This window comes from Manis pentadactyla, chromosome 11 (assembly GCF_030020395.1).
Source record: "Manis pentadactyla isolate mManPen7 chromosome 11, mManPen7.hap1, whole genome shotgun sequence".
Classification (NCBI taxonomy): Eukaryota; Metazoa; Chordata; class Mammalia; order Pholidota; family Manidae; genus Manis; species Manis pentadactyla.
Window position 1 is genome coordinate 100,257,276 of NC_080029.1, and position 288,358 is coordinate 100,545,633.

Consider the following 288,358-nt stretch of genomic DNA (forward strand, 5'->3'; position numbering starts at 1 on the left):
TTTAATTTATATAGTCACCCTATGTCTTTTGATTAGAAAATTGTCCATTTATGTTTAGAGTAATTATTGATAAATATATACTTATTGCCACTTTAAAATTTTTTCTGGTTGCAGTCTGTTCCTTCCTTCTTTTGCTCTCTTCTGCTGTGTGTGATGACTTTAGTTCCCTCTTAGACCTGCTTTTGCTGCATCTTAAAAGATTTTGAACCATTGTGTTTCTATTTTCATTGGTCTCCAAGTACTTTTTGATTTTCCTTTTGCTTTCTTCATTACCCATTGGTTGTTTAGTAACCTAAGGCGTGGTCTGACCTGGAGAATGTTCCATGTGCACTTGAAAAGAATGTGCATTCTGTTTCTGGATAGAATATTCTGTATACATGTCAAATCCATATGGTCTAACGTGTTGTTGAAAGCCATGATTTCCTTATTGATTTTTGTCTGGATGATCTATCCATTGATATAAGTGGGTTGTTAATTTTATTATTATTGTATTACTACTACTATTATATAACTATTTCTCCCTTTATGTTGGTAATATTTCTCCCTTTATGTTGTTAATATATGCTTTTTATTTAGTTCCTATGTTGGATACATAGACATTTACAACTTTAATGTCCTCTTGATGGATCCCTTTATCATTATATAACACCCTTCTTTGTCTCTCACTACATTTTTTGTTTTGAGGTCTATTTTGTTGAGTATTGCTACCCTAGCTTTTTTTTTCTTTTTCTTTTTCATGGACTGTCTTTTTCCATTCATTCACTTTCAGTATGTGTTATCTTTAGGTCTGAAATGAGTCTTTTGAAGCCAGAATATAGATGGGTCTTTTTAACCCACTCAGTCACTCTGTCTTTTGATTGGAGCATTTAGTCCATTTATATTTAGAGTGATTATTGACTTATTACCACTTTCTGAATTGTTTCTGGTTGTTTTCATAGGTTTTTGTTCTCTTGCTCTCTTTCGTTCTATAATTTTACTGTTATACTAGGTTCCTTTCTCTTAATTTTTTTGTGTATTATAGGTTTTGGGTATATGACATCCTATGTATATCAGTCTATGTTTAATTGATCACTTAAGTTCAAAAGCATTCTAACAACACTACATTTTTATTCCTCCTCCATGTTTTATGCATATAATATCTTTTTACATCAGTTATTCCCATAACTGACTTTTAGCTATAGATTTTATTGCTTGGGTTTTTTAACCTTCAAAGTAGCTTTTAAGTGATTGATCTACTACTTTTACTATATGTTTGCTTTTACCAGTGAAATTATTTCCTTTTATAATTTTTCTTGCTTCTAGTTATGGCTTTTTCCTCTTAAAGAAGTCCCTCTAACATTTCTTCTAAGGCCATCTTAATCATGGTGAAGTGAATTCCTTTAACTTGTGTTTGGGAAACTCTTCATCTCTCCTTCAATTCTGAATGATAACTTAGCTGGGTAGAGTATTCTTGGTTGTAAGTTTTTTTTTCCTTTCAGCACTTTGAATATGTCATGCCACTCCCTTCTTGGTCTGCAAAGTTTCTGTTGAAAAACCAGCTGATAGCCTCATGGGGTTTCCCTTGTACATGACTGTTTGCTCTTCTCTTGTTGTGTTTAATATTTTAATTATGTATCTTGGCATGAACCTCTTTGGATCCATCTTGTTTGGAGCTCTCTCTGCTTCCTGGATGTGGATGTGTTCACTGTTCCAGTTTAAGGAACTTTCTGCTATTATTTCTTCAAATAGGCTTCCTGTCCTTTTTCCTTCTGGGACCCCCCATAATGTGAATGTTGTTTCACTTGAAGTTGTCATAGAGATATCTTAACCTCTCAGATTTTAAAGTTCTTTTTTCTTTTTTTGGTGTACCACTTGGTTGCTTTACACTACCATCTTACAGATCACTGATCTATTCTTTTGCATTCTGTAGTCTGCTGTTCCTTCTAGGGTATTTTTTTTTTCATTTAAGTTGTATTCTTCAGCTCTGGCTGGTTTCCATTCTTCTTTCCAGTCTGGTAAGCATTTTTATACCATTACTTTGAACTGTTTATCAAGTACATTGCTTATCTCTGTTTTGTTTCATATTTTTTCTGGAACTTTGTCATATTCTTTCCCTTGGAACATACTCCTTTGCCTCCTCACTTTGTCTGGGTCTCTGTGCTTCTGTGTACTATGTAGGTCAACTATGTCTCCTTGTCTTGAAAGAGGTGGCCTTGTGTAGAATTCTGTGGTGCCCAATAACACCACAGAATTCACCAGAACCAGGTGTTCCAGGGGGGTCCCCTGTGTGGGCTACATGCAACCTGCAGTTGTAGCTGAGCTGAGCTATGACTACAGCAAGGGGCTAGCCAGTAAAGCTAGACTTCTGCTTGGCTGTCAGCAATGACTAGCACTACTACTGGGGGTGCACTAGTTTGCAAGACTCCCTCTTAGTACATCTGGGTGAAAGGCTGGGCTGCAGCCTCTATGGATATGCTGGTGGGCAAGGCAGCCCTCAGCCTGGCTGTCAACAATCGCTGGTTGGATTACTGTGGATGAACCAATGGAGAGGATTTTAAGTTGGAATTCATTAAAAGTAAAAACATGTGGTCTGCAAAAGACAATGTTAAGGGAATGAAAAGCCAAGCCCCAGACTGGGAGAAAATATTTGCAAACATTTATCTGAAAGAATTTGTATCCTAAATATACAAAGAACTCCTAAAACTCAACAGTAAGAAAGCAACTCAATTAAAAAATAGGACAAAAGGGCTCCCCCAAAGATACAGATGGCAAATAAACAAAGATATTTAACATCATCATGTCACTGGGTAATTGCAAATTAAAATGAGATACTACTACACCTTTTATAATGGCTAAGATCCAAAAACACTGACAAAACCAAATCCTGATGAGGTTGCGTAATGGGACATCTCAGAATTCAAACTCAGCAGGACTCAGTCATTGCTGGTGGGGATACAAAATAATACAACCACTTTGGAAGACAGTTTGGCAGTTTTTCAAAGAGCTTAACATGGTCTTAACCATAACATGTAGCATCTCTCTCTTTGAGTGGAAAACTTATGGCCACACAAAAAATGCACATGAATATTTATTGCAATTTTATTCATAACTGTGAAAAACTGGAAGCAACCACGATGTTCTTCAATAGGCGAATGGCCAAACTGTGGTAAATCCATACATAGAATATTATTTAGTGATAGAAAAGTTATCAAGCCAGAGAAAAATACAAAAGAAATTTAATGCATAGTGCTAAGTGAAAGAAACCAATGTGAAATGGCTGCATAATATAAGATTCCAACTATATGACAATTTGGAAAAGGCAAAACTATAGATTTAATAAAATGATATGCAGTTGCCAGGAGTTTGGGCGGGGCTTGAGAGGAGAATGAATAGGTGAACATAGAGGACTTTCAAGGCAATGAGACTATTCTGTAAGATTCTGTAATGGTGATACATGACATTATGAATTTGTCAGAAACCACAGAACCATACAGCACAAAGGGTAGAGCTTAATTCATGAACTTTGGTTAATAATGCATCAATAATGGTTCATTAGTTTAACAAATGTATCACATTTCTACAAAGTGTTAATAAGGGAAATTGGAGCAGAGAGTAAGCAGAAATTCTCTGTAGTATTGGTTCAACTATTTGGTAAATCTAAAAAGTTTTTAAAATTTCACAAAAACATAGAAATTAGCCTGACAGATTAAGATTACTATAAAGTAATAGCCCACAGAAGGTGGCAGCTGCCATAAAGACAAAATATTTGAATTTCAGTTTTAAAATTCTATTGTCTTTCAGATTCTGACTGAATCAGCTAGTACTATTTTAGTATAGTGGTATATACAATGATGGAGAGAATATAACATATACAGCTTACTGTGTACTCAACTGTAGTAAGTGTTTATGTGTGTCACAATTTTTATCAAATCTGTGTTCCTATGTACTCACACACCCTCCCTCCTACCCTCACCATTCCACATAAGCATTATTCACAGCTCAGCTCCTTCCCCAGTGTCAGCACCAAAATCAGCACTTAATAAATGAGAAGGTACAGCAAGGTTAGTTCTTAATCCAACTACACCGCAACTCTGCCTTCTCTGTCTAGCTCACCACTATATTCCATTTCTTAGAATGGCTTCCAGTATAGAAGGTACTCAGTTTAAGTTTTTGTGAATGACTAAACTAATGGCTTAAAAATTCTCTAACAGTTAAACATTTTATCAAATTTAAAATGATCTCAACTGTTAAAAAAGATTACCAAAGAATGCCAGACCAAGCTAAGGTAAAACTCTTAACAAATAACATTTATTTTTCTTTTACATATGTATTTCACGGCTCAAACATCACATCACCTTCAGAGAAAGGTGATGTTACGCCATTATATTTTACTATTTATCGCACAGGCATTCAACATTCTTATTAACATGTTGGGACAATTTGCTGGTAAACATTTAAACACACAGACATTGGTTTCAATATCAAGAACATATTTTTGGTCATAACCAAGGAGGTACGTACATAAAACAACAACATTGGCTAATATTTTACAAGCAAATAATATTTAACTCTGCATAGTTTATACAACAGGCTGTGGTAATAAATATCACCAATCTCATCAACTATTAACTGGCCACAAAAAGCCTAACACTCATTTAAATTATGATATGAAATGCTCTATTCGTATAGTTTCAACATAGCCTTAAAATGTTGTGGATGTTTAATCTTGAATACATGAAGAAAAAGTAGTACTAAAACTGGTATGTCATGTTTACATACTACATTCCTAACATGAAGGCAAATATATAAATAGAAAAAACTAGCAGTCCAAAAAATGGGAGTGCAAATTGTGAGGAAAACATTGCATTTAAATTTGCACTCATTTGCAAGTTACAGTACTAGCTCAGTATAAACACTAAAAGGAAAAATATTCAGCAGGAAAGAATGGAAATGACCTCTCACTGCAGAGAACTAGTCACTGCACACTGCTCCACAGCTTAGAAAGTGTTTCTGGTGATCTAGAGCTTCTAACTCCTTATGACTATCCTTCATTTAATAAAGGAAACTGCAGACATGCTTCAGTCAGTGGGAAGAATTGGCAGAAAAACCTGAATCAGCAACATTTTCTTAAGTTGGTACAAAGGTCCTTCTCTTTAGTAGAACTTACTAATATACTAACATGTAACCTTCAAAGTTTTCTGAATCAGGTTTGCTAAATGCTGTAAAGGATAGCTATCCTTTATACAATACTAGGTTTGATATTTTTTAAGTATGTCAGCATGATAAAGTACATGCACAGTCATTCTAACAACCTGCATTGTATAGGCAATGCTCAGCATACCACTCAGCTGGGATCAGATTCAAATTCTACACAGAGATTCTCTGTATTGTTTTTGATGTGTTAAACTGCTTGGAAAGCAGAAATGCCTACTACTACAGTGTGCTTTTTAACTGAAATGTTTATAAAAATAAAGCTCCAATCCTGAAGTCTATAGAATGTCAAGAATTCTATTGGGGATGTTAAAAGCATTGGGCAAAACCCTCGTTTTCAGCGTCCCATCTGCCCCACAGGAGAAGATCCGACTGCCCTGGGTGATGTCAATCTGCATGACTCCAGCCCCAAGGTTTCTGAATATGGACTGTTTAGCATGTTCGTTCTTAAATGAATGAATTAGGCCATGGCCTGTCAATCTCCAAACCTAGTTTAAAAGAAAAACAGGGAAAACAGAAAGAAAGTCATTGAAAAGAGAGACCCAAGACAAAAACACGGCCTTGACTTCTGTTCCCCTGGCCCAACTGATTTCATTAAAGCCCAACCTTCCCATTCACGGCCTCTTTCCTAACAGCTTATCTAACTGGAAATAATACTATTCACATGATTCATGTACCGTACTTACAATTCACTGTCCCTCCTTCCAAATTTCTCTATGTCCTCTTAGTTTCATGTTAATTGTATATGACCCATCTCTAATTCCATTAAATATTTGAGTTAATTCAATTAAATGTGTTCTTAACACTAAACTAGACCCTACAGCAATAGGAAGAATAGTACCATCTCACTTATCCAGAAACTTCACCTCAACTACACAAAACAGTCAGGTACAAAGGGCAGAGGTGGGCAGAGAGGAGGAGGTTCTGAGAAGCCAATCTAATGTCACTAAAAAAAAAAACCTATGCATTAACTGAACTCATATACTTTACTCAAAACAGAGTTCTTTAGAGCTTTTTTAATAACATGAGAGTGTAAGGAACTTGATGCATCTGTTTTCCAGACCATAACAGTTTAGACAGACCACCAGAAGAGAGGACGGCGGTGGGGAGGGAGAGGCTTCTCAACAAACCTTCACTTTATGCTCTTTCCACAGTGCAGTGGGTTCCCCCAGCCCCCTCCTTAGTTTTGGCAGCTGACATAGTATTTAACACATTCCAGCCTCCTGTACTGACTCACCTTTATGTTACCTTCTGCTGAACCTGTAATAAAATGTTCCTCACAGGGATCCAGAGCCAGAGCCTTAATAGCTGAGTCATGTGCCTGGAATGTGTGAATTAGCTGTCTCTGCCTGATGTCAAAAATGCACACACATCCTTTCCTACCGCCAGAAATTAGGAGTTGTTGTTTTGGTGCATACTGAAGTACTGTGGCACCATGATCATGGCACGTGAAACCTGAAGAAGAAAAACAGCAAGAGCCTTTCCCAAACAATTTCTATCTTGGCAATTCTGATAATGTTTATTAAATGCACATTTAAATAATACAGAAATTAGACACATTTTTCATTCTAATTTCTATCATCATATGATCAAAGTATTAAAAACCATACCAAGCAATTACAGAAAAAAATTTAATATCCACAATCTCAATATGAAAACATACATATACACATAGAAGTTTAAATCTTACACCCAAACTAACTTTGCTCTCTCATAAGAAGTACATAGAAACAAAATGCAGGAGACCATGCTTCTCAGTGATACACTCAGCCACCTCATTAATGCCCACCCATGACAAGTATTACCTGGTCCTAGCTCCTGCCCATATGGCCCCATCAGAAGTTCTTTTCAGGTAAAAACTAGTATGAGAATTACCAGCTACAAGTTAAGGAGTTATCCTTCCCAGGAATCTCTGCATTTTAATATGATTAAAGCCTTCAACTAGTATGTGGCAGATCTTTAAGAGGTGTTAATAATTGTTCACTGGAAAATAACTATACCTTTCAAAATGCACATCAGCCCAGTAAAAACACTGAGAATTCTTTCCGTGAAAAAATCCACCTAGCTATGTTTAACCCAAACCTGGAGCCTGGAGCCCTCTTTTGGCAGCAGTACATGAGTGAGAGATCTTTAAGACAGCAATTTGGAAAATACTGTCTTAAACAACAGGAATAATTAAATAATATGATTGTTCATATTTCTTGCTCTTGTCATAGTTAACTTTTATTTTATGGCTAGTTTTAATTCTTTGAAATATCTTGTTTTTATTGAGCTCAGTGAATACTTTGCAATTCTTCCCACAGCCTTATTAGTAGCACCAATCTCCATACCATATTTTCTGAACAGAATACAATACAGAGACTATTCTAGGCTGCTGGATTTCTATAATACATATTTACCTTAGCAAGGTAGCCAGGTATTCTAGTTAACTTTAGAATTTTATTCATTCTAAATACTTCTTTATTTTCAATCTGAATAAACAGTGGATTTACTAGTTAAAATAAAACCTGGAAAGCATTCCTTCATAGTCTATTAAAAATCACAGACCTTAACTCACCATGAATGAGGCTGTTTCCAGGTGATATCAATGTGTCCCAGAGGCAAATATTTCTTATAAAGAAATAACAAAAAAAAACATAAACAATTGGTCTAAATAATTACTAGGGACAAAATTATGCCTTCAAATATTATTACATCTTATCTTTTTTGTTCACTCACATTTACAAAGCAGTTGTTCTCAACTAAAATGAGGGATGAGGCTGGGGGGTATCTAAGTTTACCCTTTTCAAACTACACAGTTCTGTGTCACATGGTCCCACCTGTGTCTGCCCCTTCTCAGCTCCCAGCCCTGTTTCTTTGCCATTCCCACTCCAAGGAGATTGAGACATGGTTTCCTGAGTAGAAGGGATGCTTCTATACCCGCAGGGACATGAGTTACGGTGTCCATGGGCATGTGTTGTTGATGAAAACAAGGTGAGATCAAAGAAAATGTGAGTATGGCTATAGACTCTCAAGAACCTGCAGTATTAACAGCAATTTTTAAAAAATGAATAGCTTTCACCTAAAAATTACACATGCTTACTGATAAACAACTGTAGGAGTCAGTTTTTTCTCTTTTTGGTTAGGAAAACTACTCTTGAGATAAGAATTAGGTAACAAAGAAAACCTTTATATTCCTAAGGCGGAAATACCATACTTAACAGAAATCCATACTTTCTAACCTTTCTGCCGCAAGTTTACTTATTATTTTGCTGTTGACATACCTATTGTCATTGGACTGTCCAGATGTGGCAACGAGACTTGAAGAGGTAATAAAGGCAAAGTCACTTGTGGCCTTACTGTGGCACTGCCAACTCTACGAAACACAAAGTGCAGCTGATGTTCTCTGAAAGCCCAATACAACCCGTATCGTACAAACGTGCAGTTCTGCTGGTGATAGACAACATTATATGCTAAGAAACGAAGTCTGTTTTAAATTCTAGATTTAAAAATCTAGAATGAAGAATAAGTGGTAAGAGGATAAGCTGTTATTTGCTATTATTTGGCTAATGTCCAATAATTTTTAGAACTGGAAGAGTTGGTAAGAACTTGGAATCAAAGGTTACGGTTTTTTAGATTATGTAACAAAGGAAAAGGATACCAAGTACATGAACTTAACCAAGCCATTTAAACTACACTACAGACCTAATCACAGAATGTTAGTGCTAATGATCTCAAACATATTTAAAATAATAAAACATTAAATAACAACATAAATCATAACAAAAGCCTAAGGAGGAAAACTCTTATATGCCAACCTAGTCTTAGTGGTGTGAAGGACTGAAGTCAAATTAACTTTGTAACCTAAATACATCCCTCTTCCTTACCACTGTGCTCCCTGCCTCACCAAGTGAAGAGCCTTAGCAATAGTAAAAACAAGGTCAAAAGTGGTCCCACAAATAATCTACAGGTTGACATCTGCCCAACACAGCTCCTAAGAATGTTCCAAGGACTGTAGAAACTATTCCCTGTGCCAAACATGACTTTCCTTGTTGATTCAGGTGGATAAATAGAAGTTTGGAAGTGATGACCCAAAAGGGGGATGTCAGAGTATTTTTAAATAAAAAGACACTTTTCTGTTTGGGATTATCATGATATAAATCTGACTGAAGACAAAGGGATAAATTCAAGAGCACTTCCATTTTTTAGAAAGACTTCATGATCACCTATAGTGCAATAATGTAAGAGAAATATCTTGTCTCATACACATAATCAAGAACATGTGTATAGTAAAGAAAAATCAGCATTTATGAAGCTCAAACTTCTGCACAGAATAGCATCACCAAATGAAGATAATGCTTCAACAAGGGTTTTAATATAATTTGGATTAATGAGTGAAGTGCCTATTGGGATTGGTTAATTTATAATCTAGTAAGCAAAATTCTAGAGCAAATTGTAATACATAGAAACTGTTTCATACTTACTTTAGTAACCTAAAATGAATCACTACAAAATTCTATCACAAAGAAGTTCAAGTTTTCAAAATGGACAGGAGTGTAATAAAAATGTATCCTGAAGAGGACCACACACAAGGGAGAGCCCCTGGAGATTTTCATATATAATGGTCACCCTTTAGGCTATGAAAAGCAAGGTACTTTTTTTTGCTTTTTAGTCACTGCAGTCTGAAACTAGAGTAATGAAGGATGCTATGCAGGGTTGGGGTGCTAGATAGAACTGTCTCTTTCCCAACACGTCCACCAATGGGATTCACTGTCCGAAACAGACACTTCATAAACAAAGTGGCCTCTGTGTATGTTCTGGGAATGCTGAGTGATACTTACCATGTAAGGTTTAGGATTTGATGCAGTTTGGTTTACTTGCCAGATACTCAGAAAACCCTCTCCATCTGCAACACCACACTGTAAGAATGGTGTGAATATTAAAGACAGCACCTTACTATCTATATCAAAGGTAAAATCATATGTACAGAAGCAAGAGTCATCCACACCTCACTTTACTAACATTCTGCCTATACCTATGTTTCCGTTGCTCTAGTTCCCAACAAAGTCCAAGTACTACAAATATCCTGCCACCTTTTCAATGCTTTCGCACACCTATTTCACTATCTTCCTCCAAATTTCTGTGAGAATTTAGTAAGAAACTGTAAGGTTCCTCCCAGGTGCATGACTGAGCTTACAGGTAACCACCAGCTGACACAACAGAAACACACTTAACCCTCACAAGCACTTAGTATCTTCATGTGGATGGTTCATGAATCCATACAAAATCTTGTGGATATGCTTTTACTGGGAGCCAAAGGGGGTCTGCAAACACTAACAAACTGCCTGCTCAGCTTAAATCCAGAATCATTGAGTTTGTTTTTAGCTGTATTTCACTATTTACTCATAAATATCCACAATTATTTTCAGATGAATTTAGCAGTGACCTCCAAGAACTAACCTTATTGCCTTGTGAATTAAAATACAGTCTTGTAACTCTTGCATTGCCAGCTTGACGGAAACAGACAAGTTGCTGAGGCCGTGTCCATTCAAACATACGTACACTGCCATCCTGAGCACCTGTAAGATCTGAAACACAAAAGGAAAACCAGATAATACTCAATGAAAAATCTAGAGAAAGAGTTACAGTATTTTCCATTCCTGTAAGTCAACTTCAAAATGACAGGCCACTTCTATCCCTGGATCATACTTACAGTATTGACAGACTGGGTGTGAAGTCATTCTCTTAACATTATGTAGGTTCCTTTTCATAAGCTTTAGAGAAAGACAAGAAATGAATTTATTTTATATATAACAGAAGAGATGAGGAAGGATATGCTTCAGGCCAACTCTAATTCTGATAACATTTATTCTCTTATAATTGTATTATTATTGAAATAAACCTGGCTGTGGATTTTCTAAGTCACTTAACATATGACACTTGTCTGAAAAGGCTGCAGAAGCAGTTACTTACTGGCATAGCCCTGGCCTGTCTGGACTGTGAGGATGCTAAACAGCTTCATTCAGTGGTAGGGAATTCTCCTCCCAGGGCCCCTCCCCTGAGGACAATCAGGAGTATCTCCAGATTCTTCAGAGCAGAATTTGAGAATGGGACCCCTTCTCAATGTCAGTGATAACAATGACATTGTTGAAGCACTTTTCAAATACCTTCAGTAGACATGAATTCCTCTTTGTCTCTGCTTTACCACTCTGTGCCTCTCAGTGTGCTCATCTATAAGTGATAATGCTTGTAAGATAACTTCTCACAACCATCTAGGGTTATTGTGAGAAAAAGTGTGCACTTGGCAAAAGAAATTCACAACATGTTAGCAATTATCAGTATGGTTGGTCATTGTCCTCATCTTTAGGTCCTTCCTATGTCAAAGTGATTGCAACTTATTTTTGAGCGAGGCCATTTCCAAAAACCACACCTAAGAGAAAATGACATACCACACTAGCACCGGTGCTAGTCTGCCCACTGCCCAGCCATGGCAGAGATGAAGGTGGATGCACCGGGCTTGCTGAATAGGATGTCACACTGGGTTGATAAAGAGTTGTAGTAGAACCACGATAATCAATATCATCTGAACTGTGAAAAAATATTTGTATATTACTTTGAAAGTCCCATATTCTTTTAACACAAATTCCAGTTACTGAGCTTCTTATGTACTACAGGACAGTCTTTATTTTGAAAAGGTGAATGAATATCCATGAAAAAACTTTGGTACAAGTCCTAATCATAGCCAATTTTAACACTGGTTAACTTTTTCCCTTTAGGCAAAATATAAATTTAATGTTCAGGGGCAATTTCATTGTTGCATAATTAGTACTTAACACAAATTTTCTTTTTATCATGTATAGCAAAAGATTCTATGTTCTCTTCAAGTACAGAGAACCCATGTACCAAATTCATACATTTTAAAGAAACCTGAGTTTAAATATTCCTTAAAGTGAAATACTAATAATCATCACTTAAAAATGTTAATGTGGTTTTGAATCCAGAAAATGATGGCAGCATGAGAAGTGAAGCAGAAACCTCCTCCCAAAACCACATACAAGATGAAAATACAGCAAATACAACTAATCCTGAAAGAGCAACCCAAAGGCTGCAGAACAGACCACCTACATCTGGGAAAAAGAGAAGACCTCAGAGAATAGGGTAAAGTAGCAAAGCCACATCCAGCAGAACCCAAGCCCATCCCTGACCCCAGCTACAGGCAGGAGGAAGAGAAACAGAGTGGGGAGGGAATAGAAGCCCAGGACTGCTGAACACCCGGCCCTGGAGTTCTGCTCCAGGAGCACAAACCCACATTACATGGTGCTCTGGAGATTAGAGGGGTTGGAAAGCAAAGATGGGCAGAATACTGGGGAGAAACTGAGATTCCAGTTGCTTGTGGAGAACAGGTATGCACAACCAGGCCCCTGGGACAAAAGAAAGGTGGCACATAAAGATTTCCCAACAGCAAGGAGGGTGCTAAAAGGGCAAAGGTTACACAGAGCTTGCTGCTCAGGAGAAAGGGCTAGTGGACAAGATCGTCCTGGCTCACTCAGCCCAACAGGTTGGGAATTTTCAGAAGCTTCAGACATCTCCTGACTGGCAACACAGCCCCAAGGCCTCCACACTGCAATATGTAGCCTGCTTCTCCTTCTTCCTGGCTGGGACTGGTCTGCACACGTGCTGCCTCCACCATTGCACCAGGACAGCTGGAGGGCAGACCCGCCTATGGCAGCTACAGGGGTATAATGCAGAGGCTCCTCCCTGCATGCACAGACCACTGACCCTAGCAGTGGAGGCAGGCACTGCAGCCAGGAAGGCAGGAAAGAGCTCTTTCCTCCCAGCAGGTGCCGGCACTGAAAGCCTGCAACCCCTGCCATTACTCCAGGTGCTCGGCAGCTCCACAGAATAGAGCTTCTGGGCACTAGAGGGTGCTGCCAACACAAAGTTATTATTCCATAGGAATCACTAGAATGAAACAGCAAAAAAATTTTGTGCAAACATGAATTCAAATGCCAGAAAGAGGGCTAAGAATTCAAATTCCATAAATCACCAATCTTCTAAATAAAGATTTCAAAATAAAAAGCATAAGAATGCTCACAGAGCTATAGAAAAATATTCTATATCTCAGGGAGGACTTCAAGAAAGAAACTTTGAAAAATACAGTATCTAAAATGAAACAGACAATGGAGGAATTTAAAAGCAGATCAGATGAGGTAAAGGAAATGGTAAATGAAATAGAAATTAGTGAACAGAAAAACAAAGAAGCTGAGGTACAGAGAGAAAAAAGGATCTCTAGGAATGAAATAGTAAGATAACTCTGCAACCAATCCAAATGGAACAATACTTTCCTTATAGGGGTACCAGAAGAAGAAGAAGAAGAGAGAAAAAAGGCATAGAAAGTCTCTTGGAGGAAATAATTGCTGAAATAGTGTCTGTCTCAGGTCATGGAAGTACAGAGCTCTCCCAACACAAGGAACCCTAGGAAGACAATGCCAAGACATATAATTAAAATGGCATAGATCAAGGACAAGGACAGAGTATTAAAAGCAAACCAGAGAGAAAAAAAAGATCACCTACAAAGGAAAGCCCATCAGGCAATCATCAGACTTCTCAACAGAAACCTTACAGGGAGTGGCATGATATATTTAATGCAATAAAACAGAAGGGCCTCCAACCAAGAATACTCCACCTGTCAAGATTATCATTTAAATCTGAAGCAGGGATTAAACAATTTCCAGATAAGCAAAAGGTGAGGGAATTTACCACCCACAAACCATCTCTACAGTATATTTTGGAAGGAATTCTATATATGGAATTGATCCTAAGGCTAAATAGCTGTCACCAGAGAAAATAAAACCACAGTAAAGGAAATTATCAATCAATTACTAAGCAAATGCAAATTTAAATCAACTACCCACAAAGTCACTCAAGGGATACACAAGGAGTACAGAATATAATACCTAATATATATAGAGTGGAGGAGGAAGAAGAAGTAGGGAGAGAGGAAGAAAGAACCTTTAGATTATGTTTGAAATAGCATAATAAGTGAGTTAAGTTAGACTATTAGATAGTAAGGAAGATGCCCTTGAACCTTTGGTAACCATGAATCTAAAGGCTGCAATGGCAATAAGTACAAAACCACCCTAAATGTAAATGGACTGAATGCACCAAAGACACAGTTACAGAATGTATAAAAAAACAAGACCCATCTGTAGATTGCCTACAAAAGACTCACTTCAAACCCAAAGACATACACAGACTAAAAGTGAAGGGATGGCCAATTAATACACAATAAAGGAGCATGCATATACAATGAGGAAATGACAGCCTCTTCAACAACTGGTGTTGGCAAAACTGGAAGCTACATGTAAGAGAATGAAACTGGATTACTGTCTAACTCTATACACAAAAGTAAACTCAAAATGGATCAAAGACCTGAATGTAAGTCATGAAACCATAAAACTCATAGAAGAAAACATAGGGAAAACTCTCTTGAATATAAACATGAGCAATTTTTTCCTGAACACACCTCCTAGGGCAAGGGAAACAAAGCAAAAATGAACAAATGGGACTACATCAAACTAAAAAGCCTCTGTACAGCAAAGAACACCATCAGCAGAACAAAAAGGCATCCTACAGTATGGGAGGATATATTCATAAATGACATATCTGATAAAGGGTTAACATCCAAAAAATATAAAGAGTTCACATGCCTTAACATCCAAAATACAAATAACCCGATTAAAAAATGGGTGGAGGATCTGAGCAGACATTTCTCCAAAGAAGGTATTCAGATGGCCAACAGGCACATGAAAAGATGCTCCACATAGCTAATAATCACGGAAATGCAAATTAAAACCACAATGAGACATCACCTCACACCAGTTAGGATGGCCAACATAGAAAAGACTAGGAACAACAAATCCGGGTGAGGATGCAGAGAAAGGGGAATCTTCTACACTGCTGGTGGGAATATAAACTAGTTCAACCACTGTGGAAAGCATTATGGAGGTTCCTCAAAAAACTAAAAATAGAAATATCATTTGACCCAGGAATTCCACTCTTAGGAATTTACCCAAAGAAAACAACTTCTCAGACTCAAAAAGACATATGCACCCTATGTTTATTGCAGCACTATTTACAATAACTAAGATATGGAAGCAACCTAACTGTCCATCAGTAGATGGATGGATAAAGAAGATGTAGTACATACACACAATGCAATATTATTCAGTCATAAGAAAAAAATAAGTCCTACCATTTGCAACAACATGGATGGAGCTAGAGGGTATTATGCTCAGTGAAATAAGCCAGGCGGAGAAATACAAGTACCAAATGATTTCACTCATTTGTGTAGTATAACAACAAAGCAAAACTGAAGGAACAAATCAGCAGGAGACTTACAGACTCCAAGAAGGGACTAGCAGTTACCAAAGAGAAGGAGACAGGGAATGTAGGTAAGGGGGAAGGGAGAAGGAGATCAAGGGGCATTACAATTCACAGTCATAATATAGGTAGGTCATGGGGAAGGCAGTATCACACAGAGAAGACAAGTAATGGCTACAGCATCTTATTACACTGATGCACAGTGATTGCTATGGGGTATGTGTTGCGGGGGTGGGGGGATGGCGAATGTTGAAATCACAATGTTGCACACGTGAAACCTTCATAAGATTGTGTATCAATGATAGCTTAATTTTAAAAAATGTTAAAGTAATTTTTATGATGAACTGTATTACGTGGTTACATCTATTCTGAAGTATGATACTGAAACCTAGTTAAATTATATACTAAAAAAATAGAAAACAGAACAAGGAGAGAGGCTATCATGGCACCATTCCCAAGCACATAAAATTTCCAAGAGTCTGGAGAAAAGTCAGAGGGAGGGTAAACATGGAGGAAAATTCCCAAAATAGGAATGTGTGTAAAACACTCTTGATACAGTGTCCACAACTTTACTGAGAAGTAAAAGTTGTCTACATTTCGATTGGGAAAAAAAGGTATGCTTACAAGGTGATAATCAAGAAGAAACACCAAAAATTAGTCAGCAAATGAGACTTATTAATCAGTCTAATTAATACACTGGTGCTATTCTGCTTTTTGCTTTAATTCTCCAGATTAGCTGAATTTACTAAATATTGTATAATTCCTGACATTTCTTTGGGGTCAAATGTCAAAGTGGCAGTTGTTAGCATTAGGCTTTGGTGTTCAGGAGTATTCTCACTCAAACACTATGATTAGCTCAGGGTCTAATAGAAGAAGTAGGAGTAATCTGTTCACAGATGTAAGCAGAGCCTTTTATTGGCAGTTAAGCCAATTATGTTCGTCTCCTATGATATATACATATCTCTTTCCCTTCATTTGGATTCGTCTCCTAACCAAATGAAGGAAAAGAGATATATATGTACTTTTCAAGACCATTCATATCATGTACATAAGCATTTAATGGGCTCTGTTTGAGTACAACTACATTTCAAATTGACTGCATAAGACAAACAAACCTTTTGGATTCTCTGTCAAATTCTTCTCCAATCCAAATATATGACTGACAGGCCAGCAGAGAAGTAACATCAAGTTCTTGTACATCATGTGTTGAAGCCAGAACAATTTCATTAAAGTTTGCCTGTAAAGCAAAGGCATAGTGAAATTTAAGCAATTTCACTAAAAAGAAGTACATTCTTAGTAACGATGAAAGCTTTTACCTTATTAATAGCAAATGCCATGATCATATCTGATTCCTTATGAATGATTTTTGCCTTTCCACCTGGATAGCCGAGATCAGCTTCAACCTACAAATATCAGTCAGCAGTTTTAGTTGTCGCAGTGTAGCTCCATGTAGACATACACACATCCCACAAAACTTAAAAGAAGGAGAAGAAAATGTAGAAGCAGCAGCAAGAGAAAAGGCATCAGTAACTTTAGTGTGTCAAAAATGAGTTTTGGAATTAGCTTAAATTTTCCTATGCCCTATAATCACCCCAATTATAAAGATTTCCATTATGATTATAGGATACCAATTAACTGTCACGGAAGAGAGCTAACATAGTTTTCATTAGCATTTATAATAGCAATGTCCCTCTATTTCTTCCAAAAGTGTGGTAAGACACTCCAGTAAGAATCTATACACATTAAGAGGCACAGAGAGGAAGGAAAAGATATAGAAAGACAAAGGAATCACATAAGAATGAGATACTTTTAAATAAGGGTGGTGAGATAGGAATAAGGAGAAGTTGGAAAGAAGAGTTAGGAATAAAGGAGACTGGTGAGAGGACTGTATGGCTTAGGGTCAAAGATGATGGTAAAGAAAGAAGAGGCAGAATCAAAACAAACACGTTTAAGAACAGGCTAGAAAAAGAGGCAGAAGTGAAGATGGGACAGGAAGCAAGAAAGAGAAGAACCAGTTGCAAGAAGATGGAGCCAGATGGGGCAGAGCATCTCTTACTCTGTGCCCCTGCGGTGTGTGGGAGCACTTAGCCCGCTGGGCAGGGCATGGTTAGTATTAGAGATGAGGGGTTAGCTCCTTGAACTTCAAAGAATGAGCTAAATACAAAAGCTCAGAATGCTACCTCGATGCGGCAATCGTCTGCTATGAGGTTTCGTTTGACCTGCTCCACATGTTCTTCCACAGACTAAGTAACGCCACACCGCCACAAACAGAAACACATGCATGAAATGAACTCTTAAAGACAATGAAAAATTTCAAACCGAAATGTCACTCCATCACTTAAAGACGGTAAAAATGAATTTGCAACCTTTCCTTTTAAAACACCAAATCAAAGAAATTAAACTGAGTAAAACATGTCATCAGAAACAACACAAAGAAAACAGGCAAAATTACAGTTATATGTGATTATTACACACATAAAAGCTATTTTAAAATAAAAATTAGTTATTTGTATACCAGCTATGTAATTTAAAGTTCTAACTTAAACTGCAATCTCTAAAAATAAAACCTACTTGCATGAACACGTGTATTCTACACTACATAGATTCTTATCCTGTAGGATTTTACTTCAAATACATATTAAAACTACTTAGTCCTAAACACAGATTCACAGTACCAACATTTATTTCACTCTTACTCATAAGGAATATACTACCCATGAAGAGTCAAGGATTAAAATTCTTGTTAACCATTTACTAATCTCATGATTTTTCTCCTCATAAGTAAATACATATTTGATAAAATGAGGCATGGGAAAGAAAGAACACAAATAACCTACTCCTGCCTGGTTGATGACAGAGTCACTAGCCATGGCTATAATCAAAAGTAGTATTTCTGCTCTGCAGGGGAAACCTTTGAAGGTTTGAATCAGAACAATACATTTCTCCTAATACCACTTAAAGTAACTGCTTCACTTTCAGCCAAACAGGGCTACTCTGACCATGCCTCCCAGGCCTGCCCTAGGGCTGCCCCAGCTGACAGTGAGAGGGTGGCGGATGTGGGCAAGGGCCCACTCAGCAAAAGGCCAAACTGCTGAAGGACCTATTTGTCTTTTAACCAACTAGCTGAGTTTGCCACATTTATTGACTTCACAAAAATTTGTTTCGTGAAATATTCTTCTTGAACATATTCAATGAGTAAAAATATATCATCAATATCTAAAATGTCAGCATTTCTCAGAATTTTTTAAACAAATTTTAAAAATTAGGATTTTAGCATTTTAAGAATTACTTTGCCAATTTCACCAACTAATCAATTCATTGAATTTATCAAATTATTATTGCCAAAATCCTACTTAACAATTTAAAATGATAAATCACTCAATGGGTGGGTAGTTGTAATGTTTCATATTCCTGAACTTCGTGGCCAGTTTTTATTTTGTCTTAACAGCTTTAACATTTTTTTCATAATTTTTTTCTTCAATGAAAACAGTTCTGCAGCAGATCTGTGCTCTTCCATATGGTAGCCACTGACCATATGTGACTATCTAAATTTAAGTTAAACAAAATTAAAAATTCAGTTCCTCAATCATGCTAGCCACATTTCAAGTGCTAGAATAACCGCATGTGGCTGGTGACCACTACACGGTACAGAACAGATTTGATGTCCATTATCACACAAGTTCTGTTGGACAGCACTGGACAAAACAGTAATTTCATTCAATGATTTAAAAGTCAAAAGGTACAAAAGGGCACAGGATGAAAATTCTTCCTCCCATCCAAATTCCCAACCATGGACTTTGCTTCCCTAGAGATAATCAATGCTTACTCAACATTTTAAGAAATGCTCCCTTTATCTCTGTCCCATCTGTCTGTTCATGGAGACCCTCTTCCGACAGAAAAACTGAAGAGAATACACAGTGCGGGCTGCTGATCCCAAGAACACAGAGAATGAGGGGCCTAACGAAGGGGAGACTGAGGGTCAGAGGGAGGGGTAAGGTCAGTAAAGGAAGAGGAAATCCGAGAGGAGAGAACGGACCCTGAAGGGCAAGATGAGTATGAGGGTCCAAGCAGCCGAGACACGTGGCCTCCCACAGTGCTCTGAGGCTCTCACAACCCAACTGAATCAAATGGCCACAAACCTCATGAATAATCAAAGCCCATTTTCAATAAATCATTACATTTAATAATTTGAAGAACACTTGGAAAATCGGCCTGTCAATGAACTGGCTTTTGGTAAATAACAGAGCCCTGACTGAGCAAGTATCTTTTATTTTAAATCTATTTCTTAGATTCCTACATTTTATGGAATTTGGACTCAGCAGATGCTATAGGAAACAGGAAATGCTATGAACAGTGGATTAAATGAAGTAGGAAAAGAATTTGGCTTGGTGATTTCCCTAACAAATTTGACATCAATAATTTCAATATCATCAGGGTCTTTTGTCATCAAAAAAGCTTGTTAAGATTCAAAAGAATCTCTGTAGTTCATTCCCCTTCTTCTTCATTTAGATAATTTTCAAATCCATAGAGAAAATAAATGACTGTTCACAAAGGCTGACTACAGTTACCATTTAGGTAAGTGGATGACTTCTGAGAAGAAGGAGTCCAGTAGGTTTAATGGAAAGGGAGAAGCATTTCAGTATTTTACCTTGGAAAACTGAGGCATGTAGACTGTCCCTCTAGGTTTTCACTTTTCTAAGTAAAATATAATTCATTTTTCTTTTCTTACAGATTTTGTTTCCCAAATCTTTAATGCTGACACTCTACTCGGAACACTCTCCAGATTGCCCATTACCTCTTAAAATGGCCAAATGGACTGAAATGTTCATTTTAAGGATCTGTGTACCCCTTATTTTTATAGGGAAGAGATCATTTTAAGTTCTAAAGTGCCAGTCTCCCAACTTCCTGATTCTTGAGCCCTGTATATCATTATGTTACTAATTTATATTTAGCTTAAAAATCACCATGCAATGCAGAACCTCTGCATCACTTTGTAACAGCAAACTTTCTTCATTGTGTATATATTTCCTTAGTTTATTCTCTCACAAAATTATCCTAAATTTCTTGCTTCTAAAGTTTATCTTGTTCATTTCTAAATGCAAAATAAATAAAATTCTTTTAAGTGGCTATGTTACATTTTGAATTAAGTGATATTCAGAGACTCTTAATATAGAACACACTCATTTATATATCAAGTTCCCCAAACCATCCATCACCATGTTTATTACACCAAAAAGCCCAATGGCAAATATTACAAAGGAAGTACCAACTTTCACTTGATTATACCTGATTTATCAAGGGAATTATGTTGTTTCATTGTTACGAAATAAAGACTGTAAGTTTTTATCTTAGAAGAATTCATTGTAGTTTGGTAAATTACCGCCCTTAATGTATGAAGACAGTTAGATAAGTTCTAATGGAAAAGTAAATTTCAAAAAAAAAAATCAAGGACTGACTTCATTAGAAATGTTAAAGAAAAATTAAACAAAAATTACAACAGAAAGATTTTTTTTCCAAATACCTCACTCTGCTTTCTTTTCTTAGTGAAAATATATCTAATAAATGTCTCTTGAAGGACTTCTTGTTTAACAAGGAAATGCCAAAGTCGTTTGGCTGGAAGTGCAGAAGAATCCCGGGATCTATTAAAAAAAATTAACATATCACACTATTTTAACTACAGAAAGTGTGTTTCATATTTGCAGATTTTTTAAAACCTCCATTAAATATTGCAAAGAAGATACAGAATTAAGCTCAATAAAATTTTACAATTTATTTTACTTTTAATTTTTAGTTCTTCTAAATACCATTCTTTCATCTAGCAATTAACTGCCTAATATTCTCTGTATGAACAGGCTGAGCTGATAGTCAAATGAATCTCTTATTATTCTCTTTTTAAATTATACAGTTGGTTGGTTCTGTTGGTTACAGCACATCACCAATGATTATAAAGTCACGGATTTCAGTTTTAACAGCCTAACAAGTTTAAAAGGCCTTGTTCCTTCAAGCTTATGAGCAACACTCTTAATCACGGACAGCTGTCTTAGAAAAAGCATGCTGCTTATTAAAGGGGGCCAAGATGGGCAGGAAGAAGATCAAAACATCAGTAAAAAACCTTAATGTGTTCACTGTTAAATTATTGCCACAAGGTCAGCAGCACTTTGTTTGCATATGTAGATTATTATCCCAAAATATTTTTGTAAGAGTTCTTAAAATAATGTTTTAACAATACAAATTTTTCTCCTGATTATAAAAGTAATATGTCTATTAAATTATAGGCAACACTGGGAAAAATAATTTTCTGATTTCTGATGTTTTCCTCAAGTATACTGCTGGAAATAGGATTCCAGGTTCAAAGTTATGAGTGTTTTGAAGGCTACTGGCATTTTGCCAAACTGTCTTCCAGAAAGGTTAAACTAAGCGATAATTTAGGGATCAGCACTGAAGAATGTTCTTACTTGAATGGAGTGTTTTCAGGTTCTAGCATTGCTTTATTTCGAAGAATAGCTGGTCCAGCTCCCACTGAAAGGTCAGTTGGGTATGTGTTGATATAGTTAGGGGGTGGGCCTTCAAACTGATCCATTTTTTCTTGTAAGATCTGTTCCCAGTTCTCCAAGTTTTTAATCACAGCAGTACCTAATGGCGATGTTACAGGCAACTCTAAAAGGTGACAGAATGTGTTATTTTACTGATAAAGAATGTTGATGATAACCCACATATTTACAAAATCTGAATTCTTACAGCCAAAATCTCTGAAAATACACATAAACCTGAAAATGGGTCTCAAATACCATTTGGATTCTTAATACTTTTAATAAAACAGGCCAGTTATCTAAAATGAACCAAGAAAATGTCCAGCTTCTCTGCTTTTTCTTTCAACCTTCTAGGTAGTCAGTGATTTTTGCTATGAATTAAAACAATAGACTGGAGTCTAAAATAAACAAGGCCTCATAAAATCTCCACTGCAGTATGTTTTTTAGCACCAAATGCTCTTTCATATAGATTTTTGTGAAGAGAAACTTGATGGTAATGTTATATTTAGTAACATAAAATTTCAAATTCCAAACTTACCAGAAAATTCCAATCCAGCAATGGGAAAGAAGTTCTTGACATTGTGAAGTGCTAACTTAACCATTGTCAAATGCAGAAGAGCCCAGCTGTTCAAGGAGGAACAAAAAAAATTCTCCTTTATTGAAAAACACAGCCATGAGAGAAGCATAGTAATGATTCTTGTCAATTGATTATTGAGTCCCCAGTCCAAAAGAAAGATTTTTTTCCTAACTTACTATACAAAAATAGCACCTCTGTAATCTCTGAAGATAAAAGATATGCAACAATGTATCTCACTTGGAATATTTGAAAATTACCTAATGGAAAAAGATTTACCACACAGTCACATGGAATCTAATAGCACATCAATGGGTTATAGATTAAGTTCTAATAGCACATCAATAAATTATGTATTTTTTCTCACTAAAAATGTTTGTATTTGCACTCTGCATAAGCTATTTTTTGAAACTGGATGTGGAAGAAGTACTCTACTGTCTAGATATTAACCACAAAGTTACAGAATTCCCAGCCTGAAAATGACAGTCAGTTCATGTATAAATTCATATTAATAATATTATTTTAAATTAGTAAGTCAATATTTTCTACCAAAAAAAAAAGGCAAAAAGGAAAAGGGAAAAGCCTTATTTACCTATAGGAATTTGGGTCTTGGTGCTCCTGAATTTGTGTATCTGAAAAAAAGGCACCATCTTCTTCTTCATCACTGTGAATGCTTTCATCAGAATCATATACAACGCCACTATCAGACAAAGGGAGAAACGGCTGCAATAAAAGATAAAAGTTATTTTCTAAACACATAATTGGGTTATTTTTGTCCTAACTTAATAGTGAACATGTTAAATGGTGTCTAATAAAAATTTTCTTTCAAAAATGATACTAGACCTAGAAGAGTTAAGAAAACCAGGTGAAATTTTTAGTCAATAAAATAATTGAGTAGCTAAATACAACATATACTTTTAGAAATCAAGTACTTTTCTTATGTATCAATATAGCTAGTCAGAAAAGTCTTTTTAAAAAGATACATTGAAAAATAAAAAAATAGCAAAGGAAAAACTTTATGAAAACCATGAGAGAGCTATAGTGAAGGAAATCACAAATCCTTCTAAAACATATGAGACCAAAACATGTAAAAACTATAATTCTTTACAAATTAATTTAGAACTTTTAAGTAACTGCAGTAAAAATCCCCATGGGGATTTCTTTCTCTTTTTTGAAACTTAATAATGATTCTAAAATTCATTGGGAAGAAAAAATAGACAAGATTAGCTGAGAACTCTTTTAAAAGTGAAAGATACCATTTCTTAGTGGATATTAATTGCAGTCTAGCAACTGACTGATGGAAAAACACAGTCGAAAAATATATGTATAAAAAACTAATTTAAGACAAAGAAAACATAAGTCAGTGAGAGGAAAGAAAGTTAGCTATGTGTGGGGATAGAAGGTAAAAAGGGCAACAAGGCTGGTCCTCACTTTATTAGGTAAATAGAGTTAAGAGTAAACGGGGAGGAAAAGGAAGACAAGGAAGAATATACAGGAGGAGGGGAATAAGATGATAAAAATAAACATTTATTGGTGGAAAGGACCTGCTCTACTTAAGAAAACATAACAAATCCAAGTACAGATAGTTATGATAAGAAAACTTTTTAAAACTTTTATGTCAAAAACATCATAAACAAAATTAAAAGGCAAAAAAAATAAAGTGTCACAAGTAAAATAAATTGATAATATCCTTAGCCCATTAAAAAGGTAAGGAAAAACACTATACTCCCATTTGATAATTTAGTTAAGAATATGAAGAGTTAATTCCTCAAAGTAGAAAATCAAATGGCAGTAAGTTCATTAAATGTTTTGAAGTCATCAGTAGGAAATAAAAATGATTTAATTCATCAAATTAACAAAAAAAAGCACAATACTTAAGGGTGAAGTCAGATACACTCACTGTTCTCAAGAAAGTAGAAACCAATAATCTGGAAATATTTTCAAAAACCTTATTTAGGTTTACACCTCTGACACAGTACTTCTAAATGTAAAATCAGAACACAAACAAGGCTTATGTGAAAAGATAGTAAGGCTTATCTAAAAGTGAAAAAAAAATACAGCTAATATCTGATAAGCAAATGATTATATAAACTACAGCATATTCATCAGATGTAAGAGTTATTTGGTCATTGGAAATGAATCTTACCTATAGACAATGATGGACCCAGTGACCAGGGGCAGCCCCTACACCTTGACTGGTTTCCAAATATCATTTCTCACAAAAAGGGACCAGGCTCTTTGGAGAAATGGTTGTTCCCAGGCTGGGGCAAGAAATGTACTACAGTAACCCAGAATAACTTAAACTAAAAAGGAAGAAAACTTAAAACCTACTGGAATAATTCTCAAAAAGATCCAGGAGCCTGACTGGAGAGGCTCTCACTGGCAAGGATAGGTTATCCTGGGCATCCACAGAGCAAGAGCAATGGATCAAAGCACATAAAGTATGTTTAAATCCAGAAGATCATGACACAACTAGTGACAAAACAAAAACAAAATTCACCGGCTTCCTTTGAAGGATGCTAGAGAATCAACTCCTCTCTTTGAAAACTGGTACATAAAAACCAAAGAATAAAACATTTATCTGGTCTTTCTCATTCAAAATGTATTTCAGGCGATCAAGGGAAGTATTTCAGCAAATAAATGAAGAATAAATGAGATTATTATCATAATTTTAAAACCCCCATTGAAGCAAGGAATTTTGGCAAAGATCATCAACTAATACCAGAAAAAGAGTGCTTCCTGATGGAAATATACTTCATAGGAAATATTACTCCTAGGAAGTAATCCCACACTCCCCTTTCCCTATCCAATCTGATAAAAAAAGCTGCAACAGGAAATACAGTAATTCAAGAAACATGTTCAGAAGAACAAACAAAACATGCCATCAGCAAAACCCACTGTCTATAGGAAAAATTCTCTTGAGGGAAAAAAAAAGATAAATTTAAAAGAAAGAGATAGAGGTGAAACCTATAGATTAAGAGACTTAAGACATATCTACCAATTGCAATATATGAATCTTATTTTGAATCTGATTTAACAATTGTTCAAAAGCATTTATGGTACAATTAGAAAAATGTGAACACTCTGGATAAGTGATACTAAGGAAGTGTGTGTGTGTGTCGGGGGGTGTATGTGTAAGATAATGCTAGTGTGGTTCTGTTCAAAATCCTTCATTTTAAGAATAATGAAATACTTATGAAATTTTATGATGTCTGGATTTGCTTTCAAACAATCTGAGGAGTGGGAAGAAGTATAAATATAAGATCGCACATGAGTTGGTAATTTTTGAAACCAGATGATGGAAGCTGTCTCACCTGAGGTTTTCAGTCCCGGGGAAGTTCACTGTGGATTCGCTGAGACCAAGAAATGACAATGGAATGTTCTTGGGGTAAAAGGGTTTATACCAGATTTATTATCACTGCAGTAGGTTGAGCACTAGAATCACATCTGCGTCCAGCAGTCTGCAGGTCCGTAATCCTCCATCTCTGCCTCTCCCCAGAGCACTGGGCAGAGCCCTTTATATAGTGACTCAGTCAATAACAGCTCATTGCCTACGGGTGTGGAAGCATTAGCCTAGCAGCAGGCCAGTTACATCATCAAGTAGTTTAGGTTCAGTTGAGAATCCTGGCCATAGGAACTTTCATTTTCCCCACAGTAGATAAGGACTCACATGCTATTATCTCTACTTTTGTATATGTTTTCCATAAAAAAAGTTTTTTTTGAATGACAGCTGTGATACATTTTTAATGGTATGATAAATTGTTTATCTAGTAATGTCAACTGAAAAAGTCAAATATAAAAACTACATACACCAATACAGTGATATAGTTTTTAAAATATGAGGGTAAAAGAATAGAAGCAAATTTGCCAAGTGTTATCTTTGGGTAGATGAGTGCTTTTATTCCTTTATATATTTTTGCATTTTCTCAATTTTCAATATTTATATTAATCAGGGAGGAACATTTTTTTAAAAAGGAAGTTAAGTTGGCATGTTACTATTTACAAATCTTAGTGTTGCTATCATTCACATTAATGATGCAATGGGCTTTCATAATGACAAAGAAAATTTTCAAATTAGAAAGATGAGGGGAACTGCCTCTATGTTTTTAAGAGTACTTCATTAGCTTAAAACAATTAAATACAACCCAGTCAGCAGCCTCCAGGGATAAGCCCGAATGATCCTGGAAGCATAAATTGGAATCCTCAAAGAGTGCAAGCCTAGAAATTTGCACTCACAATTTGCCTAACCCACAGGCTTTCAAACTTCAGCATACATCAGCATCACCTGGAGGGCTTGTTAAAACACAAGTTGTTGGTTCCCACTTCCAGATTTTCTGAATCAGTAGGTCTGAGGTAGGACCCAATTATTTGCATTTCTCACAAGTTCCCAGGTGATGTTAATTCTGATAGTTCTGGGGCCACCCTTGGAGAACCACTAGCATGACTCAACTCTTTAGGTAGAAAAAAATAAGACTTGTTCAAAACTCACCATGAAAGACTTTTTAAGGATGAACTTAACTTACCAAAAACAGTGACATGAGCACCTCAAGAACTCTTAGATGAGTTCTAATAAAAACTTTAAAATGGGAGGAGGTATGATGCAAGATATATCTGTTATTTGCACACACAGTAAGATGAGAACAGTGTGAACACACATAAAGAAGGAAATGTGGAAGGTGATTGCTTGAAAAAGCGAAGTACAGAAAAGCAAGTATTAGCATGCACCCAGCATGGTACAGAATGGGATTATAATGGACCTAGTCACCATGAGTATTCTGATCCCCAGAGAAAGTATGTCATCTGGCCACACCATGGCCTGATGAAACCCCCAAATATCCATCCATCTCCTTTTGCTCTAATTCCATGCTGACTGACGGAACTATTGATAATCAAATGAAGGGAACTTGGATAATAGAAACAAGTACTTCAGTCCAAAGAAAAGGATGACACTGATCATATGTTAGTAACTGACTTTTGGTTTATACCTGTGTGGGGAAAATAGAAGTTCCTATGGCCAGGATCCTCACCTGAACCTAAACTACTTGATGATGTAACTGGCCTGCTGCTAGGCTAATGCTTCCACACCCAGAGGCAATGAGCTATTATTGACTGAATCACTATATAAGGAGCTCTGCCCAGTGCTCTGGCGAGAGGAGGAGGATTATGGACTTGCAGACTGTTGGATGCAGACATGATTCCAGTGCTCAACCTACTGCCAGGAGCATACAGCCGGGTATAAACCCTTTGACCCCAAGAGTGTTCTGTTATCATTTCTAAGTCTCACTGAATTCATAGTGAACTTGCCCGGGGTTGAAACCTTCAGGCAAGACAACCTAAATCCCCCACAATTTTAGTTTGTCTCATCCATATCAATAATGAATTCATTTCTGGATTTGAGAGATTAAATGTATAAACTATGGTGATTCAATCCAGGAGATACCCCAATATTCCAATGTGATGCTTATACAAGAGTTAATAAAACAGACATGTATAAAAATCTTGGCCTTCTCATACCCCTTACCTTTGCAACAAAATAATCCCACATACTAAGTTCAGGAGGAATAAACTTTTCCTTGTAAGACGGTCTTTCTGCAGGCACTGGTGGTGGGGTAGCATCTTTTACAGGTCTTCCAGGGACCAGCATTCGCATATTAAATCTCCTACGGTGTTTATCTATGTCTTCAGAAGGAACAGGAGGTGCTAAATAAAGAGAAGAAAACAACCAGCACTTATTTACCATTATGGATTCAAATAATTAATCTTCCTTTTCATCCTACTCTTGCCATGTTTTAGTCTAGACTAAATCACCACATCTGTGCTTGGAAACTTTTCAAGTTACAGCATCAGTTTTCCACCAATTGTAGCAAAAATGCAGATGAAGAGCATAAAAGGACATCTTGCCATGGAGCAGCCTATGTGCTATAGAGAATGGGGATAAAGTCATTCTATGTACAGTGTATTTAATAAATGGTAGATTCAATAGTAAGGAGAATGCTTGAGTGATTATTTCTGGCTATGTTGTTTGAGAAAGAGTCACTGAATATGTAGGATGTAAAGTATGCCTTGAAAAAGAAGGGCAGAAGCTCCATGTAAGAAGAGGAAGGGACAACAGAAACAAGTGACCAAGGGTTTGGGTGAATAAGGAGCGAACTACCTGTCAGGCAGGCATCAGTGGGGGGAATAACCAGTATGGTCTAGAGCTAGGCTAGGACTAGTCTGTGGATATGAAGCTGGGAGCTTATCCTATGAGTGATTCTCACTAAAACTTCTTGAGCTAGCCACGTGGTGAGGTAAGGTTTACCTGATGAATTACAGAGGAAGATGGAAAAGGACATAAACAGGGCCTGAGGTAGTATGGTTTAAATGATGGGTGGTAGTGACTGAGAGGAAGGGCTAGATATAAGGAATACAAAAAAGGATTACCAGAAGAAGTCAGGAACTGGACAGGGGAGGACCAGAAAGTAGAATTCAACCTGCTCCTCCCTAAACTCCCCATCACAGAAAATGATAATTCTACCTCAACTCTTCTTTTGCTCCCATATTCCACACACAAGTCATCAGCAAACCCGTAAACTGTCCAGAATATGACCACTTTTCACTCTTCATGACTACCACCCTAGGCTAAGCCATGTTATCTCTTTTTTAAATTAAAGTAAAATTTATGCACAGTTAAAGATTTTAAAGTGTCTCATTCAGTGGCATTTAGTACATCCACACTGTTGCACAAGCACCATCTCTATCTAGTTCCAAAGCATTCTCATCACCCTAAATGAAAACCCATACCCATTAAGTAGTCACTCCCCACACCTTCCTCATCCCAGCCCCTGGAACCACCAATCCTGCTTTCTGTCTCCATGATTTACCTGTCCTGGATATTCCATATAAATGGAATCATACAGTGTGTGGCCTTTTGTGTCTGGCTTCTTTCCCTTAGCGTAGTATTTTTGAGGTCCATGCCGTTTGTGGCATGCATTAGTACTTCATTCCTCTTCATGGCTGAGTAACACTCTGTTGAATGGCTGCACAGCATTTTGTCTCTCTGTTCATTCCTGATGGTGACCCGCAGTTATTAAGTGACTACAACAGCCTCCCACGTGGGCTCCCTACTTTCATTCTTCTTGCAGTCTATTCCCTACATAGCAGCTAAAGTGGGTGTTTTGAAAACCTAACTCAGATTATGTGACTCCTCTGCTTAAAACCTTCCAGTAGCTTCCTAGTTTACTTTAGAACAACATTGAAATCCCATTACCATGGTCCATGAAACCCTAAAAACCCCACCCCCAGCTACTTTTCTTGCCTCATCTCTAACTGCACACCCTTGGTGCATGATAGCTATTCTGGCCTCCTCAGGCCTATATCTCATGACCTTTGCAGTAACTGCTCCATCTACCCAGAATACTCTGGCCCCAGATCTCTGCATGGTGTGATCCCAGACTTCCCTAGGTCTCTGCTCAAGTGCTCTCTCATCTAAAACGTGTCTTCTGACCATCCTAACTGTACCCATCCCGTCATCACTTTCCACTAACTCTGCTATATTTCTGTCATAGTTCTTCTCATACCTGAATTATTATTCTTTTTGTTAATGTGTTTATTGTGTGTTTATCTCCACTAGATGTAAGCTTCATAAAGGTAAAGGATTTGTCTGTTTTATTCACTCCCATGTTCCCAAAGCCTAGAACATGGCCTAGCATACAATAGGTGTTAAGTGAGTGGAAACACAAATGTATACTCAGGGGTTTTAAGCATGGATGATTTGATGAATGAATTATCATGAAAAAATAACAGAAAATTCAGGAAGAGAAAGAAGTGATTTGGAGGGAAAGTTTTAAATTTAAAGTAGAGTACAACCATGTAGGAAGATAAAGATTAAGATCCACATATAATGGGAGAAGAAGCAATGGGAGTTGGTAATATCTCCTCCCTTACTTTGACTACATAGGAACCTAATCGTTTAATTCAATCTTGGGCAGTAAGAACACAGGTTAGAACCTGTGGTATTTACACTCATTGTGCACTTCTTCCCCATCTGAAATGTGACCATTTCTAAGGATAAGTTAAGATAATTTCTATGTTTCAGCACAAAAATGGAAACCTTTCCTATGGCATGAGTCTACATCTCACCATAACCTACTATCTTAAAAGGTGGAATGAAAAACATATTCTAGTTCAAAAGGGAAGAATACACACACACGAGATGGAATTTTAAAAATGAGCATGACTGAAACTATCTTGTACATAACTATAACCTGAAGCCAATTGCTGGTATGCTCTGTAAATATTATGAGGATTTATTTAAAGCTATCCTTCTTCTATGCCCTCATTCCTTAACATAACCTCCTCACTTACCTTTACTTTACCTTTCCTCTATTTGTTTTTTATCCCCCTCAAATTTGCTCTGATTTACCAAAACATGTTACAGTGAAACTATATTTTTTATTCTAACGTGAGTTTAGTTACTTACTATCCTAACAAGACTGGTAATACTTTAAAATCACTGATTTTCAAAATAAAAAATTTTTAAACATTTAAATTACATTTATTTATTGGCATTAAATTCATCTTACCTGAAATGTTCTCTGATTGTTTTTGAGGTTTTACAACAAGTTTCACACCTCCGCCAAAAACAGCAGCCCACATTCGATTATTTAATGGGTGGGCTGCAAGCCGAAACAATTCACTGGAGGAGTTTGTGGCGAGCGCATGTATCAATAAACTCAAATAAACAGCAACAACAGCTTCGCACAGCAGAAAGTTCAGTTTGGGCTGGTCTTCATCTTGGGCTGAGCTCAAGAGACTGATAAGTGAGCTCACACCTGAAAGGACATATGATATCGTAAGAAGTGTATCAGCACAAAGCTCCAGAAGAAAAATCACCCACATTTCCAATTTAACCAAAATTATATGTCTATATTATACAAAAAATATATATATCCATAATTTGAGCAACAAAATAAATGATAGGAATGGATATAACCTGTAAAATAAAATAAGAGTCCATTAATCTATATTGATGTAAAAGATGAGTGAACAAATAAATAAAAAGGGGAGAGGAGATAGCTCTTCCTTATAGTTCAATTTCCACTTATAAGTAGAAGGACTGATAGAATTGGAAAGTCACCATCTTAGTAACCCTCACAGCAATATCTGATTCGGGCAAGTCTCATCACTGGATGCTGAAATTAGTGGGTAAAAGTACCTTTTTCACAGTCACAAACTATCTCTTCAAATGATACTAATTGCCAAGGAAAAAGAAATAGTAATTTTACAAAGGAAAAAATCTGGCAGAAACTCCCTCATGAAATGATCAAAGTTAACACTACTAGTAATGGGACCAACTGATGTCATACACCTCTAGAAATTTTGTACTGAGAAGGGCACAATATCTCGGGTGATATCTCTGCCAAAAATACATAACCTGAATCTAATAAAAGATCAGAATAACCCAAGAAAGTTATTCTAAACTAAGAAAACATCAGAATAACCCAAATTGAGAGAATTTCTGAAAAATAAGGGCTAATACTCCTCAAAAATGTCAAAGTCATGAGAGACAAGGAAAGAATGAGAACTACTCCATATTGAGGAGACAACTGAAACACTGCAACTAAATGTTATGTGGAATATATTTGTGGGATGGCTGGTGAGATTTTAAAAGACAGATTAGAAGAAAGTTATAATGATGTTAAGATGCTGAATTTGATAATTGTGCTATGGTTATGTAAAAGAATGCCTTTTTATGAAAGACACTGATATATTTAGATATAAAACTTCATTGATATTTGGACGTTACTCTCCAAATATTTCAGAAATACACATATATACATATACATTAGGTAACTGAGTGGGAGAAAGAGAAGGAAGGAATGATAAAGCAAATATGGAAAATGTTAACATTAGGGGGTATGAGGGTGAAGATTATACAAAAATTCTTCATACTATTTTTCCAACTCTTTTAAGTCTGAAATTATCTCAATAAAAAGCTAAAACAGAAATGTATTTCTAGAAGCATGCATAAATGAATTTTAAATCCACACACTGACACTGTCACTTCTTCCTACTGTCACTCTTCATAATAATCATTGACATGTAAACTCAGAGTTATAAAGCAAGTAGAGAAAAAATTAAATGGCACATCCGACTAGGTAAGGGTGTTGAAAGAGAGTGGAGAAGGTGTGGAGAGTGAGAAAGCTAACAAGAGGAAGAAGGAATGGCAGACAGCATGACCTCGGTGCCATAGAGTGGCCACTCCTACCCAAGTATCTAAACTCACACTCTTGAGAGTAACTGTATTTTCTTTGATACAGCTATGAAAATAGCTCTCAGATACTGCTAAGACTCGAATTCAGAATTTCTGAGGATAAGGAAGGTGATGTGCTCACTCTTCTGAAGGATATTAACCTTGCTTTTTTATGTTGAGCAACACAGCTGGTTTCTGAAGTCTTAACTTTCTGAGTCTTCAGACATTACAGCAGCTAAGAATTCTTAATCCAAGGCAGAAAGCAACACCAAAACAAATGAGAAACTATTCACCAAATCCACAAATAACAACAATCAGGATCAGTTAGTAGCTTTTTAAAAAGGAATTGCCAAATAGAAGATTAAAAAAAAAAAACAGCAAAAACTTAAGTTCTCACCAGGCCACTGAGCAGGAGAAGAATTTGGTGTTGCGTGTTCTTCAATGCTTTCCGTCCGCAGCCTTCGACGGTCACTTAAAAGAAGTCCTTGGTAAGCCATTCCTGTGAACTGGTTTCCTTCCGTCTGACTGCTAACACAAGTAGGTTCATTTATGTGTCGTCTTAACAGAGGTAACATGCAACTGCACTTTATACATGTTTATTTTATATGATTACAATAAAATAAAACTCTTAAAACTGAGTTTACTATTCTAATAAGATTTTTAAAAGTTCTTGAAATTAGTCACAAATCTTTATTGACAGTTTTTAAAATAAAATATCAAACTACCAAATTTTACTCTGTTGTGCACATGACATTTAGCCTTTTAAAATCTTTTCCAGATGCCACTTAATACTTTTAAATCTTTTCTATATTCACCCATTTTTATTTTAAAAAAAAATCTGAGGTAAGGAGACTAATGTTGGTACTAGGATATATTAGACAAAGGTTTTGTTGCACTTCTTAGCTCTGTACAAGCTTAGCTCTGAATTAAAATATGAACTGAAATCTAGAGAATCACATTTTAGAAATACCTAATCCTAAAGCCTAATGTACCTAAATACTTACTTCCCTTTGTTCAATATTTGAGAAAATACAAAAGCATTAAGAAAAGCTGATTCCCCTAAGAGTAAATCACAGACTAAGGACTAGAAAATGCACAGTAAAAAAAAAAAAAGTATTTCAATTCTCACTGGTACCATTTTAACCAGTGGCTGATATTTAAAAAGTCATCTTTGATCACTAAGATGACCACAGTCAACTACCTCTTTTTTCCCTTATTTACATTTCTAAGTCTTTGAAGTTACTTACCTATGTACGTACGGCTTTATTAAGCTAAAATCGGACAATGGGCCATTTTGAGGGAGTAATTCCTTATGCAATATCTAATCTTCTTCTCACAAAAGCGCTGCTAAATTTACAAGAAAAATAATCTAGACATATGCTAAATATAAATTTAACGTGATTCTATTTACATTACAAACTTTTCATTTATTAATATAATTCACTTAAATCTGGGTCATCTTTCCAAGTGATTCAACTTCCTACTGCTAGTAAGTATACTGTCCTAGTTATTAAAAAGAAAAGTACACACTGATGAGGGCAATTTGACATTTAGAAAAATTCAAACATTACTTCTAATTGATATCACTTCCAAGGACTTTTATATTATAGGCAAATGTCTAAGTAAAATCGACTTTAATGACTCAATATTAGGAATATACTTTTTCATTTTTCAAAAGTATTTCCTCTTTCAACTGAAAACCAGTTAAACAAAAGAAGCTAATCCAATGTGAAAAGGAACAGTTCCTCAGGGGAAAGAAAAAATGTGAAATGGATAATGAACACTTCTTTTCTTGAAAACAAAAAAGATGGTGATGATGATTATTTCCATTTACTATCTGTCATTTTCCATAAGTCTCTGTTGTTACTAGGTGGCAGCTAATCTAAACAACTATTTCTTATTCCCTGTCACCTATTAAAGTATATATAATAGTCATAGCCGAGGATTTTTCAATCTCTAGGAAACAGAACCTTAATATAACTCTGGAACAGTTTAGTGTCTTTGCTGTATTAATACTACTTTGGGTGCCTGTTTTGTTTGTTTTACCTGTAGCTGTGACTGTCACATAATGCTTGGTAAATTGATGCAGAAAGTGATGCTGCCAATGAGTGAAGTGTGTGCACCTAAAATCAAAACAGCCACAATTATATGTTATACTAGCATTTCTATACAACAGTAATATCTTAAGAGATTAGAAAATACTCCAGATTCTAGCAATATCACAAATAAGGTTAGATCCAATATGTGACCACTAACTCTACTTTAAAATGTCAAAAAACACTCACCTAATTTAATATGCAGGACCACAACAAAACTAATTCAGACACATCTTCATCAAATACTTACTGTGAGCCTGCCATTAACCAGGCCCTGAGCAAAGGGCTAATTTTCTTATTACTGGGTCTATCCCAGCCTGTTAATGATTAGTTTAAATAGTAATATTTGAGGGAAAAAAAGCAGGACCAAAATAAGTACAGAATTTTCAGAGCTTTTATTTAAACTTACCTTATGAAATTCCCCTTCAAGAAAACACTTGATCTTATCAAAATAATGAATTAAATGTTTAGAAAATATATCAATCACAGTGTGAAATGGCTGACTTTTTAAAAAGCAAGTAATTTACTTAGTACTTATGAATAATGTGTGGTCTCAGAATTTTAAATTTAGGAAGCTTAAAAATTATCAACATAATATAAAAACCACACCCTAAAATGCCATAATGAATCTACATTTTCAGACTCAAAATTTTAAGCTTTGAAGGGATCTCAGGAATAGTTTCATACTCTTTAAATGCCTTACCCAAATTTCTAGAAACTGGAAATGTTTACTTAGAATTTATATGCATTTAATGCCTTTTCTATATGTCCAATTTACCTAACAATAATTTACATAATCTCTGATAAAATGCTGATACAGATTAATTCATGTTATGGATCAGAAGTCTCTGATAGGTAGATGTGACTAGTAAATCTGGAGTCCTTCCAGAAGAATGTACTACCCTCTGGTAGTATCTTTGACTGCGCCTTTCAAAAGAAATACAAAATAAAAATGTTCAGGACCTGAAATAACATCAGCCACTGGAATTAGAAAAAGCATAGCACAAAAACACTTGTGCCAGCACAGCAGGAGTCTGGGCAGCTCTCCGGATACTGCCAAGTTCCCTAGTGTTTCTTAGAATCTACCCATTTTTAAGTTCTCAGCACAGGGCATAGATTTAATTTGGGGTTACTCTGCTGAAACTTTGCCCCTAACTACTGCATAGACTCCAACAAACACAAATATCAGAAAAACAGTAACAAGGATACTTTTTCTGGACTATTTAACAATCATGGTTCTCTGAAAGATACTCCCTAAACTTATATTTTTGTAACATCTTGGCATGTAAGCAAATAGTCATAAATATTTCCAATTTAATGGTTCATTTAAGGGGAATGGATGATCCAAAGGAACATTAAGTGTCAAGAATACTGTCCAGAAACTTAATTTTATATCCAAAAATAGACTTGTCTGTCTTAAAGGAAGACAATTATTTTTTTCAGGAGTAAGAAGGATGCTTACTTTCAAATTAAATTCATTAGACAAATAGCCTTGACCTGATCAGGACTGAGAAGGCAGCACATACAAGCACTTCAAAATACTTCCTCTAAATACAGACTGGAATACATGTATAGCCTGTTTACCTTCACATTATGCACAATATCAAACGCTCATAAACTTTACATTACCTTCACATCTCCAATACTGGGATGAGGTGGTGTTTTCATCTGAACAATAGCATAAAGTATATCGTGGATGTGATTATTTAAGTACAATACAGGATTAGCTATGACTGTTTTTGTCGAAGCAATACTTGCTGAAAGCAGAGGCAGAGTGGTAGGCAAGGGCAGTGGGGACTGCAGCTGCTTCACTGTGGTTTCCTGTGGGTGACAGCGGATTGGTTTTTTTCAAGTAGTCAAAATGAAGGAGCAAAAAACAATTAATAGCTATATGATAAAAATACTCGTGATAAACATGAATAAATAAATGCAATTCATGAACTTATTCACACACTCTACAAAAATGTATTGAGCATCCACTCTGTACCAGGTACTCTGCTAGATGCAGAAGATACAAAGGTGAGCATGACACAGCTGTGGCCTCAACCTTTTATACCTACTCCTAATTACCACAGCTGTAGTCTAAAAACACCCATGCACAAGGTAAGTATCTGCCTCCTAACAAGAGAGGTGCTGAACATATATAGATTAATTAGTAAAAAGAGCTTTGTAGCTGTAACTGGAAGTAGGTACAGAAATTATTAAAATAACCAAGATTGAAAAAAGAAGTGAAGTTCATACCTGCTGTGATTCTTGTAGCAAAAATTTGAGTTCCATCCTTACTGAGGCCAGTCCACCACCTTGAGCCCCATGAAGGCTACAATAACTAAGAAACACTCTGAGGAGATCTTGATTTTTCTGCAACCACAACTTTCGTCTTTCTGCATGCTCTCGTTTAGCCTGCAATCTCCGTCTTTCTATTTGGTGGCGCTCATAGGAACCAATATCTGGTTTGCCCACCATTTCTTCATGACCTAGAAGATCACTCTCTACTTTGGCACATGTTTTACTAACATATTCTTTAATAACTGATTCATGATTACATATCTCATGCAAGGCAGCAATTTCCTTTTCAAGCCAGTTATAGAGTTGAAATCTGAGTTTTCCTCCATCTACTTCATAACCTGTAGCCAGTGTTCGTAGTTCAGTCATAAGGATCTTTAAACACGCCCTGAATTTCAGTTGTTCAGCAATCACATCAACTTCAGTATCTCCTTCAAGAAACTCCTCTTCCTGAGGAGTCAATAACACATTAGGGTCTGAGGCTTTCTGATCTAGTCTATCTTTTTCCCTAACATCTGTACTCTTCATTGTTAAACCAATAGCATCTTCTTCCTCTTCTTCTAAGGCACTATCATGCTCTGCACCCCAGTCAAGACTGAGAGGTTCCTCATCAACTTTTACTATTGGCTGACTCCAGTCAAACTGTGATGACCAAGCAATGCCATCATTCAGAGTTTCTGATTCTGAAGGTACATCACCCATCTTTTTAGAAATGAAGTCAGGCTGATCTTTTCTTACAGGTAAGGCAGATATTTTGGTAACTTTTGGAATTTTGGAGAGCACCTCCAAGGCTAAAACAGGGCATCCAACTTTAAAATGAGCATTTGCTGTGGTAAAGAATAATTTTCTTTCTATGAGGTTAATTTTATCAACAAAGTTTTTTTCAGTTTTGAGGCCTAATGTTGCCAAAGTTCCTTCAGGAGATGCAAGGTTTCTTCGAATAAGCAAAGGATGAGTTCGAAGGTAGTTGTAGAAACTAAACACCATTGGGTTACAAGACTTGATGATAACTACAGACATCAAACAGACACAATCAAGAATGTTGTTAATTTGTAATTACATTACAAAAGAATAAAATATCAGAACTGCCTCAAAATAAAGGATACTGAAATATTGCTTATACTTTTTAAATGGAAGTAAAAACACACAATTTTTATTTTTAATTGGTTTCCTAAAAAGGGAGGGAAGAATAGGGTAGAGAAGTCAGGAAAGAAGTTGATTTCTCTTGGTTTTTATATATTTTATTTCAAAACCATGTTAACACTTTATATAATTTTAAAACACAACTAAATTTTTTAAAAAATCACAAAAAGTAAAAGCAAAATTAAATAAATGATTCTGTGTATCCAGTTGGTAGCATAACCACATAAAGAGGAACTATAAAGTAAATTTAAAATAAGTGATTTGGCTGTATATCCTTAGTGGAATATAATAAAAACAAAAATAACTACCAAAAAAAAAGCTTAAACTGTTTTCAGTAATCATGTTGTTATGAAAAAATATTATTCTGAAAAAACATTCTGAAACTACTATATTCATATAGTCATTAATGTCATTAATGACATGAGAATTCAAGCTTTTCATTATGACACAAATGTGAAATCTAAGAAGAACCCCATAAATTATATCTGAAATAGAAATTTCAGTGTGAATTCATGAATTCTCAGTTAAAAAAATTTTTTCTTCATAATTCCATTCACTGAAATAACCTAAAAATGATGATCAAGCCAGGAGCAATGAGGATCTCTATGCCCAGGCTGTGGTCTCTAAATGTTATTTACCACTAAAGGGAACCAGGATTCTTTGGAGGAATGGCCATTTCCAGATTTTATGGGGCAGGAAATGTACAAGATGAGCCTGAAAGATTTTGCCAGGGAATAACATCAAAAGGATTCAAGACGTTGAAGAGGTTCCCACTGGTTAAAGATGGGATAATCTGAGCCTCCATGCCAATAAACTGCAAATGGATTAAATGAATCTATCTACACCTAGAGTTCAAATAACTTTTTAAAACAAAAGCTAATGGGTAACCTTTGTAAGATGCTATTGAACCAAGTTGTTATTTTGTAAACTGGTAAATAAATAGAAAGAATCAAACATGTATGTTCCCTTCACTACACATACTACTGGACTTCATAGTATTCAAAGCAGTAATCTCCCTGGCCAAGGGAGATTGCACTCCAGAAAATTAGTCCAGCTCATAAAGGAAGGATAAAATGACATTATTAGAATATCATTGTTTTATAAATAGAAAGAAAGGATCTAGGCAATGATCATTGATAGCTGGTATTATAACAAAAAACAAAAGCCAATGCTTTAAGTTCCCTGATAGAAGTACTCCACAGCACCCATGAACTATTTCTACCAAAAATCTGATAAAAGTCTCTAGAATATGAATTACTAATTTACAAGAAATACTGAGAATACGGGGGAAAAAACACACATTAAATGACAAAAAGGGGAACAACCAAAAAGTGAGAAACTGTGGGATAAACCACCTGACTTTAACAAATAAATTGCAAGGAGAAAAAAGGAAGGAGGAAAAACCATAGATTAAAGTAGACATAAAAGACACCGCAAACAATCTTACAACATATAGGCCTCATTTGGCTAGTTAAATAAATTAACTTTAGAGTTAATTAAATTAAATTAATTAACTTTAGAGTAAGATTTTATGAGACAAACAGGGAAACTGGAACACTGTGTATCTGATGATTATTGATAAAATCCTATTACAATGATATGTGCTCTGTTTTTTTGTAAGAGTCCTCATTTTTTTAGAGATGTATGTTGAAATATTTATAGAAAAAAACAATACATTGCAATTTACTTGAAAGTAAATCTATTTTGGGAGTTAGGGGTAAGTAAAAAGGATGGACATACATTAGGTTGATCACTACTGAAGCTGGGTGATGGGCTCACAGACCTTCTTTATATCATTCACTCTTTTATATACAGTTGAGACTTTCCACAATAACAAGTTTTTAAAAATTAACATGGAAACATTAAGAAAAAAATAGAACATTCCTTCTATAAAAATGTGCATTTTATTAAAATTACCTGGGTGACTCAGGAAGCTTTTAGTATTAAAAATAGTGATAAAATGTGGGCTAGGAAATTATAACTATGGAAAGTACAAACCAAAAATTAAAAGCTTTTAGGTCCTCACTTCTATTCCCAAAAAGTAATGAGGGACTAGTATTTAGTTTCTTGTGATTTATTCCAGAAAACAGCAAAAGGAAAGGGAGAGACAAAAATGTGTGTGTTGTATGTTGTGTGTGTGCGTATGTGTGACATATATACATAAAATCTCATTGTTCTGCATCTTACTTTTTTCACTTAACAATACAGCACATATTAACAAATCAATCTACCTCATTTTTTAATGGTACACTTCTATAGTATGGATATATTTTAATTAACTTATTTTATTGATGAATATTTAAAATGTTCCATGTTTTTAAATTATTACAAACAATGCTGATAAATACTCTCCAGGTACTTTAAATTTTTAAAAATTATTTGGGACAACTAAGAGTAAAGAAAGCTTACGATACAAGATCAGTTTTTCCAGACCCATGCACTAAACCAATAATACCTAAAATTTCTACTTTAAAAAATACTGGCTATATGATTATAAGGAAAGAACTGTATAACACGGAAACATTCTGTATGCTTCAGTCTAAAATGAAATCAGAATAGTATGGTAATCTTATCTTATATATCCCAATAGATAACTATGCAAGTAAAAACGTGTACCACTCACATTATAACATAATGCTAGACTCACTTGTGACTAATCCTCTAGCCACATAAGAAATCTTGATGATAATTTCTCAAAATTGAAAAGTCAATCTGGTAATGATTACTCTTAGGTTTTACATCTTTAATCTAAGTGAACATTAGCTCAGAAACTGTCTTCTTTTAAAAAAGAAAAAGAGAACCCTACAAATGTCCTACCTTGATATTCATCCTCCTCCTTTGGTGTTTGTTCCAATAACGTGTCCAAGGCTCGGGTATAATCTTTCATTACCCAATACGCAAGACTACGCAGAAAAGGATCAGGATGTAATCTTTTGCAATCAAATCCTGAGCCATCCTTTTGGCAACCCAAAATCTTCTCATTTAGGATGGATATATAAGTGGATGAGGTCTCAATTTCAGATTCATATAAACGGGCAATAACCATGGCTAACTGAATATCTTCCATTTTTTCAAGACATACCTGCAAATTTAAATATTAAGAAATTCTTATTTAATGATAAGTATTTATACATATGAAATATCCCATCGATATCCTGAAATTATCTACCATTTATATTCTAATAGTGGAGGGAAGAGGCCCAAAGGTTAAGACAATGAAGGGTAGTTAAATGACTGCTTCATCGGAGATTAAGGAACAGCAAGAAGAAAGTAAGAAACTAGAACTCAATAACTTCTAGCCTAGAAATATATTTGTAAAGTAAGCATAAACAAAGAATATCAACATCATCTCAAACTTAGGTCAATTTAAGTTAATAACATTAATTTTTAAATTAAATATCACTTATGATATTTAAATTCATATACACCAGTTCCTCTTATTTCCAAATATATTTCCATACACTGTAAACATAATTACTATCATAAAAGAGCCTTTTATTTACATAGATAATAACTTATGAAATAAAGCCACATATTCTATTTTTATGCTCTATGAATTTATATTCTAATGTAACTACTCATCTTGATAATTTGAGGTCATTCAGGCAATATGAGCATCTCTCAGTAAATTAATATTTCTCTTCTTCACCTGAGTGTCTTCTAGGCTGACTTCCCATTTCATAATTATAAATATTTGCTATTTTCAAAAAAAATCATACACCTGAGAAAACTGTGAAACTATGACTAAGTTCTAAATGTAAAGGACTTCCAGTTTGTTTAATCTTTCCCATTTCTTCTATCATGTATCATTTGCAATTCTAGTTTTCCTTCACCTTGTTTGGATTGTTCATAATGAAAATAAGTGCCGCCCTAAGAGAAAGATCTCATAAATAAACAGAAACAGTTGCAATTAGTTTCTTAATCAGCTGTCAGAATTACATATCAAAAAACTCAGTTTTTCCTCTTTATTCATTTTCTAATATCTAAGACATTGCAAAACAGTACAAAATGCAATTTCAATTTATTTATGAATTTCATTTAGAAGGAAAAGAACTCAAAGTATCTGCCTCTCTACAACAAATAGTGAGATTGTGATCTCCATATACTTCATTAAATAGTCCAGAATCACAAGATAGCCAGGAAGAAAATATTCATAAACCATTTTCTATCATTTTTAATACATTTATACTTGAAATATATTTATCATGAAATGGAATATCTCCTATATAAAATTTTTCATTTATGTTTTTCACTTGAATTTATTTACTGTTTCAATTATCACAGTGCCACTGTTCAGTAAATCTATAGTTATTCTCTGTCTTACAAACATATGACAAAATATTACAATCTCCTCTACAACCTTTGCATATTTTCAATCTCTTAAAAGTATTTCATAGCATGTTTTCTTATTTATACCTCTATGGCATCTTTCAATGAACCGGCTAACAAGAAAAAAGCAGCAGATTGTTCAAAGCGCTGTTTTCCCAGTAAAGAGAAAGCATTTTTCAAAGCAGCTTTCCGCCATCGATCTTCATTAAAGTTGTGGCTGAAAAAAGTTGTCATTTTTTCATCATGCTGTGACCTGGAAACCAGAGCACAAACATCAGTAGTTAAGTCAAACCTAAAATATCTTGAATCTTTTACAGAATATGTGAAAATAGAAAATAACCTCCAACATCCATCTAAAAGAAGAACTAATAGGTATTTGTTATCTAGCTTCTCTTCACCTTTTCTAATAAGAGAAGCTCAAAATACCTTACATATATATAAATAGGAAACAAGAGCATTTTTTACTTTCCAAAGTGCTGTTATAATTTTTTTCACAATATCCCATTCTTTAGGTTCAGGCACAACCGATATTGTACCTATTTTTTGCAGATAAAGGAACCAGGGCACAAAGAAGTAAGCTGATCTGACCAAGCTCATCTATCGAAATAGTTTTAAAAGTATCAGGTTTCAGACTCACAGCACAATCTTCATTCCATTAAATCATGTTAAGTGTTCAGGCAACTTACCTAAACAGACCCCACACTACTGCTTTCTTCTTCATCGAAAGGTAGAACAATGCAGCATCCAAGGCATCATTGTTTCTTTGAAAAGAAGCTTTGGCAACCTAAATGATAATACTAAGTTAAATTAACTATTTGATAAAAGAATTACAACCAGTTAATCAACAATTAATATTGTTAATTCCATAGCTGACAGAACTATGGAGATGGCAAAAGTTGGTTTTAGTCCACAATCTCCAGTAATTTATAATAAATGCTCCTAGAGACAACCATTTGCATGCTAGTAATTATAATAAAAGTAATAATAGTCACTAGCATTTATTGATTACTTACCAAGTACCAGGCACCAGTCTAAGTACCTTTCATTTATCTTATTTGAATCACTGCAATCCATGACGTACTATTATTATCCCCATTTTATATATGAGGTGACTGAGACACAGAGAGATTAAGTGAACTGCCTAAGGTCACACAGTAAGGGATAGAAAAGGGATTAGAGCCCAAGTAATAAAACTAAGAGGAAACATAAAAGAAGGCATAATATTCAACAGATTTGATATTTTTCTTGAAAATTAAACATACTACATTCAATATTTTATAAAAGTTAAAATGCTAACTTCTATGGTATATGTGGTATATGATTTCACAATCTGAAGAAGCTCTTTCAACTAATTTTGATATAGACATCTGTGAATAAATATTGATATACATACACATTTAAAACATTACAAAAATACAAAAATAAGTGTTCTAGTTTTTTTCTTCTTAGAAAACATATTTTTCTGTTATTTCTCACTCAAACTTTGATAATTCTGAAGGACTGACATATTCTTTCTGGCATGTAATTAAAATACAGAAGGCTAAAGCTCCATTATTTTAAGGCATTTACAAATTTTAGTTCTTAGAAATTCCATGAGAAAAAGTCTCTATGAACACACAATTTCCAAATAATAACCTCCTTTGAGTCAAATAACCAAAGTTGAATTTATACAGAGTTAATCAACACAGTTTGTTTAAAAATCATTAAGCCAGTAACATTGTATCTAATCATACTGTTTTGAACACAACACTAATACAGACTAATACCATATTTCTCAAAGATACTGAGATCACCTCTACAAAATCAGTAAGCTAAGAGGCATAGAAATAAAAAATACTGGATGTTTTATTAGTTCACATGTACCGATGGTTAAACAGGAAGCCACTAGGCATGGAAGACAAGGGGGAAAATAACTAAAATTTTATCACAAAAATGCCTTACTCTTAATACACTTTTATTTATTTTCCCTTTTTAGTATTTTCTCTGCCTCCAATAATTTATCTTAGTACTTCAATGTTTAGTAACCTCTGAAGAATTTTTATTCATCTTCAGCTAAGGATTTATAATATGTATCTCAAGGCACAGAAATTACATGTCCCTTTGATTTAATTTAAAGAGATAAATTATTTGTGGAAATAAATATAGGTATCAGAAATTCTCAATTGTAATGACACCCTTTGTTGGCAAGAAATTAGAGAGATCTTTCTAGGCAACATCTGAAACATTTTAGGTAAAATATGTCCTCTTTTTTCCTACTGCTTTGGGATAAAAAATTTAATGTGGCTACTATGTTATTTACATGATATATAACAATTAACTTTCCCTACACATGAAAAACTACACTTGTTAGTTGTAGGAGAAAAAATTCCTTCTTACATTTGTGTCTATTTTGAGAAAAGAATTGCTGATATCTTATTGGCTGCATTACATGTAGCAGAAAAATGACCCTTTTATATTCACATTTCAAACTGTGATCTGAGAACAATGAACACCAGAATCGTATGATGCTAATAAAGATAAAGATGCCACAGCCCTACCACCCTGTGGCTACCAAATGAAAATCTCTGGGAGTGGGAATGGAGGACATGCATTTTTAAATAAGTTTCTCAGGTGATTTTCTAACCTTAAAATTTGAGTACTACTATTGTAGAAGAATAAATTCCTCTTGGGAGAAATTAAATTCATACTTCACAGATGTAGTACCATCAACTGCATTCTAGGAAAGTCAATGGACTCCTAAAAGCAAACCATGAATAAAAATTCTCCTTTCCTAACCCTGACAGAGTAGAAAGGACACAAACTAAATCTAACACTTATAAATGAAGGGAATTTGGACACTTTACCTAACTCTCTGAGTCTTAGTTCCATCAGGTGGAAAGTGTAGATGGTTACATTATTTTATAAGAAATAATTTATGAAAAGTAACAAACACCAAAACTGGCATACAGTAGGTACTCAGTAATAGAGTTTCTGCAGTACTGAAAGAACTTACAGCTTCCACTAACAAACTTTTTTTCTAAAGGCTTAACAGAAACTTTTCTAAAATCTACCAGAAAATTTATCCCCAAAACTTGTCCCAATAAATGTATACCATGTTTAATTTGCTGCCACAAATATGTTCTTCAAGTGCACACAGATCAAAACTTTTTATCAAATGACATTTTAAGTATGCAAAGGAAGTTTGCTACTTATTAAACTAGCCATGCAGAGAATCCTTAATATAAAAAGAATGATTTTCCTATATAATGCATACAGCTGATAAGAATTTAAGTTTATTTCCTAAATTTAGAATTTTGTATTTTCTTAAACTATAACATGTAAGATAAATTCTAACCGAAAGAAGCAGGCTAAGAGAGGCAACAAAGGGCCAGGTAATTTATTTAAATACTCCCAGGTGATGTTCTCGCGGCCTGGGTACTACAAGCCGGAGAAGTCACGCCTGGTTAGGGAGGTGGGGGCTTATAAGGGATTAGGAGGGGGAGGAGTGGGCAAGCTATCCTAAGGGGCGTGGAGAGGTATTATTGGCTAAAGGTGACATAATAGTCAACTAGAAACTTCTTTCTTTCCAAGAGGGAGGAGGCTGACATCCGGGTCTTAGTTGGCACATCAGGATGGAATTCAGGGAGAGCTGTCCCCTTTCCATATACGGCACGGACTTCGGGGTCTGGTCTGTTCTCCCCCTATGGCATCTCTCTGTTCTGTTTGCATGTCCTTGTTTTTCCTTTCTCCAGCCTAACACTAAATTTAGAATTTTGTATTTTCTTAAACTATAACACACCTCAGCTGATTTCATGAATATTATAAACTCAGCATATATGGTAAAAGACAATTGATATACTGCATGGAAATTTTATAAAGGTCAAGTTTTGGAATCTACAAAAAATTTTTATCTAAAAAATTCTCAAGATCTCAAGATGAACAAATTAATTTTGCACTACAGGTTTTCTGGAAAATATTTTACCCTTTAAGAAAAGACTTTTTTTTAAATTTTAATATCCAATGAAGTAAAGTTACCTTTTCAATGCATCTTCGAAGAGTGTTAATATTCCTGACCCACCAACCTATTCCCATAGCTCTTAACTCAGACCACTGAGGGTCCCCTCTCTGAATTGCTGGAATCATGTTAATCAGTTCTTCCTCAGCCTCAGAATGAAAAGCCCAGGCAAAATGGCAAGTGGACACACCTGAATTTGAAATACAAAATAATAATCTTCAGAATTTTATCAAAAAAGAACAAGAGCAATTTTTCACAAAATCATGTATTCATTAATTCTAGAAAATTTTCAAGCAGGAAAAAAAAGGGATGCAAGGGAGTCTTTCATTATTCAGGATTCTAAACTATAAGTGTCTAAATATAAGATGAGTGACAAGATACTCACAATCAAAATCCCTATCTTTTCCCCAAACATAATGCTATTTTATTTTCCTTATAAAAATACAGACACTAAGACTTAGCCACTGGAAAGAAAGGTATCTGAGTATCAAGCCATACTTACATACACACTTCAAACTTACCAATAATGAAATCTTTGGTCAAGTCAAAGTACCTTGGCTAATGTCCTTGAGTGTTATTATTCACAATGTGACTTGGTTGTGGACCATATCCTTTAGTCCTGAATATTGAAAACTGCTCCATTCACCCCCATGGCAAAGCAGCTAAATATCACTTCCAAGTAAGCTCTAGATTTCCTAAGAGTTTCAGGCTGTAATAGTCAGGAAGCACATTCCTCTACCTTTTAGTGCGTTTGTTAAAAGTTGTTTAAACCTGCCTAATACTGATGGTAAATTCTTCTTGCCTGGTAGAAGACTGGCAGGGATTTAGGCTGTATTCAAAGGCAAGAAAATGAGTTTAATGACACCATCAGGTGGCATGATATATTCAGTGAAATGACATAGAAAGGCCTTGAACCAAGAATACTCTACCCAGCTAGATTATCATTTAAATTTGAAGGATGGATTAAACAATTCCCAGATAAGCAAGAGTTGAGAGAATTTACCTCCCACAAACCATCTAAACAGTATATTTTAAAGGGACTGCCCCAAATAGAAGTGCTCCCAAGGCTAAACAGCTGTCATTCTAATAACAAAACCAGGCAAAGACACCGCAAAAAAAGAAAACTACAGACCAATATTGCTGATGAATATAGATGCAAAAATACTCCACAAAATATTAGCAAACCAAATTCAAAAATACATCAAGAAGATCATACACCACGATCAAGTGGGATTCATCTCAGGGATGCAAGGATGGGACAACATTTGAAAATCCATCAACATCATCCACTATATTAATAAAAAGAAGGACAAAAATCACATGATCATTTCCGTAGATGCTGAAAAAGCATTCGACAAAATTTAACACCCATTCATGATAAAAACTCTCAATAAAATGGGTATAGAGGGCAAGTACCTCAACATAATAAAGGCCATATATGACAAACCCATAGCCAACATCATACTTAACAGTGAAAAGCTGAAAGCTTTTCCTCTAAGATAGGGAACAAGACAAGGATGCCCACTCTCCCTGCTTTAATTCAACATAGTACTGGAGGTCCTAGCCACGGCAATCGGACAACACAAAGAAATAAAAGGCATCCAGATTGGTAAGGAAAAAGTTAAGCTGTCACTGTTTGCAGATGACATAATACTGTACATTAAAAAATTGTACATATCTGAGTTCAGCAAAGTTGCAGGACACAAAATCAATACACAGAAATCTGTTGCATTCCTACACACTAACAATGAACTAGCAGAAAGAGAAATCAGGAAAACAACTCCATTTACAATTGCATCAAAAAGAATAAAATACCTAGGAATAAACTTAACCAAGGAAGTGAAAAACCTATACCCTGAAAACTACAAGGCACTCTTGAGAGAAATTAAAAAGGACACTAATAAATGGAAATACATCCTGTGCTCTTGGGTAGGAAGAATTAATATTGTCAAAATGGCCATCCTGCCTAAAGCAATCTACAGATTCAGTGCAATCCCTATCAAAATACTGACAGCATTCTTCAACGAACTAGAACAAACAGTTCTAAAATTCATATGGAACCACAAAAGACCTCAAACAGCCAAAGCAATCCTGAGAAGGAAGAATAAAGCGGGGGGTATTATGCTCCTCAACTTCAAGCTCTACTACAAAGACACAGTAATCAAGACAATTTGGTACTGGCACCAGAACAGAGCCATAGATCAATGGTATAGAATAGAGAGCCCAGATATAAACCCACACATATATGGCCAATCAATATATGATAAGGAGCCATGAACATACAATGGGGAAATGACAGCCTCTTCTAACAACTAGTGTTGGCAAAACTGGACAGCTACATATAAGAGAATGAAACTATATTACTAACTCCAGACACAAAAGTAAACTCAAAATGGATCAAAGACCTGAATGTAAATCATGAAACCATAAAATTAAAAGAAAACACAGGCAAAACTCTTGAATATTAACATGAGCAACTTTTTCTTGAATATATCTCCTCAGGCAAAGGAAACAACAAAAGCAAAAATGAACAGGGGGACTACGTCAAACTAAAAGTCTTCTGTACAGCAAAGGACACCATGAGTAGATCAAAAAGGCATCCTACAGTATGGGAGAATATATTCATAAATGACTATCTGATAAGGGGTTGACATCCAAAATATATAAGAAGGTCACATGCCTCAACACCCAAAAAGCAAATACCCCAATTAAAAAATGGGCAGAGGATCTGAACAGACACTTCTCCAAAGAAGAAATTCAGATGGCCAACAGGCACATGAAAAGATGCTCCACATCACTAATCATCAAAGAAATAATGCAAATTAAAACTGCAATGACATATCACCTCACACCAGTTAGGATGCCCAACATCGAAAAGACAAGAAACAACAAATGTTGGCGAGGATGTGGAGAAAGGGGAACCCTCCTACACTGCTGGTGGGAATGTATATTAGTTCAACCATTGTGGAAAGCAGTATGGAGGTTCCTCAAAAAACTAAAAATAGAAATATCATTTGACTCAGGAATTCCTCTCCTAGGAATTTACCCCAAGCAAACAGGATCACAGATTCTAAGAGACATATGCACCCCTATGTTTATTGCAGCACTATTTACAATAGCCAAGAAATGGAAGCAACCTTAGTGTCCATCAGTAATGAATAGATAAAGATGTGGTACATATACACAATGGAATATTATTCACTCATAGGAAGAACACAAATGCTACATTTGCAACAACATGGATGGAGCTAGAGGGTATTATGCCCAGTGAAATAAGCCAGGCAGAGAAAGACAAGTACCAAACGATTTCACTCATCAACAAAGTAAAAACTAAAGGAACAAAACAGCAACATACAGAACCCAAGAATGGACTAACAGTTACCATAGGGAAAGGGACTGGGGAGGGCAGGTGGGAAAGGTGGGATAAGGGGATTAAGGGGTATTGTGATTAACATAATATAGGGGGAGCACCGGGAAGGAAGTATAGCACAGAGCAGACATGTAGTGACTCTAAAGCATCTTACTATGCTCATGAACAGTGACTGTAAAGGGGTATGTGGTGGGGACTTGGTAATAGGGGGAACGTAATAATGTTGCTCATGTGAAACCTCAATATAAGATTTTATATCAATGATACCTTAATAAAAAATAAAAAATAAATTAAATGTGCAGCTACCATATGACCCAACAATTGCACTTGGGCAATATGTCACAGATAATTGATAACTCATGATTACAGCAAAGCCTGTACATGAACGTTTATAGTACCTAGAAATTCAGATGGCCAACAGGCATATGAAAAGATGCTCCATATTGCTAATCATCAAAGAAATGCAAATTAAAACCACAATGACATATGACCTCACACCAGTTAGGATGGCCAACATCAAAAAGACAAGGAACAACAAATGTTGGCAAGGATGCGGAGGATGCTGGGTCATATGGAGAAAGCCCAAAACAATCCAGTTATCCTTCAACTGGTGAGTGGCTAATCAAACTGTGGTGCTACTCAGCCACAAAATGACCAAACTATTGATATATGAACAACCTCGATGAATTCCAGAGAACTGTGTTAAGTAAAAAATCCAAAGGTTATATGCTGTATGATTCCATTTATATAACATTCTTGAGATGACAAAAATCAAACAAATGGAAAGAACAGATAAGTAGTTGCCTGGGGCTAAGGAGAGGGTGAGGATGGGAAGGAAATAGGTGTGTGGCTATTAAAGGTAGCATAAGGGATCCTTGCACTGATGGAAATGTTCTGTATCTTAACTGTATAATCTCTGTATCCTAGTTGTAATACTGTACTATAGTTTTGCAAGATGTTACCATTGGCGGAAATTGGAGAGCACAGATCTCTTTGTGCTATTTCTTACAACTACATGTGAATCTGTAATTGTCTCAAAGTAAGAAATAGATTATTTCTAAAAAAAAAAAAAATGACACCATCAGACTTGACAGTACAAATGAGTTTCTCAATAGTTTAACAACAAATTCAGCAAAGTCAAGGGATACAAAATCAATATACAGAAACCTGTTGCATTCCAAATAATAATAACAAACTAGCAGAAAGAGAAATCAAGAAAACAACTCAATTTACAATTTCAGAAAGAATAAAATACCTAGGAACAAACCTAACAAAGGAGGTAAAAGACCTGTACTCTGAAAAGTATTAAACACTGATGAAAGAAACTGAAGAGGACACAAATAAATGGAAATCTATCCCATGTTCATGGATAGGAAGAATTCACATTGTCAAATGGTTGTGCTGCCCAAAACAATTTACAGATTCAATGCAATCCCTATCAAAATAGCACTGGCATTTTCAATGAACTAGAATAGTACTAAAATTCATATGGAACCACAAAAGACCCCAAATAGCCAAAGCAATCCCAAGAAAGAACAAAGCTGGGGGTATTATGCTCCCTGACTTCAAACTCTACTACAAAGTTACAGTAATCAAAACAGTACAGTGATGGCACAAGAATAGACCCATAGACCAATGGAACAGAAGAGAGAGTCCAGATATAAACCCCTGCATATATGGTCAATTAATATATGATAAAGAAGCTATGAATATGTAAAGGGGAAAAGACAGCACCTTCAATAACTTGTGTTGGGAAAACTGGACAGCTATATTCAAAAGAATGAAACTAGATTATTCTCTACACCATACACAAAAGTAAATGCAAAATGGATTAAAGACCTAAATATAAGACATGAAACCATAAAATTCTTAGAAGAAAACATAGGCAAAAATCTCTTCAACATAAGCACGAATAATTTTTTTCTGGACATGTCTTCCCAGGCAGGGGAAACAAAATAAAAAATGAACAAGTGAGACTACATCAAACTAAAAAACTTCTGTGCAGCAAAGGACACCATCATGAAAACAAAAAGGCAGCCTATAGAATATGGGAGAATATATTCGTGACTTACCTTATAAGGGGCTAATATCCAAAATATATAAAGAGCTCATGTGCCTCAACACCAAAAAAACAAATAATCCAATTAAAAAATGGGTGGAGGTCCTGAATAGACATTTTTCCAAAGAAATACAGATAGCCAGCAGGCACATGAAATGATGCTCTGCATCTCTAATCATCAGGGAAATGCAAATAAAAAACCACAGTAAGATATCCCTCACACCAATAAGAATCGCCACTATCCAAAAGGCAAGATATAACAAGTTTTCATGAGGATGTGGAGAAAGGGCAATCCTCCTACACTGTTGGTGGGGAATGTATATTGGTACTGCCACTATGGAAGGCAGTATGGAGGGTCCTCAAAAAACTAAAAATAGAAATACCATACAACTCAGTAATTCCACTTCTATGTGATCAGAAAAGATATATGCACCCCTTTCTACTGCCACATTTACAATAGCCAAGATATGGAAGCAACCAAAGTGCCAACAGATGAATAGATAAAGAAGATGTGGTACATATAATACAATGGAATCAGCCATAAAAAAGAAATAAATCCTGGCATTTACAACAAGATGGATGGACTTAGAAGGTATTATGCTAAGTGAAATAAGCCAGGCAGAGAAAGACAAATACCCATATGATTTCACTTATATGTGGAATCTAAAAACAAAACAAATAGCAGTAGATTCATAGACACTGAGAAATGACTGGTGGTTACCACGGGGGAGGGGTTGGGGTGGATGGGCAGGAAGTGTGAGGGAGCTAAAAGGGCACAAAAATTCTCAATCATAATATAAGTTGGTCACAGGGATAGACGTACAGCATGGAGAATATAGCCAATGATTCTGTAACATCTTCCTATGTTGACAGTAACTGCACTAGTGGGGGTAAGGATTTAATAATGTATTTAACTGTTGAAATCACTATGTCGTATACTTGAAACCAATATATAATATTGTGTATCAACTATACACCAATAAAAAATATATTTTACAAAAGTTTATCTGCCAATAACATTTTACTTAAGAGCAGGTAAAGAGGAAAATAAGGGGAGTGAACCCCACAGAGTGGTGACAGCCAATGGAAATGCTGGGGAAAACTCAGAGAAGCCTAGGAAAGAGAACCGACCAGTGAGGTCGTCATCTATCTGAGCCCATGTTGGACACAAAGAAATGTCTGTGGTCAATGATAGTCACAATACAACACAGGTCTCTCAGTGTTATAAGCCATCAATATCACTACATATTTTTTCATTAACAACTACTATATAGATTTCCCATATAATTTAAAGCTTTTCTAATAATTACTGCTTCACAACAGTTCCTTTAAAAAGTATTAAAGGAAAAATCATGACCATTTTGAATAATAATCTCATGTCTCTTACATTTTCCCATTTCCTAATATTTACATACAACTGTGTTTGAAATCGTATCACAAAATTAATCCAACATGCTTTGACTGCCGCTATAAATTTAGGGGGAAAAATGGAAAAAATTTAGCAACATCAATTTGTAGTTTACAGAACTTAAAAGGCTTTTCTCATTATTTAAATCTTTGATTTAAGAAATAATTACTATATCTAACAAGTAACATTTTGCTTTAGAAATTGCTATTGTAAAGTAATACAAGATGCATACTTTTAATGATATGAAATTTATTATATAAAGGAATAATCCAAAATATATAAAATTATAGACCCTTACATGAAATTTGATTAATTAAATTTTTGGTATGATTACGAGGAAACAAACAAAAAAACCATACAGGCACGTCATGAGAATGAGGGTCAGAAAGGAAGATTAAGAGAACTGTGAATGTATTGGAAACCTAACTATTAGAGACAAAGAAAGGTATTAGGAAGAAAAAGAATAGAGGCACCAACAGACACTTCCTTCTGTTTGCCTACCAGTGGCTAGCTGTTCTTTGCAGTTTATCTCTGTTCTTAACTTTTCTCTATATATGCTGGCTAAACTTTTTTCCTAAAAATTGTTCCCAAGACCATCACCTACAATGCACCAGCCACTTCTCATCTCCAGTGTTTTAACAGTATCAAAGGTAAAATGGAATTTGACAAAACTTTAGAAATTGAGGTGTTTTAGATCTCTGGAGGCAATGTGACTGCCACTGAAAACTAAATTAAAAGAACCTTGAAAAACCATCCTTTAAACCTATCCAAATGGCATAGGTTGTTTAAAATGATAATATCAAACGTTGGCCATTGGGTTGAATTTTGGCATCATTAAATATTGCTTCTGGGAATGCAAATGAGCAAAGGTCTTTCTGACTATGGCAATACTTATCAAGAGTTATTTCTAGTCTTCTGATTCAGTAATTTTGCTACTGGAAAACTAACATGAGGAAATAATCAGATATGTATATATATATATATATATATATATACACACACACACATATTTATATGCAAGGTTATAAGGTTATTCATTACAGTAATAATTCAAATAGAACCTCCACACACAAAATGTTTCAAAAATAAAAGACTGAATAGATGAATACAGACAGTATATTAGACAGCTGTTTAGAATCGTATTTTCATAGACCATTTATTGAAGGTAAAGGTAAGTGCCATGGTTAAGAATAACTACGAAGCCTGGTATTTTAAGTTCTACAATACTAATGCATATTGTAAGGGGCTGCATCCAGGACGTTGGTTTCAAAATGAACATAGTCTTTACTACACTGGACTGGGATTCTAATTCCAACTCTACTAATAAATAGCCCTATATCTTGGTGAGGTCACTTTATAGTTTTAATATTTTAATCTGCAAATTAGGGGGCTGATATAAATCCTTATGTCTCAAATTAGGGTATGTGGCAGTGTGCTGGAATGATGCAAATCTACTGGATTACTGTAAGGCAGATATCCCTGGAACATCCACTTTACTTGTGAGTAGATAACTTAGAACATAATACTTATACTAAGATAAATATAAATAATAACATGTAGGACGAATTTTACATAATTTTTAAAGAAAAGACACCAGTCGTCAAGGAAATTAGGGACCACTTTGGGTTATAACCTCAAGCATACCTAAGCTACAATGACTTTAGTGTATAAAGTCATTTACACTTTAGTGTATAAAGTCACTGAGAAAATGAGACTGATGAGCAAAACTCAAGAGTAGAGCTGAAAGCTACAGAGAAAAACCAGTAAGTGGATACTATGTGACAGGAAGATCTTAAGGCTAATGATAAGTATGCATATAATGATTTACCTAAAGCTTACACATAAATATGAATGCACCAACCAATTCAATAAAAAATAAAAGCTGTGCAAAGGCTCATACAGGGAGTTAATACCTTGATGGAGTAGTTGTACTCGGTATAAAGGAGGCAGCGATGTCAAAAGGCACGAGTGCAAGCGCATAGCTAGTAAGTACCTCAAACCGCACTCATCTAATGTGTCTCTTCCTGTAGACAGAAAATGTATTTAAGGAGAAAGGACTGTAGCAGACTCACTAACCAATTAAAAAGTAGAAAATAAACACTAAATTTGGTAGTAATAATTTACACACATATGACATTTTCAGTGTATTCCTTAGTGAAAATTTTAATAACTTTATTAAAAAACATATCTTTATAAAAAACACATGTAAATACTAAAACTCCCAAATGAAAAATAATTGGGGAAAATGTAATTATCTATTAATACAGGTAACAATAGTACTTAAAGCTACTCATAATAAATAAAAAGGAAAGAAATCTTGAAATCCAATTTTAAAATATTAACTATACTTAATTACAATTTTTAAACCCCATCTGAATTCATGTAGAGAATATTTATAATAGGTAACATTTTCTAGGCTCGTTAGCACAACTGAAATACTGTACAATGAAACATTTGAAATTTGATTCCCTAGGCTAGTGGTACAAAGTTAAGGTTAAACCTTAACCTTACGTCCACAAATGTACTTAATCAAGAGTCGAACAAAAATGTATCAAAGTGTGGCAAGTTTAAACATAACTATAAACCACTGTCGGATAAAAGCAATGCAGAAGTACTAACAGAATCGAGCCCAGTCATGCCTCTTAGGGAATTACTCAGTGTTAAATCAAGTATTTTCTAGAAGAAAATAAAATGTTTTAAATTATCAATACTCAAGCTCCAGCTCTACTTCCCATTTAGCTCTACTCATTTATCCATTCATTTATTTATTCATTCAACAGTTTAAGCATTTACTACATGCAAGGCACAGTTTAGGCATTCGGGATTTGGCAGTGAATAAGGCAGAGTCTGTAGTCTCATGGTGCTTACATTTTAGGAGCTAAACAGGAAACAATATTATATCTAATGGAAAGTTGTTATGGAGAGAAATAAAGCAGGATTGAGAGAAAGAGGTGCTGGAGTAAGAGGGTTCTGTTTTATATAGTGTGGTCAGGGAAAAAATGTTTCTAATATGATGACATTTCACAGAAATTTGAGGAGTTAAGAGAATAAGCCATGCATAAATCTAGAAAAGGAGCATTCTCCACAGAGGAAACAGTATGTGCAACAATCCTGAGACAAGAAATGTGCTCACAGTGTGTTTGTGGGACAGCAAGGAAGCCAGTGTAGTACAGTGGAGTGAGCACAGGTCACAGGAGTTGGCTTTTATTCTAAATTGAGATGGGAAGCCACTAGTATATGCTAAGGAGAGAGATTCAACATGATTTTGTTTTAAAAGAATCAATTGTGTGTAAAACAAGCTGAGGTAACAAGAATGACACACTTTAGAAGACTTTGTCAATAGTCAGGCAGGAGGCAGCAGTGATTTGAAAAAAGAGCTAATAGGAGAGGTGATGAGAAGTGACTGGGTTCTGGATACAGTAAAACTGGTCGCATTTGCCAATAGACTGGATATGGGGTGTGAGAGAAAGCAGTCAGGAAAGCCTCTAAATTGTCTCATCTGAATAAATGGCAAGCTTTAGTTAGAGTCCACTTCCTGAGATGTGCAATTTATTTAATATCTGAGCTTCAGTTTACCACCTTGTGAAACGGAGACATCCATTCCTGCCTTACCTACCACTGTGACCTGGATGAGCCATTTTTATATTGCCTAGCCAATGATCCAGTTTTGTATCAGAAAGTTTAAACTATTTTTCATGGATTGTTGTACATCTATTTTCTTAACGTCCTAGAGTAAAAACTCTAGTATATATTAAGTTTACAACAAAGGCTTTAAGCCTATTCTGGGAGAATCTTGCTCTACTACATACGACCTCATAATGATTAGGATTTTTTTTTAATTAACGTGGTTAGGAAAAAGGTCGTAGGCAAAACCTTTTGAGGTCTCTAGTTATTTTAATCTATAGAAGGGATAACTCTAGGAATGTATTATAAAGGCTGTATGATGAGATTATGCCAGGTGGCTTTGAGAAAGAGTCTTTTTTCCTTAAATTTGGAAATTTTGCCAAATAGTTAAAAGAATACAGGCTTAGAAGAATGCTTTACCAATTTATGAACCCTAGCTCTGCCACTTACTGCCTATGTGATCTTTTATAAGTCACAATCTCCCTAAGGATCTTCATCTATAAAATTAAGTATAATAATAGCTACCTACTGAAAGATTGTTGTGATAATTAAATATGATAAAGTACATAAAGAATCTGGCACATAGCAATTGTTCACTCTTCCACAATATGTACTGAATGAATGAATGATCGATACTTTTCAGTTTCCTTTGCTAAAGCTACCATTTACAATCAACATATTATCTTTAACTATCTGCATATAAGAGAATGGAATCTATTTCAGGAGGCAGTCAAAACTTTCTGGTAACAGAATAAATTAAATGAGACACATGTCATGTTAAAATTAATAAAACCTCTTCTTCAAAAAGAAACTTTTTGGAGAAAATTGGGTAACTGCAAAAAATTTATTCCTAGGAATGGGAAGATGAACAAGTTGAGCCCATGAGGTAAGCCTCACAGTTCAACAGCAAAATTTACAAGTGGGCCATTAACACTAAAAGTAAAATAAAAATAAACCATAGGAATCAATCTGTTTGGAAAAACAGAAGACTATATACCTGAAATCAAACGTTTCAGTGTAAAATCTCATGGGAAAATGTACTCAGATATCAAAAATCAATGAAGTTGTTTGTGCAAGTCAGAGACTATCCCAACTGTCTATTTTTACCATTTTTGTACTTTACTATTAATTTTATTATCTTTCACTTTACTATTATCAGACTATGTAATAGTAACTGTCTACTAGAGAGGTCTTTTCCCTGCAAGGTTTAAAGAAAGACTGCATATGTGAGTCATTATGTAGATCTTACAAATAGGTCTATTAATGATAACCTTATAAATTTTAATGAGCTTACCTGAGTAAGTCTTATCTCTGCTTTCATCCAGCTCAGTACTGGTGGTAGCCACTGTATCAGCCAAAGCTACAAGGAACATCTGCTCCAAACGGGTAAGGCCTGGTAGACTTGAGTGCATAAGATGACTGGAAAGTACCCTAGCATGCTCTTGGCCAAAGTAAGCTGGTCCATACTGAGAAAGATTTATTACTTTTGATTTGTTTTCTCTCTTTTCTGGCTCAAAATCAATATCATCTGTTGTTATATCCTGGATTTGGAACAGCTCTGAATACTGATCCTCTGGTTGACTTTTGGTACGATCTTCATAGCTCTGTGGTATTTTTGTACTTTCTTCTGAAATTCTGTAAGTTGTATCTTGATCTGCAGCAAGCAATGCATATAATGGCAGTGGAGGAATGGAATCTATCTCAGTATAATCTCGAGTACCATCTTTTCCTATAGTGACTGTATCCTTTGCTGTACTGCCACTTACACTAATGGTTCGAGAGAGATGTCGCTTAGTCCCTTCTCCAGCATCAGCATCTCTAACTATTGCAACTTCTCCTGCAATACACTTTACTAAATGAGAGAGGATAGCTTTAGCTCTGCGGACCTTCCCTAAATCCATCAATTCTAACAGTTGAGTTGGATGATACTGCGGAAGGGTGGGGGAGAGTACATGCGCAGCCTCAAACAAGCCACCATCTTGAACTACAGTTGGAGAACTAAAAACATCGTCAGCAATAGCTGTTCCTTCAACAATACTTTTCCTTGACAACATATTAGATTTAAAAGCAGAATGATCTTGTATTGCTATCTCTTCTGCATCAGGACTACCAACTTCACTGTCTCCAAATTTGACAGCATGCTTCCACTGTGCATATACATGCATTTCACAATCCATTCCCACCACCAATATCCCATCTCTTACCCAAGAGAGAGAAACAGGCAGTGAAGGTGTACCATCAACAGAGGACACTAAGTCTATAGATCTAAGAAGAACCCATCTTGATCTAACTCCCTGCTTGATGCTACCACCTAGTGGTAAAGTAATGACAGCCACTCCATCCTTGCTATTGATTTGCTCAGTCACAATTCCTGAGAGCCGCCCATACATGAAGATGTTAGCACCAACTCCCACTGTGAGAATGTGGGAGCCATCTTCTTTTGATACCCAGTCCAAATGTACTAAATGTTTGATATTCGGAATAAGGTATCTATCCTTGCTCAAAAGTGCATCTGATTTGCTGTACACAAATAGATTACTGTCAACACTGACCCTGGAATCAAGTACACTTCCAACCTTGACCAAATCGTCAAGATGAATTGTTTGTTCTAAAACCCATTCTGACCCTCCTGTAGATTCACATTCAAATATGCAAACATGCATGGAAAATTCTTTAGAAACAAAACCATTCTGATGGATAGGTTGTTTGTAAGCCACTGCAAGGCGACCTGTGTATGAACAGCTAACAGCAACTGGTCTTCCCACAATGCTCACTGTACTGCTATTATCTTCTCCTTCATCATTCATCAAGGGCCATCTCCTCCAATGATAGGTTTCCTTCTCATCACTTTTACATTGTAGGTTGGTTTCCATACTGCATTTCCAGAAGCGTACTTTATTATCAGAACAAGTTGTAACCACTAAATAAGGTGCGAGGCACACTGGATAAATCGAAGAAGAACTCAGATGGCCTTAAAAAAGGAAACGCAAATAGTCATAATAATAGAACCACAAAATAATATGCTAATCATCAAATTCTAGAATGTGATAAATCCAAAGCCACATGAGCTTCAGAACAACTTTCAGTCCCCCCTTAACTAGTATCCTACACTAACTGTCCATTGGCCAAGGTATCTATAGAAGTCTTAAAACAGCCTAATAGAGAAATCAAATATGTTATAATAATTATTTAAATTTTTTAGGTAACTAAGTTTAAATGAGGCAAATATTTCATTACATAAAACTCAAAGGCAATGAAACAAGTTAACCCTTAATCAATAAATGTTACTGGCTCCAATTTATTATGCCTTTGCCACATCCCTCACTGGACTTCCATTCTACAACTTTTATCACTTTCATCATAAATGCTTAAGTAGCCAATACAGTTTGCCCTTCAAATGCCCCTCACCAACCCTCAAATAATTCATACCTCAGATCTACTCTTACCATCAAAGTCTTTCCAGACAGCTAAAGCCTCCTTTCTACCAGGTTTAATTCATGCTCTCCTAACATGGAGCCAGAACCCTCATATTTATTACTGACAGCCAAAGACTAACACTGTCAGCTATAACATGAGAATAACAGTGATAAAGACTGGGATCAGAAGACCTGTCCATTCAAATTCCTATCCATCAGTACCTTCATAACAGTGTGGAAGCTACTTAAACATCTGAGGCTGTTCCATCTAAATAACAGAGATCATGTTACTCCTTCCCTTGGAGTGATCCTATCAAATCAGACATGGGAAAGCATCTTATAAAGCCCCTGCAAATATAACTTAATATTATTAATTTCAATAAACTTAGCTGAGTATATCCCAAGTTTACCAAATATTTTGAAAAATTCAAAAACTGGCCTAGGTCTGCATCTGCCACAAAACTCTCATTGCAACCTGTCCAACTCAATTCAAACCAGTCTTGAGGATGCATTAAGAAAACTCTCATACTCAAAATTATCCACCATTCACTGAAATAGCTTTGAATTTCCACTTTTGGTTCCCAAAAATACTATTCTAGGAACTCTTAAATTACAATTCCACAAGTGACAGATCATTTTAAATACAGCTGCCAGTCCTGCCCTCCAAACTATTTTATTCACCGTATTAAACTCAAGTATCGTTCTAGGCTAGCCAAACTATAACCTTGTATCCTGTATTTTTTCCCCCAAAGTATCTACCAACTCTTGTTCAAACAAAAAAAGTGAGACAAGACTAGTACTATGTGGATGAGAAGCCTTAATTTAAAAAAAACTTCAATGACTTTCAAATGAACATATTTGTTCTTTGCAGTTTTACTATCACAGTATTCCTATTTATAGGAAATCATAGTACAGGCAAGAAACCTCACATTAAAATATTTCTAACATTTTCTGTCAAGCTGATTACATTTATTACAGGAAATTATTTCTAATAATAACATGTTTCTAAACACATGTATCACTACTTAAAATTAAGTCTTTATTTCAATGTCAACATAGCACATATTTCAGAAGAGTTCATCCATTTTACCCAGTGAAGATTGTTCTCAGCTACAATCACCTGGTCTTAACATTACTTTACCTGCTGAAGGTGTTGCTCTTATTACTTCAACTCCTTCTGGGAGATCAACAGGTTGGCTATATACCAGTCTAGAACTCAGAATGAGTTTACTAGCCGTTTGAAGATTGGCAATTGATGAAGAATGTGGCATGGGGCTCACACTGGGAGAAGTTTCTGGAGAAGAGTCTACATGCTTCTGTCCGGGAACTGAAAGTAGACCTTCTGATGAAACCCCTTCTGAAGCCTTAGCTTTGAAAATAAGTTTAAGAAGTACGAAATATGTTACTATCATCACTACATATACGAACTAGAATAATAGTTTACCATTTAAGAAACATGGTTTTTTAAAAGCACTTTGGAAACGAGGTCAATTTTCAGACTTTTCCTCAGTTACCTTGATAGACTTTTTTTTTTAACTATTCTATTCTTTCTTAGCATCACCAATGTCCTAACAAGGACACTGTCAGTGAAGAATCACAGAAAACTTAAGTTATCTAGTCCAATGTTCTCAACCGATGAAACATATCAAAAGCTTGAGGAACTTGTTAACATCAAGATTCCTGGGCTTAACCACAGGAATACTGATTCATTTGTTTTGGGGGTAGATACCAGAAATCTGCATTAATAACCAACCCAGGTATTTAAAAAAACACATGGATCATGAATTTAACTCAGAGAAATAACAGGTATTGCCTCATTTAGTAGAAGAAATTTAAACTTAGAAACCTAAATTGTTTTCCTGAGGTCATAGAATTAGCTAGTGGCAGAGAAGACTCTAAAATACTATCAAGTGCTGAAGTAAGATAATGATTTCCAGAACAAATACAAAAAAGTAAAATAAAATAAAAGTTCCAAACAAATTTAAGTTAACATTAGTTGACTGGCTTTTTAAAAAAATTTTATTTTGGTATCATTAATCTACAATTACATCAAGGACATTATGTTTACTAGGCTCCCCCCTTCACCAAGTCCCCCCCACATCCCCGTTCACAGTCACTGTCCATCAACATAGTAAGATGCTGTAAAATCACTACTTGTCCTCTCTGTGTTGCACAGCCCTCCCCGTGCCCCCACACACACTATACATGCTAATCGTAATGCCCCCTTTCTTTTTTCCCCGCCCTTATACCTCCCTTCCCACCTGTCCTCCCCAGTACCTTTCCCATTGGTAACTATTAGTCCATTCTTGGGTTCTGTGCTTCTGCTGCTGTTTTGTTCCTTCAGTTTTCTTCTGTTCTTATACTCCACATATCAGTGAAATCATTTGGTACTTGTCTTTCTCCGCCTGGCTTATTTCACTGAGCATAATACCCTCTAGCTCCATCCATGTTGTTGCGAATGGTAGGACTTGTTTTCTTCTTATGGCTGAGTAATATTCCATTGTGTGTATGTACCACATCTTCTTTAGCCATTCATCTACTGATGGACATTTAGGTTGCTTCCATATCTTGGCTATTGCAAATAGTGCAGCAATAAACATAGGGGTGCATCTGTCTTTTTCAAACTGGAGTGCTGCATTCTTGGGGTAAATTCCTAGAAGTGGAATTCCGGGTCAAATGGTATTTCTATTTTGAGCATTTTGAGGAACCTCCATACTGCTTTGCACAATGGTTGAACTAATTTACATTCCCACCAGTAGTGTACAAGGGTTCCCCTTTCTCCACAACCTCGCCAACATTTGTTGTTGTTTGTCTTTTGGATGGTAGCCATCCTTACTGGTGTGAGATGATATCTCATTGTGCTTTTAATTTGCATGTATCTGATGACAAGCGATGTGGAGCATCTCTTCATGTGTCTGTTGGCCATCTGAATTTCTTCTTTAGAGAACTGTCTATTCAGCTCCTCTGCCCATTTTTTAATTGGATTGTTTGCTTTTAGTTTGTTGAGGTGTGTGAGCTCTTTATATATTTTGGATGTCAACCCTTTATCGGATCTGTCATTTACGAATATATTCTCCCATACTGTAGGATACCTTTTTGTACTATTGATGGTGTCCTTTGCTGTACAGAAGCTTTACAGCTTGATATAGTCCCATTTGTTCATTTTTGCATTTGTTTCTCTTGCCCGGGGAGATATGTTCAAGAAGAGGTCACTCATGTTTATATCCAAGAGATTTTTGTCTATGTTTTTTTCTAAGAGTTTTATGGTTTCATGACTTACATTCAAGTCTTTGACCCATTTTGAATTTACTTTTGTGTATGGGGTTAGACAGTGATCCAGTTTCATTCTCTTACATGTAGCTGTCCAGTTTTGCCAGCACCATCTGTTGAAGAGACTGTCATTTCCCCATTGTATGTCCATGGCCCCTTTATTGAATATTAGTTGACCATATATGTTTGGGTTAATGTTTGGAGTCTCTATTCTGTTCCATTGGTCTGTGGCTCTGTTCTTGTGCCACTACCAAATTGTCTTGATTACTGTGGCTTTGTAGTAGAGCTTGAAGTTGGGGAGTGAGATCCCGCCCACTTTATTCTTCCTTCTCAGGATTGCTTTGGCTATTCGGGGTCTTTGGTGTTTCCATATGAATTTTTGAACTATTTGTTCCAGTTCATTGAAGAATGCTGTTGGTAGTTTGATAGGGATTGCATCGAATCTGTATATTGCTTTGGGCAGGATGGCCATTTTGACGATATTAATTCTTCCCAGCCAGGAGCATGGGATGAGTTTCCATGTGTTAGTGATCCCTTTAATTTCTCTTAAGAGTGTCTTACAGTTTTCAGGGTATAGGTCTTTCACTTCCATGGTTAGGTTTATTCCTAGGTATTTTATTCTTTTTGATGCTATTGTGAATGGAATTGTCTTCCTGATTTCTCTTTCTGTTGGTTCATTGTTAGTGTATAGGAAAGCCACAGATTTCTGTGTGTTAATTTTGTATCCTGCAACTTTGCTGAATTCCGATATTAGCTCTAGTAGTTTTGGCGTGGAGTCTTTAGGGTTTTTTATGTACAATATCATGTCATCTAAAAATAGTGACAGTTTGAACTAAGATACGATATGAAAAAGAACTTCCAACATCAGCACTCTCGGCAAGACTCATGCCAGGAGATGATCATCAGAAAACCCCAACAAAGATCCACGCACTGCCACAGGTATAGATGCACTCATCCCACCAGTTCCTGGACTTGCCATGGGAATGAAGAAGGAGATATCTAAGCTGGCCTGTGCATACAGTAAAACAACAAATTTGACTGGATCTATAATGTTGGAACTCAACCAAGAATTAGGAGAAGTGCAAATTGTAGCACCCCAAAATCTTACAACTACAGACTCTTTACTGTTAAAAGAACATATGGGATGTGAACAGTCCCCAGGAATGGGTTGTTTTAATTTGTCTGATTTCTCTCAGACTGTTCAAGTTCAGTTGGACAATATCCACCATATCATAGATAAGTTTTCACAAATGCCTAAGGTGCCTAACTGGTTTTCTTGGTTTCACTGGAGATGGCTGGTAATTACAGGTATGCTTTGGTTACATAACTGTACTCCTATTATGTTAATGTGTGTGCACAATTTAATTAGTAGATTAAAACCTACACATGCTGAAGTTACTCTACAAGAAGATATGTCAAAGAAATAATCAATCTTCCCAGGTTTTCTTCCGCCTGCTACTTCTATAGCTTTTCTTCTTCCTTCCTAATTACAACCCTTAAATAGAATTCGTGCCTCATATCGAATTTACCGAGTATCATAATTCTTCCAAGCGGTAAAGACACCTCAAGACAAATGCTGGGCATAGAAGCCACAGGGCATAAATATGCAAAGAAGTAAAAAGCTAACCTTTTCAAACAATAAGGCTTCTCTCTCACTTACCAACTTCACATTTCCCTGTATGGCCCCGGAAGATGACTGGTTAGCCAGAGATGGGTAAGATTCCTCAAGGGAGGAACAACCTAAGACAGGCACAGTCGCAGGGGGGCCATCAGGTGAGAAATTGGGGATCAACAGAGGTGAGGCTTAGAACCTCACCCCCCCGTTCTGAGAGAAATCTTCTGCATACGTGGATGTTTTATTGCCCTGGTCTAGCTTGGATTAACACATAGTCTACAGGCACACACCTGATCATCTACATTTGCTCTCTTACAACACTAAACTGTTTTCTACCTTTATCTTGTATCTACCTACCACTTCAGCATTTTATTAAAAATAATAATAATAAAGAGAGAAATGTGGTATCCACATATAAATAAGTATAAAAATCAAATGAATATTCATATTTGAACTGACTGTTTATAGTTCATAATGCATGAGCAAAACCAAAAGCTTCTGTGATGACTGCCCTTGTACTGTTCACCATATAACTTATTCACTATGTAAGAATTTGTTCTCCATGTAAGGACTTGTTCGTTATGCTTCAGAAGATTGGAGACTGATGAAAATTAGGCTTGGGGTGGATTAATGATTGTGCATTGAGCATTGACTTCCCTATACAGAATTTTATTGTTAACAACCATTTGATCAATAAATATGAGAGATGCCCTCACACACAGACACACACACACACACACACACAAAAATATATATATATATATACACACTTCCAATTGTAAAATAAATAAGTAACCGGGATGTAATGTATAGCATAAGGAATATAGTCAAAATATTGTAACAACTTGGTATGGTGATAGCTGGTACCTAGAATTATCATGTATATAAATGTTGAATCACTATGTTGTACAGCTGAAACTAATGTAATACTGTGTGTCAACTACCCTTCAATAAAAAATAATTATCTAAAATTAAATAAATAAATAAATAAATAATAAAAAATATAAAAAAATAAAAATAGTGACAGTTTAACTTCTTCTTTACCAATCTGGATTCCTTGTATTTCTTTGTTTTGTCTAATTGCCATGGCTAGGACCTCCAGTACTATGTTGAATAACAGTGGGGAGAGTGGGCATCCCTGTCTTGTTCCCGATTGCAGAGGAAAAGCTTTCAGCTTCCTGCTGTTAAGTATGATGTTGGCTGTGGTTTTATCATATATGGCCTTTATTATGTTGAGGTACTTGCCCTCTATACCGATTTTGTTGAGAGTTTTTATCATGAATGGATGTTGAATTTTATCGAATGTTTTTTCAGCATCTATGGAGATGATCATGTGGTTTTTGTCTTTCTTTTTGTTGATGTGGTGGATGATGTTGATGGATTTTCGAATGTTGTACCATCCTTGCACCCCTGAGATGAATCCAACTTGGTCATGGTGTAGGATCCTTTTGATGTATTTTTGAATTCAGTTTGCTAATATTTTGTTGAGTATTTTTGCATCTATGTTCATCAGGGATATTGGTCTGTAGTTTTCTCTTTTGGTGGGGTCTTTGCCTGGTTTTGGTATTAGGGTGATGTTGGCTTCATAGAATGAGTTTGGGAGTATTCCCTCCTCTTCTATTTTTTGGAAAACTTTAAGGAGAATGGGTATTATGTCTTCTCTGTATGTCTGATAAAATTCCGAAGTAAATCCATCTGGCCTGGGGGTTTTGTTTTTTGGTTGTTTTTTGATTACCACTTCAATTTCGTTGCTGGTAATTGGTCTGTTTAGATTTTGTTTCTTTCTGGGTCAGTCTTGGAAGGTTGTATTTTTCTAGGAAGTTGTCCATTTCTCCTAGGTTTCCCAGCTTGTTACCATGTAAGTTTTCATAGTACTCTCTAATAATTCTTTGTATTTCTGTGTGGTCCGTCGTGATTTTTCCTTTCTCATTTCTGATTCTGTTGATGTGTGTTGACTGTCTTTTCCTCTTAATAAGTCTGGCTAGAGGCTTATCTATTTTGTTTATTTTCTCGAAGAACCAGCTCTTGGTTTCATTGATTTTTGCTATTGTTTTATTCTTCTCAATTTTATTTATTTCTTCTCTGATCTTTATTATGTCCCTCCTTCTGCTGACCTTAGGCCTCATTTGTTCTTCTTTTTCCAATTTCAGTAATTGTGACATTAGACCATTCATTTGGGATTGTTCTTCCTTCTTTAAATATTCCTGGATTGCTACATACTTTCCTCTTAAGAGTGCTTTTGCTGTGTCCCACAGTAGTTGGGGCTTTGTGTTGTTGTTGTCATTTGTTTCCATATATTGCTGGATCTCCATTTCAATTTGGTCATTGATCCATTGATTATTTAGGAGCGTGTTGTTAAGCGTCCATGTGTTTGTGAGCCTTTTTGCTTTCTTTGTACAGTTTATTTCTAGTTTTATGCCTTTGTGGTCTGAAAAGTTGGTTGGTAGGATTTCAATCTTTTGGAATTTACTGAGGCTCTTTTTGTGGCCTAGTATGTGATCTATTCTGGAGAATGTTCCATGTGCACTTGAGAAGAATGTGTATCCTGTTGCTTTTGGATGTAGAGTTCTGTAGATGTCTATTAGGTCCATCTGTTCTAGTGTGTTGTTCAGTGCCTCTGTGTCCTTACTTATTTTCTGTCTGGTGGATCTGTCCTTTGGAGTGAGTGGTGTGTTGAAGTCTCCCAGAATGAATGCATTGCATTCTATTTCCTCCTTTAATTCTGTTAGTATTTGTTTCACATATGTTGGTTCTCCTGTATGGGGTGCATATATATATTTATAATGGTTATATCCTCTTGTTGGACTGAGCCCTTTATCATTATGTAATGTCATTCTTTATCTTTTGTTGCTTTCTTTATTTTGAAGTCAAATTTGTCTGATACTAGTATTGCAATACCTGCTTTTTTCTCTCTGTTGTTTGCATGAAATATGTTTTTCCATCCCTTGACTTTTAAGTCTGTGCATGTCTTTGGGTTTGAGGTGAGTCTCTTGTAAGCAGCATATGGATGGGTCTTGCTTTTTTATCCATTCTACTACTCTGTGTCTTTTGATTGGTGCATTCAGTCCATTTACATTTAGGGTGATTATTGAAAGGTATGAACTTATTGCCATTGCAGGCTTTAAGTTTGTGGTTACCAAAGGTTCAGGGTTAGCTTCTTTACTATCTTACTGTCTAACTTAACTCGCTTGTTGAGCTATTATAAACGTGGTCTGATGATTCTTTATTTCTCTCCCTTCTTATTCCTCCTCCTCCCTTCTTCATATGTTGGGTGTTTTGTTCTGTGCTCTTTTTAGGAGTGCTCCCATCTACAGCAGTCCCTGTAGGATGCCCTGTAGAGGTGGTTTGTGGGAGGCAAATTCCCTCAACTTTTGCTTGTCTGGGAATCGTTTAATCCCTCCTTCATATTTAAATGATATTCGTGCTGGATCCAGTAGTCTTGGTTCAAGGCCCTTCTGTTTCATTGCATTAAGTATATCATGCCATTCTCTTCTGGCCTGTAGGGTTTCTGTTGAGAAGTCTGATGAGAGCCTGATGGGTTTTCCTTTGTAGGTGACCTTTTTTTTCCCTCTGGCTGCCTTTAATACTTTGTCCTTGTCTTTGATCTTTGCCATTTTAATTGTTATGTGTCTTGGTGTTGCCCTCCTTGGATCCCTTGTCATGGGAGTTCTGCGTACCTCTGTGGTCTGAGAGGCCATATCCTCTCCTAGTTTGGGGAAGTTTTCAGCAATTATTTCTTCAAAGATACTTTCTATCCCTTTTTCTCTCTTCTTCTTCTTCGGGTACCCCTATAATGCGGTATTGTTCCGTTTTGATTGGTCACACAGTTCTCTTAAAATTCTTTCATTCCTGGAGATCCTTTTATCTCTCTCTGCATCAGCTTCTCTGCGTTCCTGTTCTCTGTTTTCTAGTCCATTAATGGTCTCTTGCATCTCGTCCATTCTGTTTTGAAGTCCTTCCAGAGCTTGTTTTATTTCTGTATTCTCCCTCCTTAGTTCTTGCATATTTCTCTGCAAATCCATCGGCATGGTTATGACTTTTGTTTTGAATTCTTTTTCAGGAAGACTGGTTAAATCTATCTCCCCAGGTTCCTTCTCAGGGGAAGATATAGAAAATGTCAAAGCTGTCTGGGTTAGTCTTGTCTGGATCAAATTTTTTTGCCTTTTCATGTTGATAGGTGCAATGGTGAGCTATTGACTCATCTGTCAGCTGGGAGAGCCAAGACTTTCCACTTGCTCCTGGCCTTTCTTTACTGGGACAACTGCAACCCCTAGTGGCTTGTGTTGGGCAATTGCGTGTAGACTGGGTCTCTGTATCTTGCCCGGCTAGTATGTAGGAAGCTCTGTCGCTGTGGGCGTGGCCAGCCTCAGGCTGCTGCTCTGCTATGGTGGGGGCCCTGGAGGGGTAATGGATGGGGGGCTGTTTGGCTGTTTACCTCCGTGAGGGGTCTCAGAGCTGTTGCCCAGAGGGTTAGTGTACCCAGAGTTCCCTGGAATTTCCAGCTGCTGGACTGTGACCCGGGATGCTTCCATCCAGCCGTGGGGTCCCTGTCCCTTTAAGACTTTCAAAAAGCACTTGCTTTTCTTTGTCACAGGAGCACCGACTTCGGGACCTGCTCAAAGGTCTTACTGTCCTGTTTCCCTAGTATGCAGGACCCCACGCATACACTGTGTGTGCGCTCTGGTGCGGATGGCTGTGGCTGGGTGTTCAGCAGTTCTGGGCTCCCTCTCCCTCCCTGCTCCGACTCCTCTCCTCCTGATGGGAGCTGGGGTGAGGGGCCTCGGGTCCCGCCAGGCTGCGGCTTGTATCTTACCCCTTTCACCAGACGCTGGGTTCTCGCAGGTGTGGATGTAGTCTGGCTGTTGTCCTGTGTCTTCTGGTCTCTCTTTTAGGATTAGTTGTATTTGTTGTATTTTCAAAAATATGTATGTTTTTGGGAGGAGATTCCCACTGTCCTACTCACGCTGCCATCTTGGCTCCGCCTCAGTTGACTGGCTTTTATAAGGCATATTGACTTTGATCTTCTAGTATTCAGCTTTCACATTAGAGTGGAGTGTAAATCTCTAAGCAGATTAAGTTATCTGTGCTTCTATATATGTGAGGGACACTTTGCTTTACAATTATTTATTTGTGTGTTTGTTTGCCCCCATCAGGCTACGAGTCTATCAAGAGCAAGGATAATGTCTCATGGCTTTGTACATCTCAAGAAGCATCCAAATACTGAGAATAATCAGTCCCCTTTTGCTTCTGGTGGATGATACATATGTCAATCCATTTTATAATGGCAGACCAACCACTCAAAATGAAATATAAGAACATTTTTATAAAATGGAATAAACTACAAACTTAAATCAGTAGTCGTAAGACAAAAGTACTATTCCTGGCTCTTATCACTAAATAGGTATGATTCCCTAAGCAAGGCACTTCACCATCTCTGGTTATGTTCTCACCTGTAAAATAAGGTTGAACTACTTCATTTCACTTCCTGTAAGCCAGATAATTTTCTAATGTTTATCTCATACTATGAAATAAAGTAAGAGCAGGAAAAAAAGAGTGAAGCTTTAGAGCCAGAAGAAATGATTCTGAAACTTGGTTCAGTGACACACTAGATGTTAGACTTGATCCAGTTGCTTAATATTACTCCATTAGTAAACTAGGGATAATATCTAACACACACATATAAAGTATCTAGCACTTAGAAGGCACTCAACATGCTCTTTCCCCATCTAAATTTAAGCCTTCATTTTACCCTCTGCCAGGATTTTCAACAGATGATACACTCAAGCATTCACTCTAATGGCAATATGCTCTATGTTAAATCTGCTGCATAAGTTAGAACCAAAAGACAGGTGCTGTCATAGCTGAAGAGAGCATACTATTTGTTTGCCTCTATTTAGCATTTGTGACCTTTTACTGCCATCACAAACAAAGTAAGCAAGCAACTCTACATTAACTATAACAACAGTGGGATACTTCCCTCATAAGCAGTGGGATGGAAGGTATCACATAATTCCTGTCCTACCACAAGTATCTGTTACTAACTCTATTACTCTCTTCAGAACCACTCTTACCTGTGTGCCCAACTCCAGAAAATACTATATTGTATTCTCTTCTGACGAGCTGGTTTAGATACCTCTACTCTCTCATTTCTGTGAAACAATATGTAACACCAAGAATTAACTGCAAAGGCTTTAAACAAACTTTCAGATTCCTGCTGCCTTGGAGGATTAGGCTCAACTAGGCCCCAGTAAAGGTTCTATTGAGTCATTTGTCTTTTCTAATGCCAGTTCATAGCCCAGTTAGAACTGCTGTTTATACAGCTATGTGATGATGTGGATTACAGAGGAAACAAATTATGTATACATATTATTAGTTTACTGTATTAAATGTTTAATTCATATAAACTCAGTTAAATTATATAATCACCAGAAGTAATAAATCTTTCTAAACCTCTCAAATATTTTGAGTTCACCAGTTTAGATTCAGTTTGATATGGCTGTCTATGCAGTTCTTTAATAATTATCTCTCAGAAAATAAAAGTTTGTTTTAAAAAGAAAGATCCATTATCAACTTCTTTGCTTCATACTACAGATTTTCTAATTTCCTAAGAAATTAATATGAATGTGTATAGCAAAAGTATGGCTTAATAATATTCTATAAAAAGTTCTGCTTATGAGCTTCAGATGCCAATTCTATTTTTCTAAATAGCAAATATGCTTCTATGAGTGATGCTAAAGCCAATGTATACTGTATCAGATGGCAGTGTGTATTAATCAACACTATAGTACAATATTAATTCTATGGGCAAAACTGATTTATAGAAAGACAGTATCTAGAATACATTTATACCAAACAGGTATTCAATAAATATTAATTGAAAAAACAGTCAAAAAATTTTTTTTCAATATATCTAATGTGCCCATAGGCTGCTTTATTTTTAGATTGACCTGTTTTACTAACGAGCTATGACCTTGTAATTAAATATTTGGCATATACATACTTCAATTCAGCAATTCCATTTATTGTTCATTGGACCTTCATTTTAAGGAATTAAGCAACCTAAAGCATATTCAGTAAAATGAATTTATTTCACATCATCTCAGCAAAAAATTAACATAATTGCTTACCTAAACATGCCTGTACAGATTTAAGATGAAGGTGCCACATATGGAGAATAGAGTTATTATTGCTGTCCTTTTCAATTACAACTAGAAAGAACTTTTCTGAAAATGGTGGTGGGCGATATCCTATTGTTCAAAAAGAAAAGGATTCTTAAGTAATATGTTTCTATAGGGTTAAAAGAAAGACTTTAAAAAAATATTTATAGAAATCAGGAGGAACAGGGAAAAAGAGACAGTTATGAGCAGTTTTATGTAATTTTTGTACCAAAAGTTAGGTAGCTGTCAAAGACTAATGAGGTTATATCAGAAGTACACAAAAGCCAACATGAGGGGAAGCCTATTGGTCAAAGATGGGACAATCTGAGCAACAAAAAATAAAAATATAATTTATTAAAATACTTTAACCACAAAAAATCATAAGTTCATAAAAATACCAGAAGAAAGGGCACATCAGAAAAAAAAAGAAAGAAAGGATAAAAAAGAACAAAGGAAAGAATGGAAGGAGGAGAAAAAGGAGAGAGAGAAAGAGAGAGCAAAGGAGTGCAAGTCAGCCTCTTTTAATGAACCTTAAAGTAACTGGGGCACTAACTCCCTATTTGGAAAATTGGCAATTAATAGGAAATAATGAAATAAACATTTACCTTGCTTTTCCTATATGAAAAGCATTTCTGAAAAAAAGTTATGGGAGGAGAGGCAGTGGTGGTGGTGGTATACTTTTTTTTAAGCAATTTTAATAAAAAGATATTATTTGTAGACATAGTTTCCCCTGTTGACAACTGCATTTCTTCACATATGAAAATGAGATGTACACAGGACAACAAAAACTTTCTTTAAAAATGAAAACTGTAATGACAATTCATTGGAATGAGCATTGCTAGAGCTCAAATTTTGGCCTCTAAATACCATGCCCCATTAAAGGATCTGTTTGAAGGAATGACTCCATTCTTGCAAAGGATGTCTATAAGATAAGCCTGGGATATCATGTTGTGTCTGAAAGAAAGTAAACTATTAAGAATAATAAGGTTGTAGCAAAAGGACTCAGGACCAACTCAGAAAGCGTCCTCATTAGCCTAATATAGAACATTAAAAAGAATAATGACAATAAACTGAAAATGCTAAGTACATAAAAATCCATAAGTGATATGAATATTTCTCTGTGTGCATATTATTCTTAAATAGTTTCTCAAATGGGTTCATAATGATGCTCAAAAGAAAACAAAAGCCAAACAACAACAATAATAAGCTCATCAGTAACCACAGTGGTAACTTGGGCATGAACTCCTTCCTCTGAAATTGCCAATTAAGGAGAAAGACTAAGCACTTACCCTGACTTTCCTAGAAATACCTCTGTATTTCAAAGTAGTCAAATAGCTCCAGTTAATAAGAGAAAGCTTTTATTTACAAATGTTTTCCAGCTAATAAAAATATGAGAACTGATATTATTAGAAAATCATAATTTTGCAATCCTTAATAAAATAATTGATTCAAAAGCAACAGTATCAATGGAGGAAATCATGAGATAATAGATTGTAGACAAAATTACATTGGAGCCACCAAGTGAATCTTCTGAGTCTTAGCATCACTAAAAATAAGACATTCTTCCAGTATGTTCTTTCTACATCCCGTGAAGGACACAGTATCACTTAGGAAGTTGAACCTGGATCAAATCAAGTCTACAAAGCTAACCTACACTTTAAATGACATAACAAGTAACTATTCATAGAAATTCCTTTAAATAACTTTCTCTAAAACAATCAGTGGCAAGATAAGAATATAAAGGGCAGTCACTTAAGATTAAAAGACTCTTAATAAACAATGAAACAGAATGTGGACTTTGTCTGGGTATGGATCTGAACAAATTAAAAACAATCTCCACATTTTTGAGACAACTGAAGGAAGTAAATATGGTCTAGTTACTACACAATCCTGAGGAATTTTTTATTTTATCAGTGTGATAATAGCAGTCACATTAAGAAGTCACTTTTAGAAATGCATATGGAAGTATACTGAAGTGAAAAACATAATGGCTGGGTTTGCTTTAAAATATTTCAGGAAGAAAGGAAAAGAAAAGAAGGTCGGTAAAGCAAGTGTAACAAAATATTAAAATCTTCATCTGAGTCATGGGCATAGAGAAGCTCATTTACTGTGCACTCTAATTTTGTCTATAACTGGCATTTTTCTTAATTAAAAGAAATTAAATTAATTTTTATTGAATTTTTAATTAAAACTGTAAATAAGGTAGGGACAGGGAAGAGGAGAAATACACATATCAAGTCTTTTCAGAAAATAGCTACAATCAGGAAAAATATCAGAGAAAATATGCACAAAAAATACAGGAAAATCAGGAAAGGCATTGGGAAACGTTTTGGCCTGATTTTACAATGACATAAAGAAATATCAAAAGAAGGACATTAAGTATTTTTAAATATGTCTTTCAATTAAAAATCAACTTTATATAAACATTGTTTTCTAGTAGGTTGACATATATTTCCTGTTGGAAATAGCATGATAAGTAGTAGCTAGGTTTACTGGAAAGCATATTAAAAAGTTCAGCCCAGATAAAGGTGAACTACTACAGAAAAACACTGTATAGTAAAGCAGTACAGCTGTGCTGTAGCAACAGGGAAATAAAACTGAACATGACAACTGAATAACTTATAAAAGAGAAAAGTTCTGATATATGAAGAAAAATACATACATGAAAGGAAAAAAATTACTAGTGAGGGGTGAAGTTATGTTTGAGTTAAGCCTCATAGAACACAGAAATTCATTCTGATTTTCCCACTAAAGAAAAGGAAATCAACTGTACAAATTCAGTAGAAATACTTTCTTTAAATGTTAAAAGATATACCAAGAAAATTAAATATGTCCATCTAGATACTTAAAATCTATAACCAAATAAAGTATCTAGAAACCTTTTGTAAACTAAAAAATGTTAATTATAGAAATTGAATTCTCAAAGTAGGACATGTCTTTCCTACTTTCAAATAGAAAATATTCAGTATGATCTACATTCAAATAGAACATGACAGTTTCATAACAAAGTCAAAACTTCTGAAGAGAATGTTTTAAACTAAGTAATAAAGTTTAAACATCATATGGTTTCCTCTTGAAAGGTGCTATGGAAAACTACTTTCACAAAAAGAAAAAAGAAATACCACACTTCAGAGGGGAAAACCATGATATGGTCCCTTTAATTCATAGGGTACCTGAGGTTTCTGGTATACCATACAACATTAAAGCCTTACATCCCATATTCACCAACGGTCTTCAGCAACTGATTGAAAACTTTTGAAAACTGATACTAAAATTAATTGGTTTGCTTAAGACACCATGGGGAACTTACTACCAATCAAAACAATTTAACTGTAGAATTGGACAATTACATTAATTTTTAAAACAATTAAACTAGGATCCATGCAAAACATTCCTTGGCAAAAGTCTGTATTACCAGTGAAATTGTCTCTTAAAATGTAATTTTCACCCACATGCCTTCTTCACCTACAAATAAGCAATTTCGAAAGAAATAACTGGTGTATTTGCCAAAAATTATGAGAGTTATGACTTTTGACATAAAGATTCATACTCAATGACAGTTTGGAGATTTAAGATCAAGGTATCAAACTCAAGACTATATTTTAAAAACTACCTTGTGATGGCTGAAAAAATACTCCTGTTTCCTTTTTCTCCGTATCTTCCTTATGTGGTTTATATCCTATAATGAAGTCTTCTTGAAACACATGAAGCAACTGTGTATTTGAGCCACACTACAAATATGAACAAAATGCAGTTTTACCTTTGAAATTCCCTATCTTCCACCCACCATCACCCCAAAAACACTAATGTAGAAGAAATAAATCTACCAATTTCTATTCTTCATTGACTAATTAGGAAAAAGCAACAGAAAAAATCCTCAGGACTACCTAGGCACAAAAAAATTACTTTCAAAGGTGCTACAGACATTAGGGGAAATGAGGAGCTCTAATAAAAACAAATCAACAGGTTTGTTTCTCAAGAAAGAAAACCTACAAAAAACAAAAAAACATAGTTAAGTGCTATTATACTACTTCGAGCTAAAAAATACCAGGTCTTACGACTGGCTGCAGATGGCTATGCATGCTGACTACATCAAGCACCAGTCCTGGACTCTGCTAGTTTTTCTAATTCCACTTGAGAACAAAAAAAAAGGAAAAACCAGAAAGGTCCTCAAAGTACTTGCAATAAGTCTGTTTAGTGAGAATTATGAGGGATCCTACAATAGCCAGGGGAGATGACACGCATTTGGTTAAATGAATTTACATGTAAGAAACAAGGATTTCTAAAAGGATGGATGAACCATCGCTGTCAGCTACTACTGCTGGGCTACCTGGTCATCTTTTTGGACCACACAGAGACAAAGAATAAAGACAATAACAAATGGCTACTTAGAATCCAAGATAACTGAAATTCAAGGGAAGGCTAAATCCAAACAGAAGTAGATTATGGAAGTATGTCAAGACAACTAGATGGCTGCCCCACAGATTTCAAGGAAGGGAAGCAGCTATGATTAGATTGGCACTGGATGGATGGGCCATATACTCTTAGAGATACTCTTAGAGAATAAAGAAAATCAGCCTCCTTACATAACAAAAGGAAATTAAAGAACTGTTAGGTTAACCTACAGAATTTTTATGAAAGTTATAGGACATTTTTATGGCTCTCCAAATAGAAACAAAAAAATCTCTTCACATTTATAGTATAAAAGGTCACCTCTACCAGTGAGAAGAATAATTGAAAGAAAGGTAAGGGTGATGTCTTCATGGATCTAGAAATCATATAGCACACTGCACACAAACCTAGAGTGACTTTGAAACTTTGTTGTTTAAGCCTAAGACATTTTCAGTGCTTGCAGTTTACTAGCTCTGGTGTTAAAGATAGCCTCAATGAGAAGAGGAAAATCTGGAACAAGTATGAAGTAAAAAGCAGAATGCTAGGTGAAAGTGGTCTGCATTAATATCCCATGCTAAAGAGGGAAGAAAGGGCTAAAGTGGAAATTAATTTAACACCCAGTCCATTAAAAATTAAGACATTTATGGGAATGAAGCCAATCCACTCTTCTCCCATATTCCTAAGGAGTAGAAAAAAGAAATCACAGGCTATGTATGGATTTCCTAGGAGGCATTAGTAATTGAGTCTGGCAGCCACACTTCTATTGCCAAGAGCAGATATGGTAATTTCTCTACATGGTGCAAATTACTACATTTTCCTCAACAGAATGCATAAAACACCATGAAAAAAATGACATAACTCTACATTTCTTTTAAAATATGGTTGCTCTTTCTTCACTTCCTTGTTTGAAAATATTAGTAACTTCCTAACCAAAATAATCTTTTTTTAATATTTGGAATGAATATCTTAGTTCTATCCTTTAGTCCATAAACATGATCCTGAAGAAACAAATATCTTAACAAATACCTTGAGGACTGGAATGGGATTTAGAAACTCCCTAAAGGAAGAAGTTCTCCTTCTTTCTAGGTAGTAGTTAGGGAACAAGAGTGACATAGAAGAACTGTGATTAGAAAGTGAATCTATACTTTGATTCTACTTTCATCTGCATTCTAAAGGGTCTCATAAAAATACCTAATATTCAGCCTAAGAAGGCAAACACTCTAAGCTGAAGTCATCATTTACTGAGTTGAAATGAGTAATCATATAAAAAGAGAAACCACAAACTAAGCTTCTGTGCAGCTGTACAGTATTTTTCTTCATGATTTCCCTGATTCAAATGACCTTTAAACAAGAAATAAGGCTACAGATACAAATTTAACTGGAGAAGAATAATTCCTAAATGATTAGATTTTTCACCATGAGAATAAAGAGGTTTTTCTTATATTTTTCTTTACTTAGGATCAAACAAGAAAATTATTCTGAGAATGAAAATATATCACATGCATTTAAGGCACTCTGGGATAAAGTATATTAATATGAGCAATTCACAAGCGTGTTTTTACTTGGTCCGCTATTGCATCGAGCTCAATAATGCAGCCAGGTCGGGCAGTAGACTGTTGGCTCACAATATTAAACACTTCTCCGATAAGTTTCTGTAAATAAAAAACACAAAATGTTAATCATCAACCACTTACCAATCTGTCAAAATGATACAGCATTTCAGACATTAAAGACCCCTCTAAATGACTGACATTGGTAATTCATACATTCAAAGAAACACTTCAACTTTCTAAACTCTTTTTCATTTTTAAAAATAAGCAGTTACAAAATATGTACTGCTTTTATTATATGTTATATAAATAGTATAACTTCAAAGCATCTAGTTCTTTTGTAACATCTCTTCATTGCAGCCTTAAAGTTCCAAGACAGACTTGTTTGAGGACCCAGCCCAACACCCATGGGTAGGTTTGCAGATACTGCAATACCATTTAAAATGACAACACTCCAAAGAGAAGGTAAGGACAATGGTTGAGAAGTGGGACTCTGTGTCTTGGGATGAGGATGTTGAACTAATACAGAAAGCCTAACTTTGGGTCCCAAACTCCAAACCTTCTTACTGAAAAAGCAGTCTGCCTTCTTCCTTCCAACCAGCCTTCTCTTGCATAAAAACCCTTCAATAACTTCACCTGAAACAGTTCCAACACAAAAGGATGTCCATTCTCCCCAATACCACTTCCTTTACTTTTTTTTAAAATTACAGTGTCATTGACATATAATCTTTTTTTTTGGTATCATTAATCTACAATTATATGAGGAACATTATGTTTACTAGAATCCCTCCATCACCAAATCTCCCCCCCCACAAACCCCATTACAGTCACTGTCCATCACCATAGTAAGATGCTCTGGAATCACTACTTGTCTTCTCTGTGTTGCACAACCCTCCCCGTGCCACCCCCATTATACATGCTAATCATAATGCCCCGTTTCTTTACCCCCCCCATCCTTCCCTTCCCACCCATCCTCCCTAGTCCCTTTCCCTTTGGTAACTGTCAGTCCATTCTTGGGTTCTATGATTCTGTTGCTGTTTTGTTCCTTCAGTTTTTTCTTTGTTCTGATACTGCACATATGAGTGAAATCATTTGGTACTTGTCTTTCTCCGCCTAGCTTATTTCACTGAGCATAATACCCTCTAGCTCCATCCATGTTGTTGCAAATGGGAGGATTTGTTTTCTTCTTATGGCTGAATAATATTCCATTGTGTATATGTACCACCTCTTCTTTATCCATTCATCTACTGATGGACACTTAGATCGCTTCCATATCTTGGCTATTGTAAATAGTGCTGCGATAAACACAGGGGTGCATCTGTCTTTTTCAAACTGGAGTGCTGCATTCTTAGGGTAAATTCCTAGAAGTGGAATTCCTGGGTCAAATGGTATTTCTATTTTGAGCACTTTGATGAACCTCCATATTTCTGTGTATTAATTTTGTATCCTGCAACTTTGGTGAATTCAGATATTAGTTCTAGTAGTTTTGGAGTGGAGTCTTTAGGGTTTTTTATGTACAATATAATGTCATCCACAAATAGTGAAAGTTTGACTTCTTCTTTACCAGTCTGGATTCCTTATTATTTCTCTGTTTTGCTTGATTTCCATGGCTAGGACCTCCAGTACTATGTTGAATAACAGTGGAAACTGTCTTGTTTCCAATCTTAGAGGAAAAGCTTTCAGCTTCTCCCTGTTAAGGATGATGTTGGCTGTGGATTTATCATATATGGCCTTTATTATGTTGAAGTACTTGCCCTCTATACCCATTTTGTTGAGAATTTTTATCATGAATGGATGTCGAATTTTGTTGAATGCTTTTTCAGCAAATATGGAGATGATCATGTGGTTTTTTTTTGGTTTTTTTTTAAATAATTATTTTTTATTGAAGGGTAGTTGACGCACAGTATTACATTACATTACTTTCAAGTGTACAACACAGTGGCAGAACATTTATATACATAATTCTAGGTTCCAGCTATCACCCTACCAAGCTGTTACAATATCTTGACTATATTTCTTATGCTATACATTACATCCCAGTTACTTATTTATTTTACCATTGGAAGTCTGTCCTTTTTTTTTTTTTTTTGTGAGGGCATCTCTCATATTTATTGATCAAATGGTTGTTAACGACAATAAAATTTTGTATAGGGGAGTCAATGCTCAATGCACAATCATTAATCCACCCCAAGCCTAATTTTCGTCAGTCTCCAATCTTCTGAGGCATAACAAACAAGTTCTTACATGTAGAACAAATTCTTACATAATGAATAAGTTACATAGTGAACAGTACAAGGTCAGTCATCACAGAAACTTTCGGTTTTGCTCATGCATTATGAACTATAAACAGTCAGTTCAAATATGAATACTCATTTGGTTTTTATACTTGATTTATATGTGGATACCACATTTCTCTCTTTATTATTATTATTTTTAATAAAATGCTGAAGTGGTAGGTAGATACAAGATAAAGGTAGAAAACATAGTTTAGTGTTGTAAGAGAGCAAATGTAGATATGATCAGGTGTGTGCCTGTAGACTATGTGTTAATCCAAGCTAGACCAGGGCAATAAAACATCCACGTATGCAGAAGATTTCTCTCAGAACAGGGGGGGTGAGGTTCTAAGCCTCACCTCTGTTGATCCCCAATTTCTCACCTGATGGCCCCCCTGCGACTGTGCCTGTCTTAGGTTGTTCCTCCCTTGAGGAATCTTACCCGTCTCTGGCTAACCAGTCATCTTCCGGGGCCATACAGGGAAATGTGAAGTTGGTAAGTGAGAGGGAAGAATTATTGTTTGAAAAGGTTAGCTTTTTACTTCTTTGCATATTTATGCCCTGTGGCTTCTATACCCAGCATTTGTCTTGAGGTATCTTTACCACTTGGAGGAGTTATGATACTCGGTAGATTTGATATGAGGCACGAATTCTATTTAAGGGTTGTAATTAGGAAGGAAGAAGGAAAGCTATAGAAGTAGCAGGCGGAAGAAAACATGGGAAGATTGATTATTTCTTTGACATATCTTCTTGTAGAGTAACTTCAGCCTATATAGGTTTTAAGCTACTACTTAAATTGCGCACACACATTAACATAATAGGAGTATAGTTACATAACCAAAGCATATCTGTAATTACCAGCCATCTCCAGTGAAACCAAGAAAACCATTAAGGCACCTTAGGCATTTGTGAAAACTTATCTATGATATGGTGGATATTGTCCAACTGAACTTGAACAGTCTGAGAGAAATCAGACAAATTAAAACAACCCATTCCTGGGGACTGTTCACATGCCGTATGTTCTTTTAACAGTAAATAGTCTGTAGTTGTAAGAGTTTGGAGCGCTACAATTTGCACTTCTCCAAATTCTTGGTTGAGTTCCAACAGTATAGATCCAAATTTGTTGTTTTACTGTATGAACAGGCCAGCTTAGATATCTCGTTCCTCATTCCCATGGCAAGTCCAGGAACTGGTGGGATGGGTGCATGTACAGCTATAGCAGTGCGTGGATCTTTGTTGGTGTTTTTTGATGATCATCTTCTGGCATGAGTCTTCCAGAGAGTGCAGATGTTGGAAGTTCTTTTTCATATCCTATCTTAGTTCATTTTCGGGGTAGCCCAATTAGGCTTTGATCCTTTGTATAAACACAAACAGACCCTTTGCCTACACTTTTATATGCCCTTTATCCCCTTGTGTATAACTCGTTGGAGGTTACCACACAGGAATTGCCCTTTTTTTTTTTTTTGCTTTGTTTTTGGTATCACTAATCTACACTTACATGACGAATATTATGTTAACTAGGCTCTCCCCTATACCAGGTCTCCCCTATAAACCCCTTTACAGTCACTGTCCATCAGCATAGCAAAATGTTGTAGAATCACTACTTGCCTTCTCTGTGTTGTACAGCCCTCCCTTTTCTCCTACCCCTCCATGCATGTTAATCTTAATACCCCCCTTCTTCTCCCCCCCTTATCCCTCCCTACCCACCCATCCTCCCCAGTCCCTTTCCCTTTGGTACCTGTTAGTCCATTCTTGAGTTCTGTGATTCTGCTGCTGTTTTGTTCCTTCAGTTTTTCCTTTGTTCTTATATTCCACAGATAAGTGAAATCATTTGGTATTTCTCTTTCTCCGCTTGGCTTGTTTCACTGAGCATAATACCCTCCAGCTCCATCCATGTTGCTGCAAATGATTGGATTTGCCCTTTTCTTATGGCTGAGTAGTATTCCATTGTGTATATGTACCACATCTTCTTTATCCATTCATCTATTGATGGACATTTAGGTTGCTTCCAATTCTTGGCTATTGTAAATAGTGCTGCAATAAACATAGGGGTGCATCTGTCTTTCTCAAACTTGATTGCTGCGTTCTTAGGGTAAATTCCTAGGAGTGGAATTCCTGGGTCAAATGGTAAGTCTATTTTGAGCATTTTGATATACCTCCATACTGCTTTCCACAATGGTTGAACTAACTTACATTCCCACCAGCAGTGTAGGAGGGTTCCCCTTTCTCCACAGCCTCGCCAACATTTGTTGTTGTTTGTCTTTTGGATGGCAGCCATCCTTACTGGTGTGAGGTGATACCTCATTGTAGTTTTAATTTGCATCTCTCTGATAATTAGCGATGTGGAGCATCTTTTCATGTGTCTGTTGGCCATCTGTATTTCTTTTTTGGAGAACTGTCTGTTCAGTTCCTCTGCCCATTTTTTAATTGGGTTATTTGTTTTTTGTTTGTTGAGGCGTGTGAGCTCCTTATATATTCTGGACGTCAAGCCTTTATCGGATGTGTCATTTTCAAATATATTCTCCCATACTGTAGGGATCCTTCTTGTTCTATTGATGGTGTCTTTTGCTGTACAGAAGCTTTTCAGCTTAATATAGTCCCACTTACTCATTTTTGCTGTTGTTTTCCTTGCCCGGGGAGATATGTTCAAGAAGAGGTCACTCATGTTTATGTCTAAGAGGTTTTCGCCTATGTTTTCTTCCAAGAGTTTAATGGTTTCATGGCTTACATTCAGGTCTTTGATCCATTTTGAGTTTACTTTTGTATATGGGGTTAGACAATGGTCCAGTTTCATTCTCCTACATGTAGCTGTCCAGTTTTGCCAGCACCACCTGTTGAAGAAACTGTCATTTCCCCATTGTATGTCCATGGCTCCTTTATCAAATATTAATTGACCATATATGTCTGGGTTAATGTCTGGATTCTCTAGTCTGTTCCATTGGTCTGTGGCTCTGCTCTTGTGCCAGTACCAAATTGTCTTGATTACTATGGCTTTATAGTAGAGCTTGAAGTTGGGGAGTGAGATCCCCCCTACTTTATTCTTCTTTCTCAGGATTGCTTTGGCTATTCGGGGTCTTTGGTGTTTCCATATGAATTTTTGAATTATTTGTTCCAGTTCATTGAAGAATGTTGCTGGTAGTTTCATAGGGATTGCATCAAATCTGTATATTGCTTTGGGCAGGATGGCCATTTTGACGATATTAATTCTTCCAAGCCACGAGCATGGGATGAGTTTCCATCTGTTAGTGTCCCCTTTAATTTCTCTTAAGAGTGACTTGTAGTTTTCAGAGTATAAGTCTTTCACTTCCTTGGTTAGGTTTATTCCTAGGTATTTTATTTTTTTTGATGCAATTGTGAATGGAGTTGTTTTCCTGATTTCTCTTTCTGTTGGTTCATTGTTAGTATATAGGAAAGCCACAGATTTCTGTGTGTTGATTTTGTATCCTGCAACTTTGCTGTATTCCGATATCAGTTCTAGTAGTTTTGGGGTGGAGTCTTTAGGGTTTTTTATGTACAGTATCATGTCATCTGCAAATAGTGACAGTTTAACTTCTTCTTTACCAATCTGGATTCCTTGTATTTCTTTATTTTGTCTGATTGCCGTGGCTAGGACCTCCAGTACTATGTTAAATAACAGTGGAGAGAGTGGGCATCCCTGTCTAGTTCCCGATCTCAGAGGAAATGCTTTCAGCTTCTCGCTGTTCAATATAATGTTGGCTGTGGGTTTATCATAGATGGCCTTTATTATGTTGAGGTACTTGCCCTCTATTCCCATTTTGCTGAGAGTTTTTAACATGAATGGATGTTGAACTTTGTCAAATGCTTTTTCAGCATCTATGGAGATGATCATGTGGTTTTTGTCTTTCTTTTTGTTGATGTGGTGGATGATGTTGATGGACTTTCGAATGTTGTACCATCCTTGCATCCCTGGGATGAATCCCACTTGGTCATGGTGTATGATCCTTTTGATGTATTTTTGAATTCGGTTTGCTAATATTTTGTTGAGTATTTTTGCATCTACGTTCATCAGGGATATTGGTCTGTAGTTTTCTTTTTTGGTGGGGTCTTTGCCTGGTTTTGGTATTAGGGTGATGTTAGCTTCATAGAATGAGTTTGGGAGTATCCCCTCCTCCTCTATTTTTTGGAAAACTTTAAGGAGAATGGGTATTATGTCTTCCCTGTATGTCTGATAAAATTCCGAGGTAAATCCATCTGGCCCGGGGGTTTTGTTCTTTGGTAGTTTTTTGATTACCGCTTCAATTTCGTTGCTGGTAATTGGTCTGTTTAGATTTTCTGTTTCTTCCTGGGTCAATCTTGGAAGGTTATATTTTTCTAGGAAGTTGTCCATTTCTCCTAGGTTTCCCAGCTTGTTACCATGTAGGTTTTCATAGTATTCTCCAATAATTCTTTGCATTTCCGTGGGGTCCGTTGTGATTTTTCCTTTCTCGTTTCTGATACTGTTGATTTGTGTTGACTCTCTTTTCTTCTTAATAAGTCTGGCTAGAGGCTTATCTATTTTGTTTATTTTCTCGAAGAACCAGCTCTTGGTTTCATTGATTTTTTTTTCTACTGTTTTATTCTTCTCAGTTTTATTTATTTCTCCTTTCATCTTTATTATGTCCCTCCTTCTGCTGACCTTAGGCCTCATCTGTTCTTCTTTTTCCAATTTCGATAATTGTGACATTAGACCATTCATTTGGGATTGCTCTTCCTTTTTAAAATATGCTTGGATTGCTATATACTTTCCTCTTAAGACTGCTTTTGCTGTGACCCACAGAAGTTGGGGCTTAGTATTGTTGTTGTCATTTGTTTCCATATATTGCTGGATCTCCATTTTGATTTGGTCATTGATCCATTGATTATTTAGGAGCGTGTTGTTAAGCCTCCATGTGTTTGTGAGCCTCTTTGCTTTCTTTGTACAGTTTATTTCTAGTTTTATGCCTTTGTGGTCTGAAAAGTTGGTTGGTAGGATTTCAATCTTTTGGAATTTTCTGAGGCTCTTTTTGTGGCCTAGTATGTGGTCTATTCTGGAGAATGTTCCATGTGCACTTGAGAAGAATGTATATCCCGCTGCTTTTGGATGTAGAGTTCTATAGATGTCTATTAGGTCCATCTGCTCTACTGTGTTGTTCAGTGCTTCCGTGTCCTTACTTATTTTCTGCCCAGTGGATCTATCCTTTGGGGTGAGTGGTGTGTTGAAGTCTCCTAGAATGAATGCATTGCAGTCTATATCCCCCTTTGGTTCTGTTAGTATTTGTTTCACATATGCTGGTGCTCCTGTGTTGGGGGCATATATATTTAGAATGGTTATATCCTCTTGTTGGACTGAGCCCTTTATCATTATGTAGTGTCCTTCTTTATCTCTTGTTACTTTCTTTGTTTTGAAGTCTATTTTGTCTGATATTAGTACTGCAACCCCTGCTTTCTTCTCACTGTTGTTTGCTTGAAATATGTTTTTCCATCCCTTGACTTTTAGTCTGTACATGTCTTTGGGTTTGAGGTGAGTTTCTTGTAAGCAGCATATAGATGGGTCTTGCTTTTTTATCCATTCTGTTACTCAGTGACTTTTGATTGGCGCATTCAACCCATTAACATTTAGGGTGACTATTGAAAGATATGTACTTATTGCCATTGCAGGCTTTAATTTCGTGGTTACCAAAGGTTCAAGGTTAGCCTCTTTAGTATCTTACTGCCTAACTTAGCTCGCTTATTGAGCTGTTATATACACTATCTGGAGATTTTTTTCTTCTCTCCCTTCTTGTTCCTCCTCCTCGATTCTTCATATGTTGGGTGTTTTGTGCTGTGCTCTTTCTAGGAGTGCTCCCATCTAGAGCAGTCCCTGTAAGATGTTCTGTAGAGGTGGTTTGTGGAAAGCAAATTCCCTCAGCTTTTGTTTGTCTGGGAATTGTTTAATCCCACCGTCATATTTGAATAATAGTCGTGCTGGATACAGTATCCTTGGTTCAAGGCCGTTCTGTTTCATTGTATTAAATATATCATGCCATTCTCTTCTGGCCTGTAGGGTTTCTGTTGAGAAATCTGACATTAGCCTGATGGGTTTCCCTTTATAGGTGACCTTTTTCTCTCTAGCTGCCTTTAACACTCTTTCCTTGTCCTTGATCTTTGCCATTTTAATTATTATGTGTCTTGGTGTTGCCCTTCTTGGATCCTTTCTGTTGGGGGTTCTGTGTATTTCCGTGGTCTGTTCGATTACTTCCTCCCCCAGTGTGGGGAAGTTTTCAGCAATTATTTCTTCTAAGATACTTTCCATCTCTTTTCCTCTCTCTTCTTCTACTGGGACCGCTATAATACGGATATTGTTCCTTTTGGATTGGTCACACAGTTCTCTTAATATTGTTTCATTCCTGGAGATCCTTTTGTCTCTCTCTCTGTCAGCTTCTATGCGTTCCTGTTCTCTGATTTCAATTCCATCAATGGCCTCTTGCATTCTATCCATTCTACTTATAAACCCTTCCAGAGTTTGTTTCATTTCTGCAATCTCCTTTCTGGCATCTGTCATCTCCTTCCGGACTTCATCCCATTTCTCTTGTGTATTTCTCTGCATCTCTGTCAGCATGTTTATGATTCTTATTTTGAATTCTTTTTCAGGGAGACTGGTTAGGTCTGTCTCCTTCTCTGGTGTTGTCTCTGTGATCTTTGTCTGCCTATAGCTTTGCCTTTTCATGGTGATAGGAATAGTCTGCAGAACTGGGACGAGTGACGGCTGGAAGGACTTCCTTTCTTGTTGGTTTGTGGCCCTCCTCTCCTGGGAGAACAGCGACCTCTAGTGGCTTGTGCTGCGCAGCTGCGTGCAGACAGGGTTTCTGCTTCCTGCCCAGCTGCTATGGAGTTAATCTCCGCTGTTGCTGTGGGCGTGGCCTGGCTCGGGCAGCTACTCCAAAATGGTGGAGTCTCGTTGGAGCAGGAGCTGCTGGGAGGCTATTTATCTCCGTATGGGGCCTCCCTGCTCCCTGCAGCCCAGGGGTTAGGGTGCCCAGAGATCCCGGATTCCCTACCTTTGGATTAAGTGACCCGCCCTGCCCCTTTAAGACTTCCAAAAAGCACCCGCCAAAACAAAACAACGCCCACCAAAAAAAAAAAAGAAAAAAAAATTTTTTTAATTTAAAAAAAAAAAAGATTTTAATTAAAAAAAAAAAAAAAAAAGGTGGTCGCTCGTTTTTCTTTATTCTCCGGTGCCAGCCTCAGGCCTCTGCTCACCGGTCTTTCTGCCCTGTTTCCCTAGTATTGGGGTCCCTATCCCTTTAAGACTTCCAAAAAGCGCTCGCCAAAACAAAACAGCAAAAAAGCAAAAAAAAATGGTCGCGCGTTTTTCTTATGTCCTCTGTCGCCCAGCCTCCAGTGCCTGCTCACTGTTCTTGCTGCCCTGTTTTCCCAGTATCGAGGGCCCTGCACTCTGGCCCGGATGGCTGGGGCTGGGTGTTCGGCAGTCCTGGGCTCCGTCTCCCTCTCGCTCTGCCTGCTCTTCTCCCGCCGGGAGCTGGGGGGAGGGGCGCTCGGCTCCGGCAGGGCCGGGGCTTGTATCTTACCCCCTTCGCGAGGCGCTGGGTTCTCTCAGGTGCGGATGTGGTCTGGATATTGTCCTGTGTCCTCTGCTCTTTATTCTAGGAAGGGTTGTCTTTGTTATATTTTCATAGATATATGTTGTTTTGGGAGGAGATTTCCGCTGCTCTACTCACGCCGCCATCTTCCGCCCCCTCCGATCATGTGGTTTTTGTCCTTCTTTTTGTTGATGTGGTGGATGATGTTGATGGATTTTCAAATGTTGTACCATCCTGGCATCCCTGAGATGAATCCAACTTGGTCATGGTGTATGATCCTTTTGATGTATTTTTGAATTCAGTTTGCTAATATTTTGTTGAGTATTTTTGCATCTACGTTCATCAGGGATATTGGTCTGTAATTTTTTTTTTTGGTGGTATCTTTGCCTGGTTTTGGTATTAGAGTGATGCTTGCTTCATAGAATGAGTTTGGAAGTATTCCCTCCTCTTCTATTTTTTGGAAAACTTTAAGGAGAATGGGTATTATGTCTTCTCTGTATGTCTGATAAAATTCCACAGTAAATCCATCTAGCCTGGAGGTTTTGCTCTTGGGTAGTTTTTTGATTACCGATTCAATTTCATTGCTGGTAATTGGTCTGTTTAGATTTTCTGTTTCTTCCTTGTCAGTCTTAGAAGGTTTTATTTTTCTAGGAAGTTGCCCATTTCTTCTAGGTTTTCTAGCTTGTTAGCATATAGATTTTCATAGTATTCTCTAATGATTCTTTGTTTTTCTGTGGGGTCTGTCGTGATTTTTCCTTTCTCGTTTCTGATTCTGTTGATGTGTGTAGATTCTCTTTTTCTCTTAAAAGTCTGTCTAGGGGTTTATCTATTTTGTTTACTTTCTCAGAGAACCAGCTCTTGGTTTCATTGATTTTTTTCTATTGTTTTATTCTTCTCAATTTTATTTATTTCTTCTCTGATCTTTATTATGTCCCTCTTACTGACTTTGGGCCACATTTGTTCTTCTTTTTCCAATTTCAATAATTGTGACTTTAGACTATTCATTTGGGATTGTTCTTCCTTCTTTAAATATTTGCTATATACTTTCCTTTTAAGACTGCCTTTGCTTTATCCCACAGAAGTTGGGGCTTTGTGCTGTTGTTGTCACTTGTCTCCACATATTGCTAGATCTCTACTTTAATTTGGTCATTGATCCATTGATTATTTAGGAGCATGTTGTTAAGCCTCCATGTGTTTGTGAGCCTTTTTGCTTTCTTTGTATAGTTTATTTCTTCTAGTTTTATACGTCTGTGGTCTGAGAAGTTGGTTGGTAGAATTTCAATCTTTTTGTATTTTCTGAGGCTCTTTTTGTGGCCTAGTATGTGGTCTATTCTGGAGAATGTCCCATGTGCACTTTAGAAGAATGTGTATCCTGCTGCTTTTGGGAGTGGAGTTCTGTAGATATCTATTAGGTCCATCTGTTCCAGTGTGTTGTTCAGTGCCTCTGTGTCCTTACTTATTTTCTGTCTGGTGGATTTGTCCTTTGGAGTGAGTGGTGTGGTGAAGTCTCCTAAAATGAATGAATTGAATTCTATTTTCTCCTTTAATTCTGTTAGTATTTGTTTCACATATGTCAGTGGTCCTGTATTGGGTGCATAAATATTTATAATGGTTATATCCTCTTGTTGGTCTGAGCCCTTTATCATTATGTAATGTCCTTCTTTATCTCTTGTCACTTTATTTGTTTTAAAGTCTATTTTGTCTGATACTAGTACTGCAACACCTGCTTTTTTCTCCCTATTATTTGCATGAAATATCTTTTTCCATACCTTGACTTTTAGTCTGTGTATGTCTTTGGGTTTGAGGTGAGTCTCTTGTAAGCGGCATGTAGATGGGTCTTGCTTTTTTATCCATTCTATTACTCTGGGTCTTTTGATTGGTGCATTCAGTCCATTTACATTTAGGGTGATCATTGAAAGATATGTACTTACTGCCATTGCAGGCTTTAGATTCGTGGTTACCGAAGGTTCAAGGTTAGCTTCTTTCCTATCTAACTGTCTAACTTAACTCACTTATTGAGCTATTATAAACACTGTCTGATGATTCTTTATTTCTCTCCCTTCTTATTCCTCCTCTTCCATTCTTTATATGTTAGGTGTTTTATTCTGTGCTCTTTTGTGTTTCCTTTGACTGCTTTTGTGAGTAGTTGATTTTATTTTTTGCCTTTAGTTAGTATTTGGTTGGTCTGTTTTTTTTGCTGTGATTTTATTTTCTCTGGTGACATCTATTTAGCTTTAGGCGTGCTTCCATCTAGAGCAGTCCCTCTAAAATATCCTGTAGAGGTGGTTTGTGGGAGGCAAATTCCCTCAACTTTTGCTTGTCTGGGAATTGTTTAATCCCTCCTTCATATTTAAATCATAATTTTGCTGGATACAGTATTCTTGGTTCAAGACCCTTCTGTTTCATTGCATTAAATATATCATGCCATTCTCTTCTGGCCTGTAAGGTTTCTGTTGAGAAGTCTCATGATAGCCTGATGGGTTTTCCTTTGTAGGTGACCTTTTTCTCTCTCTGGCTGCCTTTAATACTCTATCCTTGTCCTTGATCTTTGCCATTTTTATTATTATGCATCTTGGTGTTGTCTTCCTTCAGTCCCTTGTGTTGGGAGTTCTGTGGGCTTCCATGGTCTGAGAGACTATTTCCTCCTCCAGTTTTGGGAAGTTTTCAGCAATTATTTCTTCAAAGACACTTTCTAACCCTTTTTCTCTCTCTCTTCTTCTCCTGGTACCTCTATAATGTGAATATTGTTCCAATTGGACTGGTCACACAGTTCTCTTAATATTCTTTCATTCCTTGAGATCCTTTTATCTCTCTCTGCCTCAGCTTCTCTGTGTTCACCTCATCTAGTCTACTCTTAAGTACTTCCAGAGATTGTTTTATTTCTGTATTCTCCCTCCTAACTTGATCCTTTAGCTTTTGCATATTTCTCTGCAGGTATCTTACCCCCTTCGTGAGGTGCTGAGTTCTCACAGATATAGATGTAGGCTGGCTGTTGTACTGTATCTTCTGGTCTCTCCTTTTGGATTAGTTGTATTTGTTGTAGTTTCAAAAATATATATGGTTTTGGGAGGAGATTTCTGCTGCCCTACTCACACTGCCATCTTGGCTCCTCCCCTGATGTATAATCTTATGATGGTTTCAAATAAACAGCACAATGGTTTCAACATTCATCCATATTGTCAACTCTTCACCCCCTCTATTGTGGTCACTATCAGCATAGTAAGATGTTACAGAGGTCTTCCCCATGCTTTCCTACCTTCCCTGGGACCTACCTACATTGTGACTGTGAATTATAGTGCCCTTAAACCTCTTCTCCCTCCCCACCCATCTTTCCCAACCCCTCCCCTTTGGTAACCACTAGTCCCTTCTCGGTGTCTATGAGTCCATTGCTATTTTGTTCCTTCAGTTTTGCTTTGTTTTTATACTCCACAAATGAGTGAAATCATTTGGTACTTGTCTTTCTCCACCTGGCTTACTTCACTGAGCATAATACCCTGTAGATACATCCATGTTGTTTCAAATGGTAGGATTTATTTTCTTTTTATGGCTGAATAATATTCTATTGTGTATATGTACCACATATCTTCTTTATCCATTCATCTACTGATGGACACTTAGATTGCTTCCATGGCTTGGCTATTGTAAATAGTGCAGCAATATAAACATACCACACCTTCGTTTCATTACTTCTTACTGCCCCCAGGCTGCTAAGAGTGTCAGAACCCCTGGTTAGCCTAAGAGTATGAGTACAAGGTCAGCTCTGGGAAAATGGCTTATACACTGGAGTCATAGGACCCCCAGCTCCCGCCATTCATATCAGCATGGTTCCAGAGAGCACGTATGGGAATAGATTCTAAGGTTACCAGACCAAGGGGGACAAAATACATGGTTGAGCAGGGCTACATTTACTGTTATGGGTAGAGAGAGACTCCGGATTTAAGATCCAAGATTTAAAGTGTTAGCTCTGACAGCTGCAAGTGGTGTCAACAGTCTGTTGGGTTTGCTCATTTAAATCTGGACTCAACTGTGGCCTACAACACTGGAATTTCTCCAACATGCCATGAATCTTTGCTACTCAAAGTGTGGTCAGTGGACTAGCAGCATCCAACAGCTTTGTATACAAGCAGACTCTCTGGCCCAAATACTAATATAGTTGCATTTTAACAAGATTTCCATATGATTTGTTTACATACTAAAGTTTAAGAAGTCTAAATCAATGATTCTCAGTCTTGGCTACACATTCAATCACCTGGGGAGCTTTAACAATCACTGATGCTTCCGGCCCATTCAGTTTGACTTATTGACCTGGGGTACAATCTGATCATCAGGTGTTTTACAAGCTACTCAGGTGCTTCCAATATGCAGCCAAGGTTGAGATTCCTTCACAGGAGTAAATATCTATTCCAGCTAAGGATTTTCCTTCCCTGCCCAAAATTCTTCTGCTGGCAGTACAACTAAATGGGCTCACCCAATGCCTTATTCAACACCACAGAATCCCACTCAACCTCACCTTCCACTGCCCAAGGAATTCACTTTACAGTGGGAGATAGGACCAAGATTAGTATGGAGTGAGTGAAGTACTAACTCTGAGCACAAAACTTAAAAGTTGTACCAAAGCTCAATAATCAAGTGTAAAGAAAATGAAAAAGCCTATGGCCAGGATCCTCACTTGCCCCTACACTACTTGATAATGTAATTGGCCTACTGCTATGCTAATGCTTACACACCCATTGACAAAAGATATAGGGCAGATCTTACTATATAAAGAGCTCTGCCCAGTGCTCTTCCCAGAGGCAGAGAATGAGAAGGGCTTGATGCATGCAGACTGCCCCAGAGGCAGATGTGATTCTAGTACTCAACCTGCCGCCTTGAGAATAAAGCTTGGTATAAATCCTTTTACACCTAATGTTCTCACCGAATCCAGTATGAACTTCCCCAGGGGCAATCCCCCTTAGGCAAGACATCAAGATAAATAATATCCTAATGCAATATTTTTTCAAAATCAAAATTAATGCAAAAATGATCATGAAGAAAACATCAGGATCCAAATAGTATTTTGATGAGCCATACTAGCACCTAAGGCAAAAGCCAAAACTGCAGAGACATATTTTTATGTATTTTTTAATGGTTAATTTTTTCCCAGAACATTAAAGTAGTCGAAAAATATTGAAAACTTTAAAAGTAGGTGTGTTAAAATGCACACTAACGCGTTGTTTTAAGTTACCAAGTTTGTGGTAACTTGTTACAGCAGTAGTAGGAAACTAATAATCTCCTTAATTTTTATTTGATATGCCCTTTTTCCAATAATAAGTAATATCACATCTGTTAATTCAGATATTTCCAATTTCTTTTTTTTCCATTCATTTTTAGACAGGAAATATATTCATACCTCTTATTAAATTTTATACTCATCAAACATACTTTCGAAGTTACTTTCTCTTACTATGTAATTCACAACTCTCAACTGGGAATTAGATAAGCAATAAGTAGATTTTGATAATATCATTGAAGAGTTTATTTTTATTAATCCATGAAAATAAAAGTATAATAAATTGTTTTTTTGATAAGTAAAATATTTAAACTTAAAAAAAATACTGTGAGGAATGGGGAGGATGGGAACAACCACAACAAAACAAAAAGTACTGTGAATTTTAATATACTTACTTTCTATTTTCAATACTTTACAATTAATTTAATGTTCTGGGGGAAAATTAACCATTAAGAAAACACAAAAACATGTTTGTAAGGTACTGTCTTGCCAATGGGTTTCAGCCCCGGACAAGTTCGCTATGGTTTCAATGAGACTGAAGAAAATGACAGTGGAACGTTCTTGGGGTTAAAGAGTTTATACCCAACTTTATTCCCAGGGCAGCAGGTCAATCACTAGAATCCTGTCCACTCAGAGCGAGTCTGCATGCAGCAGGCTGGTCGACTCTGCCTCTGGGCCTCTCCACCCCGACAGCCGTCTCTGTCCCTGTCCTCCGAGCTGCCACCACTCTAGTCTCGGCTCTCCTGCAGCTGTGTGGCCCAGAGCACTGGGTGGAGCTCTTTACATAGAGTCAGTAACAACATATTGCCCATGTGTGTAGTGAGCTAGTCGACCAGGATCAGGTGAGAATCCTGGCCACAGGAACCTTCACTTTCTCCACAGGTACACATTCTTCCTTCTTCAGACTTCAATGTGGCTCATCATGACACTGTTAGATTCTGTCTTTATTTAAAATTTTGGCATTTTGTTCATCACAGATTTTTCTGCATTAATTCTGATTGTTTAAAATGTTGCATTAAAATAATATTAACCGAGGCGGAGCCAACATGGCGGCGTGAGTAGGACAGTGGGAATCTCCTCCCAAAAACATATATACTTTTGAAAATACAACAAACACAACTAGCCCTAAAAGAGAGACCAGAAGACGCAGGACAGTGGCCAGACTGCAGCTACACCAGCGAGAACCCAGCGCCTCGCGAAGGGGGTAAGATACAAGCCCCGGCCCTGCGGGACGCGAGCGCCCCTCCCCCCAGCTCCCGGCGGGAGAACAATAGGCAGAGCGGGAGGGAGACGGAGCCCAGGACTGCCGAACACCCAGCCCCAGCCATCCGGGCCAGAGCGCAGACACAGTATATGCCCAGGGGGCCCTGGATACTGGGAGAACAGGGGGTAGACCTCAGAGCGGGTGCTGAAGCTGATGCCCCTGTGACAAAGAAAAGCGGGGGCTTTTTTGAAAGTCTTAAAGGGACAGGGACTTAACAGCTTGACGGAAACAACCCAGGTCACAGTACAGCAGCTGGAAATTACAGGGAAAACCGGGTGCACTAACCCCCTGGGCGACAGCTCTGAGACCCCTCACGGAGGCAAACAGTCAAGCAGCCCCCCCATCCATCACCCCACCGGGCGCTGCGAAAGCAGAGAAGCAGCCTGAGACAAATTCCGCCCACAGAAAGGGAAATTTCTCCCTTCCGGCCAGGCAAGCAGCCAGAGAGAAAAAAAAGGTTACCTACAAAGGAAAACCCATCAGGCTATCATCAGACTTCTCAACAGAAACCCTACAGGCCAGAAGAGAATGGCATGATATACTTAATGCAATGAAACAGAAGGGCCTCGAACCAAGACTACTGTATCCAGCACGAATATCATTTAAATATGAAGGAGGGATTAAACAATTCCCAGACAAGCAAAAGTTGAGGGAATTTGCCTCCCACAAACCACCTCTACAGGGCATCCTACAGGGACTGCTCTAGATGGGAGCACTCCTAAAAAGAGCACACAACAAAACACCCAACATATGAAGAAGGGAGGAGGAGGAATAAGAAGGGAGAGAAATAAAGAATCATCAGATTGTGTTTATAATAGCTCAACAAGCGAGTTAAGTTAGACAGTAAGACAGTAAAGAAGCTAACCCTAAACCTTTGGTAACCACAAACTTAAAGCCTGCAATGGCAATAAATTCATACCTTTCAATAATCACCCTAAATGTAAATGGACTGAATGCACCAATCAAAAGACACAGAGTAATAGAATGGATAAAAAAGCAAGATCCATCCATATGCTGCTTACAAGAGACTCACCTCAAACCCAAAGACGCGCACAGACTTAAAGTCAAGGGATGGAAAAAGATATTTCAAGCAAACAACAGAGAGAAGAAAGCAGGTGTTGCAATTCTGGTATCAGACAAAACAGACTTCAAAATAAAGAAAGTAAAAAAAGACAAAGAAGGACATTACATAATGATAAAGGGCTCAGTCCATCAAGAGGATATAACCATTATAAATATATATGCACCCAATACAGGAGCACCAACATACCTGAAACAAATATTAACAGAACTAAAGGAGGAAATAGAATGCAATGCATTCATTCTAGGAGACTTCAACACACCACTCACTCCAAAGGACAGATCCACCAGACAGAAAATAAGTAAGGACACAGAGGCACTGAACAACACACTAGAACAGATGGACCTAATAGACATCTACAGAACTCTACATCCAAAAGCAACAGGATACACGTTCTTCTCAAGTGCACATGGAACATTCTCCAGAATAGACCACATACTAGGACACAAAAAGAGCCTCAGTAAATTCCAAAAGATTGAAATCCTACCAACCAACTTTTCAGACCACAAAGGCATTAAACTAGAAATAAACTGTTCAAAGAAAGCAAAAAGGCTCACAAACACATGGAGGCTAAACAACACGCTCCTAAATAATCAATGGATCAATGACCAAATCAAAATGGAGATCCAGCAATATATGGAAACAAATGACAACAACAACACTAAGCCCCAACTTCTGTGGGACGCAGCAAAAGCAGTCTTAAGAGGAAAGTATATAGCACTCCAAGCATATTTAAAAAAGGAAGAGCAATCCCAAATGAACCGTCTAATGTCACAACTATCAAAATTGGAAAAAGAAGAACAAATGAGGCCTAAGGTCAGCAGAAGGAGGGACATAATAAAGATCAGAGAAGAAATAAATAAAATTGAGAAGAATAAAATAATATTAACCATGATTATATGTTTTTTGGCACTCCCTAAAGTTTTTTACCCAAGGTGAGCTCCTCACCCACCCTAGTTCCAGCCATGTGAAAGAAGTATGCTAGTTCTACTCCCACAAAACTTGAGTTAATCAAGTGGCTTTTACCTAGAGCAGCTGGCTTACCAGAACAGCCGAATGCCTACTAAAGTTACAGCACCAGCTGGGGAACAATGCCCTATAAGGCTGGGGTGCTGTCCTCCACACTGCAGTATATGTCTTAAATTAGTAAGATGCCATTTCTTCCATAGCCAGGTCTGCAAACCACAGGATAGAGGTAGGAGTAACCCCTCTCCCTATTACACCTAGTAACCAACCTATAAAAAAAACTTTTCTCTTCTGTCCTTAAAATCCTGGGCTTGATGTGTCTGTACGGAAGGTGCTTTTGTTCAAGGAACAAATATTTCCATCAGAGAAGCCATCAGAGTTCCATTATAGTGGGAGCTGAGACTGCCCCCCAACTATTTTGAACTCATGCTATTTCATAAATATGCAGAGAAAAGTGGCTTGTCAGGGTGGTTGCTCCTGGTATGTTACTGAAAAATGAGGGCAAGAAAGACCGTCTGGAACCCAAGAATTTTTGTACTCCCATAACCTAATATTTTTTAAAGTTGATGGGAAACAGCAGGAACTTAAAAAAGACAGGATCTCAAAGGACTTGGATCCTGGAGAATGTTTGGGCCAACACAGCAAACACCCAAGTGCTGACAAAAGTGTGAGGGAAAAAGGAGTTTGTTGGGGGTGGAGGCTGTGACTGTGGGATTTAGACTCCGTGACAATCTACAGAAGCAGGGCTATGACAGCTCCCCTTCATGTTGTCTCTTCTTCCTCAGTTTCCCTGCTGTGACAAGTCCTGATCGTGCAACAACTACCGTTTAGGTTCCAAGTGGGACTGTGACTGAACTGGCATCATTACAAAATGATAAAATGCAAATGGGAATCTGTGTTTTCCCTGTGCTGGAGATAAAAGTTTCTCCATCTAAATAAAGAACAGGAATAGATGCTGAAAGGTAAAAGGAGTGGACTTTGCTGGCTATTCTTATTTACATCTATACCTTGACCCTTTCTCCATCCTCATCTGCCTTGTTCCTGCCCCAAGAAGCCGACTTTTGGACTATCACCTGTCTACCAGGCCCTCTTCAGCTTCAGGTTGAATTCTGTCAATGGGAGGCACTGGCCAGAGATAGGAGGGAAGAGACAGAAGCCAGTTTGAGTCCCCTTGCTGACCACAGTTCTGGCAGTGACCACCTTCCTTTGCAGCTACCTCTCCCAGCAAGCAGCTCCTCTTCTACGGCTCTAGCTCCCACCAGGCTCTGGCGCACTGTTACTTCTCTTCTTGTCCCTTCAGGCACAGAGAGATATTTTTTTACTGCTGCCCGCAAAAAATTACCACAGACTTGCTGGCTTAAAACAACATAAATGTATTATCTGCAGAATTCTGCAGGTCAGAGGTGTGGCCTGAGTCTCACTAGACTAACATCAAGGTGTCATCAGGGCTGCCTTCCTACCTGGAGGCTCGAGGGGAGAGTCTGCTTCCTTGCGTTTTCCAGCTTCAGGAGACTGACCACATGTTTTAGCTCATGGCCCTGTTATGCCACCTTCAATGCCACATAATTTCTCTGACCATTCTTCCTTGATCTGAGCTCCCTTTTACCACAGCCAAGGAAGTCCTTCCTTTCAAGGACTCATGTGATTAAACTGGGTCCATTCAGTATAATCTCTACATTTCAAGGACCTTAATTTATTCTCATCTACAAAGTCTCTTTGGCCATGTGAGGTAACATACTCATAGATTCTTGGGATTAGCATGTGGACATCTTCATGGGGTCAATTATTTTGTCTAACACAGAATAATAACAGCTTTGTCCTGTTGCTAGACTAAAGCACTTTATTATCCCATGTGGGTTAACCATGTGCTCACCTCTATAAGGAGTCATTTCACTGAACTCTCCTCATTTAAGCCTTTATGAGCATCCTGCCTAGGCCCTGACACAGAGACTAGGTCAAGGTGGTACTGACTGCTTCTGACAAAGTGCGACCTTTACCAAGGTGTTCTTTCCCCACGAAATGCAAAGGTCTTCATGTTGCTTCTCCTACTTAGTATGGTCTTCTTTCTCAGATACTATATCCCATTAAGAACACAGAGCAAACAGTTCAAAAAGGAAATACAAGTAGCCAAAAAAAAAAAAATGAAAAAACCATTCCATTTCTGCAGTAATAAAAAATGTACCCATCAAAATAATTAGATATCAGTTCAAAACAGTGAAGATTTTGATAGAAGAAAGAAAAAGATGGCATGAAAAACCTGTGCTCTCATACTCTGCTGATGAGGTACAAATTGGTAGAGTAACTTTCCATTGCCTTCATAGGTAATAACATTTTTCAGCATAATATTCATTAATCTATTCATTTACTCAACAAATATTTATTGAGTATGCTCAGCAGGTATCAGACACTGGGGTACAGGATTGCCCTTACCTTACATTCAAATGAAGACCGACAGCACACAAGTAAATAAATAAAACAAATTGTCTGTCCAATGGTGCTAAGTGCTAAGGGAAATACAAAGTGGGAAAGTGAACAGGAAGCATTGGGCAGGAGTGGACAGAAGGCCTCACCCAACTAAAGACCTAAAGGAGGCAAGAACACAAGCCATGTGTTATCTGAGGCATGTTATTCCAGGCAGAGAGAGCAGTAAGGAAAAGACTCTAAGGGAGAGTGTGGGGCATATTCCAGAACGAGCAAAGAGACTAGTGTGGTAGAAACCAAAAGAAGGGATGGAAAAATACAGTCAGAGAGGGAGGGGAAGCAGGATAGGAGGTAGGAGGTAGAGCCTATAGGGTCTTACAAGTTGCTATACATTTAGTGGCTCAGAAGAGTAACACAATTTAATTCCACATTAAAAATATCATTCTGACTACACTAAGAATAGACTGCAAGAAAGCAAGGAAGAATAGAAAGGTGACATCAGCAAATGGTGGAATAGGAAGTCCTAGACACACATTCCCCAAAAGAGACACTGATTTAATGGTGATAAAATTCAACATCCTTTCAGGATAAAAACACTCAACAAACTATGAATAGAAGGAAACTACTGCCACATAATAAAAAACCATATATGAGAAGCCCATAGCTAACATCATACTCAATAGAAAAAGACTGAAAGCTTCCCTCTAAGATTAGAAACAAGCAAGAAGACCTACTATCGCCACTACTATTCAACATGGTACTGGAAGTCCTTACCTCTAAAGTCTGGATGATAACATTATTTTCTTCTTAGAGTTCCTGGAAGGATTAAATGACTTAACAGCTGTAAAGCAGTTAGAAGGGAGCCTGGCACACGATAATTACTACATGACTTTGTTATTGCTACTATTAAAAGGACCGATGTACTAAGGGTAGCCTACTTTCTAGGGGCAGCAGTCTTATATTTTCCAGAAGGAATGAACAACATCAATGAATCCAGTGAGTTGGTTAAATGAAGGTCAATTAAGCAAGCTTCAAATCCTGTGATAGCCTGTTCTTCCCTCTGATATAGCACTTTTACATACCATATTTACATATTTGTACTACTCAGTAGATAAAAGGTCCTTGGGGGTAAGAAATACTTCTGTTCATTTTAATATCCTCAGCACTTGTTACAATTTCACATTTATTTTTTTCATACCTTACAGCTAATGCACAATGGGTCCTCAATAAAAATTAAAGACTGAATAAATTAATAAGAAATTACACTTTAGATTGTTCCTACTTTAAAAAGCTTATTTTTAGTAATAGCAACAGATACTAAACCACCCTACATTTCAATGCCAGACTGCCCTTCTCCCATTATTCAATCATTGAACAGTATATAGAATACTTCACTAAAAGTACTGTAAGTACTCACTAAATAGTTGTTGAACGAATGAATTTCACTAACCTAGCATCACTGGGCAAGAAAGTTCCAAAGTTTTCTTTTCCTTTTAGGCATCAAAACAACTATATCTTCAATACTTCAGATGGAAATTTTTTTTTAATCTTAATTAAATCCCTTCTTTTATAAACAGTTTGTTAAACCTAAATAATTTCTTGATGACTCAGGATTACATCTATGAACATTAATTATTATTTATGCCTTTAGAGGTCTAATGACTTCAAGTAATGTCTTCATAATAATAAATACCAAATGTACACTGGTACCTGACGTGGAACATTAGTAATTTATTGTCAATTGCCTGTAAAACAGTTTCTAAACTACACTTTGCTATCTCCCACTCAATATATATTCCAAACTTAAGCCACCATCAAATCTCATAAATACCTTGTTACAGCTAGTGGACCCACCAACACAAAATAGAAACCTTAGAATCGTCTCTTTTATATCCATATTTTACCAACTACTAAGCCCTACTCTTCTCTTCCCCTGTTTACCAAATCTCACTCTAGCTTGGTTCGTTTTACCACATGTTTAGAAGACCTCAATAGATTTCCTTTCCTCCTATCTCCATGCTTCCAGTAACTACCTACCACACTCCATCCTGCAAATTAACCACTTTACTTCCCTATCCAAAAATTCACCTCTTGATTCACAGAATAAAATTCAAATCTTTTCATGTTTCTCATAGAAAACAAGCTAGCCTCTACTTAACACCTACTAAAAATCTCATTTGAGGACAAGGACAGTAAGGGACAACTTCTTGCTATATTTCAACTCATAATTAGTAAAGGAAGTAACCAGGAGAATTACTGATCTGACTTACAAAAAAACAAAAAAGATGAGCAGAAATAATGGGAAATTGATCAAGAGTTTAAAATAAACAATAAGGAAAAGGCTCTGTAGCCTACAGTTTAGAAAGGCAAAAATCTCAGAATCCCTCACAGCATGAGACTCTAAAAGTGAAAATGGCTCTAGAGAGTTTGGAGGGTCAAAAGACTTTGGAGGTTTCTGACTATTCAACTGCACATATAACTGATGAGAAGAAAAGTCAGTATAGTAGATTGAATAGAGTCTCATGCCAAAAAAATTCATGTCTACCTAGAATCTCAGAATATAATATTTGAAAATAGCTTATTTGAAAACAGAATGTTTGCAGATATAATTAGTTCACAATAACGTCCTACTAGATTAAGGTGGGGGCAAAATCAAACATCTGGTGTCCTTATAAGAGGAAAGGACACACGGAGGCACTCAGAGAGAAGGCCCTTTGAAGACTAAGGCAGAGACCAGAGTACTGCAGCTTCCAGTGCAGGAACACCACAGATGGCCAGGAGCCCCCAGAACTCAGGAAGACGCAAGAAGGGGTCTTCCCTGAGATCCTTCAGTAAGAGCATGGCCTGGCTAACAACTTGACTTCAGATTAAATGTATATGCAAACAACAAAGCAACAGAATATGTGAAACAAAAACTCACAGAACTAGAAGGAGAAATGTACAATTCATAATTATAGTTGGAGATTTTAACACCCATCTCACAACAATTGACAGAACTAGAAAAACAGCAAAAATCTAGAAGACTCAACAAAACCATCAACCACAACAGATGCTAAGTGACATTTATACATTATCTCACCTAACAATAGCAGGATATATTCTTACAATTTGCCATGGTACATATACTAAGACAGAGCATGTCCTGGGCCATAAAAACAAAACTCAATAAATTTAAAAGGATTGTAGTCATCAAGTATGTTCTCCTACCACCATGGAATCAAACTAGAAATCAGTAAGAGATAGATGACAAGAAAATCTCTAAACACTTGAAAACTAAACAACATCTAAATAACCCATTCTCAAGGAAAATCAAAGCATATAATTAATGAATGCAAATGAAACTATTACTTCTCGAAAAGACAAAACAGTAGTGAAAGGTAAACTTACAGTACTAAATGCATATATTAGAAAACAAAAAAAGTTTCAAATCAAGTTCCTATCTCATGAAACCTAGAAAAATCAAGCTCCTATTGATTTTTCAATTCAGGTCTTTTCCATGAAACCTAGGAAAAGTACACCTCCCAAAAAAGAGCAAGCATAAGGAAGGAAATAATAAAAGGTAGAAATAATAAATGAAAATGAAAATGAAAAAAAAACCCAAAGAGCTCAATGAAACAGCTGATTCTTTGAAAACATCAATAAAATAAACATCTAGCAAGACTGGGGAAAAAATGAGGGAGGATACTAGTTACCATGTTGGCAGAATGTACCCCTCACACAACGTGATGAGAATACTTCACATATGTGGTATACTTCCCAAAAACTCATAACTTCAGTCTAACAAGAAAAATAGCAGATAAATGCAAAACAAGGGAAAACTCCAAAAAAGAGCTGACAAGTACCATGAAAAACTGTCAAAGTTATGAGAAAAACTTGATGAAGAAAACTGAAAAACTGTCCCATATCAGATCATGGCAAAGGAGATATGTGATTAAATACAGTGTGGTTTTCTGGAGGAATCCTGGAACACAAAAAGGACATTAATAGAAAAATCAGGCCAGAAAAAGAGATGGTGGTGTGAAAAATGAGGCAGAAATCTCCTCCCAAAATCATATAAAACATGAAAATACAGCAAATATAACTAATCCTGAAAGAGCAACCTGAAGATCGCAGAACACACTGCCTACATCTGGGGAAAAGAGAAGACCTCACGGAAAAGGGTACAGTAGCAAAGACCGTGATCTGGCAGGACCCAAGCCCACCCCAGACACCAGCTCACAGGCAGGAGGAAGAGAAACAGAGTGGGGAGGGAGTAGAAGCCCAGGACTGCTGAACACCCAGCCCCAGAGATCTGCTCCAGGAGCATGAACTCACATTACATGTTGCTCTGGAGATTAGTGGAGTTGGAAAGCAAAGAGGTGTGGAATACTCGGAGAGACTGAGATTCCAGCCACTTGTGGAGAACAGGTATGCACAACTGGCAGCTCTGGGACAAAAGAAAGGCAGACAGTTTGAAGGACTTCCCAGCAGCAAGAAGGAAACTAAAGGGGCGAAGAGTACATAGAGCTGCTGCTCAGAAAAAAGGGCAGATGGACAAAATCATCCTGGCACACTCAGCCCAGCAGGTTGACAACTCTCAGGAGCTTCAGCTATTCCATGTCCCTGGCTGGCAATCCAGCCCTGAGACTGCCCACTTGGGTACACAACTGCTGCTCCTTCCTCCTAGTAGACCCTGGTCCACTCACCTGCTGCCCCTGCCATTGTGCCAGGCCAGCCAGAGGGTGGACCTGCCCATGGCAGCTACAGGGAGGCAGCACAGAGGCTTCTCCCTACCCACTTGGACCACTAGACCTGGCACTGGAGGCAGGTGCTATCGCTGAGAAGGCAGGAAACCATCCTAGCTGAGCTCTTTCTTCCTGGTAGATGCCTGTTCCACTTGCCTGCAAACCCTGCCATTGCTGCAGGCACACAGCACCTTCACAGAGTATTTTCCCTTCGTGGGCAATCAGCTGACGGCCCACCCAGCCCACTACAAGCAAGATAGAAAGGCACCACACCCACTGCTCACCAACAGCTGGGGCTCTGCACAAGAAATTGAGCTTCTGGGCACTAGAGGGCATGATCTAAACAAAGTTATTATTCTATAGGAAACACTAAAAAATGAAGCGGCAAAGGAATTTGGTCCAAAGAAAATTATAAGAAAACAATGCCAGAAAAAGAGCTTAGTGAAACTGAAATCACCAATATTCTTGATAAAGATTTCAAAATAAAAGGCATAAACATGCTCACGGAGCTACAGAAAGATATGCAAGGTCTGAGGGAGGACATCAACAAAGAGATAGAAATTTTGAAAAATACAATATCTGAAATGAAAAATACAATGGAGGAGTTTAAAAGCAGATTAATGAGGTAGAGGAGATGGTAAATGAAATGGAAATTAGAGTACTGGAAAACAAGTCAAGGGACAGAGAGAAAAAAGGATCTCTAGGAATGAAAGAATAAGAGTGCTTTGCAAACAATCCAAATGGAACAATATTCACAGTATAGGGGTACCAGAAGAAAAAGACAGAAAAAGGGATAAAAAGTGTCTTTGAGTAAATAATTCTTGAAAACTTCCCCAATCTGGAGAAGGAAATAGTCATTCAGGTCATGCAAGTACAAAGATCTCCCAACACAAGGAACCCTAAAAAGACAACACCAAGACATATAATAATTAAAATGGCAAAGATCAAGGACAAGGAGAGAGTACTGAAAGCAGCCAAAGAGAGAAAAAAGATCACGTACAAAGGAAAGCCTGTCAGGCTATCAGTAGACTTGTCAGCAAAAATCTTACAGGCCAGAAGGGAGTGTCATGATATACTTAATGCAATGGAACAGAAGGGCCTCGAACCAAGAATACACTACCCAGCAAGATTATCATTTAAATTTGAAGCCAGGATTAAACAATTTCCAAATAAGCAAAAGTTGAGGGAATTCACCACCACCAAATCATTTCTACAGGGTACCATAAAGGGACTGCTCTAGACAGAAATACTCCAAAGGCTAAATAGCTGTCACCAGAGAAAATAAAACCACAGTAAAGGAAGTAGACCCATTAATTACTAAGCAAACACGAAATTAAATCAACTACTCACAAAGTTAGTCAAGGGATGCACAAAGAGTACAGAATATGACCTCAACCTAATCTATAAAGAGTAGAGAAGGAAGAAAAAGAAGGGGAAAAAAAAAAACCTTTAGATTCTGTTTGAAATAGAATGATAAGTGAGTTAACATAGATGGTTAGATAGTAAGGAAGCTGCCCTTGAACCTTTGGTAACCACAAATCTAAAGCCTGCAATGGCAATAAGTACATATCTATCAATAATCACCCTAAATGTAAATGGACTGAATAGACCAATCAAAAGACATAGTCACTGAATGGATAAAAAAATAAGACCTGTCTATATGCTGCCTACAAGAGACTCACTTCAAACCCAAAAACATACACAGATTTAAAGTGAAGGGATGGAAAGAAATATTTCATGCAACTAATAGGGAGAAAAAAGCAGGAGTAGCAATACTTACATCAGACAAAATAGATTTCAAGACAAAGAAAGTAACAAGAGACAAAGAGGACATAATTACATAATGATAAAGAGGTCAGTCCAACAAGAGAATATAACCATTATAAATATCTATGCACCCAACATAGGAGCACCCAAATATGTGAAACAAATACTAACAGAATTAGAGGTACAGAGAATGCAACACATTCATTTTAGGAGACTTCAACACACCACTCACTCTAAAAGACACATCAACCAGACAGAAAATAAGTAAGGAAGCAGAGACACAGAACAACACATTAGAACAGATGGGCCTAACAGACACCTATAGAACACTCCACACAAAAGCAGCAGGATACACATTCTTCTCAAGTGTATATGGAACATTTTCCAGAATAGACAATATACCAGACCATAAAAAGAGTCTCAGTAAATTCAAAAGACTGAAATTGTGCCAACCAGCTTCTCAGACCACAAAGGTATGAAACTAGAAATAAATTATGCAAAAAAACCAAAAAAGGCCACAAGTACATGGAGACTTAACAATATGCTCCCAAATAATTCATGTATCAATGACTAAAACAGAAATCAAGCAATACTTGCAGACAAATGAAAACAACTCAACACAACAAAACCTTTGGGATACAGCAAGGCAGTTCTAAGAGGAAAGTATATAGCAATAGAGGCTTACCTCAGGAAACAAGAACAATCCCAAATGAACAGTCTAAACTCACAATTAATGAAACTAGAAAAAGAAGAACAAATGAGGCCCAAAGTCAGTAAGAGGGACATAATAAAGATCAGAGTAAAAGTAAATAAAATTGCAAAGAATAAAACAATAGAAAGAATCAATGAAACCAGGAACCTGTTCTTTGAGAAAATAAACAAAATAGATAAATGCCTAGCCAAATAAATCAAGAAAAAAAGAAAGCATATGCACATAAACAGAATCAGAAATGAGAAAGGAAAAATCACTACAGACACCATGGAAATACAAAGAATTATTAGAGAATATTATGAAAAATTATATGCTAACAAATTTGATAACCTAGAAGAAATGGACAACTTTCTAGAAAAATACAACCTTCCAAGACTGACCCAGGAAGAAACAGAAAATCTGAACATATTACCAGCAATGAAATTGAATTGGTAATCAAAAAACTACCTAAGAACAAAATCCCTGGACCAGATGGCTTCACCATTGACTTTTATCAAACATTTAAGGAAGAGCTAATATCTATCCTCCTTTAAGTTTTCCAGAAAGTAGAAGAGGAAGGAATACTTCCAAACTCATTCTATGAGGCCAGCATCACTCTAATACCAAAACCAAGCAAAGACATCACAAAAAAGGAAAATTACTGACCAATTATCCCTGATGAACACAGATACAGAAATCCTCAGCAAAATATTAGCAAACTGAATTCAAAAATACATCAAAAAGATCATCCAATTTGCAACAACATGGATGGAGCAAGAGGGTATTATGCTCAGTGAAATAAGCCAGGCAGAAAAAGACAAGTATCAAATGATTTCATTCATATGTGGAGTATAAGAACAAAGAAAAAAACTGAAGGAACAAAACAGCAGCAGACTCACAGAACCCAAGAATGGACTAACAGTTACCAAAAGGAAAGGGACTGGGGAGGGTAGGTGGGTGGGAAGGGAGGGAATAAGGGGGAAAAAGGGGCATTACGATTAGCAGACATAATGTAGGGTGGCGGGCATGGGGAGGGCTGTACAACACAGAGAAGACAAGTAGTGATTCTATAGCATTTTACTACGCTGATGGACAGTGACTATAATGGGGTTTGTGGGGGGGTACTTGGTGATGGGGGGGGCTAGTAACCATAATGTTGCTCATGTAATTGTAGATCACTGATACTAAAAAAAAATAGTAATAACAAACAAACAAACAAACAAATCATCTATCATGACCAAGTGGGATTTATTCCAGGTATGCAAGAATGGTATAGTATTTGTAAATCAATGTCATATACCACATTAACAAAAAAGATGAAAACAACATGATCAACTCAATAGATGCTGAAAAAGCATTTGACAATATTCAACACCCATTCATGATAAAAACTCTCAACAAAATGGGTACAAAGGTAAGTACTTCAATGTTATAATAAAGGCCATATATGACAAACTCACAGCCAACATCATACTTAACAGTGAAAAGCTAAAAGCTTTTCCTCTAAGGTCATGAACAAGGCAAGGATGCCCACTCTCACCACTTTTTCCCAACACAGTACTGGAGGTCCTAGTCACAGCAATCAGCCAGCACAAAGAATTAAAAGGCATCAAAGTGATTAGGAAAAAGTTAAACTGTCCCTGTTTGGAGATGACATGTTATTATACAATGAAATCCCTAAAGACTCCACCAAAAAACTACTAGAACTAATAACTGAATTCAGCAAAGTTGCAGGATACAAAGTAAATACACAGAAATCTGTTACATTCCTATATATACTAACAACAAATTAGCAGAAAGAGAAATCAGGAAAACAACTTATTTACAATTGCATCAAAAATAGTAAAATACTTAGGAATAAACCTAATGAACAAGGTGAATGACCTATACTCTGAAAACTACAAGACACTCATGAGAGAAATTAAAGATACCAATAAATGGAAATACATCCTGTGCTCATGGATAGAAAGAATTAATATTGTCAAAATGGCCATCCTGCCCAAAGCAATCTACAGATTCAATGCAATCCCTATCAAAATACCAAAGCATTTTTCAACAAACTAGAACAAATAACTTTAAAATTCATATGGAACCACAAAAGACCCAAATATCCAAAGCAATCCTGAGAAGGAAGAAAAAAGCTGGGGATTACACTCCTTTAAGTTCAAGCTCTACACAAAGCCAAAGTAACCAAAACAATTTGGTACTGGCACAGGAACAGACCAATAGATCAATGGAATGGAATAGAGAGCTTACATATAAACCCACACATACATGGCCAATTAATATACAATAAAGGAGCCATGAATATACAAAGCAGAAACGACAGCCTCTTCAACAACTGGTGTTGGCAAAACTGGACAGCTACATATAAGAAAATGAAACTGGATTACTGTCTAACTCCATACACAAAAGTAAACTTGAAATGGATCAAACACTTGAATGGAAGTCATGAAACTATAAAACTCTTAGAAGAAAACATAGGCAAAAATCTCTTGAATATAAACATTAGCAAATTTTTCCTGAACACATCTCCGAGGCCAGGGAAACAAAATAAAAAATGAACAAGTGGGACTACATCAAACTAAAAAGCCTCTGTACAGCGAAGGACACCATAAGCAGAACAAAAAGGCATCCTACAGTATGGGAGGATATATTCATAAATGACTTATCCAATAAGGGGTTAACATCCAAAATATATAAAGAATTCACATGTCTCAACACTTATAACCTAAACAATCTGATTTAAAAATGGGCAGAGGATCTGAACAGACACTTCTCCAAAGAAGAAATTCAGATGGCCAACAGACACATAAAAAGATCGTCCACACTGCTAATAATCAGGGAAATGCAAATTAAACCACAACAAGATATCACCTCACACTAGTTAGGATTGCCACATCCAAATGACAAGAAACAACAAATGCTGGAAAGAATGTGGAGAAAGGGGAACCCTCCTACACTGTTGGTCAGAATTTAAGCTCGTTCAACTGTTGTGGAAAGCAGTATGGAGGTTCCTCATAAAACAAAAATAGAAACACCATTGACCCAGTAATTTCACTCCTAGGAATTTACCTGAAGAAAACAAGATCCCTGATTCAAAAAGACATATGCACCCCTATGTTTTTTGTAGCACTATTTGCAATAGCCAAGATATGGAAGCAACCTAAGTGTCCATCAGTAGATGAATGGATAAAGAAGATGTGGTACATATACACAATGGAATATTATTCAGCCATAAGAAGAAAACAAATCCTATTATTTGCAGCATATTTATGGATAGAGCTAGAGGGTATTATGCTCAGTGAAATAAGCCAGGCAGAGAAAGACAAGTACCAAATGACTTTACTCTTTTGTTGAGTATAAGAACAAAATAAAACCTAAGGAACAAAACAGCAGCAGACTCACAGACTCGGAGAGATAGTGGTTACCAAAGGGGAGGGGAGGGGGAGGGTGGATGGGGAAAGAGGAGGGCTATAATTCATAATTATAATATAGGTAGGTCACAGGGAAGGCAGTACATATATAATTCATAACTACAATATAGGTAGATCACAGGGAAGGCAGTACAGCACAGTGAAGGCAAGAAATGACTCTATAGCATCTTACTACACTGATAGACAGTGAGTACAATAGGGAGGGGTGGCTGTGAGGACTCAGTATGGGTGAATGTTGAAACCACAATGTTGTTCATGTGAAACCTTCATAAGATTGTATATCAAGGATACCTTAATAAAAAAAAAGAACCAGTTACGTCTTTATAATAAAGTCTAAAGTTTAATTGTACCATACCAAAGATGGGATCTTACTTGTGACAAATGTATTCTGGTAATATAAGATATTAAAATAGGGAAAACAGTCTGCGGGGTATATGAGAACTCTGTACTGGGTTTGCAACTTTTCTATTAAGCCTAAAACTATTCTAAAATTAAAAATTTATTTAAAACTTAACTGAATCACTGAGTAAGTTATTGTTTTCCGATTAAAAAGAAAAAGATAAGCCCTTTAACACAGGCTGATATAATGTTAATAAAGATTCAGAGAATAAAGAACTCCTAACTCCTACTTTGTCTCTGGTCTTTTATTTCAAGAATTTAGCTTGCAAAATTGAAAGAAATGAAAGTTTTCTATAGTGAATAAGCATTTCTTTTTAACTTAAATGAAAAATGCTTAGAAAAAATAGTATATTGGTTAAAGGGGAGTAGAAGACCAAGATAAATAAATTCCAAGAATGTGTGTGTTGTAAATGAGTTTATATTTTCTGTAAAAATAATACAGAAACAATTTCCAGGTTACTGGGAAATTTTGCAAATGAAATCAATGACCCACAGAAGACATTCTCTCAGAAATCCTGGGGAAGGCCACAGTCAAAAGACTAAAATAGGCAAACTTTAATTTTCAAAAAGGAAGACAACATACTTCAGCAAATCTGACTTAAAAGCTCGGTGCCCATTTAGTACGTTTTAGTCATCAAGAAATATCAGGGTACATATATTCAGATTCAGCCTACTATGCATTAAAACAATCACCTCTTTAAAATTTGACTTCCTTTTTTGACTGCATTAAGATTTGGTAGGCAGAGTATATTTTATTTCAGCCAAATACATGACAAGTTGCCTCATGGAAATCCTAGGGATAAGCTGGAGAAATATGTCAGACAGTAAAAGTGGAGACAAATGTACAGTGATAGGCTCTTTCTTAATACTGTCCTGTTTAACATTTTTACAATTGATTTAGATGAAGATGTAGAACAACATTCATCAAATAGGCTCATGATATAGGTCATAAAGCAGTAACACAAATAACAGAATCTGGACTCAAAACATACTAAAAGATTATACTGTTAAGTTGAGCCTAGCAAGATGAAGTATAATAGGGGAAATAAGCCTACATTTGGGTCCCAAACTCAAATGCACAAATACAGAATGGCTTACTGGTAAAGGAAGACTTTGGGATATTTGAGAGTCAGCTCAATATGAATCAATGACATACAAAGAATGTGGCATGAGGGTCAAATCATAATAGCATCTAATGAGAAAAGCCATAATAACACTGCTATATTCTAGCTATCCTATAATACCCAGAGTGCAGACAAACTAAAAACTGCTAACAAGAGTAGCCAGGGTGAAATATAAAACAGAGAAATGTATGGGTAGAGGGAAAACAGGGTTGGCTTGAGGAAAAAAGTTTCAGGGGTTACAAGATAGTTTTCTACTATCTGAGGTGCTCTCATATGCAAGAAATACTAGACTTATTCTAAATGTAACTAAGGCTAACAAGCAGAATTTAAGGAATACACATTTAATTTCAATATTATATTGAGGTTAATTCTTAAGACAGAATGAGCTGCATTTACAGTTAAGTTCCCCTCCTTGGAAGTCAGATGACAAATTGGCAAGAACATGGTGGATGGAAATAAAGCATCAGATGGCTGGTTAGACTAGGTGACCTTTAAAGTATCTTCCAACTCTGTAATTTTAAGCTGCTACTTTTCTAAATTTTCTCTGTGCCAAACCTTTGACTCCAGTCCAGCTGCTTTTCTCACTGTTTTTGGAACAAACCTTATTTGTACATGTACTTCCTGTATCCACACTTCCAGGTCATTTTCTCATTCAAGTAGAAACAAAGGATTTTTCTTTCTAAATCTTATCCATCTGTCAGAAACTAAACAAATATTCCCCTTAATGAACATTTTTATGATTGCCCTAATCTGATCTCTCTCCTCTGAACTATGAAATAACTTCCAGTGCCATCTGTTTGGCAATTAATTGCATACCACCCTCAGACACCTCTTCTGTCTTAAACTGCTATTTAACCTTTTATTAATAATTCCTCTCATCTAAATTAAAAGCCCTTTAAACACAGATACTGATGAAACTTATATAACATATTCCCTGCATATCTAGGGGTACATACTAGGCACTCAAAAACAGTCTCTCATTTTCAATATTGCAAACATTTTTATTAGAACAGGTGTTTTTTAAAAAGGCTTGTTTTTATAGGTAAGCGGAAAATTCACTATTCAAATCTTAATATTAACTAACATACATGACTTTCAGTTCACATACAGAGCTACCAGAATAAGATACTGCCACCCACTGATAACATTCTAACCACTGGGTTTTTTTAAAATAGTGAATCAATCTCAGAAAAATTCCAATTTTCCAATCTAAACATAGAGTGAGGTAAAACAAAGAAAAATTAGCAGAACCAGAGAATGAAAAACGTCAAGAAATTATGATATTCTTAAAAATCATATTTATTTCTCAAATGTAAAATGTGCTGATACATGATATAGACTACAATTTTGATTCATATACCTTGGAACACACACAAAAAAAATAAATTTGTCACAGAGAGCCCAGAATATATCCTCATTCCCCTAAATGCCAACTAACAAACAGAAGTCCTAGCCAAGTTAAAAGAGAATTCCTTATCAGCTTAGCTATATTAATAAAGATTAGGAAATACTTACAGAAGATTCTGGATCTGACAGTTCATCCAGTAATTTCCTTGCATCTACCACAGCTTGATAGAGTCTCAGATTTTTGCCATCAGAAGCAACAAAGCAAGCACTTGCAGAATTACAATATGTGCCTGAGAAAGTAAAAGCTTTGCATTATAACATATAGTTCGTTTTTATTATTGGTTGAAATACAAGAAACCAATATTCACATTTCTCTTTTTAGGCATAACCATGTCCAGAATCATAATGAAACATACAATTAATGGATATAAAATTATTAACAAAAAATTTCAATAGAAAATTAGTAGTCAGAGGGAAAAGATTAAAAACAAACTTCTAGAAATTCCAAACATAAATCTGGTGCCTACATTCTGAATACTTGTTAAAATCCTTCTAATAATGGCAAACATAAACCATTTGTGGGTAAGTAGCAATGTAAAGCTTTCATTAATTTCACAATTAAAAGGAGCACTTACCAAGACAATAACTGGGAATAAGAGTTGGAAGCCACGCAACATTTGAGAAGGCTGAAGTGTGTAAAGAATTAATTCGAGCCAGTTCTGATACTCCTCCAGTGTATGACAAAGGTCCTATTGGGTCTACACGCCACAGAATAAGTTCACTGTAGATTGCATTCGGGTCATGAAATGTACGCGTTGCTGCATTTCTAAGAGGTTGTTTCAAGGAGCCTTTTATATGTCTTACAGGATCCATTAATCTACTTAATTTATTGTCTGAGTCCCACTGACAGCCTGATTCAGGAGTCAACAAAGCATTATGATGAGATGATGTCAGTAACAGTGGTAAAACTGAATGACATGCTAGGTCATTGAGGTGAAATCGATGACCACAGTATCTAAATTTGTGAGATACAGTCAGAACAGTGGTAAAGGCAGACTTATCAGCAAAAGTGACTGCCCACTGATTTAAAGAACCATCTATGTGTTTAGAGACCATCATTACTGTGGGAGCTAAAATGTTCATATTTGTACTATGTGATCTAGAATATGGCTGTGATCCGTGAGGACTGCCTACAGCCATCATCTCTTGGTGTAACAGAATGTGGTGAGAATCCTTTGTAGAATTTACACAGGCATACATCATGATATTTTTACTAAGAGAGCTGGCATCACCAGAAGGAAATGCAACAGGAATCTGGGAAGAAAAAGAAACCTGAAAAACAAAATTATATGATTCAATGTGAGTAGTTCACCTCCTCTCAGAAAGCCTTCCAAAAATACTTCCATTTTCAAAATGTCAAATCTCAGCTTCCTAGCAAAAAATATCATTTCCAACTTCTTTATGGTCTAATCCCTTTCCTCTGGTTACATAATATATCTCTATTTATTTGCCTAAGAGAAGACTGGAAAAAAAGTTTCAAGTGCTTTGCTTCTATATCTAAATGACCACAACCACAAATCTGTATAGAAATCAAGTTCAGAAAGGTAACAGATAAAGATAACTAAATTTAGTTAATAAAACTGGGGGAGGGAGAGCTCATCCTGAGTCACACTCCTAAGCCTACTCAAAATATTGTGAATTCTCAGAAAAAAACCCAATACACACATATTCAAATATTCAGTGTCATATTTCAAAGCCAAATTCATTTTAACCTGGTTTATAAAATTCATTTGAATTTTTAACCAGGTTCAAAAATTCATTTGAACTAACAGTTTATAAAATTTGTGGTCATTGATTCCCTTTGGTAGTAAGAATAAGTTTTCTCTTGTCAGCTGCTTACCAAAAACAAAATCTTTCTGTATTTCTGAAGACCTGCTAATCTAAATAGCATCTTTTTTTTTTTGGAAATGTAGTAATTGCTTCATCAGTAAAACATACCTGGACTTGTCTAAATATTCCGGGATTATATTCATCCAAATACTTTACATGCCACACTAGAAAGGTACCATCTACAGGGTGTATAGTAAAAAGCATGTCAGGATTCTTATTCCATTCAGCTAGCAGCATTTCAATCTTGCGATCAAGCAGGACTGTGGGCAGTGACATTGGTACATTAGGTCGTGAATAGGTTCTGGGACTTCCCTCTCTTTCTCCATCTTCATGTTCTGATGATCCTGTACCTGCCTCAGATTCTCTATCCAGGGATAATTCTGAATCAGAAAATAAATTTATCAGTACAGTCTAATACTATAAAAATTCATTTACATACTAAACTATCAATAGTGTAAAATAGCATACTATCTTAAGAAACTATAAATTTCTTTTCCAATTAATAGGCAGGAAAAAAAAGAAGGAAACTATTTTCAGTTCTGAACTGAACATTATTATATTTTGTACTTTCAGAGTAATCAAAATTTCATTTACACTACCATTACTCTTACCATAGCAAAACCTGCTGCCCCAAAAAGGATATGACTTCTAAAGCAACACATAACTCAAAGCAATGTTATAACAAAGCACACAGAGTTAGATGGAAGATGGCCCACAGAAGACGGTTAGCAATGTTTGTGGAATTAGTGGAGAAGTGAAAAGGAAGGAAGCAGGAGGAAGGATTACAAACTAAGAGTTGTATCATATAAAGTTGTTAACTCAAAAAAAGTAATATATGAACATAGGTCACTGACCATGGTCTAGTTTCATATGTAAACCCCTCTCTCTTTCCTCCTGTGAATGTTCCTCATCTTCTCTATCTCCTTCGTCACTTTCATGATCAACCTGCTTTTCAGAAAGTTTTCGTAATTGCTGCATAAATGTTTCAGTAGATGATGTAAAATTAAATTCTTTGTTGTTTAACCAATGAACTACAAAGCCCCCATTTCCATCATCAATATTAAATAAAGTGCCAACCAAGACATTTGGAATATCTGTGGAAACAAAAAAGACAAGATTTCAATAAGAATTTTTAATGTCTTTAAAAATATGACAAATGCTTATAAAGAGTAATTCTATACTTACACAGCAAAGGTGCTAAACATATCAACATAACCTGCTGGGATTTGTAAAAACATTAATTGAATTTAATGGTAAATGTAAACACTAAGAAATAATAGCACAGACTTACATGGAATTAAATTACTAATTTAAAAACCAAATGCACCAAATGCTCAAACCTTTATTGAATCCTGGTTGGGAGATGGGGAAACAGAAAGAAAAAACAGAAAAGCATCTATAAAAGACACTTTTGAGATAACTCCAGAAATTTAGATTTAAATATGAACTGGATATTAGATATTATGAAATTACTTCTAATTTTCTTAGGTAAAATAATGACACTGTGATTATGAGAGAACCTCCTTGTTCTTAGGAAATATTTGCTATAATATGTATGGATGATGCGCCATGATTTGTATAATTTACTTTGAAAAGATTATGAAAAAAGTTAACATGCACATGTACATATATGTATATACACAGAAGGAATAAACCAAGAGTATGAAGTGTTGAATCAAAATGGAGAAAATGAGCATTCACTGTACTATTCTCCCAGCTTTTCTGAATGTTTGAAACTTTCCTAAAAAGCTGGGAGAAAATAATGGTGAGAAAGAACACAGGAAGGCAGGCAAACTTCTAGATATAGCAGATTTTCTCCATTTGGGGTAACTAAAATTCACAATATAGATTAGTTCATGCAAATAGTATAACTCAAAAAATTAATCTCTGTAGTTCTAACTCATATTATAAATAATCCATTCAACAGAAAGAAAAAAAAGGGAAATGAGATAAAATGCACAGGATAGTCTAGTAATGTACTATTAGCAAATATCAGTGTCAAATAAAGCTCCAAGTTGTTTTCTCTTTCCAATTCCTGAATGACAGTCCTAGTTTTCTGATAAAAATGAAAGAAATTATATAAAATATGATTTGTAACTTAATAGTCCTATAAAACAGTACATCCCCTATGTACCTATATTCTTGCAAAAAATTTTTACCAAATCTTATCATGAATAAAAATTTAGACTGTAAGGCATTGTTAATAATAACTCAGAGACAGCTTTTTTTTTGAGATTGATGGTTTGTTTGGTTTTTTTTTGATAACAGACAAGGGGACTATTCTAGATTAGAGGAGTTTAAAGAGAAGTAACATCAAATGCATTAAAAAATCCATATTTTAATATGAACTCTATATTAGATGATATTTTATCCATGTTCCTTCCATGTGGTAACAATATTGTGGTTATTAGGAAATCCTCTATGAGAAGACAGATTTTTAAATATTTAGGTAATGTGGTAATATAGTTAGGGGATGAAGGCTAATGTCAGTTAACAACTTTATTTTCTAACAGCTCAGCCAAAAATAAGGGAGGAGGGAGCAGATATAAATACAATGGGCAGAAGAGGGAGAACAAAAGCATACATGACAAGACATCAACAACTGATGAATTTGGGTAAAGGGTACATAGGTATTCACTGTATATGCTTTCAGTTTACTGAACATTCAAAACTCTTCCTCAGGAAAAGGTGGAGAAGAGGAAGAGGGCTACAATGCAAAATTATTTGCTTTTAGCAATCAATGTGGTCAACCTAAGTATTGCATTTACATACCATACTTATAAATGCATGATGTTAAATATTTTTATAAAATGATTTTTTAAATAGTATGTAGTAAGTTAGGGTGAAGATAGAGAAAACTGGTTAAAAGGTGAAAGTTAATAAATATGCTGGAAAGCAAGACTCAACGGCCAGAAGAACATTTCCAGTGCTTAAGATCCAAATGATATGACAGAACATTTATCCATAGGGAACAATCCTATGATCCTACTCCATTTAATTATGTGTACACAGTTAAAAAGTCAAGCTTTCTAGTGTATGTTGAATTTACTGCATACTATCACTAACTGCATCTGTCTGAAGTTAGATATTCATCACAGTAAGTAATTCGTTTCTTTTAAAAATATTAAAAATGTTAAAAAATCTAAAGCCACCAACATTTGAAAACAAGCTCATATTATAAAAACAACCTTAGAATACAATTAACGTGGTACATCAGAAAGTGTAAGTCAGGAAGTACAGATCAGTAAGCAAAGTAACATTTAATCAGCTAGCACAGCACTGAATAGAAATATAATGCAAACCACAAACGCAAGGCACATAGGTAATTTTTATTGTAGTAGCCACATTATAAAGGGTAAAAAGAAATAGGTTACCTTAATTTTAATCATATATTTTATTTGACCCAATATATGCAAGACAGTCACATTTCAAGTGTTCAAATAACTACATGTGGCTAGTGGCTACCATACTGGACAGCACATATCTAGAGCCACTACTACAATGTGGGGAAGCATCCTAAGGATCTGACTTTTGGAACTGTTCTTACTGAACATCAGTCATCTTTATAGAAACAAACATTTAAAATTAAAATCCTCCACACTCTGAAGCAATGGACTTCTTTTTCAATGATGCATAACTATAACTTTATATAAATATAGTTCTACCAGCAATGTAATATGAAATTTATAGGCCTTTACATGTTTTTTCATGCAGTAAGAAAACAATGCCTTTAAATAAAAGCTCTCAAATGTGCTTTTGACAATACTGAACCTGACGCAAAATACTTCTCAACCACATGGGAGGAAAAGAGCAAAGAAAATATCAGGTTAGAAGAAAAAAATAACATTCCCTAAGTATAGGACAAGAAGTTAATGACAGTTGAAAACCCAGTATGTTGAAAAACAAGGAAAACGTATTTAGATAAAGTTATAAAGAAGAGTTAAGAAGAAAGAATAATAGTGTAAATATAAAAGGGAGGGAAATCGCAGTAATTAACCAGGCTGCCACCATTTGTGTTTCCAGGCTCAGCTACAGCTCTGCTTTGCGTAGAGCCCTTGCTATATTCGAGATAAACAACAGTACTCAAAAAAGCTTACTTGAAGTTACTCCCTGAGAATCACAGTCTCAATTTAAGAAATGGCATCTTTTATCTAATAAAGAAGTATTTTAAAAGGAAACAGAGATTAACATAAAATTAAAAACAGGTTATAAAAGTAGTCCCACTTTTCTATTTACTTAACCTTATTTCAGCATATTTATAAGAAATAAAACTTTACTATCCTTTACCTGTGGCAGGATTGATGCTTGCCGCAATGTGAAAATGACACAGCGCATTTGCATGGTGGGAAATGTGTCTTTGAACTTCATGTGTTGCCATCTGGTCAGGCATTAACTCAGTGTGAGTTACAAGAACAGAAGACCTCCTTTGTCCTTTTCTTAAATTTTTCAAATGGTGGATTGTCTAAAATATAAAAATAATTGCTAACCCCAATTCTGAATATCTAATCAATTCTGATCAGAGTCCTTTTGATTATTGAGGATTTTATGATTTTCCTCTCTGTGAAACCTGACCATTTTAAATGAGACTTTCTTAACTATAGTAGAATAATTCTGAATATATCTCCCATAGTTCTTATAAATTTTATAATTTGAGGCAGAAGTCATTGCTCAACAATACTTACTAATATCATCTACAGAAACCTCTATTAAGATTAGGAGTCCAAAGTCTGGTTTTCTAGGGATATTCCAGTCCTGAGATGAAATTTACCAATTATGAGTAAAAAAAAAACACCCTAATCTTTCTACTGGGAAGAATATTTCCAGTAGAAATTCTCATTTAGAACCAAACAGTGAAGTAATCTAATGTGTGATCTCTATTATAAAGAAGAAAAAGGGCACAGAAACTGACAATAAAGGGAACCTACTCAGATAAGAGTAGCCAGGAAAGACCTCAAAGAAGTGCTGACTTATGGAATTTGTTTAAATCGAGACATGTCTGTATGACAAAAAAGTTCTCTGCGAGCATACTCAATCATCTGAACTTTTCTGACTACTCCATGGACTATGCACTCTCAGCATGATCTTTTCTCCGCTCCATAACCCCACCTCATGGTACTTTCTTATTCTGTCACTCAACCTACCTCTAATACCATGCTTTACAATATTTTCCTATTCATTTCCTTTGTTCCTCACATTCCATTAAATAAAATGTAGCATCACCTCAATTCTTTCCGGTTAGAGTAACACACCTGGTCTTTCCTTTCAATTTCCACATCCCTTATCCCTCTTCATATGGAAAACATCAGTTCTACTTTGTGTCCTCTGCCTCTGTTCTGTCTGCTATGGAGTTGCTTATTTCTTAATAATAGGGTTCAGATGGATATTAAGAGAGCTCCTACTCCAAAAAGCCTACCAAATGATTTTCACTAGATCATTAGCATTTGTCATTATTTTAAATTAGATTAGCAAGGCTCGTGTAATATTGGCTGGTTATTTTCCCAAAGGAACAAAATGTATAATTTAACTGTATGTAGAACCTTACAGTTAGGAGTTTTGTAGGAAAGGGTGTCAGAAACAAAATAGCTCTTCAGTCAGACAATTTGTTTTTTTCTATTAAAAACAACTTTAACAGCATTAATAACATTATTAAAAGGTAGCAAAAATTTGCCAAATCACTGGTCACATATATTTACTTATATTTTTGCTTTTGCTTTTTTTTTATGCAGCAGTTAGTAATTCGACTTCACAAACACCTGAAAAACAATATATCAGGCACCATGGAGGTTCCAAAAGCCCTTGGTCTCCAAAAACTCATATGTAATTTAAAGATAAAATATGTTACATAAGTACATACAAATGATTGTAAACATCTAGTAAAGTAAATACTTTGTCCCACTAAACTTCAATCAGCATCAAGATATAATTTTAACTGTTCTAACTTTTGCTTTCAATTCCATTTATGCTTTAAATGTTGGGAAAAAAAGGTATAAATAGTGCTCAATCATAGTATCAGAGCAGGCCTACTTCATATGAAACTTCTAAGGACCTCATCCTTTGCCTATCAAAGCCAAAAAATATTTCTGCTTGTTGAAAAGCAAAGACATTTTGGCTATGCAACCATTAAACAGGTAATATAAATGTATAATGTAAAAGTATAATTAGTAACATAGACAGATGTTTATAACATAGTAAGTATAAACAGCAAGTTATAAAACTACTGTATGATCCAGATCTTATAAATAAAGAAAAACTACACATACACATGTAACTGGAGTAGTTGGACTACAAATTCCATATGTTTTTCCTAATCTTACTTTAGAATAAGCATTTATTTTTTGCATAATAAAGCAGTCACATGAAAAATTAAGAAAATTAGTAATCTACATTTACTTAGTATAATACATTTCTGGTAATTTTCAATAATGCAATAATGTGTTTATCTCATTTTATTCTCTAATCATGATACAACAGTTTATACTATAATCTAATTTCCTAGAAAGCACTTTTTTGTCATATGTTTAAAAATTAAAAAATTATTTCACTTACAAAATATTAAACCATGAAAACTATAAAGCAATTATAAAAGCTCTCTTATGTCTAATATCTTAATAACATCTTTATTCCTAATGATCAAAGTAATCATTTTTAATTAGAATAAAAGTTTAATCCTCATGAAACAGAAACAAAATAACTTTAATTAAAACCAACTTCAAAGACCTTTACATGTTTTACTAATCACAGCTGCTTACTTCTTTATAATTTCACATTTGACAGGCAAAAATGACAGAATTAAAATTATGTTATTTACCTAGACTACATGTCTGAGACCACTGCTAATGTATTTGGCTTCTAAGTGGCATAAAATGAATAGTTTTACAAGAATAAAACAGTAAGATAATTGCTATTTATTTAGTTTTTAAATGTACCATGTGCACTACTGCATCTCAGCTTACGAATGCCCACCAGACTCCTAACATTTAGCATTTATAATAAGAGTACCTCGAGAGCATGTTGTATTTTGTCTTTGTTTCTCCCAGCATGAGTAAGGTTGCTGGCCGTGCTAGAAGTGGTAGTCTCACAAATCTGCTCACCCAAAAGACAATCTTCTGGTAATAAGGTTTCTGCCCAGAGCCGGCAGACACCATCATGGCATGAAGTTAATAACACATTACAGACAGAACCTCTAATGACAAAAAGAAACAGAAGTTACTAAGGATATCTATGCCATCAATTAACAAAACGCTTTTAATATTTGGTTCTCCATACATAAGGATGACATCAGTACAAAACTAACAGTATGACCTGACAATAAAGGGAACCTACTCAGATAAGAGTAGCCAGCCAGGAAAGACCTCAAAGAAGTGCTGACTTACGGAATTTGTTTTGTGCTGACTTATGGAACTATGTGTAGTTATTTTTCCAGTAACAGTATTGGATTTCCACTGACTATTTCACACTCTCACCAAACTCAATGTATTACCTGCTCACACCTGTGAGGTGGAAGGTTAACTGTCTCTGACATACCTTAGTTCATTAAGATCATGCCTTAAACAGCTAAGCTAAATGACAATATATTTCCAACTGCTTTAGAAATTACACCACAGAGAAAGAGTGACCAAGGAGCTTGAAATCATACACAGTGTCACTGTGAACATCATAAAAACCAGGATACGGTCTTGACAAAGGTAACATAAGTTAATGCCAGATTACACATCTGCTGCTTGAACTAGGCTCTAGAGGAATAGTAGTATCTTTAAACAAACTAAACAGCAGAAAAAAACTAATCACCAAAAATTACAGAATGACCATAAAAGATCTTTAAATGCAATTTGATACACAGCTTATGGCAGTAGGTGCATTATTTTGTATCATTCTTCTTATAATCTAAATGGTTATAAATAAGTAAAAAAGTGAGTATCTTCATAATAAAAAATAATGAGAATATAATTTCAAACTATAAATCAATTTCCACTAAGTTAAAATAAGCAAAAATGTCACTGCATCAAGCAGCTGAAGTGATTTAACTGCTTATTAGGAAAGTACCAAAACTCATTCTCCCTTTACAAAAATGCTTACACAGAATCTGTATCAGTGAAAGGTAAAGCGTTTTGCAAATGTTTTCAAGAGTGCAAATACCTTAAACAGAATAAATCTTTTATTTAGACTCCAAAAATGTATAGATTCCCAATGCTATCATTCACTTACTGAGCACTTCCATAATGTGTGCCACATTCCCATCAGGTATCAACAGTTCTCAGATATATTAAGCAGATAAAATTACCCTCCCTCAGGAATGAACAGATTTCTAAGCAAGCTTTTTTAGAACTGCATATATAACACAGGAATCATTTGTGTGAGCTGTTTTGTAGTTTGTTGAATCTTCTAAATACTTACAAGAGATGCTGTAACAATGAGGAAAACAAAGTAAATCCTTTCAGAAGGCTCTGTTGATAGCTGAGAAACACCTGACAACTTTATTCACTGTATAGGCTATAACTTCCCACCGTATGTATTATTGGCAGTTTATTACTGTTTTATTTCCCTCCTGTGTGTGCTTTCCTGTTACAAACATTTCCTCCCTAGAACCTTCTACTCCCACTACCACTAGCAAGACCAGCTCACACTGCCTGTGACATACTTTGTGCAAAGGCCTGTACTAAGCATTCACATGCACTAACACATTTTAGTTTAACAACTCTCTGAAGTAGGTACTATTACTACCTTCGTTCTACAGAGAGAAAAACTGAGGCACAAAGAGCTTAAGAAATTTAGTCAATCTATAGCATCTCACTACGCTGATGGACAGTGACTGTAATGGGGTATGTGGTGGGGCCTTGATAATGGGGGAATCTAGTAACCACAGTGTTGCCCATGTGACTGTATATTAATGATACCAAAATAAAAATAATAAAATAAAATAAAATAAAAATAAATTTAGTCAATCAGTCACCCTGAAGCTAGTTAACAGCAGGATTTGAGTTCAGGCAGTGGACACCAAGAGCCTACGCCACCATGTTAATGCAGTAAAGTGACCTTTGTTTTCACTATTTTTATAAACAAGTAAATATACAAATTGAAGTTATGTGACACATTTGTCTAACCTGGGCATATACTTGCTAGTTTTACGCCATGAAAAACCTGTCACAGCTCGGGGATGTGCCAAATAAACAAAGGAAAACTGGGTAGATGCCTGTTTCCTTTTCACTTCGTGATGATCCTGAGGTATAATCGAAGACTTCCAGCCAGTCATAGGATACCAGACTTTCAAAAGACAATCATCCTGCAAAAACATATAGGTCAAGATAAAATTAATTTGTATATACACAACAAAATTAGTGGTTTGAAGAAGCTTTAAAAATTAAACTACATATAAAAATTAACATATGACCTATATATCGTACAAAATCAAATCTAAAATAACATTTATTACTTGAAAGAATATTATTATAGAAAAATAAATGGAGTTTGCTCATTATCAATCCTCTCTGCCTAATGGTAGTTTTCAATAAACGACAGAAGCCAAATTAATCCCCATTTAAATATACATGTGTTGCTATGGAGAAAAGATTCTGAAGCTAGCTGCTAGCCCCCTGGATAAGAAAGATGCCATGTTATCAGCCACAGTTCTCATCCTTTCCTCTTTGAAGAGATCTGGAAGGGTAAAACAAACCCTTTTAAATATGAATTGTTTCTTACTCTAAGTGAGAAATCAGCAAACTTTTCCTGTAGAAGACCAAAGAGTAAAGTTCAGCTTTGTGGACAACACAGCCACACAGATTCTTCTTGCTTTTTTTTCTTATAACCCTTTAGAAATGTAAAACCCATTCTTAGCTCATGGACCAGTTTTCTGACCCTGATGAGAAGGCATCTAGGCAGTTATCAGGAATCACCTCCAAGCCCACTTAAGATATTTACAGGTCTAACAATAGGCAATGACTTCATCATTTTACTTAGTTCTAGGAGTTCTGCTGAAGGCCTAAATAACTGCATCTTATTTAACAGAAAATGTCTACTTTGTAGTGCTTTATTTATCTTCAGTGGTCATCAATAGCGCATAAGGAAAAAATTAAATGAATTCATTTATGCAAAAATCTCAATCTCTAAGAAACAATGAGATTATGTATTCCTGGGAAGTGTGTATAAATCCAAATATCTTATCTGGATTAGACAAACATTTGTTTTTCACCATCTTGTTAGTCATTTTCAGTTTATACTGCATGATATGTTTCCACTAATGTCTCATTTATTTGGATATGGATATTTGAATTACACAGCAAATCTCTTTAAGTGCTTAGTCTGAGACAACCACCTAACAATGTACTAGTTGCCTTACTCCAAATACCTTCTTCCCTTTAGCACCATTTTCACCTAACCAAATTTACAGCATAATCTATGGCAGTGGTTTCAGACTATGTACCATAAAAACCCTAGAGGTATCTAGAGGCCCTCAGAAGTTATAAAAGAAAGGCAGAGAGCCTCCATAAGCAGGTTGCATTCTAGCCCCTTCTCCCATTCCCACTAGCCTCCCACTTTCAAACGAAGCAGCTCCGCTCTCATCTTGTTATTGCCTACAGCCCTAAAACCATAAAGAATTAAATTAGAAATCATTAACAGAAAATTCTTAATCTCACCCTTAGAAAGCCCAGTTTTTTTACTCAAAAGGGTAAGCCTCTATTAAGAAATGTTTTTGAAGAAAACAGAATATTTTAAATCACTTTCAAATCTTACAATAAATCAATTGTTACAGAAAGTGTTGAGATAAACTTTATGAACATAAACAATATTTAAACAAACACCTAGCCAGCAAATTGAAAAAGCAATTCTTGAGCTAAAGATTAAACCAAGTATGTCTTATGGGGAAAAAACAGTTCTTTAATAAGTAAGCCTTTACTTTAAGCTGTTTCAAAGTTAAAATACTCTTAAGGCCAAGAAAAATTTAACTCACACATAACAAAAAAAATAGATCATACCAGTAAAAGTGCTCAATGAATGAAATATTAAAATCCTCAAGGTAATTGTATTTGAGTCCCACAACACCTGAACTGAAATCCTGTCATATGTAGCAGAGGCGGTGGAAAACGCCTTCTAGTGGTAGATCACCCGGCTACCATCTGTTTCATCAAGTCAGACAAGCGGCTTTATTATCAGAAGCAGAACAGATTGTGGCGGGGGTGGGGGGATGCCAACATTACAAAGTTAGTATCTGTTCTTTTTTATCAAGAGGATCTTTCTTAGATGTGATTATCTTCTCAAAACGTGAGGAAGTAAGTTTTTTAAATCCATGATATATTTTATTAACCTCCACAGGATCCTTACCAAAATGGCATTCTGTTTCCATAAGAATTATGAAGTACTTAGCTCTTAGAAGAATCGAATTTAAGAAGCTTAAGGAACATGACTAATACAATAAAAAAAAAATACTCAGTAGTCAATTGCAAAGGCTGTGTACAATAAAAATTCAAAGAAAGAAGATACCAGGTATTCTGGAGAATACAACAGAACCACCATTGAGGAGCTTAAAACTAGTTGCCCATTTGAGAGGATATGCTTTTAGGCTTATTACTTGGTTTTGTTTGAAGAACAAAGGCATCTTTCAGATTCATTAGGGATGAGAATTCTTTAAATATTCAGAAGATGTTCAGACAATGGATACTGATCACCCTTCATGGGTCATTAATAATGTTAAAGTACCAAGTGATCCTGTCAAAAGACATATATTCTAAAATAGTCTCAAAGTTCAGCCAGTAGTGACACACAACTGAGGCAAACATCAAACATTGGGTAATAATCTGAAACATTAAAGAGATAATCTGAAACCTTAAGAATATATGAGGGGAAACCCTCCTGCCCTGTTGGTGGGAATGGAAATTGGTGCAGCCACTATGGAAAGCAGTATGCAAGTTCCTCAAAAAACTCAAAATAGAAATACCATACAACCCAATAATTCCACTTCTAGGGATTTACCTGAAGAAAACAAAATCCCTGATTCAAAAAGATATACACACCCCTATGTTTACTGCTGCATTATTTACAATAGCTAAGATAGGGAAGCAACCAAAGTGTCCATCAACAGATGAATGGATAAAGAAGATGCGGTACATATACACTGTGGAGTATTATTCAGCCATAAAACAGAAAGAAACCCTGCCATTTGTAATAGCATGGATGGACCTAGAGAATATTATACTAAGTGAAATAAACCAAGTGGAGAAATACAAATACCATATGATTTCACTTATTTATGGAATCTAAAAACAAAACAAAACAAAATGAACAAAACAGCACTAAACTCAAAGGCAACTGTGAAGTGACTGGTGGTTACCATTGGGGAGGGGTTAGAGTGGGTGAGTAGATAGGTAGGATGAGGGGTAAAAAACTCTCAGTCATAATACGAGTTGGTCACAGGGATGGTAGTACAGCAAGGAGAATACAGCCAATGAGTCTGTAACATCTTCCTATGTTGACAGTAAATGCACTAGTGGGGATGAGGATTTAATAACATGGGTAACTGCTAAACCACTATGTTGTATACTAGAGACCAGTGTAAGATTGAATATCAACTATACTTTAATAAAAAGAAGAATATATGAGGGAAATCAACAGCACACTTCTTTCTAGAAGAGAAGAATCTAGAAAACAGTATTTTTTGTACGTATTTTAACAGTTCATTTCTCATTTAAAGACAATTTATGTCAATATACTATTCTTACTTCAATCAAACTACATTTTAATGTATTTTAATGTATTTCACAATAATCAATTATTATATTACACTTGGTCATGTCCAGATGCAAGTTTATTAAAGAGCCAAATTTCACTCTGAGCAAATTCAATGGGCTTCAGGCCATTTCAGACTTTAAAAATATTAGTCTGTAACATACAAATGGATAATAAAATGTCATTTTAACTGCCGGTACACTATGGAACAGTCACATGATTTACTCAAACAAGTATTTATTGAATGCAGACACTATGTGAACTCCTGGGGATATAGTTGGGGCAAAGGAAAAGACAAGGACAATAAAATATATTTCCTAACTACACAGAGCCTACAGTAAATAAGGATACAAATTATTGTTTTAATTATAATTATGGTAAGCACAACAAATGAGAAGCATAATATAAGAATATTTAACTGGGAGACTTGACCTTGTCTGGGAGAAGTTTCCTTAAAAAAGTGGTATTTATACTGAGAGTTGAAAGATACATAAAAGATGGCCAGGCAAAGAATAGGGAAGGATAAGCGTCCCCTACAGAGAGAACAGCTCACACCCAGGCCTGAAAACAGTAAAGATCAAGGCTCTAAAAGGCCATCAGTCAAGGTGGGAATAAGCTGGAGAGGGACACAGGACCAGATCATACAGCAGAGCCTCACAGACTATGGTAAGGATTGTGCTTTTCATCCTATAAACAGGAGTTATGAGTAAAACAATGGTATGTTCAGGTGGCCCCAGCTGCTATAAGAAGACAGGAGCAGAGGATGGCTGCAGATGTTAAGAGGCCACTGTAAGGGTCCTGAGACAAGAAGATGCTAACTTGGGTAGAGGCAGTGGGGTAATAGAGAGGCAGAGAAGTGGACTTAACCCAAAAAGATTTGTTTCTTCCTGTGATCCCAAAGATTGCTGAAATCCAGTGATTCTAAAAGTGCTTAAGTTTATATTTTAATTTATGCACAAACAGGTGGGCCTATCCTTTTGACACATACCCGAACTGCTTTCTCTGTGTATTACAGGTCATTTGACATAATTAACCATTCCCTCCTTCTGGACCTTTTGTTTTCCTCCCCTAATGTAACATTCTCCTGGTTTTCCTCCCATCTTAGTGGCCACACCTCAGCATTCCTTGTATGTTTCTCTCACTTTTTTCCCCCATTTTCTTACTGTTCAAGGATTCTGGGATTTCATCCTGAGCCCCATTCTCATCTTCATCGTACATTTTCTCCCTAGTTAATTTCACCCAGCCCCCTGACTTTAGAACACCATCTTTTGGATAATGAATGCAAACTCGGTACCTCTAACCCTGCCCTCTCCAGGGACCTCTTGACTACCTTATCCAAATTGATATGTTAACCCGGATGCATGTCAAACTTTGATCTAGCCACTACACTCCAGCTTTCACAAGCTTTAACAAGCCCTGCTAATCCGTCTCACAGCATTTGCACTTGGTGTCTCCCTGGCCAAAAATTCCTTCCTCTGAACTCATACAACTGTCTCCTTCCTATTATTCAGTTATTAGTTTAAAGTTACTTCCCCAGAAAAGCCTTCCCTAAAGACCACTCACTCTGTAGACACCAAATCACACTACTACATCATCCTGTCTTAATTTTCTGGATAGCACTTATTAATACATAATGCTTTTTCCATCTTTCCTCATTAGAAGCTAAGTTCCATGTAGACAGGAACTTTGTCCTCTTCACCATGAGACTGCCAGACATAGAACAGTTCCGGACATACAGTGGCATTTAGAAAAGATTTGCTGAACATTTGTAAATTGCTAATTTCAGGTATAATTTCAAGTTACCTTTTCCTTAAAACTGCAATATCCAATACAAAGAGACAAATTTTATATGTGTACATACATATGTATGTATGTGTACATATATATATATAAGAGAGAAAGTCTATCATTATGTAAATACAACTATTACAGATTTTTGTGTGCCTTGTAAGTACAGATTGCTAGAATTCTGAAATGCATTTTCTTTGACCAGGTCTATGACAAAAAGTACATCAGATAATATATATGTCAAAGTACATGCCTTAAAGAAAACTTAGGTATATATAATACTTGCCCGTAATCATTGTGCCATTAATGTTATTCAAAAGAAGGTAGTAAGAAAACATGCTTCAAATGATGCATAGCATACACAATAGCCAAGTTGATGGCAGAGCAATGACTAACTGGGAATGTTATAAAGCTGTATTCCTGTAGGAATCTAGCTCTCTGATCACACTGAATTGGTCCTGTATTAAATCATCATAGCGTCATAGCTACTTTGGACTCATTAAACCACAAAAATGAATAATTTTACTAATCATTCATGAGTATATGGTAACCCTAAGAAAACAAGAGTAACAAAAAAAAGAAAGAACAGATCTGCGGTATGGCAAATTTTCATAGTCAAGTATTAGGAGTAATGACACTAGATTTTAAAGATTAGAACTTCAAAGGTGACTGCCTAGTTTTAGAGATCAAAGGCAAGAATTATATTATTTTTCAAACTATTTTCCCTGTGATTCTGGTAAGCTTTCCCTTTAATAGTCTTGCTTTTCAAACACTGAGGAAAATTCCTCCTGCACCTCTACATTCTATCTAGAAATATTAAATATTAGTTTTTTTAATTTATAGGTGACTGAACTGGCATACCAAATTTTTCAGTGCTGTTCTTAAAAATATAGCTTATTTAATTTTTTTCTTTCAATTTATTTATCTTTATTTACTTTCCTCCTGTTTTCCTTTGGCTCCTTACTTTCTGCTTTGCCAAATTGTTTAGGTAGCTCTATTAATTGAGGAGGAGGAAGAGGGGGGCAGAAACAGGCAAAGGGGGAGAGGGAAAAGGAGAAGGGAAAGAAAAGGAAGAAAGAGGAAGCCCACAGGGCAAGGAACTGCAGGCAGCCCCAGCTCATGAAGGACGCTTCTAGCCAACAGCCAGCAAAAAGCCAAGCCCTCAGTCATGCAACTGCTAAGAAATAAGTTCTGCCAGCAACCTGCATGAGCTTGGAAGAGGGTTCTGTCCTCGTCAAGTCTCCAGATAAGAAGTCAGCCCAATTTATGCCATTACTGCAGCCCTTAGAGTCCCTGATCAGAAAACCCAGCTAAACCATGCCCAGACACTTTACCCATGGAAGTTAAATGTGTGGTTTTAAGTTTGAGGTAGTTTGTTATGCAATAATAGCAAACTAATGCAGACTCCTAGTGATAAGTGTCATGAGTAAAATTAAGGCAGGCAAGGGGAAGAGAGTCAGTGGGAAGTGGGATTGCAATTTTAAAAGGGGTGCTTAGGGACAGCCTCACTGATGAGGTGACATTTAAGAAGTTAAAGGGAGATAAGCCATGCAGGTCTCTGGGGTAAAGAATTCTCTAGGTAGAGGGAAAAACAAGTGTAAAAGCTGTGTTTAGAAAAAAACAAGCAGTGTGGCTGGAGTCAAGCTTGCAAGAAAGAGAGTAACAGGAGGTAAGGTAAAAGTGATGGGGGATCCAGTAAGCATGGAACCTGGTAAGCCATCATAAAGAACTAAGCTTTTACTGAATGAAATGGGAAATGTTTCAACAGTTTTGAGCAGAGGAGTGACATAATCTGACTTGTATTTTTTTTTTAATCATTCTAGCTTCTGGTTTGGAAATACACTGTACAGACAAACAGCCAAAGCTGGAAGATCAATTAAGAATTTAATACAAGTGATAAGTGATGGAGGCTTCAACCAGATTATAACTACAGAGAGGGTAAAGAAGTAAGCAGATTGTGAATATATTCTGAATGTAGAGCCATTAGGGAACTGGAGTGGAGGCAGGGGTAGAGATCAGGAGTTCCATTTTAGACATGTTTCCTTGAAGATGTTTATTAGTTACATATATAAGCCTGGAGATCAGAGCAGAGGTACAGGCAAAAGACATAAATCTAAACGCACTTGAAGCCATGAGATAAGATAGCCAAGAGAATGAGTATGGTCAGAAGACAGGTCTGAGAAGTAAGCCCTGAGTACTCCAACATTTAAAAGTAGGGGAGATGAGGTGATACTAGCAAACTAGAGGGGCAACCAGACAGCTACTTAGAAAATCAAGAGACTGCTATGTCCTAGAAGTAAACTGAAAAAAATTGCTTAAGTGGAGGAAGTAACCATTGTGTTAAATCATGCTAATGGGTTAAGTAAGAACTAACCAGAGGATTCAGTTACAGGAACTTACTGATGACAGTTTCAGAGGATTGATGGAGAGTGGATGCAGCACAAAACCTTGGAGACAACAGCTACAACCAACACTGTCAAGACTGGGCAGGGAAATGTGTCAGAAGCTGAGAGAGAAGGTCAGGAGAGGGTTTTTGTTGTTTATTTTAGAATGAACAAGATTACACGCATGTTTGGATACTATGCTGTATTAGTCAGCTTGGGCCACCATAACAAAATACTACAGACTGGGGGGCTTAAATAAAGAAATGTATTTCTCACCGTTCTGGAGGTGGTAAGTCTGGTGCCACATGGTCAAGTTCTGGTGAGACCTCTCTTTCTGGCTTGTAAGACAGCTGCCTTCCTGACTGTATCTTCATGTGGCAGAGAAAGGGCAAGCAAGCTCTCTAGTTTTTCTTCTTACAAGGGCCACTCTCTGTTCATCATGAAAGGTACCCTCATGATCTCATCTAACCTTAATTACTTCCCAAAGGCCCCATCTCCAAATACCATCACACTGGGGGTTAGAGCTTCAACGTATGAATTTGGGAAGACACATTCAGTCTGTAACATATGCTAATGTGATGCTCCAGAGGAAAAGAGAAAACCCATAGAGAAGAAAGGAGACAACTGCAATAGTGGTGTTCCTGAACCAAATGGGACCTAGTACATGAGTGAAGGAATTGGCCTTATGTAAGAGCAAGGACAGTCCAATCACAACAACACAAAGGGAGGCGGTACATACAGGCACAGATGTAGGGAAGTGAACAGAGGTAGGTGGTAGGAGCTTGTCAGAGTTCTGTTCTGACTGCATCTATTTTTCCAGGCAAGAATTCATAGTAAACAAATGCTGAAGCAAGAACTGGACTGTCATAGGGAATCTACCAGTACCCAGTGGCAGACAGCTTCAGTTTTAAATAGCTTCACAGAGACAATGCATACAGTCCACATAAGGTGAGAAACCAGATGAGAGGTACCTGCATAACCTCAGGGAAACCACTAGGGCTTATCCTTTCAGGGAAGGGTGAAATGGAGGACAAAACTCTCTCTGGAAAGGGATATGGTAAGGAAGAGTCCATCTGCACCTGCACTGAGAGGAAGGAAGAGACCACCTGGCATTTATCTGTGTGGCACAACTTCCAAGCTGAGGATTTAGTTGGAGTGGGCTTGCCCCCAGGTGCCTGGTAGAAGCTTTATGAACATTTTCTGTAAGAACGCGCACTCAACCCAGGCCCTGACGAATCCCCACAAATGCCCTTGCAATAAAGACTGTCTCAGTGAAACACAAAGCTAGCTTACTGTGGTGCTTTGATACCCAACACATCTGGTTAAAAATCCCAGCTCTGCCTTCTGACTAGCTCTGTATTCTCCAGAAGTTCTCGAGCTGCAGCGTCCTCTTCTGTGCAACAGGAGAGCACGATCTGCCCACAGGCTTTGTGAAAGCTCTGTATCTGGTACATGACGCCCAGTAATTAGTAGCTGCTGTCATAACAGTACCAGTAGTTATTACTCTAACTACGAACTACTTTTAAGTTTTACTTAATGCAAAACAAAAACTGTCACCACCTGTAAAGTACCCCTGCATCATCTATCCCAACCCGCAAAATAACTGAATCTGACTCACCCGTTTCCTGGACACCCATGGATCAAAGAAAGGATCACAATAAAAATTAGAAAAATTTATGTTAAGAATAGTAGTGAAAATAATACATATCAAAATGTATGGAATTAAAAAAGACTTGTGAGATAAAGCTAATTAAGCTTAGAGGGAAATCTACAGTGTTAATGTATACACTGCAAACAAGGCTGAACATACAGTTTTAAAAGTTGGGAAAAACAAATAGTAAAAAAACAAACAAATAGAAATTAATAAAACAGAAAACATGTTAATGCATAAATCTACAAAACCATCTCATTAAAATTGAAAAACTCTTAATGAGATGAATCAAGAAAAGAGAGAAGGCACAAACAACCAGTATCAAAAATGGAAAGGAAATCATCACACATGTATTACAGATTTTATAAAGACAAGATGTTTTGCACAACTTTGTCAATAAATTTGAAAATTTAGATAAAACTGCCAAATTCTAGATAAATATAACTAAGCAAAACTGACATTAAAAAAAATAAAATTTGAAGTCCTATATCTATATTTTAAAAATTGAATCCCACAAAGAAAATCTGGTCCAGATGACTTTACCAGCTAATATTTAAGAATAAAACTACATCAATCTTGCACAAACTTTTTCATAGAGTACATAAAAGAGAACTTTTCAAACCATTTTATGAGACTAGCAACACTGATAATAAAATCTGTCAAACACATTATAAAAAAAGAAAAATTATTTGCCAAATCTCACTCTAACACACAGATCTCATAAATCCTAAGCAAAATATTAGCAAACCAAACCCAGCAAGTTGGCATTATTCCAGAAACACAAGGTTTACTTAATACTTGAAAATAAATCCATGTATTTCATCATATTAATTACTTAATAAAAGAGAAAAAAAGGGAAAAAATTACAGTCTCATTACATGTGGAGGAAGTACTGGCTAAGATTCAATGTCATTTCCGATTTTTAAAAAAATTCTAGAAAACTTCTTTTATCTGAAAAAGATTATCTATAGTAAATACCTTCAGTATACATCATAGTTAGTGGTAACAGAGTTAAAGAGTTAAAGATATCCTTTTGAAACTGGGAGCAAGAAAAAGATAAAAAACACTTCAGAGTTAGAAAAGGTGAAATAAAACTCTCTTTATTCACATATAATTATGCACTTAAAAAATCTGAGAGGATCTACTGGGGACTTAGAATAAATGAGTTCAGTAAGACTGCTGGGTATAAAACCCAATATACAAAAATTAATCGCATTTCTATTTACCAGCAATAATAAGAAAATGAAATTTATACAATGATGCAATTTATAACATCACATCAAAAATGTCAAATACCTAGGAATGAATCTTACAAAAGATGATTAGAACCTCTACACAGAAAATCAAAACATTACTGACACAAAGAAAAAGATCTAAAATAAATGAAGGGCTATGTCATTTTCATACATGGGAAGACTCAAATATAAAGATATCAGTTCTACCCAAACTGATCTATAGTCAATGCAATACACAAGAGGTTATTTTATAAAATTTATCAAGCTCATTTTAAAATTTATATGAAAATAACAAGGGCCAAGAATGGATAATCTTAAAAAAGAAAAACAAGATGTGAGGACTTGCTCTACCAGATACCAAGATAATTTTAAAACTATCACAACTAAGACAAGGGTCATTGGTACAAGGAAAGACCACTGGGCTAGAGAAAAGAACCCAGAAACAGACCCACACATATATGGACATTTGGTTTTATGACAAAAGCAGGGCAATGGAGAAAGAAGAGCCTTTTCAATAAATTGTGCTGGACAACTGGATATCCATATAACAAAAATGAAAGTTGACCTCTTCCTAAAAATTATTACACATGGATTTTAGACCTAAATGTGGAATTCAAAAAATAAAATGTCCAGATTTCAGACCAGAGGTTCTTTTCCAGAGGTCCTGTGACCCAAGGGGACTATGAATAGAATTCAAGATATAAGAGATATTTTTGATACATCGGCTGTATCCTCTCATGCCTTAACACTTGCAGTATGCTAGTTCCACCTGACAGCATCCACATATCTTTGCCTGAGGTTGTCTAGGAGTTGTTTATGAGAACTGAGAATTACTACTCTGTCCTCACCAGCCCTCAACCAATGACTGATAAGGGTGAGGAACATGATGTTGTAAGAACAATGGCTCCCAGAGTTACCCAGAGATTTAAGCTTGTTCATCACCTACATGAGAATAGACCCTCTATTACAAGTCTCCACATCCTCCCTCAAATTCAGTATATTTCTTTGTGATCATTCCCCATATTGATTACTTTCACTCAAATCCTAGTCTCAGGATCTACTTCCAAGAAGGCTCAGAGATACCAGCAACTTGCCTGGGAAATACAACTACTTCTCTTTTTTCATAACTGCTAATTGAAGGAAATGCTAAATTTCAGTCGTGTTTAAAAGCAATACACCAAAGTAGTATTAGCAGCAGATGTGACTTTGTCTAACAGAAATCACAGGTGTTTTAATATTACATGCCAGTTGCTGCAGAGATCTCAAAACACTTTTTACACTCACTACTTTGAAATTGTTATTAGCTAGTTTGCTACTACATTGCACACAACTGCAGTCTTCCTGTCTATAATGTTATCAACTGTTGAGCAACTACCTCTGTGCCAACTAATTATTGAGCCACAGAACAGTTCAGCTCAGTGTTCTACAACCAAAGATTAACTCAAAAAGCCCTGGATGTATTCTGGCGTTCTTGGAAAACCTATCCTTGTTTTGTAGCAGAATATGAGTTTTAATTCCATATACAACAATTAAACACAATTAAGCTTTAGCTTGTGATTTTTAAATGTAATTTTTAAACCTAATTTTTTGTTATTGATGTATTAACTAAAAAGTACATAATGGCTATTATCACAAACTTATTTTTTAACATCTTGAAGCTGAATTTCAGTAACTCTATGGTATCATTTTTATAAGCTCAAAGCTATGCAAATTAAACATGGGAATTTATACGTGTGAAACTATTAAAAAAAAGCAATGAAATAAAACATGAAATTCAGGATTCTGGTTGTCTGAATAGGAAGGAAAGGAGGAAGGAGATCAAGCAGGAAGATAAGAAGCCCATTCGTTTTATGTTCTTTGTCTCAAATTGGATAGTGGGTACATGTATAGTTTGTTATATTGTACATAAAAATACTATACGTATTCTTTTGTACTTATGAAACATTTTCTAATTTAAAAAGGAACACACATAGAATAATCATTCTTGGAAATTAAAAATGTGATAGCAGGAAAAGTATTTCAAAGTTAAAGTTGAAAAATCTCCCAGAATTTAAACAAAAAGATGAAGAGAGGAAAAATGGAAGGGTGGGGGCAAGTAAATTAGAGGATGAGTATAAAAGGATCCACATCTGAATAAGGGGAGATCCAGAAAGAGAGAAAAGAGAACTTGGACAGCGACTAAGCCAGAGTGGAGCACACAGAACACACATTGCCTGGATACCTCCTACCTGACATTAAACTGAGAGAAGATCCAAAGACTGTGAGAGGTTTGGGGGAGGGATGAATTAGGTTTATAAAACACTATGTAAACAGTGAAACAAAATAATTATGACCTCTGAAATAATTATTCTGTGAAGAATAGTTTATACAAACTTAATAATCCAAACAGTAAGTACCGATTTACCCAAATATTATGAGATACCCACATCAGGAAGACAGGAGAAGGAAAGTATATGTGTGTGTGTGCTAGAAGTGGAGATGGGACTAGGGATACTAGCTGGGGAACTAAAGTCTCAGCTTCCACAACAGGAAGGCAAAAGATAATGCATAAAACTGAAAGGAAAAAGTATCAAGAAATAAACAAGTTATTCAGGAACATAGATGCAGATGCCAAAATATGCAATCTGACAGTAAACTGCCTCTAGAACACAGGAATTAAGAGCAGGAGGAAGGGAGTTCTTCTCATTGTGAATCTACTAGTACTATTTTACTTTTAAACTTGTGTTCATATGTTATTCTTTAAACATAAAAATTAATTTTTAAAAATGTTGATTTTAAAGAAAGTTCAAATAATAATAATGATAGCCACTATTTCCCAAGTGCCTACTACCTATGGGGAACATATCAGATCTTTTATCACTCATCCTGAGGCCAGCTTGCAGAGTAGGATAATCCCAATTTTACAGACGAGGAAGATGAAAATGAAAATGAACACAGAATATTTTAAATTGGTATTTTTTTTTGTTTGGTCCTTTACCTTTCCAGCAGTAGCAAAATATTCACCATCAGGGGACCATTCCATCAAATACACAGATACTGAAGTTCTAAGGTAAAAAAAAAAGTTAAATAGCATTTGAAAAATCTGAAATACTATATATATATGTTGGTCAAAATAAAATTTTCATATCATCATCAGAACAAGAGTGTTGTGTTTTCACCTCCCTAAAAATACAAATGAATTAATTAAAACGAATACAAACTTTGAGGCTACAAAGAATACAATTAACATGCATAAATGCTATCTCCACCTACATGTCCCACACCAACATCCTAAATATAACATGTTAAAAACTGAGCTCAGGTAATTGCTCCCCTTCACAGAATCCATATTGTTAAAGAGACAGCCATCCCTCCACTTGAAAGAGTGGCTGGCAACTTTCAATACAACTTCCCCCTCCCCCTCCCATACACATCTTATCCATTAATGAGTAATTCCTATGTGCCAATCTTGTCAACCCAAGTTCTGAGGTTATTCCTATGAAAATATTTTTGCCCTTTTTCAAACAATCGACTGTAGCACAGGTTAAAGGATGATACTACACTATTAAGGGTTAGGGTTTGAAGAAGTCTACTTTCTAGGCTTCTAAAGGCTATGTCACCATCAAAAAATAACGATGATTGTAAAAGGGAACATATTTTAGGGAACTTTTTTTAAATTAATGAACATAACAACAGAGTTAGACACTAACTTGCACTGCCAGATGCACTTCCAATCATTTAAAATGGGAGGAATTTTATTATCAATTTCTTCCTCCTCTTCTAGAATGTCACCTCCTGGAGGAGCCCACAACTGAACAGAATCAGTTGCTGTCAACAATCTGTTATCTGAAAATTAAAGAATGTTCTGATGAATAAGCAAGGATTACCTAGAGAAAGAAATGTACATGTAAGCTTCTATTTAAGTTTATAATAATGTATTCTGTGAAAAATAAGTAATATTGTCTATGAAAAACACATGGGGTATATCCACTTAAAAGTTCTAAGAATCCATTAGACTAAAAAGAATAGTTCTTGAGGGACACTTAAGAACAAAAAAGAAAAGCTTATTGGCAAAGAGCTACTGTGTGGCAGGTAAATCTCCTTAAAAAAAAAAAATAGTAGAATAACCAAAAACTGGTATATACAACATAGAATGTTCCTAGGATATAAAACATAACTAAAGATAAATGACATTTGTTTGTCTAACATAACTAAAGATAAATGACATTTGTTTTTCTACACAGAATATAAAAATTACCCTAACTGTGAACATAAAAAGGAACAACTATCAGTTGAGGTTTCTAATCTTTCAAAATTAAAAACAACAATTTCCTGAAACACAAGTAACAAAAGGTAGGGTTTTTGGTCTTGTTTTACCTTCTTTTCTGTCTTAATAAATACAATAAAAGTAAATGCAGTACATTTGAACTAAGAAAACATCATCACTGTTTCTTGGAATAAAACATTCACAGGCAGGGCAAAAGAGCACAGACCTAGTAGTAACTAAGTACTGGACAAAGCAGTGTATACCAAGGAGAAAAAGTATACTCCCACACTAGAAAAAGAAAAAATACTAATAATCATTTTCTTATGATGGAAGACTATATCACAATATAATTACACATTTAAAATAAGTGTTTATTTTTCTTATTTCTAAGTATAATTGCTAAATACCTTGAGGATCCCATGCTAAATTGTATGTCACGGAACTCAAAAAAAACTGTCCAGTTTTAAGCCACTGACATTTGAGTTGCTGAAACAGATGAAGAGAAAAGATATTTTTTAAATAACATCCATAAACACTACCATTTTATCAGTTTCTTTAAGACCTTATAATCTGAAACAAAGACATAAATATTTCATTACCGTTTTTAAAGTAACTTCCAGTGGTTCCACTTACTATTTATTCTGCCTTATCAAGCTGCTTACCATGTCCACACAAAACATGATCTCTCAGGCTTCCTTCAAGTTTATACATACATTCTTACTTAGGATATCTTTCCCTCTCCTAACCTGCAAAATCCTATGCTTACATCCAGATCTAGCTAAATTGTCACTTCTACTGTGAAGCCTTTCCTGACATCCTGGCACCACTCATAGCACTTTTTACATTCTACCATTATAAAGCTGGTCACACTGAATTATTATTTGTTTATATGTCTGACTCTCCTATTAAATTGCAACTCTTCAAAGGCAGGAATTATGCCATGGTAATTATGCCCTAATAAGCTTTGTGTCTCAGTGTTGTAATGGCTGATATACACAATAAATGTTCAATAATGTTCATGACAAAATAAATGCACATTAGAAAGAAGTGGAAATTATCATCATCCTACGGACTCAATGTCTAAAACAAAACTATATATACCTCCCAAAAAGTCAACAAATTTGAACTATATATGAAATCTGCAAACCTGACCTATATTTATTTGAATACTTTCCATCCTTTTTTCTTACTCTTTCCATTCTAAAAAGTGGAAAGAAGATTTGAAATTTAAAAGTCAAAGGCCTTTGCCATGAAATATAACATCTAGGTAAAAAAAGAAAAAAGTGTATATATTTCTTTGTAGCACATAAACATAAAATGTCCGCTGCGAAGTATAGTACAATGTATACATCAACTGCTTGGCAAATAATAACAATTAAATAAATGGCAAGTCCCTCTCTCTTTACAGTATTTTTTAAATATTTAACAAATTATTTATTCAAGATTTCATGACTATCTACAGGTAGAATTTAAAATAATATTGTGAAACCTAAATTTCATTATCCAAACATAATTTTATATTTTTTTATCAGGGAAATATGGTATTTTTTAAACTTTACCACTGCTGACAAGAGTCACAATAGTATTTTAAAAACAACTTATTTTAAAGTAGTAATTAAAGTAGTAGGTCTATTTTAAAGTAGTAATTAAATCAGTCCTAAAAGTACAGACATCCCTACCATTCTTTCCTTTAGTATTCCTTAGAGCGCAATCTGTAGACCAACTACATAGCAGAAATTTGTGGAGGGGAACCCTTGAATCTGAATTTTTAGTATGCACTATATATGACTCTTACCTAAAATTTGATATCCATTTCTTAATACTATCATAGGGAAAAGACTAATATTTTAATTCAATTATTTTTTTGGAGATGTAAAAAAATATTTAAATACATATATTTAATGAAAAATATCAAAACCACTTGTTTCAATGCATTTAAGAGTACACTCAAAAAAAATTTTTTTTTAGTTACTGGTAATATATACTCTTGGCATTCAGATTTCACATTGGCAATTTTGACTATTTTTGAGTGGTGGTGGAGTTCTAATTTTTAAAGGGGTTGATAATTCTAACCACATAGGATTTTCTAAGTATTAAGTAAAATAAATATAATACAGCACCCAGAATGAATCTGGGTGGTTCTCAATGTAATATGCTAGACCACTTAGCTGATAAGTGAGTTCACCTATGACTCCAACTTGTTCATTTAACAAATATTTAGGAGCACTTATTATGCTCCAGATACTCTCCTAAGTATTTGGGATGCATCAGTGAACAAAAGAAACAAAACTCCCTACCCTCATGGAGCTTACATTTTAAATAGTAAACAGTGAATAAACAAACAAGGTAAGTGCTACAGAAAAAAGTTTAAAAATAGAAGGATGTGGGGGGGTGGTATAGAATAAAGATAGTAGAAGCAAGCAGCAATTTTTAAAAGGACAGTCAAAGTGGACGCCTCTGAGAAGGCACTAGGCAAAGACAAAGGATCTGCAAGAGCTGGCCCTGGACCTAAGAACATTCCAGAGGAGAAAACCAATGCAAAGGCCCTACAGGAGATGGGTGGTAACTATTTGAGAATAGTAAAAACACTCATGTGGCTAGAGTGATATCACAAAGGACAAAAATATATGAGATGAGCTCTGAGAGGTAATAAGTGGGTACGAGAAGGAAGATAGGCTGGTCTATTCTAAGGCTTTCTGGCTTTGAATCTGAGAGAAATAAGGAGCCATTATAGAGTTTTAAGCATAGAAATGTCATGATCTGCACTGTTGCTAATAGAGAAAGGGGAGTAGAAAACAGGTATCATAGACTAGGCTAGTTATCTAGACAAGAAGTAATAGTTCAACTAGGGTAGATACCAATTAATAAGGTACTAACTCTCAATTAGGAATATTCTAGAAAACTGACTTTTTAAAAAGCCTGGGGGGTATACTCCTAGTGAATGTAAAAGATCTTACCATAAAGCACCTGACCATCTTCACACATTTCAGACCACCTTCAGCACCAGCTCCTAAGAGGCTCTTTATTGCTAACAAATGGATTCTTCACCTAACTTACTTCTTAAAGTTTTCTACTATCATTTAATACTTACACACTTTCTCTTATGAGAATTTATACCCAAGGGCTCAAAAATACAAACAGCATTACCATATGAAGCTGCAATCTAAAAAAGAATGAACAAAGCATTAATATTTTGGAAAAGAGAAAATAAAGATAACTTCCTTTTCACAAAAATGTATAAACTGATTACATATAATACAATTCTGACAGTATTCACGGTTTATCCCTTTCATAAACATAACTGGAAAAGTACTGAACTTAAAATCCTTTCTCTGTTACCAAAAATTCAGCAGGCCTTATTTTACATATCAAGTACAAGCTTGATCTATTCAAAAAAAATCATCCTTTTTTCTTTTTTTAATTTATTGGAATACAGTTAATATATAATATTATATTGGTTTCAGTGAAATCACCCTTTCTAAGTTTTTAAATATAGAAATAACTTTTTTTTAACAAAGATATTTCAATGGTATACCTATCAGATATTTTATAATCCAGTGAAAATAATACAAAAACCATGAGAAGTACAGAAAGACATCAAAGAGTTAATATTTATTAAAAATATATCAGATAAAGTGACATTAATTACACCACAAAACAAAAAACACCAATTGGGAAATCCATCTAGAAGGAATAGAGAAAATGGACTAAGGAGAAATCAAAGAGAAATCCACTACAAATGGAGGAGAAAGGGCTACACAGACATCTCCAGAGGACTGAAGCTAGAGATTCAGGGCCAGGAGAATTTTGCTCCAGGTCACATAACTAATAAGAAAGGACATACATACCTAATAAGAAGGGACATTAATCCCTCTGTTCTTAGAAGCTACTTCACTGTTTTTCAATAGTGCCTTGAAAGCCAGCTCCCAATTCATCCTCTTCTGGGCAAGAGGGAATCAACTACAGGGAACAGCTCAAAAGCCATTCCTTCTGTCACCCCTGAACCTGTAGGTCATCCTATAAAACTATAGTAGATATACATTCTTTCAAGGCCAGCAAAAGAGGTCTGCTGTGATTTCAGCACATCCTCATGCCAAAAAGTGATTTTAACTTCTACTTAATATCTAATATTTCTTTCTAAGAAAAGGCTTTTAATCTTCAATGGTAGGGGGACAGCTACTTAAAATGGCTGGCTGAGGTAACACTTAGACATAAAGTGTTATGAATGATCATGTTGAACATGTCCATCAATGAATAGATGATTATAAATGGCTAACACAAAGTCATAAATATGAAAGTTATCACCACAAGGACTGGGATAAAGGCAATAAAAGAAGATGGCAAACAAAGACAATAAATCAAAGATGTCACAATTTTGCCTTCTTTACCTTCAGCCAGGTAAGGAAAAGTAGAGACATAGTTTTGGACACCAAGGTCTTATATATGAAAAAAACTTTGCTCCCAGAAGTTTGCTTATTGAGATTATTACCAGCATTTATTAAAAATCATTTCTGAACAACTATACAATGCTAGGCAGGTTTAAAGCTACCCTGCTTGCCTTAGGAGTATAAGCAATACAATTAATGAGAGAAATTTGACACTCTCAGTGTTTTCTAAAAGGTAAGCCATGCTTATGAAAAAAAGAACTGGGAAAAAAAATCAGAAAACCAAAATGCAAGTATCAGAAATACCAGGAAATTCAGTGTTTCAATACTAAGTCAGTTATATCACTGGATTGTCATATTGTAGTAAATTTACACAAATATTAAAGCTTCAGACAAGCAGCAGGGAGGGACAGTAGGCTGGTATAATGATCATAATTTATAATTTGGCATGTATTTGCATGATTACTATTTATCACCATGAATATTATGATTTCATATATCCTTGATAAAATTTGCTATTACTCAGAAAATTAATTAATATATAATTAATTATCACATTGCCAGATTAATGGCTCTTTATAATTTGTATACAGCCTATCACTTTACCCACTCCTATCAATAGCCAGCTAGGCAAGGTACAATCATAAGAAACTGTAGGCAAGCCTGGTAGAAAAGGAGAAGAATATTCTGAGATTGTTAAATACATTAAAAGATGACATTTAATAAAGTAATTAAATCCCTTACTCTTCCTTGCTGGTTAGAACACTCCACACAGCTGACTTGGATGTTTCCATGCTTAGCACCAGGAATGATTTGCACACATTCAAAATCACTTGCCAGAATAACAATATCACAGCCTGATCCATATGCCTAAAAAGAAAAATGTTATATGTAATGTAACTTTTGTATCATTATTAATAGTTTATCTTAATTTTATTGCCATTGTAGTGTATATTCTGACATATTTTATAAAAAGTTAATGAAAGAATATTAAGAATATCAATTTACAAGTAAGAACATTAAAAGTTACATCAAAAAAATAATGGGGTGATGACACCCTATGCATTTTCATCAAACAACTGCTACCAACAGGAAAAGTATTCTTCCAGTTCTTAAGTACTATAGCCTCTATCCCTACAAGTCATAAATCTTTCCAGTTCAGAATTTCTTTCCAAATCTCATCTCAGTAAACCCTAAAGAATAAAACCTCCCTCTGAAAATGATAAGGCATTGAAGGCTTCAATTGTGTTCCAGGGTTCAAACAAGGCCTGAGAAAGATCAAGATGGAAACCAGATGCATTTTCCAACACAATTCTACAAAACTTAAAGAGCTGGTTAAATACACATGAACCCCTTAGGCAAAATTATATGCACTAAGGCAAAAACTAAACCTAAATTCATCAACTGCCTAAGGGAAGCCATGGTGCAGCCTGCCTGCACTTTCCCCTCAATCTCACCAGGCCTGGGGGAGAGAGGACACTAACCCAAAGTGGGTGGGTTTTCCCTCTCTCTCTCTCTCACACACACACAAATTAAATAAAAAATAAACTGATTCACATAACAAAAAACATTGGCAAGTACAACTATATTGTCTGAAAAACAAAATATAACACAATATTAATTTAAGTTCCTGGAAAATTTCCTCGTTCAGCATAACTATAATGAGTAAAACTACTTTTTCTTCCTATTGCCACACTTCTTGATGTATGCTATTCCTGTCTTGCAACTTTGTGAATTTTGTAATGATATAAAGGACAGAGGATGGGGACATTTTTCTTTTTCTTCCAAACATATATATATAATTTATGAAGTAGTATTTTTTTCCCCACCATTTCTACAGCATTAACCAATATGGTAATGTCCTACAAAACATATCCAAGAGCCAAGGGTGACATGTGATGACATCTAAGTCAATGACCCCTGCCCTGAAGAGGTCCGCATATGACTGCTAACAAAAGAGAAAATGAAGATAAAGACCAGGAAGGAAGTCAAACACTTTCTACTTGTTACTAAAACTTCCAATGTTGCCAAAACCCTGCGATAACTACTATGAGTCATCTTCAACTTACATATTAAAAATATCAAGAAGTTCACCAAAAGAAAAACAGAATTTTAAGCAAAAGAAACATGGGAAAAAAATCACTCACAGGAGGAAATAACTACTTGTACTCTTATAGACAAGGCAGATTTGCTATACCATGCATTCAAGAAAGCTAAACTGAAAGGGAATATTGAGCATAGGCAGAAGAAATACTTGTATTACCCTGCTAATCTGTATATTATTAATCCACATCAAAGAAAAATATTTTCTGTAAATATGTATGGTGACAAATGTTAAGTAAACTTATTGATGATCATTATGTTGTACACCTGAGACTAACATGTTTAAGAACTCAATAAAAAAATTATATTATTAAAATAACAAAAATAATCTTATCCTTGAACAGCATTTCACACTTTCCAAAGTGCTCTATAGCATTATCTCCACAAAGTGGATTGATGTTAAGAGCACAGATTTACCTAGTTTGGAATCACACATGCAGAATTTTCAATTTGGGTTCTGCCATACTTTATTATCTTAAGTAAGTTATTTAAGCTCTCTGAACATTTCCTTGTGGTAAAATGGAAGAAATAATACTTTTCTCTCAGGTTAATTGTGAAAATTAAATGGAAATCTACTTGCAAAGTGTTTAGCACACATTATTCACTTAACAAAACAGAACTGCACTAGGGATTGGGAATAAAAATCATAAAATGTGGTCCCAATAAGTCTAATGGAGAGAACCAAGTATCACCAATCACAACTAAATGACAGCCTGCCATGACCAAAACAGCCACAAAATACTGCAGAAGCCAGAAGGTACTCAACAGACGTTATATCACTCCCCCTTTCATCTTTGCAGCAAACTGGAAGATATTACCTTCTTTGTTTAAAGAAAGATTCAAATTCATTAATTCACAGTTATTAAGTGTAAGATGTTTAAGCTCAGGTCCTTAACAATTCTTATGCTCTTTTTCCCTACATGTCAAATAAACCTAAAATACTCCAGATAATTATTAGTACACTTGCTTCTCTAACCATGGGCCCATCCCTAGCAACTGCTACTATAGGCAGATAAACTCTTACTGCTTAGTCACGAAAAAGGATGCTTACTCTTCCCTATATATCCATAATTGCCTGATCTTTCCCAGGGGACATTACCATTACTCCTTAGCTATAGAGAATCTTGCCATTTTTCTGATCCCGCAATAGTTCTCAAACCTGGCTGTGTCAAAATTCACCTAAGGAACTTGTTAAACATACAGATTGCTTGGTCCCACCCCAGACTTGCTAAATCAGAATCTTCATGGATAAAAGAATTTAGCAATATCTACCAAAATCTTAAATACAGTATACCCCTTTGATCAAACAAGTCCCTATTTTACCCTATAAGTATACTTTCAAAGTTTGCCAAAATACATGTAGAAGGATATTCACTGCCTTCTAAAAACAATCATACCATCCATCAGGAGGAGAGTGGTTAAATAAATTACTAAATATCCATACAGTGGAAATATAGCTACCAAAAGTTTAGAAACTACTAGTCTAAAACGGTCTCAAATCCCTTACAAAACTAGTAATTCCCAGCAAAGTGGAATAATTATGTCTGGTAATGGTTTCCTGCAGAACCATAGGCAATGCCTACAATCTTATATAACACCCATGGTCATGGCTAGAAAACAATGCCCTAAACTACTGCACAATAACCACCTGCAAAAAAATGGAGGAGGAATCTTACTATTCTTTACCTTTCTCTGGGAAAGAGATATTTTGGCTGATTTTCCAGACTAACAGTACCATGGATTTAGAAGACCTCCTGGAAGGGAGTCTATCAAAGCCTTCCTTAGCAATTTACCATTTACTGAATGCCTACTATGATCAGGGAGTCTGCTAGGGTCTTTACAAACACTTTTTCTTCACAGACCCCTTTTAAAGATGGAGAAACTGAGGCCCAGAAAGGATAAGTGATTTGTCCAAGTTCATAGATGAGCATTCATTTGCTCCTTGCTCCTTAAATAATATTTATTAATATTCAGCTCCGGCTCTTGTAACAGCATCACCTCACCTCTACTCTATTAAGATGTCCTAGTAGTACTAGAAGGTCCACATCCATCTTTGCAATCCCAAAACATTTAACACATATAATCAAGAAACTCCCATTCTTTCAATTTCAGGTCAAAAGTAATTTTGTTTCAATCTTCTTTTTCAGAATTCAGTCTTACCAGTGGAAGAATTTATAGTTTAGGAGGAAAAAAGGGTGCTTGCTGAGACTACAAGCAAATACTAAAATGACTCCAGAGAACATGAGGTGTGGGCTCCTTTGTACTAGCTAAATGAAGTATCTCTAATTTAGCTCAGTAGAAACTATGCCACATATGGGAGACAGGCCACAGGATCACTCTAAGGAAGCAGCAAAAGGGGCAGCAAGCCTTTTCTGGAGCAAATGCAATCAATCCCTGGATCAGGCTCTTCATCCCCTGGGTTCTTAGAAGAACTGCTCCAGTGCCACAACACTACATCTACACACCAGTATCCAGCACTTTTAACAGTACTGACCTATAAGACATTTTATCTCTGAGTCAGGGACATGGTTTGACCCCAACACACATTTAAGGCCCAAGAAAAGAGAAAAGGTATTAGAAAAACACCCTTTCCTTCCATTCAGGTGGGAGGATTTCTTTTATGGAAAGACTGAACTGTCCTTATGATGGTAAAGAATAGCTAGTGGACAATAATTTATAATAAAGAGAGAATTCTGCAGCATACACTATAAAGTCAAATGATGTGCTTTCAAAAGAGTAATCCTCATTTGCTTAAATCTTATTTTGGGAGTTCAAATCCACCCTGTTAGAAAAGTAGTCTCTGCTTTGAGCATTAAAACTAAGAGTTTTCAACCTGGAATTTAATGAGTGTAAGTTATAGGTGGTCTCCAGAAGTCTCTGAACTTGTGGAAATTATATTTAAAATCATGTAAATGTGCTTGCTTTCCCAAATCATTAGTTTGTCTAACAGAATCTCTTCCTTAGATGAAGTACACAGGGTGTCATATTATCCCACAGCAATTTTGCAGAAGCTAAAACCCTGAGTATTTGTTATTACCAACATTATTTTCTTTGTTTTTAGTTGTGATATCCAAAATTTTATTAGAAGAGCCTTACCAATTAGGTGAGGCTAGAACACAAATGACCTTCTTTTACCCTATTAGAATGTTAAACTTGATGAAAAAAATTAAATATCATCTTCTAAAGTCATAAAGTACTCTGATTTAACATACTATCATTATCATAATAAAAACTTTTTATGTGGCTGACTTTTCTAGGGGATTTAATGTCATTGCGAACGAACAGTGATTAAGTGTAGCTGAATAGGCATAACACTCTCATTGTCTTCTCTAACTTCAGTTTTACATGTAATTACCTGAACATTATTTTCAGAAAAGTAAACAATTAATACTCATATCCCACAAACACTGTTCTAATTTCTCAGATTTCCTTTAAGTCTTAGATAAATTAAAGTGTAAAGAAACAAATTTTTTAACATCTTATACAAACATGACCTTTCCTATGAGAACATATAGTACAAATAATTATGCTGGAATTTTCTGTGCAGTAATTGGATGCTTTAACATCCTGTCAGTAACAGGGTCAAGGTTTGAGATCACTGCTGACCACTGTTGACAGATGTATAAAAGTTAAAAAGAAAAAGAAAGGCACTAATGGATCAAGAGGTATTAAGCATGTTGAGAGGTTTATCTAATTTAACAAGGTGCTGTAGTCCTACCAGGAATATTCTACTGAAAGTGTTACCCCTTTTTTTCAAGATTGCAATAATCCTAGAAGTTGGTTATTAATCCCACTTTAATATAAGGCAATGGAAGTTCATAGAATTTAATTAAATACCTTGGGCATAAGGTAAATATGAGGCTGGGAGGCAGATTCTGGTATCTACCTGTTTTATCCACTTCACCAATGACTATGTTCTATCATTTTGTTTTCTTTTGGTCAAATTTTTGTTAGTTACTTACATAAATGGTTAATTGCAAAAATTCACTTAAATTCTCCATTTCTGCTATGATCTTTGCTCTATAAACAAAGGAAAACCTAAAGAGATAGGGTTGTCTGAACTTCGGTGGTTACTTTATTGTACAGTTACCTCCGGAAAATAGTCTTAAGAGACTAATCTTGACCTGTGTGCAAAGTCTTACAACCAAGAAAACAAAGCACAGATTAACAAAAATTTCCCAAGAAAATATCCTTTCCCTCTCTTCATTTTGACCACCTAAATAAAATCCTGTTTATGACACTCTCAGAATTAAAAGTGAATTTCTAAAATGGACAAATACATTTCCTTATTGAATGGGTCCCTTATAAACTAGAACTTTTATACATCACTTATCCATTAAAGCCATCTACAAACCAAACAAACCATTTTTAATGTTTTTATTTTAATGTTTTCATAATAAATTTTTTTTAATAGAGAAAATAACACGTGTTACTGAATTTAAAAACTAAACAGGAAAGTTAAGTTGCGTTAACCTTGACCAGCCCTCCTATTCCCGAGGAGCAATCAATTACCTACGAACCCTTCCTGAAATGTTTAGTGTATATACAAATGTATCTATGTATAAGTATTTTTTAACATAAAGAAGTTATGCTACACACAATTCTGCAACTTTTTTCCACTTAATTAACAATATATTTTAAAGAACTTTCAATATCAATACAGAAGGAATTACCTCATCCTTCCTAGTAGTTGCACAGTGTTCCATTTTCTGGCTTTGCCATAATTAATTTAGCTTCTAGTCTCTTACCATGGCAAAATATGCTTCAATAAACACCTATGTATATATGCTATTAAGCATATGTGAGCAAATATACACACAGGATATATTCTAAGACATAACTTGCTGGGTCAGTGACTAAAATTAGTAACCACTGCAAAGTACCCCCAAAAAAGATGGTATTCCCCATGTGTATTAAGGTGCCTGTTTCTCCACTTCCTCACCAACCCTGATCATTATCAAATGTTTTAATCTGCCCAACCCAACAAAACTTGGCATCTCCCTGTTGTTTTAATCTGTATTTTATAATGAACTAAGTTGAGCATCTTTTCATTTATTTATCAACCACTTACATTTCTTTCTCTGCAAACTGACCAATGATGTTATTGGTCCATTTTTTAACTGGGTCTTTAGTCTTATTATTCTAAATAGTTTATAAGAGCTCCTTATAGATTAAGGAAATTTACCCTTTGTCATATACAGCTAACGAGGTTTTTCTTTAACAAAATGCCTAAATTAAAGATACATTAAGGCCCAAACATATTAAGGAACGAATAACTCATTTTTTTAAATTGAGGTAGCATTTTTATGTAATATACAATTCTAATTTTAAAAGTTTTATAGGTCACGATAGGCCATGGACTATTTTACAGGCCCAATTTATAGATTGCTAGGAAACTTCAGATTTATGTATAAAAAATACACATACTTAATGAGAGTTCTCAAAATAAAATTTAAGTCTACAAAATAAGAGTATTTGTTACCAGCAATATATTCAATCAGCCTCATTTGTCTTTCTACAAGTTTCTACACCTAAAATCAAACCCTTGCCATTATTAACTACTACCACCACCCCCAAAAGAAATCAGCCTCCGTCATTCAGATACAACTCCACTCTACAGTTAGCAAAAGAAGGAAAAGGGTATGATTTGAATAAGAAGCTCTTTTTTCTGCATATCTAAGAAACACTTTTTTCAATCATTCTAACAGCTAAAGTCCACTCAAGAATGTTGAATGAGCAGAATAAGTAAATGAGAAAGTAAATCGTATGCAAAAGCTTAGAGCCTAAACAGTGTCTTAAGCCAACCACAGGTGAAGCAATGTCAGAAGTAAACTAATAATAACGACTTGTGTGGTAATCTAAGGGATAGTTCCTTTTCAAACAACTCACAAAAGGAAATGCAAAATTAACAGACTGCTTATAAGTAGCAATAGAAAAGAGCCAAACTGCACATGGTATGCTAGTGAAACATAAGATAAAGCTTAATAATATGTAAAAACAAAACTCTATGGCCAAAGAAAATTTAGAGAACATTACAAGTGCTTGGAAGTGGTAAGAAACAAAATGATATCTGTTCCAATTTTTTCCTAACAGCCCCAGAGGAGCAATGGATCTGAAAGTTCTTCAGTTAAAATTAAAACGTTAAATTTAAAAGGGATCTATTTTCTAATATCAGCCAAAAACTAGCTAATTTTGATAAGTTACTAACAAAATAGAGTGGAGCTATAACAATCTCCTAAATACCAAGCTAAAGAGAACACAGACATCTGCAGTGCAAACTAAGCCTATTTCTAAACCCCTGAACAGAAACACGGAGTTTATTTATTTACTGATGCTGGTAATATCTGAAAGGAATGAGACCTTGAAAATAGAAATGTGCAATAATTAATTAACTTGCCCTAATTAACCATTACAAAACCAGCTCTATCTTCAGCTTACATGCATTCTCACTAAACAGTCTGGAAGTGAAAACCAAAAAAAACTCTCTTAAATAATTATGTCAGTCATTAAGAACAAACCATTCAAAGTATTAACTATCAAAAATTTGTAAAGGAAAATGGCAAAAATAAGCCCATTGGACTGGCCAGCAGTATAAAAAACTTACAGTCACCTTTCAGCCTAAATTTGTTCTCTAAAGCTTGGGATATATAACAATTTGCCTTATAAAGAATAATGAGGTAAAATACTACTTTTATAAATTTTCTACTTCTAAAGAAATAGAATGAACATAGTTTGGCCATTAAATTACTAGAAATTCGAGAAAATAAGTGACCCAACATTTTGTTTCTAAATTTGTCTTAATACATCTTAAATTTTAAAGAATTTTAAAGTTAATAGTATATTTTGGATTATGTAGCAATAGTAATATGTAATGTTTGACAACTTCCAAATATTTTTAACCACTGGAAATTTTCAGAAAATGATTTAACCTAAATATTGATATTTTGAGGGAGATGGCCCTGATAGTGTTCAAAAAAGTATTTCCCAAATAATATGATTAAGCTATTAAATTGTAATAAACTTCCAATAACTTCAATATGATGAAAAGAGTACATTCCTGAGAACCTAGAGATGCCAATACTGACAATAGATAACAAGGGGTGAATCACAATCTCTCTATATAGGTTTCTTTCATCAGTCAAATGTAAGACTGTGACTAGATCACTTCTGAGACTCCTTTCAACTTTTAAGCTATAATTTGGTGTTACATAAATTTGCCTCAAAAAGACCTGATAAAAAGATTAAACAATCCAGTGGGCACTAGTTTACATAGAGCTCAAGCTAAACATTCTTCATCTTATGACTCTTGTCCCTACTCAGAGCTGACAGGATGGGAGATGAAGAAGATGAGCTAAGCCAAAGTCTACTTTGAGGAATTTAAACCAAAAGACCCAGAGTTAGCAGGAAAATTTGAGCTGAAAAGTCAAACATATACAGAAATAAGGAAGCCATTAAATGAACCATGCACAACTTGAAACTGAAACCAACAGTTTGAGAAGCTAATGGATCAGACATCCAAAAACAATAACAAACTCGAGAGATAAGTATATAAAATCCCTAAGTGAAGGCAGTCTTGATTCTAACAGCTTTTTAGTTCCAATCACTCTGAGGCCCAAATGCCCCTCCTTGATAGTTCAATGTGTGTCCTGAAATAAACCTTGTTTTTGCTCCAGTTCATCTGTCCCTTGCCCTCACTAGAACCAAAACTGGTACAAAGATTGTGGACAGGCAGAGCAGGGCTTCAAAGAAAATGTGGAACTTGCCATGATATTAGAGTGGAGAATACAGTGAGGATGCTAGGATAGCAAGCTAACAAAACAGGATGTATAACAGAGCGAGTAATTAAAGCAGTCAGTCATCTGTGATCTCTTGGGACCCAGAATATGTACAGACATACTTTTGTTTTATTGAGCTACACCTTATTGTGCTTAGCAGACTGAGCATTTTTTACAAAATGAAGGTTTGTAGCAACTCTGAATTGACCAAGTCTATCAGCACCATTTCCCAAGGGCATTTGCTCATTTGCTCAATTCTCACAGTATTTCAGATTTTTTTATTATTACATTTGTTATGGTGATCTGTGATCAGTGACCTTTAATGTGACTATTGTAATTGTTTTGGGGCACCACTAACCACATCTATATAAGACAGCAAATTTAATGGGTAAATGTGTGTATGTTCTGAACACCCACTGATCAGCCATTCCCCTCTCTCTGCCCTTTCCTTGGGCCTCCCTATCCGAAAGTTAGGGCTCTTGCCCGGTTAACCAAGTTGTGAAGGCAAAGGTAAAGTTCTTGAAGGAAATTAAAAGTGCTACTCCACCAAAAGACAAACAACAACAAATGTTGGCAAGGATGTGGAGAAAGGGGAACCCTCCTACACTGCTGGTGGGAATGTAAATTAGTTCAACCATTGTGGAAAGCAGTATGGAGGTTCCTCAAAAAACTCAAAATAGAAATACCATTTGACCCAGGAATTCCACTCTTAGGAATTTACCCTAAGAATGCAGCAGCCCAGTTTGAAAGACATATGCACCCCTATGTTTATCACAGCACTATTTACAATAGCCAAGAAATGGAAGCAACCTAAGTGTCCATCAGTAGATGAATGGAGAAAGAAGAGGTGGTACATATACAGGATGGAATATTATTCAGCCATAAGAAGAAAACAAATCCTACCATTTGCAACAACATGGATGGAGCTAGAGGGTATTATGCTCAGTGAAATAAGCCAGGCGGAGAAAGACAAGTATCAAATGATTTCACTCATCTGTGGAGTATAAGAACAAAGCAAAAACTGAAGGAACAAAACAGCAGCAGACTCACAGAACCCAAGAATGGAGTAACAGTTACCAAAGGGAAAGGGACTGGGGAGGATGGGTGGGAAGGGATGGATAAGGGGGAAAGGGGGGCATTATGATTAGCACACATAATGTAGGGGGTAGGCATATGGGGAAGGCAGTATATACAGAGAAGACAAGTAGTGATTCTATAGCATCTTATTATGCTGATGGACAGTGACTGTAATGGGGTATGTGGGGGGGACTTGATAATAGGGGGTGTCTAGTAACCATAATGTTGTTCAAGTAATTGTACATTAACGATATCAAAATTTTTTTTTAAGTGCTACGCCAGTGAACAAATGATATAGTAAGGAAGCAAAACAAACTTTTTGATGATAGGGAGAAAGTTTTGGGGGTCTGGATATACGATCAAACCAAACATCACATTCCCTTAAGCCAAGTCTATTTCAGAGCAAAGCACTACCTCTCTTTAATTCTATAAAGACTGAGAGAAGGGAGAAAGCTGTAGAAGAAAAATTTGGAAGCTAGCAGAGGTAGGTTCATGAGGTTTACATCTCCATAACATAAAAGCAAAAGGTGAAGCAGTAAGTGCTGGTGTAGAAGCTGCAGCGAGTTATCTAGAAGATCTAGAGAAGACGATTAATGAAGGTGGCTACACTAAACAACAGATTTTCCAAGCAGAAGAAACAGCCTTCTATTGGAAGATGTCTGTCTAGAACTTTCATAGCTAAAGAGAAGTCAACGTCTGGCTTCAAACCTTCAAAGAACAGGCTGACTGTCGTGTTAGGGGCTAATGCAGCTGTTGACGAGTTAAAGCCAATGCTCATTTACCTTTTCAAAAGTCCTAGGACTCTTAAGAATCATGCTAAATCTACTCTGCCTATAAATAAATCACCTCTATATAAATCTATAGATGGAACAGCAAAGCCTGGAAGACAGCACATCCGTTTACAACATTGTTTAGTTATTTCAAACCCACTGTTGAAATCTACCTCTCAGAAAAAAGGATTATTTTCAAAATATGACTGCTCATGACAATGTACCTGGTCACCCAAGAGCTCTGATGGAGATGTATGAAGTTACTGTTGTTTTCATGCCTGCTGACCCAACATCCATTCTACAGCCCAGAGATCAAGAAGTCATTTCAACTTTAAGTCTTATTTAAGAAATACATTTCATAAGGCTATCGTTGCCATAAACAATGATTCCTCTGATGGATCAGGGCAAAGTCAAAGCCTGTTGAAAACCTTACGGAAAATATTCACCATTCCAAATGAAATTAAGAACACTCATGGTTCATGGGAGGAGGTCAAAATATCAACATTAACAGGAGTTTGGAAGAAGTTGATTCTAAGCCTCCCGGATGACTCTGCGGCGTTCAAGACTTCATTGGAGGAGGTCACTGCAGATGTGGTGGAAGCAGCAAGAGAACTAGAATTAGGAGTGGAGCCTGAAGATGCAACTGAATTGCTGCAATTTCATGATAAAATTTGAAGGGGTGAGGAGATGCTTTTTACAGATGACCAAAGAAAGTGGTTTCTTGAGATGGAATACAGTCTTGGTAAAGATGCTGAGAAGAGTGTCAAAATGACAACAAAGGATTTAAACTATTTACACAAACGAAAAGTTGATAAAGCAGTGGCAGGGTTTGAGAGGACTGATTCCAATTTTGAAACAAGTTCTTATTTGGGTAAAATGCTATCAAACAGCATTGAATGCTACAGAGAAATTGTTCGTGAAAGGAGGGATCAAAAGTTCACTATTGTATTAATTTAAGAAACTGCCACAGCCACCCCAACCTTCGGCAACCCACACCCTGATTAGTCAGCAGCCATCAACATCAAGGCAAAACCTGCACCAGCAAAAAGATTAAGACTTGCTGAAAGCTCAGATGATAATGAGCCTTTTTAGCAATAATGTTATTTTTTACTAAGGTATATACATTGGTTTTTTTGGCATAATGACATTGCACAATTAACAGACAACAGTATAGTGTAAACATAACTTTTATATGCACTTGGAAACCAAAAAATTCATATGGTCTGGAACCAAAACTACAATATCTCCAAGGTATGCCTGTACCTAGATATAAGGTGGCTTTGGAGCACTGGATAGCGAAATGTCCTTTTTTTAGCCTTAAATAAAGAACAACAAAAAGCAATGAGCAAGAGTATATGGTACATCTGTCACTGCAGTATAAAATCATAGAACTTATCTGGAAAACAATTCAGTAATAGAATTAAGAGAATTAAGTAATAGAATTAAGAGACTATAAGAGATCTAAGTACATGGACTCAGTGAGTCTATTTCTAGAACTCTATCCTAAGAAAACATTCAGACATACAAACAAACATTACAATTGACTAAGATCTTTATTGCAGCACTAAAGTAATAAAAAATGGAAACAGCCTAAACATCCCATAATAGGAAAATTATGGTTTATCATGTCAAGTATATTATCCATCTTACTCACAGAACTTTCTAGACAAAACTGCCCCATCCACAGGTTCTTCTGAATGGGGAGCTCTGGCAGATCACATGGCACGACCAACACCCACTGCATACAACTGACTGGACCAGGGTTTGACATTTGAACCCAAAGGCCAAGAATTTATTACCAAAACTACAGACAGGCCAACAGTCTTATGTTGTGGCCTGGCTTAAAATAGTGAGCTGGGTCAGATTCCATTTCCTTGATATTCAACAAGAAATGTTAGGAAATTACAAGAAATGTAGCAGGTAGTAACAGACACGAAAGCTAAAAGGGTTGTATGTACACAGAGGAAAGGGTGGTCCCTGGTCTTCACGCAAGCCTGTTTTAATGGATCCAACACAGATAGGCTGAGACACTTAAGAGCCACATAGCCCACAAATGACAGAATAACCAGTCCCCAAAGCTGACCAAGTTCCTGATATCCAAGGCTCAGCTGTAATACAACGTGTGTTACAAGATTCTTGGAAGATCTGTCTTCCACTCCTCTTTGTATTCTTAAAATTAATTCCCCGTTACTTAAGGTAAGTTGTGAAATAATTTATTCCCTTTAACTCTCAACAAATAGTTACAGCATGACTGTTGGGGATTCAAGTCAACAAATGTTTACTGAGCAGGTACTATGGACCAGACACCAAGGCATAATATGGTAGAAAACAGTCTCTGCCACATGAAGTTTACATTTTGTCAGGGAAGAGAGGAAAGGAAGATGTGGATAATCACTTCTTTTTTTTAATTTGCAAAGACTTGAGATTCTCATTGAAAATAGCAGACAAAAAAATATAAACATATATCTATATCCACTAGCTCACAAAATTCTAAGCCCATTGTAAAAAAATTTAGAGATGTATATTAAATATCACAAGGAATAAATTAAATTAACACATGTGTAATCACCACTGAAAAAAGGAAGAGAATACTTGCAGCAACCCAAAAGACTATGTGTCCCTTCCAAAGAACACTTCTCTCCCTCAATCAGAAGTAGCACTGCCCTGACTTTTTGGGAAGTCACTTCCTTGTCCTTTGTCATTTTTCTACCTCCGCATGCATGCCTGAACACTACAGTTTAGTTTTGCCTGCTCTCTGAACTTTGTGTAAATAAAATACTGTTAACGGACTCTTTGTGTCTTGCTCTTTTCGTGGTATATGCAGCTGTGATTCATTCGTTTTTGTTATTTATTGATATTCCCTCATATGTACCACAATATATCCATTCTAATGTCCATGGACACTTTGCCTATTATAAACAATGCTGCACGGAACATTCCTGTAGAGATATCCTGCATATGTACATGAGTTTCTCTGGAATATATTTACAGAAGAGAAACTGATGGATCACAGAGTACCTATTTCTTAAATTTTGGTGTATGAAGATTTTTATATTATATATTTTTATACAATCATTTTCCAAAGTAGTTATACTAATAAATACTTTCACTAGCAGTGTATGAGAATTCCCTTTTCTGGACATCCTTGCTATCACTAGACATGTCAGATTATCTTTTGTAAATATGGCAGGTATGTAAGGGTAGTTCCTGATTTCAATTTGCATTCCCCATTACTAATGAGGTAGAACCCATCTTCACGTATTTATTGGTCACTTAATTTTCTCTTTCTGTAATGTGCCTGTTCAAGATTTTCACCCATTTTCTATTAAGGTCTCAGTCATTTTCTTATTGACTTGCAGACATTTTTATATTCTGCATACTAGTCCTTTGTCAAACACATATATTGCAATTATCGTCTCCAACTCCATGGCTTGCATTTTCACTCTTAACTTTATATTTAAGAAACTGAAGTTCTAATTTTAAAGTAGTCCAGTTTATCAATCTTTTATTTTTACGGTACTTGATTTTCTTTTCATTTTTAATTGTAACAATTTCAAGCTTACAAAACGCTGTAGGAATAGTTACACAGGATTCCTGTATACCTCTTATCTTGATTCCCCAAATGTCAATATCTTATCACATTTGCTTTATCCTTTTCTCTATGTACCCATATACATATTTTTTCCTGAGCCATTTGAGAGTGAGCTGCAGATGTTATTTCCTTTTATTCCTTAATACTCTAGCGTGTCCTATGAAAAAATTATCTTATATAAGCACAGTATAATTATCAAAATCAGTAACTATCAATACATCACTATTATCTAATCTATAGAGCTTATTCAGATTTCTCCAACTGTTGGCAATGTTGTCCTTTATAGCAGAATAAAATCCAGATTACGTATTTAGTTATCATGTCTCCTTAGACTCCTTTAATCTGACATAGTTCCCCATTTTTTCTTCATGTTTCATGACATTAACAGTTTTAAAGAACATCCCAATTATTTTGCAGAATGTCACAAAATTTGGGTTTGTCTGATACTTCCTCATGATTAGATTCTGGGTATGCATTTGAGCAAAAATATCACTGAAATGTGACCATGTTCTTTCACTGCATTTTAGAAAGAGCACATTTGTCAACTTGCCTCTGGTGATGTTAAATTTGATCCTTGATGTAAGTGACAACTGCCAGGTTTCTCCTCCATAAAGTTATTATTTGTCCTTGGTCATTAATAAGTATCTTGTAGGAAGATATTTTGAGGCTATGTAAATATCCTGTTACTTACCAGACTTTAACCCACTAGTTTTCATATCAACTGGACAATTCTTACCTAAATCAATTATTACTACAGTGGTTGCCAAATGGTAATCTTCTAATTCCATGATTTCATTATTAGTTGGCTCTCCTCTATGAGGAAGTTTCCCTTATTTACTTTTGTACTTATTTATATTACATGGATTCTTATTTCATTCAAAGGGTTATAGTCTATTACTATCACTTATTTTCATGCTCAAATTGTCCCAGATTTACTCAGTAGGAACCCTTCAAAGTATCTCCTGTGTTCTTTTCACATTATCATTCTTTGAGCAATTCCTTATGTTCTTGTACAAGAAATTCCAGGCTTATTTTGTGTCTTCCCTGCTTCAGCCGAGAATCAGCTATTTCTCCAAGGAATGTTATTTCATTTTAGTAGGGAATAGTACTTAGAAACCAAGATCTAGATGCCAGATGTGTTACTGTTACTGGGGTTTCATTGTTTCTAGGTCCTCTCAGCTGGCAGATAAGGAAAGAGAGAGTGCGTGCTTGTGTGTGTGTGTGTGTGTGTGTGTGTGTGGTGTAAACACCCACACTCATTTCAACTCTCCACTGAAAGGCTCAGAGCAATGATGTCCCAAGACACACATACATCCCCATCATATCTATATATCACTGCTCTCTCACTCTCTAAATATATATACTTATATGTATTTATATATGATGTAAATATATATACTTGTATATATATATACACACATATATATTTACACACACACACACATATATATATACACATATTTAGAAATATACATTATACTATAAACACATAATATATACACACATGGGTTCACACACATATATATGAGGTCACACTGATGCCTCTAATCCAATTATATCCACCACAGGATTCATTCTAACCTTCCTACTTTTCATATTTTTAACTCCCTTCTTCAATAAAAGAAACCTGGCTCATTATTTCCAAAATACATTTATTTCTATCTGCAATTGAGGTATATTTGGTGTTTTGTTTAAGAAATTTTTTGCAACCTGAAGGTCATGAAAGAACTTTTTTTTATTGCCTTCTAAAATCTTTATTGTTCTGTCTTTCACATCTACATCTATAATCTACCTGGAGTTCATTTTTGTGTATAAGGTGAGTTAGGGATCAAGTTTTATTTATTTCCTATATATACAAGATGTTACAGCACCACTGACTGAAAAGATCAACCATTCTATACTGCTCCACTATGTTCTCTTTGACACAAATCAATCATCAATAAATGTGTGAGTCTGTTCCTGGTGTTCTGTTTTGTTACTTAGTGTATTTGTTAGGCCACCACCACACTACTTAATGACTGCAGACTCATAAGTCTTAAGCTGATAGAAAAAGTGCTCTCATGTTATTGTTCTTCCAGGTCACCTCATCTATTCTTGGCCCTATTCTGTCAAATTACAAAATCCTCTTAAGATTTTGACTGGGAACACATCAAAGCTATAAATCAACTTGGAAATAATTGTTATCTGTACAGTAGTGAGTATTCATCCATAAACATGGTATTTATCTCCCTTTATTTAGGTATCTCAATAAAGTTTTATTAATTTTGCCCATACAGGCTTTCTCAAGCATCATTAGATTTATTGCTAGGTCCTTGATATTTTTTGATGGTATGAAAAATGGCATCGTAGTCCTAGGTCTGAGTAAGAACCACAATAAATTATGTTTCTCCCATTGAATGCAGCCATAAAACATGGACAAAAATGCATGGTGCAGCTCCTTGAAGACTCTGAAAAGTAAATAAGAGCAGGTGAACCAAGAAAGATTGTAATTTGAACTCCAATGTACCAATGGAAAGCTTAACTGAAGGTAGGATGATACCAAGAAGCAAAAAAAGAGAGCTCCAGGAGAAGCTATTTACTTTTGGCTCAATAAGTGGGAAAAGAAACTAAATTTACAAAGAGGGAAAATTTACTGTTTACACTTTTTTCCCTCCCATTTTCTCACATCCTACTCCCCAAGCAATACCAAGCCCCAGTGTGAGGAGCTCTGAGCCCAGAAGAGTGGGATGAACACCTGTTGCTCTTTTTTCTTTCTCTAGCCTCTGCTACTTGGCACAGAACACAGGCAAAGTCACAGAAAGCACAGAGCAGGGTAAGTAAAGTCTCAACTTCCCAGCAGGAGAACCACAGAGGGGAGCTCGAGAAAAATAGAAAGTACCAGAGAAATCACAGAAAGGGAAGTGGCCCAATAAGCTTGTCAATAAACTCTCGGGCTCACCCCTAGGCAGCACATGCATGGGTTTTACCTTAAACAACACAAGGAAGACTGCTGAGGACTCAACTACAAGAGAGACCGCTGCCCAAGTCCTCTCTGGGCCACGAGGCGGCACATCCACAGATCACCTCCAGCTAGCAAAGGGAAGGCTTTGAAAACGGAACTGACATTGAAACTACAACCCACAGAAGGCTGCTCAGCCAGCACTCGTGGCCTCACCAAACAGGCTGCCTGCCCGCTAAAACAAAAATACCAACATTTTCCATAGGATTTGCGCAAGACCTAGAATTCCATGACACAGTCTTCTTAAAAATCCAGGTTACAACCCAAAATCACTCAGCATGCAAAGAACTAAGAAAATCTCAGCACATGGGAAAAGACAATCAACTGACACAGATGTTCAAATTATCAAAGATGTTAAGTGGCTGATATAAAAATGCTCAAAGCAGTGTAAGTGAACACCCTCAAATCAGTAATGTAACTTCTACCTTGATAAATCAGCAAAAGAGCAAAACAAATTCAAAGCATGCAAAAGGAAGGAAATTATAAAGCAAAAATCAATTAAATTGACAACAGAAATACAAAAGAGAATATGAATAAAATCAAAATCTGGTTCTTTGAAAAAGATCAGCAAAACATCTAAACCTCTAGTAAGACAAAGAAAAATAGGGAAGACACACATAACCAATATTAAGAATAAAGAAGGGAATATCAGTACTAACCTTGCTGACACTGAAAAAATAATGAAATACTATAAACAACTCTATACACATAAGTATGGCAATGAAATGGCTGAAAAAGACCAATTCTTCCAAGACCACAAAGTACAAAAGAAATCAAATGTATAGGTAAAAACCTTCTGAAAAATAAAATTCCAACCAGATGGTTTCATTTGCAAATTCTACTAACATTTACAGAATAAATCATACCAATTCTACATGACCAGACAGAAAACAGAAAAGGAAGACACACTTCCAAACTCATTTTATGAAAACAGCATTACAATGACATCAAAACCAAACAAAAACAATACAAGGAAAAAAATTATAGATCAATATCCTTAATGAACACAGATGCAAAAAAACACTCCATAATATTAGCAAAATGAATCCAGCCATATATAAAAAGGATAATATACCAGTCATACAAAGCTGACTCAATTTGCAACAACCAGTTAACAACCTACCACATTAAGTCTACAAAGAAAAACCACATGACCGTATCAATTGAGGAAGAGAAAAAAACAGACAATATTCAGTATCCCTTCATGATAAAAACTTGCAGCAGAACAGGAGTAAGGGGAAACTTTCTCAATCTTATAAAGGACATCTACAAAACAAAAAGAGAAAAACCTTGTGCTAGCCGGTGCAGCAAGTACAATAAAGCACATCAGACATGACTGAAGACAGGATTAGCAAATGGATTAGGAGAAACCATCCAGAACGCTGCAGAGAGGGATAAAGAGAAAATACAGGAGAGGATATTAGACACAGAAATATAGTGAGAGGTCTAATATCTGTTTACTATATTAGTCTTATGAGGTCAGTGGGGCAGAGGCAGTAGTTGAAGAGGTATTAGCTGAATATTTTTCAGATTTGATGAAATACATCAATTCAGACTCAAAAATCTGAAAAGTTCCAAACAGGATTGAAAAAGATGACATTACAGCATCAACATATCCATGCCAAAGTAAATTCTAAAGGAAGTTCTCCAGGATGAAAGAAAATGACCCCCAAATGGTATGTGAGAGATGCAGGAAGCAATAAAGAACAAATAGTAAACATGTAAGTAAATCTAAATAAGGATTGACTACATAAAACAATAATAATGTCTTATAAGGTTTCTAAATATGAACAGACATCACCAAAGGATAGATTATAAGCAATAATCAAAAAAGAAAAAAGAAAAAACAATATAAAGGGTTCTTGTATTGCCTAGAAGGACCATAAAGCCTCAGCAACCTTTGGTAAGTTAAGTGATAATTTAAGAATGCAAGTTTTAAGTTCTAAAGTAGAAATGGAACATATAACTTTAGGACTACCTGAGGGAAAAAATGGAATGAAAAAAAAAAGGGGTCAAAGAGGAGGAAAAAAGGGACAAAGAACAAAAGAGACAAATAGATGATGGATTTAAATACAAACATGCCAGTAATTCCATCAAATATAAGTAAATAAATAATACGAATTTAAAGTTCTGATTAACACAACTATGGGATATTTAGAAGACACAGTTCTGAAATGTAACTATATAGAGAAGTTGACAGAAAAGGGCTGAAAAAAGATAAACTTCAAAGTGCTAACCAAAAGATTGCTGAAAAAGCTATATTAACATCAGATGAGGTAGACTACAGAAAGCATTACTAGAGTTTTTTTTTTAATATTGTTTCATAATGATAGGTCAACTCACCAGGAAGATTAAATCATTTTCATATTTGTAATCACAAATAAATTAAGCAAAAATTTTAAGTCTACAAGAAGATAGGGATAAATCCACTCCTAGATTTTAACACATCTCTCAGTAAGAAAATGAATAAGTAGACAGAAAAGCAGTAAAGTTTTAGAAGATTTAACAGCATGATGAACAAACTTGACCTAAAGGACATATGCAGAACACTGTACCTAAGAATTGCAAAGCACACATTTTCTTTAAGCACACATGGAACATTTACAGAAATTGACCAACTGAAATTTCAACAGGCTTAAAAGGGTTGGCAGTATATATTGTATGTTGTTTGGACAGCTATGCAAGAAATTAGTAAGCAGAATAATAACTATAAATATCCCATTATTTGTAAATTTAGAAACACACTTCTAAATGATTTATGAGTTAGTAATTTAAAAAACAGCTTTGTGGCATGCAGATATAGTAGGCCTTAAGAATACAAAACTTACATTCTTAAGTGCATACATGAGAAAGAAAGACTGGAATGAGCAAATAAATACTTATCTCAAGTTAGGGAGAAAATGGCAAGGTGAATGCAAATAATGTTTGAAAGCAGGAAAGAATAAATTAAGAATACATGTTACTGAAATAGAAATAAACATAGAACAAGAAAACTTGGAAGTGGGTTATTTTTAAAGATTAATAAAGTCGATTAACTTCTGTAGAAGAAAAAAAAGAAGGCACAAAATAATCAATGGTAGTAATGAAAAAGGAAACAATACAACAGATGTTGCAGACCTTAAAGAGATGAGGTTGCTGTAAACAATCTTATACTAATAAATTTGAACACCTACACAAAAGAAGAGTAAATTCTGAGAAAAATAAATATCCAAAACTCATTCAAGAAAAAAGTACTGATAAATATTCTCAAATCTTATATGCAGCCTCCACCATGAACCCTCAGTCCAATTTACCAAGTTGTTAAGAGGGGTTATCTCTGGATTATACCACTACAAATGATTTTATCTTTCTTCTGCATTTTTAAATTATCTGCAAAGGCACATGAGCCTTGGGCTCCAGTCTTAATTCTGCCATAGGTTTAGCTGTGTGCCTTAGATTAAATCCTTTAATTTCTAGAGCTGAATTTCCTAAACTAAATCTAAATAGAAAAACATTTCATTTCATGTACCCATTAGACACAGAAGGTAGATATTAATCCTACCCCTTCAAAAAAAATTGTCGTTTCCATATAGCAACCACATACAATGGCACTATTAAATGCTGCCAGAATGAAGGATATACAGTTCAATTAACCTATAACCAAAGTCACCACTTTGGTAGATGATCCCCAGTTTAACTACTTTACAGCTTATAAACAACCTAAACCAACTCCTCTTATCCACTGTGGGCTTTTAAATAGCTGGTTTACCTTAGAAGGTATGCACAATGCCTAGGCACTCAAATTTTTTAAGTAAAGGATAACCAGGAAGTTATACTAATCAAAATTCTACTGAGGAATGGAAACTTTCCTTTTTTTCTTTCTATATTTCAACAATGTTTGAATTATGTTTTTACAATGTAGATAGTCCATTAATAATTTTGAGTTCTTTTCAGTTTTTGTTTGCTTTTCAGTTTTAATGACCAAATTAAGCTTTTGATTTTATCTATACAAAAATTTTCCAGCACAAAATTTTGTCTATGTATTTGCACATTCTTAAAATTACTTTCTAAAGAAAATCTTGCTTCTATCCAAGAGTATTCCTTTGACTGAGTTCAGCTTACCACCAAGGGTGGCAGCCACCTCAATTATGTCTTTGCAGACTCCTCAGTTTTCAATACCAATCCCAGCTCAGCTGATGGTTAAAACATGTAACTCTTAAAATGCAGAATTACTAGATTCCAGGTACTAGATTAATCTCCAATTCTTTGTGTATTAAAGTCTTTCAAAAGCATAAATAAGGGAAATTTGAGAACTGCTTGATGGGCCTTCAATTCCTCTCAATACACTAACACACATCCTCAGATTAAACCAGACCAGCAAAGCTTTATACCTGGATTGTATTATATCTGCTATACCTGCCCCTATCCTATAAATATTATTCATATAAATATGGCCTAATTCCATCGACCTATATCAAGAAGTATTATTTTAAAATGTCTTATAAAAGCAATCACTGTTTCCTATAAGAACATTATGTATTACACTAAGTGCCCTGTTTATTAACTTTTGAGTACTTTTCTTGTACCACCATAAAATTATGTTCTAGGTGCCAAAGAAATAGCCGAAAAGGGCACTGAAGGCACACAGGTCATTGAGTGAAAAAAGAAGTCATTTGAACTTGTTTTAAACAAGGGACTAACAAGATTTGGTTCATGTTAAAAGGGTCATTCTGGCTATGTTGAGAATAAACTGAAAGACAGTAAGACTAAAGGCAGACAAGGCAGGGAGACCTGTTAAGAGGTTATTGCCATAATCCTGGAAAGAGGTGGCATCTTGGACCAGGGTGGCAGCAGTACAGAACATGACATGTCGTCAGATGCTGGATGCATTTTGAAGGCACAGCCAACAGAATTTGCTGATATTAGATGACGTATAAATGAAAGAATGAAAGATTCCAAGGTAACTGGAGAAAAAAATGCAGTAGCCATTTCCTGATTTAGGGAAAGCTGGAGGAGCAGAATGTTATGAGAATGGGGTCTCTGAGATCACTTTTAGACACAGACAAGCTATCAGACAACAAGAGAGAGAGCCAAAGACACAGCTGCATATAGGATTCTGGAAACTGGCTGACAAGGAGCAGTGAAGGGAAGCAGAGGAAAACCAGGAAAGCCAAATGAAGAAAGTACTTCAATAAAGAAGAAAAAGCAATTTTATAGGAAAGTAAAGGAGACACACTAGAGCAAAGCCTTTGAGTAGATAAGGCGGATGGGAATTAGGGTATTAATCAGGGTTTCTCACATCGTGAACAGTACTGACATTTTGGGCTGAATATCCTTCATTGTTGGGGGCTGTCCTGTGCATTGTAGGACTTTTATCAGGATCTCTGGCTTCTCTCCACTAGATGCCAGTCCACCCCACCAACCCCATCACAACAATAAAAAATGTCTCCAGATATTGCCAAATATCGCCTAAGGGGAGGAAATCACTCCCATTTTAAAATCACCTGTGTATATGGAGGAAATGGCCTTTGCTGAAAACACTGAGAATTCATCCACATAAAAGGAATGATAGAAGATGCTATGCATAGAGTTTAGGATAATAATCCAAATATCTCCTCCTAATTAGATTATCCCAAGTATCAATATAGTCAAGGCCAGAGGATACCTGAGGAAGTTACTAGCATATCACAAGCCAGTCATTACTCCTAGGAAAATGTTGGTATTTTGTTTTGAACTACAGCTACCATATAAGCTACGTGTATCTTTGAACTGAAACTAAGCCAAAACTTTTATACATTTTGGGGGTCCATCCATGACTCCTTACATAATGCCCATATAGTCTAAGGTTTTCTGGATTTCTCCTGAAATCACAGGATGAAAACATCAAGACTTAGTATGAGTTAAACTGAGTGTTATTATTCCTGAGAGGGCTCAAGTTTTAGAGGAAGTAACCCTAAAGGAACATATCTCCAATGATAATCTAAAAGAATATTATTCATGGCTTTCAAATCATTCCAACAAATTTTCATGTACAGTCGCACTCTATTTGGTGACCTTTTATATCTTATGACTTCTCTATCAGATAGATATAAGATAACCCTCTTAATATTTAGGTATTTAGGATGGGAGGAAAAAGAAGCATTAAAGGAGCCCTTAGCAATCATGAAATGAGAATGTCTGCAAAAAAAAGCACAGGCAATTTGTTCTACACATAAACACCAAATCCAGGGTAACATGAGCTATCTCCAAGAGAATAAAATAGCCATACTACCACCTGTGTAGGTTGTGCCTGCTCCCCCAACAATAGGTTCTATCCTGCTGTATCATGGATTAAGGTTCCAAAGCAAAAATTAATACAAAAGAATTCTACCAATTCAAAAAGATAGAAAACTCTCAAACTTCTATATCTGGCTTCCAAACTTGTCTTAAAAAATAACCCACAAGCTACAAGAGCCTTACTAAATCTGAATTAGATAGTCTCTATTATTTCCTTTTAAAATACTGCTTTGCTTTTTATCACAGAAGAAGATTAAATTAGTTGGGCATGACTTGTTTTCCACTGTGCCACTGCAGTTGTAACCCAACACCCCGTGCTCTTTTTGGTGATTAAATACTTAGACTGATTTGTTCTAAAAATTTCCCAAGTTCCAAGTTAAGACACTGATTATAATTTCTAAAGTCTTCTTTGGAATACCCAAAATTCTAAGAACAGAAAGTAAAGGAGTTAATATATGTAGTGGGCAGAGAACCTCAACACCATCACACTGGCCCCATCTCCCACTCCATACTGCATTGTGACAGTCCCAGGCAACCACCATCACCAGATGCACAGGATACAATCTTGAACAAGGGCCTTCTCCTTGACTGTGAGCCAAAAGAAGACCTCCTACTTCATAAACACTCTGCATGGCTTATCCTATGAGCCAGAAAGGAGGTCAGGCTCCCTGAGGGTAAAGTCTGACCAGTAGTCGTGTACATACATGTGGAGAGGCAAAATACAATAGACTCCAGACCTGTAACTTCACCACAGTCACTTTGTTTTGGGTCCATTTTCTCCTTTGCCCCTTGGAAATCTCTAGAAGTCCACAAATGTTCACTCAGGGTCTGCTACTTAAAGAGAACCTAATTTAAGAACATCATTTTACAAATAGAAAACCTAAACAGGTTTAAGCCAAGATGATACAAGCGGTTGGTCTTGGACCTCTCATTTCTGGGCAGGCATTATTCAGGACTATACGAGTTTCTGGTAGCTGCTAGGAGCCTTCTCACTGATAAGCAGGAAGACTAATCCACACAGGAACATAAATAAGAACTTACATAACTTCATATTCACCTATAGGCTAACACCAGACACAAGCCCACAAACTCTGAAAGATACCATATAAATAAACAAGAAGCTACTCTCCAAGAACAAATGGGATCATTTCTCTTAGAAAACAAGTCTACTCTCAATTCTTAACTTCCTTCCCTTTGCTCTCAGCGTAAGTTGTCAATAACTGCATGAGCTATTAAACCTATTGACAAGCACCCAGCACAGAAGCATTTTTCTGGCCAGCAACCCAGTTCCCCTGGCCAAAAGTAATCTCGTATTTTTCCTGAATTCCCACAAGCATTTAAGTGCCAATACTACACAGCTGGCCTGCTGTGGGTAAGCACATTTCTTAACTCTCCTAGTAGATTACCATTTCCTCCATTTCTTTAATAAACTCTGAAATCAAAACTATGTTTTGTATTGTTGTTGTTTGTTATTCTCCATAGAGCCTCACAGACCTACATGTTTAACAAATATTTGCTAAATGTACAAAAAGGCTGATCATTTTCAAAGTTCAGTGTTGCCATAGTTCTAGGACTAGACTCTTATTATACTACAGTGGAACTAAAATATATCTAAATGCCAGAAAAAGAGGTCTTATAACATTATGTTTTAACTTAAAAGTGAATGTTTTTTCATTCATTACTAACTTTCTGGTGGTAGTTTAAGAAAAAACAAAAGACCAGCAAAAGTCAATAAATGTCACAATACAGATATGTTTTCCTAAAAAGCTATGGAAAAAATATAATTTGCCTAAATATTTAATTTGCAAATTATATTTTTCAACATTCTAAGGGTCTTTGCTATTTAAAAGAACCCTGTGTTTTTTTTTAAAATCACTATTGTGAAGAAATAATCACCCAATGATTTATCCTTTATATCAATAATTTGTCCTTTATATTCTTTGGCATTGTTGTTCTTGCCATCCAGAAAGGCCTTATACCTACCTCTCTCTCTTTCCAAATGTCAATCTTCCTCTTGAAATCTTTTATCTTCCCAACTACATATGATCTCATTCATTGCCTTACATGATAATTATGTGCATCATTCCTACTCTCTGCCAGTGTTATAGGCTCCCTGAAAGTGGAAATGACATTAATTTTTATAAACTGTGATCAATGTGTTGAATTCACAACAGACTGGAACAGCACCAACTGTCTCTATACACCTGAAAATACAGTCCACACCCATGCCAAAATGTGAAAAAAATCAAATTATTACTTTGATAATTATCAAATTAATAATAATCACATACATCATTCTTTTAATTAATATTTTAATGCTTACAGAAAAGTTTGAAAACTAAGGACTATTTTTCAGAAAAGTAATGACATAAAGAAGAAATTTATACTATCTGTTGCATTATGCCGTAAAACATTCACTTATCTATAAAAAGATAGTAATAAATGTCTCAATGGCAAAGCAAAGGTCAACTCAGTTCATACATGGTAGAAGATCACCTCCTTGGACTAACTGGGATCTGACTTATTGCAGGATAACAGTACTTCCAGAATTTAGATCTTACATCGAAAAGAACAGAATGATCAAAAGGTGATATATACAACTATATTTATACAACCACTGTTGAGTGTTCTGAAAAACTGCTAATTAACAAAACGCAAGTGAAACCGTCTTAGCTTACATGTTACCACTAAAAGTACTCACATCACTCAAACTGTACACTGCAAGTTGCATCGCCATGTCAGTCATCAGTTGGGCCATGGTGACATAACCAATAGTCAATCACAGCCCAGCTGATCACACCACCTACTGCTTACCATGCAATATATTAACACACTGTTTTTCAATTACAATTTCACAAACACTTCAAAATCCTTTTAGAACAATTCCTTTTCAAAACTTCCAGTTTTACAGACTGAAATAAATGATCTACCCTGTTTTGAAAAGGTTCTCAGGTTATCATGAAATATATCATTGGCTAAGAACCACTGGCTAGCTTCAAGGGTCTTTCCTTCTATACTGGGCACATGTAGGCCTTACACACACACACACAAACACACACACACACACACACACACACACACACACACACTGGGCACATGTAGGCCTTATACACACACACACACACACACACACACACACACACACACACACACACACACACACACACACACACACACACTTCTGAGAAAGCAGTAAGAGGGTAGAAAGATACTAACAGAGAAAAGCCCGCAAGAGAAGTCACAAGACCTCCATTCCAGTCCTGCCTGATCCTCTTCTTAGTTATCTGACCCAAACTAGTTTTTCATCTGAGTATGCCACAAAATAAATGGCATAATCTACATAAAAGAGCTTTATTTTTTTTGTTTACTATATTAATATAGGCATTCAAATAACTATTGGTTGATGAGAGTACTTGGAAATCGGCTCGTTCTCTATTTTTTAAGCAAATTTGTTCAGAGTCCAAAAGGTCATATCTAGTTCATGGCAAAATTATAACTGGATTAGTGCATTCCAAATTAATATTAAAATGAGATGGTGTGCAACAGGGATTTGTAAATGCCAAAGGGCCAAAGTGATCAGTGTCACAGACAGTGTCCCATCCTAAACCAGGTAAATTTTGAGTCATATCTGAGAATATGAAAATAAAAGATTCTCTTGTTGCAACATAAAAATATAGACTTACAATGAAAAGTTAGTATGTCTATAGCAGAGGGACCAAGGTGAGGAGTACCTATAGTTGAATAAAGTCAAAGACAGCAGAAGAACATCTGACAAGTTTAAATTTCATAACAGCTATTAGGAACAACTACATATTCTTGAGCGAAAAACAATATGGTGAACTGGTATTTGAAGAAAATTATCCCAGCAGCTGTGTGAAGAATGAACTGAAGTGATCAGAGATGAATACCAGGAAAACCAGTTTGGAAGCTTTTATATTCAGTAATACAAATAACATTTTACAATTAGGTGGTAACTAAGGACATGAAAAGAGGTAAATCTGATAGACACTGCAGAATCAGCTAGACTTGGTGACAGGTTGACTTAGGGAGGTGGAAAAAGATCTGAAAATGATTCCAAGGACCTGGTCATGAGTAGCCTACAGCATAACCACACCTGCACAGTGCTAACTGTTCTTGCGCTGGCTTTTCCAGACTGAACCTGAACCTGTTTAGCCCTCCACACCAGCCCTGCAGAGAGACACCGTTACACTTCAGATGGATACAGAAAACTACCACCACCATGATAGTGTGGAAATATGCAATAACCCAAGGTTCCAGATTTGTTTCTTGATGACAGAAATCTGGGGAAACCTGAAAAACTTCCTCCCCACCTACACAATCTGGGGAGAGGAAAATTTCTTGTATTACCCAAAGACTCTGTATACACTTGAAGTCCAAGCTCAATTCTATATGGATCTTTCAGGTCACATGGACATAAAACACAGATAACACCATGGATGGGCATAGATGTAACAATACAAGTCAGGCAAATTATATTTTTAAAGGGTTCATTCTAAACTGAAACAGTCAGGTTGATAACATTTAAAACTTAAAATGGCCAAAAGGCAATCTTATCACAAGATTGTACACAAAATGTATCACAATGATAGGTAAATTCTGTTCCAGAATGCATTGTGCTACATGATTCTGCAGTTTTGCTGGAGCTTTTCTTATTTCTGCAGCTTTAAAAACATGCTATTGGAGGGCAGACACCAGATTAAAGTGTTTCCCTTGTCTAAAAACCATACCATTATCTTCTTTACAATTTTATCAAGCAGAATGGTTATCAATAACAATGTGTATGTAATTGAGGTCTCACCGCCTACAGTTCCTTCTAAGAACTATGAATAAATTTAATACAAAAAAGGAACTCACATTAATCCATGTGAATCTATCTAGATAAAAGAAGCTCCAGGGCTTGGTTTGAATTAGCCATACTAACATGTCATTCTCAAAAAGTACTGGTCCATCCAAGCTCATTGAGAAATATGTCTATTTCATTGGATTTTAAAGAGGTTCTAACGTTATTGTTTACATACACTTTACAATCACAAACAAGAAAAACAATGTCATAAAATTTTCCCATTGCTTTAGTTTAAAAACAGACAAACCAGCCTACCTTGAGAACGGATTAAATATCACCTAGGAAGGTTACCAACCTGTGATCTCGTGATAAATAAGAATTCTTCAGGCCGCTGTCACTCTAACCCTATTCTAAATTTTTCAGGGGCAGAGAATGAATTTTTCTGTTTTCTCAGTGGAATTAAGAGTCTGCGTATCAGGAGATTGAGGGTCGGGTTTAGAAGCCGAGGCTCCAGAGGATCCTCGCTGCCCTAACACAGCGCGGGGGGAAGCCAGGCGCAGCATCGCCTCCGCGCTCCCAGACAAGACCAAGTCTCCTCGCCTCCACGCAGGCGACAGCAGGTGCGAAACGGACGCTCTGGGGTTTTCAGCGGTTGCAACCATCTTCCTCCACCACAGACCCGGAGCGGTCTAGGAGAGGAACCTTCTAGTCCAGTCACCCCCGGGGCCCGTTTGCTGAGGGCGGACAGTCTCTTCCCTGACGGGTAATCTCCTACACCAGCCGCAGGGCTCGCAGTCCCACGCGCCGCCCCCCGCCACCCTGAAATTTGGGCTGCCCAGGGGGCGCGGCTGGGGCCCACCAACACCTTGCAGCCTCTCCGTGGGCCCGGGACGGGGAGTGTCGGACCCCGCGTCCGGATCCCGGTCTCCCCCCTGGGCTCCTGGACTCCGCTCACCGTGAAGGGGACGTCCCCGACGCTGCCCACGGAGTAGCAGTTGTCTCCAGGGTTGACAGCCCCGGTGAGGACCTGATGCAGATGCATCTCCAGAGTCCGGGCTGGCCAGGGGAGTGCGCGAGAGGAGCGACGAGCTAGAGCGCTTCCCCCTCCGTCGCCCTCGGCACCCGCGCCGCGGCGGCTCTGGCTTAACGCCTCGCCCCCTCCCGGCTTCCCCTCGCCAGGTCCCAGCCTTGGGAGCTCCTCGACCGCCGCCGCCCCGCCCGGATTGCCGATCGGCTGCGGAAGTGCCCGGATGCTCCCGCTGCCTGCTGCACCGGCGCACAAATGCGGGAGGGCAAGGGTGCGTGTGAGGGGGACGCCCGGGGTAGCGCGCGAGTCGCGCGCGTGCTGGAAGGGACGCTCCGCCCGAAGGAGATTGTGGGGCGCGCGCCCACCTCCCGGGAGCGACAGTGGAGTGGAAGGGTAAACCCCTCCTCCCGCCACTGAGCTCTTAGCCTATTCTTGCTCCCTCCCCGCGTGCGCGTGCGCGCGCAGTGGTTTCCAGGGCAATTGCGCGCGCGGCGCGGAGCCTCGTCCTGGGATTGCGCGCGCAGACCTGCGGGAGTTCCCTTGGAGCCTCCCGCCTGCGGCCGGTGGGGGCAGGGGCGGCCGCGGGGCAAGATCCGGGCGGATCCGGGCCATTGAGCAATTCAGCACAGGGGACACACCGCGAGTCCATTGTGCTGACTTTAATGCATTCCTGAGTACAATGTGTGATGGTCAGTGCAGCTGACCTCAGGAAACCCATCACCGGAAAAATCCACCTCGGAAATCTTAGATGACTAAGGATTCTTTTAAAGTACGGTGCATAAAATATTTCGTTTTACATAAACAAGTCGTCTTGCAACTGTTTGGAGAAGCCATACTCCTGACAGCAAATTATTTTGCTCCCACCTTTTGTCACGGATGTTCTAGATGGCCAAAGGGCTCTCTAAAGACAGGTGACGCCTCTAGACTATTCGTTTCATGTGTGATGTCATGGATTCACAGAATCGCCTGATTTTTCCAGACGGTCTGTAAACTTTGAGTGGTTAAGACAGGGATCAGATTTCTGCTCCAGGTCAAGTCATCACAAATGTTTGAGCCCATACTGTGCATAAGTCACTGCAGCAAGGGAGTAGAAGGGATTCCAAGATAAAACTGTCTATAAAACCAGGAAGAACGCCAAAAGTTGTGATTGAGACTCGGAAGTCTATGCACCACAGAAAAGGAAAAATAGTTTTGACTAAGGGGATGGGTAAGTGCTATGGAAACGCTGACAGGAAGGACTGGGTAGAATTTTGGCAGGCTGAGATGGCACAAGAAACTGTGCATTCAAATAGAGAAAGTACCACGAGCTAAGGCTTAGAGGTGGTGGAGGAACAAAAGGCATGTTTGAAGCAGAGGAAATCTGGATAGGGTGGGGAAAGAAAGTGATAGTTAACAAAAAAGGTACTCAGGAGGTAGTTTGTGGCCTGCCTGAACTTGGAGAGTCTTGAATGCTTCACTAAGAAGCTTAGGCTTCATTCTGCAAGGCGACCTAGGGTTGTCCATCAAATTTTTCTGAGCAGAAATTCACACAATCAGAGCTGCTTTAGGAAGATGACTTTGTAGCACTGAGAAGGATAATTAGAAGGGTAGGGAAGATGGGAGGCAAAGGCCTGTCAGAGATTAGTGATCTGTTCAGTGGCAAGCAGAAGGAGGAGTCAAAAATCATTCCCAATGACCTAAGGCATTTTCCTTTTCTTTTTCATTTAGTGGCATAACTGTTCCCCCCACCCCATCCCCGGTTAAGCAGATGAAAAACCAGAGAGACACTTGGGCTCCTTTCTCTCTCTCTAGCCTGTATCTAAGGGTCCCTTTTCCAGATCCCTAATTTATGTCCCTTATCATCGCCACTACCATTTACCTTCATTTCAGACCTCTCATTTAATTACTGTAAGAGCCTCCTAATAGTTTGCTTTTCATCTCTTTGCTCTCTCATCCATCCACCACACCACAGCCAGAGAAATATTTTTAAAGAAAAATTCCTCTGCTTAAAATTCCCACTCCCTACAGTGAAAGTCTAAACTCCTTAGTTTGGCTGACAAATCCATTCCTTCTGGTTTCTGCCTAATCTTCCTGTCATCTCAGGCTGCTCCCTCCCACCCACTATGCTCCAGTCCCACTTGGAACTATTTCCTGTTTCCAGAGCATACTGTGTTCTTTATACTTCCTTGTCTTGATTCATGCTCTTTGCTCTGTCTGGAATGCCTTTCCTCCCCTTGTTGATCTGATAAACCACAAATAAGTTAAAAGTCACCTACTCAGCAAAGCCTTCCTTGTCCACCCCCAAACATTTTGAGGCTTCCTCCACTTGAAACACACATATCACAAAGTATTGGTTTATGTCTGTTTCTTCTACTAGAGTCTTAGGTATTTCAAGTAAGAATCAGTATCATATTTTTTTTCCCCAGTGCCTTAATCATAGTACTTGATTTGCTTACATACAAGATACGACTGTGAATAGGAACACCCAATTTCGCAAGAAAAATGTATGACATAAAAAGTACCTTTCATTATACATGTATTAATTTGCATTTGTCAAAAGTCTTTAAATTATTTTACAGTTGTTTTGTGGAGGGAAGTACTACATGCTCATGCTAATATGATATACTGTGTACAGTAAGTATATTGGGTTCTATGAAATCACAGGTTCTGTATGTTTAATTATGTATCTTTAAGCATGAGTAAAGGTGCTAAACCACATAGCTAAAAAATAGTGAAAATAGAGCAAACAACAAAACATACACACACAAATGTTCAGTAAAATGAAGCCTCATACTGCTCATGAAGTTCCATGAAGGCAAATATTGATGCTGCCTCCAGGTATTAGCAACTAAGAAGCATGCCACAGTATCAAATAAATTTGAGAGAATTCCTGTATATACAGCATATATCAGTAAAAATTGTTATAAAGCAAGCAGTTAAAATACAATAAATTTAAATACATTCATTTGCAAGAAGGTTTAAGACATGTAGACAAACATTTCAATAAAAACTAGAACAAAACATACAGCAAAATAGTGTTTTTGTGAACAACAGCTGTATAACAAGAAATGAACACTGTTTCTAAGTGTCAAAGATTTTAATCTTCACCTTCAAAACTTAAAGAAGTATTTCAAAGCTTGAAAATCATTGTTACTACTGGATTCAAGATGAATTTCTTAGTCTTCAACCCTCACTGCATTAGAAACTGAGTCAAAACCATCATCAGACGATCATTTATATTCCTGCTGTCAAGAGCATTATTAATTCCACGTTATTTAAACCATTTCACAATTTACTCTTGTTTGACAGCATTCCATGAAGTTTGATCCTTTCACATAGTTGTGAAATTGTAAACCTCTTCCTTCTTCATTTTGGTATCGACTCAAAATCAGAAACCCGCATCTACCTGTTCCTCTCTCCCTCATGAATCCTTTAAATGACTTCTTGATAGCAACATCTCAAGGTTGCAACTGGCTAGTTAAGTCTCCTGCAATTACAGTGGAGCCTTCTGTTGTCTGATCTGATCAACTAAAACTCATTTCAGACTAATATGGCGAGTTTCCTTAGTAGCGCAGCCACGAGGACAGCTGTACCACCGTGTAACTGTCCACGATTTCATTTCTTCCTTGTTCATCTAACCTTTTTCTCAGACCTAAAAATAAAGAGGAGATTCTTTCTTCTGATCTGGAAATGGCTTTCTTTCAAAACTTAAGAAAAGTAGCAGTTTTATGTCATTAGCAAATCACGAAAATACAACTGTAAGGTATAATTTTCCGTGTCCATGAGTTTTATTAATAACAAGTGTTATACCTTCACAGTTGGGTTTAATACAACATTGGATATCAAAGGGACTTAGTTTCCCAGCTGTAATCACATACTCACATGTACTAGTTATCTATTACTGCATAACAAATTACCCCAAAACTTAGTAGCTAAAATCAACAATAAACAGTGTCTCCTTAACTCTGTGAATCAAGAATTCATAGTGGCTTAATTGGGAGGTTTTGGTAAAAGTCTCTCAAAATGTCAGCTAGATACTAAAGCTAGACACAAAAGACCACATATTGCATGATTCCATTTAAATTAAATTTTCTAAAAAGGCAAATCTATAGACACAGAAAATAGATTAGGAGTTACCTGGGGCTGGTAGTGAAGTGGGAAGTAAATACTAATGAGTATGAGGTTTCTTTTGGCATGATGGGAATATTCTAAAATTAGATTGTGGTCATGGTGCACAACTCGGAAATTTCCTAGAAATTCATTGAACTGTATGCTTAAAATTAGTGAATTTAATAGTAAATAAACTGTATCCTCAATAGAGCTTTTGAAAAAGAAGTGTCAGCTAGAGTTTCAGTCATCTGAGTGGGCCATGAGAGTGTGCTGGCAGGTTGCCCTGAGTGGCTGGCTGGAGGCCTCAGTTCCTCACTGTGTGGTCCTCTCCATAGAGCTGCATTACACAGCAGCTGGCTGCCCCAAAAGCAAGTTACCTAAGAGAGAGAGCAAGGTGGAAAATGCAATTTCTTTTATAACTTAGCCCTAGAAGTCACCCATCACTTCCACCATATTTAGTGGATGCCTGGACCAGCCATGATTTAGTGTGGGAGAGTAGTTCCCAAAGAAATGAGAATCACTGGGGTCACCTTGGAAGAGGACTACCATACCACAGAATTCAAGGATTTTATCTTCAAGTGTCAAGGGGCATCATCTGAGTCATTCTTATTCTTACCTAGAAGTAATTGGAATTTCTAGAGTGCCATAATGCTATCTTTGATATGTCTATTGTTATCAGTTCTTTACTGGTGAACTGTCTCTGAATCGTGAATTTCCCAAGTGAGCCCATTTGTTTATTTAAGGAGGCTAATACCCATGTTTTGAAATATTTCCTCTAGTTGTGGAGACCTTACAGTTTTCTTACAGATGTCTAATACTTTAAGTTGCTGTCTACTTTGGTTGATAGCAATGAAAGTCCTGACTCCCTAATACCAGTTCATTTTACAAAGTCTATTACACTAAGCTTGAAATTGATATAATAGCAATGTCTTCCTTGCTTTTGAGTCATAAACTATAACGGTAATGTATTTTAACCTAAAATATTGAGGGAATTACCTTATTTCAGTTATCTACTGCTGTGTAACAAAGCACCCTGAAACTTAGTGGCCTAAAACAACGATTTATTATTTATTGTGCTCTGTGAATTGGGTGGGGCCTTCTGCTGCTGGGTGTCACTCGGGCTTATTCATGTACCTGCATTCAGCTGGAAGGGTCACCTGGGCTAGAAGTTCCAAGATGGACTCACAGTTGGCAGTTGTTGGTAGTTGTTGGCTGGGGTGCTTGATTCCCCTCCCTGTGGCCTTTCATCCTCCACAGGCTAGACTGACTTCCACAGCAGGCTCAGGCCATTGAAAGGTCACACAGAGAATCATTTCTGCTGCATTCCTTGGCCTAAACAAGTCACAGGGTCAGTGCAGATTCAAGGACATGGGAGATAAATTCCACCTTTCAACGATAGGAACAGAAAAGCCATATTGCAAAGGAATATAGGTGGAATTATAGCCTCTTTGTCTTTATCACAGACCCAGACTCTACCTCTGATCATCTCTATAGCTTCTGATTTGTTATTTTTGCTTTGTTTGAATTAAGAAGAATACCATTTGTAGAATGGACAATTTTATATTCTAGCTAGATGTCTTTCTCTGCTACAGACAGCATGAAATTACTGTCTTCTTGGTAACTATATCTCAGAATCTCAATTATTTAACTCCCACCTTAAGCCTTTAGCTTTTTATCTCTAATATGGATGCACTGAACACAAGGCAATAATATTTAAGCACTTTTTTTGAGTAGGCAGGGATGAATCTTTATAAATCTTATAAGCAGGTGAATAAGGTAAGTTTTGATCTAGTTGGATTATTTTGTTGCTAGGATCTGAGAAGATTGGTCATCTTAGAGGAATTGTAGCAAATGGCTTATATCTTTGCAGGCACTATTTATGATTGTACTGTGAAAAATAAGATGTTCTACAAGTATAACTGGTTTCCTTAAAGATCAATGGTTAGTAATTTCATAAACTCATTTAAGTGACCAGACATGACATGACCTAACCTCTACTTATCTTTCCAACTTCATATTCCTGACCTCTAAGTACATGTTGCAACCCCACTGAAGTGCTAGTAAATCTTTCCATCTTTAAAGCCTCTGGAATCTCTCTACTTCCCCTATCTAGAAATCCCCTCACCACCATCACCACACTTACCGTTTGCCTGACTAATTCCTACTCTTCCTAAAAATTCAGTTCAGAAGCCCCCATCTCTGGGGAGCTTTGTGCAGTGTCAATTAGATCCGTTTGTTATGCACTCCTAAGGTATTCCCTTTCCTTATCTGTGTAAAGGGCAGGGACTGTGTCTTGATAACAATCGCTGATGGCTTTCTCCGTTATCTGTTTCCTCCTCTTTAGAATCTCGAGTTTTTAGCTGGGAAATAAATGCCTGGAAAAAAGAGTATATTTCCAGCCTACCATGTTGTTATTTGATCATGTGGCTAAGTTCTGATAAATGAGATGCTAGCTGAAGAAGAGATAGATGTATAGCAGTTTCTGGAAATTTTCCTTGAAAGGTAGCTACCATACCCTTTATGCCTTCATTCTTCCTTTCTCCATCCTGTTTCCTGAAAATAGAGATGCAATAGCTGGAGCTGCATCTTAGAACATGAGGATGAGGCTTAACCATAAGGAGAGCAGAGTAGAAAGTTGGGAACTTTCCACTGAGTCCCAGACAATTGTGGGGCTCCTAACCAGCCATGGGCTTCTACATCTGGATTTTCACATGAGAGAGAAATAAACCTCTATCTTGTTTAAACTAGCATTTTTTGGGTCCCTGTTAGAATTGTTCCTAATCCTAACTCATATTTTTAGCTTTGCTTCTGTTTTGTTTATTCCTAAATCCTGGCAAAATGCCTGGAACACAGTAGGAACTCAAGAAACGCTTATTAAGCCAAGCAAGTATTAACTGTATTGGGGGTACATTATGTAAATTGAATTAGTAAAAATGTCACAAATATTTTAGAACTCACATATCTTCCCAAGATCTCCAAAAATAAAATCCTACATCCTATGGGGAGGGGAAGTTAGTGGTTGATAGGATAAAAGGCTAGTGACATTGACATAAGGAATAAGAACTATAAAATAGTTTAAACTTAGTTACCAAAACTAGGCCTGGCCTGCTGAGTAGTAAACAGACCATTCTATGCCTCTGGAAAAATGAATTCGTTTGACTGGCATGGTGCTGGAGAAAAATTTTAAATAGGGAGAAATAAGTTGATCTAGTCTTAAACTTAGAGAACAAAATGAACTTACTATGTTCTTCTGGCTACTGAGATAAAAATAAATCAAGCTAATAACCAGACACTATGGTACTGAGACCACCAAGTACTGTTAGGGATAGGCCACTACAGTCAGAAGTGGGCTCCCTAATACCACAACCCTAAAGAGAGGTAAGGGGACAGAAACCTGTACCTTCTCATTGTGTCCCTTCCAGTAAGAAACAATTCATATCTAGGGGCAGAAACAAGAAAGAAAGCTAAGGAGAGTCTGGCTCCAGTGGTGATAGTAGTGGTGCTCTGCACGTACCTGTGTGGAGGTGTGCCTACATGCACTAGGTATTAACAAAAAAAATTGAAGTTCTAACTTGACTCTCCTTTTATCCAGTTCTAAATATTGTACACGTATTAGTACAGGCATATTCCTGTGACCACATATAAAGCAAGATTATAAAAACAGTCCATGGACAAATGTTCAGTATATATTAAGGTTTTATTGTGTTTTTCAAAGCAGACTATAAAAATAGCTGTCCACCAACAGATGAATGGATAAATTGTGGTCTATATGCAATAGAATATTATTCAGCCATAACGAGGAATGACGTACCGATACGTGCTATAACACAGATGAAGCTCAAAAAAGGAATGCTCAGTGAAAGAAGCCAGACACAAAAGGTCACATAATGTATAATTCTGTTTATGCTGAATATCTGGAATAGACAGATCCATAGAGAGAGAAAACAGTGTGGTGGTTGGTTGCCAGTGACTAGGGTTGAGAGAATGGGGAGTAATATTTAATGGGTCCTGGGTCTCTTTATGTGGCAATGTTTTGGAACTAGATGTCCTCGACTTGTTCACTTTTAGGAAGCTGATTTTATATTATGTGAATTTCCCCTCAACCAAAAAATAAAGCCTTTTTTTTGTGAATTAAAAACAGAAAAAAAAAACCTCTATGTGTGTATGGTCAAAGGAAAAAATCTGGAAGGTATGTTAACAGTTCTCATGCCTAGTTGGTAGAATTATGAGCAAATTTAATTTTTAATCTTTTTTTAAATATTTCTTCCCAATTTTCCACAATGAATGCATATACATTTCTTTTATATTGAGAAAACAATGACTTTTTAAATTTTGTTTAAACAAAATTTTTAAACAAAAGGTGGCCCTTAAGTATATGAAGAGGTTTAATTAAGAAACTAGGAAACCATGCTCATGATTAATATTATGTAAGTCATGTCAATTTTCCTATTGCAGAAATAAATTTTAAATGAGAATATAAGGGGTTGATGGAATGTATTTCACTATTTTCCAAATAAAATTATTTATATACCCTTACACAAAAAATTTTGAATCTGAATGCAAATGCTATGTCTAAATTTGTTAAAAAGATATGTATTTCAGTGGGTTCTGTATCCTGAATGAGTCTATATAGAGGATGTGTTGGGATACCCAAAAAGGTCAGATCCCCCTGGGCCTTTGATCTTGGGACTAATGATAATGATGACTCCATAGCCCTACATAGCCTTACCGCCTTTGCAAAGGGGTTGAGGAGCCTGTGGTCATTTTGAGTCTTATGTCTCTTAGGCAATGGGGGCCAAAGGTAAACCTGAGACAGCCCCACCACATCTACAGTTTTTTTTTCCTATAGCACTTTTTTATTTCCCTCATCCTCTCCCCTAATCACAACTGTACCTTAATTCAACTATTTCCTTAAAGCCCTGCTTAAAAATCGCCTCCTGGGTGAAATCTTTGCTCCCTAGTGATTGTAGGATTTATCACATTATTTCTACTAAAACATACTTTTTCAAAGAGTTAAAAGCACTCCTCCCATGCAAACACAAAATGAAATTATGCCAAAGATTTTAACTCACTCGTTAGTGAGGAAACCAGTTAAGATGTTAAAACTGTTCAAATTAGAACTTAACTTACAGAGATTTACATTCTCTACCTGACAGAGTTCATTTGCATTGCTATGAACATGAATTATTTATATTGCTATGAATAATTATATATATAGCTATAAATATTGCTAAATTATTTTTCCAAAATTTAACTTCTACTCTCACAGAGTATTAAAATAGTCTAGTCCCATTTGACCCAGGAATTCCACTCCTAGGAATTTACCCTAAGAACACAGCAGCCCAGTTTGAAAAAGACAAATGCACCCCTGTTTATCACAGCACTATTTACAATAGCCAAGAAATGGAAGGAACTTAAGTGTCCATCAGTAAATGAATGGATAAAGAAGATGTGGTACATATACACAATGGAATATTATTCAGCCATAAGAATAAAATTAATCCTACCATTTGCAACAACATGAATGGAGCTGGAGGGTATTATGCTCAGTGAAATAAGCCAGGCAGAGAACGACAAGTATCAAATGATTTCACTCATCTGTGGAGTATAAGAACAAAGGAAAACCTGAAGGAGCAAAACACCAGAAGACTCACAGAAACCAAGAATGGACTAACAGTTGCCAAATGGAAAAGGACTGGGGAGGACGGGTGGGAAGGGAGGGATAAGGGGGTGGGGAAAGAAAGGGGGCATTATGATCAGCATGTATAATGTGGGAGGGCAAGGGGAGGGCTGTACAACACAGAGAAGACAAGTAGTGATTCTACAACCTCTTACTACGCTGATGGACAATGATTGCAATGGGGAATGTGGGGGAACTTGGTGATGGGGTGAGTCTAGTAAATATAATGTTCCTCATGTAATTGTAGAGTAATGATACCAAAAAATTTTTTTAAATCTATTATAGGTAGATCTAACTGTGAAAAATAAAATCATAAACTTTTAAAAGAAAAAAAATAGTCTAGTCAGTAGCAAATCAAATATAATCACATAATCCCTTAAGATTCCACCAAACAATGTCCAACACTCTACTGAAAGGACCTCCAATAATTTCTTTTGCCCATTTACAAGTCTTGGATAATATTTCCTGACACTTTATAGCTTGGGTATATGTCTACAGTCCTGCTAGAAGATGAGCTCAAAACTGGAACATCAGATACTGGTTCAGTACTGGGCTCCTTCATGCCAGGCTCCAAGCAAGACTCTAGGGGCACAAACATGATAGTAAGGCAGAAAAATGTCACCCCTGAACTCAGGGACCCATTTAGTACATATTAAAGATATGTAGAAAAGTAATTTATATACAATATGTAAGAGCTGTGACTTAGAAAGTAGACATCCACAAATGGAACAGCAAAATAACTAGGAGAGAAAAGGCACAATTAGGATTACTCTTAGGAAAGAAGTGATCCCATATATCTCCAAGGCAAAACCCACTCATAACTTACCTACTGAGAATTCAGTTCAACCACAAACACAGAAATTTTTGAATGCTACTTACCAATGATATGTCAGAACAGGGAGATTGAAGAACCCACAAAGAAGATGAGATAATACTGATAGGTAATATTTACTGAGCTGTTATCTTTAATGCACATAGCACCTAATTACCTAGAAACTTTTATGAATTCCTTTTTACAGATAAATAAACAGAAGCACATTGAAGTCATACAGTGCTAAATCTTGCCCTCAAGGAGCAGAGATTCTAATAAAGTAGGAAAAACACAAAAACCACAAGTCACATACAATGTGTGGTATTGATAATGGCATAAAGAACTACGGAGTAATGTTTAGTTGTGCCAATAAACACATTTTGAGATGCCAATCCAAATCATGCCCCTTTCTTTGAAATTGCCTTGATCTAACTTCTCAGCCAAAAGGGGGAACCTAACTGACCGGGTTTGTCCCATCTGACTCCACAAAGGTTTGCATCAGCTGGTTGGATCAGGGCTAGACACCTGTTCACATGAGAATTGACATACTGGCCTGATGAACCAATCAGATTCTTTGCACTGTGAATGTGGAATTGGGACATAAGAAATCTTTGGTTAAATAATGGTGGGGTGGAACTTAAAAGGTCTTGTAAAGATGGGATTCAAGTGAACTCAAGAGCAGGCCAAACTATGGAGCAGAGGAAGCCTAAATGAATAGAAAGACTGGGCTACAGAGATTAGCAGGAAACAAAATCAAACACAACAGGAAGCAGAGATCAGAGGCCATTAACAATGGAGTTAGTAGACCCTGGCCGTGGACCTCCTAGTAAAGACCCTGTGTGGCCCAATTGCCTTTTCTTTCTGGATGCCCATAAGATGCCTGCTGGAATCTTTTGATGGACCCTCTTCATTTTACTTGATCAGTCCTAACTTGACCATGTTCTGAAGTATTCACCAGACAAAGAAGTGAGAAAAGCACATATAAAAACAGAAGCAACAAGACACATGGTATGTTCAGAGAAGGCCAATCACCTTATTGGAGAGGAAGAAATTTCCTCTAATGCTCAAAGTGGACATAGGGAAAATGGAAGTTCCTATGGCCAGGATCCTCAACTGACCCTCCTCTACCTGCTGATGTAACAAACTGCGAACGTTGATGCTTACACACCTGCTGGCAATAAGCCATTATTGCCTGTATGCTATTTAAAGAGCTCCACCCAGTACTTGGAACAGAACAGAGGCTTGGAGGCAAAGTCAGAGCCTGGAGCAGAGGAAGGGCCTGGAGCTGAGACAGAAACAGAGATGGACTTGCTGGATGCAAACATTATTCTGTCACTCAACCTGCCACTGTGAGAATAAAACTTGGTATAAACCCTTTTACCCCACCAACATTCTTTCATCACTTACTGGTCTCAGCAAATCCGGAGTGAACTTGCCTAGAGCCGGGAGCCCCCTCCAGCCCAGAGCAACATTTTGGCATAGTTAGCAGGATTCACTGCAGACCAAAAAATGGAACAAACTGCCCTTATGGGAGGGGTGCTTCAACAGGCTGCCCTTATGTACAGGGAAATACTGCAGTATGCTCATATGGGTAAAGAGATACTTGGGTGTCCCCCACTGGGCACATGGTCTGAGGTGGTGGTCTTCCTAGAGGAATGGGCTCATCCCAAGTAGTGGGAGAGGGTGGAGGTGATGGCTGGGACAGTTGTGGAGGCCCTCCACGAGATTGAGAAATCCTTAAAGAAACAGGGTGTCCACCTAGCAGAGGAAGTAATGGGTTGACTATTTATCACAGTATTAAGAAAGCCATAAAGGAGAAGGATGTACTCCTGCAAGAAGCACAAGAAGGGGCAGTGCAAGAATGTAGGCTGTGTAGTGCAGTGGAGGAGGTAAAAGATATGTTGGTTGAGATGGATTCACTGCAAAACACTGTAGAGAAGATAAAGGAAGTAGTGGTGACTGAGATTGAGGTGCTGTATGGGGCAGCAGTAGAATTTGCCATCATCTCTGGAAGTGATGGGGGATATGCTGGGGGAGAATGAGGAGGTAGAAGTGGTGCTGAAGGCACCAACCCCTCCTCTGCTGAAATCCCCCCTGGTAGTAGTTAAGAAAATAAAGACTCAGTAACCGTGGGTTCCTCCAGAAGAGATGCAGCCCCCTCCCAGGTCATGGAGCACACCATGTTCTGCCCCTTTATACAGGTAGAGCTGGTGGATTTGGGCTTCTGGTTTCAGCAGAAACCCTTTGGGTCCATATCAGACTGGCTCCTGTACGTTTGTGATGTAGGGGTGGCTGGGATTATTCTGTCTGGGTTAGAAATGGGAGAGCCAGCTTCCCTGACAACTCATCCTGCCTTGCAGCAGTGATTACAAAATGCATACCAAACCCCAGTAAACCACTTCCTTCTCAAAGTGCAGGATTATGGCAGCACTTTACTCTGTATGGCCCAATCAGGATGACTTACCATCTTCCCCCTAGATGGCAGATATATGCCAGGCTCCAGCAGGTATTATGCGAGTTGGGCATAAAAAGTGCCATCTATAGGCCAGAGAATTATGGCCCAGATGAGGAGCTGTTTACAGTGGGGATGAGGGATAAGGTGTACAAATAGCTCCCCTGCTCCTTTTTGGGTTCCTAGTGGCCATTCTTGCCCCTTAGAGCAACCCATAAATGTGTTACCCATACTGTGGCAGATTTGAGGGAGGCTAAAGTTATGCCGGCACAGAAGGGAGTATGGTCCCCTACTCAGAGGAAGAGTTTAAAGAGCCCCGTGAAGTTCATGAGGACCCAGATGTGGGTTGATTTGACAAAGGCAGGAGCAGACAGAGAGAAATTGGATGGGAAGTCAAATAAAATCTTACTGGAGCTGTGGCAACAACTGAAGCCCGAACTGAAGCCTGAAGTTTGAGTGGTTGGCTAAGGTGAGGACCAAGAAATGGAAACTGGAGACAAAGCCACAAGTCTGGCCTGCATGTCTAAAAGACTTACTGGTGGAGAGTGAGCTGACCCTGCCTGGACTCTCACGGGAAGACAATTGGGCTATACAGTTTGACTGAGGGGAGGGTCAAGGCACCCACCTTAGGGGACAAGGTGGGGACCAGAGACCACATGTTGAAATAGCAATTCATTGGTCCCCAGTGAATATACAATGTGTCCTGGCTCTGTTAGGCACAGAAGCTGAATGCTCATTGATTTATGGCAACCCTGAGCAGTTTCCCAGGACCCCTGCTGTTACAGATGGATACTGGAGTAAGGCTATCAGAGTGGAACAAGCCCAAATCCCACTGGGAATAAGGCATCTTATACTGTGTATGATGTCATGCTTACTTCTGATTCTCTTATAGACAACTGTAAAACTATTGCAAGAGGTTTTGGGTCTTTCAACCTACTGGAGAGCGTTTATCCCACACTTGGCACAAATTCTGAAGCCCCTATACCTTTTGGTTATGAAAGGGTGTCAGGTGGGACTGGGATTAATCATAAGCATTTGCCTAGCTGCTGCAAATCAGGCAGTCAAGGCCATGCAGTTCTTGAATGTGAGAGACCCATCAAGGCCCTGCAAGCTGGATATCCATTTGACTGAAGACAGTTATGACTGGGACCTCTGGCAGAAGCTTAAATGAACCTGCCAACCATTTGGGTTCTGGTCACAGTTCTGGAAAGGAACACAGGTATGGTACACCTTAATAAGAGAAACAATTGGCTGCTGTGTACATGCCTTGCTGGCTACAGAGCCTGTTATTGGGGCTTGACTTTGTAGCTACAACATGGTACCATGCCAACTGGTTGGTTGGTCACTGATCCCTTTGGGGGCAAGAGTTGTGGCAAAACTTATGGGCCTCTAGTCAGACTAAAACAGTTACAGTATATCATTTGCCCCTGACACAACATTTGCCCAAGACATCCCCAAGAAACAATAAAGCAGATGAAATGGCCCAGATATGTTGGGTAGAAGGAAAGCCTGCCTCTGATATGGCCCAATGGCTAAACCAATGTTGTGGGGCAGAAGACAATGTGGGCTGTAGCCCATCGGTGAGGCCTGCCTTTAACCCTTGAAGAAGTCAGCAGAGCCCAGAAGGAGTGCATTATGTGCTCTAAAATAGACTTACACCAAGTCCCACAACAACCTGGAATGATGACTAAGGGGCTAATACTCCTTGTAAGGTGGCAGATAGACTATTTTGGGCCTCTGCTCATGATGGAAGGGTATGAATATTCTATGAATATGCCCTGACTTATGTGGACACAGCTACTGGACTTCTGGTTGCTTTTCCTGCATGTCACACAGACCAGTGAACAACCAAAATGGACCTAGAGTGTCTCTTTGCAGCCTATGGATGACTGCAGGTAATTGAGAACAATCAAAGCACCCACTTTACTAGACACACACTACGAGAATGGATGCAGCACTTAGGGATAAAGTGGAAGTTTCATGTACCAAATAATCCTACTGAGGCAATGCATGATAGAGAGGTATAATGGTTTGTTAAAATTTGGCCTGAAGTCAGACACCAATAGTCTATGGGCATGGTCAGTCTGCTTATGGACAGTGCTACAGCACTTGAATGAGAAACCCCAGAAAGGGGTACTGAACCCCATAGACATGCTAACACACATTGCTGTCTCCCTATACAATTTCAAGTACAAATGAAGGAGAAATTGTAGAAGCCCGGGTTTGTCCACTGGAATAATACCTTGCTACCAGCACTGATTGCAATAAATCCCAGAGACTGTGTTCTGTGGATGTGGCCTTCGACATTTTGACACATGGACCAGCAATGGCTGGCCCTCCTAGCACCCTGGTGACAAGACCTGGAAGCTGGCCTCCTGTGTATTCCTGTAGTAATGACATAGTGGCCCCCACGGATCATAGTAGTGTATCCTAAACAGCCAGAAGGTAAGAGCATCTTACCAGAGAGTTTTGTTTTATCTTTTTATTATTTTTTTAAGGTTTCACGTGAAAAACGTTGTGGTTACTACATTCACCCATATTATCAAGTCCCCTCCACACCCCATCGCAGTCACTGTCCATCAGCATAGTAAGATGCCACAGAGTCACTAATTGTCTTGTGCTACACTGTCTTCCCCGTGATCCCACACACACACCATGTGTACCAGTCATAATACCCCTCAATCCCCTTCTCCTTCCCTCCCCCCCCACCCTCCCCCACCCCTCCCCTTTGGTAACCACTAGTCCCTTCTTGGAGTCTGTGAGTCTGCTGCTGTTTTGTTCCTTCAGTTTTGCTTCATTGTTATACTCCAGAAATGAGGGAAATTATTTGATATTTGTCTTTCTCTACCTGGCTTATTTCACTGAGCATAATACCCTCTAGCTCCACCCATGTTGTTGCAAATGGTAGGATTTGTTTTCTTCTTATGGCTGAATAATATTCCATGTATATATGTACCACATCTTCTTTATCCATTCATCTACTGATGGACACTTAGGTTGTTTCCATATCTAGGCTATTGTAAATAGTGCTGCGATAAACATAGGGGTGCATATGTCTTTTTGAAATATGAGATTTTGTTTTCTTTGGGTAAGTTCCTAGGAGTGGAATTCCTGGGTCAAATGGTATTTCTACTTTTAGTTTTTTGAGGAACCTCCATACTGCTTTCCACAATAGTTGAACTAATTTACACTCCCACCAGCAGTGTAGGAGGGTTCCCCTTTCTCCACATCCTCACCAGAATTTGTCGTTCTTTGTCTTTTCTATGTTGGCCAGCCTAACTGGTGTGAGGTGATATCTCACTGTGGTTTTAATTTGCATTTCCCTGATAATTAGCGATGTGGAGCATCTTTTCATGTGCCTGTTGGCCATCTAAGTTTCTTCTTTGGAGAAGTGTCTGTTCATATCCTCCACCCATTTATTAATCAGATTACTTGTTTTTTGAGTATTGAGGCATGTGAGCTCTTTATATATTTTTTATGTTAACCCCTTGCATATACGTCATTTAAAAATGTATTCTCCCATACTGTATGATGCCTTTTAGTTCTAGTGATGATGTCCTTTGCTGTACAGAAGCTTTTTAGTTTGATGTAGTCCCATGTGTTCATTTTTGCTTTTGTTTCTCTTGTCCTAGGAGATGTGTGCAGGAAAAAGTTGCTCATGTTTATAGTTAAGAGATTTTTGCCTATGTTTTCTTCTAAGAGTTTTATAGTTACAGGACTTATATTCAGTTCTTTGATCCATTTCGAGTTTACTTTTGTGTATGGAGTTAGACAATAATCCAGTTTCATTCTCTTACATGTAGCTATCCAGTTTTGCTGGAAGGTCAGCTCTTTTCCCCAGGTGTAGGCAATCTGCCACAGTCTTCTTTCCTGTTACTCTTTCCGGATTAGTTGTATTTGCTATATTTTCATATTATACGTGATTTTGGGAGGAGGTTTCCATCTCACCTCTCATGCTGCCATCTTTAAGCCATTCCTTTTGTTTTATCTTTACAGCCAGTGCATGCAGTCTCCAGTAACACTATACATACAGCCCTCAGTAATCCCCACAGGGAATGGGGTAAAGGTATGCTATAGCAGACCCAGACAGGACCCCCTTCCTGCCACAATCTTATTGTAGGACCACTCTCTTTCATACAGCCTACCTGATGGACAGGATTTGCCTATGTTGGTGTCATTAAAACATGTGTCTTATCACCCTTAAGGTTAATCTCTACTGTCTCTCATGGACTGGACTCACACCCCAGCAAAAACCACTGCTTGCTGAGTGTTCACTGAGCTCTCTATCAGTTCTGCTATTGGCCTCCCATGGAAAGTGCCAGTCATGAACTTATCTGAATAGAGCTTGTTTGAACATGGCTTGAATAACCACTTGATGGCAGTCAGTCTACTCAGGCTTGAGGAAGAATATCATCTGTTGTTATTTGTATATCATCATCATAGTTTCTATTGTTATTTGTATGTTGTTGTAGCCTCTATAGCTGTTATAGAATCTGGTTACAATGTTCCAACTTTTTCTCACAGGGACCATCAAGGAAGATTTTAAGGTGAGAATCCTGGAGGGTTGCAGTGTAGGGAAAATGGAAATTCCATGGCCAGGATCCTCACCTGATCCTAATCTAATTGCCCACTTTGCACACACAATGATGAAATACTTGGCCTACTATGCAGGCACATGCTTGCACACATGTCGGCAATAAGCCATTATTGTCTATGTTGCTATATAAAGAGCTCTGCCCAGTGCTCAGAGCAGAGCCTGGAGCAGAAGCAGAGCCTGGAGCAGAGGTAAAGACAGAGACAGGCCTGCTGCATTCAGACTTGCTAGAGGTGGATGTGAATCTAGCTCTCGACCTGCCATCATGAGAACAAAGCTTGGTATAAACCCTTTTACCCCACAACATTCCATTGTCATTTTTTAGTCTCACCAAATCCAGAGTGAATTTGCCCAGAGCTGGGAGCCCCCTCTGGCCTGGAGCTACCGCAAGCTATCGGGAAAGGGAGTGGAGCATCCACGTTCTCTCTAAGCACTACCACTCTCCCCAGTCTCCATGTATTCACCAAACCAGAGGCTCTTTGGACCCTGTCCTTTTGCATTTTTATGGAAGCTTCAGTATACAGCCATGATTGATTAAATCATTGGCCTTTGGTATCTGAGTCAAACTCTATCTCCTCTCCTCTCCCAGTAGGTCAGGGCAGTGAAACTGAAAGTTCCAACCCTTTAATCACATGGGTGCATCCCCTAGCAACCAGCCCCCATCCTTAGCTGCAGGTCCAAAAGTAATCTCATTAATATAACATTCTCTGTCATTTTCATCACTTAGGAAATTCCAAGGGTTTTAGGAGCTCTATGGCAGAAACAGGGATGAAGACCAAATATATATATGTATACATTTCTTATTATAAATCATAATATCACACCAAAACTGAATATTCATCCAACAAGTATCTGAGTCTGTACTTTGTCCCAGCACTATGGTACAGGTGGGGTTACAGCAGCAAAGAAAATAACCAAGGCCCTGCCTCATGGTGTTTACATCTTAGAACAAAGATGTAAAATAAGCAAATAAAAATATATGTTGGGTCAGGAGGAGTTCAGTGAAGAAAAATAAAGCAAGGCAAAGGAATAGAGGGAGAAGAGAAGGGGAAAGCTATTTGGGATAGAGTGGCCAGTGAAGACCTCTCCACGAAGTCACATTGAAACAGAGAGCAGAGTGTTACAAGGCATTGGTTGGCAAACTCTGGGCCAAATTTGACTGTCTGTCTGTTTTTTTTTACAGCTAAGAGCTAAGAATGGTTTTTACATTTGTAAATGGCTTAAAAATTTTTCAAAGAATAATTCATGACACGAAAATGATAGGTAATTCAAATTTCAGTGTCCAGAAGTAAAGAATTATAGGAACACAGTCACACCCCTTCATTTATTCATTGTTTATGGCTGTTTTTGTACTGTCACAGTAGAGCCAAAAAGTTGCAACAGAGATTATATGGCCCACAAAGCCTAAAATATTTATTGTCTGTCTCTTTATGGAGTTTTTCAACTCCTGATATAAGTAGGCAAGCCCTGCCAATATCTAAGGGGCAAATGCTCTGGTAGAAAGAATAACAAGAGCAAAGACCAAGACTGTGTTGGCTTGTGTTCAAAGAACTACACAGAAGGCAGTGTAGCTTCAGGGCAGAGAGTGAGAAGGGGACTGGTGGTAAATGGTAGTAAATGAGATAAGAAATGGAACTATGGGCCACATCTTCTTTGGGTAAGGATTTAAATGAGATGGGAAGCCATTTGAAGGGTTTGAAAAGGGAATGACATGATCAGACAGCTGGTTGGATAATAGGGAGCAGAGGTTCTTAACCTATAATCAATGGGTAGGAAAATAAATGCATCTTTATTGTCACTAAGTTTTAGCTGCAATTTAACATTTATTTCAATTATGCATATAGCTCACAAAACACAGTGACGTCACCAAGAGAAATAAAAAATATTTTCATATCATAGTTGTGCAATTATCTTGAAATATAATTTATTAATACCTGTAGAAATATTATTACTATGCCTTCTACTATATCTTACTTAATGCACTAAGAAAGAAGATATTACTATATCACAAAATTGCTTTTTAGATATTTTAATAACTGTATTTCAGTGCAATTTGTTTCCTGTTTAATGTAATGTGTTTTGTTTTATGTATTTAAAAACACCGTTCTGGAGTTCATATGTTTGACCAGACTTTCAAAGAGGTTTGGGGCCCAAAAAGACTAGGAATGGAAGCCCAGAGAAACATTAGAAAGACTAAATTGGAGAAGAGAAGACTAGGTGGGTCCAAGATAGCTATTTTAATCTGCCTGGCACATAGTAAACACTGAATATATGTTAATTATTATTGTTATTATAAACATTTTGACATATATCCTTATGGTCTTTTAGCTATTGGTGACATATGATACTTTGTAATCTGCATCTTTCATTGAAAAAAATAAACATCATCCTAGTCACTAGACATTTTTAATACCACTTAAATGTCAAAGAGTAGTTAATTGTCCTGTGTTTTCTCACTAAACATCTTTGCTGTACACAACTTTGCAGTAGATATTTTTGCCTCAAAACTAATTGGCTATAAGACAGTTTTGCCATAAAAGATAAAATAACTGGCTGACAATCTGGTTTCATTTCTCTATTGGCCAATCAACTGCCTTTGGCAGGGTTCATGTATTAGAGCCAGACATCAGTTTGGTTTCATTTCTCCATTGACAAAGTTCTGATTTTTATATTACATACATCTTAACTGGCCCTCAAAATGGCCTATACAGTGATGAGTAGACATGGTGGTCTTAAAATAGTGGATGGTAACAACTATGTATATTGACTTGATAGGAAATACAGACATAAAACTTACTGAAAGTGTGAAATAAGAGAGTATAGAGGCAGATTGCATACTATGTTCTGTACTAAAAAATGATAACATCTCAGTTACAGTAATAACAAAGCTCAGTTACAAATGCATTACAATTTTAGCATTTCTTTCACATTTCCCATAGAACTTTGGAATGACTCTCAACAGGCATGTGACAATATGCCAAGAGCAAACAACAGTGCAGAAGGCTTTCACAATGTAATACAAAGCTCAGTTATAAATGTGAAATGGAATAGGGAAAACTCATTTAAAATAGAGCTGGGAGGCCAGAGAAGGAGCTCTCATGCCATATCATTGGTTGAAGCCCTTTACAGACCCAAGAGGAAAAGATGTACTTTGCATTCCCAACAGAAGGAAGCCTAGGAGGAGATTTTCTCCTTCCCCAGCAACAAGCCAACCAATGAGAGACTACCACGGTCAGCCAATGAAAAGCCACTACACTTTGAACTCCCAACTACAGTTTGCTCCAATGGACTTTTTCTTTATAATACCCCTTCCCAACTCCCCTCTTGCCTTTGTAAAAGAGCAGTCCTCTCTTTGGTTCTCCAGACTTGCCTCTGGCTTTTGCTGTAGTGTGCTTGTCCTGATTGCAATTCCTCTTATATTGCAAATAACTGGCTGCAAAATAGTTGGCTGCTTTACTCTGAAGATTGACCCAAATACACATCCTAGTTTTTGGAAACTGGTACCTCTCCTAATGAAGGAAGAAATTTTAGCAAAATAAAAGAAAAAGTGCGATGTTGAATGAGGACACAATTAACAAGCAAAAAAAAAAAAAAAAAAGAATAATATTATGAATAAAAGACTTTGAAAATAAATGCCTAGAATCAACCCACAAAGTAATATCAGTTATTTGTGCAGTATTTCCATGACTCTACACACATTTTAAATGTATTTAAATATTTGTATTTCACAATAAAAGCTTTTAAATTTTGTTAATCATTTTTCATGTTTCATTATGTCCTTTTGAATGAACGTCCCTCTTTTGTTTTTCATGATTTTATCTTATGGAAAAACTGCCTTATGGAAATTTTTTTTCATATTCCATTATATCCTTTTTAATGTCCCTCTTTATTGTTCTTTATTGTTCATTATTTTATCTTTTATAGCAAAATTGCTCTACAGCCAATTTGTTATGTGGTGAATGTTCGCAGCAAAAATGCTTGTTACAGAGATGTCTACTGCAAGGATATTTAGAGCCACACTACCTAGAACTGTTTGTTCATTGTAGAGACGTGCCCTTTTTTATTCAGTTAGTCCTCAATCATTGGATATTTACATTACTGTTTTTTTTGTTATATATATATTTTAAAATGATAAACACCAGCATTAAATCGTTGTAACATCAACATTACAACTTTGTACATCCATGATTATTTCCGTAGGATAGATTCTAAAATTGGGATCAGGAGGCATTACTCAGTGTACTAGTTGTACAGTTCAGTCTTTTAAAGATTCCCTTTGAGCTTCCCTCCTCTTTCGTATTTCATCTTTCCTCCTTGGCTCACATATATATGAGCAACTGTCTGAGTTAACCCTCCTGGTTCAACCTCAGCCCCCAAAGTTTCCCTGGACACATACACACACCCTTTTGTCTATCATCTGACTTACTACTATATGAAGCAGCAGGACTGAAAACTAAATTTCTACCATCCACTTGGTGGCAGTATTTCCTAAATGTTGGGTAGTCTATCCTGGAAGAAATAAGTGCCTTCTGTTATTTCATGAGTACTCTCCTTGTGAACCCAATCCTACAAAGTGATGTCCAGTGTCACATGAATGGAAAAGGTAGGATTGTTTTGGCAAATACTCACTAGGTTCAGTACCAGTTGTATGGTAATTCTAGAAGCTTTCTTTGAGGATTGCTTCAAAAAATAGTTTCTCTTTAAATAAACTTACAATGTAAACTTTTCAAAAACATCAGATTGGAGAAGTTTTTTGAAATAGGGAAAGGAAATCACATACGTTTTTACCAACATAACCTGTTAACATATTATTATATTTCTTTCTGGTCCTTTTTTCTCTGAGCACCATTTTTATAACTGTAGTCAAATTGTACATAAAATCGACTTCTACTTTCCTGTTAGCCTTAATAACTTTGAAAATTTAATATATTGATATAAAATATGTTACAATGTTAATAATGCTTATTTCTAGGAGAGATCATTGTTACAGATCCTTGTTATAGATCATTGTCATTTACTTCTTTAAACTTTTTTTGGTATTTTCTACTTTTAAAATCAGAAAAAATTTAATTCTAAAAATTCTATTTGATTCCATTTGCATTCTATATAGTTCAACATCTCTACCACTAAGATGTATCTCAACTGAAAGGCTCGTAAGTATGTTTTAAAAGGCACATACTAAATTATTTATAGCAACATTATTTCAACTCTCAGTAGATGACCTGGCTTCCTGTTTACTGAGGAAACTTAAGCAATCACAAAAGAACTCCCACAGGCCATCTACCACCTCCCATCTACCAGCACATGCACTCAAATACTGGGCCTTCCCCCTGTACCTATGGATGAAGTGACCACACTACAGCCAGCCTGTCTGTTTGTGCCCTAATTAGACCTTTACCTGCTTGTCTAGTTAAGTACATGGCTCCAGCAATTCTTCCCTCGTTGTCCTAAATAAAAAATGTTTTTGCTCTCTACTGGATTATTCCCATTAACATGCAAATAAATATTTGTTATTTCTCCCATCTTCAAAAACAAAAAACAAACCAAAAAACCTCTCTTGATCCCAACCTCTCTCCAGCCCCTACTCCTTTCCCTCTTTCCCACTACAAGAAAACTCAGTGGAAGATATGGCTATACTCAATGTTTCCAGTTTCTCTCCTCCGATTCCCTCTATAACTGGTCCAGTCGGGTTTAACCCCCAGTCACTCAAACTGAGACTGCTCTCAAGGCCACCAGAGGCCTCCATGCTGCTAAATCCTAAATTAATTTCTTTGATGTCATCTTATGTGACCCATCAACATCTGTTTTAGTTGATCACTCTCTCATCCTTGGAATGCTCTCTTTGCTGGATTTCCAGGACACCCCACTTGCCTGGCTCTCTTCCTGTCCTTTGGCTGCTCCTCTGTATCTCTTTTTCTGGTTCCTCCTCATCTTACTTCTAAGTGTTTGAGGGTTCCAGAGTTTAGTTGGGTCTCTTCTCTTTTCAATCTACACTTACTGAAATGGCAATTTCATTCAGTTTCATGGCTTAAAATGCCATCCATACTTCCAAACTCACATCTCCAAAATAGGCCTCTCCCCTGAACTCAAGACCCATATATCCAGAAGTTTGCCGGGCACCTCCATTTGGATACCTACTAGGCATCTCAAGCTTGATGTGTCTAAAACTGAGTTCCTGGGAGCCATTCACTGCTACTGCAAAACACACATGCACATATACACACACACACCGGTTTCTCTTTCAGTTTTCCCCATCTCAACTAACGACAATTCCATCCTTCCAGTTGCTTGAGCAATCTTTGACTTCTATCTTACACCCCACATCTGGTTAGGTACCAAATTCTGTTGGCTTTAGAATTTGATAATTTCTCATCACTTCCATTGCTACCACCCCAGTCCAGGCAGCCCTCAGCTCTCCCCTAGACTACTACAGCAGCCTCACTTCTCTTCTTTCTGGGTTTCCTCTAATCAGTCTGCTCTCAAGATGGCAGCAGAAGTGATCCTTTTATTTTAAAATGGTAATTCAGAGTCTGTCACTCCTCTGCTCAAAACTGTCCTATGGCTTCCATATCATTTAGAAAACATCCCCAACTCCTTTCTGCGACCTACCGGATCTTGCCTTTACTACCTCTCTGACTTCATTCCATCCCCTTCTACTCCTCTCTCCCTTGCTCACTCTACTCCAGCCATACTGGCCTCCTTGTTCCTCGCTGGAACAGGTCAGGGAGGACCTGTGCATGTACTCTTTCCCACTTCGCATGTGCTCACAGTCACATGTAGCTAGAGGTTACTGTATTGAGCAACACAGTTCTAAAACAGTTCCAGCTTTTACCATATGATCTATTATTCATTTTGATCTCCACCACTGAGCTATACTCCCTCTTATTATTAATTCTGAATTAATGTTTTTGTGTATGGAATGAGATAAGGTTCAAGATTTATTTTTTGATACTCATATCCAGTTTTCTCAGTGTCATTCATTTAAAAAAAACTTCCATTTTTCTATTAAATTAACTTGGCATCTTGGGTCTTTTCTGGATTCTCTATTCTGTTCCATTGATATTTACCTTCTTAAGGAAATATCACACTGTCTTAATTATTTAACTTTATGATAAGTGTCCAACTTAGGTACTGCAAGAACTCCAACTTTGTTCTTTTTCAAAATGGTGTTGGCTATTCAATTCCTTTGCATTTCCAAATAAATTTTAGACGGAGCTTATCAATTTCTTCAAAGGAGCCTACTGGGATTTTGATTAGGACTGCAATGAATTTATAGGTCAGTTACAGAAAAATGGATATCTGAACAAAAATAATTCTTCCAGTACATGAACATGGCCTTTCTCTTCATTTATGCAGGTCTTTTAAAATTTCTCTCCCCAATGCATTACAATTTCAGCACAGGGATCTTGTATATTTCACTAGATAATATTCCTAGATATTTGATATTTTTTGATATTCATAAATTGTATTTTAAATTTTTTTCTTTTTAAGAACAAAATTGGAGGTATCACACTCCCTGATTTCAAGCTAGATTACATAGCTATAGTAATCAAGATGGTATGGCATTGGCATAAAAACAGACACATAGAACACAAGAGAGCCCAGAAATAAGCCCGCACATATATAATCAATTAATTTGTGATAAAGGAGCCAAGAATATACAAGGGGGAAAAGACAGTCTCTTAAATAAATGGTGATAGGAAAACTGGACAGCTACATGCAAAAGAATAAAAGTGGACCCTGACCTTACACCATATGTAAAAATCAACTCAAAATGGATTAAAGAAAGCCTTGAATGTAAGACCTGAAACTATAAAACTCCTAGAAGAAAATGTAGGCAATAAGCTACTTGAGATTGGTCTTGGTAAAAATTTTTTGTATTTGAATACCAAGAACAGAGGGAACTAAAGCAAAAATAAACAAGTGAGGCTACATCAAAATAAAAAGCTTATGCACAGCAAAGGACACCATCAACAGATCAAAAAGGCAACTTTCTGTATGGGATAACATATTGGTCAATCATATATCTGATATAAGATGTTAATATCTAAAACATATAAAGAACTCATACAACTCAAAAGCAAAAGGAAACAAACATTCCAATTAAAAAATGGGCAGAGGACCCAAACAGATCTTTGGCCAAAGAAGACATACAGATGACCAACAGGCACATGAAAAGATGCCAAACATCACTAATCATCAGGCAAATGTAAATCAAAACCAATGAGATAGCATGTCACACCAGTCTGTATGGCTAGTATCAAAAAAACAAGAAATAACAAGTGTTCACAAGGATGTGGGGAAATTGGGATCCTGGTGTACTGTTGGTAGGAATGTAAATTAGTGCAGCCACTATGGAAAATAGTATGGAGGCTCCTCAAAAAATTAAAAATAGAGCTACTATATGATCCACCAATTCTACTTCTGGGTATTTAACTGAAGAAAACAAAAACACTAACTTGAGAAGATATATGTACCCCATGCTCATTGTAGCATTATTTACTATAGCCAAGATATCCAATGGATAAATGGATAAAGAAAATGTGATATAAATATTTATGTATGTATGTGTGTGTAATATATATATATATATATATATATATATATATATATATATATATATGAGATATTATTCAGCCATAAAAAAGAACAAAATCTTGCCATTTGTGACAATACGGATGGACCCCGAGGGCATTATGCTAAATAAAATAAGTCAGATAATGAAAGACAAACACCATATGATTTCATTTATATGGGGAATCTAAAAAAACAAAATAAAACAAGTTCACAGATACAAAGGACAGATGTGGAGGAGAGGAGGTGGGAGAAATGAGAGAAGGGAGTCAAAAAGTAAGTCATAGGGATATAATATACAGCATGGCAACTCTATTTTATAGTTAATAATACAGATTATTTGAAAGTTGTTAAGAAAGTAAACCTTAAAAGTTCTCTTCATAAGAAAACAAATCTGAAACTACGTATGGTGATGGATGTTAACTAGATTTATTGTCATGATCATTTCACAATATATACAAATATCAAATCATTATGTTGTACACCTGAAACTAATATAATGCTGTATGTCAATTAAACCTTAATAAAAAATAACCCTGATGGGAGACTAGAGCTCTAGTTCAAGCCAACAACCAGACATAGATTTTACTGTCAAGAAGCATCTAGGAGATGGAGATTTACAACAAAAAATGACTTTTAATTACTCCTTTCTAGTTCCTCTGAAGAAAGCCCTCTGCAGAAAAGAAAGTTCTTTTGCAGAATTATTGTGATTGAAATTGCACCAGCACATGGCAGGGGAACATAGCCACATTCAGAGCCGGCTTGAGTAAAGCCGCCCTGTCACTTCATACTGTGGGAAAGCATTAGACCCAGAGCTTCGGGGTTTGAAAGGCTGTAATGGCATTGGCCCGTCTCCAGGTCATGGAAGCTCACATGTAGCCCAGCTCATTCTGTCTTCCAGCTTTAAGCCTGATGATGGCTCCTCTTTCTCTAAAATAACTTTGAAACTGAATGGCACACTGCCACCCTCACTGCCTATTTCACAGTGATTCTGTGTGGTACTTGGCTTTTTTCACAGCTCTGCTGAAAACCCAGATTCCCAAGGATATGACATCATCAGGTTGAATGAAGTTCAATTTAATGTTGAAATTGTTAACCATCTTGAGCTACTAGTTGGTGTAATATCTGACAGATGTATTGCTCTATTTCCTTTAAGATTTAACACATGGGGCTCCTATGAGTTCTGTGAGGCATCCTGGGGCAGAACTGGAGCTAACTGAGTAGCTCAAGGTGGTCAACAGATATTTGTCTCTTTAACTTAAAAACCCTGTAGACCTTCCCATACTTTTGGAATAGAATACAAAGTCCTTGCTGAGGCCCACAAGGCCTTGAATAATCTGATCCCTGGCAGCATCTTCAGCCTTATCTCCTGGCACTTTCCCTCTTGCTCACTCTGCTCCAACCACACTGGTCTCCTTTCCCTTCCCCAAATTCAAAGCTCCTTACCTTCAAGGGGGTCTTTATACATGCTCAGCCCTCTGACTGGAAATTTCCTTTATAGGCCCTTTTCCTGAGTGCTGTCTCCACCTTTAGGTCTCACCTGAAATGCTGCCTCTAAAAGAGACCTTCCCTTATCCCACAGAGCTAAAGCTGTTTTTCCCTGTTCTCTATGACATCACTCTACTTCCTTCACTTACCGCAATCTATAGTAGCCAGCTTATATATCTGTCTGTTGTGTTAGCTTGAATTCTCTGAAAATAGACTCTTAGTGTACTGTGGTGTGCAGAAGCTTTGTTGGGGCCTCTTCTCAGCAGGCACACCTGTTAAGACAAGAAGGCAGCGTCTAGGGGAGGAGCTGGCTGCAACGTAGCTGTTACTGAGGTCTCAGAGAAGCCTGTCGGAGCTCTGGGGCTGGGATGGCTCTTAACAGTTGTCTCAAACTGAGATAAGGGGGCCAGGCCTTTGTAGGTTGACATGAGCTAATCTTGGCCATGGGCCACCCCAAGAGGGTGCATAAATCTGGACAAGACAGTCCTCAGTGGAGGAGGCGGGGGATCTGAGAAGAGTACCTGTCTTCCCTACATTCACTTAGTCCCCCCTAGAATGGAAGCATTATGCAGGCAAAGCCCCAGCTGTCTTGCTTAGTGTATTCCCAGTGTTTGCTCATTAATACATACAAATGTAAACAAGCCTTTGTGAGAATAGTGAATGAATGGAGGCATAGAGAGTTTGAGGAATTTACTGATGGCCTCCATATGTCTCATTCCAGTGCCCATGCTCCTAACTCTTAACCAAAATGCATAGGGGTTCCTGTTCACCTTGGAGTGCCAGAAAGAAGTATGGCCTCTAAAAATGAGAGCTCCTCAGAGAACCTCAGATACAAAGGAAAGTTGAGAAAGCATAGTTCACTCAGCACTCTTGTACTGCCAACCTGCTGATTGTCCTTCTAAAGCTCAACCCTATGGGTTCTGAGTTTTCATTTTAAAAAGGAAGACATTCTGTGCTCTAAAAATGGATTCTCTGCTTCCAACACTGTCATACTTTTTAAAAGTGAAATGTGAAACCAACTTTGGGCAAATGAGAGAGGGGTAGCATGAATCTACTCAACTTCTATAGGCATTCTGAGTATGAATACAGAGGGAGAAATTGGCAGCACTGCTGTTACTACTCACCATTTGACCTAATCAAATTTGATGAATACTATATAATGAGAATTCTGGGAAGAGTGACTGGATAGGGCTTCAACAATTAGTGCAAAGACTCTTATATTTGCAAGTCTACATGAAAGACTGATATTTCCCAGAAAGGATGGGTCAGAGACTCAGCATCTTCTCAGAGGAACTGTGCTGAGCGCAGTGCTCAAGATGATGTGGTCTATTCAACCGTGAGAGCTGTTCAATTACATGTTTCAGATAAAATAGGTGTCCTGACTTGTTTCACTTACTATCTACAGTTCATTCATAAGCATATGGGCAGGGTAGGAACCCGTTTTTTGGAGGTCTAAAATTTTTGAGGCCTTCTTAGAAAAAAGGAATAACAATACCAAATTAGGTGTAAAGATGAATATTTATTTGGATGAGCAAAGAAATCATAACAAATTATAGATTTTGAAAAAAGTTGACAAATGCCCAAACATCAAACACACACACACACACAAACCCCAACACTTTCATTAACTGTCTGACAGTTATAGCACTATACCACTCTGGTTTTTTAACGTATGAACTGGATGGGTAGATATATGGAGCAGGGGAAGGAATGCAGAGAGAGATTGACAGCAACAGAGTTCAAACTAGGACTGACTTGAAAAATCTTAAATGTACGAACACTGTCTGAGAAGCATAGGACTCTGAGCTCCATTAATTCATTCAATTTTTTTTCAATAACTATTTATGTGCCAGGCACTATTATAGGTACTCAGGATAGATAAATAAATTACATAGTATATTTGAAATAAATAAGCATCAAGGTTTAACAGAAAAGGAGAGCAAGGATATTAGGGTTGGGAGTTCACGGGTGTTAGAAGTAGTTAGGATTTTAAATAACCCATCACTGAGAAGGTGACACTGAAGCTAAGGCTTGGAGGAGGGAAGGATATGAGCTATGAGGAGACTATCTAGGCAGAAGAGGAGGTCACTGTAAAGGCAGCAAGGTCAGGGCATATCTGGCCACATCAGAACAGCAGAGGCCAGTATAGCTGGAGCTTAGGAGATTGGGGGTGAGTGGAAGGAAAAGGGGTCAGAGAGGCCATAGGAGCCATATGATGCGGGGCCTTTCTAGGGTATTTGTTTGGAGTAGAGGTAGCAGAAGAGAAGGAACTACTTTCCCCATGAGTCAGCCCACCCACCTCTCCTATCCACCGTTCCGTGACTGATGGGAGGGCAAGTCCAGTAATCATTCTTAGTTTCTCCGAATGCATCAGTCCTAATTGTGTCTGTGCAGTGTCTAGCAAGAAATGATGGCCTAATTCTCCAATGTCTGTAAAATGTTGGCATCCTGGGAGAAGAAAACTGAAATTGCACTACTAACTCTGCAAGGGCACTGGAAGCCAAGTCCCTTGGGGTCCCTGTGGCAGCATCATACCTACAGGCATGGCTGGAGGGTAGGCTTTGGAGAGCCAGAGCAAAGGTATTGATTTTCTTTTCCACTGTGAAAGATGTTTAATTGTATTTTTTGAATACTTTTGGGAAGAAAAAGAAAACGGAAAGAAAAACAGTCGCTTTTACTGCTCTCTCCATCAGTAAGCAGTAAATTTAAAACAAACCTTTTCTTTTCAAGCTTTATATTATGACAAATTTCAAATAGTTACAAGATTAGAGAAGACAATATATTGGTTCTCTGTGTACTCATTACCCAGATTCAATAATTCAACTAATGGCCATTCTTTTTTTTTTTTTTTTTTTTTTTTTTATTTATTTTTTATTGAAGGGTAGTTGACAACAGCATTGCATTACATTAGTTTCAGGTGTACAACACAGCGACTCAACATTTATATACATGATATTTCTAGGTACCAGCTATCACCATACCAAGTTGTTACAATATTTTGACTATATTCCTTATGCTATACATTACATCCCGGTTACTTATTTATTTTACAATTGGAAGTGTGTTTATATATATATATATATATATATTTATATATATATATATATATATATATATATTGTGAGGGCATCTCTCATATTTATTGATCAAATAGTTGTTAACCACAACAAATCTCTGTATAGGGGGGTCCATACTCAATGCACAATCATTAATCCACCCCAAGCCCAATTTTCGTCAGTCTCCAATCTTCTGATGCATAACGAACAAATTCTTACCTGGAGTACAAATTCTTACATAGTGAATAAGTTACATGGTGAACAGTGCAAGGGCAGTCATCACAGAAGCTTTCGGTTTTGTTAATGCATTATGAACTATACACAGTCAGTTCAAATATGAATATTCATTTGATTTTTTTTTTTTTTTTTTAGATAATTATTTTTTATTGAAGGGTAGTTGACACACAGTATTACATTACATTAGTTTCAGGTGTACAACACAGTGATTCAACATTTATATACATGATAATTCTAGGTACCAGCTATCACCATACCAAGTTGTTACAATATTTTGACTATATTCCTTATGCTATACATTACATCCCGGTTACTTATTTATTTTACAATTGGAAGTGTGTACTTTTTTTTGGTTGTTGTTGTTAGGGCATCTCTCATATTTATTGATCAAATGGTTGTTAACAACAATAAAATTCTGTATAGGGGAGTCAATGCTCAATGCACAATCATTAATCCACCCCAAGCCTAATTTTCGTCAGTCTCCAATCTTCTGAAGCATAACGAACAAGTTCTTACATGGAGAACAAATTCTTACATAGTGAATAAGTTACATGGTGAACAGTACAAGGGCAGTCATCACAGAAACTTTCGGTTTTGCTCATGCATTATGAACTATAAACAGTCAGTTCAAATATGAATACACATTTGATTTTTATACTTGATTTATATGTGGATACCACATTTCTCTCTTTATTATTTTTAATAAAATGCTGAAGTGGTAGGTAGATACAACATAAAGGTAGAAAACAGGGTTTAGTGTTGTAAGAGAGCAAATGTAGATGATCAGGTGTGTGCCTGTAGACTATGTGTTAATCCGCGCTAGACGAGGGCAATAAACATCCATGTATGCAGAAGATTTCTCTCAGAACATGAGGGGGGAGGTTCTAAGCCTCACCTCTGCTGCTCCCCATTTTCTCACCAGATGGCCCCCTGCGACTGTGCCTGTCTTAGGTTGTTCCTCCCTTGAGGAATCTTACCCGTCTCTGGCTAACCAGTCATCTTCCGGGGCCATACAGGGAAATGTTAAGTTGGTAAGTGAGAGAGAAGCCTTATCGTTTGAAAAGGTTAGCTTTTTACTTCTTTGCATATTTATGCCCTGTGGCTTCTATGCCCAGCATTTGTCTTGAGGTGTCTTTACCACTTGGAAGAATTATGATACTCGGTAAATTCGACATGTGGCACGAGTTCTATTTAAAGGTTGTGATTAGGTAGGAAGAAGAAAAGCTATAGAAGTAGCAGGCGGAAGAAAACATGGGAAGATTATTTCTTTGACATATCTTCTTGTAGAGTAACTTCAGCATGTATAGGTTTTAAATTACTAATTAAATTGCGCACACACATTAACATAATAGGAGTATAGTTACATAACCAAAGCATACCTGTAATAACCAGCCATCTCCAGTGAAACCAAGAAAACCAGTTAGGCACCTTAGGCATTTGTGAAAACTTATCTATGATATGGTGGATATTGTCCGACTGAACTTAAACAGTCTGAGAGAATTCAGATAAACTAGAACACCCCATTCCTGGGGACTGTTCATATCCCATATGTTCTTTTAACGATAAATAGTCTGTGGTTGTAAGATTTTGGAGTGCTACAATTTGCACTTCTCCTAATTCTTGGTTGAATTCCAACAGTATAGATCCAGTCCAATTTTTGTTTTACTGCATGCACAGGCCAGCTTAGATATCTCCTTCATCTTTCCCATGGCAAGTCCAGGAACTGGTGGGATGAGTGCATCTACACCTGTGACAGTGTGTGGATCTTTGTTGAAGTTTTTTTTTTTTTTTTTCTGATCATCTTCTGCCATGAGTCTTCCCGAGAGTGCTGATGTTGGAAGTTCTTTTTCATATCGTATCTTAGTTCATTTTCGGGGTAGCCAAATTAGGCTTTGATCCTCTGTATAAACACAAACAGACCCTTTGCCTACACTTTTATATGACCTTTATATCATTGTGTAGAACTCATTAGAGGTCACCACATAGGAACTGCATTTTTTTTTTTTAATCATTAATCTACACTTACATGACGAATACTTTGTTTACTAGGCTCTCCCCTATACCAGGTCCCCCCTATATACTCCTTTACAGTCACTGTCCATCAGCGTAGCAACCTGTTGTAGAATCACTACTTGTCTTCTCTGTGTTGTACAGCCCTCCCCTTTCTCCCACCCCGCTATGGATGCTAATCTTAATACCCCCCTACTTCTCCCCCCCTTATCCCTCCCTACCCACCCATCCTCCCCAGTCCCTTTCCCTTTGGTACCTGTTAGTCCATTCTTGAGTTCTGTGATTCTGCTGCTGTTTTGTTCCTTCAGTTTTTCCTTTGTTCTTATATTCCACAGATGAGTGAAATCATTTGGTATTTCTCTTTCTCTGCTTGGCTTGTTTCACTTAGCAAAATACCCTCCAGCTCCATCCATGTTGCTGCAAATGGTTGGATTTGCCCTTTTCTTATGGCTGAGTAGTATTCCATTGTGTATATGTACCACATCTTCTTTATCCATTCATCTATCGATGGACATTTAGGTTGCTTCCAATTGTTGGCTATTGTAAATAGTGCTGCGATAAACATAGGGGTGCACTGATCTTTCTCATACTTGATTGCTGCATTCTTAGGGTAAATTCCTAGGAGTGCAATTCCTGGGTCAAATGGTAAGTCTGTTTTGAGCATTTTGATGTACCTCCATACTGCTTTCCACAATGGTTGAACAAGTTTACATTCCCACCAGCAGTGTAGGAGGGTTCCCCTTTCTCCACAGCCTCGCCAACATTTGTTGTTGTTTATCTTTTGGATGGCAGCCATCCTTACTGGTGTGAGGTGATACCTCATTGTAGTTTTAATTTGCATTTCTCTGATAATTAGCGATGTGGAGCATCTTTTCATGTGTCTGTTGGCCATCTGTATTTCTTTTTTGGAGAACCGTCTGTTCAGTTCCTTTGCCCATTTTTTAATTGGGTTATTTGTTTTTTGTTTGTTGAGGCATGTGAGCTCTTTATATATTCTGGACGTCAAGCCTTTATCGGATGTGTCATTTTCAAATATATTCTCCCATACTGTAGGGTTCCTTTTTGTTCTATTGATGGTGTCTTTTGCTGTACAGAAGCTTTTCAGCTTAATATAGTCCCACTTGTTCATTTTTGCTGTTGTTTTCCTTGCCCGGGGAGATATGTTCAAGAAGAGGTCACTCATGTTTATGTCTAAGAGGTTTGTGCCTATGTTTTCTTCCAAGAGTTTAATGGTTTCATGACTTACATTCAGGTCTTTGATCCATTTTGAGTTTACTTTTGTATATGGGGTTAGACGATGGTCCAGTTTCATTCTCCTACATGTAGCTGTCCAGTTTTGCCAGCACCATCTGTTGAAGAGACTGTCATTTCGTCATTGTATGTCCATGGCTCCTTTATCAAATATTAATTGACCATATATGTCTGAGTTAATGTCTGGATTGTCTAGTCTGTTCCATTGGTCTGTGGCTCTGTTCTTGTGCCAGTACCAAATTGTCTTGATTACTATGGCTTTATAGTAGAGCTTGAAGTTGGGGAGTGAGATCCCCCCTACTTTATTCTTCTTTCTCAGGATTGCTTTGGCTATTCGGGGTCTTTGGTGGTTCCATATGAATTTTTGAATTATTTGTTCCAGTTCATTGAAGAATGTTGCTGGTAGTTTCATAGGGATTGCATCAAATCTGTATATTGCTTTGGGCAGGATGGCCATTTTGACGATATGAATTCTTCCTAGCCATGAGCATGGGATGCGTTTCCATCTGTTAGTGTCCCCTTTAATTTCTTTTAAGAGTGACTTGTAGTTTTCAGAATATAAGTCTTTCACTTCTTTGGTTAGGTTTATTCCTAGGTATTTTTTTTTTTTTATGCAATTGTGAATGGAGTTGTTTTCCTGATTTCTCTTTCTGTTGGTTCATTGTTGGTATATAGGAAAGCCACAGATTTCTGTGTGTTGATTTTGTATCCTGCAACTTTGCTGTATTCCGATATCAGTTCTAGTAGTTCTGGGGTGGAGTCTTTAGGGTTTTTTATGTACAGTATCATGTCATCTGCAAATAGTGACAGTTTGACTTCTTCTTTGCCAATCTGGATTCCTTGTATTTTTTTGTTTTGTCTGATTGCCTTGGCTAGTACCTCCAGTACTATGTTAAATAACAGTGGGGAGAGTGGGCATCCCTGTCTAGTTCCTGATCTCAGCGGAAATGCTTTCAGCTTCTCGCTATTCAATATAATGTTGGCTGTGGGTTTTTCATAGATGGCCTTTATTATGTTGAGGTACTTGCCCTCTATTCCCATTTTGCTGAGAGTTTTTATCATGAATGGATGTTGAACTTTTGTCAAATGCTTTTTCAGCATCTACGGAGATGATCATGTGGTTTTTGTCTTTCTTTTTGTTGATGTGGTGGATGATATTGATGGACTTTCGAATGTTGTGCCATCCTTACATCCCTGGGATGAATCCCACTTGGTCATGGTGTACGATGGTTTTGATGTATTTTTGAATTCGGTTTGCTAAAATTTTGTTGAGTATTTTTGCGTCTACGTTCATCAGGGATATTGGTCTGTAGTTTTCTTTTTTGGTGGTGTCTTTGCCTGGTTTTGGTATTAGGGTGATGTAAGCTTCATAGAATGAGTTTGGGAGTATCCCCTCCTCTTCTATTTCTTGGAAAACTTTAAGGAGAATGGGTATTATGTCTTCCCTGTATGTCTGATCAAATTCCGAGGTAAATCCATCTGGCCCGGGGGTTTTGTTCTTTGGTAGTTTTTTGATTACCGCTTCAATTTCGTTGCTGGTAATTGGTCTGTTTAGATTTTCTGTTTCTTTTTGGGTCAGTCTTGGAAGGTTGTATTTTTCTAGGAAGTTGTCCATTTCTCCTAGGTTTCCCAGCTTGTTAGCATATAGGTTTTCATAGTAGTCTCTAATAATTCTTTGTATTTCTGTGTGGTCCGTCGTGATTTTTCCTTTCTCATTTCTGATTCTGTTGATGTGTGTTGACTGTCTTTTCCTCTTAATAAGTCTGGCTAGAGGCTTATCTATTTTGTTTATTTTCTCGAAGAACCAGCTCTTGGTTTCATTGATTTTTGCTATTGTTTTATTCTTCTCAATTTTATTTATTTCTTCTCTGATCTTTATTATGTCCCTCCTTCTGCTGACCTTAGGCCTCATTTGTTCTTCTTTTTACAATTTTGATAATTGTGACATTAGACCGTTCATTTGGGATTGCTCTTCCTTTTTAAAATATGCTTGGAGTGCTATATACTTTCCTCTTAAGACTGCTTTTGCTGCGTCCCACAGAAGTTGGGGCTTAGTGTTGTTGTTGTCATTTGTTTCCATATATTGCTGGATCTCCATTTTGATTTGGTCATTGATCCATTGATTATTTAGGAGCGTGTTGTTTAGCCTCCATGTGTTTGTGAGCCTTTTTGCTTTTTTTGAACAGTTTATTTCTAGTTTAATGCCTTTGTGGTCTGAAAAGTTGGTTGGTAGGATTTCAATCTTTTGGAATTTACTGAGGCTCTTTTTGTGTCCTAGTATGTGGTCTATTCTGGAGAATGTTCCATGTGCACTTGAGAAGAACGTGTATCCTGTTGCTTTTGGATGTAGAGTTCTGTAGATGTCTATTAGGTCCATCTGTTCTAGTGTGTTGTTCAGTGCCTCTGTGTCCTTACTTATTTTCTGTCTGGTGGATCTGTCCTTTGGAGTGAGTGGTGTGTTGAAGTCTCCTAGAATGAATGCGTTGCATTCTATTTCCTCCTTTAGTTCTGTTAATATTTGTTTCAGGTATGTTGGTGCTCCTGTATTGGGTGCATATATATTTATAATGGTTATATCCTCTTGATGGACTGAGCCCTTTATCATTATGTAATGTCCTTCTTTGTCTTTTGTTACTTTCTTTATTTTGAAGTCTGTTTTGTCTGATACCAGAATTGCAACACCTGCTTTCTTCTCTCTGTTGTTTGCTTGAAATATCTTTTTCCATCCCTTGACTTTAAGTCTGTGTGCGTCTTTGGGTTTGAGGTGAGTCTCTTGTAAGCAGCATATGGATGGATCTTGCTTTTTTATCCATTCTATTACTCTGTGTCTTTTGATTGGTGCATTCAGTCCATTTACATTTAGGGTGATTATTGAAAGGTATGAATTTATTGCCATTGCAGGCTTTAAGTTTGTGGTTACCAAAGGTTTAGGGTTAGCTTCTTTACTGTCTTACTGTCTAACGTAACTCGCTTGTTGAGCTATTATAAACACAATCTGATGATTCTTTATTTCTCTCCCTTCTTATTCCTCTTCCTCCCTTCTTCATATGTTGGGTGTTTTGTTGTGTGCTCTTTTTAGGAGTGCTCCCATCTAGAGCAGTCCCTGTAGGATGCCCTGTAGAGGTGGTTTGTGGGAGTCAAATTCCCTCAACTTTTGCTTGTCTGGGAATTGTTTAATCCCTCCTTCATATTTAAATGATATTCGTGCTGGATACAGTAGTCTCGGTTCGAGGCCCTTCTGTTTCATTGCATTAAGTATATCATGCCATTCTCTTCTGGCCTGTAGGGTTTCTGTTGAGAAGTCTGATGATAGCCTGATGGGTTTTCCTTTGTAGGTAACCTTTTTTTTCTCTCTGGCTGCTTGTAATACTTTGTCCTTGTCTTTGATCTTTGCCATTTTAATTATTATGTGTCTTGGTGTTGGCCTCCTTGGATCCCTTGTCATGGGAGTTCTGTGTACCTCTGTGGTCTGAGAGGCCATTTCTTCCCCTAGTTTGGGGAAATTTTCAGCAATTATTCTTCAAAGACATTTTCTATCCCCTTTTCTCTCTCTACTTCTTCTGGAATGCCTATGATTCTTATATTATTCCTTTTAGATTGATCACTCAGCTCTCTTAAAATTCTTTCATTCCTGGAGATCCTTTTATCTCTCTCTGCATCAGCTTCTCTGCGTTCCTGTTCTCTGTTTTCTAGTCCATTAATGGTCTCTTGCATCTCGTCCATTCTGTTTTGAAGTCCTTCCAGAGCTTGTTTTATTTCTGAATTCTCCTTCCTTAGTTCTTGCATATTTCTCTGCAAGTCCATCAGCATGGTTATGACTTTTGTTTTGAGTTCTTTTTCAGGTAGACTGGCTAAATCTATCTCCCCAGATTCCTTCTCAGGGGAAGATGTAGCAGATGCTGAAGCTGTCTGGGTTAGTCTTGTCTGGATCATATTTTTTTGCCTTTTCATGTTGACAGGTGCTATTGACTGTCAGCTGGGAGGGCCAAAATTTTCACTTGCTACTGGCCTTTCTTTCCTGGGGCAACTGCGACCCCTAGTGGCTTGTGTTGGGTAATTGCGTGTAGAGTGGGTCTTTGTGTCTTGCCTGGCCGGAAGGGAGAAATTTCCCTTTCTGTGGGCGGAATTTGTCTCAGGCTGCTTCTCTGCTTTCGCAGCGCCCGGTGGGGTAATGGATGGGGGGGCTGCTTGACTGTTTGCCTCCGTGAGGGGTCTCAGAGCTGTTGCCCAGGGGGTTAGTGCACCCGGTTTTCCCTGTAATTTCCAGCTGCTGTACTGTGACCTGGGTTGTTTCCGTCAAGCTGTTAAGTCCCTGTCCCTTTAAGACTTTCAAAAAGCCCCCGCTTTTCTTTGTCACAGGGGCATCAGCTTCAGCACCCGCTCAGAGGTCTTACTCCCTGTTCCCCCAGTATCCAGGGCCCCCTGGGCATATACTGTGTCTGCGCTCTGGCCCGGATGGCTGGGGCTGGGTGTTCGGCAGTCCTGGGCTCCGTCTCCCTCCCGCTCTGCCTGCTCTTCTCCCGCCGGGAGCTGGGGGGAGGGGCGCTCGGGTCCCGCCGGGCCGGGGCTTGTATCTTACCCCTTTCACCAGTCGCTGGGTTCTCGCTGGTGTAGCTGCAGTCTGGCCACTGTCCTGCGTCTTCTGGTCTCTCTTTTAGGGCTAGTTGTGTTTGTTGTATTTTCAAAAGTATATATGTTTTTGGGAGGAGATTCCCACTGTCCTACTCACGCCGCCATGTTGGCTCCGCCTCCCGGCCATTCTTATTTTTTCTACTTATCTAGCTCTGTACTTTTTCCCTGGAAAGCATATTAAATCATATTCCAGGCATCAGTATGTGTTGAGCAATATATATTAGACCCTATCCTACATCCTTAAAATATAGAAATGAAAAAAATGCATTTAGGCAAAAATCCACAAAAATCTCACAGTCTAGTTGGGGAAGAAGGATAATAAAAAAAAATCAGTAAGTGAATTGTACACTGTGTCAGGTGATAAATGCAATGGAGAAATATAAGGCAGGGGGGTGGGGAGGGAGAGTGTAGGGGCAGGGTTACAACTTTAGATATGGGCATCAAGGTACATGTGGTGAATGTTGAGATACACTCCTCAGACCCACTTTAGGACTGAAGGGCTTATTCCCCCAGCTGCTAAAAAGAACCACATCAGCCAAGGTCATGATTCCTTCCTGGAAAGGCCTATACCCAATGACTAATCTATACGGGTATATAAAGGCCTACACTTCTCACCCCAACTCAGGACAGCTCTGAAGGGTCATCTCATGTTTAGAACTCGTTGTGGGATTAGCTTAAGCTCCAACTGAGACTATGTTGCAGCTTAACTTCTCCCTCTGCCAAATCTGGTATCCTTCCCAGACCTTTACTTCCATTGCTATTGATTCAAAAGCATGCCGGTAGATACCCCCTGCTTTTTTTTTTTATTTTAATTAATTAATTTATTTATTTTTTGTAGATAATTATTTTTTATTGAAGGGTAGTTGACACACAGTATTACATTACATTAGTTTCAGGTGTACAACACAGTGATTCAACATTTTTATACATAATTCTAGGTACCAGCTATCACCATACCAAGTTGTTACCATATTTTGACCATATTCCTTATGTTATACATTACATCCCGGTTACTTATTTATTTTACAATTGGAAGTGTGTACTTTTATTTTGTTGTTGTTGTTGTTGTTGTGAGGGCATCTCTCATTTATTGATCAAATGGTTGTTAACAACAATAAAATTCTGTATAGGGGAGTCAATGCTCAATGCACAATCATTAATCCACCCCAAGCCTAATTTTCGTCAGTCTCCAATCTTCTGAAGCATAACGAACAAGTTCTTACATGGAGAACAAATTCTTACATAGTGAATAAGTTACATGGTGAACAGTACAAGGGCAGTCATCACAGAAACTTTCGGTTTTGCTCATGCATTATGAACTATAAACAGTCAGTTCAAATATGAATACTCATTTGATTTTTATCCTTGATTTATATGTGGATACCACATTTCTCTCTTTATTATTATTATTATTATTTTTTTTTAATAATTATTTTTTATTGAAGGGTAGTTGATGCACAGTATTACATTACATTAGTTTCAAGTGTACAACACAGTGGTAGAACATTTATATACATAATTCTAGGTTCCAGCTATCACCCTACCAAGCTGTTACAATATCTTGACTATATTCCTTATGCTATACATTACATCCCGGTTACTTATTTATTTTACTATTGGAAGTCTGTCCTTTTTTTTTTTTTTTTTTTTTGTGAGGGCATCTCTCATATTTATTGATCAAATGGTTGTTAATGACAATAAAATTCTGTATAGGGGAGTCAATGCTCAATGCACAATCATTAATCCACCCCAAGCCTAATTTTCGTCAGTCTCCAATCTTCTGAGGCATAACAAACAAGTTCTTACATGTAGAACAAATTCTTACATAATGAATAAGTTACATAGTGAACAGTACAAGGGGAGTCATCACAGAAACTTTCGGTTTTGCTCATGCATTATGAACTCTAAACAGTCAGTTCAAATATGAATACTCATTTGGTTTTTATACTTGATTTATATGTGGATACCACATTTCTCTCTTTATTATTATTATTTTTAATAAAATGCTGAAGTGGTAGGTAGATACAAGATAAAGGTAGAAAACATAGTTTAGTGTTGTAAGAGAGCAAATGTAGATGATCAGGTGTGTGCCTGTAGACTATGTGTTAATCCAAGCTAGACCAGGGCAATAAAACATCCACGGATGCAGAAGATTTCTCTCAGAACAGGACACCCCCTGCTTTTTGAAAGTTTACCTTATGCTACTTCACTTTTATGAAAGACCTATGTTAATTAGCACCTGTTTTCACTAACTAAAAGAAAATCTGAAGAGGATTTTTGCTTTGACAAAAAAGGTGAAAAGTAAAAATAGCATTTAGCTTGTGTTCTGCAGAGAGATGTTATAGAGGCAGCAGGTACCCTAAGCAGTGAGGGCAATAATTCCCTTCCCCAGGAACCACACTCAGCATCTCAGCGTCAAGATGCCATAACTTTGAACTGTATCTGTGAGCATCTGTGCTTTATCCTGATTTATTTTGTATATTTGTTAACAAGATGTGCCCTAAATTACCAGAAAAGCCTAAGAGCATTTACTTTTGGGGTCTGGGGATGCCCCCAAATTTTCCCATATAAATAAATGGTAATTTCTTTGCTTCTTTGCTTTATGTCATTTCAGCCTATAAAAGGTTTCATAGGAGAGCAGGGAGTAGCCTGTATCCTAATAAACTTCCTGCACACTAATTCCAATTCAGAGTCTGCTTCCCAGGGAATCCAACCTGGGAGAGTAGGCCTTGCTAAGAATTAGACAAGCAAAGATATGATGCATGTAAGGGACTGAGCCCGGGGAATATCTGAAGGAAGATCATTCCGAGGAGAGAACAGCACTAGCAAAGGCCCTGAGGCAGAAGCAGGCCTGCTGTGTTCAAGGAACAGCAAGGAATCTAATGTGGTTAGATTAGAAAGAGTAAGGGGAGGATTATAAAAGATGAAATCAGAGATGCAATGGGGAACCAAATAATGTAGAGACATATCAGCCATTTAAGGACTTGTCTTTTTCTTAAAGTGAAGTAGAGAACTTGAGAATTTCCCAAAAGAGCCTGGTTACACCTTTCTTCCCCCAACACTGCCTCAAAAGATTCAACTCTCTAGCAAGATTTCTTGTTATTCCTTTTCTTCCAGACACAAAGAGTCAGATAAATGGATTAAACCCACATGCATCAAGGAGGCCCCCATGCCACACCTAGAAGTGCGCCTAACCCATTGCTACCAGACATGTGAGAACACAGCTTGGGGCTATGCTTCATTCCCATCAGTCTCTAGACTACCATTTATCTTAGAGAAAGGCTTAGGAAGCCCCCTCTCAGGCAACCTGACATAAAGCCAAGGCAAGGAACAAACAGAACTGACTGTCACTTTAGTTCATGGGAGAGTGGGCTACCCACATCTGGACCCTGACTCCTCAGTCCTCTGGCAGAGCTCAGGGTCAGACAGGGGCTGATACAACTATGCAGAGGTTGCTTTCACTGCTATGGCTGGGTTCACCTCTAGGGTGATCTCTTGGAGTCCTCTCATCCAGGCCTCAGATGATCTAAAGGATATACTCTATCATACAGCCTGAAATCTAAAAGATGTAGACCCTCTTGGAATCCATAGATGAGAACTTAAAGTGGGATTTCTTCTGCCCTGTGGAGCTCTCATTGTGCTCATAAAGAAGAATGGAGAGCTGAGGTCTGCTATGAGTTAAAGACTAGTGCCCATTTCTACACAACCCTGGACAGTCCATTTTAGTTCCTCTAATTCACCTGGTACAACCAGGGAAACCAGAAAAAGAGCTGCACAAAAAGCCACTGTGGGGACCTATATGCCATGTCAGAAATTCTTCAGACAGGCCCCTTTCTTAGCGCTCCAGTTCATCAGGTTCTCAGCTTTCCTGTCCCTTTAAGTTACGAGCTCTGGTTCCTGCTCTCAGATCTCTCAGCTTGGTGACCAGTTTATACTATTTACCACAACTCCAATCAACACCTCCTTTAGGACACGGTTCTTGGTACTTGCCTGTCATCTCCACTCATGGTGACTGTGGGTCAGAAATAATTCATGCCCATGCCTGCCACACCTAATGAGAGAGGGATTCCAATTTCTGTCATACTGAACTATCACAAGAGACCCAGATAGTGGTGATTTCATGGGCTGCCTTATCTAGGACAGAGCCACTAACTCCTTTAGCCATGCCACATTCCTGTGCTACTAAACAGTAATCCTGCATGACCTCCTGGACATTCATGAGGGGGTGAGTGGGTACCCATCTCAACCTTGTCCTCTACTTGACCTCGAGGTCCAGGCAGGATGACTGGTATACCTGCTGCTCTGCCATCGCTGTACAAACTGGAGAAGAGTGCCTTCCAGCAGCTAGAGGTCAAACTTCGGATGCAGACCCTCTCCCTTGGAAAACCTAGATGGCCCTGACTAACATTTCTAAGGGTTTGGAGTAGCTCACTCAAGGCCAGCCTGACTACACCCTAAGGAAGTCAAGAATGGCCTTGACTTCATACACTGAGCACACCTTGCATGGCTAGTACCTTGTAAAGATCCACAAGGTAGCACATGCCCTCAGTATTTTAGCAAATTCTCCAAGGCTGGGCCCTACAGAAAGAATCCCAATTTGTACCCTAAATCTATGCCCCTCAACTCCCACACTGTACCACCGAACATGGAAAAGAGCTGAAGTAATCCCCAGTTCCTAAATGTCAGCGCCACAGAGACCAGCAGCAGGGCCTGATAGGCTGGAGGGTGGAGCCCTTTGGGAAGTCTTAGCCCATCTCAAGCATACCCCTGACCACCGAGCGGCTTTGCCCCTGGAAAGAGAGAGAATGGGCAGGCTGACAGGAAGAAATGGTGTCCTGAGCACTTGGCTTTTAAGGTATATCTGTGGCTTGGAAAAAGGTGCCAAGTCTATGTAAGACAGCTGCTAATGGTAGATTTATGAGATTATAAAATTCCATTCAACAAGCATTTATTGATCTCTTTACTATATGCCAGGCACCGACTTACAAGGATAAGTCCTGACTAGCCTCTCCCCTCAAAGAGGTCACAATAGAAAGACATATGAGCAATGATAATGCATTGTGGAAATTGTTTAAAATGGCATTCAAGTAGTAGCAGAGTGTCACAGAAGACAAAAACCCTTCCCATCAGATTCGATTTCCCCTCTGCTGATTTTATCACAATCTGGTCTTATATTCCAGAAGAAAGTAATTCATTACAGTGGTCTGAAACATCATGGAACATGTTTGTAGTATATAAAATTATTTATATAGATTATATAGTTTTTTGGTTTTTTTTATGATTATAAAACTAATACATACTCATGTTGAAAAGTCAAGGAATTAAGAATTGCTTAATTAACAAGGGAAAAATCCTACCAACCACTCTAAATACTATGGGAAATAAATTCTTCAGATAACTCTATTTGTGCTCATACATACACATAACCCACATACCCATAAAAAACTCACACAATTTTTGTAATAGGAATCACACTGCTAATAGGCAACCTGATATCTTTCACCCATCTTAAGTACTACAATTCACAGTGTAGTGAGCAACTGTTATTTTTGTTTTCCTTATACCCTCTCCGATTCCTTCTGAGAAACTACTCTACCCTGCTCCTTCCTCTGGGAGAAGCCTTCAATCATAGCATCTCACAGCTTCCTCTCGGTCCCTTGGGCAGGTGATTGGCCCCATCTGGTTCAAGCGTGATGCAAAGTAAGTGAACGACAAGGAAAGTCTGCTGTCCAGCTACATTCGTCTGTCCACTTTCAGATTCAGGTCTGACACTTTTTACTCTGTAAATGACCTGTAAGATCTTGTCATTCTGGCCCATCTTCTTTATTCATATACCCTTTTCTTTCCATTTCCATGCCTTCACTTTCCCTGATTTGTCTTTTTATTTGCTCATTTCCATTTCCTTGGTTATTTTAACTTTCCTCTGACAGTGAATTTCCAGATGCCACGTCTCCTTCTACTTGTAGCTCTCTCAGCAGCCACCTCTAGTGCTGGTATCCTGTGTCAGTCTCTTTAACAGCAACAGATCGTTCCCCTAACTCTGTAGCTTGAGGGCCTTTGCCAGCTCTGGCTCTCTGCTCTTATGCCTTTCATGAACACCTCTGCTGCAAGACTACTCTTTTGTAAAGGAAATGCTAAGTGGAGAATCATACTGGCAGAGTGCCTAACAGCTCCTTAAGGAACTAGCAGCTCCTGGCACTGCAAGCCCCTCCAATGTGGGACAGCCATCATGGTCTCTGCATTTGAAGACTGAAGGTAAACAGGCAACTCTCCATCACTTCATTCACTTATTTAAGAAAATGGATATCCAGATGCTGTAAGAATGGCTGAAAAATTAAAGATGAGTAAGACAAGATCATTTCCCTTGAGGAGTTCACAATTGTGTGGGATAGATAGCTAGACATTTAAGCAGATAATCATAGTGAGAGATACAATTTTATAAACTGCACTCTTGCAAAAAACATGTTCCAAAAAGACATACACTAAAAGTCAGCAGTGGTAATCTCTATCAGTTGATTTTTCCCCCATTTTTGTTTATGTATATTTTCAGAATTTTTCCTTCAATGCATGTTTATTATTTTTTAAAGAAGGAGAAAATGTGTGCAAAAATCAGCACAATGGGATACCTACTATACTGGAAGTATACACAGTATTCTGAGGAAGTAACTAATTTGTCTGGGGAAGTCAAAGGAAACCTTGCAACACCTACCTTCCCAATCTTACATTCATATGTGTCTCTCATATGCCAACCAAATGCAATTCATGGCCATGTTTGGATCCTGGTCTAAGCAAACCAACTGTAAAAATATTTGTAAGGCAAGTGGGGAAATTTGAACTCTGGCTGGATATTTATGATAATAAGATAATATTATTATTATGAAGTATGATGAAAGTATTACAGTAATGTTGGGAAAAAAGGATCCTTATCTTATAGGTAAACATACCAACATAGTTATGGATGAAATGATATGAAGTTTGGGGTTTTTATAGGTAAATAACCCATTGGGGGTACAAAGTGGTTGGGAATATAAAATAAAAAGAGTGGTCATGTGTTAATGATTACTGACATTGGGTAATGAATTCATGGGAGTTCATTTCAATATTTGCTCTACTTTTGGTGTTTGGAATTTTCTGCAATAAAATAACAATATTACAATTTTTCTGTAACAAGTAAAAATATCCTTCAAGTATCTCTATTTTCAAGACTTAGCTCAAAAGGCATCTTTTCCATCAGTGAATGAGCACACGACAGTCAGCGCATGTATGTGTTCATGCATGTACTTGCAGCGCTCACAAACCCACTGTGAATTGTATGTTGACTGTTTCATGATTATCTGATCTGTCAATGATACTTGTCTTATAATTTCAACATATTGGACATTATTCAATGGTTACAGTGTGTTTACATACAATAACCAAATATTTTAATCTCTTCATTATTAAAAAAAAGAGACATCTCTTTGAAACCTTTCCTGACCATTCATTCCATTATTTAAACGCCCCTCCTGAACTCTGCACACACAACAGAAGACTCATAATATACGCCTGTGGTTAATTCACTTATATTTAAATGAGATCAATGTATAGCACATGAAACCTATTCAATAAATAGTGTGGTGGGTGGCGGGGGGGAGGTTGTTATTGTTGTTATAATCACAGTCCTTTCTCCCTGTTAGGCTGTAAGACCATATCTTACTTGTCTTTGTATACCCAACAATGATCTCAATACCTGGTGTATTTCAAATGTTAAAAAACCATCTGTTCAGTGAATAAGTAAATAAATGAAATTTAGGATTATGCCATTCATAGACCTATACTAAGTCCAGTGGAAACATCCAGAAGACTGAGGAATGTAAACTAATTCATGCCTTACAGTTACTCAGTGCTTCACAGCTCATTTGATCAGAAACATAACATGTTCCCAGATTAGTATCCATTTAACAAGGTCACTGTGAGTACAGATGTCAGAGAAAGGTCAAATACCTTTTTTTGTTTTTGGCAAGCAATGCAATGTGCTCACCCTTCATTCCATCCTGAGCCTCTCCCAACTGCAAACAAACATGGAGGGGAGAAGTGAGTCAGGAAGGGACAAAGAACAGAGTGAGGCTGAGGAATCAGGTCATCAACAGAATGCCAGGAATGTCATTGGCGAATAGCTATGTCACATAATATTTAGCAATATTTCTTAAAAGCTGAAAACATTTCATGACAATTTGTAGGCTGTATCAAAATATTCCTGACATCAAAATGACTTAATCAAAATATGTGCCATTTGATCTCCACAATAACAATATGAGGTAAACAAATTCTGCCATCTCTATTTCAGAGAAAAGGAAATTAAGGAAATTTACCCTCTATTTAGCTGGGATTTTTAATTGTTAATGCAGTATACTGGGATAATAATGCTATGTTATCACTGCCAAGAAACAGCTATTTGTTTTGAGGTAGCTGTTAGATTAAAATACTCTTTATATTCACAAAGAAAGTATTCGAGTGACTTCCAAACTTAAAAACCTCCAGAATGAGGGAGATCTGTTCATTAGCTTGTTTGTTTGTTTGTAGGTACTTGAATGACTAACTTGCTCCTTGAATAGCAGGGGTACAGAAATCAAAGGCCCGATTGTGCTGAATCCCTCTCTTTGGTCATTATTCAGACTGGTTCCCAGCATGCTGCAGTCTAAAGGAAAGGGTCCAAGCTCTGTTTAGAAATCAGAGACTAAAGAGCTTACTCAGCACCCTACTCACATTAGTGTTGCTTGTATTCATCGTTTAAAAGTCTTTCGATAGTCCTTTTATGCAATAATCTTATGGTTCTGGCAATATTTTCAGAATATAGGAAGTAGCTCCGTGGCCTAGTTATGATATAAAATGCTTTACGTGACTATTCTGTCTCTTTAAGCCTCCCCCCAACCTGCCACAACATCCTGATCCTTAAGCATAAATGAATCCAGACTTTTATAAGGTGCAGCTTTTTTTCTCTTTCTTTTTTCTTTTGTAGTGGTGGTAGTGAGGAGGGAGTTCCCTCTTGGTGGGAAAGGGGAAATTTTACATTGAAACTGGCCCCTGCTGCCCATAGACCTGATGGGGGACATTCACTCTTAGGAGAACAGGCAACGATTTTTTTAGTTCTGTTTCAGCATGTAGGACAAGGAGAGTGTGTTGCAGCAATCTATTTGAAAGAATGTTCTGAATTTCCCAATTCAAAACACTGCATAGAGCCGAGACACAAATGAGAACACCAAGGGATGCTTGATATGTCAACCCAAATCACAAGAGGCAGGGCTTTTCTAAGGATATAAAAATTCGAGGATATAAGAATCCTTGTGGGTACAGGTGGAATGGAAAGAAGGGATTGTGGAGCAGGTTTCCCAGAATAATCCCACAGATCCCATCAACCAAGGTTATCTAGCTCTCCTTGACAGGTACACCGGCAGAGGAGTCATTTGGTCCTTGAGGTAACGTTTACTTGGAAGGTTACTACAGTGATGTCCAAGTTTATGGCAATCCAGGTGACCCTGAGCACAGAAGCACCATCAGGACTGCGGCACAGAAAATACGCTAACCAGTCTGTCGCCCCTCCCCTTTCCATTCTCTGGGAACGGAGTAGCGCTGGAGCTGCTGACGCCATCCCTTCCCGCCTCTGTCTCGCAGGGAGCATGCGCCTCCTCCCTCACTTCCTCTCAAGGAGGGAGCGAGAGTAAGGCTACGCCCTAGGGGATCCGCAGCCGGCGCGTCACAGGAACTTCAGCACCCAAGGGGCGGACAGCGCTCTCCTCCACCTGAAGACCTGACTCCCCAGAGCCCTGAGCCTTTCTAATCGCTTTACTCCCGGAGCCTCGGGAAGCTCCCCCAGCATCCGAGTCCCCGCCACTCTCCCTCTCTGCACCCGCCCTCTTAGTTCTTCCTGTTTTTACTCCTCCTTTTCATTCATAACAAAGCTACAGCACCGGGAGCCAGGCGCCAGGCTGTTTGTGAAGTCAAGCGCGGAAGAATGGGGTTCCTCTGGACCGGCACTTGGATTCTGGTGTTGGTGCTCCACAGCAGCCCAGTTCAAGCTTTCCCCAAACCGGGAGGCAGCCAAGGTACGTGAACACTTTCTTTCCCACCTCTCTTTTATTTCGCCAAGAAAGGTAAAGCTTGGCATAATAACGTGAACTGTAAATCACCTTGCCTCGTTTTCTGATCTGATCGTATCCATGCATATTGACAGAGAAATCAGTTCAAATTTAGAGACAGAAGACAGGTTCCTCTCCCCACTCACTTTTTAAATGATAGAGCAATAACGTGGGTTGTTTTGAAATACCTTATTTTGAAAATGGGGGGGAGGCAGCTTTTCTGCCTAATAAAGTGGCTTGGCTTTTTTTCTAGTTGTTTCACAACCTTTGTCAGATATTCTATTTATAGTGTGTGCAGGGTATGATAAAAGAGCTTTTAATGTGTCAATAATGCTAGCCCTAATTATGCTCTGTCAAGTTGAAAACAGCTGGTAAGCCAAGTGTTAGAACTGTATGTTAGATTTCCTAGTCAGATAAAGAGTGTAATGCTATTAGCTCAGGAAATACACCAGGATAATGAGCAAGGCAACATAATGATCATTATTATTGTGTCATCTTGATTATCTTTGTTAATATACATTTTTATTTCGCAGTCATTCAAAAATATTTCTCCTAATATTTGCTTTTCGTTGTTGAAGATTTTGTGTAATGAGACATATCATGTCTTTTCAATGCACACTTAAATTTGTATTTGTTTGTATTTATTCTAGACAAACCCCTACATAATAGGGAATTAAGTGCAGAAAGACCTTTGAATGAACAGGTAGGTCAAATGTAAAATTATAAATGCTATTACATTTTACTTTAGTTATTATTATTTAATGTAATTATGTTGTGACATTTTAGCCATTTTGAATTCACAAACTTCAGAAGCTTAATAATAAATCTATAGAAATTAGAATGGGAAATACAGTTATGGCAATTTCTATTACCCAAAATTTGTTAATTCCTGACAATTGCATACATAGGATTCTGATCATACACAGAGCTAACTCTGTAATAACCCAGTAAGCTCAATATCACATCCACTCAATTATAAGACTGCCTAATTTATTAGCGATTTGTTTTTCACCAATATTATAGGAGAAGAACAAACAAAACAGGAAGTGATTCAAATACAGAGAACAAATTGTTGGTGCCATAGCGGAGGGGGAGGTTGTAGGGGATGGGAAAATAGGTGAAGAGGATAAAGAGACACAAAATTCCAATTATAAAATAAGTTAAGTCAGTGGATGAGAAGTGCAGCATAGGGAATATAGTCACTAATATTGTAATATCTTTGGTGACAGATGGCTAAAAATTATAGAACAGAATTAATATTTATAGACTGTCTGCCTTTTTAAAATCTCATTTAATTCTTATGACAATGCTTAGAGATAGAAATTATTATCTACACTTACAGACAAGAAAACTATATCCCATAGAGACTAAATTATTGGCTGTCATATTTGGTAAATGGTAGAGCAATGATTTAAAATTAAGTCTATCACCTGTTTGTTTCACAGATTGCTGAAGCAGAAGCAGAGAAGATTAAAAAAACGTACCCTCCAGGTAAAAATAAGTTATATGGATATTAATTGAAATAATGTAGGGTATGAGAATCTTAACTAAAATGGATGTGTTGGGTCTTGGGGGCTTTTTTCCAGAAAATAAGTCAGGTGAAAGCAATTATTCCTTTGTTGATAACTTGAACCTGCTAAAGGCAATAACAGAAAAGGAAAAAATTGAGAAAGACAGACAATCCATCAGGTCTCCATATGATAATAAGTTGAATGTGGAAGATGTTGATTCAACCAAAAATCGAAAACTGAATGATGATTATGATTCTACTAAGAGTGGACCGGATCATAAATTTCAAGGTAAATGAGGAAAAAGAACTTTTGCTTCCTATTGTCTCTGTCTTTCCCATTATGGGTAAAACAAGAGTCTTATATTTTTAAAAATCTCTCTTATACACTTATAGTCCTTTATTAGTCATGACCAAAATTGAAGTAAAGCCCAAATTTATGGGTAATGTGTGAGGCCCTTGCTCCACCACAGCCCAATTTTATTTTCTCTTTAAAGTTTCTTTACTGCTGCTTTGAAAAAAATTTAAATCTACTATCTATATTTTGTGTTATTCATTTTAACATACCAATTTAACTATTAGTACAAACAAAATGTCATACTTCTCAAATAATTAAATGATAATTTTAAAAAACCAGTGCCCCATCCAATGTGAAATATCCATTACCTTCCTTTTCAGTGTTCTCTTCCTAGCCATATCCTCTCTCCCTAGGCCATTCTAACTTTTCCATGGCTTCAATTACCATCTAGGTCTAGTATCTCATATCACTAGCCCAGACTCCTCTGAACTAAGGACATATATATCTGTCTACCTATTTAACATCTTCCCTTGGAAGTCTCAGGAGCCCCTTATATTTAGCCTGTCCAAGATTAAACTCGTAATCTCTGTCCATTCACAGCCTATCCTTGTTGCAATGCTCTTTCTCCAGGAAAAATACTACTACCTATCTCATATGTCAAGACAAATCTAGGAATCAAACTATTCCTCTTTTTCCTCACCTCTCAAATTCTAATCCACTATCTTGTAAATTTCATCTCCTGCATCACTCAATTATTTTTTTCTCTATTCCAAGTTACCACTATCCTTGTCCAAGCTCCAATCATGTCTCAGTGACCTATAGCAATATCATTTAATGCATCTTCCAGCATCTACTCTGTCCCCTGTCCAACTCATAGTAGTCAGAGTGGTCTTTTCAACAGGAAAACATGAACATGTCTCTCTTTTGTGTAAAGCCTGTTAGTAAATTCCTATTTCTGCTGGGATGAAAAACAAATTCCTTAATGGGGCTTCCATAGTCCTGCACGGACTAGTTCCTGTCTACTTTTCTAGTTTCATCCAGCATACGTGATCTGATAGAAACCTTGTTCCTTTCCTTCATGGCATTTAATGCTGTTTGCAATTTTACATTCCTAAGTGTGACTGCTTATGATTTATGTCTTTCTCTTCAGCTAAACTGAAAACCTCACTAGAACAGAAACATTGTAGCCTCAGTGTCTGAATGCTCATGAATTCATTGTATGAATGAATGAATGAACGAACAAATAAAAGAATATATGAGGGAACCAGTGACCTATTATACCTAGGCATTGAGGAAGAGAGCATGTTTTCCATTCTGAGGACGAGTGCTTAGGAGTTACTGTGGGTCTTATATGTCCCTATTCTGTTCCATGGCTACAGAGAATTATGTTGATTATCTCTGCCAGAAAACAACTACCAATTAAATTTGACTTTCATCAGCTCTCATAGCCTGAGGAGAGCTCAGAAGTGTGTTGTGCATGTATGGGGTGGGGGTTTATGTTTTGAAACCTTTCATATTTCATACTAGGGGAATTTTTTTTTCTGAATTCTATTTTTAACCTAAAATATTTATCCTAGAAATAAATAGACACTGGGCATAGCTGCATACAAAACAGATTCAACCACTTTGAATTGGTCATTTGATCTAATAAAAAATATATATAGTTCTAAAGTTTGTTTGACTGAATTTTGTTGGTCAGATTAGTTGTATATGTAGGCAGAGACACAGATCTGTTTGTGACCTAACCACTAACTTGAGTAACTTATTTTTAAATTGTTCAACATTGTATTACAACCCCAAATGGGTTCCAAACTACAAAGTACTAGCCTGAGGGCTCTGAGTTACCCTAGGAGTCATTTGAAGTCCACTTCAGATTACAGAGGAGATTTTTAGAATACAAGTGAATTCCTAGTCTCCTTTTATACTGGGAATTCCTGAAATAAGGGCGTTTGGGACTGTGAAGGTGACTAGAACCTCAGAGATGTGCAGACTTACATCCCAGGAGAGTGTGGGGGCCTAACTTCTTCAGAGTATTTTCACACCTTCAGGAAACCTCCAAATGGGCTTATGGTGTAGGGCCCTTCAATTCTCCTTTGCAGTGTTTCTACAGTATATATGATTCAGGACTTTTTTCCAAGTTTCTTTTATGAAGTAGTACTTTGGGGCTGCTGTGTGCATTCACCAAACAAATATGCACTGAACAATTACTATGTTTCCAACTATGAACTAGACAATAAGCTCTGTGCAGTTAGGGACCATGCCTAATCTGTCATTCTCTTTCCGTTCTGGCCCATATTAAAACTTCAATGAAAATATATTGAACAAATGAATGTCAAGTGTCACATAAGATGCTAAGGATTCAAAACATAACTGGGAAAGTAACAACTTGGAAAATGGCCCTTTCACATCCATTTAGAATGTTATAGCTGCTTTAAGAAAGTTATAATTGTTGAACTCATGTGTGGCTTCCCTCTGAGGATCAATTCAAGAGGGTGAAATACCCCATCATAAGCAGTGGAGAAGTTATTCTGGGTAATTCTGCCCATTTCAGAGGAGCAGTGGGAAGTCAATGGAAGGTGAGGAACAATGCCCAAGGGCTCAGCCATTAACCCCATCTAACAAAGCTCTCAGGGAGGAAGCCTAAGTTCCTGGCTCAGGAGAATATAGCAGTGCAGCAAAGGAAAGAGGCCATTTCTTCAGAATGTTTCTAGTGTTTTCTCTGTGGTGAAGTAAATGACTGACACAGTCATTTCAGTTATTTTCCAGCTCCTTTTACAGATCCTGAGGGCTGAGTGGGGAGAGAAATAAATTCTTCCCCTCAGCATAGACCCAGGCAGTTTCTGCTCCACATATTCCCAAGAGTTTCTCTTGCAACCCACAAATGGGAAAATCAGACCCAGTTGATAGTGAGTCTCTGCTCCTAAGAATATGGATGATGAACCCAATTTTCAGTCAGCCAGGAGGGGAGCAGTCTTCATGGTTCTTTTTCTTAGGGCTTCTCCGCTCATTAGTCACCCTGGTACACAGGGCTTAAAGGGTTGACAGCTCCTGACTGGCCAACAGCTCAGCAATCATATACTGTCAGGGAACTTGCAATCTTCCATATCTAACCACCCTACTCATTTTCCTAAGCTTCTTTCCAAACAAGATTTCTGCCTGAGGCTGCATATATCTCCATCTCCACAGAATCTGGAAGTAAGTCCATAAGAGAAATTCCTTGTTTGGATCCCCAAAAACCCATGGAAGAAAAGGAGAGAATCAGAATAGAAATACTAGGTTCCTTTTTCTTTGAGTGAATGTGACCTTATTTGGGCAGAGATTCAATTTCTATTTTCTCTAGAAGACAATGACTTTTTTTCAGGTACAAATCCATTGCATATAATAATACTAGCTTTATTGTACATTGGCTTTCATATAGTACTTTGTAATTTAAAAGGTATGTTTGCATCTTATTTCATCTGATCTGACAACAATCCCATGAAATAGATAATCCTGTTATCTTTCTTTACAATATAGTCCGAGGATATATGGATAACAGGTGGTATTACTGGGGCTAAAATTCTCATCTTTCCAATCTGCCTAGAGAGGAAAGAGAGTTAAATGCCTTGTAAACTTGTACACATTAATATATTGCTTGATGTAGTTTAGGTTAGAAAAGACCAATTGATTGCTGGGAGTTCTCCATGGATGTGGAGCAGAGCTTTCTTGCCACCTACCCTACTGCATCCTTTTCCCTCAGGATGGGCCCTTGCTTTAGTCTGGAGTGGTACTGCCTGATATATTCCCAGAAAAGCCAATGATACATATTTATAAGCTTCTCTGCATAGATTTACATAGATTTACATGTTGCTTTGTTATAAATCTGTTGCACCCTCAGCTCAGGAATTTGCCAGCAAAGGAATGCATGTGTGAATATCACCAGTCTACTTGTGTTGAAATGGAATATCAAATTATATAATATGTAGAAGGGTGCTTTGAACAATATGGCATACTATATAAACACAGCATAATACAAAAGTTAAAAGTAGAATACTGTTTGTATTATTAGTGAGAATAAAAAATGGAGAGCCCTTTCATGCTGTCTTCAGATCTTTCTTCCTCTTAATACCTACGAAGCTTTCAGAATTTCCATTATCATCCTAGGTTCTTAACTTGAAGTCAAATTTCATTTCAAACCCAGAGTCTATATAGACCAAGCAGCACTATAAATGTATTCCAAACATAATATGAGATACAAAAGCAAGGTATAGAGTATGAAGTACTCTGTGATCACTGTGACATGAAACTGTCATTGCTCTGTCTAGATGATCCAGATGGCCTTTATCAACTAGACGAAACACCTTTAACTGCTGAAGACATCGTCCAGAAAATTGCTACCAGGATTTATGAGGAAAATGACAGAGGAGTGTTTGATAAGATCGTTTCTAAACTGCTGAATCTTGGCCTAGTAAGTCATATATGAGAATAAATCTAATTTTTAGTACAGTTTGGAATATGCTAAGGAACCAAGCCACCTGATTCAAGTAGCCAGATGTTTATAATGCATCTACATTTATATCAGGTTTTGGGGATGAGTAAGACACCATTCTTTGCCTCTATGAACTTACCGTTATCAGAGGAACTAGACAAGTACACGTGTGCCCATAATGCAAGCTGCAAAACCGTAAGAGCAGTTCAGCATATGCCAGAGGATGGACTTTATTTAGCTGGGCAAAAAAAAAAAAGCTTCAGGGAAAGAGGTGTTTAAAGTTAAAGGATGGTTAGTATTTAACCAGCTGCAGTAAAAGATGTGCAATGTGAGAAGGAAATGTGAGCAGTCATGCAGTGTTTGGAAATCTCTAACCAATCCAGCTTAACTCTTCCTCAGCTTGGGTCAGTTCTGGGCAGTCACTATAATGGCCAGCAACTAGTAGAGGTATCAACAAGGGTTTTCCAGAAAGAGGGACCAGAAGATTCTCTCATCTTCTAAAAATGTGTGTTCAACTACAGAGTTTAGTCTAGATTTTTTTAAATCACAAAAATGAGAATAACAGTTACATATGTCTTCACTCTTCATAACAGATCACTGAGAGCCAGGCACACACACTGGAAGATGAAGTAGCAGAGGTTTTACAAAAATTGATCTCCAAGGAAGCCAACAATTACGAGGAGGAACCCAGTAAACCTGCAAGCAAGACTGAAAGTCAGGCTGGAAAAATACCAGAGAAAGTGGTATGTATATGTGAACATTTATGCATGTTTTATGGATGTGTGTATATGCACGTGCATGGATGTGTGTCTACTTATATTTATATACAATTAATACAATCTGTATATAATTAATACCTTATTTGGTACCGAAGAACATTTGGGCTATGTGACATTGTTAGTCCACTTAAAATATATTATTTGTGAAATACCAATAAGTTAAAAGCTATAAGTGAACTCTACTTTGAAAATAACTCAAAGATAAGGTTATATTATATTGCAAAGTAAAGGTTACATCTTGTACCCCACAGTAAATTAACACATAACATTATGTGAAATGGTTATTTTACATAACAACTATTTGTATAATCCCAGTGTACTGGAACCAAATATTTCACAGCTCTTTTGGAATCCAGCTTCTGTTCATAAAGAAGGTTATCACCTGCCCCCAGAGCCCAAAAGAAACTCAGGTTGATTTAATTCTCTGTCACACCAGCTTTGTATTCCCCAGAGCCAGTTAACTGCCTGATGCTGGCTGTCTGTTCTACCCTGTGCTCTTCCTCCTGCTCATCGGTACAGAGGCCTGTCATCTTTTACTTGGACTAGTTATTCAGCTTTCCTTCCCCTTGCTGGACACTATGCCTCTTCATCCTTTCTTTGGCCTCAGCCAAGCTACTGAAATCTTTTTCCCCTCCTTGAATTTCCTTTAACACTCTAATGGAGCTGACCATAGGAGGATATAAGAGAGTATCAGACTCCTCACCTCTCTGGTTTTCTCCACCGGAGCACACAGACCCCATGTCTCCCCATCCCCTCCAACATCCTATCCCAAATACAACAAAAAAGAGTATGTAGACTTATGGATCTGTTTTAGAGGAAGCTCGAAAACAGAAATTGGGTCTGGATTTTTTTTACTAGATAGCCAAAAGCTCTCCTTTTCTCTCCCTACTTCCAATCCCCACCAGCTTTGATCTTTTTGAACAGCTTTTAAAGATCCACCCACTCTAAAAAAATCTTCCTAGATTTATCAAAGAATGCATGACCCTCACTCCCACTTACCAGTCTGAACTGAAACTGACACACATAGCTATTTTCATGACCTTTCACTGCCATTATGTATTCTTTATTTGCCCATTTGTAAAATGTCCAAATGCTTGACAGGCTCACTCATGTTATCTAAATGCATCAATGCAAATGAAACATTAGTTCAATAAACATTTATTGAGGTACCAGCCATGAACCAGGCACTGGGGATACAATGCTTATTTGAAAAGACATAATCCCTTCTTTCATGAAGCTAAAGGTCTAATGGAAGATGTAGATGGTCTTCAAATAGTCATATATTTTAATTACACCTTCATTAAGTGCTCTGAGAAATGAAACATGGTTCTGTGAGACCTCACAAAAAAGGAATCCGTCCTGGACTGAGGCTGAGGGAAAGATTCCCTCAGGAAGTATCTTGAGACAAAAGCTGCAAGCTGAATAGGAGTTAACTTGTGAATGTGCTTGGCAGCAAGTAGAGAAGAATGTACAGACTGTCCAAGTAACCGAAACAAGGACAGGTGGCTGGTACGCAGGGAGAGCAATGAAAAATGAGAATGGGGAGGTGGACTAGGCAGCGACTTATGAGCCATACTGGACTCTGATATTTATAAGAGCAATAGAAAAACACTCAAGGATTTTAAGCAAAGGCATTACATGATCATTCTTTTAAAAAGGTAACTTTGGCTACAACATGGAAAAATGCAGTTGGGGAATAGATTGGAAGTAGGAGGTAAACTTTTTATGGCTGAATGATATTCCATCATGTGTGTATGTATGTATATCATATTTTCTTTTCCATTCATCCACTGATAGATACCTAGGTTGTTTCCTTGTCTTGGCTATCATAAATAATACTGCAATGAGTGTGAGGGTGCATAATCTTTCAGAGTTAATGTTCTCTGTCTCAGTCCTGGAATTAGTTTTTGCTTCGATGACACTTGGTTCTTTGTAGTGGGTAACTAGTTAGAAATCGAGATCTGGGCACTAGATGTATTCATTGCTACTTATGTGATTGCTTATAAGCAGTGGACAGCACTAGAATAGAACACACACACACACATACATGTATATAAAAAAATAAGCAGGTAAGAGGTAAAGGCAGCTTGGACCAGAGTGTGGTAGTAGAGAAAGAAATCTATAAATTTGGGAGCAATTTTGAAAGACCAACAAGGCTGCTGATAGATCAGATGGAGGAAAGGAAGAGGAAGAGGCAAGAAAGGCTCTTAAATTTCTGTGTAAGCCACCAAATAGACAATGGATCATTAACTAAGATGAGGAATACTGAATACATATCGGGTCTGGGAGAAAGAATCTAGTGCACCCTCCAGATAGCCCCTAAAATGTCAGTCACTAAGCAGTCCCCAGAGTGTGACTGTTCTGCTGGTGTTAGATATTCTGACTATGACCTCAAAGCCTCTGCCCTTGATTAAGGCAGTTTTACAAGGACAGTCATGAGAACTGATGGAGGGGAAGTTGGCCAGAGCTCAAATTCAGAAATTCCCTGTTTGTTCTCCCCTGAGCGGGAGCCAGGGCCTTCTGGCAAAGCACCTGTCTCTGATTTCCAATGACCTTCCCATGTGGCTAGATGCCCACACGCCTAGAAAAGAGCATGATCCTGCAGAAGCTTGCCAAGGAGGAGGTATTCTTATACTTCACATTCAAGGGCACCAAACAGGAAAGAATCAAGTTGGAGTGTCATTAATGCTAACAAAATGTTTATTTTTTACTGGTCTCCCACCCCCACCCTGCCCAAATGAAGATGCCAGAGGCAGCAATTCAAGATGGTTTTCCTAATGGACAAAATGATGAAACAGTATCTAACACTTTAACCTTGACGAATGGCTTGGAACGGAGAACTAAAGCCTACAGTGATGAGAATTTTGAGGAACTCCAATACTTCCCAAATTTCTATGCACTACTGACAAGTATCGATTCAGGTAAACACTGTGTTTTCTCACCATGTGGAACAGAAACGTGAATTCCAGGAAATGTGGGGGTGGGGTTTTTTTGTTCCTGTTTTCAGTTTCCCAAGGCAATCCTCAATGACATATATTGTGACCTCAGGGGAAAGAGTTCACAATTTTTTTCAAAAGAAATATACTAGTCATGGAAATATTTAGGAAAGAATACTCAGGAAAGGTGGGGTTTCTGGATAATTTAATCTTCTTGTTAACAGAGGACTCATTTATTTGTTCAACCAACAGTTACTGAACCTGTGCTGTGTTTAGGGCGTCGGAGTGAGCCCTTTGAAGATGTGGTGATGAATCAGTGTCCCTTCCTGACCCAGTCCAGCCTCAACTCTTACTGCAAATCTTTCCTTGTTTTTAAAAATTTCATTTTCCTCTCTTAGTGGGAATGTGAAACATAATTTATCATTTTTTAAATGATTCAGAACTTTGCTTTCTAGACATTGTCAGCTTCAGTCCTCAAATGAGTTAAAGTGAACTAAATATTGGACTACAAAGCAGGTTAGGAACTCAAAGCAGATCAGGAACATTTGGGAATTAAAAAAAAAAAAAACCGAGTCCTTAACATGTCTTACTCTTTTCTCTTATATGTGCACCAAAATAAGTTACCTGAAGATTTCAGTTCATGTTTACTTTTAGTTGCTCTACAAGGATGATAGTAATAGGCAGATTTTCTGTTGTTTTCCAGACGCATGTCCTGCACTGCCTTATGACTTTCCCTCTCCCTGTTCAAAGATTCAGGCCTGGATTGAACATTTGTAATAAAGATTTCAGTAACTGTAGCATATTACTCCAAGGACCTTAGAGTGAGCTTGCATTTCTGGAGAACATCGTTTTCCTTCACATGCAGACATTGGCCAGATGGCAGTGTCCCTCTGCTGGTGCTTGCAGGGCTTGTACATCTTGAGGCCCATTCTGAGCCATCTAGCCCCACTGGTTGGCAGATGCCTAGATCAGAACCTCTGTCATCCTGGTGAGTCACTTCTTGTCAGTGAAAAGCATGACCATGATACTGCACACCTATATGGATGTGACCTTGAGCAAAAATATATGATGGCTGAAGTTATTTACCAGCCCTTGTTCAGGGTCTCTCCCCGACCTCTTCACTCCCAGCAGAGAGGACTCTTCTAGCATCTCAGTTTTTTCTCTTCTTCAACAATGGAAATAGATTTTTTTTTTCTGATTTTAGAATTGACACATACACTGAACTACTATGGAATCATTGGTTGTCTTGTTCCGTCAAGATGCAGAAAAGTATGTCAAACATGGAGTTCCCAAGAAACAGTTAACAGTGCTTATGTATAGGGAGAAGGAGTTCGGCAGGGGCAGGGGGTGGAGGGTGGCTAGAGAATATTACTTTCACCTATTATTATTTCTGTACTGTTGGAATAATTTTACTATAGGCATGTATTCTTTCAAATGAAAGCAATATACACTACTATTAGAAAAATCCATCTTACATTTAAAAAATAAAGATACATGTATTTCTTATTTTCAAATACTAAGTTTGATGAATGAAAACAGTTCATTCTTGCCCTTGAAAACAGAAAGCCTGAGTAAAGAAAATGTAATGGGTCACCAATCTTCTAACTTGCTCTTTGAGTCCATATTATCTTGGATTGCAAACTCTCTTTATCATCTACTCTCTTAATAAAACATTTTAAAGTAAACCTTTTTGATTCTTGAAAAGAATAATAAAGTAAACCTTTTTGGAGGAGTTATAATTGCCCATCTGAAAACTTTTGGTACACCTGTATAGTGTTCTGTATTCCCTATCAAGGCTTAGGCTTTTTGTAAATTAAACATATGTAACAGATGAATAAATGGGGAAATATTTCAATAAGATGCTGTACTTCATAAACTGACATTGAAAGATGAAGCTACACTCTGTTTTTAAAAAATTATTATTTTGCCCTTTGATATAGAAAAGGAGGCAAAAGAAAAAGAAACACTGATTACTATCATGAAAACGCTCATTGACTTTGTGAAGATGATGGTAAAATATGGCACGATATCTCCAGAAGAAGGTGTTTCCTACCTTGGTGAGAATCCTGTTTGTGTTGTTTTTATTGTGGTGGTTTTCCTTGTGCAAAGTAAATTAGAGATGTGGCAATAATTACCTCACTAATTTGATAATTTATGCCAAAATAGCCTAAATCATTTGGGTAACCAGAGCTGCCCAGCTTGATAATGCATTACAAATAAAATTAACTGGATGTTCAACTCTTTATAGATCCAGCTGGAGTACAGACATTTCACATTTACTATATTTTGTCTTACTAACATTTTCTAATAATCCCCATGGAGCTAATTTTATTGAAGTTTGCCTTTTCTTCAGTTGTGTGTTTGGATAGTAGGGACTAAAGGAGTCTTGACTTTCACCAGTGAGGTCTGTGTGGCAAGAATGAAAAGAGCACTGAACAGGCATCAGAAATTATGCCTCCTGGTCCCAGCTCAGCCACAGGGGAAGGCATTCACCTTGCTGTGCCTCAGTTTCTGTATTTGTATAATAAAAGGCTTTGTTATTTGCAATGGGACAGTAAACTACTGCCCAGGTAAATCTGGCCCACCACCTATTTTTGTATAGCACACAAGCTGAGAGTGGCTTTTACATTCTGAAATGGCTGAAAAAAAACAAAAGAACAGTATTTCACAACACAAGAGAACCATATAAAACTCTAATTTCAGAATCCATAAATGAAGTTTTATTGGAACCCAGCCATGCTTGTTTGTTTTTGTGCTATCTTTGGCTGATTTTCTACCACAATGGCAGGGCTGAGTAGTTGCAACAGAGACCATATGGCCACAAAGCCAAAAATATGTACAGAAAAAGTTTGCAGATCCTTGAGTCCTCAAGCTTTATAGATAAGTTTGGATGTTTTTTATTCTGCATGAAGGTTGATTTAAAACGAAATAAAAACATTTGGTTTTCTTGCTTCATTTAGTTGTTAACAAATACCATTCATCCCTGATATCCTTTGGGTAACTTGACCTCTTGGCCCCTTACTCTGATCTCTGATGGGAGGAGAATTAAACAGAAGAGAACAATCTCTTGGGACAGAGTAATACAGAATTATTCTGTACAAACTCAATTTTTTTCTACTTGAAAATAGTTTTACTGTTTCTTCTTTATAAAAGAGCCTAGTTTTAAAAAAAGTCAATGCTAAAAGATGTTAAAAAGAAGTAAAAAATTACTCATAATACAAGCACCCAGGTAATATTCTGGTTTATATATCCTTCCAGATATTTTTCTCTGTGGGTGTGTGCGTGTACACATATATACTTATGCCATTTCTTTCTTTCATCTTCTTTTGCAAAACATGGGTTCTTGTTACATGCTTTGTGGCCTACTTTACTCACTTAACAGTAGATCAGAGACTTTGTTTCAAATCAAGCATTGTTTTACACCAATACCTTGTGATTCAGAAATTCCACATTTAAGACATTATTTATCCTAAAGGGGAAATAAATTGGAGATGCTACAAGGCTTATGTGCAAGGTAGGTATTTCCACTACTATTTATAGTTGTGTTGTCCAATATGGTAGCCACTAACCACACATTGATATTTAAATAAAAGCAACTAGCATTAAACAAAATTTAAAGTCTAGTTTCTTAGTTACACTGGGCAAATTTCAAGTGCTCAACTGCCACATGTAGCAGATGGCTACCATATTGAACAATATACAAATAACTGTTTCCATCATTACAGGAAGTTCCATTGGACAGCACTGGTTTATAGAAACAGTAGAAATAAATACTCCATAAAAGGGGAATATCTAAAATTAATTATTTATTTTTATGATAGATTGCTTATATTTTATTTTTAAATGTTTGTGTTTTAATAATTGTATATCTTATTACTTATACAATATAAATATTGTTTATGAAGACTCAGTAATGGAGAAATGTTCATGATATATTGTTGAAAGCTTAAAGCCACTTAGAATATGACCACAATATTGGTGTTTAAAAATGGATTTATGTATTGAAAGTTGGGAGGAAATATACCAAAACATCTAGACATAATAAATGTTAGCTTTTTTCTTTATGATTTTCTGTTTTCTTCATTTTCACAAACATATGAGAAGTTATATGCATATATGTATAATTTTTACAATTGGAAAATTAGTTATGTTTTAAAGAATTTTTCTGTATAAGCACATTGGCTTTGACTTCTGCTAGGGTGGAGGTCCAACCTCAGGCCGCAAAGATTCACAAACAGCATGGGTAGAATAGAGAGGATTGATTAGCTTGCTGTCCTCCTTTCTCACTGAGTGACCATCTCTGTTCTGGTCCCAACAATGTTTGGTGACAACAAAGGTTGCCAGTTCTAGTCTCTAGGCCAAAGGAGAAAACAGAATGCATCATATAATAGAATATACGGATTTTCTTCTCAAAAGAGGGGTGGAGTAGGGTGGAAGGAGGAGTTTTCCTTGGAGAGAAATAATACAAAGCAATAATGGAATTTTTATAGATGAATTACAAAGAAATGCTTGTTTACAAATAGCAAAACAAAGCCTGCCTTGTTAGTGAGATGGATACGTGGCTGATGGAATAACTGATCACAAAGAATGTGAATTCTGATATATTGTCTGCCTTAAGGTGTCACAGTGTAGCTTCCTGTTTTGTAACACTTTCATGATGTCACTCCAAAGAGCAGAATTCAGATGAAAACAAGAATCAGATTTCAGCTGAATATGAATAGGAAAATTCTCACCCTTAAGACCACATAACAATAGAATTGGCTGCCTCATGAATTAATGAGGACCCTCAGTGATGGAAATTCAACTGTTGATTTAAGTGAAAAGGGGATCTGTTGCCTTATGTAACTAAAAAGTCTAGGGGTGAGGTAGCTTGGCATCAGGTTTGTGAAATTCACCAAGAGTGTGAGGAATCTATCCCTCCCCAGCTTGCAGCTCTGACATTCCCTATGTTGGTTCATACCAGACAAACTGTTTCTTTATGGGAACAAGATGGCTGGCACAGCCCCAATCTCATCCTCACAGTACAGCAGTCCTAGCAGGAGGAGCCTCTTTCTCCCAATGGTCCTACTAACATTGAATCTCATTGGCCTGGCTTGAGTCATGTGCTCCTCCTTGAACCAATCACTGTAGCCCAAAGGGTAGAAGACCTTGAGGAGGCAGGCCTGGGTTATTCAGTCTCCAGGTGAGCCGAATGTCCTGAGAGTGGAAGAGGTCTGGGTTCTCCAAAGGAAAACCAAGGTGTCGTTTCCAGAAGGTATTGAGTAGGCCAAGACCAGAGGTCCCCATTATAGGCCCCAACTTTGGACATGTTCTAGCAGTGGTCACAGAGATACAGAAGGGCTTTTGGCAGTTAACTGAGAAGGAGGCTGAACTTGAGGATCTCAAATAGTATGCCTTTCCATATCGAGAGTCCATAATTTTTAGAAATACAGTTCATGTCAAAGCATCTTATTAGCAGTGTTAATGCTGTGGGATTGCTTTGTGATACTTCTGGTAAGATCTAAACATTTTTGGTAAAAGTCTGGTATCTTTCAGGAAATAAAATTATATTTCTTCCCCTCCTTCCTCCAGAAAACTTGGATGAAACAATTGCTCTTCAGACTAAGAACAAGCTAGAAAAAAATGTTACTGACAATAAAAGCAAACTTTTCCCAGGTATGATTTATTTAACTCTTTTTCTAGCTTTTAGCACAGTAACCCTTGTGAATGGTAAAGAATGACCTTCTGTAAACACTGATAAAGAATTAAAGCTTTCAAATCAGAATTAACGATTCTGATCGGATTAAGTAGCTATAATCTTGGCTATTTTGTGTCTAGTCTCAGCACCAAAATCTGGTCTCAAAAAGTACTGAAAGAAATATAGATCTTTACTGAAGATTCTTAGGAAGTGACTGGTGGGGAAAGGAGAGGACTCCATCACAAAACTGAGCAGTTCTTCCTAACATTCTCCTCTTGGTCTCTTTTCCTCTCCCCAATATCACCATTTTTCCAGACTACTGCCCCTGGTCATCTGTCTACTCTCTGCTGCCCTGTCCACTTGCTGTCCCCTCCCAGATCCATCTTTCCCTCTATGATAGTCTGTGTCTCTGTGTAGTATGATTTACCCCTTCTCTCGGTTTCTTCCCTTCTGCATCCCCATCCATCACCCTGCTTAGCATGGTGACTGCCATGGAGCCAAGCTGTACAAAACTTTCACAGGGGGAGGGAGGAGCGAAAGAGAAAAGATCTCAAGTTCTCATACTTATTTTATGCTCCTATCACAGAAGTTATGTACCTATATTTGATGGCATAATACATAACCCTTTAAAATGATGCTTGCAAGTAGTTTTTAATAATGTGGCAACATCCTTTCATAATAACATTACTGACAAAAGCAAGGAACAAAATTGTACTACAAGTATGAAAAAAAGTGCATCAAAATATACAGAGAGACCACAGCTCTAGCAGTGGATATTTTGCATAATGAGAGAATAACTGATTTCTTTCTTTATTCTTTCCTATTTTTTTATAGTAAAAAAAAATGCTATTGTTAGGCTGCTTGAGGTTCCCTATTTTATTGACAATAAGGATGGATTACAATTGTTTTCAAGGGTTTGCCTACTTTAAAGTTTGTGATTTTTTAATTCAATATAGGATTGCTAGAAAGAAATATAGTTATTTTTAAGTGAGAAGTGAGCAATGGTTACCCCTTCTTGACCGCAAGGGTACAATTCTCATCTTTGCATTGGGGTGACCAGGGCTAAGGACACATGAAGAACGCAGAAGGAAAGCAGGACTGCCATCTGCCTGAATTTGTAGGTGCTACTCTGAGCAATAAACTGTTCTTCAAAAATACAACATCAAGGATAGGTAGGGCAACTATAAGAGTTATTTTAATTTGGAATGAAAACTCAAGTTTACTTTGAATCCTGTCATATCCTACTTGGTTGCCTACTTGGATCAAAGTAAGGAAAAGAATGCACACTCTCATGACACAGTGTGGCAGAAGGGAAAGAACCCTAAACTAGAATCTGGAAAGGTGGGGGTTGGCCCAGCTCTTCTGCTAATTCAGTGGGTGACCTTAGGCACATCTCTCCCCTTTATAGGCCTCAGTTTCCTCTTCTGTGAAATGGTGGAAGGGAGTTGACAATGAAATCAATAAGAAGCTTCTCAGCTCAAAAAAATGATCTGACCTCAAACTGTACCTTTTCAATAGAATTTGTTTCTACATTAGGAATTAGTTAATCGATAAGAAAAGAGTTGTAACAACAGTGCACAATCTGATTACAGCACCATCTGAGAAGAGTCATGAAGAAACAGATAGTACCAAGGAAGAAGCAGCTAAGATGGAAAAGGAGTATGGAACCCTGAAGGATTCCACAAAAGATGATAACCCAGGAGGAAGGGCAGATGTGCCAAAAGGTATGCGATTGACAGCTCTGGGTTGGCAGTGAAGCTGGGAAGCAGAAATTTTCACTACATCTGGAAGGGTGATCCGAAAGGCAAGCCCCACCAAACATGAGAAATCAGTACCGTCTGTATAGGAAAGATTCAGTATGTGGTATCTTTTATTTGAATAGCAATCATTTTTCATGTCTGAGTGTCCTAGAATGGCAAATTAGTTTCATTTTTTGATAGTCTTTAGTGACCAGTGGGCTTTTGTGCCTGGGGAGGAGCACTATGACCATTTTGGCATTGTTTAATGTCCAATTTATTATCTTATGAATTAAGCAGTAGTTCTTTAAACATAATGAACACTCCTGTAAATATTCACATAGTACTTATTCAACAAAGTCATCAAAATTTGTGGATTTAACAAACAAATTTCCTTAATCATTCACTGTGATTGCACCATGACAAATAATTTTAAGGACTTGATTAAGAATTGTAAATCGACCATGTCAAATTTCTGTAAATAATCTAAATACCTTAAAAAGCCAAAAAAAGCACATATTATGCTAGCCCAGTAATTACAAAACTAATGTTTTTATCCTTATGACGTGTTCCTGGGGTCCAATTGTTACTCTGCCTTAGTAAATATATGTGAAATAACTATATAAAACTTACTTCTTCCTAGGATTTTAGAAATTTTACCATACCCTTAAAGAAAAAGACCATGTGAGGTTGCAAGTTCTAAGCTGCTATTGAATTCAGGTCAGGATGTGGGATCCGGTTGCCCAGTCCAGTGGTTCAAACCCTTTTTATCACAAAGTGTGCTAGTTACATCACAGAAATTTTACATCTCTCTCAGAGATATGCTTTTTCTGAAACTCACTGTCTTTACCAGAAGTTGTGAACAGATGGCTTAAACCTACCTCATTTTTCTGTCATTGTGGTATATTGACCTCTTTGGTATAACTGGAAACTTACAGTGTCTCATTAGTAGAGTCATCTAGAGATTTCCTACTCTGGAAGCTGAGAGAGTAGGTCACTGCTCTCTCCTGGGGGAGGTGAGAGAGTGTGACATACAGAAGACGCACCATTGGGCTTTCTTTTTGTTGTTTATTGTGTATAGTCATTAGTGGCAATTAACTGATGGGCTTCGCTTATTTCTTGCTGTAATATGAGACCATAAAAGCCAACATGTTCATGGTATATCTCTTAATCTTGAAAGGACTGCTTGGCCCACTTACAGGGTCCCAATCTGTCCTGCTGTAAATAGAAACAGGTTCACATTCATACCTGATAATAAACTCATGCTTAAGAGTGTCTGTGTATTAAGTAGAAACAAACTAGCTATGTGTTTAATGCCTTGTAACTCAGTAACAGCAAAAAAATTCTAAACCGTTTCCCTTTTATATTACAACTACCTTTGTTAACACTTAATATTAACTTTTTCCATTTCTGTAAGTTGTCCAGTTGATGATGCTACTGCCGCTGATTTTTTTGCTTAAATTGGTATAGCTTGGGCAGTAGAAGCCCCCCTTAGGTTTCTCCTTTGCACTTTTGGCACTAAACCCAGTGGTTTTTACAGGAACTTTGCTCTCTGGCAACAACAGGGTATTCTAGACCCACTCCTAATTTTCCTGTCACGAGACTTGAAATCAATTCCTCTTCAAAGAGCTCTGTTCCTTTTTTGCAGAAAAGCCCTGAACCTGGATTACGTGGGTTCAAATGCATGGTGATATTGGCCAGAGATACTGCTTCTGTTTTAGTTATTGGGAGTTTTTTCAGACAGAGCTGAAAAGAAACTTTTTCTTTTCTTTTTTTTTTTTGTAGATAATTATTTTTTTATTGAAGGGTAGTTGACACATGGTATTACATTACATTAGTTTCGGGTGTACAACATAGTGATTCAACATTTATATACATGACAATTCTAGGTACCAGCTATCACCATACCAAGCTGTTACAATATCTTGACTACATTCATTACATCCCGGTTACTTATTATTTTAATTGGAAGTGTATACTTTTTTTGTTGTTGTTGTTAGGGCATCTCTCATATTTATTGATCAAATGGTTGTTAACAACAATAAAGTTGTGTATAGGGTAGTCAATGCTCAATGCACAATCATTAATCCACCCCAAGCCTAATTTTCGTCAGTTTCCAATCTTCTGAGGCATAACAAACAAGTTCTTACATGGAGAACAAATTCTTACATAGTGAATAAGTTCTTACATGGTGAACAGTACAAGGGCAGCCATCACAGAAACCTTCGGTTTTGCTCATGCATTATGAGCTATAAACAGTCAGTTCAAATATGAATACTCATTTGATTTGTATACTTGATTTATATTTGGATACCACATTTCTCTCTTTATTATTATTATTTTTAATAAAATGCTGAAGTGGTAGGTAGATACAAGATAAAGGTAGAAAACATAGTTTAGTGTTGTAAGAGAGCAAATGTAGATGATCAAATGTGTGCCTGTAGACTATGTGTTAATCCAAGCTAGACAAGGGCAATAAAACATCCACGTATGCAGAAGATTTCTCTCAGAACGGGGGGGTGAGGTTCTAAGCCTCACCTCTGTTGATCCCCAATTTCTCACATGATGGCCCCCCTGCGACTGTGCCTGTCTTAGGTTGTTCCTCCCTTGAGGAATCTTACCCGTCTCTGGCTAAACAGTCATCTTACGGGGCCATACAGGAAAATGTAAATTTGGTAAGTGAGAGAGAAGCCTTATTGTTTGAAATGGTTAGCTTTTTATTTCTTTGCATATTTATGCCCTGTAGCTTCTATGCCCAGCATTTGTCTTGAGGTATCTTTACCACTTGGAAGAATTATGATACTTGGTAAATTTGATATGAGGCACGAATTCTATTTAAGGGTTGTATTTAGGAAGGAAGAAGAAAAGCTATAGAAGTAGCAGGCGGAAGAAAACATGGGAAGATTGATTATTTCTTTGACATATCTTCTTGTAGAGTAACTTCAGCATGTATAGGTTTTAAGCTACTACTTAAATTGCGCACACACATTAACATAATAGGAGTATAGTTACATAACCAAAGCATACCTGTAATTACCTGCCATCTCCAGTGAAACCAAGAAAACCAGTAAGGCACCTTAGGCATTTGTGAAAACTTATCTATGATATGGTGGATATTGTCCAACTGAACTTGAACAGTCTGAGAGAAATCAGACAAATTAAAACAACCCATTCCTGGGGAATGTTCACATCCCTTATGTTCTTTTAACAGTAAATAGTCTGTAGTTGTAAGATTTTGGAGCGCAACAATTTGCACTTCTCCTAATTCTTGATTGAGTTCCAACAGTATAGATCCAGTCAAATTTGTTGTTTTACTGTATGCACAGGCCAGCTTAGATATCTCCTTCCTCATTCCCATGGCAAGTCCAGGAGCTGGTGGGATGAGTGCATCTACAGCTGTAGCAGTGCGTGGATCTTTGTTGGGGTTTTTTGATGATCATCTTCTGGCATGAGTCTTCCAGAGAGTGCTGATGTTGGAAGTTCTTTTTCATATCGTATCTTAGTTCATTTTCGGGGTAGCCCAATTAGGCTTCGATCCTCTGTATAAACACAAACAGACCCTTTGCCTACACTTTTATATGCCCTTTATACCCTTGTGTAGAACTCATTGGAGGTTACCACACAGGAACTGCCCTTTTTTTTTTTTTTTTTTGGTATCACTAATCTACACTTACATAACGAATATTATGTTTACTAGGCTCTCCCCTATACCAGGTCCCCCACCATAGACTCCTTTACAGTCACTGTCCATCAGCATAGCAAAATGTTGTAGAATCACTACTTGCCTTCTCTGTGTTGTACAGCCCTCCCTTTTCTCCTACCCCCCCATGCATGCTAATCTTAATACCCCCTACTTCTCCCCCCCCTTATCCCTCCCTACCCACCCATCTTCCCCAGTCCCTTTCCCTTTGGTACCTGTTAGTCCATTCTTGAGTTCTGTGATTCTGCTGCTGTTTTGTTCCTTCAGTTTTTCCTTTGTTCTTATATTCCACAGGTAAGTGAAATCATTTGGTATTTCTCTTTCTCCGCTTGGCTTGTTTCACTGAGCATAATACCCTCCAGCTCCATCCATGTTGCTGCAAATGGTTGGATTTGCCCTTTTCTTATGGCTGAGTAGTATTCCATTGTGTATATGTACCACATCTTCTTTATCCATTCATCTATAGATGGACATTTAGGTTGCTTCCAATTCTTGGTTATTGTAAATAGTGCTGCGATAAACATAGGGGTGCACTGATCTTTCTCATACTTGATTGCTGCATTCTTAGGGTAAATTCCTAGGAGTGCAATTCCTGGGTCAAATGGTAGGTCTGTTTTGAGCATTTTGATGTACCTCCATACTGCTTTCCACAATGGTTGAACTAACTTACATTCCCACCAGCAGTGTAGGAGGGTTCCCCTTTCTCCACAGCCTTGCCAACATTTGTTGTTCTCTGTCTTTTGGATAGCAGCCATCCTTACTGGTGTGAGGTGATACCTCATTGTAGTTTTAATTTGCATTTCTCTGATAATTAGCGATGTGGAACATCTTTTCATGTGTCTGTTGGCCATCTGTATTTCTTTTTTGGAGAACTGTCTGTTCAGTTCCTCTGCCCATTTTTTAATTGGGTTATTTGTTTTTTGTTTGTTGAGGCGTGTGAGCTCTTTATATATTCTGGATGTCAAGCCTTTATCGGACGTGTCATTTTCAAATATATTCTCCCATACTGTAGGGTTCCTTTTTGTTCTATTGATGGTGTCTTTTGCTGTACAGAAGCTTTTCAGCTTAATATAGTCCCACTTATTCATTTTTGCTGTTGTTTTCCTTGCCCGGGGAGATATGTTCAAGAAGAGGTCACTCATGTTTATGTCTAAGAGGTTTTTGCCTATGTTTTCTACCAAGAGTTTAATGGTTTCATGACTTACATTCAGGTCTTTGATCCATTTTGAGTTTACTTTTGTATATGGGGTTAGACAATGGTCCAGTTTCATTCTCCTACATGTAGCTGTCCAGTTTGCCAGCACCATCTGTTGAAGAGACTGTCATTTCCCCATTGTATGTCCATGGCTCCTTTATCAAATATTAATTGACCATGTATGTCTGGTTTAATGTCTGGATTGTCTAGTCTGTTCCATTGGTCTGTGGCTCTGTTCTTGTGCCAGTACCAAATTGTCTTGATTACTATGGCTTTATAGTAGAGCTTGAAGTTGGGGAGTGAGATCCCCCCTACTTTATTCTTCTTTCTCAGGATTGCTTTGGCTATTCGGGGTCTTTGGTGGTTCCATATGAATTTTTGAATTATTTGTTCCAGTTCATTGAAGAATGTTGCTGGTAGTTTCATAGGGATTGCATCAAATCTGTATATTGCTTTGGGCAGGATGGCCATTTTGACAATATTAATTCTTCCTAGCCACGAGCATGGGATGAGTTTCCATCTGTTAGTGTCCCCTTTAATTTCTCTTAAGAGTGACTTGTAGTTTTCAGAGTATAAGTCTTTCACTTCCTTGGTTAGGTTTATTCCTAGGTATTTTATTTTTTTTGATGCAATTGTGAATGGAGTTGTTTTCCTGATTTCTCTTTCTGTTGGTTCATTGTTAGTGTATAGGAAAGCCACAGATTTCTGTGTGTTGATTTTGTATCCTGCAACTTTGCTGTATTCTGATATCAGTTCTAGTAGTTTTGGGGTGGAGTCTTTAGGGTTTTTTATGTACAGTATCATGTCATCTGCAAATAGTGACAGTTTAACTTCTTCTTTACCAATCTGGATTCCTTGTATTTCTTTGTTTTGTCTGATTGCCGTGGCTAGGACCTCGAGTGCTATGTTAAATAACAGTGGAGAGAGTGGGCATCCCTGTCTAGTTCCCGATCTCAGAGGAAATGCTTTCAGCTTCTCGCTGTTCATTATAATGTTGGCTGTGGGTTTATGATATATGGCCTTTATTATGTTGAGGTACTTGCCCTCTATTCCCATTTTGCTGAGAGTTTTTATCATGAATGGATGTTGAACTTTGTCCAATGCTTTTTCAGCATCTATGGAGATGATCATGTGGTTTTTGTCTTTCTTTTTGTTGATGTGGTGGATGATGTTGATGGACTTTCGAATGTTGTGCCATCCTTGCATCCCTGGGATGAATCCCACTTGGTCATGGTGTATGATCCTTTTGATGTATTTTTGAATTCGGTTTGCTAATATTTTGTTGAGTATTTTTGCATCTACGTTCATCAGGGATATTGGTCTGTAGTTTTCTTTTTTGGTGGCATCTTTGCCTGGTTTTGGTATTAGGGTGATGTTAGCTTCATAGAATGAGTTTGGGAGTATCCCCTCCTCCTCTATTTTTTGGAAAACTTTAAGGAGAATGGGTATTATGTCTTCCCTGTATGTCTGATAAAATTCCGAGGTAAATCCATCTGGCCCGGGGGTTTTGTTCTCTGGTAGTTTTTTGATTACCGCTTCAATTTCATTGCTGGTAATTGGTCTGTTTAGATTTTCTGTTTCTTTCTGGGTCAATCTTGGAAGGTTGTATTTTTCTAGGAAGTTGTCCATTTCTCTTAGGTTTCCCAGCTTGTTAGCATATAGGTTTTCATAGTATTCTCTATTAATTCTTTGTATTTCTGTGGGGTCCGTCGTGATTTTTCCGTTCTCGTTTCTGATACTGTTGATTTGTGTTGACTCAGTTTTCTTCTTAATAAGTCTGGCTAGAGGCTTATCTATTTTGTGTATTTTCTCGAAGAACCAGCTCTTGGTTTCATTGATTTTTGCTATTGTTTTATTCTTCTCAATTTTATTTATTTCTTCTCTGATCTTTATTATGTCCCTCCTTCTGCTGACCTTAGGCCTCATTTGTTCTTCTTTTTCCAATTTCGATAATTGTGACATTAGATCATTCATTTGGGATTGTTCTCCCTTTTTTAAATATGCTTGGATTGCTATACACTTTCCTCTTAAGACTGCTTTTGCTGCATCCCACAGAAGTTGGGCCTTAGTGGTGTTGTTGTCATTTGTTTCCATATATTGCTGGATCTCCATTTTGATTTGGTCATTGATCCATTGATTATTTAGGAGCGTGTTGTTAAGCCTCCATGTGTTTGTGAGCCTCTTTGCTTTCTTTGTACAGTTTATTTCTAGTTTTATGCCTTTGTGGTCTGAAAAGTTGGTTGGTAGGATTTCAATCTTTTGGAATTTTCTGAGGCTCTTTTTGTGGCCTAGTATGTGGTCTATTCTGGAGAATGTTCCATGTGCACTTGAGAAGAATGTATATCATGTTGCTTTTGGATGTAGAGTTCTATAGATGTCTATTAGGTCCATCTGCTCTACTGTGTTGTTCAGTGCTTCCGTGTCCTTACTTATTTTCTGCCCAGTGGATCTATCTTTTGCGGTGAGTGGTGTGTTAAAGTCTCCTAGAATGAATGCATTGCAGTCTATTTCCCCCTTTAGTTCTGTTAGTATTTGTTTCACATATGCTGGTGCTCCTGTGTTGGGTGCATATACATTTGGAATGGTTATATCCTCTTGTTGGACTGAGCCCTTTATCATTATGTAGTGTCCTTCTTTATCTCTTGTTACTTTCTTTATTTTGAAGTCTATTTTGTCTGATATTAGTACTGCAACCCCTGCTTTCTTCTCACTGTTGTTTGCTTGAAATATGTTTTTCCATCCCTTGACTTTTAGTCTGTACATGTCTTTGGGTTTGAGGTGAGTTTCTTGTAAGCAGCATATAGATGGATCTTGCTTTTTTATCCATTCTATTACTCTATGTCTTTTGATTGGTGCATTCAGCCCATTAGCATTTAGGGTGACTATTGAAAGATATGTACTTATTGCCATTGCAGGGTTTAAATTTGTGGTTACCAAAGGTTCAAGGTTAGCCTCTTTAGTATCTTACTGCCTAACTTAGCTCGCTTATTGAGCTGTTATATACACTGTCTGGAGATTCTTTTCTTCTCTCCCTTCTTATTCCTCCTCCTCGATTCTTCGTATGTTGGGTGTTTTGTGCTGTGCTCTTTCTAGGAGTGCTCCCATCTAGAGCAGTCCCTGTAAGATGTTCTGTAGAGGTGGTTTGTGGGAAGCAAATTCCCTCAGCTTTTGTTTGTCTGGGAATTGTTTAATCCCACCGTCATATTTGAATGATAGTCATGCTGGATACAGTATCCTTGGTTCAAGGCCCTTCTGTTTCATTGTATTAAATATATCATGCCATTCTCTTCTGGCCTGTAGGGTTTCTGTCGAGAAGTCTGATGTTAGCCTGATGGGTTTCCTTTATAGGTGACCTTTTTCTCTCTAGCTGCCTTTAAAACTCTTTCTTTGTCCTTGATCTTTGCCATTTTAATTATTATGTGTCTTGGTGTTGTCCTCCTTGGATCCTTTCTGTTGGGGGTTCTGTGTATTTCCGTGGTCTGTTTGATTATTTCCTCCCCCAGCTTGGGGAAGTTTTCAGCAATTATTTCTTCTAAGATACTTTCCATCTCTTTTCCTCTCTCTTCTTCTTCTGGAACCCCTATAATACGGATATTGTTCCTTTTGGATTGGTCACACAGTTCTCTTAACATTGTTTCATTCCTGGAGATCCTTTTATCTCTCTCTACGTCAGCTTCTATGCGTTCCTGATCTCTGGTTTCAATTCCATCAATGGCCTCTTGCATCCTATCCATTCTGCTTATAAACCCTTCCAGAGTTTGTTTCATTTCTGCGATCTCCTTTCTGGCATCTGTGATCTCCCTCCAGACTTCATCCCATTTCTCTTGAGTATTTCTCTGCATCTCTGTCAGCATGTTTATGATTCTTATTTTGAATTCTTTGTCAGGAAGACTGGATAGGTCTGTCTCCTTCTCTGGTGGTGTCTGTGTGATCTTTGTCTGCCTGTAGCTTTGCCTTTTCACGGTGATAGGAATAGTTTGCAGAGCTGGGACTAGTGACGGCTGGAACAACTTCCCTTCTTGTTGGTTCGTGGCCGTCCTCTCCTGGGAGAACAGCGACCTCTAGTGGCTTGTGCTGGGCAGCTGTGCGCAGACAGGGTTTCTACTTCCTGCCGGGCTGCTATGGAGTTTATCTCTGCTGTTGCTGTGGGTGTGGCCCGGTTCGGGCAGCTGCTCCAAAGTGGTGGAGTTGCATTGGAGGGGGAGCGGCCTGGAGGCTATTTATCTCCGTAAGGGGGCCTCCCTGCTCCCTGCAGCCCAGGAGTTAGGGTGCCCAGAGATCCCCGGATTCCCTACCTCTGGATTAAGTGTCCCAACCTGCCCCTTTAAGACTTCCAAAAAGCACCCGCCAAAACAAAATAACCACACACAAAAAAAAATTTAAATTAAAAAAAAAAAAAAAGTGGCCACTCGTTTGTCTTTATTCTCCGGCGCCAGCCTCAGGCATCTGCTCACCGGTCTTGCTGCCCTGTTTCCCTAGTATTTGGGTCCCTATCCCTTTAAGACTTCCAAAAAGCGCCCCCCAGAACAAAACAGAAAAAAAAAAAATGTTCGTGCGCTTTTCTGGTGTCCTCCAGCGCCAGGCCACCGGTGCCCGCTCACTGTTCTTGCTGCCCTGTTTCCCTAGTATTGGGGGCCCTATCCCTTTAAGACTTCCAAAAAGCGCTCACCAAAACAAAACAGCAAAAAAAAAAAAAAAAAAAAAAAAATGGTCGCGCGCTTTTCTTATGTCCTCCGGCACCCGGCCTCCGGTGCCCGCTCACTGTTCTTGCTGCCCTGTTTCCCTAGCATCCAGGGACCCTGAGCACGTACTGTGTCTGCACTCTGGCCCAGATGGCTGGGGCTGGGTGTTCGGCAGTCCTGGGCTCCGTCTCCCTCCCGCTCTGCCTGCTCTTCTCCCCCCGGGAGCTGGGGGGAGGGGCGCTCGGCTCCTGCCGGGCCGGGGCTTGTATCTTACCCGCTTCGCGAGGCGCTGGGTTCTCTCAGGTGCGGATGTGGTCTGGATATTGTCCTGTGTCCTCTGGTCTTTATTCTAGGAAGGGTTGTCTTTGTTATATTTTCATAGATATGTGGTTTTGGGAGGAGATTTCCGCTGCTCTACTCACGCCGCCATCTTCCGCCCCTCTCAAGAAACTTTTTCTTAATATGTCAAGTTCATGTTGATTTTTCCTGTTTTATAAGGTCTTATATTATGTGCTCTCGTTTTCTCTAGCATAGATTTCATCAACCATCACAATTTTCTCCTACATTGACCTAGCTGACACACCAACTCAACGTTTGGTAGTGGCCTCCATTGAGAAAGGTTATGATGTTGCATCTGGGCTCAAGAGGAAATTAATGATGTTTGTCGTGGCCATGGGAAGGGGGAATTGGTGATATACATGTCATGTTTGCTGACCCTGTAAAGCAGTCACACTGCTTTCATACTTCCAATCAACTGTAGGTACACTTTGGATGAGCAGTAAACTTTAATATCTTTTTTAAATGGTGGTAAAATACATACACAGAATATAAAATTATCACCTTACCCATTTTTAAGTGCACATTTCAATGGCATCAAGCGCATGCGTATTATTGTGCTACTGTCACTGCCATCAATTTCCAAAACTCTTTTCATTTTACAAAACTGAAACTCAGTACTCGTTAAGTAATGACTGTCCTTTCCCCCTCCCTCTTCAGCCCTTGGCAGCCACCATTTTACTTTTCCTTATGACTTTGACACTCTAGGTACCTCATATAATTGGAATTCTACAGTATTTGTCTTCTGTGACTGGCTTATTCCATTTAGCATAATGTTCTCAAGGTTCATCCATGTTGTAGCATGGGTCAGAATGTCTTCCCTTTTTAAGGCTGAATAATACTCCATTGTATGTATACACCACATTTTGTTTATCTACCCATTTGTCTCTGGGCACTTGGGTTGCTTCCACCTTTTGGCTATTGTGAATAATGCTACCCTAAACTGGGTTTATAAATATTTCCTCAAAATCCTGCATTCATTTTTTTCTTGGGGGGGGTATTATTCTCAGAAGTGGCATTGCTGGATCATGCAGTGATTTTATTTTTGATTTTTTGAGGACTACCATACTATTCTCCACAGTGACTGCACCATTTTACATTCCCACCGAGAGGGTGTAAGTGTTCCAATTTCTCCACATCCTCATCAGCGCTTTTTATTCTCTGTTTTCTTTATGGTTGCCAACCTAATGGATGTGAGGCAGAAGATGAATAGTAAGCTTCTGAAAGGGAGTTAACTAGGAAGAGTGGTCCTGGGGCCTGAGAGAGAACACCAGGAATCGGGCAGCACAAAGCACTACAGCTCACCCCGGCAGAAACCCAGTATGCCTCACTCATCTCCTCTAGTAGCAACCCATGTGTAATGATTGTAATTCCCCCGAACACAGCAAGCCATGGGCCAGGGTCTTTGACCTGCTGAGTCAGCATGCTCAGTGCTTAAGACAACATGTTCTATTGCTGTACAAATAGCCCTAGGAATAGATGCTGACAGGTTTCTTTGCTTGTTTTGGAAAATATTAGCTAAATGAGGAATATGAAGGAGTTGATTTTTAGTAGCCCACTATTAACTATTTAGGATGTGAGTGTTTGGAGACTAAAGATTAGGTTAGATTTCTTTTAATTTGCATCAGATAATAATGTGGAGAGAGGAGAGTTAAACTCCAACCATTTAATGTTATTCTTTGTAATGGCTTTCCTGAAACATCAGGAAGAGGTTAGGGATTTGGGGCTAAAAAATGAGTTCCCCCCTTCCATTATTTAGAGACCATGCTACACCTGAACCCCATTACTCTGAAATAAAGAACACTGATTCAAGCACATTTTATAAAACACTAACCTAATCTTAAGCCAAGAACCAACATTTTTTGAAAAAAAAATGTAATTTATCCCCAAAGAACATATGCCATATACCTTTGTATTCACATTTGCTTTACGTGCACTTTTTTCAAAGTTTGTTTGCTTCTCTGTTATTAAACCCACTGAGAAAACACATATTGTCTCTGCACAGAAAAATGAAACCATTCATGTGAGAGAAGGCAGGGTTTACTGGGTTTCCTGAGACATTTTTTCAGCAATCAATATTTATTCTGATGGCATGCCTGGCACCATGCTAGGAAGTGGAACTACGGTAGGAATATAAGAACTGATCACTGCCTCTGAGGACTACAACAAGCTTTGGAATGACCTGAGAATAATTCTTAACCCATATGTAGGCAGGTATAACACAAGCCATGTACATATGCACATATGTCCCTTATTGATGAGTCAGGAGTGTGTAGAATAGGCTGCCTTTCTTTTCTTTCTGAAAGTAGAGAGTTAGTTGGAGGACATTTCAGAGCAGAGCAAAGGGTGAGGTAATGGCCCAGCCAAAACCATTTAAGGACATAATTATAAGCAGGACACATTGGCAGGAATATCTATAAAGAGTCTTACGGTCTTGTGACATGAGGTGATGGCCCCATTAACCACAGCAAATATTAACCATGCCAAGTATGTGCTGGATCCTGTGAGAAATTGGAATAATAATAATAAATAATACTCTACATTTATATCACTCTGCAGTTTGCAAAGCATGTTTACATGCATCTTATTTCAGGCTTAATGTACAAAAATCCGATTTAATTACCAATGATGAAAAATGACACATTCACCTTTGAATATAGTTTAGTTAGCTTATTTAAACTTTTGTTTTCTATGGGGACTCACATTAAGAATAATATTTTAAAATACTGATTTCTAATTGGTGCAGTTATTTGAATAATTCAATTATTCCTAAATTTAGTGATATGCCAATGAAATTGAACTTATTCTAATTTCAACCATATCTATAAAATTGCTTAATTTTTCAACTAAATTGCTCTTTGGAGAACCAAGAAAAGTGCTCTAACTTTATTCCATGATCTAATTGTGGTTCTTTTTGCCAATTTGATGTTTAGTCATTCACTACTGCTCTATGAGTCACCGAACCTTTTTAAAAATCATCCAAGGAATGAGATAAGCATTGTGATACCCATAAACTCATTCCAGTGCTATCGTATGTCAAGCTTATGTCCAGATAATGGAATTAGGTTTAAAAAAGTGATCTCTAAGATACCTTTCACCTAAATGTCCTGTCATTCCCATATCTTCCTTATAGAAACCAGAAAAAATACCTATTAAATTAATAAGTTGACTAGCTCATGTGGATGCCCTTACTTTTAAAGGAACATTAGAGGAGAAAATTCATGCCTTTATTCAAGCTCCAGGACATTGTTAGAAATGTTCAAAAACAGTGAGTCCAGCCTTCTCCCCTGTGAGTCAACAAGTGTGCCAGAAGCTAGGTGCAGGCATGGGAGACCTACCATCAACACAGGTTTTCCAAGGACAGCAAAAGAGAATTTATACCAGTATGGAGAAACCGTGAATCTTCTCTGTGGAATTTACCCCTTAATTTACAAATAAGTAAACCAAGGCTTAGAAGATGATGTAACTCACCCAAGATCTCTTCACCAAAGAGTGGTGGAGCTGGGTCTTGAACTCATGTCACTTGACCCCTATCTAGTGCCCATCCCAACACTCCATGCTGCATCTTTTGGGAATGAAAAATGTCATCATTGTGCAGAAATTCTTGAACTGGATGGCTCTGGATTCCATGCTGGCATCCATGATACTGGTATCAGGTTGCTTTGTTTCATTCATTTCAAAACTGTAATCATGGAATTTTTATACAAAATTTTAAGCATTGTATTGAACTTAATTTATATAAACATTCTTTGAAAAGATCTAATATCTTTAGTATGTCCAATATTCAATAGGTTTACTCTATTGATTTCTATAGATGTGTTTTGTTTTTTTTTAATGGGGGCAGAGCAGGCTAGCATATCAGGGTCAGGACAAATTCATATATAAAGAAGGATATTTCTTTCGCAGTGCTGAAATCCAGAATAGCCAGAAAAGCAGGACTACGCCTTGACTTTGGCCTCTTCCCATCTGCCTTAGCATATGTTTTAAGGCTTGTGCCTTATTACCTCAGCTATGAGCTATTTTTTTCCAAAGGAAGCTGAAATAAATTTGAAAAAAGCAGTCCAGCTTTCCAAAGTAGACTCTCATGGGCTTTCAGTGCACACTGTATAAATAAAAGATTTGCTTTTCAGCTCCTGCGAAAAGAAAATGTAAATAGGAACCAGCTGCTTCTCTCCATGAGCAGATGAACACCTGATCTTACTCCCCTCGTTACCAGTGCTCCAGTAAATGAGTGGAGGTCTCTGTACTGGTTGCAGTTGTTCCTAAACTTTGCCCCATGTTGGAATCAACTCAGGATCACTAAAAAAAAAAAAGATGTTTGGGCCTTACCTCGAGATACTCTGATTTAATTAACATGAGGAGTGATCTGGGTTTTGGATTTTTAAAAGCTCTCCTAAGGGATTCTAATGTGTAGCCAGGTTTGAAAACCACTGCCTTCTTGACCAGTTTGGTAAAAATGAGAGGCATTAAATTAGTGTAAGAGGTGAATTTTACCCAGCTCCACTCATTAGAGTCTCGGGATTCATTTTGGTTCATGTCTTGCCAATGGGCTTCAGCCCTGGACAAGTTCACTATGGATTCAGTGAGACTGAAAAAGTGACAATGGAACGTTCTTGGGGTGAAAGGTTTATATCCAACTTTATTCCCACGGTGGCAGGTCAAGCACAAGAATTCCGTCCACCTCAGAGCAGTCTGCATGCAGCAATCCAGTCTCTGCCTCAGGGCCTCTGCAGCCCGGCAGCCGTCTCAGTCTCTGTCCTCGGCGCTGCCACCAGCCCAGCCTCTGCAGCCCTGCAGCCCTGCAGCAGCTGGGAGCACTGGGTGGAGCTCTTTTTAATAGAGTCAGTAACAATGTACTGCTCACACGTGTGTAGTGAGTGAGCCGACCAGGTCCAGGCGAGAATCCTGGACACAAGAACCTTCACTTTCTCCACAGTTCAAGACCAGACTCCAAGCCTTACTCAGCTCTGACCCTTTGGGCATGTCACTTAACCTCTCTGAGCCTCAGTTCTCTCATGAGTAAAATGGAAATAACACTTATTTCATAGAGCTCTCCACAGATTAAATGACAAATGCTTATCATATGTATAGCACATTTGTAGTTATTTTAAATTAATATAACTATCATTTAAATTCAGAATTCATTAAATTTCAAGTCTTTCAAGTAGTCCTTTCTAGTTAAAAGAAGAAATCTATTTGTACTTTAAAAAAAAATGTGTTGTCCCTCGTTCCAATTCCATGCTCACTGAGCAGTCTTCTAATTATAGTTTGGCTTCTGTATAAAAGAGGCCATCAACCATTCACTTATTCAACAAATACTTATTAAAGGCCTACTATGTGTCAGGCTTTCTTGTAGGCATGAGGGTACATCAGCAAACAAGAAATATTTCTCAAGGAGGAAGACAAGCAAACTTAAATAAATCATATTATATGGTAGAAAATAAAAGTGCTATAGATAAAAATAAAGCAGAAAAGGTGAATGAGGGTGATTGGGGGGGGTTCTGTTTTAAATTGGAGAAACTATCCTAATATAAGTTATAATCCACAAGGTAGTTTTTTAATGGATTGCAGTCTGGTTTTCTTGAAGCTGCAATAAACTCATTCTGTTATGGGTTGGTAATGTCAATTTAGTGAATAAAATTACTTTTCATGCATTTCATACTTTTTAAAATTCAACACCATTTTTTTAGGTAATTAGTTCTAAGCAAAAAGTAACCCAAGATGCTACTGAACCTCCTATTTCAAACACCTTAAGTTGGGTTTCTTCTGGAGTAGATCCTGAGAGAAAGATGTAAGGTCAAGTTTAATGGGGAGGTGACTCCAGGAAGTTGGGGGGGATAGGTACATGAGACAGGGTAAGATAATAAGCCAACAGAAATTATAGTAATGAACAGGCTTCATCTGTGGGCAACGGGCTCAGCCCCACTAAGGCTGGGAGACTGTATGGAATGTGCCTGTGGAGTAAGGAAGCTGGGCTATTTTCCTACCAATTTTATGCATCATGGGTTGAGGGTTCCTCTATCAGCATATCTGGAATAAGTGCGGTGTCTTGCCTGAGGGTTTCAATGGAGCGTTCTTGGGGTAAAAGCGTTTACAGTCAGCTACTTCCACACAGCCACAGGTCAAGCACTAGAATCACGTCTGCAGTCAGAAGTGTGCAGGTCCATAATCCACCTCCATCTCTGCTTCCCCCCAGAGCACTGGGCAGAGCTCTTTACATAGTGACTCAGTCAGTAACAGCTCATTGCCTACGGGTGTGGAAGCAGTAGCCCAGCAGCAGGCCAATGACAACATCAAATAGTTTAGCGTCAGGTGAGGATCCTGGCCACGCGAAATTCCATTTTCCCCGTAGGAGGTATGAGGGTGGGGAATCAACTATGGTAAAAGAATCATTTTTTACTCTAATTCAAAGTTTTTAATGTAATATTTAAACAGAGACTAAGCTCTAGTTTTCCTTTTCTCAAATAATCTCTGTATATTATGATGTGATATTATAGATAAGATTGTGGGAAGAATGCTTAAAATTAATTTAAGCAAGATTATTTTTATATAGTCTCAAAAGTTCCAGAAGCCCTAATTACCTAATGCACTAATGATGAATTATTATCTATTCATTAAAGCAAGCCCTGTGAGACCCATTCATTTGATTTATATTCTTTAAAAATAATGCAATTGCATTCTTTAGAAATAGTCTATACTAAGATTTCTTTTCTTGGGCAAAATGCATTCTCTGACTGAATTAATTTGAAATAAAGAACAGTTTGTACATTACCAAATCCAGTTGACGGCAGGCAGGCAACAATGGAGCTCCCTGTATTCACTGTGCTGTAATGTTGTAACATCAGCCAGGGAACATTGGTCTTTCATTGCTCTAAGATTCCTAAAAACAAAGCACTGAAATCAAGACTCTTTCTACACAGGTGATTGAAATGAATAGGGGCTGAAAGTTGTGGATCTCTTCTCTTGCCCACTCACCTCCTTTTTGCAGAAGAACTTCTCTTTGCTTCTTTGGGGACCTGATAACATGGAGTGCCAATGTTGAGGCAGGACTGGGCTTACAAGGCCAGGAAGAAAGATGCTCAGGAGGAAAGCAATAGTGGAAATTGGAACATCGGCAAATTTTAAAGCAGGGTTATCGTTCATGGACTGTAGTCAGATGTACTGTGGAGAAAGTAAAGGTTCCTATGGCCAGGATTCTCGCCTGGCCCTGATCAGCTTGCTCACTACACACATGAGGGCAATACATTATTCTTGACTCTTTATAAAGAGCTCTGCCCAGTGCTCTGGGTGACATGGCTGCAGGGAAGCAGAGGCTGGAGTGGTGGCAGCACTGAGGACAGACTGAGATGGCTGCGGGGTCAGAGAGGCCCAGAGGCAGAGACTGGATTGCTGCATGCAGACTTGCTCTGAGTGGATGGATTCTAGTGCTTGACTTGCCACCACGGGAATAAACTTGGGTATAAACCCTTTCATCCCAAGAATGTTCCATTGTCCTTTTTTCAATCTCACTGAATCCATAGTGAACTTGTCTGAGGCTGAAACCCACTGGCAAGACACGTACCCAGGCTCAAGCCTGTCTCTACTGCTTACTAGCCATGTGATCTTAAACATACTACTTTCTCTCTCTGCCTCAGTTTCTTCATCTGTAAAATGGTGGTGAAATAGGACTGCCTCAGAAGGTCATTGTGAAGAGTAAAGGAAATGATGCATTTTGGAGTGCCAAGCACAGCCCCTGGCACACAACAAGCACACAGGACGGGTAGCTAAACCAAGAGGGCACAAAGGCGGCTCAGAGCAGGTGGTCACCACACTGAGCCATGACAGCCATTGCTTCTGCAGAGCCCTTGGACCTTGAAGGCCTCTTTTCCTAGGCCATCCAATACTCTCCAGACCACCCGGCCTCCTGGTGCAGACACTCTGCACAAGTGACCTCGCTTGGTTACTAGGATGGTTGATTTCCTTGAGACAGAACAGGGCTACCTCAGTGTCCCTGTGTGCAGACAGTTCTTACCTTTCAGGTAGTGCAGGTAGCAGAAACTTGGCAAGACTACAGTCCAAATTCCATCTCTGTTATTTCCTGTGTGGCCTCAGCCAAGTCACTTAGCCTCTCTGGACCTTAGTTTCCTCATCTTTAAGCTGATGGTAATACCCACTTGCCGACAGCAATACACGTAGGGCATCACAGAGCCAGTGCTTTACCAATGGCCTGGTATTCTCTCTCCACACTGGAGGCCCATTGGAGAATGTTTATACCCAGGGGAGTTTTACCAGGACGAGTTCTAAGGTTCACATCCAAACCTTGAAATGAGGCCTGGGTCGCCTCCTCATCTCTGCTTCTACACACTCCCCACCAGATTGGGCAGAAGACTTGTGGCTTCACAAAACCACACATTTGAACCTATGTGACAATATTATTTGATGTTGGAGTCTTTTAAGTATCTGCCACTCTGATTCAGTTCTTGACCTGATAATGCTCCTCAGTTTGTAAGAATCATCCCTAGCCAGAAATGACACAGTTTAAAAATCATAGGGACCCACCTATCCAATGAGCTGATCAAAACTCTTTTCTGCTAGGACATCAAGCTGTACTTACTCGTGTGTGGGGAGGGTGGCTCCTTGACACTTACTAGCCTGGTCCCTTCTCCTGGAACCTTAGGCCACCTGCTCTCCTTGATATCTCCCTGCCTCCACGTACAGATATGCACACTACCTCATTAGGGACTCTACTCCTCAAGTCTTTATTAAATCCAGTTATGGCTTGAAACCAGAGGGTGGGCTTTCAAAAAGATGCAGTAGTATTTTATGAGTGCTTGATACAAGTTCTCTTGCCTTTTTCAGGGAAAACAGAAGCCTATTTGGAAGCCATCAGAAAAAATATAGAATGGTTGAAGAAACACAACAAAAAAGGAAATAAAGAAGGTAAGGATTTAGTGTGGTTGTAAATTGTAGATTTCAGCCATTTGTCAGGGGCCCTTGTTAAATGAAGACCCCAAACTGGGCTAAAGTTTATGCACAGATCCAAAAAAAAAGATTCTAGGTGCCTCTCAGATGCATAAGGAAACAGAACCTCCATTTCTCTTATTTCTCAATTAGCCTGTCAAGCGAAGGCCTTTTCTTTTACATTTTTATTATGAAAATGTGAAACAAAAGTAGAGAAAATACAGTGAATCCCCATGTATCCATCACCCACCTTCAATAATCATCAACATTTTGCCCTTTTCTTGGAGTATTTTAAACAAAAGCATTGTCTGAGCACATATTAAATGCACCCTGGAGTCCCAAAAGCATTTACTTAAAACACAGAACCAAACTCTGTTCTGCTCTGAGTGACAGAGTCATGAAGGATGGTAAGATGCAGCCTCCCCCGCACCCCATGCCCCCAGGCCACCCAAGGAGTTCCAGCATCAACAAGGCTAGCTGGCCCTGCTCGGTGCTATTACAGATAGGCATGGTGGTGCCGAGGAGAAGAGAGGAGGGGGCATGTTTTCCTTTGGGAGCAGAGACCATGGGGAGAAAGGACCCCAGGAACACCCGTGTGGAAAGGCAAGTGAGGAGAGATGGAGGCAGAGGCAACACTAGGTGTTAAGACATAAAGGGACTAACTAGAGGGACAGATTCTGGGAACTGGAGCCATTCAGTTTCCCAGGGGCACTGTGTGTCTGTGGGGAGGACCTGCACATAGGGCCTGGAAGGTGGGTAGTGGCCAGGCCAGGGAGCAGCTTGTGCACCCTGCAGAGGAGGTTTAGTCAAGAGCCTAAATCAGGGTGCAATTAGGTTAAGAGCTGAGAAATCTACCTTGCAGCAGTGTGGTTACAGATTGAAAAAGTAAGACCACAGAAGAGAGATTCAAGGGAAGGATCTGGAGCAGAAATGATGGGGCTCAAACCAAGGCAAGTCAGAGGAAATAAAGAAAAAAGGAGAAATTCGAGAGAAAATCATGGAGAGGAACCTAATATGATTCCTAGGTGCCTGGCCAGAGCAACTGCAAAGGGATGCTTTTAAAATGAGATAAGCAGTGCTTTTCAAACTTGGAAGTGCCTTCAAATCACCTGTGGAGCCCCTAAATGTCCTGACTCCAGGTCACACCTCAGTGTCATTGTCTTGCCAATGGGTTTCAGCCCTGGACAAGTTCACTATGGATGCAGTGAGACCAAAGAAATGACAGTGGAATGTTCTAGGGTGAAAGGGTTTATATCCAGCTTTTTTCTCACAGTGGCAGGTCAATTCCTAGAATCCTGTCCACTCAGAGCGAGTCTGCACGCAGCAAGCTGGTCTCTGCCTTCTGGGCCTCTCTGCTCGCACAGCCATCTCAGTCTCTGTCCTCGGCGCTGCCACCACTCCAGTCTCGTCTCTGCTCTCCTGCAGCCTTACAGCCATGCCACTGTTGTTGCCCAGAGCACTGGGTGGAGCTCTTTATACAGAGTCAATAATGACGCACTGCCTACATGTGTGTAGTGAGCTAGCCAGCCAGGACCAGGGAGAATCCTGGCTACAGGAACCTTCACTTTATCCACAATCACTAAATCCAAAACTTGAGGGGCAGGACCCAGGCATCAGTATTTTTTAACCTCCTCACCATTTCGTTGTACAGCCAAGTTTGAGAACTGCTAAGATTGAGCACAGTGGAAATAAGAGGTATTTTTCAGTCCCCCTTTAGCCATGATCTTCTCTGTTGAGTGAGAAGGAAAGAATTGCCAGGTCTTCACACTTTATGTTCAAATGATAGGAATTTCCAGGCTGTCAGTTCTATTATAATTCACATGAACTGTAGTTCATCAAATCTGTCATTGATTGAAAAATGCACCATTTCATGTACTACTAAAGAAGAAAAATTATAACATGCCATCAGTGACTGCAAAGACTTTAAAATTTAAACACAAGTTTACCTTAGAATCAGTGTAATACAGTAGGTATCAAAATACATTCTGAAACCAATATAAATTGTGTAGTCTACCAATTTGGAGTATTTCTTTCACTAATTAACATATGTATCAGACCCCTGGTCAGAACCAGCAACAGCTTGCAATTCCATCTTCCACTTCCAGAAACGGCCAACCTAGTGAAGCACAGAACTGTGGTGCTTGCCTATGGAGGGCATCTTGCCAGTGGGTTTCAGCTCAGGCAAATTCACTCTTGATCTGGTGAGACCAAAATATGACAATGGAACATTCTTAGGGTAAAAGGGTTTATACAAGCCTTAATCTCCCACTGATAGGTTGAGCACTAGACTCACATCTGCATCCAGCAGTCCACGGGTCTGTCATCCTCCTCCATCTCTGCCTCCACCCAGAGCACCCGGCAGAGCTCTTTATATAGTTACTCAGTCAATAATAGCTCATTGCCTATGGGTGTGGAAGCATTAGCCCAGCAGCAGGCCAGTTACATCAAGTGGTTTAGTGTCAGGTGAGGATCCTGAGGACAGTGTTGAGCCTGATGCTCCCTTCTGCCTCCAGGAAGTAAGGGGGACACCCAGTCACCTTCCTGAAGGCAGAAGCAGAGAGCTTTTCCTCCACTGCCTTCTGATGTGCTCTGCTTGACTTGGGTCACCCTCCAAGCCTGTGAGAATCTATGTCCTAAGACCAATGCAGTGGCTGCCGCTAGGTAGGCAGGTCTTGCTATTCTGACCTTCCTCTGCTGATGCCCTTTGTCTGGCAGGTGTCTGGGTAACCTGACCATCCTTCCCACATCCAGGAAAGGGAGGTCCATGTGATGTGGTAGTGAGGATGATGGTAAAATCTTACAAAACCTTAATAAAGGAGTCTGTATTTCTTAAAAAGTGAGTCACAGCCCTTATCTTTTTTGAGCCTAACAACCTTAAAATCTCTTATAAGGTTAGCAAGGCTGCTGTGGACTTGTGTGCTCTAAAGGCAGCTGACAGCCTTCCCTCTGCACAGGCTGCTTTTCCCACCAGGCATAGTGGTAGCTATGTCATAGATAGTTTTTCCATGTCAAAACAGAGCAATATAATTTCCTGTTTGTCCATTCAAATCACCTGGACCTCATCACGTCCGTCGGGAGTCTGCCTTTTGTCCCACCAAAGATGTTGACCCTGTCACTGATTCTGAGGAGCCTGTATTGATTTGAACCATGATAATCAAGAGGCAGCTCTTTGTGCCCTCTGAGTCAGTCTGGAATCAGCCTATCAGGTGCACACAAAACGTATGTTCAGCCTGATTCTCTAGTTTCTGCCTGAGAAAGGGAGAGAACAAAACAACACAAGACCCCAGCCCTTACTGAATGTCTGTCTGCAGCACTCAGCTGCTTCACATTCACTCCTTCAAGGCCGTAGAGTGGTCAAAGCAGTGACTACAGACAGACCTGGGTTCAGAACCTGCCTCCACCACGACCCGAGCAAGTGGCTTCCCTCCTCTGTCCTGTCTCTTCCTCTCTGAACTGGGGATGCTGACCTCGTGGGGCTTTGTGAGGAGCAATTAAGATGCTGGTTGTAAAGTGCTTGATGCTGAGAGTTCTCTCTTTTATTCTCATGTCTAATGGAGAGCAAATGCCCTCTTCCGTGACGGAAGATAGGCTCTAAGCCTCAGCTCACTGTGGTATGATAAACACCTGGTGCTTGTCGAGAGGCCTTTGTGCATACTTTTCCTTTCATGCAGGGCCTTCAGGATGCCCAAGTGACCCAGATCCCAGTTCCCTTCAGACTAGCTAAATGTGGCCATGGAGTGTTCTGAGCGTTTTGTGCCACGGTCTTTCCTTTCTCTGCCCTTTACAAACTGAAAGAAGGCAGGGCCCTGCTCCAAGGGGCTGCCACTGGCCAAGATAAATAACACTGTCCTCAGATGGTCTGGAGGGTGGGAGACACACATGTCCAGCTATGAGGGATGTGTGCCATAAATTTTAGTATCTCCATAGGATATATTGTGTCAGCCATTTAAAGTGGTGTTACTAAAGAATATTAATGCTCACAGTATAAAGTTAAGTGAAGAGAACTAGTTATAAGTTTATGTATATATATACACACACACTGTGATCTCAATTCTGTGTTGAGATAGATGTATTGAAAAGCTGAAAGAAAAAGAAAATGCCAACTGTGGTTATTTATGATCAATAGAAACCAGGTGACTTAAATTTCATTTTCATGTTTCTGTATTTTCCATTGTTTGAAACAATAAGCATATAAAGAATCAAGGGAAGATGTGAGTTTTTTTTTTTTTAAGCTTTCAGAAAGATGACACAGGCAGCCTACTTACTTAGAGATCTCTTTATTTTTAGTGGATGGTTTGATGGTTTACATAGAATTTTTGTGTAAGTAGGTCAGAGGAACCATAAGGAGGTTACAGTTTGGTTTTGCTCCATGCACAGAATTCAAACACTGAAAATCAAGGTAATTCTTAATTTGGAGGAAAAAAGTGTGGGTTGTCAGATCAACAGAAAATCAGTGTAACTAGTAAGGTCAGAAAGTCAAAACGCCTGCTTCTGATGGTAACTTTTACTACCCATGTGACCTTGAACAAGGTACTTAAGCTTTATGGTCTTGTTACCCCAAATGTGAGTCCTGGGCCAGCGGCATCACTAGCACCTGGAAACTTGTTTAAAGCACACAACCTGGGGCCCCACCTCAGACCTACTGAATACAAGTCTGCCGCATCCCAGGAGCCCCAGGGGATGGGTGTGAGGTCTGCAAAGCCCTAGCCTGAGCCAGTGCCCTCTGCGGTCAGATGAGGGAGGCATTTCCCATCACAACACCTCGCAGGCGTGATCACGACAAGCAAATATGGTAATACATGTAAATATGACTTTAAACTGCAAAATACCTCATGAATGCCGAGACCACAAATGTTTTCCAGTGTGAAAGACTGCATGGTCGTTGTTGTACAAAATGCTTCTTAGCTAATGGTGATCACTGTAATGGGATTGCTCTTTCTTGATCTTTGCTTGTGATACTCTGATGATATTTTCCAGATTATGACCTTTCAAAGATGAGGGACTTCATCAACCAACAAGCTGATGCTTACGTGGAGAAAGGCATCCTTGATAAAGAAGAAGCCAACGCCATCAAGCGTATTTACAGCAGCCTGTAAAAACAGCAGGCGATCCAGGCATCTTTAGACTGTTTCAGAAAACCTAATATAGCTTAAAGTAAAACATTTCTAATTCTGTGATTAAAGTTATTTTGACCCAAGGATTACTAGGAAGTGCTGAATTTAACAGTAGTTAACCTTTTAGAAGTGGTTAAAACGTAGCTTTCTGGCCAGAGAAACTTTCTGAAAAGTAAAGTTGTATGTAAGCTGAGATTTTGTATGTAGAATCCTTATTTCCTGATAGATTTACATTTTATAATCAGAGATAAGTTGCTTTGAAAAAGCCTGTAATGGACTGAACTTAAAACTGAACCTTTTTCCCACTGTAACACACACATAAGCACCCCCTGAAGAATTAGTGGGCTTTTTTCAAGGCATGCTGGGTACCAAAGCACCTCATAGAACATGTCTGTTACACGATGTCATTTCCACTACCAGTTCCCTTGTGGGAGCTGAAATAAATTCACATTTCCTCAAAGCCTCTATAGCTTAAAGCATAGCTCTATGCTTTTTTGGCTGTTCCTGCTGGCTGCTATCAGGCCTGATAGCACAAAAAGGAACATAAGAATTTGCTGGATTTATTAACAATTTCCCCCCACTCTTAACATTTTCTATTAGTGAGTTTTCAGACATTGAGTTTGTTTACTAAGAGGGATATCTATGTACTCTCCAAGGAGAAAAATGAAGTCATACACATTACATAAAGCGAGGAAAAAATTCATGCCATATGTGAGCTGCCTAAACTGAAATTGATCCAAGCCAAGGTTTCTCAGCAGAGAGTGAGAGGCCAGGCAGTAGGGTAGAAACAGAGAAGAGTCATTTCCTTCTCTGAGAAGCAGAGCTCGTAGATGAGCTTCCCTGGAGGAAAAAAATGAATTAACTTTGGTCTCTTAGCATTCTTCTTCCTCAATCTCCACCACAAACACAGCCCTGAAAGCAACACATAGGGGCCAGCGGTCTGCCGATGATGTTAATGGGCAATGTTGCCAAACTAAAGAATGTTTTGAAAATTATTCAGTATAAATTAATTACATAAATGTTTCCATATATTTCAGTTGGAAATCATAAAGATAATATAATGCTTTGTGTACTAGCTGTACGACTTCAGCCTTCTGTCCTGAATGCCCCTACTTGGTATTCACTTTTTGGAAAGAACGGGAACTTCCAGGGAAATTTTAAGAGACTACTGTTCAAGGGTAGGAGACCACTGCTGCTCCTCCCCGCCCTCCCTAGAGTTGCAAAAATCAGCAATAGCCAAAGCCTGTCACACACAAAAACTAACCTCACTTAATACATTCTAGCGAAGCCAGCACTCACTGGCGAACTGGGAGAGGGAACTAAAAAGGCCTCTGCCCTGACGACACGTGCTGAAGCACACTGGCTTTAATGGCGTCTTTGATAACACGACTGACTACTTCACTCACGTCCTGTGGTCCAGACAGGCTGCTTCTATGCCATAGACAGAAAACTGACTGTGTCTGATACATTTTATCCATTCACTTTTTAATAATTTATCTAGGTCTCTATGTAGTATTTTTTTTAAGTAGGAAATTTACTTACAGTTCATTGTAGCTTTCTGAGACACTGATGTTAATTAGTTCCTACTGATAACCAAGACAAAAGGGAGATCATCAGTCCCATTTGATAAATGAGGAGACTGGTTCACAAAAAGAACCCAGGCACAGGATAGTATGGCCAAGAACTGGTAATGTTGGGAGGGACTAGATCCCAGGTTTTTTGTCTCTCAATCCTCTCAGTGACTCTCTGCAAGGTAGGGACTCAAGTGCTCTAGTGCAGGAGAGTTTAACTGCAGCCATGATAAACTAAAAAATTTTAACATTTTGAAAAGGGGAGAGACATTTTGGCTAGAAATTGCTAAGAGATACCTTAGGCAAAAGTAAAATACTCAAAAAAATTATTTTGAGATTGTGGTCTTAATTTCAAATTTCAGTTTACGTTTTAAGTTTTGGATAGTGTTCTTGGATTCATGTCTTTTCAAAAGCTCTCAAATTTCAAATAATCGCAAATTATTTTATGTTAAACAGCATGATAACTGTATTTTTAAAATGTTCCTAGGCTGCCATGGAGGCCTGGGCCTTTTCTGACATACCCAACTGTTCCCTTCATTTTTTTCTCTTAGTTTTCTCCTCTTCCAACTAACTCCCCACAGTTCAGGTACTAGTGGCTACAAACACGCAAGAAAAATGCAACAGAACAGCAAAGCATGGTCATGAGATCACCCACAGCCAAGAGTGTAGGAAATAAAGGAAATAAAAACAGGAGATGTTATTATCATGAGGAAAACTGAGAAAGAACAAAAGGGATTATAGATGTTATGAACAAACAAGAAATCAAAGACAAGGGCAGACAGCTACTGTCTCCCATTCCTGTGCCAGCTGGTCGGCCTCGGGGCTTGGATCTCTGGAATTCTGGTTCTGCAAGCTCTGCAGCACTAACGCCTAAAGGCACTTGTTTCCTGCTTAATGGAAGACCTGGAGGAGAAAGATGGGAAAGAGAAAGCCAGGGGAGATCAGAAGAGAAACACAGGTCCTTTTTGCCCCACAGAAAGCACACTCCTTAGGGGACTGGGGAGGGATAAAATACGGGGAATTTTTCAGGAAGCTTAAAGATTTATTTAACCTGGTACTTGAACAGAAATTGAAGCCAACAAAATTTAATTGCAAAGATTATATTGCTTAAGGTTTACTGCTGTAACCTGTACATATAATAAAAGTAAGACATATAATGTGAATAAAAACCTAACCCTCCATTCGAATGAGCTCAGTCACTATAAAGTGACTGACTCGCCAATAAAATCTAAACTAGGATGCACCAGTGTGTCAGAGCATGGTATTTCTTATATCTTCCTCTGATTGTATTTCTTGTTTTTACCCTATCTGAAACACATCAGGTCAAGTACTATAAAAGTGCAAAGGTTACTAGCAACCATAATTGCTTTGCTTTTAGACTATTGAAGTTTTTCTTTCAAAATTCCAATAAAACCATTAAAATGGAGGAGATTCTGTCAGTTTCAAAAACATAATTTAAAAATCAATTTCACTGAAGAAAAATTGAAGACTCAAATATGAAAACATATTTTATTTTCTCATTCAGACTTTTGTATTTTTTACAAAATAGCAGACAAAATTTGGTTCTTTATATTAGATAAATACAGAATACGTAATACATATTGAAATATATATATAGCACTTAAGTATAAACACATAGCAAAATCAGCATTACTTAAACAGCAACCATGTTGTTCACGCAATTAGGATTTCTCAGGCGCTAAACATTGTTTTTAGCTAGAATACATATATAGTCTTTGATGCTTTATGTCAACTAGTATTTACAAAAGCTACTCTAAAAACTACCACCACCTATAAAAGTAATGAGTCTTAGGATACAATTCTGCTTTCATGCCATCATAAAGACTTAAAATGATAAGAGCCAAAGGGAACTAATCACTTCCTGCCACTGCAGGAGGCAGACCTACTTAATTATGTCTTAAAGAGGTGCACTATGAGGATCCAAAAAGGATGCTTTGGAATCCCCAGTTGTTGGTTTCTTTATGCTCCAACCATCTCTTAATCCAGGCTAGATTATGCCTCGGATCATCTAACTGTGATAGAGGGAAGTTGCATAGAGACTTTCTTCATCTCTGAAAAAAAGAAATTCAGCATAAATCAGTGTTTAAAAACTATATCCACAAAACTAACACATATACTTACTATACCACTTAATATCTGCTTGCCAAAGAAAGGCAAAAGTATATCAATTTATAATTCATACACGCCTTGAAAGTTATATGAAATGTAAATACTCATTAAAGTGTATCTTATTGTCTACATTATTGGTGTCTCATCTATTGAAATTAACAGTAGTACATTATATATTTATATTTTTATATTATGCTTAAAGTATATTAAATTATAAAACGATTGTATTCATGTTTATATTTGTTTATATTTTTAATACATCTCTTTCTCAAAAAGATTTGAGGCATCAAACAGCATACATATATTAAGATGAATAAAATAGAAATAAAAAATCAAGTTTAAGGAAAAGGATACAATATACTAACCATAAGAAATATTATATAACATTGTATATCAACTATATTTATATTTTAAAATAGAAATATTGTAGTTGTTGAGCTGAACATTAATTTTAGTAGCAATCTTCATGGTAGGCAGGGCAGAAAAGTAAACACCATAGGTTGTGCCATTTGTGGAATCATAAAGGACAAAAGCAACCAATTCCGTAGAAGAAAGGTTTGCCCTAACACCAAATTATAGAACAAAGAAAAAAGCTCACAAGAAAAACACCAGGTAACGAATAATGGACAATCTCTTTGACAAATTGTATAAGATTCAGTATTTCACAAATAATCTCTAAGGCATGGCTTCTCTGAAAGGATCAACTCGATGTCTGTGCTTGGCTGCTATCCAGAATTGCTAGCTGGACAGTTACGCAACAAAAGCAAAGAAACAAATGTTTTATGATAACAGTGACTTAATAAAAAAAGAGGAGATTAATGATACCAAAATAAAAAACAAACAAATAAAAAAGAAGCATTGAAATAGATAAAGCCCTATGTAGAATGTTTAGACTTCATATATAAAAACAGGGTTTTCTAGAATTAAAACACAGCTTTTTATTAAAGCAAAAAGAAAGAAAGATTTGGCCAAGGAAGGGTATCTTAAAAGTTATTTAGCCTCTGACATTTTACCAGCACATTTTTACCTGCTTTCTTCTTTTAGTTTCTTGGCTGCCTGTGTTGACAACTTAATCTGCAAGTCTAGTCTCTGCAGGAAATCTTTGGCTGACACTTCCTCAGGGTGTACAGGCTGAACAGTGGCCTCTGGAGGACTGGGAGGAGAGAGGTCATCCTTAGCTGCTACTGGCTCCTCTTCATGAGGAAAACTGCTATCAACAGTTTCATTTTCTGGAGAATCCATTGAGTTAAGTCCATTAAACAACAAAGGCTTCTCTGATATAACTGGGATGTTCAAAGTTTTCTTCAGAAATATACAATCATTGGTAAACAGTTTATTTGCCCTTTTAATCTGCTCCATCTAAAATATAAAAAAGGGAATACAGAGTTACATATAAACAAATCCAGAAGTAGAGCTTATTATACAACACAGAACTAAAAATATTCATGAGTAAAATGTGTGCAATGCTTTCTCTGAATCTGAGATTCTTAATTTGAGTTTATTCATCTCCCCAGATACCTCGTTATTCCAAGAAATGTCAGGAAATTCTGTTTCCCAACTTAAAAACAACTTTTCATCTTCTTCCACTATATTATTTACCCCAAAAGGCAGCTTTTACCAAGCAGCCTTAAATCCCTGAAGTTAAAAAATGCAGCATTTTTAGCATTTAATAAATTCCATTCTTATTTTAACCTTTATGTTATCTGATTTTTATTTATTTATTTATTTATTTATTTACTAGTACTGCTACATATAGAGAGCTTCCACTGTCCTTAGAATTGTGTTTGGTAAGTATAATGGATACAGTAGACAGTACAGAGATGAGTACAATGAGCATGTGGAAGAATGGTGTAGACTGAGGTTGTAGTCATTAAGAAAGGCTGCAAGGAGATGGTGGGGTTCTGATTTTGATTCTTTTGACTTTAGATGGTCCTTGGAGAATGGGTAGAAGTGGAACAGGTAAGGAAAGCAGATGAGGGGGACTTTACATACAAAATCTCGTTCTTTCTACCCTACTAAGTAGATATTTGAAGATCCACTTTACAAATAAAAGAAACAAAACTCAGAGATTACATACCATGGAATCATCACACAACTGCCAGATGAAGAAGCCAGAGTTTAATACAGGTTTCTATAACCTCAAACTCTTTCAGAGCCTGTAGATGCCTCTCCCAAACCACAGATATGGGGAGGGGAGGGAGAGAGAGAAAGGAATTTATATGCATTATCTCATGTACCCTTCATGACAGTACTGCAATCTCGGTATGATCATCTTCTTTTTACAACGAACAAGTGGAAATTCAAGAGTTAAGTGGCACACCTACATCCCAATGCTGGTAAGTCCAGACAGGACTCAAACTGCTGGTTCTGAGCGCCGTGGAGAAGAGCTCACTCTAATGTTCATCACCCTGTACTACAATGCAGATGCAGATGTCACAACCCAGCTAGCTGGGGAACTTGCTCCGTGTTAGATTCTTTCCATGCATTGTTCCACCGATTTTCACAACCCGTTGAGGTGTGTAACTGAGACAGTTTGGTGCGAGAGCCAAGCACACAGGCTTGGGAATCTGACAGCCTGGTTTCAAATTCCCAGCTCTACCCACATGAACTATCCGAACATGAGCTTGTTACTTCTCTCACTGAGTCTGTTTCCTCATGTGTAAAACAAGTATCATCTACCCTTCATAAGGTTTGTCAGAAGGATTAAATGAGAGTTTATACACATACTTGCATAGAGGAAAAAAGAAAGAATGGCAGACAGAAAGAAAGGAGGGAGGGAGGGAGAAAAAAAATGGAAGAAAGGAAGGAAGGAAAGGGAGAAGAAAAAGAAATAGGAGAGATATAAGATATATATATATATATATCCATGAAAGAGAGAGAGAAGGAAGAAGTGGGGGAGGGAGGGAGATATTATTTAGCAGAGCACCTGGCAGTAGATGGTATTTCTCTCTTTTCTAATGAAGAAATTAAGATGCACAAGAAATGATTGATTTGACCAAGTGCACATGGCTCTTTAAATGCATAAGCTACAATTTCTGTCTGGCAGATACCAGGATAAAAGTTTATGACTAATGGGACCAAATTATGGGGATCCTTTAATGCCAAATTGATTATGAGTGAAAAAAATTAGATTTCTACTTCAAAGAGCCTGAAAAAACAAGTCAAATATTAAATGGATCTTGCTCCTCCTGCTTTCCTACTATAAGCCGTATCCCCACAAATAGCACATTTAAAGCTTTCTTTTCTCTCTTGTAAATATACTACATTAAAGTATCTTTTGTGTAGGGTGGGATGGTCATTGTGTTCTGCTTTCTAGTTAAAGGAGAGAAGGAAAGGGTGAGAAAGAGAACATGAATGGACAGGTGCATTTCAGAGACAAACTTAAACTCGAAAAATCCTAAGTATCTCTGGTCCTGCTCAGGCTTAGATTTGAAAGATTTAAATAACTTGAATACTTCATTCATCCCAGGTTCAGGTTATGTCCTAATCTGCCTTTAGTGACCCCTGTTTTTACCACCTAGAATCTACCTCCTCCACCGCCCTTAGTGTGTGGGCTTCCCCTGAGCCCTGCCCAGGCCCCTGCCCTTTGGAACATCACAGTGCTCTGTCTTTCATGATCCATCACAGTCCCATCTCAGAACATTGCAGAGATGCAAGGAGGCTTTTGCTGGATCTGGGAGGGGAAAGGTCCTCTATTTTTCGGCTAGGAAGAGATGGACCTGGAGTTGTGGCAGCCATCCTGCCACATCATGGAACCTGACAATAAGGCCACCTTGGAGAAGAGCAATCAAACTTCTGAATCAAAACCTGAAGCCAGAATACTCTAGTTTTCAGTTCCATGAGCCAATAAATGCCATTTTTGATGTATGTGTGTGTGTTTTGTTTTTGCTTAAGCCAATCTGAGTTAGGTTTTCAGTCACTTGTAAATAAAAGAACCCTCACTGATACAGTGACCTTTGACGTGCCTAGCGGCAGTAGCCTACAACTGCTAACAGTCATTGTTTTCTGGGAATAATGATGGATGACAGAAACAGATAGGAACACCAGGATCTGATTGCTGAGACAGGGCTGGGAACATCAAACAGAAACTATGAATTTTAGGATAACAACCGTTATTCCTATAGCTTCCCTGGGTCTCACAAAGATCTAGTGCTCACTAAGTGCTTGGGAGGGAGGGAGTGATGGATGGAGGGATGGATGGACGGACGGGTGGGTGGATGGATGGATGGATGAATACAGGTCAGAGGAACAGGTATAAAGGATGAACCCAGAGAAGTAATCAGAAAGGGGCAGGAAGTTATCTGTTCTTGGTTATTCTCCCTCTAAGCACACCCTCACCTCCCAATGAGGTGCTCCCCACTCTTCTTGAGCCTGCTCCGAACTCCAGGAGGCTGGCCTCTTAAGTACCATGCTACCCAAAGCCTCCTACCCAAAGGAAGGCAACAGCAAAATGACACGCCGTGACTCAGTGGCTGCATTCCTTTACTGCGGACCCTTGCCAGGCGTCCCCGGTCTGAGGCTATGGGTCTCGTGGGTGTCAGGGACACCACTCCCTCCGCGAGCACTGCAGACTGAGGGGCAACGTCTCCCTGCTTTTGCTGGTCTCCAGTGCCTCACCATCCCTGTGGGTTCCCTTAACCCTGCTCATGCTTTGGAAAATGTCCCTGCATTAAGATCTCTGCCCACACCTCTGTGCCCACTCTGTTTCCCACCAGGACCTGACCACCACATCTATCATTCAAAGCAACACAGAGCATCACAGTCAGGCTACGACAGGGAGCACAGGAAAGGGGTCTGGGCCAAAGGCTGGGTGTAGGCAGGGAGTCGCAGGGAGGGAAGGACAGGGCTCACTGATAACCAGCAGAACTGCAGCTCTAGTCTGTGAGCTTCCTCAGGTCAGAAGCTGTGCCCACCATCTCTGGCTCAGTGTTGTCAGCAAGCATTCAAGGTGTCCTTTGACCTTTATGGTCTCGACTCTAAGATGATACACAGGACGCCAGCATCAAGGACATCAGGGATATCCAGCCATAGTTAGAATCAAGGTGGGAACAAATGTAAGGGTGGGCAGATTTGAGTCTGAAGTTGAAAACAGGTAAATGAACTTAACATAAAGTTGTAGTTTGAAACAGGCTCTGGGGCCACACTTTCTGGGTTCAAATCCTGGCTTTGCCACTTTCTAATCTTTCTCTATGTCTGTTTTCTTTTCTGTAAAGTAAGAGTAATAATAGTATACCTTGCACACAATATAATCATTATGAGGATTAAATGCATTAATTCATGTAAAGCATTTAAAACAATTCATGGCACACAGGAAGCACTAAAAAAATGTTAGCAACTATTACCATTAAATTTGGTTAAAGTGAGAAAGCAATGGGTAAGAGCAGATCCTAACATGCATTCAGCAAATGAGAAGGAAGGAGGTAGGAATTTCTCCCAATAAAATATTTCTCCCACAAAGGACGGATTTACAAAGAATATGTCATATAAACAAGACCAGCTGGATATATGTTGTCACTGCCCTGAGGTATCAGCTTTAAGGGTTTTTTTTCAAAAAGGTAGTAAATTTCATCTTAACTTGGTCTCCTTTACAAGCCATGGCTCGAACCGACTGCACAGGCTCAACATTCTGTTACCTATAGTAAAGTTAAGGAATGAAACCAGCCATGCAGAGAGCCACACACATACGTTTCTGCCCAGAGAGCAGGGGCAATGCCCCAGAGCAGGAGAAAATGATGGGGCTGAAGTATAGGGGGCAAGGAGCAAGCTCCAGTCACTCGGGGCCTTGGATGCCACGGTAAGGAGCGTGGATTTTATTTTAAATGTGATGAGAAGCTATTGGAGGGTGAAGGAAGGGAGTGACATAACCTGATTACAGTTAAGATCGTGTGGGCAGCGTTGCGGGAAATGGATCAACAAGAAAGAGGAATTAGTAGAAATGGGAAGCCCAGTTATGGAGGAAACCACAGTAGCTCAGACAAGAGACTGCAGATAATCCAACAGTGAAATGGTGTTTTAGGAATGTTTTATACACTCACCTGATCATAGATGAGTCTAATGTTCTGGAAATTTCACCTCACATAAAGCAAAGAAAACTCATGATCCAGCTCAAGGAAGAGCTGGAGAATTGTGTAGCTTTCCCACCTGCCCTCTGCTCAACATTTCCCAATATCCAATGAAAAGTTTTTCAAATTTATTTTTTGCCAAGGATAAAAGTAGCCGAGATGCTATCGTGCAAAAATTTGTAATTCCTCTGAATAGTCTGCCTCAAAGGTTTAGCACTAGACTCCTTGTGTTGAAAGATCTTGTTAAAAAGTTAAAAATTTTCAATATGAGGAAGAGGTCTCTAAAGGTTGGTGTTCTTCCATGAATGAGTGGACAACATGATAAAATAAAGGAGCCTTCATTGTATCACATCCAGTACACAGACTTGTCAAGGAAGCTTGAAACCATCTCAACCTTGATACTCCAGCATTACCAAATTGCAATGACTATGGTAATGATAACTGTCCAGTGTGTTCACATTCTAGTATGCTTAACTGCAACTGCAATAAAAGGCCATCAAGTTTCAATGTTAAAAAAAAAACAGAATACAAATAGATGCCTCAAGTTTTGGATATGACAAGGATTTGATTTTTTACAGCCCTTGAAAATTGCTGTTGCGATTTTTCTTTCACTGTCACAGTCTTAAGTGGTGCTGGGAAAACATAAAGCAAAGGGCAGTAAAATGGAGCTCTTACAGGACTCTGTGACCCACTATCCCCACCCTCCACCATCTATCATCTTTCCTCTATGTTACTGCTAGAGTTGTCCTTCTAAAACTAGATCAGATCATGCCAGACCTTGGATGGATGGTAGAGAAGGGATTGCCTCTGGGGAAATCATGTTGCCTTCAATATAAAACCCAACTCCTGGAGCTTTTTTTTTTAATCCATTGTATTTAAACTAAAAAACAAACAAACCAGTTCACCCATTTCTCCCACCCTTCTGTTCAACATTTCCTAATACACAATTAGTGCTGAGAATAGAAAGTGTGACCTTTCCAAAGTGACCCAGAACTACCCAGCTTCTTGGGGGCAGGTGAGTAGTGGGAAGGTACAGTTATCAAATGCTTCGTTTCAAAAGTCTCTCCCTATCAGTACTGAATAGCACAACCCAGAGAAATTTACTGCCTGGTCACTAAGAAACAGATTACAAATAATTAAAAGTTAACAGGATGGCCACAAGGTCAATCATGGGGAAATTAGGTAGAACAAATTGCAACCAATAACTTAAAAACAACTTATTTAAAATGACTCTCCTGTAAATACATCTTGTAAAGGTGAATTCACTTTGGAAAGAACTCAGGAAACTTCCCCCCAAAACGTATTTTAACAGCAGCTGCTGGGCATAGCTAAAAACTCTCTGGAAGCCTACTCTGGTCAGTTTCACCAGGTCACCTACCTGTGAAGGTAACATCTCTTTCTTCCTCCATTCCTTAAAAAAGACAAACTCTTCCAAAAACAGCTCAAGATACATAATAACTAACATTTACACAGCACTGTGACTTACAGAATATTTTCATCCATACACACAACTCTCATTTGATGATTATTATCATTTTACAGAAAACATTTAATTAAACATGAAAGGATTCTCCCATGATCATTGTCTACCAAGTGCTGGCTTTGCCATCCCACTGTTAAGTTCTAGGTGTTGGTGGCAATCAGACTTCTCCATTGCCATGTGCTAAAGGGGAAACGGATTTATTTCTTCTCTAGGCTATTTCAGAAGACTTATGAGAGTCCATTAGAATGAAATGTCCAGAAAAGGCAAAGCTATAGATTAGAGTCCTAGTTGCCTAGGGCTGGAAAAGGGAACAGGGAATGGGCAATGGCACAGGGATCTTTTGAGGGTGATGTAACTGTTCTAAAATTGGATTGTGGTGGTGGTTGCACAACTCTGTAAATTTACTAACAGTCCTTGAATTCTACACTTATGGGTGAATTTTGTCATATGTAAATTATACCTTAATAAAGCTGTTTTAAAAAAGGATACATGAGAATCTTATTAAGACCCCAAACTACTAAAGGCTACTTTACCATACCTTTCCACTACAGATGGCACTATTTATTTACGGCTCTCTTCCACCAGCAAGGGTCAACATTTCTGCCAGTAGCAGGTGCTGAAGTTATAAACATGGCAGATTTACCTGCATTTATACTTCTAACTCACAAGACTTGTTCTCCCTAAAATGACAATCATTTCACCTTTTCTCAGCAAGGTGACTTCTGTTAGGGGAAGTGTTAAGCAGCAACTAGGCTCAGAAGCTCATTGGAAGACAAAGAGAAGACGCTGGGAATAAAACTGGTCAGGAAGTGCTGGAGATAATGTAGCCTCTGGAGAGTGGAGAGGACAGCAAGTTGCCAAGCGAAGCAAAGAGAGGAAGAAAAAGTTTATGCAAATAATAGGTCCCCTCACTGGCTTCTACCCACCTTCAGTTTCTATGCTGTTCTCTGTATGTTTTTCCAGGGTCTCTGAACAAAGAGTTCACAGTGGCTGCCTGGAACTGTTTGCTACAGAAGCGTACATCCAACTGAGAGGAACTAGGATCGCCACAAAAGCCGTAGCCATAAATCTGCAATTCTGGGTTTGGGAAGTGGCCTTAATGTCTTGGTGAAGATAAGCACAACCAGGGAAATCCAACCCAAGCAAGTTCATGTCTGATATCTCAACTGTACTTAACAGTTTCTCAACTCAGCCCAGATAGTTTCAATTTCTCAGACCCACTTCCTCAATTGCCTCTAACTCTGGTAGAGATGCTCAAATCTAAAACTGTATTTAATTCGGTGTGAAGACCTGCTGCTGGTGGAAGAGGAGGGAACCAGCACCAAGAACCAGCAGTCTTCTTGCTATAGGTGGAAGACATAGCCTCAGATCAAACTTTGCAATTCAAGTCAAGCAGACTGCACCTTCTCACTCAACCCCCAAGCTGGGGCCTATCTTTCAGGGTCTGCTTAACTCCAGAACCCCATGATTTCATACCAGTCAAGCTTTCCTGTGGCTTAAGTCCACACATATGTGGGGTGCCCACGATGTGCCAGACTCAGACTAGACACAGACTATACAGCAACAAATCGGACAAGCAGCCTGGCTTCTCAAGCAGCTACAGGCATTGAAAGCACAGCTGATCAGTCTCACCAAGAATAAAAAGAGGATAGCATATATTATCTTGTAGCATCAAAACCTAGCATGGCCTCAAACAAACCAGGCTCAATAATAAGTAGGTAAAAAATAATAATTCATGTCAGTTATCAAGATGTATGAGTGACTTTAAAATAAATGGTGGGATGGGTCATTAAGATATTTTCTAAATCACTAGCAGAAGAACTGGGATCCATCAGGTAGTCAAACCTGGCCATGTTCTTGAATGTCCACATTTTTCTTTTTTTCTTTTTTCTTTTTATTAAGGTATTATTGAGATACACTCTTATGAAGGTTTCACATGAAAAAGCAATGTGGTTACTACATTTACCCATATTATCAAGTCCCCACCCATACCCCATTGCAGTCACTGTCCATCAGTGTAGTAAGATGCCACAGAGTCACTATTTGCCTTCTCTGTGCTACACTGTCTTCCCCATGGAATGTCCACATTTTTCTTTCCTATAGAGAAGACTTCTGGATCCCTGAGCCTATCTCCTGGGAAGAGATATTCAAACAAAATAGTAAACAAATAAGCAGAAAATTTGTAGCATATCAACAAATCATCTAGAATCCAGCCACTTACATTACCCTCTCTACTACTTTGTTTCAAGCTACTATCTTCCCACCTGCATGATTGCAAACTCCATCCTATCTGTCCTTGATGCCTTGGCACTCCCTGCTACAGCCTATTCTCTAAGCAGCAGCCAGAGTGACCCTTTTAGTGCATAAATCAGATCTATGTCACTGTTCTGCTCAAACGCCTGTAAGGCTTCCCAACTCACTCAGAGAAAAACACCGTTCTTAACAATGGCCTTTAAGGCCCTAAGTGATCTGGTCCAAACACAGCCCATTGCATTCTAAGCACCAGCCTTGCTATTTCCAGAACTTGCCAATATGCTCCCACCTTAGGGCCTTTGCACTACTCACTGGTCCTTCCCCCTGGAATGTCCTTCACAGATCTCAGCATGGCTCCCTCCCTCGCTGCCTCCTCAGTGAGGTCTTCCATGGCCCTACCATTTTAAATGGCAGCCCTTCCACCAGCCATATGTCCTTTCCCTGCTTAATTTTCTTTCATTTCGCCCATCAGTACTTGACATACAACCTATTTTGTTTGTTTACATACTGTCTCCACTGACTAAAATAAAAGCTCCATGAGGGAATGGATTTTTATTTAGTCATTACCCAGAAAGATAGAAGCTGCAAACAAAGAAAAAGAAAAAGCAGAAGGAATGATAAATGCTGCTGGGAAAATAAGGTGGGGCAGGGAGAGGGACAAGTGTGGAGGACAGTTGCAATTTGACAGAGTAGTCCGGAAGGCCTCATGGAGGAGACATTTAAGCAAAGACTTGAAGGCAGTGAGGAAGCAAGTCACACAATCTGCAGAGCCCAGTGAAAAGTGAAAATATAGGGTCCTTGTTCACAAATTATTAAACATTCAAGATGGTGATGGCAGAGCATTAAACCAAGTGCAGGGTCTGCTAAAGCACGGGGCTCTGGGTGGCTGCCCAGGTCACACACCCATGACGTGGGTTCTACATGCAGCTATCAGGGAAAGAATGTTTCATACAGATGAAATAGCAAGTGCAAAAACCCCAAGAAAGGACAGTGCTTTGGGGAAAAACAAAGAAGTCATGCTTGTAAAACATGAAGATTTTTTCATGCTCCTTTTCTGGATATTCTGATCCAATAGGTTTAAAGTCAGCTAGTCTGTTCCAAGGCATTCTCCTGTCAAATTTGAGGAACACATCTATTCACATGCCTTGGGGTGTACTCTGCTACAAGCAGTTGAACACCACTTCAAATAACCAGTTTCCAATTTGTTCCTTGGTAATCCAGGGTTGGCAATTGGGTCTCCATGTTCACCCCTCATCAGAGTCTCTGTTCTGGAAACCTCCAGTGCCTGAAATACTACTGGTTCTTATCAGTACCCCTATCAAGAGACTGAGTCCTGCCTGGACTCCCAGCTGGGGAGCTGGGGAGCTGTCAGCAGCAGACAGGCTTTCCTGAGAGTTCCTGCTCCTCTAAGTAGGACTGCAGAGCTTTGCTCTGCTTTTGCCCTATATGGGATGTTAAAGTCAAATGTTTGCCAGGACCGACTTCATTTCCAGGTACACTACTTTGGGTCTCTAAATCTCCAACATATCATCACTTACTCCTTTAAACAATGACTTAAATATGTTGATGATCTTGGCAGTCAGTATTAGAAACTTAATTCACACGACTTCTTTCTGTTCAGTTAGGGAAAAAAGAAACCTTTCTGTCTTTGTAGCTTCCACCTAAAATCTCAATTTACAGTGAGTAATTCAATTAATATTTGGAGATACTAATGAACGCAGGAATATTACTTCCCTGTTACAGTATTATCACCTTCACTGGTTCTATATAGCTAGTGGAAGAGTCTGAAAACTTCATCAGCTCTAGTTTAGGGCCCAAAGTAAATGATATACATGTAGTAAACCACTGGTTTTCAACAAAGAATGAGTTTCTTCCCAGGGAGCACTTGGCAATAACTCGATGGTGGTGGGAAGGTAATACTGGCATCTTGTAGGCAGAGGTCAGAGATACTGCCAAACATCTTAGAATGTATGGGACAACCCCCCCCCAAAAAAATAATGATTCAGTCCTATGGTTGAAAAACCCTGCAATAGACTACTTACAGCTATAGAGTTATTTAACCAAAAAATTAAGAAGAAGATCTGTCCAATATTGTATTATGAATATGAATATAATACTCTATACCATAAGCATTTGTTTTTTACCATAAGCATTTTTAAATGGTCCATTTGTTAGTGAACAGGCTAGTCTACATGAAGCAATGGTATCAATTACATAGGCTATCATAAAGCAATCATATTGCTGCTTCATTATCAATGCATGAATCATTACACCTGTAAATTAATAGGAATTTCTTTTTCACACTGTATTTTCATTTTTTATATCTACTGTTAGTAATACAGATATTACAGTGTTTTGTATCATACAAGACAATAGTGATGTAGGTACTGTCAGACACATGATGCATCTTGTAAACAGTATAAACCTTAATTACACTTATCTCCAAAGCTTATTAGGAAGACCAAACTGAGTAAGAACAAGATGGAACAGGACAAATGCAATGCCTGGCACACAGCAATCATTCAGCAGAAGGTAGCTACTGATATTTCCCGACTCTGCTTTCCTCTGGCTCTGACCCAAACCAGGCCCCTTCAATGCCCAGAAGAACTGTATTTCTCTGTCCACATTTAGAAATTCCCAAAAGGGCAGAAAGGGATTACCTATGGCATGATAATGTCAGTACATACCTGCACAGCAAGACCCCTGCTCTCAAAATGTTTCAATGATTGAAGAACCTGCTAGGCAAACATCTATGTACCAGCAAAACAGATTACTCAGTCTCTGCCATGTGGTGTAGGGCCAGAAAGAGTTTCACTTTAAGAGAAAGATACAGGTAAGATAACCTTTCTTCCCATTGCTGTCTAAGCTCCTTCAGGAAAGAATACTGAAAACTTATACAGAACTCAAATGTAAAAAAGCCATCACATAGCTCAGTTATTTATTAGAAATTTTAGTGAAACAGTATGTTCCCTCAGGTTTCCATGTTCTTCCCAGAGGTGTAATGCAATATGCCCAAGACACACACACTTATAAATGTATAATAAACACAGCTTTCCAGCTCACCTAGACGATAGTTTGGGGCTGCTTAGCGACGGGTGTCACATTCATAATTGCCAGTGATCCCCGGGATATAATTTCACTTCTAAATAAAGAACAATCGATAGAACCAGAACCATCCTGAGGGAACAACTGTTCCCTTCCTGACTCATCACAGCGCTTGTTTACACAGAAAATATAACTCTGCCCAGGTCCACACCTCAGTTCGGCTTTGAGTAGACAGTAGTATGATACGGGCTGAAAACCGGGTGACCGTGGCTCCAAGTGGTGCCAAAGCCCCGGTCCTCTGTGGCCTTCCTCACACGGCAGATCTGGTCCCAGTGCCGGCAGGGCACTGGGAGCTCGACGCGCCTACCCGGGGAGGGAGCCGCGGCGGCCCGCCCCCAGCTACGGGACCGGCGTGGCGACCACCGCGGTGCCCCCAGCGCGCGCCGCGCGGGGCAGGCCGGCTGCCTCCGCGACCCCCGGGGCCCCTGCCGCCGCGCGCCCTGCTCACCGAGACTCCGTACTTGAGCGCGATGCCCTGCAGCGTGTCGCCGGCGCGGACCCGGTGCTCCACACGCCGCTCGATGACGCCGGCGCCCAGCGGCGCCCGCACGCTGGCCGTGCTGCCGTACGAGCGGGTCTTGGTGCGGGCCAGGCTCAGCGACAGCTCGGCCTCCTCGGCCTCGGAGCCGGGGCGCGAGCGCGGCGGCGGCGAAGGGGCCGAGGGCCGGGGCGCGCGGGGGCCGCCTTCCCGCAGAGGCAGAGCGGGCGAGTCCGCCATGGGTCCTGCGGAGGCCGCCAGGTCGCGGAGCTCGCCAAGGGGGCGGTGCCTCCGCCGCCTTTCCTCCTCCTCCTCTTCACATGAGCTGCGGACGGCGGTTCGGCGGGGGCGGCAGGCTGGAGGCCGCGGCGGGAAGCTGCATGGCGCGCGCCCCCGCCTCCGCCTGCCGCTCTCCCCGGGCTCACCTGCAATGGGAGGAAGAGAGAGCTCCGGCCGCTGCTGCCGACCGCCGCCGCTCCTCCCTGCCCGCCTGGACCGGGAAGGGCCCCGGAGGCGGGAGCCGGGGCGCTCTCCAGCCCGCGGCCGGGGGCTTAGGAGGGGCCGTCCCTGCCGTCCTGGGCCCGGGCGGGAACCCTGCGCCGCGCACAGACTAGTTACAGCTCTGCCCTGACCGCAGCAAAACACCACGGCTTCGCTCTGCCTCCTTTATTGATTTCCCGGAGGGCGCCGGCTTTCTGAGACCTTCAGGCTCACCCACGCCGAGGGTACCCGCCCCCCGGCGACCCTGATGACCTCAAAAGTCACGTCAAACACAAGCTTCTCCAGGCCCATCTCAACAGCCTGGAGGGGCCAGGCCTTCCAGCATTTCACTAGGAGGGGTAGAGTTTCTAAGGCCTTGTGGGTGGGGTGACCTCAGACTAACCCTCCTGTTGGGTTTCACCCTTCGCTGCACCCCAGTGCCAGCTTTAGTCCTGGGCTGCCTGAACGTCTGACTAGCTACAGTCCATTATCACTACTTAGATTTACTCTCTGCACCCATCTTTTTTTCTTGTTTCCTCTTTAACATCCTGAAAGCAGAACTCCCCAGAGTATTATCATTAAATCCACCAATGACCTCTTATCTCTGTTCTTCATCTGAACACCCTCTTCTCCACATTCTGGATTCTGAGTTTTCTGAGGAGCGGGTGCGCCGTTCACTAGAAACTAATGCCCGGGTTTCTGTTGCCCTTTGGACAGCTTTCCAAGAGGAGGTACTCTACAGGCAGGTCAGGAGTCTGGCAGTTTGATTCACTGGCTGAAGTCCTGACATGTTGCTGTGCTGGACAGAGGCAAAGGAACTAGAGCTCTGGAGACCCTACAAAGGACGCGAGAGGAGCAAGTGGTCCCTGTATCAAGTTCCCACTCAAAAATTCTTCAGTGGTTCTCTGTCGACAGCCCCGTTAACTCACACTGGCACGGAAGCTATTATTCCCATTTTTAGTATACACAGTTTGTATATATACCCCTATACCCCATCTAAAGCTCACTCTATACACTTACAAGGCCTGCCAAAAAGAGCCACTTGCAACTGTCCCTCACTCCTACCTTCACGCCTCCATTTGCTCTATCCTCCACCTGTTACATCACTCTTCCAATACTCTGTCTACATTAAAAAAATTTTAAGGCCCATCCCAAATGATGCATCATCCAAGAAATGTTTACTGATTCTTCCCATGTGTCTCCCTCATCCAGCTGCCAATTGTCATTATTTCTCCATTGAAACCCAAGGTAGTTGGTACCTCTTGTTTAGCATTTAACTTGTGTTTTACTTTATGCATTTGTCTTATCTCAGCTACACATACTCCAGGGAGGTGTAACTAGATCTTACTCACATTTTAGCACCAGCAGTGCCTAACTCAGGGCCTCGAATAAAGCATCAAAACTAGTTGAATTGAGGTGTAGTGAAAATATCCTGAAAGCTAAATTGGGTTATTTAGCAAAAGTCTGCCATACACAAACTCTTGGGTGGTACCCAGTAGGCCCATTCCAGAAACTACAGGAGAGGCAGAATGCCAGTTTCAATAAATAATAGCATCAAGTAATACTTAAAGAAAAAAGATATTGCCCTCAAAGTCTTTATAACCCAGTAGTGAGAGAGCATATAACATGTCTTCCACTAAAGAAAAGTTTACTGAAGAACTGGAAGTTTTTATCTGAAGATTAATTAACTGGGCCATATGAGGTATTATTAGCTATTCTTTGAAAAGGGTTCAATGATCAATTTATTGGGGAAACACTGCAGGCTATGTTTCCCATGTAGAAATTCACAATACACATTAGAATATGAAGACTCTAGAAGTCTTGCAGTAAAGTAAGCTGTTGGATTTTGCTTGGCACTATATTTCCCAAACTCATTTGACCATGCAACCCCTTTAGTCTCAGAATTCCTATAGTTTGGGAAATTCTACAGTGTGCTGTATTAAAGGGGGAAAGACAAACTTAAATAAGGAACCAGGAAGATGAGAAGTGAGAGATTACCAAAAGACGGAATAGTGGGTACCTAAAGTAAGGAGCAGAAAATGAACCAAGTAGGGAAAAGGTCAGGTGATGATCACTTAATCACTTTACAAAATGGACAAGGCCTCTGTTAAAAGGCAGGAAAAAAATTTACCACCAAAAATGTATAGAGATTTAAAGGCCGTCCCACTTTGCTCTTATTAGGGCAAATTTCTAAACTGTCCTTTGTTATTTTCATTTTCTCCATAAGAAATCCTGTGTCTTAAAACACCTCCAAACAGTTGTAAAATGCTCTGAAATAAATCCTAAACAATTCTCATAATTTTCTCCATGATTTCTTTTTGTGATATTCACTTGAGTTTCCTGTAGATCTTAGAAATAAATCATCTTGAATGAATACTTAGGTATTTGATAGTTAGGGTTATTTGTGAGTTGTTTTTCCCTAGATGTCTGATTTATTTCCAAATATCTAGTTTTCTTCTGAATTTTATATCTGTTTCTCCCTAATCCACATAATAAAAATTAATATATACATTTTGTGGCTCAGAAAGAATTTTTTGTGTATTTATTTTTCATTCTTCAACCAGAACTTCAATAGAGGCATACCATGTTTTATTGTGCTTTACAGATACTACGTTTTTACAGATTGAAGATTTGTGGCAACCTTGTGTTGAGCAAATGTGTTGATGCCATTTTCCAACAGCATTTGCTCACTTTGTATCTCTGTGTCACATTTTGGTAATTCTCACAATATTTCAAACTTTTTCTTTATTATATTTGTTATGGTGATCTGTGATCAGTGATTACAACTCACTGAAAGCTCATGTTAAGATTTTTTTAGCAGTATTTTGTAATTAAGATACATACATTTTTATAGATATATTGCCATTGCACACTTAATGGTATAATGTATACAACAGTATAATGTAAGCATAACTTATGCATGCACTGGGAAACCAAAAAGTTCATTTGCTTTGCTCTATTGCAACATTCACTTGATTGCAGTGGTCTAGGACTCGCCCACAGTATCTCTGAGGTATGCCTGTATTGGTTTTATGTGTACATACCTACAACACATAGCAAACCTTAATTTTGTTCTGGAAGCCCTAGTCAATGCAGTAAGAAAAAGAGAGAGAAAGAGAAACAAAGATTGAAGAGAAATAAACTGTTGTTTACCGATAATAGACAGTACTAAAATGTTCGCAGGCAACACAGATAATGTCTACACTGGAACTGTTCAAACTTCAGAAGTAATAAGACTCAAGATCAATATGCACTTATCAACTGCATCAATCAATCAGAAAATATAATTGTGGAAAAGATGACTTTCTAAATACCAAAAAAAAATTTGTTTAATAAGCTTAGCAAAAGGTAAGCATGCTGTATATGGAAAATTATAAAACTCTATTAAAGGATAGAAAAGATATTTTTAAAAGCAGAAATACACTACATTTGTGGATGGGAAGATGCAAACTAATGAAAATATTTCCTTCCTAACTTAATATATATATAAATCCATTGAAATTCTAACCAAAATCTCTATAGGATTATTCAAAGTACATGACAGCCTTATCTTTTTTTTTTTTTTTTTTTTTTTATTATGCCTGCCTCAAAGTAAGCACTCTATATATGGTCATTTTTTTTATTTTTTTATTTTTTATTTTTTTTATTGAAGGGTAGTTGACAACAGCATTGCATTACATTAGTTTCAGGTGTACAACACAGCGACTCAACATTTATATACATGATATTTCTAGGTACCAGCTATCACCATACCAAATTGTTACAATATTTTGACTATATTCCTTATGCTATACATTACATCCCGGTTACTTATTTATTTTACAATTGGAAGTGTGTTTATATATATATATATATATATATATAGTGAGGGCATCTCTCATATTTATTGATCAAATAGTTGTTAACCACAACAAATCTCTGTATAGGGGAGTCAATACTCAATGCACAATCATTAATCCACCCCAAGCCCAATTTTCGTCAGTCTCCAATCTTCTGATGCATAACGAACAAATTCTTACATGGAGTACAAATTCTTACATAGTGAATAAGTTACATGGTGAACAGTGCAAGGGCAGTCATCACAGGAGCTTTCGGTTTTGTTAATGCATTATGAACTATACACAGTCAGTTCAAATATGAATATTCATTTGATTTTTTTTTTTTTTTTTTTTTATTGAAGGGTGGTTGACAACAGCATTGCATTACATTAGTTTCAGGTGTACAACACAGCGACTCAACATTTATATACATGATATTTCTAGGTACCAGGTATCACCATACCAAGTTGTTACAATATTTTGACTATATTCCTTATGCTATACATTACATCCCGGTTACTTATTTATTTTACAATTGGAAGTGTGTTTATATATATATATATATATATATATATATATATATATATATATTGTGAGGGCATCTCTCATATTTATTGATCAAATAGTTGTTAACCACAACAAATCTCTGTATAGGGGGGTCAATACTCAATGCACAATCATTAATCCACCCCAAGCCCAATTTTCGTCAGTCTCCAATCTTCTGATGCATAACGAACAAATTCTTACATGGAGTACAAATTCTTACACAGTGAATAAGTTACATGGTGAACAGTGCAAGGGCAGTCATCACAGAAGCTTTCGGTTTTGTTAATGCATTATGAACTATACACAGCATGACAGCCTTATCTTAAGCTTCATATGAAAAATAAAGGACAAGAAGAGCCAAGACAGTCCTGAAGAAGAATGAGGAAGGGGACATATCTTCACAGCCATCAAGGCTTAAATACAGCGATGAGAACTAAACCATTACAGTAGTGATGCTGGGATTGACACATGTTAACAGAGGCAGCAAAGGAAGCCCAGAAACAGACCGTACAGATCAGAGAAGTTAATCTATGACACTAAATGCTGCTGGCACAGTTAGTTATCCGTGGGGGGAAAAAATGAAGTTATATCTCTGCCTTATACCATATACCAATATCAATTACAGATTGATAAAAGAAAGAATTGGGAATGGCAAACTTTAACACTTATAAGAGCAATATCTTTACCACCTTGGGATAGCAAAGTACTTATTAGGCAAGATATCAAAAACCACAAAACAAAAAGAAAAAAGATTGATAAATTTTATACATCAACATGTGCCTCCGATTTACAATAGCCAAGATATGGAAGCAACCTAAGTTTCCATTAGTAGATGAATGGATAAAGAAAATGTGGTACATATACACAATGGAATATTATTCAGCCATAAGAAGAAAACAAATCCTACCATTTGCAACAACATGGAAGGAGCTAGAGGTTATTATGCTCAGTGAAGTAAGCCAGGCAGAGAAAGACAAATACCAAATGACTTCACTCATTTGTGGAGTATAAAAACAAAACAAAACAAAACAAAACCGAGGGAACAAAACAGCAGCAGACTCACAGACTCCAAGAAGGAACTAGTGGTTACCAAAGGGGAGGGGTTGGGGAAGGTGGGTAGGGTGGGAGAAGGAGATTAAGAGGCACTACAATTCCCAATCAAAATATAGGTAGGTCACAGGGAAGGCAGTATAGCCTGGAGAAGACAAGTAATGACTGTAAAAAAATTTACTACACTGATGAACAGTGACTGCAATAGAGGGGTGAGGACTTAATAAAATGGGTGAATGTTGAAACCACAGTGTTGTTACATGAAACCATCACAAGATTGTTTATCAATGATACTTTAGTAAAAAAAAAAAAATCTATGTGCCTCAAAAGGCACCTTAAAATTTTTATTAAAAATTTGGAAAAGGTGTAAAATGGGAACATATACTTGCATACATATAACTGACAAAGTATTATAATATAGAATATGTTAAAATGACTACAAGTTATTAAAAGGCAAATACCCACTAGAAATACAGTCAAAAGATATGAATAGGCAATTTACATATGACAAAACTCTAATGGTGAATAAACCTAGGGAAAGATGCTCAAAATTACAAATAAGCGGAAAATTGAATTTAAAACTACAATTTCACAGGCATACAATTAGCAAAAATTAAGAACTGGACAATTCTAAGTACTGGCAAGATTGTTAAACAACAGGAATTCTCCAACAGTATTGGTGGTAATATAATGTGGTACAACCACTTTGAAGAGCTATTTGACAATATCTAGTAAAGCTGAAGAAGTATGTATCTGGAGTTTTGGTTTTGGAGAACTGGAAATCTAAACTAACATGAAGTCCTCTTACTACAAGTATTTACAATTTACATTAATTTTTTGAATGAAATTCATAATGGAGCTGGCAATTGATAAAAAGGGTTAGCCTTATGTATTAAAACAAGAGGGACTTGAAAGCTAGAACCATGAACGACTTCCCTAAACTAATATATAAAGACATGGAAAGTCTGAATAGTTCTATAACCATTAAAGAAATTGAATCAGTACCAGAGTTAAATATCTTGCTACCAAAAAAATATCAGTATCAGAAGATCTTGTTGGAAGATTCTATCAACTTTTCAGGGAACATATCAATCCAGTTGTATGTAAATTCAGAGAACAGAAGTAGCAGAAACAATCCCCAGCTCAGTTAATAGTGAAACCATACATCCAATCCCATATATATTATGGTATAATGATGACAAAAGCCAGCTGAGGAAGGTATCACACCCATTAACATGGATATAAGAACCTTAAAATATTATTAAGCTAAGTCTAGCAGTGCATACAAAAGATATTTCATCAGTGGTCAATAGATACAAATAATGCACCCAGAAACAGAATCACAAATATGTGAGAACTTTGTCTATGACAAAGGTGGCATTGTAGATCTCTGGGGATGGTCTAAGAAAT

The 288,358-nt window shown here is 37.6% G+C and overlaps 3 protein-coding genes across 10 annotated transcripts; 1 reads left to right on the plus strand and 2 right to left on the minus strand.

Moving 5' to 3' along the window:
- Positions 1 to 4,260: 4,260 nt before the first annotated feature.
- On the minus strand, positions 4,261 to 173,807 carry DMXL2 (Dmx like 2). Of its 4 annotated transcripts, none has more exons than XM_036917781.2 (44): positions 173,544 to 173,807; positions 143,959 to 144,084; positions 141,921 to 141,992; positions 139,237 to 139,315; positions 138,273 to 138,408; positions 137,561 to 137,627; positions 123,910 to 124,088; positions 121,808 to 121,991; positions 119,096 to 119,270; positions 115,663 to 115,902; positions 114,917 to 115,188; positions 113,554 to 114,250; positions 113,087 to 113,208; positions 78,609 to 78,698; positions 76,268 to 76,385; positions 72,625 to 72,744; positions 61,754 to 61,981; positions 58,491 to 60,167; positions 55,486 to 55,596; positions 46,756 to 46,925; positions 43,428 to 43,525; positions 42,829 to 42,994; positions 41,230 to 41,494; positions 37,228 to 38,279; positions 36,616 to 36,807; positions 34,937 to 35,013; positions 33,288 to 33,415; positions 31,221 to 31,469; positions 28,178 to 28,356; positions 23,249 to 23,379; positions 22,621 to 22,706; positions 22,008 to 22,209; positions 21,074 to 21,191; positions 17,733 to 17,795; positions 16,869 to 16,955; positions 16,668 to 16,789; positions 11,619 to 11,757; positions 10,883 to 10,943; positions 10,630 to 10,757; positions 10,011 to 10,088; positions 8,454 to 8,545; positions 7,748 to 7,800; positions 6,428 to 6,645; positions 4,261 to 5,678 (listed from the first exon to the last, which is right to left on the minus strand). In XM_036917781.2, the coding sequence occupies exons 1-44, from the start codon at positions 173,628 to 173,630 to the stop codon at positions 5,469 to 5,471; spliced, it is 9,144 nt and encodes a 3,047-aa protein (XP_036773676.2). In that variant the 5' UTR covers positions 173,631 to 173,807; the 3' UTR covers positions 4,261 to 5,468. The 4 variants fall into 4 exon arrangements, with proteins under 4 accessions (XP_036773676.2, XP_036773675.2, XP_036773678.2 ...); XM_036917780.2 differs by having other exon boundaries at positions 33,288 to 33,418; positions 173,544 to 173,806; XM_036917783.2 differs by lacking the exon at positions 17,733 to 17,795 and having other exon boundaries at positions 173,544 to 173,806.
- A 48,354-nt stretch (positions 173,808 to 222,161) lies between these two features.
- On the plus strand, positions 222,162 to 264,165 carry SCG3 (secretogranin III). The gene is made up of 12 exons (XM_036917774.2): positions 222,162 to 222,571; positions 223,255 to 223,307; positions 224,050 to 224,095; positions 224,191 to 224,403; positions 228,714 to 228,856; positions 229,471 to 229,620; positions 232,400 to 232,577; positions 234,533 to 234,649; positions 238,164 to 238,247; positions 239,862 to 239,993; positions 258,757 to 258,837; positions 263,836 to 264,165. Exons 1-12 carry the CDS (start codon positions 222,481 to 222,483, stop codon positions 263,952 to 263,954), a joined length of 1,407 nt encoding a protein of 468 aa, XP_036773669.2. The 5' UTR covers positions 222,162 to 222,480; the 3' UTR covers positions 263,955 to 264,165.
- Positions 264,166 to 267,038: 2,873 nt separating this feature from the next.
- Positions 267,039 to 281,775, minus strand: LYSMD2 (LysM domain containing 2). 5 transcript variants are annotated; one of them, XM_036917776.2, is made up of 3 exons: positions 281,480 to 281,775; positions 268,701 to 269,032; positions 267,039 to 267,615 (listed from the first exon to the last, which is right to left on the minus strand). In XM_036917776.2, the coding sequence occupies exons 2-3, from the start codon at positions 269,030 to 269,032 to the stop codon at positions 267,573 to 267,575; spliced, it is 375 nt and encodes a 124-aa protein (XP_036773671.2). In that variant the 5' UTR covers positions 281,480 to 281,775; the 3' UTR covers positions 267,039 to 267,572. The 5 variants fall into 5 exon arrangements, with proteins under 5 accessions (XP_036773671.2, XP_036773670.2, XP_036773672.2 ...); XM_036917775.2 differs by lacking the exon at positions 281,480 to 281,775 and adding an exon at positions 281,025 to 281,473; XM_036917777.2 differs by lacking the exon at positions 281,480 to 281,775 and adding an exon at positions 281,038 to 281,170.
- Positions 281,776 to 288,358: the final 6,583 nt, after the last annotated feature.

Excerpts from the sequence above, each read along its gene's own strand:
- DMXL2 (XM_036917780.2), bottom strand. The coding sequence starts at position 173,630 with ATGCATCTGCATCAGGTCCTCACCGGGGCTGTCAACCCTGGAGACAAC. Across the intron at positions 42,995-43,427 it reads GTAGTGTGGGGTCTGTTTAG|GTCACAGCATGATGAAAAAA; the intron begins GTAAGTTGCCTG and ends TCTGGTTTCCAG. Across the intron at positions 23,380-28,177 it reads GGGATTATTTTGTTGCAAAG|CCGTTTCTCCCTTTGTCTGA; the intron begins GTAAGGGGTATG and ends CTTTTATTGCAG.
- SCG3 (XM_036917774.2), top strand. The coding sequence starts at position 222,481 with ATGGGGTTCCTCTGGACCGGCACTTGGATTCTGGTGTTGGTGCTCCAC. Across the intron at positions 224,096-224,190 it reads TAAAAAAACGTACCCTCCAG|AAAATAAGTCAGGTGAAAGC; the intron begins GTAAAAATAAGT and ends GCTTTTTTCCAG. Across the intron at positions 228,857-229,470 it reads AACTGCTGAATCTTGGCCTA|ATCACTGAGAGCCAGGCACA; the intron begins GTAAGTCATATA and ends TCTTCATAACAG.
- LYSMD2 (XM_036917775.2), bottom strand. The coding sequence starts at position 281,294 with ATGGCGGACTCGCCCGCTCTGCCTCTGCGGGAAGGCGGCCCCCGCGCG. Across the intron at positions 269,033-281,024 it reads CGCTCAAGTACGGAGTCTCG|ATGGAGCAGATTAAAAGGGC; the intron begins GTGAGCAGGGCG and ends TTTATATTTTAG. Across the intron at positions 267,616-268,700 it reads AAACTAAAAGAAGAAAGCAG|AGATGAAGAAAGTCTCTATG; the intron begins GTAAAAATGTGC and ends TCTTTTTTTCAG.